The sequence below is a fragment of the Felis catus genome, chromosome D3 (assembly GCF_018350175.1).
Source record: "Felis catus isolate Fca126 chromosome D3, F.catus_Fca126_mat1.0, whole genome shotgun sequence".
Classification (NCBI taxonomy): domain Eukaryota; kingdom Metazoa; phylum Chordata; class Mammalia; order Carnivora; family Felidae; genus Felis; species Felis catus.
Window position 1 is genome coordinate 83,500,691 of NC_058379.1, and position 288,358 is coordinate 83,789,048.

The 288,358-nt window shown below is 36.0% G+C and overlaps 1 protein-coding gene and 1 pseudogene across 2 annotated transcripts; one reads left to right on the top strand and one right to left on the bottom strand.

The window, feature by feature from the left end:
• Positions 1 to 5,148: 5,148 nt before the first annotated feature.
• CDH19 (cadherin 19) lies at positions 5,149 to 240,607 on the bottom strand. 2 transcript variants are annotated; one of them, XM_045041116.1, is made up of 17 exons: positions 240,482 to 240,607; positions 179,244 to 179,363; positions 125,132 to 125,265; positions 108,566 to 108,615; positions 106,709 to 107,169; positions 79,624 to 79,863; positions 78,794 to 78,859; positions 75,775 to 76,069; positions 60,328 to 60,447; positions 58,781 to 58,945; positions 51,342 to 51,523; positions 50,552 to 50,805; positions 45,086 to 45,207; positions 36,011 to 36,132; positions 13,975 to 14,092; positions 11,473 to 11,724; positions 5,149 to 8,856 (listed from the first exon to the last, which is right to left on the bottom strand). In XM_045041116.1, the coding sequence occupies exons 6-17, from the start codon at positions 79,816 to 79,818 to the stop codon at positions 8,366 to 8,368; spliced, it is 2,382 nt and encodes a 793-aa protein (XP_044897051.1). In that variant the 5' UTR covers positions 79,819 to 79,863; positions 106,709 to 107,169; positions 108,566 to 108,615; positions 125,132 to 125,265; positions 179,244 to 179,363; positions 240,482 to 240,607; the 3' UTR covers positions 5,149 to 8,365. The 2 variants fall into 2 exon arrangements, with proteins under 2 accessions (XP_044897051.1, XP_023097853.2); XM_023242085.2 differs by lacking the exons at positions 78,794 to 78,859; positions 240,482 to 240,607 and having other exon boundaries at positions 179,244 to 179,484.
• LOC101092151 lies at positions 173,469 to 191,276 on the top strand (annotated as a pseudogene).
• Positions 240,608 to 288,358: the final 47,751 nt, after the last annotated feature.

A 288,358-nucleotide genomic window follows, 5' to 3' on the forward strand; every position in this document is an offset into this window, starting at 1 on the left:
TCTAATATTTTCTCAAAAAAATATTACAGAGAAAGGATTTCAGACCCCTTGCTTTCCAACAAGAAAAGTAGAAAGCATGGAAAGCAGTTACTTACGCAAAGTTGCCCTTTTTAAGTGGGTGGAGATACGCAGTTCCTGATTTATTTTCTCTCTTTCTTGTTTTCTTCTTCCCTGGGTTTATTATTTTAAAGATTTGCATGTGTTGGCCCCAATCTGACCCGGAGACATTTTCAAATACAGAATTTCACGTTAAAAATGCAAATTAAATTGACTTCTATTGTTCTAAGTCGGCTGCCTTAAAAATCAATACCACATTCAAATATATTTGTAGGAAGGTTAAGAATCAATTACAATTCAGATGTGCAAAAACTTGGGGGTGATTAATATGCTTCCCAATGTGTTCATTTTATACCGTGAACTGTTGGGAAAAAGGAACCTCCACCTAGTGTTTTTCTTTGAGTGAAGTAGACGTGTGCTAGAGGAATCGACAGCCTTGACCTCAGGTTCTAGTGATGGTGCCTATTACGTTGGTATTTGGGTCAACTGTTGGCCATTTGCTGTCCCCTTTAATCAAGGAATACTACATTCCTTGATAAGATAGAGACCGTGGAGTCTGATATCAGCAGGGAAAAGTTAAAGGAACCTGTTGGCCTTATTATCTTCCTTTTGTTCCTGGGACACAGATTACTGCTGAAAGATAAATCAGGGAACCAGGGCTGACATTAATGATGCTCACCTTGTGTTACCCACACATTAGAATCCTTCACCAGTCCTGGGAGTCTCAGTGCTTGGTTCTTGGCCCCGTGAATCTCAAAAGCAATGCAAATGAGGGACGCCTGGGTGGCTCGGTTGGTCCTTTCAGCATCTGCCTCTTGATCTGGGCCCAGGTCGTGATCTCTCTGTGAGATGTCTCTGTGAGGTCTCTCTGTGAGATGGAGACCTGCGTGGGGCTCTGCACTGATAGTGCGGAGCCAGCTTGGGAGTCTCTCTGCCCCTTTCCCGCTCGTGCTCTCCTTCTCTCTCTCTCTCTCAAAATAAATAAATAAACTTTAAAAACGCAATGCAAATGAATGGCAGGTGCTGTGAATACTCCAATGTGAATTTACTGGGGGTTTAAAAAATATATTCCTGCCTCAATTTTCTTTCTTTTGCTTATTTATTTGTTAATCGTGATGCTACAAATATCACACATAAGTATTTACTTGAATACCCTCTATGGGAGGATCGTCACTATGGAGAGAGAAAAATATAAGTCATATTATAAAGCTCCTAGGTTAATAACCTGCGGAGCTGAAGTTTATGGAGAGACAGCATAGTGTAATGGAAACCAGAACTAGCTTGCCCAGGTGTACCTTATTACTACTTATTACATGTATGACTTAAGGTGAATTTCTGTCTCTCTTTGCCTTAGTTTCCTTTTTAGTATCCCGGGAATAACACCAGCTTCTCCTTTAATTAATAGAGGATTAAACGAGATCACACACTTTTAGGAAAGAAAGAAAAAGAAAAACACCGAGCATAGGACCTGGAAATACAAAGGCTTAAAACCAACCAACAACAACAAGGAGAAGTGAGAGAGATTTAGGGAAACAGCTGTGTTTGGTATATTCAGAAACATTTGAAAGACTACAAATCCTCCCATCATTAATATGTGGCTTTGTGTGGCCAGTAGCATAACTCATAAGACCATTAAGGTGCAGCTACTCTTTGCGAAGCCTGGAGGAGAGCCTCACTCGTCACCAAGTCTCCTGTTTGCATGAACCTGTCATTCTGGTCAAAAGCCACGCCTTCACTTCCAAGTGTTCCTCACCGATATTTTTCAGGCTGGGACCTGGATATTTTCTTTGCTGAGATTCTATTCAGGGTTTATTACATAGCACTCCGCTTAGAGATGCTCAGTAGATACTACTAGTGGAGAAAATCTTCGGTGTTCCTTCATTTACTTACTGAGAACGAGTGAATACAACAGGGAGAAATACGTAGCATTTTTATAGTTCACAATTTTTCTTAGCATGTGCGGATTTTATCTTCAGGTATTTATAGAAATATATTGTAGACAATATTTTATAGAGAAGAAGAAGATTTTGCTCTTAAAAACTGTGTGGAGACAAATTATTTTAACAATGTGTGGTAGTGATAAGTTATTAGGAATAAATACGCTATGTGATGTATCCACGTCTAACTTTATTTACACATTTAGTAAAAAAAAACATTTTCAAAAACTAGGGGGCGGGGGGGATTCTATGTAAATTGAATTAATCGAGTGCAGGTTCTGTGGTAAGTTTTAAAGAAAGGTAAAATTAGATAATTAGTTCTGTAGACAGAGGAAGCTTCCAGAATAATGGAAAGGTCACCTGGAATGAGAATGAAATTTCTGAAAACTGAGGTCTCATTATGAACTGGACAATTGCCTAGAACTTGCCTGAGCCCTCAGATAGGATAAAAGAAGGAAAGATGATGAAGATTTACTCAGCAGAGAACATATGGCAATGTGTTCTTAATTTTTGTTTTGTCCAAAAGAGAGAGGATAGGGGAATGTAGGTAAAAGGCAAGGGTGCAGGTTTTTATTTTGTAGTGTGAGAGGTGATGAGAACAATCTTCTTTGTCATTTAATTTTAAATTCCTAACATAAAATTAGAACTAGGGGCATCAGATGTTAGATATTAACACAGGTCTGAAAGCTTTCTTTTGGAGCCATTAGCATGTTTTTTTTTTATTTCTTTCATGTAAAGCTAATATAACATAGAAATAATTAGGTACAAAGTGAGTGAACCCTTTTCTTTTTTGGATACTTTTTCCCTAAAATATCTATACCTAGAAAAAGTTGCCGTGATCTGTGGTTATAACTTAGCAGAGTATATTCCCCCCAAATAAATGTCATAGGGGAGTGATTTTCAATCAGAACATCTCATACATAATGCATGACTTGAGCAATTAATTTTTTCCTTTGGTAATAATGGAACATTACCTTGGAAGGGTCAAGGTGGGGAGGCAGTTAAGTAACAGCAAGCTAATTATTGTCCTGCATTAATTCATTTTCCTCTTGTCCATATTAATTGTAGAGTAATGAGCTTGGTCTGTGAGCATTTCCAAAGATAAACTTCATAATATCACAATAATTGTTACGTTAACAATAACAGATAAAATGTCATGCGTTCTTTACATTAGGCATAATTCATTCTTTATATGTATTATTTTAGTTAATTCCTATGATAGTCTGATTATCTATTCTTAATGTCCCCACTGTACAAAGAAAGATACCAAAAGAGAACATTTTAAATAATTCATCAAAGTTTGCACAACAAAGAAATGCTAGCAACTGGAAAATAATTGAAAATGCACTTCATAGACCACTTACTCTCTCTAGCATCCAAAGGACATAGTATTATGGAAATGTGAATACGTACCTCAGCCCCACTCCCTTTTCTAGACAAAACATCGTGTGTAATTCTGTACCTTTATGTAATCATGGATATGGGATATTTTCCATGTCCAACCTTATTTGTTGCTGAGATAAATCACTTAGTACTGCAGAACCCAACAGAACATACCACATTGTAAGCATTAAAGTGAATAAGCTCAAAAGAATGGCATGAAATAAAGTGGTATAAACTATGTTCATATGCTCACAAATGTTTTAAGAACACTATAAATTAGACTCATTTTTTGTATTTTGCTTCCGATTTAGATGAGGAAATTGATTTCTGAACTATTTAAAATATATGGAATGCCAAATTGATTTGGTATGTTAATATATCCAGCTGGGTTATTGATTAGTTTGAACTTGAAAGAAACATCATGAAAATGTTTTATACTATTCACTTTTTACACACGTTTGCATTGATCTTTCTGATGGTTACCTTGGCCCAATCCCAGACAGTTTGTATAGCTTCTGTTCACTGTCCAAAACATCGTTTTAATTTATTTTTCCCTGCATCCAAGATAAAGTGCTCTGTCGCACCCTCTCCCACTTACTGTGCTGCTTCTGGACACTTGCTGTCTGGAGACAGAGGGAAGGGGCAGAATAAACATGACTCCAAAGCCTCACAGCCAGAGTCCTGTGTGACGTCCGGCATGCGACTGTTGGCGCTCTATCGTGGGCTAATGCTTGGGGTGTCTGGAGACATTTTAAGGACTTGCGGTTCCCATTTGTCGTTAGTCTGTGTTATATGTTCTTTGGATGACTGATTTCAGCTCCCTCTCGGCTTCTACCTTCTGTGGAAAGTTTCTACAGCTGTAACCTCTTAACCCATGGGAAATTCATGAAATTTTGCCTTGTCGACAGCTAGGAACTGCATTTTGTCCAGCTCCTGAACTCTATCTGTTTGCCATTTCATACCATTTGGTCAGCCCTCCAACATGAGAGCTTTCTCAGAAAAGAAGGCAGTGACACATTCTAACAGGTCCTAAGGATCCGCTTTGTGATTGAGATACTAGTCTCCCTTCCTCTGGGAAATCACAATTTATCTCAATAGACAGGTGATAGATGAGATAGATAGATAGATAGATAGATATAGATGATAGACAGATGATAAAGATAGATAGATGATAGATGATAAAAGATAGGTGGATGATAGATGATAGATAGATAGATAGATGATAGATGATAGGTAGGTAGATGACAGACAGACATAACTGGAAACATAAAAGCCACATATTCCTTTCCTCTATTTATTTCTCTAGTTGGTCTCCCAGCCTTTGCTATTCAATGTCCTTTTACATCATATAAAAGAACACGAAGCTACCTTGGAGATTTTGAGTAGCCTTGTAAGTCTAACAATGCATTTGCTACTAAGTTTTGTATTATAAACAGGAAGCAGAATTTTCATGCATCGCACATGTTTTCATATTCATGACACATCATGGGGACTTAGTCATATGAGAAGTTCCACAGCTTTCATGATAGGACCCATTTTCACTGAACAGTTTAAAGTCATTATCTTTTTTCCTCCCTGGGGATAATACCAATATGTCCAAACAAGTTAAAATTCCAAACTCACATAATTACTAGAAACATTCTGAAGAATCTTATCATACCCAAGAACTGCCCAGTGGTGACTTATTTTGAAAAAAATCTGTTAATTCCGTATTATTCTTTAACAAAATCCAATATGGCTTCTATACATAACCAAGTAAAACAGATTGGGATTCATTGTTATATTGAGAAATATTTATTGGTCCACTTACTATGTGCTACAAACAATTTTAGACAAGAACAAATGAACGGGACAGACAATTCCTTACCCATTAGGGTTTACATTCTAATCAGTGATAAAGACATCACAAGTAAAAAAATGTATGTATGTATTATGATACCAGGTGGCAAAGTGATTTGAATAAAAACAAGACAGAGCATGGGCCACAGTAGAGGACAAGAGTCAGGCAGGCCTTTCAGAGAAAATCACCATTGATCACAGAGCCGAACGAAGGGCGGGAATGAAAAGGAGAAATGTTGGGGACAGATTGTTTCAGGCCTAGAACATAAGACCAGAAGAGTTAAGAAAATACAGAAATGGGAAGGACAGAATACCACGTGACCTTATATGTCAGGTCAGAAAGTTGGTTTCTATTTCCAACATGCCGTGGAGCCGGCGAGATCCCTCAGTCCTAGAAGATAAAGGGGTCTGTGTGTTCCAGCAGAATGACATCAGCCATCATCACGAGGGGGTTATTTACTGGGTCAGGTGCTGCTGGCACTATTTTGACTCATCGGTCACAACAACCATGTGAAACAGGTGGATGGGACCTTATGTTCCAGATTGCAATCTCTGATCTGGAAGCAGAAGGCAGTCCGACAAAGTTCACACAGTGATTTAAACAAAAGTGAACTCATTCATGCTCAGCTCTGGCGGGCTCAACCTCACATGCTTCGGAAACACCTCGTATCACCAGCGGTTTTCTGATCCCTATAAAGGACTTTACATATTTTCTGGTTTCAACTGTCAGTAATTGAAGACTTCTACGTGAGCCTGTGAGTTAACTAAGGCTGATATTTAAGCACTGCAGCTATTAGTGTGAAGCTGTGCTATTTTCATAAATATCTGCATTGATTTAGCCTTTATTAAAATTTACGAAGATGAGATCTTAATGCCATGTCTTTAGCTTAGGATACAGCCCTGTTCCTGAAACACCACAAAAAGGTTAAGTTTTATTGAAATATGGCCAAGTATAATTTCCAGGAAATTGCAACTTCTCTACTAGAATCAGATAGTATTTTTGATATACCTTAAAAGGACACTTTGGAGACTAGCAGGTGGATATTTGCTAGAGCTCCATGTATGCGCTTTCCCTACGTACCTGCGATTAACAATCCTATCATTAACTAAGCCAGAACTTATTTTAACACATCCGCTTTGTGCCATTGGACTCAAACTTGAAACCCTGTTAATGTAGATGTACGTTTTATAAAGTCTTCATCCAAAATTGGTAAGTTGTGCATAAGGCTTGCATCCATGACAGAACCTATTAGATCCTCAGAAACCCCATTTTTTTTCTCTCGCCCATTTTCCATAGATTCATTTATCTGTTGTTCATCACACTTGCCATTTCTTCAACCCAGATTACAGAGCACTATTTTTTAAATACAAGGAGTAATCCTGTATGGAATAATTCCTGAAAATATCCCTAACTATACTCTTCCAATTTTTATGTCAATATGATAGAAATACAAATGTTCTCTCAACTCATACATTTCTATTTCACTTGCAAGGTTTTCTAACATTCTGTCTTGTTTCCTATTCTTATACTTCCCTAAGTAAATAATGATACGAATGCATAAGGATTTTCTACAGCTTATGACTTCTCATCTACTTTTAATATTTTCCTAAATTGTTGATTTCCAGTCTTGGGCTTTTTTCAAGATCTCTATGCTGCCTACACAATGGTACCTGAATTGACAATGATGAAAAACCACTCTCCTATTACATGGTATGGTGCATATGTCTGAAAGTATAGAGAAAGCAAAATACTATAGCCATTCAATTCCTCTATCTTCAGCTAAAAATAATCCAAAATATTTTATTTAATATATAGGGTCAATTTGGTTCCGTTCATTTTCACATGCTGTTAATAAGAAATGAAGATATAAAACAATTTTGAGGACATTTTATTCATTCTTTTCTTTCTGTTCAACCTATGAGTTTTGAATTCCATCTTCATTGGGATAGAATAATAAGGATCATTCTTAAAATGTTCATTAAATTTAAGGTGTTTTATGACCTTATTATCTAATGTTGTCATAAATCTTGTTATCTGGGTGCTACCAGGTCCGGCAGCCTACCATACTTTCTTCATAATGTTACAATAAAAGTAACTATTGCACCTAATTTTATATTCCATAATAAAAATATGACGCTTAAGAACCAGTTACAGTCTAAGCTCTTAATAGAAAAGGAAATGCTGAGAATCTTATCATGTTTTATTCTATGAGTGGTGAGAATCCGTACAGTTGATCATAATATTTTGGATGAACAGTAATTCAACTTTGAATAAAATACTCCTTTCATTTATTGCTATCATTTTTAGTAGCAATAAAATTCACTTAACAGTGTTTCACACTTTCCACAATTATAATAAAGTTTAAATTGGATGTTGTGTAAACGTCGACATATATTTTGTTGTATTGTGACATGCCAAAGCTCTACTTTGGTTACATGGAAAAATAACTTATAGAAAACTCCCAAACATTTTTTCATGCCCCCTTTTTTATACAAATCTGTAATATCAAAGATAATACAAATTTACACTGTATCCTTGATTAAGTAACATATAACAAATATCTGTCTAAATTTGAGATCAGTTTTCAAGTGAGGTCTTAACAATGATTTTCGAACATCAAACTACTACCCATCATCCTAGAATCTCAGCCAGAAACTTGCATATTCATTAGCAAGAAACAGTTTTTAAAAGTTTTATATAATCATCCAGATTCCCTGTAAGTGTTTATCTCCATATAGCCATATAGCATCGGAACTTAAAATAGAGAAGCATTTTTCTCTCATTCGGTAAGACTTAAAAAAAAATGGATACATGAACTAATATTAAGTTGATGTAGTTCAGGGCCTTTCTCACATTAAACATCCAAAAATGTTGAGAATTTGTATTGGATGGTAGTGAAAAAAATGCTAGAGGAATATTTCGGTTACATGTACCGGAGAGCCGACTGTTAGCATCACTCCATATCTGCATTCACTGACAGCTTGCGGGTAGCTTGAAATAACCGAGGGGTATTTACTCCAAGGAAATCAGAAGCTGCTCTATATGTATCTATATATTCCCCCCAGATAACACCACTCTACTCAAGTGACTACCAGTGTGCCCAAACGCATATTAGCATTCTTAAAAACTTTTTAATAATAAAAGGCCCCTAATTATATGACTGAGTGGCTGAACCAAACATGCATGCTAATCTTTTAAAGCGAGGTCCCAATTCATTAAGGTAATCATAATATTCCTCCTGATCAGAGGCTGCCGATCCTAAGGAGCTCAGGGATCCAGCTAATGACCCCGTTCCCTCAAAAGCGTAGGTCTGGAGGGAGTCAAAAGGAGGGGCACAAGGATCAGTATTCGCTTCTTCGAGCTTTTCTAGAATGAATTTCCTGAAAATGGCACTGTCGGGGCCCACCTGCAAAGATTGCCTGTACAGGCGCCTGATCTCGGCCGTAGCGGTCCTCTGCACCTTGCGCTCCCGCATGAGGGCGCTGCTTCTCAGCTCTACGACATCGAAGGCCTCGGTGTCTTCTTCTCCTCCCCCTTCGTCGTCGTATCTGAATATGTTCTCTCCGAAGTCTTCACTTTTCGCAGGAAACAGAGTCTGCTTTCTTCGCTGTTTTAGACCTAGGATCAAAAAGATAAACCCTAACAAAGAAAGAAAGCATACCAGAATATCCATTAACCCATGATATAATAATTTATAATTATTCACAATGATTTATAAATATTATAATGATTATTAATATAATATAATACAATATATAATACAATATATAATCGTATAGTATAATTAATATAACAATATAATGTTAGTATAATATGTTAATATGAGTTTATACTTACAAGTTTGTGTTTACAGATATTACATAGCATTTAATATCTTATTTATAATAAACTTGACAATCCTTGCTTTTGTTATAAGCTTCAGACATGAGCTTAGATTTTATGATTATAAGACAACAAAACATACAGTCGACCCTTGAACAATGCAGGGGTTGGAGACTTCCTCTCCTGGGCAGTGGAATAACCCCATAAAATTTTTGACTCCCTCCAAACTTAAATACAGTATTAGCTGTTGAAAATTTACAACAGAGGCAGGCCAGAGGACACAAGGCAGCCTAACAATCTTTCTGGAGTAGAAAACCATAAAAATATAGCAAACTGTGTTTTGAGGATAATTTAAAATTTTATTTTTTTAGATACTGAAAACTAAAAGAAAAGCAGCGAAAGGGAACATTTTCCAACGTATATGCATTGGTCAATTTTAGTAACCAACGATCCACGTTAAGAGAAGGGAAGCACAACGGAGCAGTTTGAAATTCCCCACTGAGGAAAATTCTGTGGCATAATTATTTTCTAAGTTAATATTTCCTGCCTGGAAAGTATATGCCACCATAGTTGGTTTACTACCTGTGCTCTGTGACACCACATTCATTTCAGAAATCCCGAACTATCATTAAAAAAAAAATCATAACACTGGGATGCCCACAATCAATGTTTGTGACCTAAGATAATTTTAACATCATGGAGAAATAGAACAATTTCAGAATGCTTTTTATTATTATTATTATTATTATTATTATTATTTTAGAATATAAAAATTGTGTGTGTGTGTGTGTGTGTGTGTGTGTGTGTGTGTGTCTCAAGGCTAGCCAACCCTTTCACAGCCTTGGATGTATTCAGAATTTCATCTATAGGAATTGAAACAAAGATGAAGTGATGTTATCCATATTATCATAAAGAGAAATACATTGGGCAATATTTTATATAAACCTTACATTTAAAAAAATTGAAGTCGTGTTCTTGAAATAAGGGCATTAGGTTTGAATCCAGGTACTATAAAATGCAGCTCAGATATATGGTTGTTATAGAAAGGGAGCTAATAAATAATTTTTCAATCTGTGAATTGGAGAGAGTATTCACAAAACTTTCAAAGGAAACTACTGACTACTGGTTGACCCATATTTCCAACCCTCTAAATATTACTCATGCCCTTGACTGTGAGGCTGCCCTTGGTTTCCTTATAGGGTTTTGAGACTTGGTGTAGGTCTGTACCTGTGTGTATATCAGTACTTGCCATATTTCACTTGATTCTGATACCTAGCTCTGTAACTCTCATTTCAGTTTTATGATCAAAGACCATTAAAAAATTAGTGTCAAGACTGAGGCGAGGTAGAAAATAATGGTAATTTGCATGGGAAAGAGAAAGGCATGATTTTTGAAGCTTTGAGAAAAATGAGAGTGAAAGCCAAGCAAGTCCTGAAACATAGATGTCAATTTGAGCCGTGAGTTTGGGACACAGACCCAGTGGCTGATGGGATTGCCCTCAACACGCAGTCAAGTTGTGTTGACTTTTGACATGAAGTTACAAGGGAAGCAAGAGAGGGTTTAGATTATACATGGGTATGTTAAAGAAAGAGAAAAGGTTTTGCCAAATGAATTCTTTTTAGTCTTGAAAGCCTGACAAAAAACATTTTGGGGTTCATTTGCCTCACCTGTAAAATGATTATAACTTATCTGCTTGTGAAAACAACAAACAAACAAAAAAAGGGAACTATTTGATTGGAATTTCTTTCGTGTTTAGCACTTTGATCAAGTAAAACCCTGTTTTTGCCTTCGTCCACACTAACATTTACTTTCTTTCTTAATGGCCACAGGACCCTAGTGAGTTGCAGAATAGGATCGAAGGGAGTTGTGTGCAGTTACGAAATTTCAGCACCTCGTGTACCAGCTACATGACCCTTTGCAAAGTACTTAGTGCTTTAAGTTTCACGTTCCTCATCCATAAAACGCAGGTGATAATAGTTCTACTCCATAAGGTTATTATGAGGATCAAATTGCATATTGTGTGTAAAGCACTCAAGACAATATCCTGGAGTGTAATAAGCACTCAGCAGAAGGTCACCATTATTATGACCGATTGTTATATAACTGTATATGCTGAAATGCATTGTGACAAAAACATCCCTAAACAGAAGTGGACACCCATGCTGACATACTCATAGAATTCAAGGATCATTGGTTTTCATCTTGAAATCCACAGTCACTCTATTTTTTTTTATTTACTCCACTGGTTTAAGAATTGCAACACATCCAGAAGAGCAATTAAACGCACATACATGCACACGCACACACATGCACACACACACACACACACACACACACACACAAACCCATACTGTGCCGTGATAATGGAATTAACTATTTTTTATATTTCTTAGTTTCAATAAATGAAGATAGGTTCTGTTCAGCACTACTTACCAAATATTAGCATAATGCTTATCAAAATAGCAAGTACGACTTCTGTTCTGAATCCCATAGAAAGCATACGGTCTTTATTCCTGCAGGTCTGTGTACTGCCATAATCATCACAGTCACAGACGTGTATGGTAAGGGTGTTTGTACTTGTAAGTGATGGGCTCCCGTTGTCAGCAATTAGGACAGATATGTAGAAGACGGGCTCTTCTTGAAGGCTAAAACCAGTTCTATTAGTCAAAATTACAGCTGTGTTATCTAAAACAGAAATCCATGTGCATCATTTTTCAATAATACAAAAGAAATTCACACCAGTCACATGTATTAGAAGTCATGGTATAGATGTATCATATGAGGTTAAAAAAACAAAAAACAAAGAGGAAATTTCTGATAAAAAGACAAAAGATCCACTCAAAAAGTCATTATCGATTTGACTTGGCCCTAACACTAATTACATAATTAGGTGAATTACACCAATCAATTCCAAAACGTCCTTGATAAAGGTAGAAAACATAAATGTGGAACACAGAAAACAAAGCAGCTTTTTAATGAGATGTCAATATTTTCTAGGGGGGGGGGATCAGCATTAAATTTACGTTGATAGTCAGTTTCATTTGGGTTATTTACTCATGACACAGTTCTTTTTCTAGTAGAAACTCATTATTTTCATAACTACTACAAATACACAAGATTTTCAAAGTCATTTACAAGTAGCACAGCAAGTGATCTCAAATCATATATTTACTAATGAGACAAAACGATTAGTTTTACTTGGTAGGAGAAATTCTGTTGAGATGTTTCATTTCACTTTGACATTATTAACCCATTTTCTATATAAAATCCAGATAATAGTTAAACCTTAGTAGCATTGATCACTCATCTAGATAGAACATTTTTAAAAGCTTAACAAAGATGAACAATATATACTCCAACACTTTTGAAGTTGTTTTTCCCTGAATCCCAAAATATTCTAAGTAATCTTTTTTGGTGCAGTCTTGTGCCTGGGTACTATATTTCTCCCCCCACCCCAACCCTTTTTTTTTTTTTTTGGCCTGTCATCCACGCAAATGTTTTCTGTATCAATGAAACCTTAGAAGACACAATCAGTAAAATGCAAACAAACGGAAGTCTTTCAAAATGTGTGCCTGCTAACGACTTTTCCCAAATCATCTTTTAAAAGCAAATTCTCCATCATGTACTTGGAACCTATAAAACTCTTGTGATATTATTTTATTTACTTGGCAGATTGGAAAGGTAAGAAAGTTTACATTTTTCCATATATATTTTATTAGATTACTTGTAATCACAAACATTGAATCAAATTATTTTCTTTACGTTTTAATATACTTCTTTTTCCTCAGCAACTTATTTTATATTAATGTAAGTAAATCTAAGCTGAAACTTAATTTCTTATATTGTTATGTGCATTTTTTATCCTAAGAGTATTTGAGTTTCCTTCACTGGAGAATTTGACCAGGAGGAGAGGAGGAGAACATGTCTGCATTTATTCTCCTGTAAAAGATCTCCCCCAGGGGTGCCTGGTGGGGGGCTCAGTCGGTAGAGCACCTGGGTCTTGATTTTGGCTCAGGTCATGATCTCACAGGATCCTGGGATCAAGTCCCACGTTGGGCTCTGCACTGGCAGCACGGAGCCTGCTTGGGATTCTCTCTCTCTGCCCCTCCCCAGCTCATGTTCATTCTTTCTTTCTCTCTCAAAATAAATGAGTAAACATTTTTAAAAATTAAATAAACATCTCCCCTAGCTCGAAGCTTAAACTCAGTTGTGAGAAAGGACAGCTACAGGTATTTGACTATGGAAGCTTGTGTAATAAATCCTGTGGTGTTTCCTATCTTTAAGATATAAAGTAAAATTAAGATAGAAATCCATAGGATGACAAGAAAAACTTTTACTGAAGAGAAGGAAAAAAGAACAGAGCTGCTTTATACAAAGTCATTCCACTCCTGTATCTGTATGGAGCAATAAAATATTCTGTCTCTCCAAACAAAATCCTTGGGAACATTGTGTCCTGAGATTGATGTAATCGTTCCATTTTGAAAGGAAGGGAATAATCTTAAAACAATTTTATATATTTATAGCTTCTAATTAATGACTCCAAATATCTGTGGATCAATCAAGCTAACATGACTATAAGTACATATCACTTTATTCCCCAGATATAAATTTGAAATTTGAGTTATACAAGGACATGAAAGGAACCATTCTGTCAGAAATGCAATTATATTTGCAGGGTCTTTCAGAGTTTGCAAGGTCTTATAGCCACTGATGATTTAAAAAGGGTTTTTCATTTAAAGGAATCCAGTGAGAAATGGGGTTAGTATTCAGAACTTGACTTTGAGTTTTGCTTACCATTGTCATTGCCACTCCCTACTCTCTCAACGTTATCATATCCCAAGAACCATATAAAAAGCAGCAGCATTATAAATTCCCTTAGAACCAAACACATTTCTCAAAGAAAGGATAAAAGGCCATTATGACGAATGCCATTACCTTGATTATCTATGATAATAAAACTTGAGTTCTTTGTGTCTTCCACAGACAGATTAAAGTAAAAATGGTGATCTTCTATGGATTCATCTCTATCCACTGCACTGATGGTCTGAATTACCTAGAAAAGACAGAAATAGGTTGCTAACTTTTGATTCCAGAAACTAACTACTGTTAGAAAGATTATCGTCATCATTAGCTTTCATCAAAACTGTTTTACCAATTTTTTATGGATATTGCAGAAGATAACTCAAATTTGGGAGAATATTACAATATTTTCTCAGATTATAAATAAGTTCACTTGTACCTTTTAAAAGAGTGACTTGATATTGCATAATAAATTAGTCTTGATGGATAAGATGATTTACATCAGTTAAGTTTGTTAGAAGTTCTCAAAGTATTACTGCTTAGAAATCAAGATTCCCTCCCATGTTCTCTGTCTGATTTCCCCCTTTCTTCCTTTTTTTTTCTTCTCCCTTCCTTTTCTGAACAGTGGCCATTATGATTTGTTGCAGTTATATATTCCCTGCTTATTTGAGAGCATAGCTGCGGTAAACTTATTGTCTTACTAAAGTATTAGCTAAACTAATGAGTTTTTAAATTGATTTGAGGAAATAATGCAGTTAGAGCTTAGGGGCAATGTACATGATTTCCTTTGACCCATAAAGATTATGGCAAAAGTGTTCCACATCAAGTAAATTCCTATTTCAGATCATAAAAAAAAAGTAAAATAGTGCAGTTTTGAACACATCAGTTCACAGTTAATTCTTTTTTTCCAGACATGAATGTGTCAGTCAAGTAGTTCATTATTGTCAAAAAAGAGATATGCTGTCAAGATCACATAGTGAGATTGTGATTCATTCTGGAAATTAAAGTAAATTGATTATAGAAGTTATTGTTTTGAATTTTCTAGAATTAAAGTGCTTTTAACCATGTGTCAGACAGAAATATCTTTAGCTGCAAGATGACAGGCCCAAAATTTATAATGTTATACTTCAAAGGATAGATACATATCCACCTGCTTAAAGAGCTAACATAATTTGTACATTATTTCTCTATTTCTTGACTTATCTTTTTCTGTATAACACATTCCTAATTAAATCATAATCATACAGTGTTTAACAATGCAACGAAACATAGTTCCATTCAATCCATGCCTATAATAATAAATGTGGGTTGTATTAGGGTAGTGCTTTTATTTTGGATTATCATCATAGCTAGGGTAAAGGGAGGGGGAACTTGAAACACGGATATGTTGAACCCTGGCTTTGCCACTGACTAGTTTTTTATATTTAAAAAATGGAGATACTAACTTAACTTTTAGGATGCGTTTTTAGAATTATATGTCATGGGGCACCTGGGTGGCTCAGTCAGTTGAGCATCTGACTTTGGGTGAGGTCATGATCTCACTGTTTCGTGGGTTCAAGCCCCATGTTGGGCTCTGTGCTGACAGCTCAGAGCCTGGAGCCTGCTTCTGATTCTGTGTCTCCCTCTCTTTCTGCCCCTCCCCCATTTGCACCCTGTCTCCCTCTCTCTCTCAAAAATTAATAAACGCTAAAAAAATGTAGAATCATATGTCATAGCTTGTCAAAGTGCTTTTCACACAATCAGTATGTGTTTATATGCGTTTTCTTCATGAAAACATAGTCTTATTGGGATTTGCACAGAAAAAGAGGTATCCTGTGGAATACTGTGTGTAATCTCATTATATGTATATTTGTTTAATTAAGATTGATAGCAAACTGCAAAAATTCATGTTTATCTTGTTGCCATATGCAGACTTGATTTTTAGACAAGGAATAATGTATCTCACTACCTGACTCTGTATTGAATACATGCATCAGACTAAATGTTGAATATGTTTCCCTTTTGTGAATGAAGGCTGAAGCACACTGGTGAGATTTTCACTTTATATATATTCTTAAATAATTTTAATTAATGAAACTACTCTCTACATATGTATAGGCAAACTGAATATGCATAGGTTTCAGCACCCTGGTCCCCCCCTTTTTTTTTTAATGTTTATTCTTGAGAGCCAGACAGAGTGTGAGTTGGGGGAGGGGCAGAGAGAGAGGGAGGAGAGGGAGACACAGAATCAGAAGCAGGGTCCAGGCTCTGAGCTGTCAGCAGACAGCCTGGCACCGGGCTCGAACTCACAAACCGTGAGATCATGACCTGAGCTGAAGTCGGATGGACGCTTAACTGGCTGAGTCACCCAGGTGCCCCAACCTTGGTCCCTTTTTAATGTATGTGCCTCCACTTAAACTTGCTTTATAGAATGAAGTTACATATGAACCACTTTACAAAAATAGGAAGCCATTGACAGAATCAGTCACATAGTAGGTATCATTAATTCTTTTGAACTAACCCTGAACATGTACATTATTCTTGAGAACACACATTTCTCAAACAGGGCCAACATTTTTGAACACAAAAATCTTGACTAGGGATCTCAATTTTCCTTTTCATATGACAATGGGAGGGTTTTGTTTTCATTTTCAAATAAAATTCTAAGAAAAAAATCTTTTGCATTGATTAGATTTCTAAATGATCTCCTTCTAACTACTTACCTGGAGCCTATCAATGGTCATATACATTGATGAGAGGGGCCGAGACAAATCAAAAATCAAAGATTAGACAAAGAAGAATGGCCATGTGATGACAAATTCTGAGAACTCAGATTTTTAAAGTCCTCTTTGTTTTGGGTAGAGTTTTTTCTAATTTTTTTTCTGACCCAATCCGTGTGATTGTCCATTTATAACACTTTAAAATCCATAATGGAAACAGTGTGACAGCCTAGAAAATCTAAAAATAACCACGTCTCAATGGGAACTCACCTAAGGGCCTGAGATTATTTTATATATCACCGTAGGCCATCTTCACAATTATCCTATGCGATAAATCCTATTATTGTCTCCGTTTGATATTTATTTATATTTCGCTTCAGGTCACCTAAGGATCTCAGGTAAATAAAACGGTTGGGTCAGAATCTGAATGCAAGCTGACGCTACCACTAGCGTGAAATGAGTAGCGAACGTGGGCCTCGGAGCACATTTTCTTCAGATTTATTGAGAAAAATAAGATTGGAAAATATTTAAACTGTGCATCAGGATGATTTGATATACATATACGCTATGAAAAGATTCTCTCCATGGAATTAATTACCACATCCATCACCTTACATCTTTATCATTTTTCCAAGTTCTACTTTTTTAGCAAATGTATAGAGTTTTATCAGCATAGGCACCATGTTACACATTCGATCCTTGGACTTTATTCATCTTATCACTGAAAGTTTATCCTTTACCAATCTCTCCCTCTATCTCACACCCCCACGCCCCTGGCCACCATTTTCTATTCCCCCACAGAACCCATTGTTCAAGCTCTGGACCTGTTCTTGTTCCTGAAGTTTGCATACAAAAAAAAAAACTAAAACACTGTAAAGGATGTGGCATACAAGAAGCAAACAAAACGAAGTCTCATACAAGACAGAGACATGCACAGAAATAAGTAATATAATTCCTATGGAAAAGAGAGACACTAAAAATAACGGTTGAGGAAAAAAAGAAGAAAATAATCTGAGTATTAACGTAGGAGAAAGAAAATGATTTTCCAAGGTGGAAGTGAACGAATACTTGAGTAAAAAACATGAATTAATGGGGCAAGTGTGATCCAGACAAAGAAATACCGTGTGAAAACCATGAATGCAGACGGAGAACATATTATTAGGTAGAAATGAAAGAAATTTGCATTTACAGGTCAAAGGTAGTTAAATATTGGCATAAGTTTCCATTTAATCATTTTATAGAACTACAAATAGTATTTGACTTTAAAGATAATCATGGGAAAAAAATAATCATTTTGCACCTGTCCATTACCATGCATAATGACTTCTTTAAAAAAAAAAAAGAGGCACACATGGGCCAACTTACTAAAATGCCATTCCTAGATTAATTATTCTGATTTAAAAAATCAGTACAACATTCATTTTTGACACAGAATATAGGTATGGCCTTTATTAAACATGCAATTTTTTGATAGCTAGGCAAAGAAGTAAGTATTATACATGGATTTGGAGCAAACAGTTAATACATTTGAGTCTGTTTCATTACCTGAACAGTAGATCTCAGTGAAATCTACTTCCAGGATTAGCTGAGGAATTTTCAAATAAGATTATAAACGATGAATTAAAAAAATAAATGATGAATCAAAATACAGGTATTGAGTATTGATATAAATTCTGAATTCCTTGGAATGTGTTTAATAAATAATTTCTATTAATGCACATTAAACAAAAAGTGAGAGCTGCACTAAATGAATACATGGAAGGATTTTTAAAATTTCAACTAAATTGCTGCTTATTTAGTTATCCTAGGTAGGTGTACCTTGCATCAAGCTATAAATGCAAATTCTTTCTCCCACCATCTGGAAATATAGTCAACAAATTTGCGTAAGACTGTCACTTTTTACACCACTCCACTGAGAACATGATTACAAATTAGACTTGTTTTGAGAAAATAAAGGATTCGAAATTGTTGTTGAATATCTGTTCAAAAGGCCAAAGTATTAATTAATACAGTAATAGAATTAGAGCTAACAAGAAAATCTAGTCGATAGTCTGTTTTCTTTCTTTGTTTAGCATGTTATTAGGAGAACATGTTGAGAAGCTCATAGTATCCTAATGTTTTGGTACTGGACAGAGACAGAGATACTCTACGTTTCTAAAAAGGACTTTTAACAAAATTATATGCATTTAAATGTCATAGATATATAATGTTTTGATGTTTACTTATAGATATCTACTTATATTCATTTAAAAATTATACTTTCTTAAATTTGTATATCAGTATATCTATCTATCTATATATATATTCCTTTTGTTAAATGAATTTTAAAAACATACTTTCTAAAAATTCATATAACATAATATATAAATGAAAAAATTAATGTATAAACATGTTTGACTAATATACCAAAGGTATCTGTTTAGCAAATATTTCATTGGCATTTGGAACACACCAAGCCATCTCAGGCCCTGGGGGTGCAACAGTGGCCAGGACCAAGTGTCTCTCTGTCACCGCAGTTTACATTCTAATGGAGAAGAGAGACGTACTACCTGTAGAATAAAAGAATAAAACACCCAAAGCACATAATACTTAAACATTTGGGGGTCAGAGGACCTGGCATCTAACCTAAAAATAAAAGATTACACTTCAGAGGTGAGCAGTGGTGATGCCATGAATGTTCTAGAAGGGCATATCACCAAGTTTGTACTTTATACCGAGGTCCAAGTTATAAATTGGAAAAAAAAAAAAGATTTTATTTTTTTATCTGAGATCCCATGATCCAAATGTTTGGGAAATTTCTGCATTTTAGAATGTTCATTCTGAAGACACCTTTAGTGTGGATCTGGAAATATGGAACCTCGTTAACAAGCTGTTGCCATGATCCAGGGGAGCATTTGGTTTGTATTCAAAACCTCCTGATGTGATACATAAAGACAATAACATCCACAGTTACAGAACATGTTATTTTAAATGAGAAATTATATGGAGATTGCTGAAGTGTTTGCCTAAACTGAAGATGGTAACAGCATGCTCTCAGGTGAGGGTTTCCCAGACTCCAACTTTCCCATAGGGAATGTTGACATCATCAACGTAACATTTCACCCTATCCAAGAGCGCGTACGATGTATTCTTCTATTTTCCCAGCACTAAAAACTGCCATGGAAATTGTCTCCATGCTCTCAGATTTAACTGATAACAGCAACAACTGTGGTGTATCCCTGCATGTGAGCTGTGAGACTGGAAGAGAAATTTGATTTTATAGGACGGTCCTTCAGCAGAACCATCCATGATTCACTCCAGAAGGTATGTTAGGTCTCTGGTAGGGTGAGTGAGGCTAAAGTACGGAGGTACTCAGGGGATGGAATCAACAGAATTAATGACGGATTCAATATGAAGAAGAAACGACCAGACTGAATTAAGGATGATGTCCACACGTCCATCTTTCCTGCACAATTTGGTGAGTTATGGTAATTTGGCAAGGGATATTGAAAAAAACAGGGCAGGCTTAGAAGAAAATGTGGTGTAACCTTAGGACATACAAGCGGAACTCTCTAGTTAACTGGGCATACAGCTTGAAATATAGGAGAAAGAACAGGCGTAAAGATCTAGAAGTTATCATGAAAGAGTGATCTTAAAAAAAAAATTAAAAGGACCGGACACAAGAAAGAAAGGAAGGTGAGAAGAAAACCAGATTATAATGTAGGATCATGGAAATTTAGGCAGCAGAAAGTTTTTACATGGAGACAACATGTCTTTACATTAGACAGAATATTGATAGAAAAGAATCTAACGTCACTGATAATTATACTTTACTTCTCAAAAAGATATTTCGTATCAGTCAAGATAATGGGAATCATTAATTTGAAAAATTAGAACTATTTCCACCAAACAGGAAAGGCAAATTGCCCTAATGTCAGCTCATTTATTATATTCATATTCTGCAAACTACTGAGTATTCTCTCCCTCCTCTGCTCCCCACCCTGGGCATTTACACACCAAGAACAAAAACAGAACCATGTGGATCATCAAGGAAATGCCTGATTTTCCCCAGAATCGAGGGCACCTATTCTGGCATTTTGATTTTCTACAATATATGGATGACCTCTCCAAAGCACATAGACACTTTTTAATTTGTCATCTTGTCCAGAAATTAAGCCTGTGGGAAATAAGACCAAGAATGATCTTCACAGTATGAGAAAACACATAAAATATCTCCTTAATGATTTTTAATTCATTACCTGTGAAAATGATAGCATTCGGTATATATCATAGAAATACGCAGTGAGTTATTTCTGTCTGTTTTTTTTTTAATTTTGAAACTTTAATTTGCTGAGAACATTGTTAAGATCTATGCTCTTAAAATTTTTTAAGTACACAACACCACATTGTTAACTACAGGCACAGACTTACTCGTCTTGTATAACCGACACTTTATACAGGTTGAACAGCGACTCTCCGATTTTACATTTTTAAATATGACTTCAAGTGCTTAAAAGTCCACCATATTTCCTTACAGTCCTGCACTAGATCTCACTTCCTCAAACAAATGTCCTTCTTTTCAGTAATTTTTAAAATATATTTTACATATTATTGTATGGACCTGAGGTTCAGAACACTATGAAAAATCACAGTGTGAAAGCAGAAATTTCTTCTCCATCATTGATTAAATTTTTTAACGTTTATTTATTTTTGGGACAGAGAGACAGAGCATGAACAGGGGAGGGGCAGAGAGAGAAGGAGACACAGAATCGGAAGCAGGCTCCAGGCTCTGAGCCATCAGCCCAGAGCCCCACGCGGGGCTCGAACCCATGGACCGCGAGATTGTGACCTGAGCTGAAGTCGGACGCTTAACCGACTGAGCCACCCAGGTGCCCCTCCATCGTTGTTTTAAAGTATGGTACCCCACTTGTTTCAATATTGAGATCTTGACTATTGATTTGAGTGTTAGTTTTATCATTTTTTTCTTACGATACTTATTATGGCTGCATTTCATTACCCAGATTTTAAGTTTAATTTTATCAAAGGGCTTCTTAGCATCATCAAATGAAAAGTTGGTGTGTATCTTTTTGTTCCTTTGAGATATTGATATAATGGAAAATATTCATAGATCTAATTTTTTGTTATTCTCCTAAGGATATCGTTTCTGTGCTGTGTATCAGCACTTAATACATTAATAAATTGTTTTTAATTGCAATTCACATATAATGCTTACAGACAGCCGTATTCTTAATAACTGTTTTGTGTTTGATTTTATGTTTGCAGGTATTTAATTCTGTCATTTTTTTTTTTTTTTACTATGAGTAAAGCTATTTAAAGTAACCTGAGGAGGCTCCCTTGTTTTGGATGCTTTGGGAAAGTTTATATAGCATAGGGATTAGTTGTAATTTATAATTTTGATATTATTCAACTTCGTGGATTTCTTGGCCTCAAGTATTCTCAATAATATTAATGATTATTCTTTGAAACTCTTGTTATTTTTCTTACATCATTTCTTTTGTCTTTTATTATCTTTCATTCCAGCAAATGATTTTTAAGTTTCATTTTGAAGTAACTGTAGATTCTCAGAAAATTTCAAAATCAGTGCAGAGTATTTTTTTTAATTTTTTTTAACATTTATTTATTTTTGAGACAGAGAGAGAGCATGAACAGGGGAGGGTCAGAGAAAGAGGGAGACACAGAATCCAAAATAGGCTCCAGGCTCTGAGCTGTCAGCACAGAGCCCGACGCTGGGCTCGAACCCACAGACCGCGAGATTATGACCTGAGCCGAAGTCGGACGCTTAACCGACTGAGCCACCCAGGCGCCCCGCATAGAGTATTTTAAATACTTGTTTCAGTGAACCCAATGGTTACATCTTCCATAACTGTAGTACAATTTCAATTCCTGGAAATTCAGATGGGTACAATAGTGTTAAAGAGAAAATTTTGTCGGTTTTCACTGGTTCTTACATCCATGTACCTGTGCATGTGTGTGTTGGCATGAGTGTAACTCAAACAGTTTGATCTCATGTAAAGACCAGTGTCACCACACCCAATCAGGATACAGAAGAGTTTCGTCACCACAGGTGAACTCCTTCATACCCCTCTTTCTTGTCACACACCCCCACTCCTTCCTTTTGGAGGAAGTGGAATCATAAAGCACATCTTGTCACACACCCCCACTCCTTCCTTTTGGAGGAAATGGAATCATAAAGCACATAAGGTTTAGGGTATTGCCTTTTTCATGAAACATAATGCCCTTGAGATCCATTGTGTTCTGCATGTATTCATTATCTGTTCCTTTTTATGGCCAGGTAGTATTCCATTTTATGGATGTATCACGCTTTATTTAATCGTTCTCCGGGTAACTGACATGTGGATTATTTCCAGTTTCGACTGTATTATGAATAGAGTTGCCATGAATATTTTTATGTAAATGTCAGTATTTCTCTGACGTGTGCCACACTCCGCCCAAATGTGTGATCATTAGATTGTACGGTAAGTACATGCTCAGTTTTATAATAAACTGTCAAACTATAATTTACTTTTTACGTCCATCCCCTCACCTCCCAGCATTAGATGATGTCACCTGGTGTTGTTTTTGTAGCCATTCTGGTCGGTATGTAGTAACATCTCATTGTAATTTTTAACTCCATTGTCCAGATAACTAATGATGGTCAACATCTTTTCGTGTGCTTTTTTGCTTTCCGTATAACCTCTCAGGGAAATGTCTTGTCATGTCTTTTGCCTATTTTATAATTGTGTTATTTAATTTTTTACTGATGAGTTTTAAGACTTATTTGTATAGTCTGGATATAAATCCGTTGAGTAATCTTTGGTTTCCAAATATTTTCTTCCAATCTGTAGATTGTTTTTTTAATCCTTTTAACAGGGATTTCCACATTTTTAAAAATTATTACAAAGTCAATACTTTTTTTTTTTCTTATGGATTGGGCCTTTGGTGCTACATCTAAGAACTCTGTGTAGCCATAGACAATAGTTTTTTTCATGTGTTTACTTCTTTCTAAAAGTTTTACAGCTTTAGGTGTACATATAAATGTATGACACATTTTGAAATAACTTTTGTATAAGGTATGAGGTTTAGGTGGATTTTTCTATTTCTTTCCTATGAATATCTAATTGGCTCAGCAAAATTGGTTGAAAAGACTAGAGAATTTATATGTATCTATGCATTTTCTCTGCAATAGTGTTCACGTTATCCAGATTTCCACATTTTTTAGAACACACAAATATTGTATTATAAAATATGGGTTTTCTGTACCCCTATTGATTTAATTATTATTTCATTTGTTTTCATTAGCATACTCAAAGGCTTCATTTTTCTTGTACTACAAATAAATAATCTGGTCAACAAAAAAAGTATTTAATTACTTTAAGGAAAAAAAATGGCAAATGCAATTTATTGAGCTATTGCTCCAAAGATTTAAAAAGCAACAACTTAATCTGTTTCAAACCAATCAAAAAAAAAAAATCAAGAATCTGACAAAATCAAAACTCCAATAAACAAAACCAAACCAACCACAATAATGTTTATATTGAAATTTGCAACTTTTTAACGTTCAGTTTATAAATAATGGATTCCTTTAAGCCTGGAATGAAACACTATTAATCTGTTCGCACCCTCACCTAGCAATCCGCATTGGCAGTTTTGTTTCTGGGTAATGCCACATGTGCACAGACACCTTACAGCTCATTTAGAATCTCTTTAGAAGGGAAATGAGCCCCATGTTAAGAACTTCTAAAACTACTCTTAACTGTTCATTTTAATAGTAACAAAATTATTTTTAACAAAGGCCAATGCTACCCATTTTCTCATTTAATAATATTTTATCCTTACTAACTCCTTACACGATAGGAATTATAGGGCCAATGTACGTTTCTTTTTCAAATGAAATGAGGAAATCGGTAGTCAGTGTGGTGAGATCATCATCTAATCTGGGGAGTGTGTGAGCTAGTAAAATTCTCTTGCTATTATATCAGGCAATCTTTCTGCCATTGTTGTTTACTGTTGTTTTTGAGGTCTCACTCCCGCACGAGGGGAAACATATTTGAATTAAAAACCACGGTTTTCTACATATGTGATTTTTAGACAATAATAAAGAATACCAGTTAGCCCACGAAATGCCCCCAAATTAATACCAGAAAGCAAATGTTCATTGCATTCCTCTCTAAAGTACCCTTTGTCTCTCTAAACATTGGGACAAAACCAGACAGATGAAAAACAAGGGGAACATTTAAAGAACAAATAAGGGGAGGAAAGTTATTTTCTATTCTGTCAATTTTTCTCAAATGGTAAAGAGGCAAATTCATCAAATTCACACAGATACATTCAGTTATCATTGGAAAGCTGTGTGCTTTGTATTGCTTAAGACTACATTAAAGGTTTAGTAGATAATATCACTAGAAAAAAAAGAAAGAGAGAGTGAGAGAGAGAGAGAGAGAGAGAGAGAGAAAGAGAAAGACCAAATGCCTATCTTTTCCTCAACTCTGATCACTTTGGTGCCAAGAATGATAACTAAGTAGAAAAAAGTGACTTATTGTTTAGTTTTCTAATATTCTAATGAAGTCAAGCAGTCAATCTCCAACATTCCCAAATAAATTTGTCATTAAGAAATTACTATTTGGAGTTTAAAAAAGAAAGGAAATTAAAATTTGGGGAAGAAACAAGCAAAATCCTACCTAAAATAATTCTAAAACAATATTGTATATAATAGAACATTGATTTAAGACATACTGATCCTCACTGAAATGCATTTGGAAAATTTTTAAGTTTTTAAAATGCTACACTTTTGCCCTACCCACTTATTCATAGATTTGTATTATAAAAGTGAACCAGCTTAGCTCATGGACAATCTTATAAAGTCTCACACATATAGTCACATCACAAGCTTTAAAAAACAAGTGTCACAATTCAAAGTGTCTCACCCTAATTATTTGTAAATACACATTTAAAAAATCTGATAATTTTGGTGTCAAAATGAAGGTGATGAGGGAGAATGCTGCTTTTAGAGAATAACTTGTCGGTTATTCTGGCATTGAATTGCCTTAAATTGTGTGATTTCAAGACTCATTAATCTGGTTGCTCTACTAATCGAGGAGCCAGTTTGAAAGGCTGCTTTGCTCAGGGTGCCTGGGTGGCTTGGTCGGTTAAGCGTCCAACTTCAGCTCTGTTCATGATCTCGCGGTTCGTGGGTTTGAGCCCCGCGTCAGGCTCTGTGCTGACAGCTCAGAGCCTGGAGTCTGCTTCCGATTCTGTTTCCCTCTCTCTCTGTCCCTCCCGCACTCACACTCTTGTCTCTCCCCAAAATAAGTAAACATTAAATAAAAAAAAATAAATAAAAGAAAGACTGCTTTTCCTTTATTGGGTTTAAGGTTCTTTATTGGATAATTGGCATCCCCAAACACCTTTTACTTTGGTTGTTATTCCTAACTTCAGTAAGGTCATCTACATGTACACATTTTATTTTATACTCATTTTCGCCTACTTACTTTGTTTGTATTTCTATGCCCATAAATAATTTCATAAATATGTTTTCTATAAATCAATTCATTAAAAATGCTCACTCTTGATGAATAGAAGCAGTAGACATTCTATTTTAAAGGACTAATAGAATTCAGTACTTGATAACAAATAAAAATTATGCAATTTTTAGGAAAAGCAAATTATAGAAAATGATTTGGGTAAACACAGTAGGATCAACATATACTAGAGAAAATTCACTTTCAGAAATAATGAAGGTGTCACCTATAATGGGTATAATGGAGGTGAATATTTCTTCACTGGCAAGCTCACTCATAGTATTTCTGAAAGATCACTTACTACATCAATACCAAGGAACCAGCTGTTAAACAAGATGATTTCTTATCAACCAGCAAGCGCAAGTGTATAATAATAACAGAATGACTTTTTCAGGTTTTTGTAAGTAGTTATTTCCCCATCTATATTTTGGCTTTATATTTCATTAAAATTTACTGATCTCAAGAAAAAGGTATAGAGTTTATGAATATAATTATTGGTCATTAAAAAGACTTACTAAATTCGACACTGCTTTCAAGCATTATATTTTTTATTGCATTTGTTTTGGCATCCTCGGTCTTCTCTGACACTTCTGATGTTTAAAATCATTGTTTGCCTCTTTTTGGTATTGTCACCTTTAAATATTGTCCATATTAGGGGCACCTGGGTGACTCTGTCAGTTGAGCATCTGTCTCTTGGTTTCGGCTCAGGTCACGATCTCGCCGTTCTTGGGATTGAGACCCACGTCGGGCTCTGCACTGACAGTATGGAGCGTGCTTAGGATTCTCTCTCTCTCTCTTCTCTCCCTGTCCCTCCCCTGTGTGCTCTCTCCCTCTCCCTCTCTCTCTCTCTAAGTAAATAAACTTAAATAAATAAATATTGTCCGCATTAATTCAATCATATTTAAGGTAATGAGTTCTGGACTACTCCTAGGATGCATGTCTGTATTAGAAATTCAAAGTATTTGGTTAAAAAAAAGCATCATTTGCCGCGGTGTTGCATAGCTTCATACACATATATATATATATATATGCCTCTATGCACACATGCACATACGTATGACAGAACTATCCCAACTCATGAATGATGGGTGGGCTTATGGTTTGCAATTTGAGCGAAAATTATTTACCTCTGAATACTTATAAAAGTTCTAATTAAAGAAAGCCCTCTGAAAGTTATATCTGTGTCCCTTGAAAGTACATGATTTTAAATAACTGAAGCAAGTGAACAAAGAGAGAGCGAACAGTGGGAGTTTCCTTTAGAGTGATCTTCCACATTGTTGAAAGACCGAGAATAGGGGAGCTACGTAGTGAGAGCAAGAGAGGAAGAGGAAGCAGGATTTTTCTTGATTTTCTGGGGTGGGTATCTCAGCTTTACTTACTGCCCATTCTATCTGTATGTTCTGCAACACTCCACTGCAATATCACAAAATCTTAGGAAAATGACTACTTCCGAATCTGAGGCAGGAAATATAAAAAGACGAGCTTAAGTATCAGTCTGGGTCCAATTGAGGGACAGGAAGCACACAGCAACTTAAAAGGAGGAAGATTAATATAAAGAATGATTAAGCTACCATACGAGAGTAACTATAAAGATAGAATAACTCCAAAGGGTCCTTGGAAGTTCAGTGAAATTATCCAGATGGACAAGTATGGAAGGGAGGCTGTCTCCAAAACAAGCTTTAGGTCCCCTTGGAGAACATATGCTTGCAGCGTCTTGCTTTCAGGACAAAGGAGTTCACTGGGTGGCCGAGGCCGGAGCTAGTCCACATTCTCCAGGCAAGCAGAACAAACCTCCAGGGTACACATATGCCGGTGGACAGAAATGCAGAAAAAGCCGGGAGGTCACTGCAGGTGCAAGGTCTAGAGCTCACGGCATCCGCGCTGGGAGGGCGGCAGAGAACTCATCAGGCCTGGGAAAGACTTGTATGGTTGCCGAGGGAATATACCTTCGGGACCTTTGGGACTATACTTGTGGCTGGACAAAGCCAACTGTGCAGCATGAGAGAGGGAAACTCAAACATGCTGTACACGGGAGCCAGGAAGAGCAGCCCTTTTTCTTCTGTGGTGTTCATTCATTCAGTGCCCTCCTTTGACAAGGCTCAATGTTGCATTCACAGTAAAAGAAATGCTCTAAAGGGACCGATTCGTTATCGCACTATCACAGCGCAGGTACTTTTTAAGCAGGTACTGAAGGATGACTGTGAAGCTACAAAGCAATAAATAAATGAATGGCGGAGCCTAGAACGTATTGCTGTACCAGAAACGATGAAAGCAATCAAAGACTAATGGGTCATGTCTAAAGTACACAGAAACTGATATGAATGCCTGAAGATCTGTTTGTCGTACCATTCTTGGTCCATTTATAATTCTCTTTGTGATGTAGATTGCTTACATCTTGTTGTTTCGTTTCCACGTGTGTATGTGTGTACACATAGGTGAGCACAGGTGTACCTTCTCTAAACTATACCGTGTGGGGATTTTTGACCATCACAGAGGCCTGCTCTTTGGTGAAGAGTGTTGAGGGGAAGGAGAGAGTGGGAGAAGAAAGAGGGAACTTCACTTTGGGATGTTTAATGTAAACAAATTCACACCACATTCCATCTTTGTTGGCACAAAGTCTCCCTGAGATTTTGCTATTATGAGGTTATCTACCCTACCCCATTTTCCAAATTTTATGTTCTCCATATTTCATTCTATCCCACCTTATTTTTTGGAAGTTACTTAGGGGTATCTCAGGTCAGGAGGTACATCATAGGTGGTACCTTTTTTTCTTTGCGTTCCATTCACTTTCTCATTCCTGAGTCCGGAGAAGAGATTCTTTCTTGTCTGCCTCCACACCCCAATTTCCTGTTTGCAATCTGGAGAAGTACATTCTGCTCCTGCGTCTTTCCTTGGCTTAGTCAAGAATTCATACTATGTGACGTATATTTGCCAACTTGTGTTTTGATGGTGTAGCTGCTTTCTTACTTTATTAATCAACTCTTTATTATTTTTAAATAGAGTAAAATGCATTTCCTCTGCTGGGGTGCCTGGGTGGTTCAGTTGGTTAAGCTCCTGACATCGGCTGAGGTTATGACCTCACGGTTTGTGGGTTCGAGCCCTGTGTCAGGCTCTGTGCTGACAGTCAGATCCTGGAGTCTGCTTCGGATTCTGTGTCTCCCTCTCTCTGCCCCTCCCCTCCTCATGATCTGTCTCTGTCTCTCAAAAATAAATAAACGTCAAAATAAAAAAAAAATAAACTGAATGCTTCTAATATTTTGCTTATCAACACTATTAAATTAAAAATAATTATGTTGTCTGCATACAAATCATTTCAGTTACACAGGATATGCTTTATTATCTGTTAAAGCAAATATTTTTTGAGAGCTTACTCCATTAAGTTGTAAGTTTCGCACATTGCTATCTGATTTTTTTAGGAACAAGTAAGAGATTAGGAGCACTTTTGAAAGAGGGAGGTACGTATTGATCTTAGGTGCTTGGCTTCGATTGTACTTGAAGGAAGCCTACCAAGTCAATTTCAAACAAGAAATGTGAGCCCAACTCAATCGATTCCACATGTAATGTCTGAGTAAACGTGGCACAAACGATGACAATTCAGGAGCCATAAGCGCCCTAACACCCACATTATTAAATAAGGCATCACCCACCATGTGTTAAGAAGAAAATATCTATGGTACTGTTGGATATATCGGCAGCCCTCGTAATCTGTACATTGATTTCAATTTATAAACCACAGTGTGTGTAACAATGTGGGGGGGGGGCTTTGGTTTCCCCTTAGATTTGAGTGGAGGACCATTGCAAGTAGCCATGCTGTGTATCATTCTTTCAGGTACTTAAAGACTTTGGACAAGTTTCTAAATTCAATAGTGACACATAGGAGTTTCCTGACTTCTTTGATGATTCTTGGCCTTCCTCCTTAAAGGGAACTGATTATGAAATAGCACTGACCAGTGTCATTTTTTCTGTGTTTGAACTATGCATATCCTAGAAAGGAGCCGAGATTCAGTTGTATTGATTTCACATTTATTTTTGTCATTAAAATTGGAGGTAATTATTTATTAGTACAGAATTTTTTTTAGAAAACCACGTGTTTTCTATTGGTTTTTGTATTGTGCAAATAATCTAAGGATAGCTAGTCTCTATAATTATCTGGGCATCATTAAAAGAAGCATCATTCTTGGACACAGACACAAATTATAATCCTTGCTCAATCTCTCCTAAGCTACATGATGTTGAAAATGTTACCAAACTTTTATACATCTGTAAAATTATAAAAAAGTATAGCATGTCGTAGATTTCCCATATAGCATTTAACCCCTAGCAAGTCACATAAGAATTCCATGCCGCTACATCCGACAGACATATTTCTTCCTCCACAGAGTTCAACTCTCAACATACCTTTCAAGTTTGTTGCATCAAAAATTAGCATTCGAGTTTCTTGTTGAGCAGTTCTACTTAGTTTTTAAAGATTGGTATTTCATTTTTTTTCATTTAGAACTGTTCCTAATAATAAGGAAACATTAACTTATTATGAAATAAATAACTAATCTTACCTTCCATTACTGAAGGGGCACATTGGACACTTTTATAAATCAAGAAAGCATTAAAGGAACTTAGTGATCCTTTTGATGCCTTGAACATCTTGATATTTCATCATCTTTGCAAATCATTTCATCATTACTTGTAAATATTTCCTAATCTAATGTGCTTTTAAAAGACTTACATGTAACTTGCAAGATGAATGGCCTGGAAGGATGATATAATAATGAAATAAATCTTCCCCATTGTATCATTCTCTCCTTCCTGTTCTTTAAATGTGTTGCTTATTTACATCATTGCTCAAAAAGGCATCAAAAAACTTATACACTATCTTCTTAGTTTGATTTTATTTTTTCTTTAAAAACAGTTGAAAATTCGAAATGCTTCCTTTTACATTTATAACGACAGAGGGAAAAAACTGACAGAGGAAGTCATCTCACAGTAATTTGTGAATAGATGAAACCCAAAAGCAGAAACCAGCACTATAGACCCAAGACGATGGAGAAACCGATCACGTATTAAAAAAGAGTGTTTGAGACTGAGTCGTCAGATGAAGATAAAACAGATGAATATTCTCAAAATCAAGAATCAGCAAATGAACAATATGAATTTAAGGATAAAGAGAAAATATAGTAATCATCCTTTTAGTCATTCAACAGGAAGGACTTCATCACACGATATTTTGTGATAAGAATCTGGGCCGTTCTCTTTTGCTAAAAATAAACAGGACAGTAGTTTTTCGTCTTTTATAAGTGTTTTGCACCAAAATCTACTTGATTTATCCTGCAAATGGAAAACTACTGAAGGCAGAATGTATCTAAATGTAACCGGAAGGACGGAAATGCAATGGAAATTTTCTTTAACTAGAGTGATTATTATATTTGCTGTTTATAAATCTAAAGATTAAATGCTTTGCAATCATGGAGGAAAGAATATAGCCATTCTTTCTTCAACAAAAATATGAGCTATGAAAGATATTTTAAATTTCTTGAAGTATTACATACCCACAAATGCATATTTATCATGTTTATATTTTGTTAACATTGACCAAGAGGACCATAGCATTGTCTTCAGCCTGACTCAATTTTCGACACATTTCTTCCTGACTAGGGGCTCCTGCCCTCCATTTTCCTAGACCAATTACAATAGATTCTTTCTTTTTGCAAATTCTTTCTCTGCCCCTTGGTAATGTAGATAAATCTTCTCCCAAACTTCCAATTTTAGAAATCAGGCTGGTCTTTCTTAACACCCTGAAAACCATCCTTTTGAAATGTAGACATCCATTAAGATAGGACCCCTATCTATGGGAGGGTGGGAAGTTAACTTCTGTAAGAGCCAATTACACAGATGGCCTAATCACATGGGCCAACCTCCCCTTCCCCCAATGTGTCCCCTAGTCCTTCTCTTCACTAACTCAGCCCAGTGTTAAAAACTCTCCTGCGTTTTGTTTCAAAGTTAAGTGCATCTGTCCCCCCTATTCCAATAGTCTTGGCCTTTATTGCAGTAAAATGATTTACCATTAAATCCTGTCATGATTTGCCATTCCTAACAAGCATCCAGTGAGATTTCTCTTTGCCACATTTTAATACAGTTATTTTGCACTGTCATTTTATTTATAGAGCTGTGAGTTACTTATACAAATTACATATTTTTAAAGAATAAATTTGACCATATGGTAAACTATGAGGATGATTTTTTTTTCTTTCCTAGAATAGTGGGAATGAAGTCTACTGACACTTCCACCTCAAAAAATGTTGCATTCATGCACCTCTGCATCAACAGTCTTGTTTCTTTCCTACATGACGGGTCATGCCTACTCAGTCTACTTTGCTGTCTTCTCTTTCTTTACTGAATCCTTCAAAATTGCCATTCCCAAAGGCTCTGCCCTATGTTCTTTCATACTCTCACTTTATATTTTCTTCCTGGGTGTCATTAGGCACGTGACAAATATTGACTACAAATGTTCTAGTAAGTCTAAAATCTCTACTGTTAAATTCAATGGGATCTTTTCTTTTCTGCTTTTCCCTGAACTGTAAGCAGAAAATAAAACAGGTTATAACCCTTTCCTCCTTAGAACACTTTTTTTTTTTTTGGTTTCGGTGTTATCATATTTTCCTGGTTTGCTCCTTGCAAATTTCATTTTCTAGTGTGTCCCGACCCCCAAACACCAGTATTGGAGTATCCAGGTTTCAGTCTTTAGACTGACTCTTGACTCTGTCCGTACTCTCTCCTAAAGGGATCTCATCATACTGCAACGTTTTATTTTCAACGTTTTTTTTTGTTTTTTGTTTTTTTATTTTTGGGACAGAGAGAGACAGAGCATGAACGGGGGAGGGGCAGAGAGAGAGGGAGACACAGAATCAGAAACAGGCTCCAGGCTCCGAGCCATCAGCCCAGAGCCTGACGCGGGGCTCGAACTCAACGGACCGCGAGATCGTGACCTGGCTGAAGTCGGATGCTTAACCGACTGCGCCACCCAGGCGCCCATACTGCAACGTTTTAAACATACTATGCAAGGCTAATAAATTAAAATGTATATCCCCAGAGAATTATGGAAAAAATACTCTTTATTTCAAGAACTATTGTCTTCCTGCTTTGTTCATTTATTCAAGTAGTTATTATTGGGAACCACACTGCATGTTGTTGAGAATACAAAAATAAACTCACTCACTGTTCACAAGTATCTTGGAATCCAGGAAACATGCTAAACTAGAGATGACACATTTCACAAATATATAAGGTCTATTCAAACTAGGAATAGAGAGGCAACAAAATATAATGGTTCTATGCATCTGTTCTGATGCCAACACTTGGGATAAAATCTCTCTCTCTTAGGAAGTAACAACTTCTCTGGGCCCCTTCACCTGGAAAATGATATATTTCCCTCACATCTTTTCAAGTTTTTGAGGATTGGTTTAATGTTTATGATGTTGCTAGAATCATGTCTGGGACATTGTAAATATATACTTATTTGTATTTTATTTATTAATTTATTTATTTATTTATTTTTTTTTAGTATTTCAAGTTTTTTTAAAAGAGTTTTTTTTAAGTTTATTTATTTATTTAGAGAAAGGGGAGAGAGAGAGAGAGCTCTGAGGGGAGGAGCAGAGAGAAAGAGAGAATCCCAAGTGGGCTCCACGCTATCAGTGCAGAGCCCAGTGTGGGACTAGATCTCATAAACGGAGAGATCATGACCTGAGCCAAGATCAAGAGCCTGCCGCTTAAGCAACTGCCCAGCCAGGCACCCCTCAAATCTTCATTTAAGTTTTAGTTAGTTAACATATTATGTAATATTCATTTCAGGAGTAGAATTTAGTAATTCATTACTTACATATAACACGCAGTGCTCATCACAAGTACCCTCCTTAATACCCATCTAGCCCAACCCCCCACCCACCTTCTCTCCAGTAACTGTCGGTTGGTTCTCTATAGTTAAGAGTCTCTTATTGGGGCGCCTGGGTGGCGCAGTCGGTTAAGCGTCCGACTTCAGCCAGGTCACGATCTCGCGGTCTGTGAGTTTGAGCCCCGCGTCAGGCTCTGGGCTGATGGCTCGGAGCCTGGAGCCTGTTTCCGATTCTGTGTCTCCCTCTCTCTCTGCCCCTCGCCCGTTCATGCTCTGTCTCTCTCTGTCCCCCAAAAAATAAATAAACGTTGAAAAGTCTGAGAAAAGCAGATATGTTAAATTTCTAAGTATATAATCTATTTATAATGCCAAGTTCAAAGAAATGTCTAAACTCAGTTTCTATAGGAGTCATGGGTAGCAAGCAGATCATTTGCATTCTGTTTCTGTGATTCGTTTTAAACTATACTGTCCGTTCACAGGTTTCTAAGTTACCCTGGGGGCAGGGTCTCTCTGAAAGTTTTATATTAACCTTTACTTTATCAAAAACCCTGGATCCTAACCAATTCAAAACAAGTAGCTAAAGTTTAAATTCATTTGTATGTTTATTATAATTTTATTATTATCTTAAAATTAGGATATGCTTTAGGCAAGACTCGAGAATTATTTCTGGAATAAAACATATTCTAAAATAAACATAGCCAAATAAATTTCAGAACACATTTTAAGAGCTACTAATGATTTCCTTTATGTTACCGTTGAACAATCCATAACAATTCAGAAAAGCTTAATTCTTAAAATATGCCTATTTCTTACAATATTAAGTATCTGAATATAAAGCATAATGTTGGCTATTATTATTTATTGGTAGAAAATTAAAATTTCGATCTTTGTAAAATCCAAATTGTCTTCAACTAGCTTTGTTGATAAATTTGATTCTACTGAAATAATTGATTTTATAATAAATATATATACATATAATCGCTTACATACATATATACATGCATATGTACACATACGTACATACATTCAGTATTCTGAAAACTAGTTTATATATTTTTAAAAATGTTTTAGGACATTTAATAAGCTCCGACAGTTGCAAACGATACTTAAGGTTATTGTGTAGTGGAACTGAAAACAAAGAACCATCTGTTTTTAGCTCTACTTTTTGCAAATGAAAAGAGCGAGTTCCACAAGAGAAAATATGTGAAATAAATAGCGAAGTAAAAATAAACGAGCAAAGAACGAACGAACGAACGAACGAAAGAAAGAGGGAGGGAAGGACTTTGAAGTAATGGTGATATATCTCAAACTAAGTATGCTTTCTATTCTTTACATAGCTAGCAATTAAATTGAAATTAGGTTTTTGGGGGGATTGATATGTCTGACATAATAGTTATAAGCTACAGAAAAATCCCAGCACTTTCTCTTCATGTTTATGTTTGTATATCATGTTTCTTTTTTTTTTTTTTTTAAATTTTTTTTTCAACGTTTTTTTATTTATTTTTGGGACAGAGAGAGACAGAGCATGAACGGGGGAGGGGCAGAGAGAGAGGGAGACACAGAATCAGAAACAGGCTCCAGGCTCCGAGCCATCAGCCCAGAGCCTGATGCGGGGCTCGAACTCACAGACCGCGAGATCGTGACCTGGCTGAAGTCGGACGCTTAACCGACTGCGCCACCCAGGCGCCCCTGTATATCATGTTTCTTTATGCCATGATGAATGAAAAAATAAAAATTAATTAATATGTGATTATTTATTTTATAGAATTACAAAAAAAAAAAGAACATTTCTTTATCACATTGACAAAATGTAAAAGATTTACTACGAATTCCCAGTGTTAGCAGATTTTTCAAAAATTTGAGGAATCTGGAAGTGGAAAGTTTGAAGGTTACATTTTATTTTTTTAAAAAGAAATTTAAATTATACATAACTTATGACCTAAGAGCATGTAATTCATACAGTTAAATAAAACTTACTTTTATCATTTCAAAATGGGAGGAATAGTGACAAAAGCTATTATATATAATATATGGCAATGTTTAGACATTAGCAATTTATTGCAAGTCCTTACCTGACCAGGGTCTGCATTTTCACAAACATATGTGTCATAGTATTCAGAGAACTCGGGAGCATGATCATTAATATTAAGAACTTGCACATACACAGGAACTGCAGAAATTTGTTGCACATTGTCTGCAAATTGATTAAACAGAATGAAAATAAAGAATGTTAATGCTCTCTTTAGGGGGGAAAATGGTTATGATAATTGCATTAGAGACTGGGTGGTATATTTTTATTTTCCTTGAATAAAAGACATCCAAGCACACGATCTATTTATCAATCATATATTTACCAATAGTAGCCGAGGAAAAAATGTCCTCAACACATTCAACTCAACCAATACTAATCAAGTGCCTTTTACCTGCCAAGGACTCTAGTTAGAGCTGATGAGAAAAAGTAGTGAAAAAGATGGGCAGGTATAGGAACACCTTCCTAACTCTAGCAACTGTTGAACATATGTATATCAATGCATTTAATTCTGATATATATATCAGAATTAAATGTAAATTAAATTAATTAAATGTAATAAATTAAATGTAAATTAAATATAATTTTATATATATATATATATATATATATATGTATATATATATATATATATATATATATATAAAATCCTCCCCAACTTTACTGATAAAAGCATTGAGAATTTAGTTCCACAAATTACAGTTAAATGGCTGGCCTAAGGTTATAGCTGATGTAGAATAGGCAGTTTAAAAAGCCAGCAGTAAGGTCTCTAAATAGCACTGTTTGGTCAAGTATTAAAAAAAAAAAAAGATTAAGGATCTAAATACATTTGAAAATAATTACAATAAAATCTAGGTAAAGTTTTATGTATACATTGAATTGGGAAGATTTTCTGAAGTGAGTCAAGAAATACAGAAACTATGAAGGGATGGAAATATATGGTTAAATACATTTTTAAATGTGCCCCCCCCAAAAAAAAAAGTAAAAACAACAACAACAACAACAAAACACCATTGATCTGGAAAAATGTTTGCGTCATAACGTGAAATTTTAATAGCTCTAATTTTCAAATTCCGACAGTCGATATGAAAAAAAAATGGGGGGAAATAATCACAAACCAGAAATTTGTGGATGAGAATATACAAATAATCGATGCCAGGGTTCTTCAACCTCATCACTGCTGATATTTTGGACTGGACAGTTCTGTTTGCAGGGGTGAGGGTGGGAGAGGGCTGTCCTGTGCTTAGCATCATCTCTGACCTCCACTAACTAAATGCCAGGAGCATCCATACCCCTAGTTGTGACAATCAAAGTTGACTTCAGACATTGTCAAAGGTATTAGGAGGCAAAACTGTGCACATATGAACACTGCTCTATCGTAATATTAACAAACACTCTGGCTCACCAGCAGTGAGGACAATGATGCCTTAGTCCATGGGTTCTATGTTAAATATGGAAAACAGAGACAGTGCTGGAGGAGTACTGAAAAATAACAAGGATGTCAACCTTTTCCAGAATCTAATCTGGCAGTAGATGGTAAGAGTTAAACTACAGGTATCTTTGACCCCATAATTCCTTAGGGAAACCTGTGCTATGGTCCAAGGTACTAATACATACAAAGAAAGAGTAGGGGATCCGATTCATTTATTCTACATTTTTTTTGCATCTCAAATAACTGGAAATTATCCAAATGCATATCAAAAGGGAATTGACAAATAAATTACAACCATACTATGAAATTGTGTGTGCTTATTAAAAATGGATGAGTTAAGGTAATAAATGTATCAGTGTCCAAGAGCTATAAAAAATAGATTTTAATCTTGATTCTCAATTTGAGAAAAAGCCACTGTCTCAGTGGCTTTTCTGTAAAATGAGAAAGATACTAGTAACTTACCTTATAGAACCGTTATAAAGATTAATTAAAAGATATAAAGTATTTATAAAATTACTTAGGATATACATAAGCAGTAAATATTAAATATTATTATTTTATTTATCTACTAATCAGGAGTGATAGACACCGCATTTTGTGAAATAATAATAAAGCAAATTGCAGCATGATATATTGTATATTTGCATATCATTATCTTAAATGTTTTTTTTTAATGCTGTGGGAAGATACTTATAATTAAAGAACAAGGGGAGGAAGGTATAATATCATGTTCATTATTTGAAAAGCATTATATTTGCAGTTGTCATCTGTAAGGACAAATACATTAAAAAAACAAAAATGAGGCTTAATTCTTCCGGTTGAAAATAACGGGAAAGACTTTCCCTCTTTCCTCTTCTTAAAGTATTTACTTTAGAAAACTTATAATTTGTGTTCTCTGTTTTTGTTTGTTTGTTGTGTTGTTTTGTGTTCTTTGAAATGTACGTCACCCTTTAAAAGCTATTAAATAGATGTCTTGCCAACTTTACAACTCAGGCCTATCTTTGTAAGCAGTGGGAGCCAACTCTTTAAAATATAATTAGAGAGGAAAATAGCACTCCCAGTTTCTGTTGGAGGGTAGGAGCCTAACCAATTTCAGCAAAGGCTTTGACCCAAGTCCAAAACTCCCTCTTGTCCTCAAAGTATGAGAATTTTAGTTTTCTTTTGGATAAAACCGGGCAGCAAACACAGATGGTCATGCCAGCTACCCGGTGAACATAGAGGGAACAATGCGTGATACGTCATGTGAAGTCTTCCTACTTGAAGGCTAGTACTTGGTTATCTTGAGAACATGATGTCTGATTCTATAATAGGGCAAAATTTCTTCCGGTCTTGGAAATCTCAGCAGATTTCTCTAATGCACATGAAATTCCTGGTTTAATGCTTTTCAACGATAAAACTGGTTTCTCTCTATTCCGTTATGATGGATTGCTTTCTGGATTGGGATGAGACTCTGTAATTATTTCTTCCAATAAATGACAGTTGCAATTATGATAAAAAGTGTAACTTCTAATTAATTAAAATTATAATTTGCCAGGTTTGTGACATACCAAAAAATCCAGCCTCTACCATTTATCACCTTAGGATGGTGACGGCTTCCCCTAAGAATTATCACCGAGATTCTTCTCTGTTGTTGTTATGCTCAGGATAAAAATAAATAAATAAAACATTATGATATAGTTATTTCTAGATATTTCAAGATAGAACTATTCAAAGATTAAGGCTTAGGGTGCTTGGGTGGCTCAGCTGGTTGAGCTTCCAACCCCTGATTTCAGCTCAGGTCAATGTCTCATGGTTGATGGAATCTAGCCCTTCCTTGGGCTCAGAACTGACGGTGCAGAGCCTGCTTAGGATTCTCTCTCCCTCTCTCTCTGCCCTTCCCCGGCTTGGGCTCGCTCTCTCACTCTCACTCTCTCTCTCAAAATAAATAAATAAACTTAAAAAAATAGAGCTTACATTTTTTTATGGCTTAAACATGCAATATATATAGCCACAGAACAAATTTTTAAGTAAAACAGAAAAACTACTTCTGCTACATTTTTTTTAAAGTAGTAAGAAATTCATTTAAGGTTTTTATCTTTTTTTCCTGGAAAATCCGTTTAAACTTAGGTTTAAAATTGGTATAACTACAAAATTGGCATAATTGGTAATTGGTATAACTACTATTATATATATATATATATGTATATATATATATATATATATATATATATATATATTCATAAGTTCATTTAAGAGTAGTTAGGACTTTTATTCACTTAGCTGGCATACTGATAAATAGCTTGGTGCTTAATTTGGGAATGTTTCCAGGAAAGAGACTAAGCACAATGACCTTCATTTGCTGGGAAAACAAATGTTAAAATGGAACATCTCTTTCCTATAATCAGCGTAACTGTTACATTGTAAGCTTTATGCTGTATACCTTGCACAGCAAATGTTCTCGGTAACAATTTTGTGACTTCCCGGTTTTCCAACATTCAGGTGTTCTGTTCATATTACTGTGGAGACTTATATGGTCAAACAGTTGTTTTTAGATTGATAAGAATTTGGCACCTATGAACATTTTCTCCAAAATTGTGTAATATGTGTTTGTGTGGAGTAAGAAAAAAAATGCCAGAGAGAGAGAAAAAGTATGTGATAATTGGTTACTTGGGGTTATAAAGTTCCTTCTAGATAATTAAAAAAAAATGAAAAAAAATATTCAAACATGTCTTGAAGGATGAATTAAATATACACTAACTTTAACTTTGGGGTTCTGCAAAGGTTTATCTAATTATATTTTATTTTGACATTTTATTCCCAATCGTGTAACTTTTTAGCTTTATAATAAAAATAACAGTGGGAATATCAAGTCTCTTTTATCTAAAAAAAAAAAAATATATATATATATATATATATATATATATATATATATATATATATATATATATATATTTTAGTCTAAGAAACTGATTTAAAATGCCAGGAGCAGATCAGCATGAACTGTATAATTCCTGTTCTTGATAACATTTCTAATCACTTATTTCTGAAACAGTGATTAACTTCTAAGTATTAAATTCTGTGTAAAATAAATATATTCAGTTTATATTCAGTTTGCCTTTCACAGGCATTTACAACTTTGTTTTCCTTGACTGCACTTTAATCTTCTTTTATTTATAATTATTTGTTTTAATACAATATTCTATGATCCACAAAATTTTAAGTGTAAAAATTTACTAAATAAATTGGTACTTTTTGCATCAAGTGATCAGCTTTCAATGTTGATCTAATCATATTTTATGAATTTCTGTATCTAAAATTACATATCTAATAAATATCTTGTTTTATTCTATTTTTACCTGAATTTATTTGAAACCCTATTTACTTGCTTTTCCTCAACAGAATTAAAATGTTTTCAAGCCCACACTAACTTATTGTTTTTAAATGTCACATGTATTTTATGTCGCCATCTTCAAACATAAAACAATTATTATGATATGAATAGGTTCTGACTTTAATGTTCCAAGAGCAAATTTATTTTAAAAAATATGTTTTAATATACTTTTGCCCAATAAGACAATGTTCTTTAAAATCTATTCAAAAAATTATTCATCCTCCAAACTCCCTTTTAATGACTGTACCGCACATTTCAATGACCAGCCTATCAATTACCAACCACACATGCTTTCATCAACAAATGAAACAACAAATGGCTGAAACAACAGTACAGAATGAGATGAGCAAACCTCAGAGAACAGTCAGAATCAGTATCAAAGGAGAATTTGGCTAACATACTGATGGAGATGATCAGTAGGTGGCCTTGAGGAAGTCGTACAACACAAACAGACTTAAACCCCATGTTTGAGTAATTGAAATAACTTTGTAATTAAACTGCGTTTTTTTTTTATGTTTATTTATTTTTGAGAGCGAGAGTGAGAGAGAGCATGAACCGGGGAGGAGCAGAGAGAGAGGGAGACACAGCATCTGAAGCAGGCTCCCGGCTCTGAGCTGTCAGCGCAGAGCTCGATGCGAGGCTCAAACTCACGAACCACGAGATCGTGACCTGAGCCGAAGTCAGACCCTTAACTCAGTGAGCCACCCAGGCGTCCCTAAACTTTATTTTTTTTAAGAGTAAAAATGAAAAAAATCAAATTTGATCGAGATTACTGTGAATATATTTACATCAGAAAATACTGAGAGCAAGTACCATTTTTCACGTTCTCAGTAAGAGACAGTGTGGCCTAGTGTGGCATGAGATTTAGACACAGGCTTGGGAATAAGATCTAATGGTGATCGGTCCCTGGCTTCACCATTTAGCAGTTGGGCAAATAAACTGCAGTTTCGGATTTGTCTTCTGTGAAATAGGAATAAAGTGGCCTCAATTTTTTATTAAGAGCCATAAAAGTGCTACTAAATGTACTTTCACACAAGGTGTATATGCATATGTCATTATAAAAGTAATGTGTTTAATAAAATATAATTCCTGAGTAGTCAACAATACTCACAACCATTTTGCAAAATATAGGTTTTATAAACAAATATCTAAAGATACAACATGACAAAGCTATCATTTTTTTTCCTTGTGAATCACAAATGGTACCCAGTTTTTATAGCCATTGTCACTGCCTCTTTATTTTCCCTACTATATATATATATATATATATATATATATATATATACATATATATATATACATACATATGTATATATACATATATATACATATATATGTATATATACATATGTATGTACATATATATATGTATATATATATATATATATATATATATATATATACACACATATACACACACACACCATTATAATATCTATGGCCCTTAGTGTAAACCTGTGTGATAAGTAATACTGTAAACTATCAATTGAAATAGTTTTATTGCCTGAATATTAAATGCGTACACACACACATACATAAAAGTACATTACATAGAACATTTGGAGCCACTATTTTCCTTAATAAGGTGAAGCCTGTTGATGAGCTGGTAAGGAGGAACAGTTTATAAGATTACTTCCATTGTGCTGGTCACTGAATCTTGGGATATCACCTCTGAACACAGTATGTATGCCGTGACATAATTAAATTGATTAGATAATATACTCTGTAGTATATATGTAAATATACATATATATGTTGAATTAATAATTTTTATGGACAGCAGTGATCTTGCAACCCAGAGATTTGTGTACTGTTTTTGCTTCATTTTGTAATGCTACCATTTACTTCCATGTTCTTAAAAAAAGGGTGGGGGGGGGGGTTGGGCAACAAAAAAGTTACATCGAACAATATCTCCTTAGAGATATTCATGGCATCCTTTTGATTAAAAGTAACCATGTAATTAATGGGTTTGGTTTAATTGGATTATTTTGCAAACTTTTCATATCCATCGCGCATTCATCCTTTTTTGTATTCTTTCATAAAATATTAGAATATTTTGTGTCTCAGAATACACATGATACATTTTATTTTAAAGATTCTGCTTTCTCATAATTCACATGGCAGCACTTCTAATTTAACAAAAAGTAAATGATATATCTTTACAAAAATTATCCCTTATATATAAAATAAGCCTACAGGTTCTACCAATTTGTTAAAACATGCTCCTATAATAGCTAAAAAAAAAACTATTTTATAGAGAAACACATTTTTTCCAAGCTATCCACTCTCCCCTTGAACTGATTTGAATTCTTTTCCTCAATAGTTTGGTAAATAGTGATATTATAAATAATTTGTTCTCAGAAAGCCCAATGAATAAAAGCTTCTTGGTTTAGAATAAGCATCTTTGTGTTTTCTGACACCAAGAGCCTTGGCATTTCTTCTGTTGCAGCAGACTTGTATTCCCTGTAACATTTGCTTCTCATCCTTTGTTGTTAAGTTAAATGGAAAATTCAAAACCCAGACTCCGTTCCCCTGCTGTGTTGCCATAGAGCTATTCAATGCAAGACAAAAAAATATGCAACAGACGCTTTCTACTCTCTACTCCACCATATCACCTGCCAACTGCTCAATAAAGTGAGGAATCAGATATACGTTTAAAGGTTTCGAAAAGAACAAGCCACAGAGGCAAACAAGATTATTAAAAATTATGCAAAACAGGTTAAAGGATGCATTCTAGAACATTTCATATTCACAAATTTAATTCTTTACTGAACTATAGGAAACCTATCAATTGGATTAAAGTAATGATTTTGATAGTCTTTTATATTGCGTTATATCTATTCCTTTGAGCTTGAATTAAAATGGTTGACTTAATAATAACAAATTAATTGATCATCGCGAAGACACTATCCAAGCAGTAAATTAGGATGATTTTATCTAATTTTTACAACCTGAAAATGGAATCATCTACCTATGCCTGAAAACAACAACAACGACGATGACGCCATACCACAAACAATACTGGTCACCGCCAATTCCTGAAGATGTGACTATCAACACGACTTTCACTATGTGTTTAATTTGGAAACATGTTACTGTTTGCAATGTACCAATGGATGTTTGTTGTTGGAATCCTTCATAATCTTTCTCATAATTTCATTGATATATGATTATTTTTAAATGCCTAAGTTCTAAAAGGCTGTGTTGGAGTGTTATCCTGTCCCTAATGTCCAAGAGTATAGCGAACATTTTGTTGCAGAAATAGAACAAGGCACGGGCACCCTGTATGTGACTTCTAGAATAGTCCCCTTGTGAACTAACAGAGTCAGTTTAAACTGATTATGGTTAAATGGAATGATATTACTAGTCAGTTTTAAATAACATTAAATTTAAAATTTTAATTCCCACTCATTAGGTTTACTATTCCTTGGATAGTAGTAAAATAACGTAGAACATTAATTAAACATTTCTCTAAATTAAAAAAATTTGCTCTAAGGGAAAGATTCCTACGCAATAAAATTCCAACTTCTTTCCACCCATAAGAATTTTTTTAAGGGTGGATATTTTTTTCTTCTGTGTGGAATGTACATAAGACTTTCTATTTTCATTAAACTCATAACTTATAAGAGGACCCACAGAAACTATATATTAACTATATCCCAGTTAAAAATTGCAAAAAGTATATTCAATTTGTCATAATAAAAAGTCTTAAAGTATTTAGTGGCAAATATATGTATATTTTTTCATATTTTTAATTTAAATTCTAGTTAGTTAACATATAGTGTAATATTGGTTTCAGGAATAAATTCTAGTGATTCATCACTTACGTGTAACACCCAGTGCTCATCCCAAAAAGTGTCCTCCTTAATGACTGCTGCCCATTATCCCATTCCCCCCACCACCTTCCTCCATCAACCCTCAGGTTATTCTCTTTTCTTAAGAGTCTCTTGTGGCTTACGATTTGCCTCCCTTTCCTCCTTTTTCTTTGCCCTATGTTCTTCGATTTTGTGTCTTAAGCTCCCCTTATGAGTGAAATCGTATGGTACTTGCCTTTCTCTGACTGCTAGAGGGTATTATGCTAAGCAAAATAAATCAGTTAGTGGTAACTATACACATAAGCTGTAAAAGGAATAGACAGACATTGGTAATCTAAAATAATAAAATAAAATACACACATATGAATTTTGACATATTATGTATCATTTAAGTCCAATTCCAACAACGTTTTAAGCTTGCTGTTCCCCCTACATTTGGAGATTACCGAATGGTTTAAAATATTCGGTGAACCGCTATGTGGTTCCTAAACGAGTACTTACATTTTTCTGTGGCTGTGATACTTAGGTTGTACCAAGCACTAATCTCTCGATCAAGAGCGTTGGTTGTGATTATTGTGCCATTGTCATCAATACTGAACATTTTGCTTCTCGTAATAGAATACCTGCAACAACAACAACAAAAAAGTATTCCTTAATTTTATTATTTTGCCTATGGAACTGTGATATTTAAACTATTTGAAGGCAATAAGACAAATTAAATGCATGCTCCATACAGCTAAATTACATAATGCCAAACAGTGTTTAGAAAGGTACATGAATATAGTTAAGATATAACTCAGTGAGGAAAAAAGAAAAAAAAAAACTAAAATAGTCTCAGGTTCGAACTTATGTATGCTAAGTCTAAACACATGTAATTCATTCTTATTCCCAAAAGACAACTTTAATATGTGAATGACTTAGTTAAACATAAATGGTAAAAGGGGGCGCCTGGGTGCTTTGGTTGGTTTAAGCATTGGACTCGTGATTTCTGCTCAGGTCATGATCTCACAGTTCATGGGTTCGTAGACCAGCACCAACCTCGGTGTCCGGATTTACGCTGACAGTGCATAGCCTGTTCGGGATTCTCTCTTTCTCTTTCTTTCTCTCTCTTTCTCTGTCCCTCCCCTGTTCTTTCTCCCTATCAATATAAATAGATAAACGTAAAAGTGAATAAATAAATGGGAAAATGTCATTTGCAAAATTAACAAATCCAAATAAACGGGTAAAGATGAATGCTTGCCAACCTTTGTTTTTTCCCTCGAAGCACGTAAAGCATATCCTCACCCTAGGCTGCTCTGAGTCTCTTTCCTACACCATATAGTGGCTTGCTAAATCTGTGTGTCATATTTTAATTACTTGATTTCTGACATATGAGAAATGTTTGGTTTTGTTTGTTTAAAGGAAACACTCTGATACTTTTTAAAAAATTATATATATATATATATGTGTGTATATATACATATACATGTATACACATATATATGCATATATTTATACACACATATAAAGTAATGATAATAGATGGAATATGCTGTTGTTAGAGCATGCATGGAAAGAAGCCAGATGATAAAATTCCCTCATGCAAAGCCTGGAAAATGATCTCAAACTCCACAATGAAAGAAGCCTTTGAAGTACTCAGCATGTCTTATCTGCTTGCAAATGATTAATAATAAAAATTAAAGAAGAGTAATAACTTGGGTTCAGTGATGACTTCTCATTGCATGTATATTTCTGAAGACTTTGATGAGACATCAGTAAGTTTTTCCATAATTATGTGGCAAGAGATGAGAATATTTTAATCTCGAATTGACAGGTCTCTAAAAATATCACACTGATTTGTAGACTAGTGTTCAGGGGAGAATTAAAATAGAAATTACAGAGAATTAAGCTTTAGAGGAATTTGGTTTTAACTCTATTCATTTTTAAACCTTCAATAAGCAATTTACTTACATATCCCCAAATGGTCACGTTTCCTCCTTAAGAGATTTGCTGACAAAAAGCAACCGTATGGGGCGCCTGGGTGGCTCAGTCAGTTGAGTGTCCGACTTCAGCTCAGGTCATGATCTCACAGCTTGTGAGTTTAAGCCCCGCGTCGGGTTCTGTGCTGACAGCTTGGAGCCTGCTTTGGATTCTGTGTCTCCCTCTCTCTCTGCCCCTAACCCACTCTCATTCTATCTCTGTCTCTCTCAAAAATAAATAAACATTAAAAAAAAAAGCAACCGTAGTTTAACAGTTAATATTTTGTATTAATCATCTAGAATATCCTGTATCTATAATAATGCATTCCAAATAAAACTGATTAAGTGTTTGAAATAAAATTTTCAAATAAAAGTTTTTTAAAAATGATGACCTTGAGTCATCAGTAACATTTTAAATAATAGCCAATACATACCATTCAGGAAAGGAAAGATGTGTGCAAGGGATTTTAGAAAGAGCTGGAGCTAAAAAAGCTTAAAATGTGAAGTTTTGATGTGTAAAAGATCAATCTTTGGTTCATTTCAGAATTCCTTTTTATGGAACTCTTTATTCCTACAAAAGTGCTGAATGAATAAAATGTCACTGCATGAGTTTGCCATTGCTAACAGCTCTTGCCTAAATGGAATAAACAAATGGCCCTTTCCATGCATACTTCTGCAGATGCCTGTGTCTCTCGTCCTTAATCCTCACGTGGCTCTACAGAAGTACTATCCCCACGTCACAGACAAAGCAAATGAGACACATAATAGCCAACCCCATACACAAAAGTCAGAGTTTTCCAACCAGGCTACAGCTCCCCTGGGTGTTTCAAGGATTAAGGGCTTCCATTAGTGCACAGCTGAAACGTGAAAGACAGTCCCCTTCCACAGGAGAACACCCCTGACACTTGGATACCCCCAAAGCTCTTCCTGTTTCTCCCTGTTTTTCACATACATAACTTCTCAGATTGTTTTTCCTCTTTACTTGAATTTCGGTAGCTTCCTTGGAGGGATTTCAAGGAAGGGGTCTGAATTCAGGGGCTTGGAGTCGTTCAGAGTATTTCCCTATAGTATCCTTCAATGTCTATGGGAACAATAGTTATGTTCCCTCTTTCATTTCTGATCATGGTAACTTTTGTCCATTCTTTTTTTTTTTCCCCACTTGGTTGTCTTGCTAAAGACTGATCAATTGTATTGGTGCTTTGAAAGAATCAGTTTCTAGGGGAACCTGGGTGGCTCAGTCGGTAAAGCCTCTCACTAGAGCTCAGGTCATGATCTCTGGGTCCATGAATTCAAGCCCTGCATTGGGTTCTGTGCTGACAGCGCAGAGCCTGGAACCTGCTTCAGATTCTATGTCTCCCTCTCTCTCTGCCCCTTCCCCACTCAGGCTCTGTCTCTCTTTGCCCCTCAAAAACGAATAAATGTTAATAAAAAAAACCAAACATTTGAAAGAATCAGTTTTAGATTTCCTTGCATTTCTCTATTGTTTTTAAAGTCATTGCTTCTGCTGTGTTTTATTTCCTTCCTCACCACCACTGCTCCCCTCTGACCCCCGCTTGCTTTGGGTTGAACCTGCTTTTGTTTATCTATCAGAAAAGAATATACTGTCATTGTGATATTGATAAAATATTTCAAATTTTGACCATGGGTTCAGTTAAAAGGAAACTTCAATAATGTCCAAAGAATGAGTCATACACAGAAGTGGCAAAAGGGTACATTCCCTATATGTGGACTCTAAACAATACGATAATACATAGTCTTAGGGATAAAAATGAAAATCCTAAGGGAAATTCCTTATGAAGTTCTTCATTAATTTTGGGGTGGAAATGTTATCACAGACAATTTCTGGACTCTAATTCCTAGCACACGAGGCCCCTTAAAACAACCGCATCACCCGCCTTTCAGGTGTAATTTATACATTCTTTCTTCATACGTGCACCCTGGTTTTTCTTAAACATTTACCACATAACTTATTATTGTAATTTATATCAAGGCACATTTTCACAAGCTTTTCTGTCCTTAATAATGACAACCTGGCAAGAACAATTTGTTAAGCCAGTTATCTCACCCAATACTTGTTGAAACTGGGCCTGGGAATCTCCACCCTTCAGAGAAATAACAGGTAATTCCTACATGGAAGGAAAAACTAAGTAATACGAGTTATTGGAATTATGTATAATTTAATCTGTTTACTATGTGTTAATTTCTTTCCTCCAAACAATGGAACACTGCTGAGGGTAAAATAGAATGCCCTATCATTTCCTTTGGTATCCATATGGCTTGCCATGGAATGAGTATTAAGGAAGATGTACCCCATTAAAACTCAAATTGAAATCATTTAGTATTTGATTTCAAACATTTTTTTGGACATGTGCTTCCAAAGAAAGAAAGAAAGAAAGAAAGAAAGAAAGAAAGAAAGAAAGAGAAGGATGAGTACCAACTGAAATGTGTTCAAGGGGCTATTTTCATCCTAACAAACATATGAAAAGCAGTCTTATTTAAAAGGTACCTCTAAATGAAAGAATATCCATTAGAGACATTAAATGATAGTCCTTTGGGGTGCCTGGCTAGCTCGGTCAATTAAGTATTTGACTCTTGATTTTGGAGCAGGTCATGATCTCAGTTTGTGAGATCGAGTTTTATGTTTATGCTATCAATGCAGAGCCTGCTTGCGATTCTCTCTCTCCCTCCCTCCCTCCCTCCCTCCGTCTCTCTCTCTTTCTGCCCCTCTCCCACATGCAATGTTTTTAGCTATGTTCATAAGCATCACTGTCAAGCATTTATCATCCATTGCCTTAATTATACCATTACAATTAGATCATTGTTTCCAACACTTATTATAAATTATGATATATAAATATCTTGATCCTTAAAGCATTTTCTAGAGTTATGTATTCTTCAGTATTCTCAAAAGAACAATATGTAGGTGAATAGGTATATTACTTCTAAAAACATCTACATTCCTTTACTGGGTATAACTGTATACACATATAAGTAACACCACATATATACTTACATTTATAACTCAAACTACTATTACTAAATAAGAAGTATATCGACATATTAGAAGGCAGTGTTAGGGATTACAGTGGAAAAGTGGGAGCATTCCTCTTTCTCAAGAAGTTTCTTCTTTGTATCATAGCCCCTACAAAGTGCAAAGCAGTAACCAGCATCTACTAAGTACATGGAAGTTTGTATAATTCTCTGAACTGTGAAGAGTTGAAAGCAGATGAGTAAGGGAAGGTGGTGGAAGGAAACATGTAACAGGTTTTGTTGTTGTTGTTGTTGTTGTTGTTTTGTCTAACAAGGCTTACAGCACAAATACTGGGGAAAAAATGAAGGTATAGTACCTGAAAATAGACTAGTTTAATAGATGGCAAATACTGTTTAATATTTATTTCTAACTGATTGGACTGATTTCATTTTTACTACTTTAAGTGGTATCCTGTGAAGGCTTTCTCAATTTTGGAAAATAAATTAAATAATATTTTTTTATTTTTTTATAAGTTTACTTATTTATTTATTTTCAGAGGGAGAGAGAATCCCAAGCAGTCTCCACACTGTCGGCACAGAACCTGACACGGGGCTAGATCTCATGAACCGTGAGATCATGACCTGAGCAGAGATCAAGAGTCTGATGCTTAACCGACTGAGCCACCCAGGCGTCCCAAATTAAATAGTATTTGAATGGACCGTAGGTCATCGGCTTTGCTTCTGAACTGATGCAGTCAATGGTTTCTTTTCCCTCACCTACTTGCCCCCAATCAATAGAGCTGATCGCATTGAAGTTTGGTTGGGGATTGCCTATTTCTTGCACAACTGCAGTTGCTTATTTCACTGCAACTTTATCAATAGTGAGCTCCCTGTTTTCACAAGGTTAAACTGTTGCGAATTTGAAAAGTACCAAGAAGAGAAAGAGAGATTCATCTCTGTTACATTTGTGTGAAATTTTATCTTCAAGCTAACTTGGATTCACTCATTTAGGAAGCCAGAACTAGCCTTCCAAACATACCTGATAGGAGAGTTCCTCTGATCCGGATCAGTGGCAGAGACCGTGCCTACGAATGATCCATGCGGTCTGCCTTCGAAGACTTCAAATAGGTAATATGGGAGGAGGAAAACAGGAGGCTCATCTTCGTCCTCCACCTGGACCTTAATGAGGGTGCTGGAAGCTTCCACATGGTATTTCAGGAGCTGCTTATCAACGTGGCGGTTTTTAACATTTGCTCTAATACGATAGTCATTCTGGTGCTCAAAATCCACTTTCTACAAAGAAATACAGCGTACACAAGAAGAAATGGCTTCAGTAACCTAAGTCATTACTTAGAAAAAAAAGTTTGGGTTATTAAGTCTCTAGTTAGGTTTTGCTCTTTGGGTAGTTGGTAGGATCCCTCTGATAGTATCATTAAGCAGCTGCATAGCAAATCCCGCCACGTGTTTTGTTATTTACATCTAATGTTTTGGAATAATAGCTTTATTTTTAATTTAGGATTAAAATTATACTTTTCTGTTCATGAATTTCTTAAGGAATTGAGAATTCATTTAAGTCTTTCACAAAAGTTTGTCCTTTAAAAATCTTAAAAAAATAAAAAAAATAAAAAAAGACTGTTCTTTGAGTAATTTGAGAGTCTGCAGTAACTCTCTCTCATCTCTAAGCTCCTTTGCTCCCTAAATCATAAATCACAGGTTCTCATTTCAATTACTTAATAAAGCAATAACTAACTGGCTAAACAAAATGATTTCATGTATTTCTGATTTGAATTTGTATTATGCTGCAAAGTAAATATTGTCCAGACAGCTACCTTTTTTAATATCACTATTCCTTCTTGTGTCTCATTATTAGTAATTATGTCAAATGTTTGAGAATCATCTTCAATGCTGTAATCCATTTCTGCATTTTCTCCAATGTCATTATCATATGCCATGATTTTTCCTATAGAAGTCCCAGTGGGTGCAGCTTCAGAGACAGTCAAACGGTAAAAACCTTTAAAAGCAAAATTCAAGAGATATCACACAAATAATAAATATAAGAAACTCCCGAATATAGCACCCTTTTTTGTGTGTGGACTATGAGAAAACTCATACTCATCACTTTCCACCAGTCACTTTTTTTTTTTTTAAATCAATATCTATCGATCGATCTATTGGGCTATCTATACTTTCTTTATTTTTGTAATCTGTATTTTATTTTCCCTAATATCCTACTTGAGCATCTATTATTTTCTCTCAAATATACCCTTGGAAGTCCTATCACCAGTACATATAATTTCCAAATTTCTATCCATATGCATACTTCGTCAATTGTTTTGAATTTATTTTTTTTTTCTCTTTTTTTTTTAATTTTTTTTTCAACGTTTATTTATTTTTTGGGACAGAGAGAGACAGAGCATGAACGGGGGAAGGGCAGAGAGAGAGGGAGACACAGAATCAGAAACAGGCTCCAGGCTCTGAGCCATCAGCCCAGAGCCCGACGCGGGGCTCGAACTCACGGACCACGAGATCGTGACCTGGCTGAAGTCGGACGCTTAACCGACTGCGCCACCCAGGCGCCCCTGAATTTATTTTTTTATTGTATCCTTCAACCATCCGAATTGATAAAAAGAGTTTTCAATTTCACTCAAACATTCTCTGATATCTAAAGTTATCAGTAAATGTAAGTGTGGATTAAAGTTGGAAAAGCCTAAAACAAATAAGTGAACTCTAAGTGTAATAGTTTGATTTTTACATTCTGAGCCTGAGTGCATTGGCCATAGTGGAAATGAAAACAAACAAACAAAAAAGATAGATCCATGGGAGTCGGTGAGTGGATGTGGTAAGACAACCGTGCTGGAGTCACATGACCCTATTGTTTTGGTCATGTGAAAACAATGGCAGTTATATTTGAAATACATAGATATAAATATAAATAATTGAGCTCTGTTTATTTTTCAGAATTGACTTGCATAAAACTGATAAGGAGTTAGCTATTTGTAAATTATTATTTGTGATTTCTGTTAAAATGTGAGAAATAATCAAATATGTCAATATTCTAAAGAATGAAACTTTGTAGAATTTTAAAAAGAGCATGTAATAGAATGTTTCTTTAAAGAGATTCTTGTCTTTTGGGGGTGCCTGAGTGGCTCAGTCGGTTTGGTGTCCGACTTAGGCTCAGGTCATGATCTCACAGTTTGTGAGTTTGAGCCCCACGTTGGGCTCTGTGCTGACAGCTCAGAGCCTGGAGCCTGCTTCGGATTCTGTGTCTGTCTTGTGCTCTGTCCTTTTCTCTCTCTCTCTCAAAAATAAACGTTAAAAAAATGAAAAAAAAAACAGATTCTTGATTTTTTTAGACGTATAGAGCAAGTCACTTCACAGATTGCCTTGTGAGATTGTCCTTCCTTTTTTATTTTTATTTTTTGGCATGGGAGAAATGTGATTTAAAGGGTGTCAATACTTTTACTATTTTCAGGAAGTAACAGCTTAATTGTGCTGCAGTGTTTTTTTTTTCCCCTCCGCTGCGGGAAAATGTATAGTTGAGAAAATATAATCTCAGGAAGAGGGAAGAGCAAGCCAAAAGGCCACCAAGCCAGTGACCGAGAGTAGGTCAGTTGCCTGGTGTTGGTTTGTCCACAAGCAAGGGCTAGAGCGCTAACACAAGAGCTCCCAGACGTAATGGAACAAGACTGGATGATGGCAGATTATTTAGGACAATGGAGGTTATAGGAAGGCCTCTGACTGTTTCTTTGTGACGTGGTAAAACGTTTAAGTGCTATGATCTGGTATGCATTTCGACAAGATCACTAAAGTTGTGCTGAGAGTAGAGCAGAGGGGAACAAAGGTAGAAGCAGAGAGGCTAGATGGGGGCCAGATTAAGAGGGTGGTATGTTTGAAGGTTGCAAATGGAAGTTGGTGAGAAATGTTCCGATTATGGATATTTTTAAAAGGTAGAGCCAAAAGGATCTGCAGAGGATTGAGTTTTGGATATGAGAAAGAACAGAGGGGAAGGTGACTTTCAAAATCTTAAAGTAAGTTTCTATTATCAGGAGATATTGTATATGTGTACATTTGTGTGTGTGTGTGTGTGTGTGTGTGTGTGTGTGTGTGTGCGCTCTCACAGAATATTGAAAATCATGCAGGATTGATCATCATTTCACTCTGGGTTAGAAATTAGAATTGACCTAAATTTGACCCAGTGCAATCTGAGTTGGATCAGTTGAATTGAATTGAATTAGAATTGAATGGGTGAGATTTTGCCCTGAGCGATATGAAGGCTGGGGAAAATCTGTAAAAAGAGGGTTAGAGGAGGAGGCAGGTATGACCAGGAAGTCAAATATATGTCCAGTTTAAATGTATATAACTTATAAATGAAGATATTGAGTAGATAGTTGGATATACAAATCTGGGGTTCACAGGAGAGGTTCATACTAAAGTTATATATTTGGGAGTTGTCAGCATAGAAGCGGCATCTAAAGTCAGGTGGCTATAGGGAAACACAAAGGAGTGACTCTGAAGGGAAGAGAAATAAGGCCCTAGGGCTTGGTACCAGAAATACACCAAAGCTTAAAGTATGCAGAGATGAAAAGAAGGCAAAGAAGATTGTTAAAAGTGACTAGGAAGACAGAAGAAAAAGCATATAAGGATAGAGCAACCGCTGTCAAATGCTGCTGAGAAATCAAACTATATTAGGACTGAGAATTGATTGGATTTAGCTGCACATAGATATTGATAGAATTGACCAGATCCGTTAGGCTAAGTAGTATGGGTAAAGCCTTGACTGGAGTGGGCTCCGGAGAGTTTAAAAGACAGTAAATAGGATGATGCATTGGATAACTCTTTAAAACTTATCTTCTCTAAAGGAAAGAAAATGAAGCATGATTAGATGGATACGGCAGTGGAGTCAATAGTGTATTTATTTTATTTTATTTTACTTTGTTTTTTAGATGAAAACAACAGCACCCATCACAGTGTGAATGCTGATAGTAATTAGTGGGCCGAGTGGACGCCCTTGATTGAAAGGACAGGGAAGATTGGGCATATCAGAGGAGATACGACATAGTTACGTTCAGACGAGGGCAATGGGATTCCAATTACGGAAAGCAGCCTGAACAAGAGTAAGGAGACCAGCATGCTCTGATTTTGGAAGCATAGTCAACACACATATTTTCGCATGAGTGTGGTGTGGGAAAGAAATAGAGAAAGCTGTTTAAAGAGTGAGGTAACTTTATGGTACTAGAATCATGTTCACCTACACTCAAATGTGAACGTAGTAATGCTATCATCTTACACGAGGATTCTGGGTATCTACAAAAATTTTAAAAACTATTTCAAATGTTCTAGTTCATTTGGATATATATATAAATTATACGTATATATATACATTGTTATTTATGTTATGTTTATCAATGTTAATAGAGATTATATATGGTTATATATATACACATTGTTTTGTATTATATATAGTTATATATTATATATAACACTTATATAATTACATATGCACAACGAAATATATATATATATATATATATATATATATATATAAACAAAATTAAAGTTGAGAAAAATTAAAAGAAATAAGGATGGCGGGAGAAGTTTGAAGGGCATTTAGTCTCAATAAAAATCCCTTTGAGTTCTGACTTCTGGAGTCTTGAACTTGTGATTTTCCCTTCATCTGGCTAAAACACAGACGAGATGTATTCCACACGTTAACCTACTATTTTTCTACATTTATTAGTTGAGAATCATTTTTGTCAAGTCCTGCATGTTTCAAATAGAATTACCCACGATCTTCTTGTCTTTAGGACCCACACTTTGTAGAGACAATCACGTACATAACAGGGAGAAGAAAGTCACAAACTACTGCCCTGCTTCCTAAATTCCATCTAAGGAGGAGCTGTTTCATGGACTCAAAGGACCGAGGAGGTGCTGCTCAAATGGTTGGATTTGCAATTATGTAGGATGAATACATTTAAAAATCTAGTGTATTAAAAAAAAAATCTAGTATATGGCAAGGTGACTACAGCCAAAATACTATACTGTATAATGGGAATTTTCTGAGAACACCTTGGGCACTCTTACCACACACTTGCACACGAGGGAATGATGTGAGTAGATGGGTAATTAGTTTGACTGTAATAATTATGTCACTATGCATATGAGATCAAAACATCACGTTGGGGTTCCCTGTTGGCCCAGTTGGTTAAGCATCTGACTTTGGCTCAGGTCAGGATCTCATGGTTTGTGAGTTTGAGCCCCATGTCAGGCTCTCTGCGATCAGCGTGGAGCCCACTTCAGATCCTCTGTACCCCCCTCGGTCTCTGCACCTCCCCTGCTCACACTCTTTCTCTCAAATAAATAAATAAACATGAGAAAAACCATCGTGCTGTATACATTAAATATATATGATTTTTATTTTTAAAAATGGTATTATACTGAAAATGTTAAATATGAAAATAGCATACAAATAAGCATTCAGATATGTAATATTTCTGTATTTTTTTAATGTTTATTCATTTTTTGAGAGAGACAGAGTGCAAGTGGGGGAGGGGCAGAGAGAGAGGGGCACAGAATCTGAAGCAGGCTCCAGGCTCTGAGCTGTCAGCACAGAGGCCAACACAGGGCTCAAACTTACAAATCCTGAGGTTATGACCTGAGCCAAAGTCCCGTGCTTAACCGACTGAGCTACCCAGGTGCCCCTGTCTTCAGACACTTTAAAAGGTGCATCACATTTACGCACTTTAAGATTTTTGTCACACACAAAAAATGCTCATTGTCTTTTTACCCAGGGGCCTCTCTAATATTTCTTGAAAATTCAGAAGATCTGCTAACTCTGGGCCTGGCACAAAATAGCTGAACTGAACAGTATCTGCGTGTGTGTGTGTGTGTGTGTGTGTGTTGGGGGGGGTTGGGTGGGTGTGCATTTGTATGTGTGTGTTTGATCTACTTTTCTCTTTGACACATGCATATGCATTTTTCCTATCATGATAATTGTTCATGATCTCCAGAATTGCTTGTAAATGTATTTCTGTAGGTAGGACAGAATGCCCTGGGGAGGGGGTGGGAAGAACTTTAAAAAAAAAAAAAAGAATTTCTCCTAAGAATTTAGAAGAAATCCCTTCTGGAGCATACCAAATGATTTAGCTTGTATTCAGTACTTGAATTATCAGAGCAGGTGTGGCATATTCATAATACATAAGTAAAAAATAACTACACATATTATACATGCATGGTCAGTTAATTTATGACAAAGAAGCCAAGAATATCCAATAAGAAAATGTCAGTCTCCTTAATAAATGGTGTTAGGAAAATTGGATAACCAAATGCAAAGGAATGAAACAGGACCATTGTCTTGCACCATACCCCAAAAATAACTAAAAATGTATTCAACACTTGAACTAAGACCTGGAACCATAAAACTCCTAGGAGAAAACAGGCAACAAGCTTCTTAGCATAGTCTCGGTGATGCTTTTTTTATCCTGATACGAAAAGCAAAAGCAAGAAAAGAAAAAAAAAATAAGTGGGCTATAACACACTAAAAAAATTCTGCCCAGCAAAGTAAACCATCAAAAGGATGAAAAAGCAACTTACTGAAAGGGAGGAAATATTTGCAAATCATACATCTGATAAGAGGCTAATATCCAAAACATACAGAAACTCGTACAACTCAATATCAAATGCTAGTACTATTACTAATACTAATAATGATATTATTAAAAATGGGCAGAATATCTGAATAGACATTCTTCCAAAGAATGCATACAGATGGCTGACAGGTACATGAAAAGATGCTTGATATCATTAATGATCAGGGAAATTCAAATCAAAATCACAATGAAATATGACCTCACCCCTGTTAGAATGGCTACTATTCAAAAGACAAGAAATAACAAGTGTTGGTGAGGATGTGGAGAAAAAGGAACCCTTGTGCACGGTCGGTGGGAATGTATATTGGTGCAGCCATTATGGAAAAGAGTAATGGAAAACAGTATGAAGGTGTCTTAAAATATTAAAAATAGAAATATAATACAATCAAGTAATACCACTTCTGGATATTTAGCCAGAGAAAATGAAAACACTAATTAGAAAAGATAGCTGCACTCCCATGTTTATTGCATTATTATTCACAATAGCCAAGATGTGGAAACTTAAGTGTCCATCAATGGATGAAAGGGTAAAGAAATTATGACAGACAAACAAACACACACACACACACACACACACACACACACACACACACACACACAAACACACACACTAGAATATTACTCAGCCACAAAAAATAATAAAATCTTGTCATTTGCAACAACATGAACGGGTCTCAAGGACATTATACTAAGTGAAATAAGTCAGAAAAAGACAAATACCATATGATCTCTATTACATGTGAAATTTCATATACGTATATGTAATATAAATCACAGGTGAATATAGAAATGGGCAAATTTTTTTTCCTGTTCTTAGTCTAAATATAGTGAATAAAGATAACATAAAACATAAAAAATAATTACCATTTGAAATCATTACTTGTAGTAGGTAGAAAAATGAATTCCTCAAAATACCCGTGTTCTAATACCCCAGAACCTATGAATATATTATGTAAAGGGACAAAAAGGAATCCAGGCTGCAGGTGGAATTCATACTGCTATTCAGCTGACCTTGAGATGTGGAGATTGTCTTGGTTTGTCCAAGGGGACTCGATCTGATCACATGACTCCATAAAAGTGAAGAAGAGGCAAAGTGTGGGTTGGAGAGACGGCGACGTGTGGAGGATTTGACACCTTTTGATGTGTCTGAGGTGTGTGAGTTATATTCAAGAACCAGAAAGACGCCTCACGGAGCTAACAGTGTCCTGCCGCTGACGGCCTTCAAGGAAACAGAGCCCTTATTCCTACAAACGTAAAGAACTGAATTTTGCCAATAACCAAATCCAAAGAAATGGATTCTCCCCTGGACCCTCTAGAGAGGAAAATAGCCCTACAGACACCTTGAAATTAATCTGGTGACATCTGTGACATATTTCATTCAGGTAACAATTTGTTTAAGGCATGAGGAAATTGTTACGGAAGCAATTAGAAAAAAAAACACATTACCTTCTCATTTGTATTTGACTTTTCACACTAATGAAAATAATCACACCTTCGAATAATTAATACATTTATCTTATATAGTGCTGTGGCGGTGCTTTAGATGCAAACCCTAACATCTGTGTGTATTTAGCACATGTATAGTTTTATTGTAATGAAAATTCACGGTGTTTTCTACTTACTTTCCTTAAATATAGGCTTATTGTCGTTAACATCAGAAAGTTTAATTAACACACTTGTTGTTCCCGACAGTCCTCCCGGCTGACCGAGCATATCTTTGGCTTGAATAATTACCCAATACTCATCTTGCAGTTCTCTATCCATTTTAGAAGATGTTCTTATGATTCCTTAAAACATGTAATAAAACTTCAATTATTATTTCGTTATTAACCATGCATCTTTCCAGTTAATTTCCTAAGAATTCCATCATACACTCATTCTTTTGATACATTTTAAATGACTACAATGTGCTAGACACTGCCCTGGAGAACATAAATAACAATAAAATAATAAATGAAATATCAACTCTGCCTGGAGTTTAGAGTAGTCAACACAATACTAAGAACACTAGTAGACCCCTAATAAAATGCTATGTTCATATACTCTTGGGTAAAAAAGAGGAATTATCTTATTTTTACCTCAAACGATTTTCTGCTATGTTCTCTAACATAATGTTAGTGTGCTACAGTTAACTTCTCCTTTAAATTTGAAAGAAGTTAATTATAAGTAAATGAGTACATTACAACACCAAATTTATGCAGGATATATTGTGCACCTGTGATGTTAAAGTCTTTTTTAAGTTATGATACATGAAGAAGGATTTGTTTTTGACCGACAGTTGTTCATAATACAGATCAATCTATAAACAGATTTTCAAATTCAAGATGGACTATAATAAATATAATAAATATTCTATAAATTTATTCTATAAATTCTACATTTTAGAAAATGTTACAGAAAATTTTCTAGAAAATTACTTAGTAAAAAAATTATTATCACTAAACAAAAAACTAGGAAAGGGCGGAACAGAAGACAACGGGATGCTGGGCTAAAGATTTGGGGACCATGAACACAAACATAAGAAAGAGAATGGCCAATCCTCAATGTATCTGTGCAAAAGTGTTCATTAAAAATTGTGAGACCTGTAAATACAAAAACAGATAAGTTGGACCATATTGTGATAGCATTTGAATTGTGGACTGAAGTGTTTTATAACTGTAATCTGTTATAGGAATCCCTATAGAAAACAGAACGTATGAAAGAGACACTGCCAGTATTCTCCCTAGGTTTGACTCCAGAGAGAATTGGGACTGAAGGTGAATCTCATTGTGGTTTTAGTTTGCATTTCCATGTCGACTGGGGTTGATGAGCATTTTTAATATGCTTGTAGGCTTTCTGTACATCAAATGTTGGTCAACTGCTTTAAAGGTCTTTCACCGTATTTTTGAACTGTTTTTTTTTTCTCTTTCTAAGTGTTTTGTCATAGTCTTTGCATATGTTTTATACCTTATATACGAGTGATTTGTAGTGTGGATTTGGAAATTCAATCTCTGAAAGTTAGAAAAATCAGCTAAAGGACTAAAAAGAATTAAGTGTCTAAAATACAACCCATTTATTTCTGGAAACTTCAGGTCTACTGTACAGCACGTTTGGAAGCAGATGTTTTTTTGCTCTGACATTTGCCTACTTAGAATCCTGCTGAACTGCACTTTGTTTCATTTAGAAATACCTGTTGTTGGTTCAATGGAGAAGTAGGGCTGGCCTTGTAGTAAACTGTACAAGAGACGAGCATTATTGCCACTTGAAGGATCATCAGCATCATTTGCCGTCACCTGGATGACTAATGTTCCTGAAGAAAATATGAATAGTAACAAGAAATTAAGACTGCGGTCTTATCGAACAATGAATTCAGTTCTATACGGCATTTTCTCTTTAGCAAGCAAGGTGAAGACATACAATGAAAACCTAGCCCTCCTTGTTCAGAATTACAAAACTGATATCATTCTGCATAGACAAGAGAATATAATCTCATACAAAAGAGCCCTAATTCATATGTGTATAAATATATATATATATATATGTGTGTGTGTGTAGCTTAGATGTTTGTTTAAAATTTTATATTGTATATAGAATTCATACACACACACACATATATATATGAATTCTATATACAATATAGAATTTTAAACAAAGATCTAAGCTATAATGAAATATAATTATTTAACAATCCATTACAATGTCCATTTCATGATCTTTCAAAAGTGTGTTATATCATTAGTGGAAGAATCAAAAGGAAATTGGAAGCAGTTTACTTTAAACATCACTCTGTGAACTGTGACTCAAAGTCACAGAATATTGATAAAATGTGAATAAAATTGAAATGAGCTTGCAATAGTATCAAGTTGAGGATGGGCACAAGTATCTTCCTTATTTAATTCCCTTCTATAACATACTTACGTTGAAGAATTCCTTTTTTTTTTTTTTTTGGTATAGTACAAAACAAAACCCTGTCACATATTGATGACATAAAATGTTCTTAATTGAAATTCAATAACAATCAGTAAAACACAATGAGAAGTATCTGTACATTTAAACTTAATGCTTAAATTAAACATCTTCCTTTAAAAGTATTGAGCTTTTTAATCATCTTTATGTAAAGTTAGGATAGCATTATAGGTCTTGTTGAAAATCTGCATTTATGGAAACATCATGTTCTGGGTCAGTAAGAATGGCAACATGAATATCACAGAATCAAATAGTCTGTGCGATTTCCTGTACTACCAACATCATTCACGTTTCCATTACAATCTTGTTTTGTAAACCGAGACATTCTAATGGGAAGCCCTTCTACTTGTCAGTAATAAAGTTGTTGAAACTTTTACCGTGGCCCTCAAATGTATGTAGTATTTGCTCTTTCGTCGTAGTATTTTATTAGTCATTTAGCACTTGCTTTGTACTGCACAACCACTCAAAATGTAAACACCTTAGGTTCAAGTGTTTTACAATATGTTCCCTTCTATTGCCATGACATGGATGGACCTTAAGGGCATTATGCTAAGCAAGATAAGGCAGACAGAGAAAGACAAAGATATCACTTATATGTGGAATCTAGAAAAGCTGAGCTCTAGAAACAAAGGGTAAATTGCTGACTCGCAGAGGCTGGGAGACCTGGATAAATGGTGATCAAAGCCAACAAAGTTGCCGTTAGGAAATGAATAAGTTCTGGAGAGCTAGTGCACAGCATGGTGACTCTAGGCCACCATATTGTAGTGTATGCTTTAAAGTTCCTAAAAGACTTGATCTTAAATGATCTTCCCCGCCCACACACACAGAAGGATATGATGTGTTGAAGATGCTATCAACGCTATCTAATGTTAATATCATTCTAATTATCCGATTTTGTTTTATTTGCTTTAGTTGCTGCTTTTTCAATGACATCACAATTCATTAAATACAGGTTAAACCACTTTAAACCTTCTTAGATATTTTCTAAAAGGTTTTTCTAAAAAAAAAAAGTCAAAAGAGAGGGGTGCCTGGGTGGCTCAGTTGGTTGAGCAGTTGACTTTGGCTCAGGTCATGATCTTAGGGTTGGTTCATGAGTTCGAGGCCCACATGGGCTCCCTGCTGTCAGCTCTGAGCCTGCTTCAGATCCTTTGTCCTCACCCTCCCTCTGCCTCTCCTTTGCTAGTGCTCACCCTCTCAAAAATAAATAAAACATTAAAAAAATATAAAGTCAAAAGAGAGAAGCTTACATATTTTCCTAATCAGAAATTTAAATACTGCAGAAATCTTCACTAGTCAAGTAACATAAACTGTAATAATAAATAAACGTCATAGTCAAGAAATTAAAAAAATTGATATGTTTTATATATATGTTTTCCATTTATGTTTTCCTTGTCATTTGTAAGAGAACACATGTGTACATTCACTTGCAGTTAGGAATTAGCCATACACAAAATTTAAGCAAAATATCACTATAAGACCAATAACGTGTCCTTCAGTGAAAAAAATCAAAATTGTTCCAAAGTCCCCCTGTCCCCTCCTCCTTCTGTTACCAGTTAAATATAGGTAAAGGGACACTGGGTGATTGAAACAAATAGCTTTTCAGTTTCTACTCATTCTTATACAAACATGTGTAACTCTTCCTTTATCTGTCAGTAATCATAGAGCTGCATTACTCACATTTGAAATCAAAATGAATAGCACCAAGATGCCCTTTTCGCATAGAGCAGCCTTGCCAGGCTTACATAATCACTGCTTTTATGACATGCTTATTGTTTACTGCAAGAATCGCTCTGGTCAGTTTTATGAAGACTGTGGCTCCAGTCTCCTGGTCATCCCGTTTCTCAACAACAACCCACCCATCACTATAAGTTGAAGTTGATTCTAAAATATTACGGGGACTATTCTAGATAAGAACATAGTTCAGAGAGACCCAAGTCAGCATGCTTAAGGAACTGTTTTAGAATGTTTATTTTCCTTTTTAAAAAATTTTTTAATGTTTATTTATTTTTGAGACAGAGAGAGACAGAGCATGAACAGGGGAGGGTCAGAGAGAGAGGAAGACACAGAATCGGAAACAGCCTCCAGGATCTGAGCCATCAGCCCAGAGCCCGACGCGGGGCTCGAACTCACGGACCGCAAGATCATGACCTGAGCCGAAGTCGGACACTTAACCGACTGAGCCACCCAGGCGCCCCTAGAATGTTTATTTTCATAGGAGAAGGCATTTTGAATTTTTCATTACAAAAATTCAAGGATGTTTTAACATTAGAAAATGAACCTATATAATTCGTGGCATTAAAGGCTTAACAAAGAAAAACATAAGACAAAAATTCTCATTAGATACATAAAACACATCTGAAAATATCCCAGTTCCATTTGCAATAAATATTCAGGGAATTACGAGAAAAAGACACCTTCTTAAGTCTGATGGAGGGCATTTTTAAACTTTGACAGCAATCATATTTACCTGTGAAATGTGAAAACTTTTCCTTCTGAGGTAGTTAAAAAGCAAGAAGTTTATCATCACGCTATTTTGGGCAGCATTGTAGGAAAGCTCCTCGACAATGAAATGAGGCAATGCCATGCATACAGAAATGAAAGATTAAAAATGATGACAGGGGCGCCTGGGTGGCTCAGTCAGTAAAGCATTCCACTTTGGCTTAGGTCATGATCTCGTGGTTCGTGAGTTCGAGCCCCGCGTCAGGCTCTGAGCTGACAGCTCAGAGCCTGGAGCCTGCTTCCAGTCTGTGTCTCCCTCCCTCTCTGCCTCACACTGCATGCACTCTGTCTCTCTCTGTCTCTCAAAAATGAAAAAAAAAAAACCCAAAACATTAAAAAAATGTTTTAGTGATTCAAAAACAATATTTTTGTTTGAAAATCAAGCAGAATATACATATAAAAACTTTAGAGAATATTAAATCATTACATTAGCAAGGTCATAGGAACACAACAAGGTACACAAAAGTCCATTTTTATTTTTACCAGAAATATATATCTCTAAAATAGTTCAATTAAATACCTAATATATATAAGAAACAAATATACTCAGTAATATCTAAACAAAAGTTGTTAAAGACCTCAACAAAGAAAGTAAAGAGACATTAATGATCAAACATGGACCAAAATACTGGGTTTATGAAATGACCATCTAGAAATACCAACAGACAGATCCATAGTGTAAATGCTATCCTAATCAAAATCTTAGCAAGTTGTCTTACTGGATAAATTAAAAATCTGACTTGAAATATACATGGAAATGCAAAGGATTAAGCAAGACAGACATCTCTGATAAGGAACATCTGGAAGACATGTACTAACAGGGAGCAGGGCTTATGACATAACTATGGCGATAAAGACAATAGAACATTAGCCCCTGGAAGAACAAAAGAGGACAAACTGACTAGAGATTCAGAAACAAAATCATACACATATGGAGAGCTCACTCATGCAAGGATGGCACAGGTGAGCACTGGAGAACCGTTTCAATAAATGCTACAGGGTCCCCTGGGTATCTGCGTCCATTTATACATCCATCCTTCAGTCATCTCTCTTTTGATCTAGAATTTGATACTTGCTTTACACCATTCACAAACATTGGCTTAAAGTAAATTCTAGATATAAAGGTGAGAAGTATATAACAAAAATAGAATAATGAAACTTCCATAAAGATAGGAATTATTTTGCATGACATCAGGGAAAGAAGAAAACAAAAGCCAGCCTTTCTTGATTAGAATTGGGTGATTGATACCCTGATATTTGTCTCAAGGCACAAATTCTTTATGTCTTTAGACATACCCATTGATGCCTTTCTCCCAGCCTGCACAGGTTGCTCTAACCCTACCGAAATGGAATTCAGTAGAATATTATTGTTAACAGCGCATTCATTATTCATCAGTACAAGAAGCGTGGTACATGCCCTACGTATGAACCAACCTGTTTAGCGTCTCCATTCCTTTCATCAACATTTTACTGTGCTCTCACTAAAACCTGACAAAGTCAGTTTAACTACACTAATGGATCAAAAATTAAAGTTTCTCGGGGCACCTGGGTGGCTCAGTCGGTTAATTCCGACTTCAGCTCAAGTCATGATCTTGAAGTTCGTGGGTTTGTGCCCTGCATCGGTCTCTGCTGACAGCTCAGAGCTTGGAGCCTACTTCAGATTCTGTGTCTGCCTCTCTCTCTCTGCCCCGCCCCTACTTGTTCTCTGTCTTTCTTCCTCTGGAAAACACAGAAACATTAAAAAAAATTTTAATTAAAGTTTCTTTAAAGTATATCCTAGTAATAAAGTTATTTCTAAAGGACAACTGATATATACATGTACATTAATGAAAAATGCTTTATTTAGATTATTTTCACATTAAGTATATCACCAGACAGATATTCTTCACATGTATTTGCATTATTTAATCAGCTTCTTGGCTTAATTGTGTTTTTATGAACAGTGTCCCGGGTTATCACTAGCCGCCTTTCAGATTTAATCATGTCTTAAAAGGAGACACTTGGGGCGCCTGGGTGGCGCAGTCGGTTAAGCGTCCGACTTCAGCCAGGTCACGATCTCGCGGTCCGTGAGTTCAAGCCCCGCATCGGGCTCTGGGCTGACGGCTCAGAGCCTGGAGCCTGTTTCCGATTCTGTGTCTCCCTCTCTCTCTGCCCCTCCCCCATTCATGCTCTGTCTCTCTCTGTCCCAAAAATAAATAAACGTTGAAAAAAAAAATTAAAAAAAAAAAAAAGGAGACACTTTACTCACTAGCCACACGCCTTGAACACTACTTGTCACACCCCATGTTAAGAGGTACAAGCACAAAGTCAATGTCTCCCAAATTCACTCTGGCTTATTATAATGCACCTACTAATAATAATAAAAGAAAAAAACATTCTGGGCCAAGTGCTTTCCGGACAAAATGCCAGGGAAAAACAACAACAACAACAACAACAACAACAACAACAACAAAACAGGATTAATCAGAGCTGTCCTGGGTAAAATTGGAGATCTGGTCACTGTTAGTTCACAAACTCCTCCAGATCTTCCTAGCTGTAATCTGAAACTGGCCCCTGAACAAGGAGGACAGGAGGAGACCAACATGACACATGCCACTCCAGATTGGCAGGTGGTAGTTCTGTTGAGCAAGAGAACTCATTCCTGAGGCTTGTTTTGGGTGTCCTCAAGATGAGTAGTTTTTTGGACCTGCCCACCAAGTCTTGAAAGTCATAAAGGCTTTTAGTCAGTCATATATAGCTTCAGTCCTATGTAATATCCAGACAGTGACAACACCGCATTTCTATCTCAAAGCTGGATTCCTGGGGTAGCTTCTGGGAGAGGAAAACACCAGTGGAAGTCACATTTCAAGGACAGGGGAGAGACTTAGGAGCCTCCGATCTCCCATGTCCGGCATGCAGGTCAAATGGCAGACACATCCTCTCAGTGACCTCCCTCAACTGTCCACAACCTCACGACTGACTCTTACAATCTTATACGCTCCCCTCTTCCATAGAGTGTCCCCAGCCATCAGCAAGGGGCTTCTCTATCATGGAGGTGGCTTATTTGGTATCTCTGGCTGCACCGAAGGCAGGTGATACAGGCACATTCAAGAAAAACACTGATTAAGACAATAATTCCCAAATAAGTGACAGCTCTTACCACCAAGAATCCCATGACCTGAACCATTGATTTACTAAGTCCTCTGAGCTGGGGTCAGCGCACTTATATCTTCCTGTGATTTAACGAATATGGCACATTCACTAGAGTCATCAGGCATGAGCACCTAACATTTGTTTGAATAATGGCACAGGTGCCTCCTTGCGAGGCTGTAAGTGTTCACGGCTGTTTTACTGTGGGGGGCGGTGGGTGGGAAGCTTTTATCATCAGAGACATTTTAATATTCAATAAGGGCAGACTCTTCTGGCTATCATTCAAGGCTTGCTGGGTAAATTTAGTAGGGGCTTCTCTGTGTCATAACGTCCTTGAGGCCAACGGAAGGAACAAAAAAGGCAGCCAAATGATTGTACTAGGGGGGAAACAATGTGCCCACCTGGCCTTGAGAATGAGGTTGGCAGCTTTAGGAAACTGACCTGGGTGTGCATACCTCATGTGAGCTGGGGTGGGGGGGGGGAGGTAAGAAGATGAGTTGGTGGTGGGATATGCCAGCTCAGGACCCTAACCTTTCCCTTTCTTTTAATGGTGTGTGTTCCATTCCAGGGATATTCTGTTTCAATAGGTCCGGCTTGCAGCAGGACAATGGTATCCCAGTGAGGAGTGAATCGTTTCCTTCAACCAGAGGGGTGGAGTAATTTACCCATCCTGGTGAGACATCTCATGGCAAATTCCAGTAAACAACTCTTTCCTTAGGCATGATGGGGTTTGGTGTTCTCAGAAGCACAACATGTTAATTCAAGGTGAGAACTGGGGCAATGGCGATGTCCCCTGACTTCCATACCTTTAAGGTACAGGGCATTGGCTGCCTTAGCTGGATCCCCCAGTCTGGCATACGGGGCAACAGACCCTACTGATGGGTTATTCAAATCTATTAAAGTCTGGGTCATGACTTTAGTCTACTTGGCCAAGGTAGTTTTATTTGTTAGTAGTTTCATCTGCTGCTTTATATTTCAATATTTTCTTCTCACCAACTGTTTCTTGTGCACTACAAGGGAGATGGAACCTCCATTCAATATCATGTCCTTTTGCTCAGTCTTGCATATCATGACCTTTGAAAGGTGGCCCTTCATCATTATCTATTCATACACAATGCTCAGCTTCTCTAATCTCCTGGCTCACACAGTGACCAGGGAAATCTTGGGTTAAGCCAGATGCAGTTTCCATAGAAAATCAGGCATGTTTAAAATCCTCACTCTTTAAAGCTATTTTTTTGCAAAAGGACTTTATGAAAAATATAACACAATATTTGACTTTACCCATTTTCTCAGCAATACTATATTACAAAAATATACTATTACATAGGTAACACAGGATGTAAACTTGTACTAAATTCTTGAGAGGAAAATCATAGTTTAGTAGTCTAAACCGTGGGAACTGGGAATATACTTCAGTTTGCCAATATACTTCATTTGCTGTGACACAAGTTACAAAATTATGGTGAGATAATGGCATATTAACATAAGACAAAATATTTATTGTATGTGAGAACCTACATAGAAATGACACTTTGTAATTATTCATAAGTGCTAAAACTTACAAGTCTATATAAAATTTTTGAAGGTCAAAAGCATTATTGACAGCATGAATACGATTTCTCGACATGTTAGACTTATTCTCCCATCAAGAGTAAAACCTAATGTAAGAATAGTATAACCCCATCAATATTGATTTATGTGGAATTCAGTATTAAGCAGAGGTATTACAGAGGACTGAATGATTCTCATTCAGAAGTTTAGTTTAATATTAGTAACAAAACTTTATTAGATGATATCTCATATTTCACACTGAATACTTTATCTTCTTTATAGAGATTATGGGAGATATCCATAAAAATGTAAAAGAGTGATAAATTTTGATACGCAGGCTAATTGAGATATCATGTAGGCAGTAGAAAAGACAGCAACTTGTGACAAGGACATTTTATATACAAAGTTTCCATTTATTCTAGAATAATAAACAGTGTGCCCTAGTTAAATATATGTTTGAATGCCAAGATTTGAACTGGTAGATTTCAAAATGACTCATTTATTTTAGTGTGTAATTTTGGTGCGTTAAGTTCAGTGGTAAAAATATTAAACAGATTTTTCTTAGAATGAAGATATAAATTGTCTAATAGGAAAGCTATTTTTACATGCAGTTCTAGTACGAGTACACTTTGATTACTCTGAAGCAAATTTACTGAGAGGATGTTGAATTGCATAATGGCCAATCTTAAAGAAGACCAAAGGAAGTGATAATATTTTGACCTACATTCTGATTCTGTGATTTTTGTGACATTAAAACAGATAAGACAGTAGATAACTTAGTCAAATCATAATGTTCAGAATTCAAATTCATGATAGAAATAATGTTCTAATCATGGATGTGCTCACTGTTTCACACTGGGAACTTATTTTATTAGTATGAGGATCATTATTTATTTACAGGGACTGATTGGCCCATCCCTCTTGTGTTTATACTTGAGATGCAATTACTTTTACAATCTAGAACCTCCAAGTGAAACTCAAAAAACAGATATTTTCCCACTTGTCACCTTAAATGTGAAAAATACTCTTCAAATATTTTTTTTTTCCTTTTCCTGTCTACAAGAACCTGAAAATTAGGTCATTCTTATTATTCTTGTGTTATATTTTTGACACCTCTACTTTTCATAATGTTAGAAAATTTAAGTCAAATAAATAAACTGTGTTTAAGAAAGCAAACAATATGTTCAGAGAGCATACAGAGTAATGCATCCCAATATCAATCACATTCAAACTCACATGTCCAAAGATATAAATTTCATACAGTTTAATTTTCAAATTCGATATATTTTAAGAAATCAGGGTGTTTGTGTTTCTGAGAATTCTCTGCTACATGTTGAAATTTATTATTATAATTTATGAGGTCAAGAAGTAAAATTATCTAAATTGAATTCAACCACTTTTTTGTTATAGTGGGTAACATATTTATGTCATTTTGATGGTAAATGTTACTCAAGTGAATTTCTTTTTCTACAAGCTTTATTGAGATATGATTGACATACAACACTGTGTCAATTATGGCATACAATGTGATGAATGATATACACAAATATATTGAGAAATGATCATCACAATAAAGTGAGTTAATACCTCCATAATTACAATTTTACTTTCTTGCGGTGAGAATAGTTAAGACCTAATGTCTTGGTAACCTTCCAATATGTAACACTGTAATGTTACAGTTTGACCAACACTTCCTCATTTTCCCAAGTCCTAGACCCAGCAATCATCATTCTACTGTTTGCACAAGTTGAAATTTTTTTAAAAAGTGTACATATAAGTGAAATTATATAGTATTTGTCTTTCTCTCTTTTGCTTATTTCACTTAGCTTAATGCCCTCAAGGTCCATCCATGTTGTCACCAATGGCAATATTTCATGTTTTTTATGATTGAATAATATACCATTGTGTGTATATATATCTATCTCTCTCTTTATATATATGTGTGTGTGTGTATATATGCCATATCTTCCTTATCTATTCATCCATGATGAACACTTACTTAAGTTGTTTCCATGTCTTGTCTATTGTAAATAATGCTGGAATGCACAGGGAGGTGTAGATATCTCTTTGAGACAGTGATTCCATTTCCTCTGATACATACCCAGAAGTGAGTTGGCTGGATTATATGGTAGTTTTATGTTTAATTTTTATAAACCTCCATACTCTTTTCCATAGTGGTTGCACCAATTACCATTCTCACTAACAGCGCTCAGTTTCTCTTTTCTCTCTGCATTCTTTCCAACACTTATTTGTCCTTTTGACCATAGCCATTCTAGCAGGTGTGAGGTAATATCTTCTTGTGGTTTTGATTTGCATTTCCCTGAACTGATTAGTGATATTGAGCATCTTTTCATGTACCTGTTGGCCATATGTATTGTTCTTTGGAGAAATGTCTATCCATACCTTCTGCTCATTTTTAATTGGATTATTTTGGGGGGTTGCTATTGAGTTGTATGGGGTCCTTCTATATTTTGGATATTAACCTCTTAACTGATAGATGGTGTAGAAATATTTTCTGCCATTCTGGAAGTATCCTCTTTAGTTTGATGATTATTTCTTTGTGCAGAAGCCTTTTTTGTTTGATGCAGTCCAATTTGCTTATTTTTCCTTTTATTGCTTCTATTTTTGGTATCATATCCAAAAAATCATTGCCAAGACCAATGTCAACATTTTTTCTTATGCTTCCGTGTCCAATCTTTAGTCCTTAAGTTCATTTTTATGAGTAGTATAAGGGTCCAATTTCATTCTTTTGCATGTGAATATCCAGTTTTCCCAACACTAACACTATTTGTTGAAATGACCATTGTTTTTCCCCACTGAGTATACTTAGGTACAGAGTATTGCTCTGGCCAGGACTTCCAGTACTATGTCAAAAAAAGTAGGGTGGGCATCTTTGTCTTTTTCCTGATCTTAGAGGAAAATATTTCAGTGTTTCAATATTGAGTATGATTTTCACTGGGGTTTTGTCATATGTGGCTTTTATTATGCTCAGGTATGTCCTTTCTGTAACTGATTTACTGAGAACCTTTCTCATCCTGAAAAAATGTTGAATTTTGTCAAGTGTTTTTTTGGCATCTGTTGAGAGGATTATATGATCTTTATACTTTATTCTACTAAGCTGGTATATCATATTTGATTTGCTGTTGTTGAACCATCCTTGCGTCCCAGAGATAAATCCCGCTTCATCTTTATATCATCTTTATATCATCTTTTTAATGTGCTGTTGAATTGGGCTGGCTAGAATTTTGTTGACAATTTTTGCATCAATGTTCACCTGAGATACTGACAGTAGTAGTTTTTCTGTGGTGCCCTTATCTGGTTTTGGTCTCAGAGCAATGCCACCCTTGTAAAATGAGTTTGGGAGTATTCCCTCCTCTTCAAGTTTTTGGAAGTGTTTGAGAAGGATTGGTATTAATTATTGTTTAAAATGTTTGGTAGAACTTACCAGTGAAGCCAACTTATGGTGGACTTATGTTTGTTGGAATGTTTTTAGTTACTGATCCAGTCTTACTAATAATCTGCTCTGATTTTTTTTCTTGTTTTTCTTTTCCTTTGGCAAGAGAGTGGGAATGAGTAGGGGGGGTGGGAGAGAGAGAGAGAGAGAGAGAGAGAGAGAGAGAGAGAGAGAGGAGAGAGAGAGAATCTTAAGTAGGCTCCACACCCAGTGCAGAGCCCAACATAAGGTTTGATCCCACAATCATCAGATCATGACCTGAGCCAAAATCAAGAGCTTGATGCTTAACCTGGAGCCACCCAGGTGCCCCTGATTTTCTATTTCTTATGATTCTGTCTTGGTAGGTTGTATATTTCTAGGAATTCTGCACTAAGAAATTTCAAAATGGAGTCATCACTATCTGAAGGCTATCTGCAGCACTTTTGATCGTTGTGTGCCTCAACTCACACCCACAGAGTCTCCTTGGATTTTATATCTACCAATATCCTCTGTTCATCTTCCAAACCTCATCTACTCACTTCTGTAGCATTTTCACCTATCCATGTACTCATTCTTTTACTCAATCACCCCAAACTTAAGGTACTGTGGGACTCTTAGCCTATTAGATCTTGTATTTTTTGTGTGGAAGAAGGATAATAATTTTATAATTCCAGACCGACAAGTAGAAAAACAATGTTTTTTTCTCAATTCTACTTGGTAGTTCTAGTTTTGAGAGTAATTGCATTTCCAATAGAAATGTAATCAGTAAAAGTCCACTGTTACTTGTGAATAAATTTGTGTTTACTAAGCAACAAGTAGTTTGTAGTTTTCTTGGTTCTCCCTTATGATGACAATGCTCAAATGTAGATTCCTTTCAGTGCTTCAGCAAATAAATTCAAAGTACAGATTCAAATATAATAATTGGTAAATGACTATAATACAATACTAAATAGTTAAGACAACAGATAAAATGTTTGCACCTGTTGCTTTGTGAAGAATGAAATAGGTGAGTAGGGAATTTGGAAGCAAGATTAAAACTCAAGAACCTATAAAATGGCAATGATATGGAAAGAACATGAAGAACTAAGTATAGGTTCAGGTAAAATAATTCATATTATTCATTATTTAAGCATTGAGATTGAGAAAAAACAGGAAAAATCACATATACTTCTAAGTGGTTTCTTCAAGGCAAAGTTAATAATTACAGGAATGCTTCAGAGGGAAGCCATCTACACAACAGTTGACACGACAATGGGGATATTCCTCTCTCTCCATAGTAGATGACATTTCTGATAACAGTTGACTATTGTTCTCTTTGTCCCTTCCTCCCACAGAAAGGAATAAAAAGTGCTCATTGATTTTACTATGATTCCATACCGGGTCTAAACCCTGACTGGCACTATCACAGGATATACTGAATTACACAGATGAACTAAGTTAATAGGCACATTAACCTTGAATTGCAAAGCAAAGAGATATGCACTAGCCAAATACCATATAGAACAAACCAAAGTTTTGTGATCTCTGTTGAATCAACCAGCCTCATGGCTACACTTGATGTCATGATGCAAATACTGGATGCACACACTGCAATCTCTTTGTAGGCCAATTTTCCAACTCTACAAACTGGCCTTTTTGTACCTTCTGTTCTGTATCTAAAAATCCACCTCTTTGCTCTCAATTACTGCCTTTGTCTCATACTTAATGGATAGAAAAAAATCACTTATGAACTGGTTTGATATCAACCAAAGTGTTAACCTATTGAAATCTGTCTCCTCTATTATTGCCCTGGATTCCATGGGTCTTTCCTTTCCCAAGAATAGTCTTCCAGGAGCTCTTGAGTAGCTCAGTCCATTAAGCATCGGACTCTTGATTTTGGCTCAGGTCACAATCTCATGGTTCATGGAATAGAGCCCTGCATCAGACATTGTGCTGACAGCACAGGTGGATTCTCTCTCACTCTCTTTCTGCCCCTCACCCTCATGCTCTCTCTCTCTCTCTCTCTCTCTCTCTCTCTCTCTCTCTCTCAAAATAAAAAAATAAACATGAAAAAAAAAGAGAATAGGTTCCCAGCAGATAAAGCCCCTTATTTTTCTTCAAAAATACTCTTCTTTGGATCATTCCCTATAGTATATCACTGTGATATTAAATTTCCCATCTTAATAAATGATTAAATAATGATAAGTAACAACAACAAAATCCTCTTTACCTTTATCTCCTTCTACCTAGTGCCTTACATCTCTATTTTTTCCCTGTGGCGTAACATCTTTTAAAGTTGGCTAAATTCACTGTAACTTCCTCTTCTCCATTCATTCACGCAATAGAATAATCTTCAGAATATTGCAGCTGCATCAATTCAACCAAAATCACTAGGAGCCTCTTACTTGCCAAATCAAAAGTCACTACAGTCAGTACACTTTGATTTTATTTAACAGAGTTGGAGGATCTCTTCCTTTGTAACACCTCTTTTCATGTCTTTCTTTGTCCTCTATCACTGACCAATCTCATTCACTCTAATTTCCCAGTCAACCCCCTTTTTAATCAGCTCACCTAGTATGCTTTTCTCTTCTCTACCTACGTTCTCTGCCAAGGGGATCTCATCCATCGTCATGCTTACAGACTCGCTCTATCAATCACTCCCATATTGATATAGGCAATTCTTATTCTACCTCAATGTGAATCTTTTTCTAGAATATGGCATGACTGTATTCTTTGTAATCCACTTCAAATATCATTTCCTAAAAGTCCCACCTTCTCCAGTCAATTAATCATCATCATATTTCACTCATAATTAACACTTTCATAATCGAAAGCATCAAGGGTTACCTTATTTAAAATAGTTATTATTCGCTGTGTTAGAACTAAGATATAGGTTTCATACTAGCAATTACTTCCAAAATTACATTTTACAAAATTTGCTAGTAAATGTTAGGTCCATAATGTATGCTGTTTAAAAAAGGAGGAGGAGGAGGAGGAGGAGGAGGAGGAGGAGGAGGAGGAGGAGGAGGAGGAGGGGAGAAATGAAATGTTTCACTGCCTGGCTACCAAATGCAATATTCATGTGTCGTTTACGTCTAATAATCGGTCTTGATACATATTCACAGCTAAATTTGTTTATGTTGTAAAGACCTATGTTCTGAATGCACGTAGAAAGAAGTCTTTAAATTGCTTCCCGGACTGTTAAAAAACAAAGAATCAGGAAAATATACAGTAGAATATACACTTTTAGAATTGTTGGCTAATCAATCAGATATTAGGTAAAGCAGTTTTAAAGCATGTTAATATAATTTAAAATGACCACTATTGAATAGAATTTATTACACTTAAGAAAATTTTATGAACTTATTTTTACTATATATTGTGCTGCCAACATTTTCTGAATGAATGAATGAGTGGACAAACTTTGCACAGCCACACCATAATTCCCCTCTATTAGAAAGACATTTCTGATTTTCAGTGCAGTCAGTTCTTATATCTTATGGAAACCACTTGCTTCTATAGGCATTATATTTAAGATATTTATAAAAATAACAGTAGGTATGAAAGGAACTTTGAAAATAAATACAGTTGCACAGAGGCGTTCGACCCCTTTTTTGTTTTTAGTCTTTATGTTCTATGACTTTGAAGCATATAGTACTTTTGTCTTATAAATTGGATTCTATGATTTATGCGTGCATATCTTTCCAGATGGCCGTGCATACTTTTTTCAGAGACAAAATTATATCTTGTTTTGGAAAATACCTTCTTGTAATGGAGAAACTAGTAAGTGAATAAGCTAAAGAATTTTATAAGTCACTAAAAACCACATATTTAACCTTTTTCTTCTATTGCCTTGAAGACTGAGATATTTTAACAAGACAACTAATGTATTAAAATATAGTACCATTGTTTACAAAATGTAAATGATAGTCTAATTTTTTAAAATTATTCGACTTAACATGTTTGTAGAAGGAAGTATGAGTGTTGAACTTTAACTAATTCACTTCCAAAACATTAGCTCAAAAATTTCAATCTGTTGTAATTGTTAATATATCTTTGATGTAAATTAATATGCAATACCTTCTGGAGACATCTCTGGTACAATGGCCTCATAAGGTTCATCTAGGAATTTTGGTTCATTGTCATTGATATCCGAAACTCTGATGACAAACTCAGACTCAGGTTCCACAGCCCTTCCAGTAGTGCTGTCTATTACCTGGGCTCTTAGAGTGTAGAGGGATCGTTCCTCTCTATCAAGCTTCTGGACGGCAAAAATGTCACCTGTTCTCTCATCAATGACAAAAATACTTCCAGCTCCAGCTCCCAAAAGCTTGTACTGGAAAGAGTTGTTTCCATTGTCTAAATCAGATCTTAGCTGCAAGTGCAAAGAGGGATAATTTAGTTTCCAGACATATTTAAATGGACAAATCAATTTTAATGATTTTATTTTCCTGTCTGTTCATTTTCCCCCACGTTAATAACCCCATGTAATTCCCATAGGATATTAAATCAGGTGAAATATTAATTTTAAGATTAAATTGTGTCATCAAGCAGAGGAGTCTGATATTTCAGTATAAGTAACTGTACAAATCTTATTACTCTAAATAGATTATTCTAATTAGAAACTAATAATTGAAAAACAAAGTGCCTTTCATAAATGATGCACACCAAAGTTGGTGGCTCATGTTTACTCTATGATTACATTCTGAGTCACCAAAACCACGCTCTCAAATATTTGCGTTAGATTGGGACCTAGAGACTGATAGGCAGATAATAGTCTAGATGAACAGTGGTATTCTATCTCTAGGTTAAAAACATGTAGGAAATACAAAAATATTACCAAGAAAATAAGGGAGCGTGTTGGGAAGGTAATGATAGCTGAGCCATCCATTTTGGCATTTATAACATGCTATATAAAATGTACAAATCGTTTTCTATATGATTTTCCAATTTATCCTCATAGTATCATGAGATAAAAACTATTGACATTATCATTTCTACAGAGAAAGAGAGACTGAAAAATTTTTAAACGTTCACAGAGTCATGGTTTTGTATAAGTTTATGATTTAGACAACAGGTCTGTCTGACCCCAAGAGCCTCTCCTGCAAACCACTAGGTAAAATGGTCTTTTATGGCTTGAGTTTTCCCAAATTAGATCTAACTCTTTCTTCCCAACATGTTCTATTAAATTGTCAAATATGTCTTTTCTTCTTGGACCCTAATTGTTTTTATGTTTAAAAGCAAAGTGAATTTGTTCATTCATAATGTTAATGGACTTCTGAATTTGATATATAAAAACAAGGGTTATTATGATATAGGCAACACTGGTTGCTTGTTCATATCTAAATTACCTTTACATAAAGAGAAGTATGCCATCATCCTGAAATTATTGTGAATCCCTGGTTTTCTTGATTCATCATTTGCAAATAAGCCCTTCCTTAAAGTAAGAGCTTCCTGAAAATTTACAAAGCTAACCAAGAAACACAATCTTAAACAAATTCATAACTTTTATGATAGTTCAAGGTACAATGGACTAATTAATATTTTTTCTACGTGATTGTGTGGAATACCTGAAGGTAGCTACAACAATTAATTTTAATAATGTGTTGGATAACACAGCTATTCAATGAAAGAAACAGATTGGGAATAATAATAATAATGCTATAATAAAAGAGCTATAGCTCTTTTAATGTGATGGTTCTTCACTACTCATAAGATAAAAAGGAAGTCTCCATGACTTACTAATAAGAGATTAAGGGAAACAGTGTTTCCTTAATTATATCAATAATTATATCAAAGGAAAGTTATGTATGTCCTATGTTTTTCAGGTATCATTTTAATATAATTTGAAAATTTGATTCAATATTAGGATGATGATAAGTCAAATTTAGTAATGAGTAAATGTATTCCAAGTATCTGCACAGTATAATTTTCACAGATCAGTGAGTTTGGTCTTTTCATGGACCCATTTTAAGTAAAAAAATAAAAATAAAAAAATATGTATATATATTTACTTAAATATACACGAATATATATTAAGTATCTGCCTTTTAAGGTCACAAAATTCATAAGTTAAAGACATTTCAATTTCATGAATTCTAGTGTCATGATATTTTCTTTCTTTTTAATTTTTTAAATGTTTTTATTTATTTTTTATACAGAGAGACAGAGCGTGAGCAGGGGAGGGGCAGAAAGAGAGGGAGACACAGAATCTGAAGTAGCTCTAGGCTCCGAGCTGTCAGCACAGAGCCTGACATGGGGCTTGAACCCGCAAAGTGGGAGATCATGACTTGAGCCGAAGTGGGACGCTCAACCGACTGAGCCACCCAGGCGCCCCTCCAGTGTCATGATATTTTCTATATTTCTATTCAAAACTACTTTTTTCAACCAGGCAATTACCATTGATTTGGCAAATCAGTATGCCTTTACATTTTTACTTAATTGTGCTTTCAAACCTAATCTCTGTTAACAAATAGTGCAAAAAGAAAGTCACCTTGGACACATCAGCTACATTTAATTTTCACCAGCTCTTTAATGACAACACCTAGGTATTCATTATTACTCTCTTTTAAAGCAGTTACCTGTGTGTTATTTAAGTCGAATGACAGTGTTTCAAGGCAAAACATCCATTAGAATATTTTCACAAGTATTTTTATAGAATGAAAAAATAGGCAAAACCAACCACCACGTGAACGGAACAGGAGATGTGCCGGGAGCACCGGGAGCACAAAAACACAAACTAGAAAATGTGACAGTTAGCCAGGGAGGTAGTCTGCTCTGAGTGTACTGAGGCACTTCCCTGCAGAGTCTCATTCACTAAAAGTTCCCCGTCTGTGTGAGTCTGTCACCCCACTCATTGATGGCAGAGCATATGGTACTCCGTGGACTCCACCGCAAATGCGACTAGAGACTCAGTTAACCAGCAGACACTTAACTGCAGACCTCATTTGTGCCATCCTGCCTGTGATTTACCTGGAGTCATCTTAGAGAATAAAGAGATGAGAAATCTGACTCACAGCAGGAACACATACATGCGCAAACGTTTGAAATCTGTTTGCATAAGATCCCAATCTAAGCCTTTGGTGGAGTATACACATACACATTCACCGGAGGTGATAGACGAACTCCTCTGGAATCTGGACATCGTGCTAACACTGAGGCTTTCCTGAAAGGGCCAGGGAAAGGGAGTTCATGAATTTTGAGTGCTTCACCCTTTGGGCCCAATTAAATTTTAGTGCCAGTTAATTAGTGGTTAAACTTATTTCAGTTCATTCATCTAGAGAAAGATCCTTAGAAAAAGGACACGGTATTGTAATTACCTCTGTTTAAAGAATATTGAATGATAATAAAAACCAAAAACATAAATAGGGAACATTCTATCTCATTAGGAAATTTAAATATATATATCTCTTAAAGATATATACATATATCTTACAAGAAAGTAAAAATAATTATTCTTTATACTTCATAATCAAATGAAGTGTGTATGCTCTTGAAGCTACTTAACTTAAAAGGGCTTGGTATTAATCTGCTTCATGAAAAATTAATGATGGGTAAATCAACACCTACTGAGCATAATAGAAACTCAGGCTAAATACTGTTGGTAAACGTTATTATTCTCAGTGTGGTTGCTTTGATCCATTACCAAAAATAACACCATCACATTTCCAGATGTTGATAAATGAGGGCTCTATTTTCATATGGGAGACAAAAGTGAAATTTGAAAATCAGAGGTTTCCTTCCTCCTCAAGTTTTGCAGGTATTTTAGGTGCTTGGAAATCAGAAACAATTAATTAGGCCGATGGCTAAAGCTTCCTAAGGGTTCCACCGAGAAAATGTACGACGCATCAAATGCCTTAAAACTTCCTCAACCCATCCATTTAGATTTACATAATAGTATTTCCTGTAACACTCTGATAAAATCAGTACCTGGCCAATGTGATAATTAGTCTTATTCATTTCCTCTGGTACAAAAAACTGGTTCCACATCCAACCACGCTTCACTCTCAAATGAGAATCCACTGGGTGCTTAACTTCCTCTGTTTGAGAGATTTCTGTTGCCATAAAGCAAGGCCATACGAGAGAAATTCCCAACGTAAAAGGCAGCAATAAGCAATAATCCATTCTGCTCGTTTGATTCCAACTGGTATTCTTCGGAGGAAACAGTAGCTGCAAACAAAAATTGTGTGTTCCTTTAGAATCTTTTTACGCATTAGGTATCTTACATATTCCGAAAGAACAAGAAACACAACAAAATTTTACATTTAAAATAACATTTGCTCACATAATTGCTAAAGAAAGGATATAACTTTTGCATCCATAAAAGTAGGAACAATATACATTTAATTTATCATCCAATTACGCTTGTTATATTTTGCAGCTCAGCAATAATTTGAATGGCATAATTAGAAACTTCTGCCCAAGCACTGTCCATTTTAAGCTGTAGTCATAAATCTGCCTGAAGGTTGAAAAGTTGATCTGGCAATCTCCTTGATTGACAGTTGATACTGAAATTAGATTTTTTTTCTTTAATTTAAAAATTCTATCTCCGTAAAACTCAAACTACCCCATTAAAACAAGTCAAGGCAGGGGGAAAATGTAATCTTCTACTCCCCTTTTTCAATAGCAATAAATTTTCTTACCCAATTTCCCAAGTTATAGCATTTTATCTAGTATTAACTAGACAAAATGACAACTCATCTTGAAACCTGGAGGATTTCATAATCGGTTATGCTGAAGTTACAAAACACTCTAAATAGAAAACCCGTGCAAGATATTTACCATTTTATATTATGAAGGGTATGAAATGGTTTTCATCTTAAAAAAGAGACAATGCTATTTTTAGAAAATAAATACAAAAATATTGTGTCTGAGTACAAATGTCTGATTATTTATGATATAGAAGATGGAGAAAAAAGATGTCTTCTAGGGACATCTAGTTGGTTGAGCATCTGACTCTTGGTTTCAGCTCAGGTCATGTTCTCAGGTTCATGGGATCGAGTCCCATGTCGGGTTCTGCTCTAGCAGAGTGGAGCCTGCTTAGGATTCTCGGTCTTCCTCTCTCTCTGCTCCTGTCCTCCTTGAGCTGTCTCTCTTTCTCTCAAAATAATAAAAAAAGAAAGATATCTTCTATTATTTAAATATTAAAAGAGAAACTCTAAACTATTGAATTTTACAGGTAAAACTTTCTATTTAATGGATACTGATCAAGCAATTCTCTTTGAAATGACTGGTAATTCTCACCCTTATAGGAAATGGAATATCTTTGCACTTACCACATTGACATAGCACCTCGATATAACCAAATTGGATTTGTTTCGTTGGGACTCATGAAGAAAAATAATTTTGTCAAATCTACAAAGAGTTTAACACTATACAATCAACAGAAAATTCAGACTCCCTATTTCTGTTACGAGTTTCCTGTATGATTTCACTTTGAATCTTCTCCACATATTTTTGAACAACCCTTGAGAGATATTTTAGGGCTTTGGCTCTTGTTAGAAGAGTTGTTAAAAAACACCTAATTAAGACAGAACACATTGTCATAAATGGGCATTCTGTGGTGCCTCTCCTTCAAGCAGATGCATTCTTCGTTATATATTTACTTAATGAAGGTCATGAAATTCAACTAATGTGAAAACTAAAGATGGATTTCATCCTAATGTTGAATATTTGAAATCCAAATAATAATGTCTGTTGTTTAGAAATTGTGAATCTATATTTTTGATACCCAGTAAATAATGAAAGCAGTCAGAACAAGCTCAGTTTCCTAATGAGGATGCTATTTTGTATAAATTTGGAAAAGTATCACTAACAGTGATGTGAAGTTATAATTATAGTGTTGGGTAAATACATTTATGTCAACTTTATGTTATTATATTTTCATTCATCTAGGTAAAAAAGTGAGGGGTTTTAGGAAACATGCTGTACTAGATTCAAAGATATTTAAAACACACAAGAATAAGTATAAAAAAAGGACATTATCTAGAACCTGATTTGCACCAACCTATTTTTTTAATATTTCAGGGTTTTGTTTTAATTTTAGTTAACATATAGTGTAATATTAGTTTCAGGAGAATTTAGTGATTCATCACTGACATGTTATACCCAGTTCTCATCCCAAGCGCCCTCCTTAATACCCATTAACCATTTAGCCCCTCCCTCTGCCTACCTCTCCTTCAGCTACCCTCAGTTTGTTCTCTGTATTTAAAAGTCTCTTATGGTTTGCCTCCCTCTCTCTCTCTCTCTCTTTTTTTTTCTTTTCCTATGTTCATCTATTTGGTTTCTTAAATCATAAATATGAGTGAAATCATATGGTATTTTGCCTTTTTATGACTGACTGACTTCACTTAGCATAATACACTTTACCTCTGTCCATGTCATTTCAAATGGCAAGATTTCATTCTTTTTGATGGCATGGTAACACTCCATTGTATGTATGTATGTATATATATATATATATATATATATATATATATATATATATATATACCACTTCTTCTTTATCCATTCATCAGTGGATAGACCTTCAGGCTCTTGCCATAATTTGGCTATTGTTGATAATGTTGCTATAAACATTGGGGTGCATGTGCCCTTTTGAATCTGTATTTTTGTATCCTTTGTATAAATACCTAGTAGTGCAATGGCTGGCTCCTAGCAGAGTTCTTTTAACCTTTTGAGGAACCTCCATTCTGTTTTCCAGGGTGGCTGCACCAGTTTGCATTCCCATCCACAGCATAAGAGGGTTCCTCTTTCTCCACATCCTCACCAACACCTGTTGTTTCCTGTGTTGTTAATTCTAGCCATTCTGACTTGTGTGAGGTGGTAACTCACCATGGTTTTGATGTATTTCCCTGATGATGAGCAATGTTGAGCATCTTTTCACGTGTGTTAGTTATCTAGATGTCTTCTTTGGGAAAATGTCTATTCATGTCCTCTGCCCATGTCTTTACCGGATTATTTGTTTATTGGGTATTGAGTTGTATCACGTTTTTATACATTTTGGATATTAACCCTTTTTAGATATGTCGTTTGCAAATATCTTCTCCCATTCCATAAGTTGCCTTTGAGTGTTGTTGATTGTTTCCTTTGCTGTGCAGAAGTTTTTATCTTGATGAAGTTTCAACAGTTCATGTTTGCTTTTGTTTCCCTTACCTATGGAGACGTGTCTAGTTAGAAGTTGCTGTGGCCAGGGTCAAAGATATTGCTGCCTATGTTCTACTCTAGGATTTTGATGATTTCCTGTCTCACATTTAGGTCTTTCATTCATTTTTAATTTATTGTTGTGTATGGTGTAATAAAGTGATCCATTTTCATTCTTCTGCATGTAGCTGTTCAGTTTTCCCAACACCATTTGTTGAAGAGACTGTCTTTTTTTTCCATTGGATATTCTTTCCTGCTTTGTCAAAGATTAGTTGGCCATAGAGTTGTGGACCCATTTCTGGGTTTTCTATTCCGTTCCATTGATCTATGTGTCTGTGTTCGTGCCAGTACCATACTGTCTTGATGACCACAGTTTTGTACTGTAACTTGAGGTCCAGAATCATGATGCCTCCAGATTTTCTTTCCTTTTCAATATTTCTTTAGCTGTTTGGGGTCTTCTGTTGTTCCATACAAATTTTAGGGTTGTTCTTTCTATCTCTGTGAAAAATGCTGGTGTTATATTGATAGGGATTGCACCGAATGTGTAGATTGCTTTGGGTGGTATAGACATTTTAACGACATTTTTTCTTCTAATCTATGAACATAGAATATTTTACCATTTGTTTGTGTCTTCTTCAATTTATTTTACAAGTGTTCTGCAGTTTTCGGAGTACAGATCTGTTACTTCTTTGGTTAGGTTATTCCTAGGTATCTTGTGGTTTTTTGGTGCAATTGTAAATGGAATTGATTCCTTGATTTCTCTTTCTGCTGCTTCATTATTGTGTATAGAGATGCAACAGATTTCTGAATGCTGATTTTGTATCCTGAGACTTTATTGAATTCTTGTATCAATTCTAGCAATTTTTTTTGGTTGAGTCTTTTGGATTTTCTATATAGAGTAACATGTTGTGTTGAATAGTGAAAGTTTGACATCTTTCTCGTCAATTTGGATGCCTTTTACTTCTTTATGTTGTCTGCTGACAGTACTACGTTAAATAACATTGGTGGAAGTGGACATCCCTGTCTTACTCCTGACTTTAGTGGAAAAGCTCGCAATTTTCCCTATTGACGATGCTATTAGCTGTGGGTCTTAATGCATACAGGGTCTTTTGCACATGGCCTTTATGTTGTTGAGGTATATTCCCTCTATCCCTACTCTATTGAGTGTTTTTATTAAAAATGAGTGCTGTACCTTGTCAAATGCTTTTTCTGCATCTATTGATATCGGATGGCTCTTACCCTTTCTTTTATTAATATGGTGTATTGTGCTGATTGATTTGTGAATACTGAACCACTCTTACAGCCTAGGAATAAATCCCACTTGATCATGGAAAATAATTCTTTTAATGTACTGTTGGGTACAGTTTCCTAGTATCTTGTTGAGAAATGGAGTCAAGGGAATCTAGCCCCATAGAATGACTGTGAAAGTTTTCCTTCCATTTTAATTTTTTGGAACAGTTTGAGAAGAATAGGTATTACTTTGTTAAATGTTTGATAGAAGTCCTCTTGGAAGCCCTCTGGTCTTGGACTTTTGTTTGGTGGGAGATTTTTGATTACTGATTTCATTTCTTTGCTGGTTATTGTTCTGTTCAAATTTTTTATTTATTCCTGTTTCAGTTTTGGTCATATATATGTTTCTAGGAATTTATCCATTTCTTCCAGAATGTTCAATTTGTTAGCACCTAATTTCTCATACTATTCTCTTATAATTGTATTTATGTTGTGTTTATTGTGATCTCTCCTCTCTCATTCATGATTTTATTTACTTGAGCCCTTTCTCTTTTATTTTTGATAAGCCTGTCTAGGGGTGTATCAATTTTACTAATTCTCTTAAAGAACTAACTCCTAGTTTTATTGATCTGTTTTACAGTATTGTTTCTATATCATTTATTTCTGTTCTCATCTTTATTATTTCACTTCTTCTGCTGGCTTTAGGGTTTAGGCTTCATTTGCTGTTCCTTTTGTACAAACTTATTTTTATAGTTACATTTTTTTATCAATCTGTGAAAATATTTCATGATAATTCAATATCTTTAAATGATAAAAGAGAAACTATTGTGAATTTCATTAGTTGTGGAAGTTTCTTTGTGGTTATATGAAAACATACCCTATTTTTGGTCATGTCATGTACACTGAAGTATGTTGGTATTGGATATAACATGACATCTAGAATTTTTTTAAAGCATTTCAGAAAGAGTAGGAGCATTTAGGAGCAGGTAAAACCAAGCACAGGCTTGAGAATTAATTCTTGAAATTGGGTCATGAGCATTGGCATAGCTATTATTTATTCTTCACTTGTATTTAAAATTTGTATACTAAAACAACAATAATAATAATTTATTCTGTACTTCTTAAATCCATTTGGTGGACAAAAATCATTAAACAGTTTAATATCAGATATTGATGAAAATGCATGAAGAACAGACTCCAATACAATGTTGATGAAATTGAAAATTTGGGCAATCATTTTGAGGAACAGTTTGGCCAAATCTACTATATTTAAAAATTAGTTTAGGGGTGCCTGTGTTTGTGAGTTTGAGCCCCCTGTCAGTCTCTGTGCTGACAGCTCGGAGCCCGGAGCCTGCTTCAGATTCTGTGTCTCCCACGCTCTCTGCCCCTCCCCTACTCAGGCTCTGTCTCTCTCTCTCAAAAATAAACATTAAAAAATAGTTGAATGTATAAACTAACAGCTATTTTTTTTACTGCTTTATACATAGAGAAATTTCAAATTTGTTCACTATGAGGCAAATACAAATTGGATTAACTGGAAAAAGGATATGTGAAAAAAAAAGTTCTAATCAGGGTATTATATGATACCAATTATAAAGTGTTTCAAAATTATAAGATGATGCCCTAAGAGACTATGGTCATACACGGATTTTGTAAAGTCTAGGAAAAGAAAAATGATATGCAAGATTTATTATGGTATTTATACCATGACAGTAGGAAAAGAAAGGGGTTTAAAGAAGTTGAGAAATCTGTCACGTTTTTCGCCCTCTAAATAATCTCAAGTAAATATGTCAAATAATAACACTCATTAAATTTCTATCTTATATGTTTTTCAGATAAAGTATATGACTGAAATGTTTTACGACTAAATTTAAAATTAAAAGTTAAACTATCTTATTTCATAGTCCTAAATCATAATAAAACAGACATGAATACCCTTTTATTTGAGCCTCTTACTATACAAATACAATAATGAAATGCAGTAGGTATGTGTGAATTATGAAATATTATGGCTTTGTTTATACTCTTCTAGATGCCAAATTATCTGTAATGGTCACACATTTCAGGGGAAAGGAAAATGTTTCAAATAATGGTCCACTTCTGATTGAAGAGCGTTGACAGCTGTCAGCAGGGCCAGACTGAGAAAAGTTCAAGGCAGAGTCTGGGCTAATAAGGAAAAATGTTATCAATTAGTGTGTCTGAAATGGGTCCTAGAGAAACAAGGAGTGACATTTCCGCCCTAAATCTGCAGTCTTGTTATATTTTTCAGTCAGGTGAATGTGGGGGTGAAAACCCGCATCATATTTCAATATGGAAAAATGCTAATACTGTGTCTCATGGTAATTTGTTTAGATTTAATTTCATTTCCAGTCCCTAGGCATATTTATAAATATTAAGTAAAAAATAGAATGAACTATATTTCAAAATACATAATGTATAAAAATTAAATGACATTGCTATTAACACAAAATTACATAATAAAATGATACTAATCTCTGAATAACAGTATTATAGTAAGTATCAACATATTATGTCCAAGTAGGATCATATAATTTGAATATTAGAAACTGTATTTTCTCTAACGTATTGCATCCCCATATGAAGAAATTTATATCGAGACATTTTGAGTGACCTGTCCAGTAGCAAATAATTATTTACCGGTGGAGATAAGACTGGAGATGTAATCTTAAGGGCACAGAGTATATACTGTGCCTTACTGAATGGAAGAAAGAAAACACGTAGATACCTAACAATGTGCATGACATCTGTCAGTGGTAGTTCACCGTATTTGAATTAACTAAATATCTATAAATTGCATTTTAACGTCTGGACCAATCTTGAAACTAGACATAATAAAATGTTTTCCGTTATCTCCTTTTAGAGTACCTCTCCCCGCTTCTTCTAAAGATCATTGAGGTAAAAAAAAAAGGGAAGAATAAGTCAGAATGATGGATTTGGTGTCTGTGTGGGAGAAGATAAAAGTTGAAGCTAGAAGAATGTGGATTGGATAAATATAGAAACTTGATCCTATTTGTGATCTTTTTAAAAATCAAGTGAAACTTGGCAACTTCATAGAGTGACACCACCCATAAAGGCTTTCAAAGGGCTTTCTCGGAACCGCTAATAGGAAATATAGAAAGAAATGTAAGTGGATATAGCTTGCATACATAAGTGAGAAGAAGTGATATTTCTGGACCAAATTTGCAATAAAACATGTGCCAACTCTTTCTCTGTAGAAGTAGACGTAAAAGGTCTTTCTCTGTCACATTTATAAACTCTCGTTAAATGTATTTTGCATATTGACTGGCACAAATAAAAGCATTTTGCTACAGATAAAGCAATACGAAGTCAGAGTGCCTGTATAAGAGTCTCTCAGGCCCTCTTTGGCATCACGGCCTTCCCCATTCACTATTTGTGTCATGTCTTGAGTTGTGGAGCCATTTCATCCCTGGGTTGGCTTCTAGGAACTCTGTTCTCATCAGTGGAGAGGACTGTGGATTCTTGAGCACCATATTCAGTGCTAAACAATGACAAAATTGAGCCTGAATGTGAAAATATTCTAGAAGAAGAGACAGATTCCAACCGATGAAACACCCACTGGCAAACTCTCGTTTTAAAAAAATCTGGTATCCCACATTTTTCCATCTTCCACAAGCTACCAAAACATGATGTCTCATCATTTCAAGGCTGAATTGCTACATGTCTGCGCACCGAAGATTTGCCTAAAACCATTTTTGGACTGTATCCTTCATTACACGTTGCCAATGCAATTACTCTGCATGGGACTTAATTATATCTTTGCCATATTTGTAATGATTTTAATTTGGTCACTGCATGTACATATGTTATTTCTTACACTTACTTTTCTGTGTGGCTGCAGTCAAACCTGTAAAATATTTTCTTTAGTGAAGTTTCTTTTTTCTCTTAATGTTCTTGTGAAAATATATAACACAGAACAACAAAGCAAAAAAAAAAAAGAACAAGAGCGAGAAAGCAATACTTTACTTCTAATATCTGACAAAATATCACTTACATTATTCGAGGAGATAAAACTGCACATATTTATCCATGCTTTCAGTTTCACTGTGTAATTGAAAAACACTGGGAATTCCCTGAATACTCTAAATCTATTCATTTGGAGAGATACATAAAATTGGTCTCACAGTTAACAAAGAAACAAGTGAATAAAAACAAATTTCAAAATTCATATTAACATCATGCTATTCAGCCATTACATACGGTGCTGTAAAGTCATTTAATGATATGGAAATATGGCTGTAATGCTTCGATAGGTGAAGGAAATAAGTTAAATGCAAAGAAAATGAATCCATTAATTTAGGAAAAACTTATGTTGACAAATTCAGTGGAGGGAGCCTGAAAGACGATGCCCTCAAATACAGGTAGTAATCATATCTGCACTGAGAAATTATAGATCAATTAAAATTTTCCTCATGTGTATCACATTTTAATATTTATTACATGTCTACCTATAATTATGTAATAAATTATAAGACTGGGACGCCCGGGTGGCTAGGGCGGTTAAGCATCTGACTCTTGATCTCAGCTCAAGGTCTTGATCTAAGGGTCATGAGTTCAAGTCCCATATGTGGCTCCATGCTGGGAGCCTCTTTAAAAACAAACAAACAAACAAACAAACAAACAAACATGTTACACGAGTTTATTTAGGGTTTATTTAGTACCATCTTGACAATCAAGAGACCACTATCGGCTGCCTCTGGGGCTGTTCTCCAGAGGCAGGTTGGTGGGTTGACGAGCCAAGGAAGGACTTAATGACTACACCAGCCGTACCACTAGCTGTGTGTCTTTACAGAAGTCTAAACTCTGGCTGCCTACTCATCTCATTTGAAAAACGAAGACCACGCCAGCGACACTCCCATGGAGTCATCTTGATTAAATGAGTCCATGTGCCTAGATATTGTCCAGCACCTATTGTTATGTAAGTGCTTTTAACTACATAAAAGTAGCTACCTATAAGTGGGTGATGACAATCTATTTCTCAACTTCAAAATATTCAGCTGTTATTTCTTCAAACAAGACAGACATATGAAAATAAAAGCCGTTATAAATGGTCATCACAAAATGCGTAGGATACATGGCACGTAATGCATGGGTTCTACATGCATTCTCAAATGGTTTGAAAGTCTTCTTTTTTTTGTATTCTGGAACATGGCTATGTGACTGACAAATAAACATTGCCATGCTTGCAATAGTATGTGAGAGTGTATGGATGTATACGGGCAGAAAGCAATCCCAGCGTGACTCAGAACAATTATGTTTTCAAAGAAGACTAATTATGACTTAAGGGATGGAAAATATTATAATCTATGCACTTATACAGTTGGTAACTGAATCTAATTATGAATTGTCTTTTCTATGACCTCGTCTTAGTTACATAAAGATAATTATTCCATCTGTGAAAACTTATAAAAATATAATGTCTTCTGAAAGGCTTGTGGAAAGCTAAAAAACTAAGCTCAACTAAGCCAGCTCCTCATAGGGAAAAACAGATGGCCATTAATATAATGTCTCCATCTTTAGAAAACCGTTGAGTGGCTCGGTCAAAATGATATATCAAAAGCCTAATAATTTGCGATGGTCAGGAAATCCTAAAGCTTAGGGAAAAAAGGAAAATTCTCAAAATCATGGTTTCTGAAAAGCTACTTAATAAAAGATAAAACCCTTCTCTCCCACAATTTAATTAAGCATGTCTAACTTCTGATATTAAGATCCAAATGTGTTAAGTAGCAAATTTTATAAAACCTCAGTGTGAAACAAATAATAAAACGCAGCTCTGAGGGCTGTGAGCAGTTAAATTATTACAGGGGAAGTATTCTTTTCCTTTCTCTCTCTCTCAAAATGAGAGAGAGAGACAGAGCACACAAGTGGGGGAGAGGGCAGAGGGAAGTTGAGAGACAGAGACAGAGAGAGTCAGAGAATCTTAAGCAGGCTCCACGATCAGCACAGAGACTAACGCAGGACTCAGGCTCACAACCATGAGATCATGACCTGAGCCACAATCAAGAGTCAGGCACTTAATCGACTGAGCCACCCAGGCGCTCCCCCACCTTTCTTTTAATTTAAGGAGTTATGTGTTTATAAAAGGGGTAAAAATGTAGACTCTGAAATGTCTATTAACAGTCCCCTTTTATTCCATAAGTACCTTTATAATTACTGTTAGAGCAGTAGCATGGGTGGTTGGTGACAGGTTATAGACTATATCTTGAACTCGAATTTTTTTTGTCAAACACTACCTCAATATTCACTCCAAAAAAAAAGGTACTGTATATTTGTGGAAATCTATTTAACCCCTGTCCACTTACTGAAATACAAAAGCAACTATCTTGAAACTGTTAGGTTGTTGTACTCTTTCAGTTGAAAAATCTTGGGAAATCTGTATTGTCTACTATGTTGTTTCCCATGTTAATGTCTGCCTTTATATTTAACTTACATACATATATATTTTTATTTTAATCCTTTTTAAATTAATCATTTAATATGATATTAGCTTTTAATTAAATATTTTGAATGTTTGAATCAGTGCTTCAAGGCCATCTGCAATTCCAGACACTGGGATGTTGCTTCCCTGGATCTACTGACTCAGGCCCGTGACTGTTTGTCCCTCACTTCAAGGTGCCAGTGTATCCGGCACTCAGACTAATCACAGTCTGCAGAAAGAGAGAAGATGAGTCACAGAATCAATGATATGGAAACAGCATTGACAACAGTTGATGACCGACTGGATTTCAAGAGAGACTGTCTAGGGAATGTCAAAGGTAGGCTTCAAAGTACTAAGGTATCTCCCTGCAAAACTTACAGGTGAAGATTCTAAGTGGGCACTTGGTGATTCCATACTCAGTATTGTAATTGTTGTCATGGGATGTTTCCTTTCACTCCATTGCTGTAAGAAAGGCTTACTTTTAATTCTTTAAGATGACGTAATCCATCCCTAACCCCGGGATGATTGGCAAACTGACATGGTTAGGAGGAGAACATGACCTGAGAGTAAAAAAAAAAAAAAAAAAAAAAAAAAAAACAACTAACATCTTTTGGTCACTGTGGTACACATACTATTGTATACCAATATCTCTCCTACAATTTGGCTGGGTTATGTGATTAGCTTTCTAACCATTTATAAATAAAGGTGATGGCTATCACTTCAGACCTGGAGCAGTGAAGGACCTGTGAATAATTATTTTGTCTTTCTCTCTCCCTTCTCTGGCAAGCAGATGCTGTAGTTATGAGATGATAGAACCTCAATCAAGGTAGGGGCACTGGCAACTGTGTGGAACTGAATATTGTACCCCCATGAGTCTCATTAAATATTTGTGGTATGAGGTTACTGAAAAGTGGGCAGTTACTTGACTACATAGCCTAGCACCCTAATAAAACCCCCAACTATATTCCTGGAACCATAAGAGGTACTTCGTGTTTCCTCTTGTTAATTTTCTTTGTAATCAGTGAGATATTAATTGTAAACCTCGTTTAAAAAGAGAAGAAAGAAGGCCAAAGTGGGGTTATATAAACTAATGAGAAAAAAAGGAGTCACAAAGGCCAACTATAGATAGTAGCTGGAATCAAGTCTTGTCAGAGTAATAAAAGAGATAAAAATGCCTAACCTGAAAGAATACAAGAAGTTGGATAGGGTCAGAGTGGGGGAGAAAGATGATGTGCCCAGGGACAAGTACATTTGCATATTAATTTCAAAAACATTATTTCAGACAGCTGCCCAAGTTAAGCCATTTCCAAGTTAAGACATTAAGGGTAGTTAAATAGGGTACAAATCTCCAGAGTCTGTATAATTCAGCTAATTTCTTCCTGTGTATATGTCAAGCCGTGGCCTCTCTAGTTCAACCTAACCCAGTCTGGATTTTTTTAGGATATTTTCTCCACAATTTTAGGTACTGAATTAATTATTTGGCCATTTCCTCACTATTTTGGAAGCAAATACTTAAACTCTTTCATATTGAGCTTAATTTTTTCTTTTGATTTCAAATATTAACCTTTTATTTATGTTGATATTCTAGAGAGTAAAATATTTTAGGTATACCTAAATCTCCAATAGTAGTAATTATATTTCTTCCTTTCTAATCATACCTCTCCTGCCCACTAACCCAACTGTTAAATCTGACCCTCCTAACTATTATCTGACTGATGGATTCAATTCAACTTGTTTACATCAGGAAAAATTAGTTGAATTATTGTGCATAGACACTTGTATGTTCAGTCCTGTAGATTTCTATTCCCAGTTTCAAGCCCAGAGGCTATAACCACATGCTTGAGTTGAGTGCCAGAGAGAAAAAATTGAAAAGCCAAGGGCACATGGGACACACAGGGAAATAAATAGCCAAGGACTTGCTCATCTCACAATACCTAATAACCAATAATCTAAAAGTACATTACATGCATGCATACACACACACATAAAATTCCAAAATGTTTGTTTTTTCCCCATTTTCACATGGAAAGGCTTTTAGTATTTAAACATTAAGTGGGATAAATATTGAGGGTTTTGTCATATATTTTAATATGCTAAAAAGTTACTTTCATTCCTAGTTTTTAAAGAGTTTTTGTTATAAATATGTGTTTTTGTGTGTGTGTTTTTTTTGTTTTTATAAAATGAGATTATGAATTGAGATTACCAGGTGGTTTCTTTCTTTCAATTTGGTCTGATAGGGTACAGAATAGAGTGAATAGTTTCAATAATATTGAGACATTCTTGCATTCCTAATGTATATATACCACTTTGTATGTATATAATACATAACAAAAACTTAATACTTAATTTATAAAGTGTAAGCTATATATGTTATATATTACAAACTACCTATGGTATATATTGTAGGCAGTATATATATATATATGTTACACAAAATATAAATTTTAAGATATATAATATAGACTATATAGCATATGATGATTTCCAGCTAATATCATATGAAAAATGATTCTACTAGTTCTTTCCTACACTGTCTTTTTTGGCATTAGGATATTATACCTATATAAACTGAATTGAGGAACTGTTGTGATTTGGATCACCATACAATATTATAGAGAGATTTAATTTTTAATTGATCCCAAGTAGATTTTATCTTCATAATTAGTTGAATCTGATTCACTTATAGTTTATGTGAATAAAAGTAATCAAAGTTGCATTCATTACACACAAAAACAAAAATTATGTTTAAACAGAATGTTTTTTAAGGCTTCTGCTGTGTGTGTGTGTGTGTGTGTGTGTGTGTGTGTGTGTGTAGTTCTATACAGGTTGAATACTATTATTCATGCAGATATGCCACTGATCCACCGATTAGAAAATATAATATATATCCCAAATTTCCTTTATTATCAGTTTAATTCTAATGAATATACGGCTTTCAGATAGTATAGAACCAATAAATAATGACTTTCAATGGTAAAAATAACTAAAAAAACAAATTTAGGAAATAAAAGCTTCATAGAACGATGAACAAAGTATACTTTTGAAGATTTCTTGAACCTTGAAATAAATCATGGTTTAACAAAATCACCAGTTACCATGCATGTAAAGCATGAGAATTTTCACAATCATAAAATTATTCAAAGGGAGACATTTTTCCCCAAAACATTGTTTGGATAAATATGAAACACTACGAGTTCATTATTTTCATCACATAAATAATATCTGGCAAATTGAATGTATGTATCACCATAGAAACAAGGAAAGGAAAAATATTTTTCTTCTTACCAACAATGCATTCTACTGTCCCAAGAATGTGTTGCAAAATTATTTATTTTGTCTTCAATTTCCATTAAGTATATATTATTTTGTTTTTCACTTGTTGAAAATCTTTTTAGCCATTGCTTACTACAGTAAATAAAGACAGTTACCCTCTATTTGACATTTTTTTGCTGATGTTGTATTAGTAACTACATAACACATGGTCAAATATATCATCTAAATGTTCCTTTCTTCAATTATCAATTGTTTTCAGTACATATTTTTTATGACTATAATAGCTATAAATGTATTCTACCATCAAAAGCAATACTTAGTAAGCACCACTGCCAAATGGTGTGGAAAATATAATTTTGTATTGAAAAAGGCATAATATAAACATGACTTTTTAAAGACCTAAATCTTAGTGAATGGAAAAAAATTTAAAGCCATATACTTCATTGTGTGTGTGTGTATGTGTGTGCATGTAGAATACACAATTTAAAAATTTATAAAATAGTATCATAATTTTCTAATTTTTTTTTCTTTTTACTGTTTATCTATGTTTGAAAGACAGAAAGACAGGATGCAAGCAGGGGAGGGGGAGAGAGAGAGGGAGACATGGAATCTGAAGCAGGCTCCAGGCTCCAAGCTGTCAGCACAGAGGTCCAATGTGGGGCTCGAACTCATGAGCCGTGAGAACATGACCTGAGCTGAAATTGGATGCCCAGCTGACTGAGTCACCCAGGCACCCCTAAAATACTATCATAGAACCAAATAGTACCTGATTCAGATGAACTGGTTAAGGTATTAAAAGCATTTTAGCCACCATGCAAAAGCACTGTATTTGACAATTGAAGTAATATTATTTTAAAATCTGAACAAACATGACAAAACATGAAGGAGGTGATTATATTTTCTCTACTTTAAAGTGTTTTTTTTTAAACTTTTATGTTTATTTATTTTTGAGAGAGAGAGAGACAAAGCACAAGCAGGAGAGGGTCAGAGAGAGAGGGAGACACAGAATCTGAAGCAGGCTCCAGGCTCCAACCTGTTAGCCCAGAGCCTGATGCCGGGCTGGAATTCAAGAACCATGAGATAACGACCTAGGATGAAGTCAGATGCACAACTGATTGAGCCACCCAGGCACCCCTAAAGTATTTTTTTACTGTTTCCTTACTTAGTTTGAGAGAGAGACAGAGAGAAAGAGCACACAAGTATGGGAGAAGCAGAGAGAGGGAGAGAGAGAATCCCAAGCAGGCTCTGCACTGTCAGCTCAGAGCCTGATGCAGGGCTATATCCACAAACCACGAGATCATGACCTGAGCTGAAATCAGTAGTCAGATGCTCAACTGACCCAGCCACCCAGGTGTCCCTAAAGTGTTTATTATGTATGCAAAGGATCCCTTGTTCTTTAAATCAGTGTAAAGTAAACAATAACTTGGTTGGTTCCATCACTCAATTTTTGGAAAATGATGTACTCACCTTATTCACACTAGAATTAACTGAAAAGCTAAGTGAAATGTGGATACCACACTCCACAGATTCAGATTCATCATTTAGGTGTGTTTAACAGCTCCAGCGTGATTCTAAGGCAGATAGCTCAAGGATACCACGGCCATCATCCTCATCCTCACCATCACTATCATCACCATCATCGTTATCATCATCAACATCTTATCCAGCATGTACTGGGTACTTACTTCATGGTTATTAGTATACAAAGAGTATGCCATTCTTTAACTGATTTATCTTACAACAATTCTATGGCATATGTTCCATTATTATTGCTATCTTATAAATGCAGATAGTGAACCCATAGAAATAGCTTTGCTTAGCCATGTAATAATTGGTCAGGCCAGAGTTAAATCCGAGCAATTTACTTCCTCCAGAGCTGGTACCCTTAAACTTGCAGGAGCCATTTTCCAAATATGGATGCTATTCTAGAACATAAATATATGTGGAGATACTGGCCAGGATTTATTTCTAGGGCAGTTTCCCAATTCTCCTATGAGGAAAAAAAAAAATACTTAGGGTAAACTCCAATGCTGTAATACGTTTTTAGGTGCTAATCATTTATTCCTATAACTTTTACCACTATCTAGATATTTCATAAAAAATACTCTCAAAGTTGAAATGCAATGGTATGAGGTAAAACTTCAATAGAATTTCTCATATTTTGTCACAGTGGAGTTGACACTCTTGGGCACACTCTGTGTTACCTATAGGAGACTATCAGGGAGTCACTTCCTTGGAGACTGCTCTGCAAGACGGAAAACGTGGCCATTTTGAATATTCAAGTCCATATCGCCCACCTTATCCTGCTTTTCTCTTTCTTCAAGAGAACAATTTGCAGGGGGCCTCAAACTTTTACTTTATGCCCTGGTCATGCAGTAGTAACGTTCTGGCTGCCAAATTACACCTAGAATAGATGGTTATGAAAAGTAATACAGATTGAGGATAGACAAAGGTAGGTTATGAAATAAGGAATTAAGTCAAATGAACTGTATAATTTCCAGCTGGTTCTTTTTCTTAATTATATTACTTAAATCTTCATTTACTATTAAATGAATGCTGACCGTTAAGGAAAATCTGTATAAAATATAAAGATTTGTGCCTCTATAATATTATAGCTGCATGACACCAGTCAAAGTACTTAAACACTATCAGACTGAGTTTCTCCAAGTGTAAAATGAGATAACATACCTAACTTCTAGGTGTGCTGTGATAAGTCACATAAAAATAATTAGCTGGACCTGAAGCTTATGCTTTAAATATTCAATAAAGATAGTAATAATTATGTCACAAAAAGATGCCATTTATTTAAATATTTATATCCCCAGGTTTCTTTGGAAAATTCTAATTAATCTCTTCCTGAAGTACAAAACAGAATCACTAGTAAGTCCCGATTGCTACAAGAATAAAAAAATCTGAGGAGTAACTGTCAATATGCATACTGTTTAAATCATGCAGGAAAGAGCTCATTCAATGTCACAGCAATTGACAATGGGAAATACATCCTAGAGATTACAAATAATTTCAGGTTTTTATACCCAAGGCTAATGGCGTCCAACTTACATTATGTGAAATGCCAGGATCTGGCAGGAGACGGGAGTAGAAATGTGTATAAGTAGTCACAGAACCTAAGAACTCCAGAGATATCAGAAGGATAAAACCATTACCATATAGTTCCATTGTAACTTCCAAATATAGATTTACAAAAGTTGATTTCTATCAACTTGTAAGTTGAAGTCTCTCTCTCTCTCTCTGTCTCTCTCTCCCCTGACTATCTGCCTCCTATCAACCTTCTTTTTAAAAATTTTCTTTAATGTTTATTTATTTTTGAGAGAGAGAGCAAGAGAGAGAGAGAGAGAGAGAGAGAGAGAGAGCAGCGGGGGAGCAGAGAGAGGGAGACAAAGAATCCGAAGTAGACTCCAGGCTCTGAGCTGTCAGCACAAGCCCAATGTGGGGCTCAAACCCATGAGCTGTGAGATCATGGCCTTAGCAGAAGTAGGCCGCTCAATCGACTGAGCCACCCAGGCACCCCCTTTCAACTTTCTTTGATGGAGAAATATATATCCTCAAGAGAAAAACCGAAATGATATTTCAGAATCTCTAAATCAATCACCTTGGTCTTGCCAGAAAAAATGTTTCATGAAGTCTGGCAGTATTTAGACTCCATTCCTCACTTATACAAAAAGAGACTTCCCAAACAATTTTTACATTCCTTATTCTTATACATACATGAAGTCCCATTTTGGGGCAAGACTCTAGTTGAAAGAAAAAGTCCAAACCAAATACAAAGCATAAAAATATAGCTGAAAAGAAGCAGAAACAAATGCCAAGAGTGGTAGAGGACAAAGGAAAGGGAAAGGGAAAGGGAAAGGGAAAGGGAAAGGGAAAGGGAAAGGGAAAGGGAAAGGGAAAGGGAAAGGGAAAGGGAGAGGAGAGGAGAGGAGAGGAGAGGAGAGGAGAGGAGAGGAGAGGAGAGGAGAGGAGAGGAGAGGAAAGGAAAGGAAAGGAAAGGAAAGGAAAGGAAAGGAAAGGAAAGGAAAGGAAAGGAAAGGAAAGGAAAGACAGATCAAAATCTCCTTAGGTAAATAAAAGAAACTTCCTCCATCCTCCAGGAAAGGATCATAGCTTGCTCTTAATAAGAGTATTTAGACAGGAATTGTAATTCCTGGCTATTTTTTAAAGGTATATGTAGGAGGAAATTTTGAAAGATAAATTTGGAAAAAAAAATCTTTAAGAAAGTACAAAAACAAAGCACAGATATAGAAAATAGGATAAAAAAAGACTATGAAAAGATTAATTCAAAAGGCACAACATACAAAAGTAGATCTGGAAGAAATGGAAGGCAAATATTATTACAGAATAAGTGGCCATTCGCAGTCTCCACATTTTCTCATCCAATCTACAGAAAAATGCAATCTGGCTTTTCCCCCAATACTACAATGCAACCAATCCATCCAGGGTGAGAAGGATCCCCTTTATTTCTTTAACAAACTTCAATAAATACTTTTCTTTTCTTTTTTTTTTTTTTTTTGAAATTAGTGGTGCAGCACAATGTTGCCTTCATCATAACCCCACTCCTTTTTAAAAATTCTCTTTTTTGGCTTGCAAAGCTCTATACACTTTCAAGTTCTTCTTTCACCTCAAGAATCTCTATTTTATTTGATTGTCCTCTTCCCTAAATACTCGAGTTCCATTTTTTTTAAGAGAGAGACAGAACACACATGCACAAATAGGGGAGGGGTAAAGAGAAAGAGAGAATCCCAAGCAGGATCCATACTGTCAGCTCAGAGCCCAAAGTGAGTCTCAATCCTACAAAGTGTGATATCCTGCCCTGAGTGGATATCAAGAGTCGGATGGTTAGCCGACTGAGCCACCCAGGTGTTCCATTCTTAAGAAATGTTTTGCTTATTCTATTCATGAGATAATTTATCTTCGGATTTTATGGCTTCAATTAACATCTAGACACCAAAGCATCACAAAGGATCACCAACAGTCCATATTTATCTCTTTCTTAATCTATAGACCTACTTTCTAAGAGACATTTCAAAGTCTACGACCCACATAGAAACCATTACCTTTTATTGCTTGTTCATCTTATTATTATGTTCTGTCTCTCACTGAACAAAATCAGTACCCGCTCAAAAACTGGCACTTGAATAAGTGAATAAAGAATCCCCCTTCCACATTTGCTTTACCTCCACACATATTCAAGCTTCATCTATGGTCAATTCTACCTCTTAAGTCTCTCAAATATATGCACTTACTTCCTATAACCTCCAATTTATTAATCCATAACTTTTTGTCATGAATTGCTTTTCATGCAAGTAAAATAAGCTGAAACTATATTTTTTAAAAAATTAGAAAATATATTTCAGGAGTATTAAGTATTTCACACCATTTTATCTATTAAACTCATGCCTGGACACAATCCTAAAGAAGCAAATTGTTATTTAGAAATTTTGGTGCAAAACATTGTTTACCAATATATTATTGTGTAAAAAATATAAATCTATTTGTTAAAGCTAGTTAAGTAACTTTTGACACATATACTCAAATGTTAAAGAGATTAGACAGGACGATGACAATGATAGTTGTTGGGTCGTTGGATAATAGAAAGATTTAGTAGGGGACAACACTCACAGTATTAATAAGTAGAGTTCTATAGTGAGTTGTATGTAATTGGAAAAATCAATGTTACCAGCTGAACATGAAAACAGAAATCTCTCTTAACTTGTCACCAAAGGAAGCCACATCAATACGAGCAGTAATTTACCCAGCGCTAAAACTAACATGCACCCAAAGTGCCCAGATTAGGTTTCTTAAACCGTTTGTCAATTAAAAAGCGAACTAAAAAGTGGTACGTCTTCATGAATAGCTAAAGACAAGTTTTTGGAGTGATTGTCAGGAATCAGAAAAGAGTGGATTTAAGAATGACTAGAGTCTAGAACTGGTTTCCAAGAGTAGATGACTCATTCAAAGTAGATGCTAATAGAGGAAAAGCAGAGATGTGGGAACTCTTCCCTGGGAAGTTTGGAGTTAAAGAAGAATGTTTCAAGATAGAAAATGTAGTGTTTGCGGGGCGCCTGGGTGGCGCAGTCGGTTAAGCGTCCGACTTCAGCCAGGTCACAATCTCGTGGTCCGTGAGTTCGAGCCCTGTGTCGGGCTCTGGGCTGATGGCTCAGAGCCTGGAGCCTGTTTCTGATTCTGTGTCTCCCTCTCTCTCTGCCCCTCGCCCGTTCATGCTCTGTCTCTCTCTGTCCCAAAAATAAATAAACGTTGAAAAAAAAAAAAAAAAGAAAATGTAGTGTTTGAGATTCCATTTTGGGGACAATTAAATGAGCAATAACAAGCAAAAATGTTGCAAAGAAAAAAATAAACTGAGTACCAACGTAACCACTCAGCAAATTCTGTTTATTATGAATAATAACAATATATAAGTAAATAATAGTAATATAATTATAATAGTTTCCTTACACTTCTCTGTGACTTGAGAGTTAAAAAAAGAAATTCAGAAAATTCAACTTTTAATCTCTCAGATTATTCCATGTATTAAGATGATACTCAAATCAATTTCAAAACTGAAAAAAAATTAATTGATTAAGAGCTTAATTTAGTATTTATTCATCCACAAAAATTTTGGACTAAAATTATAATAAATTTTGAGTCCTAGTATGGAATGTATATTTCAAAGGACTAGTTTTAAAAAGTAAATGAAAATATATAATTATTTTGGTACAAAATATTTGTGTACATTTTGTTAAATAACTATTTTAGTTTCAAATTTATAATAAAAAACTCAATTTTTTTAGTTTCTTCATATAAAACATATAAGCCAAAAATTCTATATCATTTGTTTTGTTTTGTTTTTTAAATACAAAGTTCAAATAACTTAATGACTAGCCCACAATTTTTTTAGTAGCTTATATTTTTAGTTTATCTTGTTGAGTTTATTCAGAGTACGTAGTTATGAAAATTAATTTTCAAGACAAAATTTGAAACCAGATGGACTAGTTTAGTGGAGTGTTTAACACAACTATTTTACATTTTGAAGATATCATTTTACAACTATGTGCTATTAGCTATGTACAAAAAATGACAAAGTAATGTATTTTAGTAAATACAATATTGGAAACACCTTTCAAGGGAGATTTTTAAATCCTTTTAACATGAATGGCATGCTTACAGAGTAAATAAATTTCTACTTTATGATTCCCAAAATAAGAGATTTGGGTACATCATTTTAATTCTAAATAAAATGTATATAGGAAAAATTAAAAGAGATACATATTTAGAACTAGAAAATGCTAAAAGCATACCTCCAAGAGATGGGATGAGTTAAAAATACATATAGATTTCAAGAAGGAAAATCAACATGAATATAGTTAATTTGATGTAAAAAATGGATTTCAAAAGCAAGATGATATAGATTTTTTAAGTTTCTGATTCCTCTGAATTTTATGCCAGAGAAGATAAACATGCTTCCTTTCAGTGTTTAAATGTAGAAGCATTCAGTATAATCTGACAAATTAATTAATGAATTAATTAATGAGTGAATAAATTTCCTTTTTCTCCCTAAAACTTAAGTTCTCTAGATTATGAGCCACTCCATTTATAAATGGGTAAAAAGTTAATATGTTCTATGAAGAAATGATGTTCTTTTAAATTTTTTTAAATTTTTAATGTTTTTGTTTATTTTTGAGCCAGAGAGCACGCACTAGTGGGAGAGGAACAGAAAGAGAGAGAGAGAGAGAGAGAGAGAGAGAGAGAGAGACAGAATCCAAAGCAGGCTCCAGGTTTGGAGCTCTCAGCACAGAACTTGACAAGGGACTCAAACTCGTGAACCACAAGATCATGACCTAGGCTGAAGTGGGACACTTGACTGACTGAGCCGCCCAGGTGCCCCAAGGGATGATATTCTTACACAAAATAATCCTTCACCTTATTTTCTTAATGTGGCAATCCTAACATCATTTTGTTTCACAATATGTAGAAAGCAGCTAATTAATAGTTTACTAAAATTTGTGGTACTTAACTCACACATATACAGCATTAACAATGTATTGCTTGTTCCTCTTCTCAATGCAAATGCTCAATAATATCATTATAATACAATGTCACATAATCTCATCAAAATTATACTTATGATTTAAGAGCTGTGTGTGTTTTTTTTTAAATTTTAAAATGTTTATTATTTTTGAGAGAGAGAGAGAGAGAGAGAGAGAGAGAGAGAAACAGAGCACAAGTAGGGGAAGGGCAGAGAGAGAGAGAGAGTCATAGAATCTGAAGCAGGCTCCAGGCTCTGAGCTGTCAGCACAGAGTCTGAAGTGGGGCCCAAACCCATGAGCCACAAGATCATGACCTGAGCCAAAGTCCGACGTTTAACCAACTGAGCCACCCAGGCGCCCCTAAGAGCTGTGTGTTTTAAACATTAGTTTAATATACACACACAATGACAACATTACTCCGTATCTTTAAAATGGTTTCAATTTAAATTTCATAGAAGTAACTTTATATATAATACATTATGTAAATGACATAAAATACAAGACACAGCAGGTGTCAGTAAGGATGCGGAGAAACGGGAACCCTCTTGCACTGTTGGTGGGAATGCAAATTAGTGCACCCACTCTGGAAAACAGTGTGGAGGTTCTCAAAAAGGTAAAAATAAAACTACCTTACAATCCAGCAACTGCACTGCTAGGTATTCACTCAAAAAATACGAAAGAATATGAATTCAAAAGGGATACATGCATTCCAATGTTTAGAGCAGCCCTACCTGCCACAGCCAAACTGTGGAAGCAGCGCAAGTGTCCACTGACTGATGCATGGATAACAAAGATGTGGCACATATATACAATGGGATGTGACTGAGCCACGAAAAAGAATGAAAGCTTGCCATTTGCAAGGACATGGATGGAGCTAGAGACTATTATGCTAAGCAAAATGTCAGAGAAAGACAAATACCACTTGATTTCACTCCTGTGTGGAATTTAAGAAGCAAAACAAATCAGCAAAAGGAAGAGAGAGAGAGAGAGAGAGAGAGAGAGAGAGAGAGAGAGAGAGGCAAATCAAGAAACAGGTTCTTGACGACGGAGAACAAACTGATGGTTACCAAAGGGGAGGCGGGTGTGGAAATGGGTTAAGTAGGTGATGGGTGTGCTAAGTAGGTGTACTAGTTGTGATGAGCACAGGATGATGTATGGGAGTGTTGTATTATTATATTCTACACATGCAACCAGTATAGCACTGTATGTAAACAAATTAGAATTAAAATAAAAACTTTAAAAAATTAAAAAAAAAAGATGAGGGGAAAAGAAAAGGCATAGAATTTTAACAAATAATTTGTGTGGTATTGAAATTATCAAATGAGTGTGTGTGTGTGTGTGTGTGTGTGTGTGTGTGCACATGCGTATGTTTCAAATTTATGAATATTTAAAATTTATATATATAAATACATAAACAAATACATAGACACATATGTATAAGTGTGTATACGAAAACACATATGCTATTTATTATTAACCACTAATTTGGAGTCAAATCCTGATATACTTATAGAATTGGCATATCTTACAGACATTGGATACAAGAGAGAAAATAACCAAAGAGTAACCAATGTCCTCTATGGACCTGAAGACAAAAGCCTTATTTAGAAGGGAGAGACTTCTATCTGAAAAGTGATGTTATGACCCCTTTCTTTTTCATCTAATATTATGGGGAAATCATTATATTTTTCTTTTCTGGTTCAAAAGCAATCTCAAGCATTGTCATGAAGTATTTACTTAATAACAAAGAACAATACCATTAAAAAGTTTTTAGAAAGATGCATGTATACCCTTTTCTTTTTATCTCTTTAGTTTCCTTGTTACATTTTATGTTTGTCTCTGAATTTAGCAGCATTATCTCTTCATCAAAAAAAGGTCAATCTCTACTAGAATTTTTTTTTTAAATGGTAGCAAACCCTTGGAAACAATTTAGCTATAATCCAATTTAAAAACAGAAAAAAAATGGTGGCATTTTCCTTTTCTGTGATTTATATGTATAATTTGCTCATTTCCACAGAAATGACATTTCTAAATTTTGCACTTAGAGAAAATTACCTAGGTTATTTTAAGCTATAACTGATGTGCCAGAATTTTTCCCACTTTAATATACTATCCTATAAATTTACAAAGTTCATTTATCATGTAAGTTCTTAGAATGAAGGAACAGATAAAATGTGGATGTACTGATCTTGTAATTTGTTAAGTCACTGTCCTATACTAACATTTCAAACTCGACTTGGTGTGCCAAAGCAAAGCCTCCAACAATTAGATACTTTGTCTTAACTTTAAAACATTCTTTGATGATTCTGAATGTCTTTTTAATGAGTAATTAGTGCGATGAATTTCTGACAAACATATTTCTGCTCTCCTAATTCTAAAGTGGTTTTTAAAGTGAGACCAGAATGCTCTTACTGGATCGTCTCAGAGCACGCATCATTTCAGAAAGACATTGATTTGTTGTAAGTTGCAGAAAAGCAGGTTTTAGAACATTTAAGTTGATTCTTTCCAGTGAGTGGTGAGGAGAGTTGAAAACTCTTTGAGTATGGGTTTTTCAAGCACGCGTCAAACACCTTTCTGGTCACTTTGGCAAAAACAACTCATTTCTCAAGTCTGTGAGCTGTCAAAAGCAATGCTAGAAAGAAAGGATTCATGTGGGGTTATTATGTTTCATGTTTGTTTATTTTTCACCCTCAACCTATTATGCCAAAGCAAAGACATAGGTACTGGAAGATTATAAATAGTAGAGGAAATTGTCATGACAACAAAATACAAGTGTTCCATTTTTCTCCTATTTATTATCATTGTTCTCAAACATTAGGTCAGGAGCAATAAATCCCAACCTAAAGAAAGGTATATGAAAAGACCAACATGTCCTTTTAAATCATGTGATACACTTATTTCTACTATATTACTACCCAATAACGTGTTAAATACTACTCAGTAACACTTTGAATATAATATTTAAAGAGAACATGTTAAGAGCGTGAGTGTCAAAAATATTCAATATCAATTTATATTTAGTTATAGGTTATCATTTATCAAATTGTATATGTCTTCATTATGACAAATTCCTGAAAGATGAGCCAGATATCTTAAGAATGCTTGAGAAGCATGTGTGCACATCATTTTAAAGATTTTTAATGCATCTTAATTTATGATAATTTGATTGAATTTGTTAAAAAAAAAAAAGCTCCCTGGGGATAAGTATATTGGAAAGATTCCAGAGGAGAAAACAAAACCAAAAATATAAATAGATAATATATCCTTTAAGACTTCTACAACGTGTGTGTGTGTGTGTGTGTGTGTGTGTGCGTCTGTGAGAGAGAGAGGAGAGAAAGAGAGGGAGAGAGAGAGAGAGAGAGAGAGAGAGAGAGACTAATAGTATAAATATTTCAATATTTCATTAAGGCACAAGAATTTACTAAATTGACAATGGAAAATACAGATATAATTTACAGAATGATCTGAGACATTTCGGTCATTGTTAAAACACGTGTAAAGAATAAGAGATCAGATGACTTCTAGATTTCATAAACTGGTTATTTGTAAAGATTGAATAATTTTACACTTTTAATTTTATAATATTTATTCCTTTTTGGGAATAGTTGTGTTAGTTACAAAATTGGAAAACAGAAATGTACACTTTATATTAAAATGTAAATATTTTAAATTAAAACTTAGAAGTATGTATATGTGCATATGTGTAATATTTAAACATCTAAAGTTTTTTAAATGTGGAATAAAGGATATTATATGAATGTATATTATTTTATTACATTATTTGTTATTGCAAATGGATCCAAAATATAAATATATATTGCTAAAGTTGTAAATATTTTACATTAATAATGTCTTCTCTACAGATATATTAATTCAAAAAATGAATTCATAGAACTAAAATAGAAATATATTTAAAGAAAATAGTTGCCATTCTATTTAGATATTTTTGTTGCTACCTCTTTGTGTGTTTCTTATATTGTAGTTACAGATTTACTAAATCCCTCAGGCAAATTTACACTGAAATATTTCATTAAAACTAGTAACCCTACTAAAAATTGCTTGTTATAAACTAAAACTGAAACAATATTAAGTATCTCCTACAATTTACATATTCTTAATTTAGACATTTTTGTCTTTCACATTTGATGAATTAGTTTTATCACATGTAATAGATATAATTTATTGAAATTAATATGTGCACATTCCTGAATATGTGTCTGTATTGATAATATGCCCAACAGATTCCTTTTATTAGTATTATTATTATAATATTCTTCATTACCAAAGCTTTTTGCTTTAAGACTTTTCTAAAGTCAGTACAAAGTTTGATACCCAAAACAACTGGCAAAGGGGAAGAAAATAAAATAATTATATGTCAACTTTGAGAATCGATAGTCCTTCAAAGAAACATTCAGTTGTATTCAGATACGTGGAAAGCTCCATACTGATAATCATAAATAATTAATTTAATTAAATCAACAATTAATTTAATTAAAATATTTACTTTATATTTTTCTCATCCCTTTAAGGTGCTTTCATGGTTTATAGCATCTGATAGTATAGAGATAAACATGATAAAACAAAATCCTGGAGAAAGGGAAAGAGGCAGCAGTGATGCTTTCCCCCCAATAAATTTAATGTTTTAATGTTCTAGATTTTTCCTCAAATTTCGAGTGCAGAGATGGCAAATATTCTCACAAATATTTGGTTTTGAAAAAGTTCATATACGTGTCATGGTTTTACATATTGTAGAACATTTTTCCCCTTATGGACCATAAACTAGCAAAGAGCTTTTCAAGTACTTTTGGGCCCTCTATCCACTAAGAGATAATATATAGAAGTCAAATATGCCTAATTATCACATTCTTACCTGTGTATCTTCAGGTTCTAAGAGGTCTGCCAACACTGAGGTTCCAAATCCGTGATAAACGCAGAGGGAACAGCAGGAGGAAGGCTTCTTACTTTGCTTCACCAGCTTCTCGTCGAACCTGACATCTGGGTTACTGCTCTGAGTTGCGGATGCCTGGGCTTTTAGTATCACTATGTCACTATGTCACTGCTTACTGAGTGCTATTTTGGGTTCTCTGAGTAGAGCCATGAACACTGAGCCTTTTGTGCAAAATATCATAAGGGCACTCTGATGTCCGTTCATAGGCTTGGATGAAAATGCAGACAGCTCCAGCAAGTGGTATGAACAGTTCCTCCCCACCCCCCGCCTCCTTTTTCCTAACAACAAGCAAAAGGAAAATAAAGTACGCATTGGCTGGAGGTGATAAGGAGGGAATTCAACTTCTGCGAATGGAAAGGACGTGCCCTCCGCTTGAGGATTAGCTGATGAAACAAATGATCGATTTAAAACATGCACAAAAGTTACTAAAAACAGAAGAGCTTTTCCAATCTGTCTGTGCCTTCTGGCTGCTCCTTTAGTCAGTCTTTCTGCTCAGGAATCAAATAAAATACAGAAAGAGGGCAATGTCTAAATTAAAATCCCTTTCTTCTCCTCGGTTTATTACCTAAATATACTTATTGTGTTAAATTTATGATTAGATTTTGTTATAATTATTGTTATTTATTATGAAGTACGTAATAATAAGCTATCTGTTGATTACTAAAGCTGCTTTTAGCTAAAGTATTTTTGTACCAAATGAGAGAGGTCCGAAAATAGGAACAGGGCCTAAGGCTGAAACAGTGCTAAAACTATAATTGATGTCTGAAACACGTAATGTTGTTAAGGTTTACATAAGCAATTATTGTGAGGAGACAAACACAGATTTCAGATACTTGTGTTCTCCAGTATTGGGACTGTATGCATGTTCATTGCTTTTTATCATAACAAAGGAAGGACAGTAGGAAAGGGATTACAACTAATGCCAGTAATAACTAAATCGATTATGTGATGCCTGGTTTATGCTTACTTCATATGTAAATTCATAAGCAACATATTTTACTAGTTACCATTTGGTACATAAACAACTTAGATGCCTCTGCAACATGGGTCAAAAGCAAAAATGAGTTTTTTTTTCCTTAAGCATTTGTTAAAAATTGTGTTAAGAACACTTAAGACTACCTTCTTAAATTTTAAAGTACAATACCCAGTATGTACTTTAAACACAGATATCTAGACCTTATTTACCCTGCATAGCTGAGACTTTATCCCCATTGAGCAACTCTCCATTTCTGCCTGCCCGGGCCCTGTTAATTAATCACCATTCTCCTCTGCTTCTAGGAGTCTGATGCCTTTAGATACTTCATACAAGTGGGGTCATCCAGTACTTGTCCTTCTGTGAACGACTTAGGTCATTGGCATAACATCCTCTAGACTCATCCCTGTTCCAGGGTTTATGTAGGAATCTCACATTTTATGGGATATTGTTTCCTGTCTTGGTACCATATTGACCTCCACTTTGGGTCACAACTGCACTTGGTGCGACCTGAGAGTGTATGTTCAACACAAATTTCCAGGGCTTATGTTATACATAAGGGAGCAAACACAGGTCAGCCCAATTATTCTATCACAGTAAAAGGATAATCACAACTATGGAAGTTACACTGAGACAGGAGTAAATTTTGTAAAGAATGTAGGGTTCTGAACTAATACGTTTCAAGTGGAATACCATGAATAGAGATTGGTGATTTTGTTAGTGGGAGATATGTTACAAAACATCTATGCAAAGTGACAAACTAGATTCAATTTTAACATAGACACAAAGTGTTTTAAATTACTTACGAAACGTGTGTCCTCCCTGGAGATAACCTGGAATCCGGCAGGCTCCATACCTATGACACAATTAAGAATGTAGACTAGTCACCATATAAGCTCAGGGCTTACTCTACAGCATTTTCTTCATATCAGAAGGAAAAGTACATGAAGTCTTTTTCAGAGGCAGAAAGAGCATGGAATTGTGAATGGTGAATGGAACATGGCTGTGTAAGAATGGAACGTCTCAGAATTAAGTACATTACTATCCAGATGAGAGTCAAAGCCATTACACTAGGATGATGGGAGGTCTCCATACCACAGGATAAGCATGAAGGAGGGCGGTAATTCCTGAGACACTGATGCTGTTTCATAGATAGAGAAACATTCTGAGAACTACAGACAAACATTCTAGTAAACAGCTGTCAGCTTTTCCATGCCATCTGGGTAGATTCTACAAATGTCTTCTGCCAGTGGTCTGAGGAACATGGCATGATGCTCCAGATGTTGTTAGCCAGGACTGTATTGAGTTACTCTAAAAGAAAGATTTGAATTAAAATATTACAATTCATCAATGCCCTAAAGAACTACTGATTTTGTTTTAAGAGGAGAGTGTATGTGCACATGAGCAGAGAAAGGGCAAAGAGAGAAGGAGAGAGAATGCCAAGTAGGCTGTATGCTGACAGTGCCCCCAGTGGGGGGCTCAATCTCACAAACTGTGAGATCATGACCTGAGCTGAAATCAAGAGTCGGGCGCTTAACCAACGGAACCACCCAGGCACCCTGGTTTCTTTTTTTAAACCAGATAATTAAGGAATGTAAATCTACCGACTAACTGAAGACTGGAGCAGCTAATGTTCAGATCTAATAGTGGGCAGAAGATGAAAACCCCCATTATTCAGGTTCTGACCCACCCCTAGAAGATCAACCTTTAATCAGAAACTTTAGGTCTACTTACTTCACAGCATAAACTATTCTAGTGCCTTCATTAGATATGTAGACATAGTCCAATCAACTGTGGTCAGGATAACACATAAAGTCTACATCCTCATCACTACAGTCTTGGAGCATAGATTTCTCAAATTAAAATTATATTCATGAATGGTTTTGAGAAAAACTCATGATGCGTGAAGGTAGAAAAATTCAAAGACGTTGGGCACCTGGGTGGCTCAGTGAGTTGAGCATCCGACTTTGGCTCAGGTCATGATCTCATGGTTCATGGGTTCAAACCCCACATCAGTCTCTGTGCTGCCAGTTCAGAGGTGGAGCCTACTGCGGATACTGCATCTCCATCTCTCTTGGCCCCTCCCTACTCACTCTCACTCTCTCTCAAAAAGAAATAAACATTAAAGAAAAAAGAAAAATCGGAAATGTCCAAAAAGGCTTAAACAATAAAGAAATGTGACACATGCATAGAAAGATAAAGTAGGCTAAGGGTTAGTTGATCTGGTGGCTTCACATTGCCATTTGTTACCGAGGTTCATTCTCTCTTCTTGTGCTAAAGAGTAAATAATTTTATTCCAAGAGACCCCAAGACACTTCACTTGTGTTTTACTAATTATTTGTCTCCATCTCTGAACAAATTATGCCAAAGAGAAATGTTGAGAAACATGAAGCCATTCATGCATCCAGGAGTAAGAACTAGTTCATACAGAAACAGATTAATTTTCCCAAATATGGGGGGGGGGGGAGGGTTAGCTGAATCTAGTTGCCAACCAAGTGTATTCACTGTGAACGTTGTGTAAAAAGTTGAAAATACAAACAATAATTCCTGCTGTGTACGATTTATAGATATTATTCTTTACTAAAAGTCCAATTCGCTATATTTTCCTACTTGTTTTAAGAATGCACACATATGGGGTGCATGGGTGGCTCAGTTGGTTAAGCTTCCAGCTCTTGATTTCAGCTCAGATCATGATGTCGCAGGTCATGAGTTCGAGTCCTGTATCAGGCTCTGTGCTGACAGCGCTTAGGATTCTTTATCCCCCCCTCTCTCTGTCCTTCCCCCACTTGCTCTTTCTCTCTCTCTCAAATAAATAAACATCAAAAAAAAAAGAATGCACATATATCACAATGATAAATAGGAGAAACTAAAATAATGATAAGAAAAACAACAGTAAACAAAACATTAGCTATTCCATACATTTCAAACAAGAGCAAATTCTTTTTTGTCAAGCTCACTAAAACTTGGCTCCTGGTAAAGAAATATTTTACCAAATATGGTAACATGTGTAGTGTCTTAGAAGATTTATCTTTTAAATTATAGTTGCAGCAGCTCTTAGTTTCATATAATTAAAATCTATCTGTTCATCTGTATCCATATTTTATTCTTTGATTTTTCTCGTATTTTCTGTCTTATTTTGTTACTGTTTTCTTCTGTGAGTGGATCTTGCTCTGGAGCTCTGCATCCAAGGAATCATTTTGTTTGACTAAACCATCATAAACCCCATAAACCCCACGACACAGGAAAGTGGCAAATAAATAAGCACATAAATAATAAAATTCCTATTCTATAAAAACATATTTAATTGGCAATACACAAACAACTCAAAATACTGGAAATCAGAAATATAACCCCAGAAATGTAGAACCGTCACCCTTGACCCCTAGTTTTAGATCTCTATTAATCAATCATCTATCACCTTTACTTTTGCAAGACGTTGAGTTAAGGTTAGAGTTATACAGGGACAATAAGACTCCGGCCAAACCATTTCTTGAAAATGAAAAGCACAAATAATTTTTTAAAGCATCAAAAAGGAGGAAACCAAGATGAAAACCCAATAGAATCACATGGTAAAATAGGGATGTCAACCTTCAATGGGTATGTGATGAAATGCGAAATACATGTTATTTGTCAAGAGCTGATCATGGAGAATTCTAGAACATAACATCTTGTTTGCAGACTGAGTTATACTGCACAACTACATGTCTTTGTGTTGCTTAAGTTCCCTGAAATATAATACTATCCCTAATACATTTCTGCATTTTATGAACGATTTTGCATATGGCTATGAAAATAACAATCCTGCTTAGATGATATAATCTAAGATGATATAAGATGATATAATAAAATATATATTAAATCAATGAAAAGTACTCATTGGAAATTTGTAATGTTTTAATACTAATTAAATGACAAACTTTCTCCATATCAGAAACTGTGAACTAAGAAGTTCATTTGCCAAATCTACCCAGCCTTCTGTTTTCATTAAAAGAAGAAGAGGAAGGAGGAGGAGGAGGAGGAGGAGGAGGAAGAGGAGGAGGAGGAGGAGAAGGAGAAGAAAAAGAAAGTTTTTTATTGGAACACAGTCATTTTCATTTGTTTACAAATTGCCCAAATTATGGCTGCTTCCATGCTATAATGACAGGTTTGGGTGTTTGCAAGAGACTTTTGACCTACAAAACATAAAATATTTGCTTTGCAGCCATTTACAGGAAAAGTTTACCAACTCCTGCTTTCTATTCATGTGACATTGTGACTTTAAATGTTTATGCCCCAGTTTCTTTGAAAATTAAATTATACATATTTGATCAGTAAATAAATGTATGTATACGGGGTGTCTGGGTATCTCACTTGGTTGAGCGTCTGACTCTTGATTTCGTCTCAGGTCCTGATCCCAGACTTGTAGGATCAGGCCTCTCATCAGGCTATGCACTGAGAGTAGATCCTGCTAAGGTTCTCTCTTTCTCTCTCTCTCTCTTTCTCCCTCTACCCTGCTCACTCTCATTCTCTAAAATAAAAAAATAAAAATAAAAATAAATGAATGTATGTACAAATACACATGTAAATATATAAAAATCTATATAGCAGAAATCATCTTATTCTATATTATCCTGTCACTGAGTCAGTAAATGAATATAGTTGAAAAAGTTTTTTAAATAGTTTAAACATATTCTATGTAGTTAAAAACTATATATATATATGTATGCACATATACATATATAAATGTGTAGATATGTGTGTGTGTATGGCAAAGTGGGGTGTCAAGGCATCTTCTTTGAGATATTATCCTCAGAATGGGTCTTTGCATAGTTTCCCATAAAACACATTTATCATGTATCTGTTTTCCACTTTGTGTCTTAAGAATAGAGAGATAATTCAAAAAATGCAGACATATAGGTACAAAATCCTGTTTTAATAGACTATTTTCGAGCCATTTTTGGTTCAAAGCAAACTGAACATGAAGTACAGAGAACTCCCATACTCCTCTGGCCTCCACACATGCAACAGCCTTTGCCACTATCAACATCCCCCATCAGAGTAGCACGTGTGTTACAATCAATGAGCCTACACTCACCCATCACAGTTACCCAAGGTCCGTAGTTTAAGTTAGGGCTCACTCTTGGTGTTGGACATTCTTTGGGTTTGGACAAGTATACAATGACATGTATCCACCATTATAGTATCATATGGAGTAGTTTCACTGCCCCCTGCCTCCAAATCCTCTATGCTCTGCCTGTTTATCCTTCCTTCCCCCATAACCCCTGGCAACCACTGATCTTTTCACTGTTTCCAGAGTTTTCCCTTTTCCAGAATGCAATATAGTTGGAATCATAAGTATGAAACCTTTCCAGTTGGAGTATTTGACTTACCAATATGGATTTAGGATTCTTCTATGTCTTTACATGGTTTGATAGCTCATTTCATTTTATCCTTGAATAGCATTCCATTATCTGAATGGGCCACAGTTTATCCTTTCACCTACTGAGGGACATCTGGGCTGTTTCCAAGTTTTAGCATTTAAGAAAAAAGCTGCCAGAAACATACATGTACAGGTGTTTGCATGGACATAAATTTTCCTTATTTGGTTTTAGTGATTTTTAGTATCTATTTTAAATGTTTTCATCCATGTCCTTCCACAGCATTTTTACACCTTGCTTTTAATAAATGTTTCTGCAAAATGTATTTTAGAGTTAATAGAGAAAAGAATAGCTTGTAACTTCCAGACAGATTTTACTTGTTAAATTTTGTAGATCCATATTTTTATTTTTTTATATGAAATTTATTGACAAATTGGTTTCCATACAACACCCAGTGCTCATCCCAAAAGGTGCCCTCCTCAATACCCATCACCCACCCTCTCCTCCCTCCCACCCCCCATCAACCCTCAGTTTGTTCTCAGTTTTTAACAGTCTCCTATGCTTTGGCTCTCTCCCACTCTAACCTCTTTTTTTTTTCCTTCCCCTCCCCCATGGGTTCCTGTTAAGTTTCTCAGGATCCACATAAGAGTGAAACCATATGGTATCTGTCTTTCTCTGTATGGCTTATTTCACTTAGCATCACACTCTCCAGTTCCATCCACGTTGCTACAAAAGGCCATATTTCATTTTTTCTCATTGCCATGTAATATTCCATTGCGTATATAAACCACAATTTCTTTATCCATTCATCAGTTGATGGACATTTAGGCTCTTTCCATAATTTGGCTATTGTTGAGAGTGCTGCTATGAACATTGGGGTACAAGTGGCCCTATGCATCAGTACTCCTGTATCCCTTGGATAAATTCCTAGCAGTGCTATTGCTGGGTCATAGGGTAGGTCTATTTTTAATTTTCTGAGGAACCTCCACACTGCTTTCCAGAGCGGCTGCACCAATTTGCATTCCCACCAACAGTGCAAGAGGGTTCCCGTTTCTCCACATCCTCGCCAGCATCTATAGTCTCCCGATTTGTTCATTTTGGCCACTCTGACTGGCGTGAGGTGATACCTGAGTGTGGTTTTGATTTGTATTTCCCTGATAAGGAGCGACGCTGAACATCTTTTCATGTGCCTGTTGGCCATCCGGATGTCTTCTTTAGAGAAGTGTCTATTCATGTTTTCTGCCCATTTCTTCACTGGGTTATTTGTTTTTCGGGTGTGGAGTTTGGTGAGCTCTTTATAGATTTTGGATACTAGCCCTTTGTCCGATATGTCATTTGCGAATATCTTTTCCCATTCCGTTGGTTGCCTTTTAGTTTTGTTGGTTGTTTCCTTTGCTGTGCAGAAGCTTTTTATCTTCATAAGGTCCCAGTAATTCACTTTTGCTTTTAATTCCCTTGCCTTTGGGGATGTGTCGAGTAAGAGATTGCTACGGCTGAGGTCAGAGAGGTCTTTTCCTGCTTTCTCCTCTAGGGTTTTGATGGTTTCCTGTCTCACATTTAGGTCCTTTATCCATTTTGAGTTTATTTTTGTGAATGGTGTGAGAAAGTGGTCTAGTTTCAACCTTCTGCATGTTGGTGTCCAGTTCTCCCAGCACCATTTGTTAAAGAGGCTGTCTTTTTTCCATTGGATGTTCTTTCCTGTTTTGTCAAAGATGAATTGGCCATACATTTGTGGGTCTAGTTCTGGGGTTTCTATTCTATTCCATTGGTCTATGTGTCTGTTTTTGTGCCATGTAGATCCATATTTTTAATAAGAAGAAACCTTGGCACAAGTAGCTTAGCAAACAAATGTCGCTGGTTAAGAGCCAAATGTGCTCATGAGCTAGAGGGTGTCGTGTCAAGTTCAGAGTGTTTGGTTTTGCAGAAGAAATGGAGAGCCCCAGCTATTCCATTTTATAGTACATACGGGATGGTAGTGCTATGGTAGAAATACACACATAATCTTACTTAATCCTTATGACATCTCTGCAGGTGGAGGTTGGCCCTTTTTTACATTTGAGAAAAACATGAGACAAATAGAGTCAGGTCTTGAAAAATCAGAGATTTTTTTATGACAAAGTGTGTGTTGTACGTATTGTCACACGATCCATCTTTACTGAAGAAAACTTACAATATGTGAACTATAAAATTTCTTAGGGGACAAAGTATTCTCTGTATGTCATCAAAGATCCTATGTGAATCCTGCCTTTGGATTCACATCTCTTGTCCGACTTTCTATAAAGTGAGGAGATGCTGTTGTACACAATGAATAGTAGTTCTCCTGGCATCCTCTTCCACCAGCAGTAGTTAAAGGATGCTGTGGCACTTTTAGGTGACATGGGGTTGTCAGGCATCATGATATATGTTGGCCGCTATTCTTTTTATCCTCACATAAGGCATGAGGAAATTAAAACTCAGGGAATATCATGCAGTGAGAAGGATCTGCAGCCAGATTTCAAACTTCTATCTGATGCCGGAATTGATACAGTTTCCACTCTATTACACTGTCATATTTGTGAGTGCAAGTGATAAACAACATTCACTCATTGTACAAATGTTTATTGAGTGTTCCTACGCATGAGGCACTGTGCTGTAAGTAGATAAAAACAAACAAACAAAAAATAAATACGTACATACATATATACTCACTCCTGTATGGCCATTCCCTACAAGGATCATGCCATCAACAGACACATGAAAAGATGTTCATCATCACTTACCATCAGGGAAATGCAAGTCAAAACCACAATCAGATATCACCTCACACCTGTCAGAATGGCTGAAATCAACAGCATATGAAACATCAGGTGGTGGCAAGGATGTGCAGAAAAAAGAACATTTGTACACTGTTGGTGGGAATGCAAATTGGTGCAGCACTTCTGGAAAACAGTATGGAGGTTCCTCATAAAGTTAAAAATAGACCTACCCTATGATCCAGCAGGTGAACAATTGGGTATGTACCCAAAGAATACAAAAACACTAATTCAAAGGGATACAGGCACTCTGATATTTATAGCAGCATTATTTACAGTAGTCAAATTATGGAAGCAGCCCGAGTGTCCATCGATTGATGAATGGATAAATTTGTGGTATTATAATGGAATATTATTCAGCCATAAAATGAATGAAATCTTGCCATTTGCAAGGACATGGGTGGAGCTAGAAAGTACAATGCTGAGCAAAATAAGTCCATCAGAGAAAGACACAACAGATGAGCAAAGGGGGAAAAAGAGAGAGAGAGAGAGGGAAATCAAGTAATAGACTCTTTTTTAATTTAAGTTTTTATTCTAATTCCAGTTAGTTAACATACATTATATTAGTTTCAGGTGTAAAATATAGTGATTCAAATGTGACCTACATCATACTTTTAACTACACACAACAAACTGGTGGTCACCAGAAGGGACGGGAGGAGACTGGGGGATGGATAAATAGTTGATGGGGATTAAGGAGTGCACTTGTGATGAGCACTGGGTGATGTATGGAATTGCTGAATCACTGTATCATACACCTGAAACTAATAAAACACTATAGGTTAAAAAATTGTAAAAAAGAATCATGGCATCCATTAGTTAAAGGGCCCTGAATTTCTCATACTCTGATAAGTGTTGTGATACATTTATCACAGAGTACTACAAGAACAACAAGCATATGGCCGTATCTACTAATGTTTTTCAGACGGAGCACGGAGGCAGTCAGGAAAGTTTTCCAAAAGAGACGTTGCTCATATTGAGCTTGATGAATGAGCAGGTCGACTTACATCAAGGAAGGTAACCATATGTGCGATACCATGACAAAGAATAACATCTTCATGGAGTGTGTAAAAATTTGCCTACTCGGATTTTAAGGTGGCTACTGAGAAATGCTAGGAGTTGAGTACGAATGTATAAGCAGAGCAGGAACATGGAGTGTTTGATTTAGCTCGAAATATTGGAAGTCTGTTGGGAAAGGATAGTTTGACCAAACCCCTCATTCAATATGATGAGCTACATTGATTGATTTTTCCAATGTAAAACAAACTTTGCAGACTCAGGACAAATCCCTCTTGTTCACTATGGACTAAGATGTGTGTGTGTGTGTGTGTGTGTGTGTGTGTGTGTGTGTGTACTGGGAGGTTTGATTTGGTAACAGTTTGTTAAGGATTTTGGGTGTGATGGCATCAGATAGTTTTATTTTCTTGTGATTTTTATCTTTATGCTTTGTGGTCACAGGAATGTTGATCTTAAAAAAGGAATGGACAATTTATTTTCCTTCTCTATTTCATGAGAAAATTTGTCCATACATGGTGCAATTTATGCCTAAATGTTTGATAAAAGTCACCAATCACTTGGTGACTATATAAGTGTGAAGTTTTTTGTAGGTAAATTTTGATTTAAGAGTGGATATAAGACTACACACAATTTGTATTTCCTTTGAATCCAGTCGAATACTTTGTGTGCTTTGAGGCATCCATCAAGTTTTTTTTTTCTTTAAATTGCCAAATTTATTGGCATAGAGTTTTTCATGATACACTCCTTATCTTTTCACTACCTTTTTTTTCCTTAATGTAATATAAATTGCACTCCTGTTTCTTTCTCACATTATAAATAGAGGTTTATCAATTTTACCAATCTTAAAACAAGCTTTTGTTTCTATTTCATTGACTTTCATTCTTAACTTCATTGGTTGCTATTCTCTACTTACTATGGGTTTAGTTTCCCATTTTTAGGAGGTGATTTCTTTTTTTTAATGTTTTATTTATTTTTTGAGAGAGAGAGAGAGAGAGAGAGAGAGAGAGAGAGAGAGAGAGAGAGAATGTAAGCAGGGGAGAGGCAGAGTGAGAGGGAGACACAGGATCCGAAGCAGGCTTCAGGCTCTGAGCTGTCAGCACAGAGCCAGATGCGGGGCTTGAACCCACAAACCGTGAGATCATTACCTGAGCCGAAGTCAGATGCTCAACTGACTCAGCCAACCAGGTGCCCCTGGAGGTGATTTCTTAAATAGGTCACTTCCATCATGAATTTTAGACCTTCATTTTTTTTCATTATGAACATTTGATGCTATATTAATTTTCCTGTACGTTCTGCCTTAGCAGTTGCCCACACATTTGGGTATGTTTGTCATTATCATTCATTTGCAAATATTTTCTAATATGTTGCACCAAATGTCTTAGTGAATTTTAAAACTTTAAATCAATAGACACTCCCACGCATGCATAAACCCACTCATATATACACACGTTTTGAACAGTTTATGTAAATAATAAATAACAAAATTGGACATGCACATATATTATGCTTTTCTATTTTACCTACTATCTATCTATCTTCTATATTCTAACTGTGAAATTAATAGTTGTGATTTGTAGGAGATTTCTCCCAGCCATTTAATCTGGGATTAAATTACTAGAAACCTGCTACCTGAAGTTTGCCTGTACGTGTATACTAAATGACATAAGCCTGTAGGTAGGGAAGACATAAATCGATACTTACTTTACCCTAACTGCTCTTATGTGTTCCTTCCATGTAAGGATTTCAATTAATCAGCATAACATCCCCATTAGGTAGATGTTTTTCCCATGCTACGTTTGGGTAGAGTGCAGGTCCCTCAAAGCTTCACAGATAATAAGTGACAGAATCAGAATTCAAGCTTCAGAAGCATGACACCTGAGCCAGTGATCCTTTGGGTATTTTGTAGAGGGTGACTAAGGAGGTAGATACGTGCACGTGTAGGCAAGCGTGAACAGAACGGACATAGGTGGTTTGCTATCAAATGACTCAACTAAATTATCATACAGAAGACAAGTCTGGATATAAATATTCATAATATATGTAAATTGTGGAATAATCATAGCAATGATAATAAACACCCTTTAAATACCATTTACATACATTTGAAGCTTGTTTCATTGCTTTTTTTTAAATTTTTTTTAACATTTATTTATTTTTTGAGACAGAGAGAGACAGAGCATGAACAGGGGAGGGGCAGAGAGAGAGGGAGACACAGAATCGGAAGCAGGCTCCAGGCTCTGAGCCATCAGCCCAGAGCCTGACGCGAGGCTCGAACTCACAGACCGCGAGATCGTGACCTGAGCTGAAGTCTGCCGCTCAACTGACTGAGCCACCCAGGCACCCCAGAAGCTTGTTTCATTGCTTTAAACACAGACTCCCTCTCATGTAGCTCTAGAGAAAGCTAAGCAACTGTGCACAGCTTTTCAGATTGTGTAATAAATACTTTGGGGCCACTTTCACACTAACGTTCTCTGAATACCTCTTGTGGTGTGTATAGTGGGGATTCTCTATAGCCCTGGGCGGTCAAACTCCAATGCTGGCCCTTATTACAAATATCAAAACATGACTTGGATTGTGGTTTTTCTTAAGCACTTTCCTCTAAAAAACATCAGATGTGTTTATCTTGACAGATTAGTGTATGTACCCAGCCAAAATCAGAAAATAAGGAAGAGTACGTGGAGCCTCTACAATGATAGTATTTCCAAGGAGACTCAAAGCCACAGTCCCCTTTTTTAGGCCTAGAGATTAGAAGGCCTGGGCAGGTGGCTCAGGGTGGATACCATGTGACAGTGCCAAGCAGTGATAGCTTTTCAACTCTTACCGTTGAAGTTCCTTCACGAAACTAATGATTTCATCAAAATAATTCTTTAGTTCATTATTCCACTAAAATAATAAAATACCATCTGACCAAATGTTCACAACTGCTCAATTATGGCCCTCTATTTTACTTTGACCCAACTTCAGTCGGACTTCTGTCCTACCTTCGTGTCCCTGATTCTCTTTGCCCCCAAGCCTAAAAAGTGGGCCATGCGCCCTTATCAGCTTTTCCTTAAAATGGACTGACCATAGCAAGATGCTTTCATGTCAGACCTCTCAGGTCATTACCCCTTGGCTGGCAAACTTTCCCAGAAAAATATCTGTTAATATTTGCTTATTTCTTCTTACTTTTTCTTTCCTCTTTTAAAGGCCTTTTTCTTGTTGATTTTGAGACACTGGCAAATTTCTGATATCAGAGCGTGCTCTCTCCTTCTATCATCTTCCTTCTTAATGAAGTCTCTCCTAATCTAGGCTGGATTTGTTTTTTTCCAATTTGACAATATAAATCCTAGTTCTTTCATATCTGGCATAAGAGTATGAGCGTATCATCTGGTCGAAGACTTGTTCAATTATCAGATGCCACTGGTTCTCTCTCTAATTGCCTTTGTTAGCATTTCCTTAGATTTTAATATAATCTCTCTCATCTAACTCATCAGTGCTTTGTATGTTTTATTTCAAAAAGAATAAAAACTCTTTTTGTTGTTTGTTTTCAGAAAAACTCATTCTCTTTTGTCCCCTCTGGGGGCTTTGTGTATTTCCCAAATACAAAGTCCTATAAAAGTAGAACTCTACAAGTGGAGGATGTAATGAGATAAAAAGTATTCTCAGTTATTCCAAATATTGCAAAGGATGACATACTACTGTGATTAATTGCAAATATTGGTAAAAACGAAGAAAAAACAATGTCCTAAAAGTTTAACAAAATAAAACTGAGTAGAGGAGGGACAGAAAACAATGTTCTTCTCTGATTAACATTGAAAGTAAAGTACAATATTCTTGTAAAAAAGTGGTAAAACTCTAAATAAGGAAAAAACAGTCCTCTTTTAGAATTTCTCCCAAGTCACATTAAGAAAGCAAATATATACATATATATGTGATATATGTGTATATGATATATATATATATATGTATATATACATATATATACATATATATATATATCAGTGAAAATATTTTTTAAATAAAATTAAGGTTTATTTTCTTTTCAGAAAGAGACAGAGCATGAGAGGGGCAGGGACAGAGAGAGAGGGAGACACAGAATCCAAAGACAGCCTCCAGGCTCTGAGCTGTCAGCACAGAGCTTGATGCAGGGTTCGAACCCATGAACCAAGAGATCGTGACCTAAGCTGAAGTCAGAGGCTTAACCAACTAGCCATCCAGGAGCCCTGAAAATACTTTGTATGATATTCTAATGGCAGATATATGTCATTATACATTTGTCTAAACTCATAGAATGTGCAACACTAATAGTGAGCTCTAATTTAAACTGTGGATATTGGGTCATTATGATGTGTCAATGCAGGTTTGTTTATTAACAAATGTACCACTCCGGTGAGGGTGGGAGGGGGGTGTTGATAACAGAGGAGGCTGTGCATTTATAACAGCAGAGAGAATAGGGATAATCTCTTTACCTTCCTCCCAAGTTTGCTATGAAACTAAAACTGCTATAAAAATATAGTCTTTAAAAAAAAAGAGCAAATAAATAGTCAATATCACCAACCAAACCCAAGTACTATACTCCCAATGTTGATGACATAAATGTGCTGTGTCAGAGGCACTTGGAGGGGAGACAAACACGTCACTAGAAGTAATTTTGTGGGTAAGACGACTTGTACTTTGGAATAAAAGGACTAAAGAGGCTAACATTTTGCCTATTATGGCAATTTTATCAAGTCATATTCATAAGTGTTGGCAATGTTAAGAAAAATGTCACTATTATTGTTCCACAGGATCTATCATAATAAAATGCAAGGCTTTTGGAACTTTTATTTTTATATGCCATGAAGTTTGGCATTGGGGGAAAAATGGCAACCATTCAGCCTTTGGCTTCTGTATTTTTTATGTGCCATAATACTATCAAAGAACGACAGTATATTAGGGATTGAGACAAAAATAAGAAAAATGAGATAGAAATAAAAGACAACAACAAAACTATTCTAAGTATATTTTGAATTAAAATGTAAAAAAATAAGGGACCTTATGCTAATGTAAGCCTTTTCAGTATGGCAATAGAAAATATTAATATTTATAATGTTTTTCTCTGCCCAAAGCATGCTTCCTCTGAACTGATATGTACATTTAACAATTTATATGATCAACCTTATATTTATTTTTATGATGGATTTATATGGAGAAATTATATGTTTATTTTACCTCAAGTTATATTTTTAAGTTCTTGCATTATTCACACCTAATGCAATTTTGCAAGACTAATATAGAAAGAAACAGCAACAACAACAACAAAAACGAATAAAATATTCTCTCATAAAGCACAAAGGAAACTCTTATGGATATGTATGCTGCCCTCTCAATACTTTATTTTTGTAATGGAGTTAGATTTTGTGTGTTGGAATGACTAGCCCCACAAATTGATCTGGGATAATAATAATAATAGAAGGGATAATCATAGAAGCTTTCATTCAAGGTATCAGAGGATTATCTTTAGAACATCCGTGAGTATCGAAGTAACTCCTCTCACCAATTCTGACCAGCTTAATAATGTATAGAATTTCCTAGTTAGTAGAACCCAGTTGAGACAATCGTGGGAAACAGTAGTGAAATGGATTTCAGTAGTCAGGTAATCAACTATGTAATTCAACAGAAAGCTCCAAATACAGAGAAACTACAGGGTCTCTTTTATACCTGCAGCACACAGTTCTTATTCTCCCCATATGAAAGCCATGGGTTTCATTTCCACAGTAGGGAGAACATGTATGTATAGATCAGAAACTTTTTTTTACGCTTATAGTAAATATTCATGTGTAGACACTGGCTTTCATATTGTTTGCCACAGCTTCCATGCCTAGTGGCTTATCAAATAATTTTTACTCACCAATACTGTTCTTTCGCTGAGAACTGTGAACTGTCTCTTCATATATACATTGACGCTGGCTGCAATTCCATCTAAGCACATCGTATTCTCCTTCCCATCATCGCTAGTAGCTAAGGTCTGCAGACACAGCTCCATGAGCGTGTGACTCATGCAGTCTCATGAGGGTCTTTTCTTAGACCCCCACACTCAGTGCAACGTTCTACTGTAGCCATCTTTAAATTTTCAAACCCGAAAGACTCCACCAAAAAAAAAATTGCTAGAACTGATACCTGAATTCAGCAAAGTCACAGGATATAAAATCAACGTATGCAAATCAGTTGCATTTCTGTACACCAATAATGAGGCAGCAGAAAGAGAAATCAAGGAATCGATCTCATTTACAATTGCACCAAAAACCTTAAGAAACCTAGGAATAAACCTAACCAAAGATGTAAACGATGTGTGTGCTGAAAACTATAGAAAGCTTGTGAAAAAAAATGAAGACACGAAGAAATGGAAAAACATGCTATGCTCATGGAAGAACAAATATTGTTAAAATGTCGATACTACCCAAAGCAATCTACACATTCAATGCAATCCCTATCAAAATAACACCAGCATTCTTTTCACAGAGCTAGAACAAACAATTCTAAAATTTGTATGGAACCCCAAAAGATGCCAAACAACCAAAGTCATGTAGAAGAAGAAAACCAAAGCTGGAGGCATCACAGTTCTGGATTTCAGAATCATCAAGACTGGTATGGTACTGGCTCAAAAATCTTTGAACAAGACCCATATTTTCCTTTTTTACTGGGCCCCACAAATCATCTAACTAATCCTGAGAGTTTTAGACTATTTTACCAATCATAATTCTGATATCTTCACTCTCTTGCTCGAACATTCTCAATACAATCCTGAACATGTTTAGAAAAGCAAAAGTACACTCTGGGGTTCAATACTACACTTGCAACTTCCACACATAGCTGCTTACAGTTGCCTAATTGACTCCTGAAAGCTTCATGTTTTCCAGGATATTGTTTTTATGTATACTGTTACCTGTCCTCATTTCTTTTTACCCTATTTCTAGTGTTCAAATCTGTCAAACACACTCCTCAATGACATCTTCTCTATGTCTTATCAGATTCCTGTCTTGAAGAGATGTCTCCCTGCTCTCAATTCACCAGCATTGTTTCTCCACAGGAATTCATATCAATTTTTCCACTGCATTGGAATATCTATTGGTAATAGCATTTAATACTAGGCTCTTCTGAAGGTAGGAGGATTTGTTTTGTGCTCCCACGCAGCTCTCCTAAGAAGTTCTTCCCCAAGCACTGACTCAAGAATCCAAGTTGTTTCCATCTTGCGTCTCTGCTTTCTGGAAATTTTGAATAACTTAAGTGTAGAGCAGAAGAGGAAGAGAAAATATACAGTTTTGCAGAATATTTTTTAAGGTCAAGGCCTGGAAATAGCTCAGATCACTCTCACTCATGATTCATTGTTAAGGATTTGGTCCCTTGGCCCCAGCATAATTGAAGGTTGGGAAACAATCACACTGTATTCGTAGGAAGGGGAGACCGATGTGATTGATTCATGCATTAACCTCTGCTAAACTTGAAGGAGACAAGATATCCAATTCATTTTCTTCCCTTTCATAATATCTCAGCCACATATTTGGATTGCAGGACTTAAGCAAATATCTGTTGAATGGATGATTCAATGAATCTAGGGGTTGAATTTCCTTGAGGAATCCTGAAAATTTTATCATTTATGTTCACTTAGCCAAACTTATAGCATGCAACATAGTGACAGGACTTCAAAACAATCATTCCTATTGCTTCCAACTTAGAAAGTTTTATAAAAGAAACAGAAGAGTTAAAGAGAGAGAGAGAAAAAAACATCATTTTGGAATTGTATTTTGTTTTATCTGAAAATCGAGGTAGTATTGATTTAATATGTGATAACTGCCGTATGTGAAACTATTCATTTCTTTGGAAGACAAGAAAATAAGGGCAGGCATGAAAGTAAACAGAGTAAGTTGCTTATGAGTTATTGGAATAATTTGTAGAGGATGCAAGACATGATAAAATAGTCACTTTTGAGACCTGGCACGTGAGATAAGGTAAGTAAAATATGAATATGTGCTGAACATAGATATAAAGAGATGTAAAGACCAATAAGCACCTATCAGAGACACCAGAAACCTCAATATTCATGATGTACTCATTATATATGAGGTCTATGAGACTCTCCAAATGCTTGCTGTTTGAAATCTGCAACCCATTAGGTAAACCTTTTTTTTTTTTTCTAGAACTGTCTTCTACTCAAACACACACACAAAAAAACACAAGCTAATTGGCACCTTCCAGTAAGGCTAGGTTTGCATGTTCCTGAAGCTCTCTGGTGAAGAAGAGTTAGTTCCAGGCACCGTCTGTCATTTGAGTCACCACGCTCAGTCCTCAAATCCAATTCACGACCACATTGGCGGGAAGACAACTGACAAGGTAGAGAAAAAAGAACATGACTTATGAATATTGTGTAAACCACGATTCAAACAGTATTATTCCTCTACCTTCTTGCAACCTATTCTGACTTGACTTATTCCTTTAGTTTAGATATATTTTTAAATGAATGAAGAGAAGAAAAGAGACCCAGGGTATTTGGGGCTCTCCAACAATAGAGTTTACGATGGTTAGGGGAACTAGCAAAAAATACTGAGGGCAAGTGTCCAGTGAATTTTTAAGAAGTTAAAAAAGAACGGGACCGTGAGTGTACAATGAATGACAAAACAGTGTGTCAAATGCTATTGACAGACTATGTATATCAAAAGCATTTCTTGGGTCATCTCGGTGGCTCAGTTGGTTGAGTGTCTGACTCTTTTGGCTCAGATCCTGATCTTGGCCCTATGGGAGGAACACCCAGTCGAGCTCCGCCCTGAGTGGGGAGCCTGCCTGAGATTTTCTCTCTCTCTCTCTCTCTCTCTCTCTCTCTCTCTCTCTCTCTCTCTGTCTCTGTCTACCTCTCCTTCTCTCTTGTTCATTCTATCTCTCTCATAAATAAATAAATGAATAAATAAATAAATAAATAAATAAATAAATAAATAAATAAAGTAACATAAATTAAAAAGTACTTCTGATAACGTCAAAAGATAGTTCCATGGAAGAGTGGGGCTGGCAGCCCAACCAAACTGAACAAGAGTCCATATAAATATGTCTTTTGAGAAATTTTGCCTGCAGAGTTAAGAAATGGGTGGGTGGCTTAAGGAGAATGTGAAGCAAAAGGGAGGTGTCACTCAACAGAAAATAGTGAAAGCGGAGAATGGACTGGACTGCGGGTGAGGCTCCTCATAATTTTTGGCACCAGGAGAATATACTTATAATGGAAATGTTTGAGGTTCACTACAAGTTAAATCGTTAAGTGCCAGTTACTGACAGATTAAGGACATCCACTATACTGTAGGGCCTTCCTTTAAAATCTGCTCTACGCCCAGGAATACGCCTTCAGAGATGAAGAGAAACATGTCCATAGAAACTGTCTTCCTCACAACTATCATTTAACATAGTTCGGATTTAGCAGGTCTGAGTTACATTGCTAAAGGGTAGAAAGATACCAGCCCCTTGGAACTTGAGATCTCTCTTTCCAACGAGTTCAATTCCTCAGTCACGAACTTCTTGTGTTGTAAGTCACATGGAAGTTCCCTATTCACAAGCCGTGCATTACAGAAGTGAAATCTCTCACTACTGGGGCCATGATGTATGGAGTCCACCCATGTCCAGCTTAAGCTCAGGCTTTGTTCTTATTTTCTTGTAAATTCATAATGTCATTTAGAGTGAGAAGCCATGTAAGTTACTTTCATTTTCAATATTTTCAGGACCTGCAAAATAAGATGTTGTTCCCGATTTCTGACACACTTCTATGTTTCAGTTTGTATGTCATGCCTCAGACGTGAAACTTCATATGAATTCAGCCAGGACATGAAGCCTTGTCACTCAATGTCCAGATTAACTATGCTGATTATTTTAGCAATGCCCAAATTAGAAGTAATGGAGAATACCATCCATTGGCCAGAATGAGGCCTTCCCCTTTCCAGATTGTGTATTAGAGGGTTTTATGAATTTTTCAAAGTGCAAAAAAGTACAAAATACATTGCTCCATTTCTGTTTACTATACCCACCGGGGATAGTAGGAGAAAATAATTCTTTTAACGACCAACTTCTTTTCATTCTCTTCCAGTACACTAGAACCAGAACTAACACAGGCAGGGCAATAAATGAAATATTACCCTAGTGTTCCAGTTCTTTGGCTGCATAAAACAACACTCCAAACTCGGTGACCGAAAACTACCTTTTTTTTTTTTTAGGAGTAAAAATTAAAACCCCCACCATCCCTACAACCCTAGCAAGTTTCCAAATTTGTTCACTTCAAGTTTCTGGCAATATGAATTGTATCTTTACCTACTTGCAATCTAAATTTAAATAGTATTTTCTAACCTAATAATATACCTAAATATTTCCCCATGCTCCTACACAGACTTCTCAGTGATAATTTTGAACACCTCTAGAGCGTATTATTGATTATGTACATGCTCCCTAAGTCCCTTAGCTTTCCCCTTTGGTGAGCTCTATTATTTTCAGCTGCCCACGGTCATAATTATTCTATTCATGCAGATAACATTTACCAAACCACTGTTACGGTAAAGATTTAACACTGTGGCACCATTCTGGTAAAGTTTTGGTCGAGCTTATGGGAGGTATTTGACTCAGAACAGTCTGCAAATGAAATCTCATAAAAATGGGCCTGTGCTAGGAGCTTTGTCTTTGTCAATCACGTCTGGGAGCAGCCTCTTGGAATCATGAAGCCGGCAAACATATTGTTGTGGATCCAGAGTTCAGAGGGTCTTAGTGGGGGCTGGCAGTCAACTGTGCTCCACACAGCAGGAGATCATATGGGGGATTTTCATGGCCACCACAATGACCAAATGGAGTTGGCAGAAATACCATTATTTCCTCCCTACCAAAAATGTATAGACTCGGGCACCTGGGTGGCTCAGTCAGTTAAGCATCTGACTCCTGATTTCGGCTCAGGTCATGATCTTACGGTTCATGAGATAGAGCCCCACGATGGGTTCTGTGCTGACAGCACAGAGCCTGCTTGGGATTCTTTCTCTCTCTCTCTCTCTCTCTCTCTCTCTCTCTCTCTCTCTCTCTCTCTCTCTTTCTCTCTCTCTCTGCCCCTCCCCTGCTCACACTCTCTCTCAAAATAAATAAATGAAAAAATGTATAGACTCATAAGTCAAGTATTAAAATATCAAGTATGATTTATGGTAGATAGTTGTGAAATCAAGTCATTTACTTGCATCTCCATTTGACTTAGGATTTGAGTAGCATGAACTAAAAAAGGGAAACCACCATTGTTCTCATCCTTGTCTCTCTGACACGTTATCTTCCCTTGAAAGCTCCATCAGGAGAGTGGGAATTTCTGCCACCGTGGTCTCTGCTCTCTGCTATTAGAGATCATCACTTCCACCCCACCCTCTAGTGCATCAATGGGATTGACACACCTTTTCTGCTGAAGCATGAGGGCGATATGCAGTAAAGGCTGTTTCCTCTGGAGCCTAATGTAAAACCGAAAGTAAAGATGCAGAAGCTATGAGTATGCCTTTATGGGAAATTTTACTCTGGATTTAAAATTTTGGAACGATAAAGAATCTAAAAATCTTAGAATTTTCTTTGAATCTCGGGAAGATGAGCACTTAGACTTTCCTAAATAGGCCATCTTATGCTTCTTCCACTTCGGATCTAGCTCCTTTATTTTCAAGTTTTTGTGCCTGCGTTGCAATTGTATGTATATTGTAATTTTGTTTGCCAGCAAGCCCTGTTGAAAGCCCTCATTCTAAAATCAATGGTACTTTCATCAACTTAACTCGCACTTCATATCAAAATGATTACAGTGCACTTCACAAAGGTACACAAACCAAAGTTGCTGCATGTGAGAATGAATGTCTTAATCCATTAGTTTTCATGTTTACACTTGAACTCTACACTAAACAAGAGACACTTGACTTAGTTGGATATTTTATATTCAATAAAGTATCCAAAATATGAAAGCTTATAAGACACGATAAAGGCAGTTCTGTGTAACAAGCCCTAACACTACTTGTTATAAGATTGGCAGTGGGACACGTGAACATTCATACGGGGAAACATCACAGGGTAATCCGACCCATGGCACTCTGAGGCTTTCGAACATTATGGGTTTGCTTTTAAGGATTCCTATATTAACATTATACCTCACGTTAATATTCAAGATCAAAATAAAAGTTATTCTCCGAAAATTATTTCAAAGGTGTGAGGAAAAGAACACTGTAGCATATTTCTCATTTACATTCAAATAAAATTGATGTTTAGTCTATGCAAAAAAAAAAATGAAATCTAACATATAATTACATTCATGGGAGTGAATTTATGTCATGCTACTGAATCACAGCCTCATTCACATATAACCAGAATACACTAATTGAAGGGCAGTTGAAGAATTTTTATGTTAAATATCTGGTCGATTCAACTATTATTTGGTATACGCTTTTTTTGGAGAAACATAAAATAATTTTAATTAAAAAGCCGGTATTCTCTCGGTAAAGTAAATTTAGCTTTACTGCCCAAAACTGTTTTGATCTGTCTTACTAAATTTTTGCTTTCACTATATATTATAAATAATAGATTCAGTTCCTAGGAAGCAACTTAACTTGTAGAGATTGATTTATGTCCAAACACTTACTTTGTTTCCATTTCAATACATCTTCTAGAAAATCCCAAGAAGAACATTTTCATGTTAGGAAAATCTGTAGCAAAAGTATTTCTAACCTAAACCAATGAATAGTAGTTGTTTTCTTCACCAATAAAATTGATGGCTACAATGCAAGCCATATTTTTTGCTCTGTGCTCTCTTGGTAGGTATTTTTGCAACAAGATAACAATTGCTTCCCTGATTGCTTCTCACTGGGAAACATACTTAAATGGGAAATGCACTATCTATGTAGTTCCTGGGTCTAAAAAAAAACATTGTCACTGGGGGAAAAATATGCAAAATGTATTACTTCAACATTTTGTGTATTACCTCAATATTTGTGTGCCGGATTGTTTCTACTCCAGTTCACAGTGTGCCAGGCTGTACTGCCTCTTGTAGTGAAATTTTCCCTTGACTATGACTGTATTCCCCCTAATATGGACCACAAAAATAATGGGTCCTATGGTAACAGTTTCTTTTGCATGTAATAATAATGAAAGAGGTATATTCTGGCTTAAAAAGTCATACTGGACTGTGACTAATGTCTGAATTAATTAACATGGAAAATAGCACTGGATAAAAATTATTCACTTTATTTAATTTTCCTGTGTTAAGTGAGTAATTTTCAGTAAATGGTTGTATCTATCGAGATTAAAACAGGCTATAGTTTTAAAAAACAAAAACTGTATTATGTTAGTGTCTGAAAAACAAGTGATGTTTCCTCTGAAGCCTACGTTTTATAAAGGGTAGTTGGGACTCCGCTTTGTGTGTATTTACTCCAGAACTGAAGTTATCAAGGCAGACACTATATTGAATTGATGACTGCTGTCAGGGCTGGGTAAAGAAAGACTGATAGGTTGTCTGTTGGTTCTTTAAATTTCCACCTGGACCTAACCAATGTCACTTCTGCTTACATTTTACGGCCCTTCAATAGAGCAGGACACTGAAATCATATTAGATTCCCGGAAGGAGAGCCAGCGATGTGAGAGGGACAGACTTAATGACGACCACAGGCTGTCTACCTGTCCTCCCAATATTGGGTTCCTCTCCTTGCTATGTGCAGACACATTCCCTCATTCCTCCAGGAGACAATGCAAAATTCTCGTCCAGTTACTACAATTCAGTTCAAATTCTAGGAATTCTAAGTGACATCTATTTTTTTTTTTATCACGTTCAAATTTGACTCCTCTTGGTCTGGACACCTGCATACCAGAAAGACAAGCCTTCTCAAAACTTAAATAAACAATACTCAATGATCAGCAGATATAGATCCCATAAATACATTCTTGGATTTGGAAAGAATACCAAGTGCCCAGAGCATCAACAACACGCAGCAACTCTGAACATGTGCGCATGGCAAGAGCCCTAACCCTGGAGACGGCAGATGCTCCAGGGTTAGATCTTAATTCTGTCCTCTAGGCAAGGACATCACCCAGCAGCTTTTCCCTGTAGATGATGGCATCGTATTTTGACCGTCTCTTCTCATGCATTATTCTCCTGGACTATGTCTAAACTGGATTGGAGAAGATACTTTCACGGGGCTTAGTCCCTTTCTCACCCCATTTCTGCCTCTTGTCACCTGGAGATTGTCTTCCACAATCACAGTTTACGCTGGCTTGAGGGTGATGGTTGATGTTTTCACATTACAGCTCTCTCAAAACCCAAGTTGGCCCATGCTCTGCTTGATTCTAGTTAGATCTACAAGCCAATAGCACAACAGTTCTTTCTTAAATCGTCTTCCTAAATTTGCTAGGTGTCTTTATTTTCCCATTCTCCACCCAACCATGATAGGGGCCTTGTGGTATGCAGAGTTCTCAAAGTATTTTTTTTTCAGAGAATGAGGAAAATTGAATGCCTACAGTTGCACTGGGTGATATAACACAATTTTGGAAAGCGGGGCAATTAAAGAGTTGAATGCCTCTTACCAGAAACCAATATAATAGTCTGAAGATGACTTAGATTTTTCCAAATGTAGAAAGAAAATGCAAATTTTCACAAACCAGGAAGGCTGAATTGCTGATCTCATTTATGTTTTTATTAACATTGCTATCACTGTTGTGTCGGGTTGTGTAAGAAAATGAATTTCTACTACAGGATTTTCTTTAGTTATATGTCTGTCTGATCTTCAACCAGAGATGCACAGTTTTGGACTTCCGTGTTTTATCATTAATATTATTTCTGCCAACTAATATTAAATTGGAAAGGTGGATAATTTTTGACCATGTTTTTCACACAAGGACTGTAACATAATTGTAAATGAAGCTAGATAATGAGGGCTATGATATAATACATAGAAATACGTGAGAATAAACATGGAGACAATATCATTCAATACAATATTGATCATACTCATTTATTTAAATATATTTCATCACCAGAGCACCTGGGTGGCTCAGTTGATTAAGCATCTGACTTTAGCTTAGGTCATGATATCACTGTTCGTGAGTTTGAGCCCCATGTTGGGCTCTGTGCTGACAGCTCAGAGCCTGGAGCCTGCTTTTTGGATTCTGTGTCTCCCTCTCTCTCTGCCCCTCCCCACTCACCTCTGTCTCTCAAAAATGAATAAATGTTAAAAAAAAATTAAACATATAATATAAAATATTGGAAACCATTTATTGATATTCCATGTATAGATAGTTAAGAGGATTAAAAACGTTCAGTTTCGGACTACCTCTTATTGCTTTATTTACCAATTTAATTTATATGCATGAATTATTGACAGTAATGATTTAAATGGCCACGTTGTATACAAAACAAAGAAGGAAATAATATTAGTCAAAGTTAAATGTATAACATTAAATATATGTAGTCATATATTTTAAAAAGAAAATGATAATGAATTAACCTAAAATGAACATGAAGGAACTGGAAATAAATATATGTTGAAAAGCAGGTAGAGATAAATTATTTTTTGGACAGTGTTTTCCATTTCTTTTCCAAAGGCATGATATGTTTTGCTCTTGGATGTATTTATAACATAGATTATTAAACTTGGGGAAAATGCAAGGTTTGAATGCTTTGAAGCCAAAATAGCAATATGTTAAACTCTGTTCTAGGATATTTTTCAAAATAAAGTAACAGAAGCTGGGTTGATTATAACTTATGAAACAACTACAAATAAAGGACAAATCTGTAAAACAAAGGTTTTCAGATATCAGACATCAGGCAAAGGGAGGGGGGAAACTTAGTGAGCCTAAGACTTCCCCAGTTTTATGACTGGGGGGTCTCATGCATCTTTAGCTCAGGACTTATGAGAGTATATGTGAGCTGAAACTTCTTAATGTCAGAGAGACCATCACTCTCAAGGAGCAAAGGACTCACACAGGGGCAGGAATATATTGTGTCCTCAGCAGTCAGAGTAGAAAACTTATAGTTCATGGGACGTGGATAGAGTACCCAATAGGGTATAGTTTGCTTATTAGCATTTTATCCTTTACTGAAAGCTTCTTTGGTCCTATCTAAAAAATGTAAATCTAAGTACTGATCTGCTCTAACCATGATCTCCAGTGCCTAAGCCTCCATATCTGACCACAGCTCAAAACTAGGACCTGGGTGATAAATAACCTTATCATCTAGGGTCGTCTGAGATAAAGTGTATTTCTATCTGAGTCACTCTATTGTCTTCCAAACACCAGGCACCATTTCAATCATTTCTTTGTGTCTGCCTGGTTTTTGTTGCTTATGTGGTTCAACTGATACTTTCCCATACCTCTGGGTCATACTTGGGGTCTCCTTGAGAATCAAGGAGTTATCTGCACAAGTGTTATCTGCAAATGGTAGGCTTTCCCTGGTTGAGCACCCAAAGTCATGCTGATGCCAAGACAGGGAAACCTGAGTATGAAACTAAACTTGGCTATCACAAAACCAGAGTCCAAGGACTGTTTATGTCCACAGTACCCATGACCAAGCAGAAGCCATAACATCTCCCAAAACAGTTACCCATGGTGACACCACATAGATAACAGTAGAACAGTGTTGAGTTGGTGTAATTACCTGCTTTCTCATATGAAGGAAGACCGGAACAAATAATGACAAGCAAAGACACACAACAACAACAACAGGAATATGGGGGGCCACGACTACCACACGGACCCCAACCATCACAAAGAAGTACAGTTTGAAGCTATAGCATCACACCTAAAATGAGTCTCCAATTATATACTCATTTGGTTGTATCTAATAAACTCCATTTTCTCAAAAATGGGGGATGGAATTGTCATGTTTGGAAAATCCTTGAAATCTGAAGTTGAGTGAGGGAGGAGTAAGTTGGAGGCCAAGACTGAAATTTCTGATGTGAGAAACAAAGCAATCTCCATGTCATACACTTCAATCCTAAACTGGAAATCCAAGTAAGAATTTTATTACTTAATCCCCAGGGGAAGCAGGGGCACATTTGTGACCCCTTAAGAATTGCAGTGACATATGTCCATGGGACACCTTAACGTGACTATTCCATGAGTCAACAAGGACCTCCTAAGTTCCTGACTTGCAATATGTTATATATGTCTAAGGCCTAAGTTACTTAGACTGACCGGTAGAGAATCTTAGCAGTCCTGTGGACATAGCTGGAAACCTGCTGTTGTTGGGAACGAAAGCCCAAGTGACAAAGGCCACTTTGTCTTTCTTACCCAAGGATGGAGAAATTCTAATAGAGTGAGAAAAATTTACGAGTCAGTGTTCTTTATTTTTCTCCTACGTTTTTAATTATCAAAAGTTAATACAATGACATTTTATGAAGTTATCATCTAAGTGCAAACTAGTTGTGATAAGTTATAGAAGACATAAATATAATTATCATGATAATATGCTCACAGTTTTGCTCTGTATCCTTCCTCTATTATAGCAGCTTGGTGGTGATAGCTTATTTTTAGTAGAGCAAAATGGATGAATTCAATGTGACCTTTCCTACACCATGTGTTCAGAAAATATGATACGCTCTGGGGAATTAATGACATATCATCACCATTACCCTAGCAAACACATCAATGCTGCAATTTGTACAAACCATAAACTGGGTGTGGGAAGGAATCTGAAATTAAATTGACATTGAATGAAAGTTAAAATTGTTGCCCCCCCCTCACATATGCAGATCCGACTTCCTTCATTTTAATAAGGCATGACAAAGGAGCTTTCTGATTGATAGGTGTTTGGTATGTCTGGACCATCTAAAACAGACAAAAGTTGCAGAAAACTTCTTGAAAGTGGCCTTCCTAACTTTCCAGAACACGTTCGCTGATGCGTGTGTAGAACTTTTTGTATCGGTGAAAATTAACCTGGCAGTATGTCAATTCACTGCGTACCGTTGCTGAATCTTAGATATTTAATGCTAAGTTGAAAAAGCAAAATGCAGTATGATAGCACATTGCCAAAAGTTCACTGTAAGCATTATTAAAAAGCATATTTATCACCGATAACCTATTTGTTGTAAATCTAATTAGGAAAATATGGAATGATAAAAAAATTGCAATGAACAGAGGTGCCTGGTTGGCTCAGTCGGTTGAGCATCGGACTTCAGCCCAGGTCACCATCTCACCATTCGTGAGTTCAAGCACCGCGTGGGGCTCTCTGCTGTCAGCGCAGAGCCTGTCTGGGATTTTCTCTCTCCCTCTCTCCCTGCCCTTCCTCTACTCACTCACTTGCTCTCTTTTTCAAAAATTAATAAAGACATTAAAAGAATTACAATGAACAATGGAATTGGAAGGAACTCCTGGTGAATATCAGTAATATACTTTCTTAATTTATGTAGTAAATTGATGATGTTCATTTTATTTCCATTTCTCAAAGGTTATAAAAATAATGGGCTTTCAAATATTTGTATCAAATATTCTATTTTTAAAAAGTAAATAAAACAATGTTCATAATAGATGGAAACTCAGCAAAGTACCGTGTGAACACACGTGCCAAAGGGGAAAAAAAAAGAAAAAAAATACATCATTTGAAACTATCAAGAGTCTTTATATTTTCTGCTGAACTGTTGATTACCAGGAGTCAACAAAAATATTGCCGCATTGTATTTGCTTTTAATAATAAAATTAAGAGATTTTGTAATTGTAAATAATGTTAATTTGAGAAGAAAAATATAGACCTTCAGAATTAGAAGCAAAATGCTGAAGAGACTCTTGACGATTTTAGAAAAAAACATATTAAGACTGGCACTTGTGGTTCTTAGACTGATGAGGAGAATCCAAAACGATTAGGTTCCCATTACCTGCAGAAACAAATTCCACACTTGTTTTCAAACCCTCCAAAGACCTTAGAGATCTGGCCTGCCTAACTGATAACCTCCACTCCTGCCATGCTCCCTCCTTCTCACTCAGCCTAGTCCTAGCTCCTTGCTGTTACTCAAACACAACAAGCATGTTTCCACCTTAGAGTCTTTGTGTTTGTTGTTTTTACCTGTTGGAATGTTCTTTCTCTGGATATTCTCATGGCTCAGTATCCCAATCGTCCTAAGTCCTGATCATCATGGTTGCTCCAGGGGCAGGAAACATAGAAAAGAAAACATCCTCAAGGCTGTCGTCTAAATATAAAGTGTTTGATAATGGAAGTGCAAATCGGTACCACTTTGTGGGAATAATTTGACAATATCTGTCAAATTCACAAGGCAATTTTTGCTACAAGCAAATAAGTGCTCACAATTTTCCTTGCAATGTTGTTTGTATTAGCGAAAAAGGCCTGGAAACAGTCTCCGCAAATAAGGCTAGGGATGGAATAAAGAATAATAGAATATTTGACGAGGGCCATGGATATTCCATGTCTGCAGTGCAAAGAATGAAGAATTTTCTTCTGCCCTGCACAATATGTAGAATGTCTCACACCTGTTATATGTGTTTATAATTTTTGAGTCTTGAACCTTACTCCATTTTGCAGAAAAAACACGAAGTGTTGCATGACTTTAAACGCACGGGACACATACATACCTTAGAAATAGAAATCTAGCGTAAATGGAGAGAAGATGATAATGCATTTTATTTAGAACGCCTTCACAATTTTTGAACATTTTGCAAAGATAGGTCAACAATGGCAACGCTGCCGGTTTTCTTTATTACAAAAACAGCATGTTTATTTCTGCCTGTATTTGCAGCTAGCAATAGCATTGACTTTAAATACTGGTGCAAAACGACTATCTGTCTTCTATCTTGGTCATATCCAAATACTTTCATACTGAAATTAATATATTATAATTAACTTTCCTTTAATTTATAAGGGCATATTACTGACTCATTTAAAATTTTGTGTATGTTTCGATAGATTATTTTATCAGCGAATTTTGTTTCAGAAACCTTTGCTGCTCAGATACCAATGTTGAGTTTTTGAATTAACAGTATTAGCATCATTTGGGATCTTGCTAGAAACGTATACTATCAGGACCCTACACCAGACTCTGTCCAAACAGAATCTGCATTTTAACATCTGTAGTTCATTCATATATATGCTGGTATTTGAGAAGCATTATTTTAATGTAACTACCTCTCTCCTTTTCCACTGGTAATGGTTTAATCCCTTATATTTTACGGAAGGTTCTGCAAGAGTTTAAATGCTTTCAATTCATGTTCCTCTTCAATCCACTCTTGAAAAAGTAGAAAAAATTCTCTTTTGAAAAGAAGAGATTTAATTTGACCAATCTTTTTAGTGCCATCTCAGTATTCTTAGGCTTAGGTTCACAACCCTAACTGTGCATGACCCTCCCTCTTACTGAAAGGCCGTATGTGTTCTAGTTTGAGCACACCTCAGCCAACTCACTGGAGACAGATTTGAATTGCTGTGAATATGACCACGAAGCTTTTCTGCTTATCCACATTCTGTGCATGTTCCTATCTTACAGTCTTCGCAAAATCTCCTCACTTTGTTTCAAAAGCTCTTTTCCATTCCCTAACCCGATTCCTTTAATTCTGCTAGTTCTTGCTTTTCCTTCAAATATGAACTCAAATATATCGTCCTCAAGAAAAACCTTCTTTAAAGGTTAATTTTGGGACACCTGGGTGGCTCAGTTGGTTGACCCAACTCTTGGTTTGGGCCCAGGTCATGATCTCACAGTTTGTGGGAATGAGTCCCGCATGGGGCTCTGCCCTGGCAGCATGAAGCCTGCTTCGGATTCTCTCTCCCTCTCTCTGTCCCTACCATGTTTGCACGGTCTCCCTCACAATAAATAAATAGACTTCAAAAATAAGCATTAATATTCATTTTCAAAGTTCCTATGTTCACTTAGATTTTGAATTAATTGAAAGACTGAATATACTAATGCACAAATGGGCAGACCATATATGATGTGACAACTTTGACCCACAGTTTCTGCAGCAACCAGTCAGAAAGCCAAACCACCTTGGAGGTGATCTATCCAGAAGGTTAGAACTTGGCCCATGACCGACAGCTTGCCTGACGTGCGTTCCTGCTTCCAACTGAGGGCCAACCAGAGAAAGCCAAATATGCTCCCCAAGCCAATTACAGGGACTGCCCTGCCTCTGGTTGGTGTACCAACAGCTTCCCCACAACTGCGAATCAGAGCATACCTGAGCCTTCCATTTATTCTACTATGAAACTTACACACTTCCCTGTCTGCCTTGGCTTCCCTGCCGAACGCAAGTGATGGTGGCTGACTTCCTTCCTATATATAGTAAACTCTGGATGAATGGCCTTTGTTTGCTTGTTTTTTTTTTTTTTTTTTCTCACTTGGATCGTCTTTATTTCCACATTACAAATGTAATTATTTGAAAAGAATTTCTTTATCTCGGTTGAAATGCATACAGTTTGGTAAAAATAGCCACAAAAGGAATACAAGGAGATTCTATTATTCTCTGTGTTTTCTCTCCGAACTAAGTACTCTCAGCCCAGAAGTAGACGATGCATTTTTTCTGTACCAAATGAATATTTGGTACATGTGGCCAGAACACGGACACAGCATAATACTGTATGAAGAACATTTACAGATTAAGCAATGTATCTTTTGTTTTCACCCTTCCAGCATTTTAAAAAATCTGTCTATCTTTAAAAATATTTTATCTGGTATATGCTGGTTTTCTGAAAGCTAATAAACACAAGATGATTTCTAACTCGGGGACAGTCGTTTCTAGGAAATTAATTTTAAAACAGTATGTGACTGCATTGTATTTGTGTGCAAGGCATTTTCATAGAAAACCATATCCCAGTGCCTTTGACAGAGTTAAATAATGTAATTATGGGATGCAATAATGGAAGTAGAAAGAAAAAGATATGGTTTTAGATGGGATTTGAAATGGCAGCTCCAATGATGCAAAAAGATAGAGAAAGCCTGTTCCAGATGTTAGTCGCTGCCACAGAGAGACTGGGAGCAATAATTTTGCGTGAAGTAACATAGAAGGAATAAATGGATTCCATGTATTTTGGACATATCACTTTTGGTTATGCAATTTCAAGCTGTGAACCTAAAGATGAGAAAAAGGTAACGTGTTATATCTAAAAATACAGTTGATTTGGAAATAGATTTAACTGATATTTATTTAGGACCTACTACGTGCTAGAAAACACACTGGAATTTTATATATAGTGTTACTGTGAGATGCTGGAGAATCCCCACTCTCAAGTTTGGGGAAATATAGCTATGGATAGCTATGGATGAATGCAAACTCAAGACATCAGGTCGTACACCATTAATTGTGGTTATGTGTACCAAAAGATTAATTTAATTTCCATATATGGGAAAAGAAAATATTTCCTGCGTATAAACACAATATGTACGTACCATAAATATTTACTTTTTATAGAAAACTATGAAGAACGAATACAATGTTAACAACCCATATGTCCAGCTCTCATAGACTACTACTATTAATATTTTTATAAAGACTTTCAGATTCTATGTATTAACACACCTAAAATCATGTATATGTCATGTCAGTAGTTACATGTGAGCATATTCACAAATGGGAATATGCTGTGATAAAGTTTAATATTTTCAAAGATTACAAAAGTACCTCTTTGACATAACACCAAGTTCAGAGTCTCCCATTTGAAATTAGAGACCTGAGTTATAACTGGTTTTGACACTCAGTAATTCAGTGGCATAACTATGGCTAGTACAGTGGGACTAATCAAAAGGGCTGATCTCATTCTGTAGTCCCAATCCCTCAGCTGGTCCTAATGTACCAGGTCGCACATGTGTCCCTGTGGGCTGACTGGTCTATTCTAACCAATGTGTATCAACTTCTGCCTGCACTCTGACTTTGCACCATGGTGATCCTGAACGTCCTTCATTAAGGCAAATTTGGGCTATATGTTCATATTCAAGGAGAGTGACGATTGTCCAAGTGCCTTAATCATCAGTACCTTTCCAGGAGGTAGTCCTCAGTCCCCTTTCTTTCATGATTAAGGTAAATATCCATGGCTCCCTGGCTATACAGAGAGCCTCAGGACTCCACAGATGCCCATCTTTTTCTGGGAAGGAGCCCTATGACCTCAAATGTGTGTAAGAATATTTGGTTTCTATCCCTCAGACTTTCCTTACAGCAGATGCCATGGTTGCCATGGAATCATTGTAAAGTATCCCTAATCCTACTATACTATTATTAGACTGTACTCCTAAGTGTCCCGACTTGAAGAATAAATCTTTCCTTTTTTATCCAATCTTAATATTTGACCTCATTTCAGTTTAAATAAAATCCCACATCTTCCACGGAGGATCCTGATGGACTCAGTGCTTTCTCTAATTCCTGTGAACCACCATGAAAATTATTCCCTTTATCTCTTACACAGGAACATATATACTGTCAAGTGATCTTTGTAAATAATCTCTCTAATGAGCACAAAACACTTAGAAGTCACATTGATATTTGTTTCTATTTGTTGATCTAAAATGCAGCAGAGTTTCTTGTCTAAAAATGAACTATTCAGGCTTCCCTTGTCTAGTGACTGAAAGCCAACTAGGACAAGTTTAAGTAATTTATTTACTCATAAGGGAAAGAAAGAGGTGAAGCTGACTTTCTTTGGGACGTCCAAGTTAGTTTATTTTATTTCTGTTTCTACAGACGTTATGTTCATTTTCTTTTGTTGAAGGTAGGAATGTGTGGGGTTTTTTGTGTGTGTGTATATGAGTGCCTGAGCAGGTTTTATGAGTGTATGAAAAGTTGCCACAGACAACATCCATGTTAACCTTATAATGTCATTGCAAGACAGTTAAAATCACTTTTTTTTTTCATAAGGAACTCAACCCAGAAAATCTTGGAAAAGGAAGGCAACTCTTACACATCCATTCCTGTGTTTATTTCCATGGTGATTGGTGGGAAGAGGCATTATTATTTTCCACTATATCATGGGTCCATCTTATAGTTATAGGTATAGACCATGTTTCTCATCTTCCTTTAAAACCATGCATTTGTCTTAGAGTCAAAGTGATTGCCAAAATGCAGTATTAGATTATTTTCTGATTGTATCTTAATGCCTTATCTAAGTTGATTATAACACCATTATTAGTAAATGTTAATAGATTATTATATCTCTTCATAATGATAAAAGTATATTATAACTAAGCCTTCTGAGAGGGGAAAAATGTCTTTACCCAATGGTAGTAATTTCCTCCATCATTGTTCTTCAGTGGGAAAGATTTCTTTATGTGTGTTTGTTTAGAGAAAGTCCTCAAATCATACAAATATTTTTTTTTTCCTTAAGAAAGGAGAATGAAAGGGCCCTGGGTGGTTCAGTTGGTTAAGTATCTGACTCTGGATTTCAGCTCAGGCCACGATCTCATGGTTTGTGAGTTTGAGCCCCCTGTGTGTCTCTGAGCTAATAGCATGGAGCCTGGTTGGGATTCTCCTCGCTCTATCTCTCTGGCCCTCCCCCGTTCACACTTTTTCTCTCTCTCACTCAAAATAAATACATAAACTTAAAAAAAATACAGGAGAAGAAAGGATAAAAGGAAAGCATTTAAGGCAATGAGGAACGGGTTTTAAAAAGAAGTATTATATGAAAGAAAACATGGTAATTGTCAAGTACAGGTTAACTGGAAAACATTTTCCTAAGGAAAATAGAGAAATTGATTTTTTTATCTACTGATTATCTGACAAAAGGTTTCCCTATGACAGTTTTAGTTATAAATTAGTTTATAATTAAGTGCATTATCACAAACTCATCCACAAATAATATATCACCCTATAGAAAACTAGTATTGCTATAGAAACCAAATTAGTTTTTAAAAACTTAGGAAGCTAAAGCATCAATTATGTAAATTGATACTAACACTATTAACCTTCTCATTTATCATAGGAAGCAACTTTCACCAGGGATTTTGAGTAATGTGTTCAAGAGCATATGCTTAGTGGTTTTTATAGTTGAACCCACTGTTGATTCCACTACCCAAGATTAATGGCAGTTAATTTCCATCACTTTGCTTATTTGTACCAATGCCTTCTGCTATGTACATTATTTATAAGAGAAAATTCCTGAATCAGACTGCTCCTACACACACAATATAGTGTGTTTTCAATTTTAACAAGATTATATTTTTAGAAGTATTCTCTTTTTATTTTTTTTTAAGAATTCAATAATCAGTGCTGATGGGTGATCTTTCTCTGCTTAACCAGATGAAGCTGAAGCAGAAGAAACGGCTGTATTTTTGTCAGTGTTATGCAGATGCAATTTCACATATCAGTTATTTTTACTGCTCTTCTATATTTGCTCTTTTTTTTTTCAATTAACTAAGAGCTAAAGGACTCTAATGAGACAGGGTAGAGAAACAATGGTTAATAATTTTCGGACAAAATTTTCATTTCGTGATTGCTATTGGAACTAAATGGCACTGGGGGAGTAAAGCAGGTGATAAATAAGAGCACTCTCTCTAAACGAAAGACCTTCTGCCATCTCCCAAATGCTTGCTTACCATAATGACCTTATGTTATTTTAAAACTTTCCCAAGATACTACCAAGTGAGATTAGCATATCTGTATATGTGTACATCTATGCATTGTATTCCAGTGTTATTATGTCAGTCCTGGAGATCCATGGCTTCTCTCTAAATAGATGGATTTAGTTGGAATAAATTTATTATAAGAGTTTCGTTTCTTCTGGTTCTCTTCTTCCCAACAGAAGTGATTGCTGATGGGAAAGAAAATATAATCGTAAAAAAAATATGAAAAAGAAAATTGTCATGAGGAACATTGTAAAAGCATATTCAATATATGGATATTCTCTTCACAGAAACAAACAGGGCTACTTGAAGTGAGTCTGTCTGTTGCAGTGAGAAAAACCTGGGAGACAAAGCCTCTCATGGGGAGGAAATGATTAAAATATTCATAACCTGAGAATAAAGCAAAAAAAAAATGAGTCTAAAATTGAGGGTGATGAACATTATTCACAGAGCTACAACAAACAATTCTAAAATCTGTATGGGACCACAAAAGACCTCCAAAATGCAAAGCAATCCTGAAAAAGAAAAGCAAAGCTGGAGACATCACAATTCTGGACTTCAAGCTATATTACAAAGCTGTAATCATCAAAACAGTATGGTACTGGCACAAAAACAGACATATAGATCAATGGAACCGAATAGAAAACCCAGAAAAGGACCCACAACTATACAGTCAACTAATCTTTGACAAAGCAGGAAAGAACACCCAATGAAAAAAAGACAGTCACTTCCACAAATGGTGCTGGGAAAACTGGACAGTGGCATGAGGAAGAATGAAACTGAACCACTTTCTTACACCTTACACAACAATAAATTCAAAATGAATGAAACACCTGAATGTGAGACAGGAAATCATCAAAATCCTAGAGGAGAACACAGGCAACAACCTCTTGGACCTCAGCTGCACCAACATTTAGACTACACACCTTGCCAGAGGTAAGGGAAACAAAAGCAATGGTGAACTATTGGCACCTCATCAAGATAAAAAGTTTCTTCACAGGGAACAAAACAATCAACAAAACTAAAAGGCAGCTGACAGAATGGGAGAAGATATTTGCAAATGACATATTGCATAAAGGGTTAGTACCCAAACTCCATAAAGAACTTATCAAACTCGACACCCAAAAACCAAATAGTCCAAGGAAGAAATGGCCAGAATACATGAATGGACACTTTTCCAAAGAAGGCATCCAGATGGCCAACAGACACATGGAAAGATGTTCAATAGCACTCATCACCAAGGAAATACGAATCAAAAGCACAAGGAGATACCACTTCATACGAGTCACAATGGTTAAACTTAACAACTCAGGGAACAACAGAAGTTGGCAAGTGTGCAGAGAAAGGGGCACCCTTTGGCATTGTTGGTGGGAATGCAAACTGGTGCAGCCACTCTGGAAAACAGTATGGAGTTGCCTCAAAAAGTTAAAAATAGAACTATCCTGTGAACCAGCAAGGGCACTACTAGGCATTTATCCAAAGCATACAAAAATGCTGATTCGAGGAGCGCCTGGGTGGTTCAGTCAGTTGAGCGTCCGACTTCGACTCAGGTCATGATCTCACGGTTCGTGAGTTCGAGCCCCACGTCAGGCTCTGTGCAGACAGCTCAGAGCCTGAAGCCTGCTTTGGATTCTGTGTCTCCCTCTCTCTCTGCCCCTCCCCTGCTCATGCTCTGTCTCTCTCTGTCTCAAAAATAAAAATAAACAATTAAAAAAATTTTTTTAAAAAGAAAAGAAAAAAATGCTGATTCGAAGGGGCACGTGCACCCCCATGTTTACAGCAGCACTACCAAGAATAGCCAAATTATGGAAAGAAGCCAAATGTCCATAACTGATGAATGGATAAAGAAGATGTGATACACATACACACACACACACACACACACACACACACACACACACACACACACACACTGGAATACTACTTGGCAATCAAAAAGAATGAAATCTTGCCATTTGCAATAACATGGCTGGAGCTAGAGGGTATTATGCTTAGCAAAATAAGTCAGTCAGAAAAAGACAAATAACATGTGATTTCACTCATATGTGGAATTTAAGTAAAACAGATGGAACATATGGGAGGGGGAAAAAAGAGAGAGGAAACAAACCATAAGAGACTCATAATGATAGAGAATAATTTGAGGGTTGATGGAGGGAGGTGGGTGGGGGATGGGCTAGATGGGTGATGGGTATTAAGGAGGGCACTTGTTGGGATGAGAACTGGATATCATATGTAAGTGATGAATCACTAGATTCTACTCCTGACACCAATAATACACTGTATGTTAACTAACTAGAATTTAAATAAAAATTTGAAAAACAAAAGAACAAAAAATTAAGTTATTAAATAAACAATAACAGCAGGAAAGTAACAAAATACAGTACAACACAACACGACGCAAAACAACACAACACAGGGTAATGAGCACCCTTTGCCTCATCAACAGCCAATACTGGCAAAACCTGAAAACCGTGGAACGGGGAATGGTCAGTTCCAGGAGTGTTGCCGTGTTTAAAGGCAGAGGTGGTGTTTAAAGGCAGAGGTGGTGTGGAGGCTAAGTCAGAGAAAGTAGAATGTTCCAAACGAAAGCCTAGAAAGAAATACCACAGGTTAACTTTATTCCTGTCGATTTCCCCTTATGGCCATATGATTAAAAATATTTGGACCTGGGAAGTTCTGTCTGCCATTTAATCTGAAGAAATATCAGTTGTTTTTTTCTATTTTCCTCTGCATTCCAAAGAGGCGATGTGGCTGCTGGTGTGAACATTTACATTCAGTCCATTAAATATGTTTTAAGAGATGTCAAAACATGGTGTAACACTGTGAAATTGCTCATAAGTAACTGTGTATATGACATTTACAGCCATAAAACTTTCATAAAGTTCACAAAATGGTACAAATCCAGCTAACAGGCTGAGATCACTAATGTCTAATGCATTGAAATCTAACAATGTTTTCCAAGAAAATTACGGTGTCTATTATGTTCCAAGGGCTTCCTCAAATATATCTTATGAATATTTACAGAATAAAAAATATTAATCTTGTGTTAAAGATGAGAAGATGTGAGTGTCAAAGAGGTCAAGAAAGCTACATGGATAGAGGGAACCATGGTTTGAGAACCGTCTTTCCTTCTGTCCCTACTGCCAGGGACCTGATACTCCATCGTGTTTCCCTGCACATGGGTTAGTTTTCCCACAGGGATCATGCAGAGCAAACCATAGAAGATGCTTCTGGATGCCATGGGGGTGCACTGAATGAGTAAATTAACATTTACAATTTTATAACATTTGCAACATTAATGAGTAGAATTAGGGCCACCTACAGGGATAATTGTGTTTTCTAGAGGCTTTTAGTATCTTTCTTTAGAGAATATTTGTTCTTCTCAGAGAAATCCTAAATAGAACAAAATACTACAGAAAAAAAAATCACATTATAAAATTATGAAAAACATCAGGAAAAACTAAAATGTACTTGGATCTTTTCATATTTTGGGGGCAAAAATCAAAGAGGAAAATAGCAACTGTGACGAGTCTAATTAGACGAAGGTGCACAGTATTTTATATGGACAGCAACCTCTCCATAAGCCTCACATTTCTTGCTAAGCTTAAATTCTATCCCTCCTATCACTGTTAAGAACATAGTGGATAAATACATTTTAAAATAATTTTAGATCTTTGTCTGAAATTTCAAATGACATTAAATGCTGTTTGGATGACAAAGGTACCTTTTTTTTAATTCCCTCAATAAAGGATGCTATTTCTCTCCTCTAATTTTACCTTCATAGAAGAAAACAAAGATGCCTGCTGTAGGAACATTACTTGGAAATAGAAATTTCTCTTTTGTACCCCCCCAAAAAAACCACTACCATTTAAAAATTTGGGGATTATAAACGTCACTACAAACAGAAAAGAAATAGCAGGGAACCCTGTGAACCTGTAGCATATCAGTTAATAAAATGAGATCTAAATGCTCCGACTTGTAAATCTCGTCCTAGCTGATCGACTTTATCACCACTTTGTACTCTTATCAACGGCAACAGGCATCAGACTATGTTCACTTTGATTTACTCCCTGGAGACTTTTTCAGATTTACACCATGTTACCAGGACAAATGGAGTGACAAATGCAATAAATTACATACCTATTATATGAGCAAAAAAAGAACAAAAATTAGCCCTCTAGTTATTGAAAAATAAAAGCCAAAGGAAAAGAAAACCTCAGACCCATTTCTCATCTTTACTAAAAATGAGACACTAAAGACCCAGTTGAGTGAATGCAGTTTTGAAGACATGGCCACATGACACAGGACACATGTCTGAGGATGGAGGTTACAGGTTCTTCTCTTCCCTCCTTCCTCTTTTTCCTGCCCCCCCAAAAAAAGGGGGGAAGCTGGGAGAAGTGTGACAGATCAGATGCCACCCTCCCCCTGCAGTGTGGAGCAGCCGTCTCTCTTCTGCCTTGGCAGCTTCTGCAGCAGGAGACAGTCTGTCCCCACTTCATTCCGTACGTTTGTGACTATTTGATTTTCACAGAAGACAAAAAAAGGGCAAGAGCTCTGGAACTCAATAGAAGGTCAGAACGGCAATCTCTTTGCCCGGTCCAGCTTCCTTTCATACTCTGACATCTGGTGCCCATTACCAGAACAAATTAGAGCAATTCCAGGCAGCAGTGGAGGAGGAGGGGACTTCCTGTTCTCAGTCATCACTGTGAACCCAGGACTAAGGCTCAAAACAAGGCGGCCATAGAAATAGGTCTGGGACACTGGTTTTGCCGACCTGAAGTTTAGCCCATTGGGAAGTGCAGTTAAGAAGATGCTTTCTATCAGAGAGTTGCAGTTATAGTGATTCCTTTCCACTAAATGTTCATCTCATTGTAATATGAGACCCTATATGCTGCGCAGAATCCCACTATCAAAGTCTAAACATAAACGTACAAGTTTTTGTTTGTTTTATCAAGAGAGAAGACGATCCATCAGCGGAAATATTACAAAAATCCAACAGTTTAACTCATGCTCCTGGAATGCCAGAGTTTTCCTGTAGGCCACTCACAAATCATCCCTTAAACAGGCCTTTCTCCTATTTAATTATTCCTCTTCTCCTTATCACACACGTATCGGCTGTCTTCTCAAAATACCTCTTGACTTTTTCAGATCCAAAAATCTCACTGGGAGTAGCTATGCTCCTTTAATATTTGTTTTGTTTTTTCCTCTTCTGAAGTAATATTCACCATGCTTTAAAATATTCTTATTAAGGAAAAAAAAAAGTCCTAACTGTTCCAGAGATTTGCACACAGAAAAGGAGTAAGCAATATTGTTCGCATGAAATATAGACGCTAAATTTCTGAGTAATTCACTCACTTGATTGACCAAGCTCGATTTTCATCTGAAATTTTATAACATTGAGCATTCAAAGCACAGGTCTGAGTCACTACATGGTGGATTAGAATGGGATACCGTGCATAAAAGGATTTTGTGATATATTTAAAAAACATTAAAAAATATATTTCCAGTCATTGACAGGTATTTGAATATTATTTAAGTTTATTTATTTATTTTGTGAGAGAGAGCACAAGTGGGATAGGCACAGAGAGAGAGGGAGAGAGAATTCAAAGCAGACTCTACTTTCAGCACAAAGCCCGATGCGGGGCTCGAACTCATGAACCTTGAGATCATGACCTGAATCCAGATCAAGAGTCGGACACTTAACCGACTGAGCCACCCAGGGGAAATCTTGAATATTTTAAGCCATAAGAGTAGGTTTTTCTCTAATCAGTGGCCAGGGTGAACATATTTTTAGAATTCTAATTCTCCATTACTGATTTTATACATATAAGATACATTGATATATGTTAATATGCATCGATATGCATACCTAAACCCACATATGTGTATTCATCATTAATGATCACAATTTCTCTTTTTCTATATACATTCTATACAATAGAATATAAATTAATTTAATTTTAAAACAACCAATTATCTGTCTCCTCTACTCAAACACTGTGATCATCTATGCTTAATTAGTGCAAATTCCATGGTCCATCCAGGGCTATTAAATGCTCTTTTTAGAATTACGTGTAGAAATCCAAATACTGATACTTCTATACCTATACTTTAGCAAAAGACTCAAGACACAAGAGGCAGAAAAAAAAATGGTGAGCGTTGAATGCCTTACCAATAATTTTTGTCTTTAACTTGTTTCTTTATTTACTGTTGTATGTATGTATGTATGTATGTATGTATGTATGTACATGTATGTATGTAAATGTAGCATGGCCAATTTGTTGACTTACTAGGCAGTGATTTCTCTACTATAGACAGATGATAAATAGTCTGGCTACTACAATTGTTGTGAATCTCATGGGTATTGGGCAGTGCTGAAATGTGTACACAGTGATTGAGTAATGGCTTTGACTGGTCTGCATTCCCTTCTCAGACTCCATTTGTAGTTTTAAAGGATAATTGTTGTCTCCTTCTGTTGTTGCTTGTATCTGTTAAATGCTTGACTAGTTGGGTCTAGGACTGCAAGAAGATGGAAAATGCCTCTTATATCCTTTTACGTGTTCTTTACATAATCCACAAATGAAATGAAAAAAAAAATTCTCCCAGAATAAGAATAAATTCTCTCAGAATAACATTCAGTTATTTAGAGAAAAACATCATATTTTAAGGTGGTAAAAATCATTAGATATTCCCATTAATTTTTCAAATATTCCATATAATAATGTTTTCTCATTAGGTGAAGTTTTATTTTGTTCAGTTAAAACAATTTAAAGTTTACCTAAATCTACTGTAGAAGTTATTGATTTGTAGTAGATAAATGTTAAATTTTATAAAATGAAATCTATCTCTGATAATGAAATGTCATGTGACTAATTTTTATTTTATCTTACTATATAACCATATGTGTAATATTATTTGCACATATACTTATAACACTGATTCACATATTCTACAAATGTGTCTACAGATTACAAATTAAATTTCCAAGGCTTTGAAGGAAAGCATGATATAATTTTAATTCTTTAAGATTCCAAGAAATTTAAACCTATAGCTAACTAGGAAGATTTGACTGGTATTTGATTTTACAGAAACAATTCAACAAACAACAACAAAATCATTAGACATTACTAAATCATGTTATTGAAACAAGCAATTACTCCACTTTGAGTGTGTGGGAAATACAATTGAAATGCCTGAGTCAGTAGCGAGTTTGTGAGAATTCCCCCATTATACTTTTAAAATCTCTGTTGTTCCATATTATTAGGGTAACAGTAATAGATACAAGAGAAGGTGACAAACATTTTCCCAGAGCTGATAGTTATTTAATTATAGATTTCTTCCTTTTTAGATCAATTTTCCAAACATGGAAAAATATATATACTTTTAGAACATTCATTCTGAATACACTATTTTTATACGAAATTATATTGAAAGCCAAATAATTGTGTTACAACCACAGTTTTGCTATGCTTTTTGAGGCGTTTAAAGTGAGCACACGCCCCCTGCATATCCTGCAGGATCCCTGGCACATAAACACAGCCTTCCCAGGACTCAGATGCCTCCCCATGGATCAGCATCAAGTTAAAGAAGAAGGAAGTGTGGGTCTCTCAGGGCTGTGTTCCACTTCATAAAACCAGTCAAAGTTTTTCATCAAATGCTTGTCCTTCAGGGGACAGTGTTTTTTTTTTCAAGTAACATCGAGGGATGTAGAGTCTATAGATTGCTACTTGGCAGGGCCATCTATAACTTCCAAAGTCTGATGGATCAGGTCAAGGCCCAGAAAATTAAAGAGAATTTTCAGAGGATTTCAGAATGTGGGATGCTTCAACTTGATCATCTGTCCTTCAGCGGTCTTGGTCAGGCCCCTCGATGAAACATTCATTTATCCTCTGGACACAGTATTGATAACTCCAACTACTCCTTCATTTCTTCTTCACCACTTTTTTTCAGGGCACTTTCTGACTCCAAATCCCTTCTATTTCCCAACGTAACTCAACACCATCAATTCCTTTTCATTGATGGAAACAAAACATAGCTCTTATTTATAGAAGGGCATGGTGGCTGGCAGTTGACATCATCAATGATAGCACAAAATTGATGGCAGTGATTCTCTCAGTACCCTCACCTATATGGACAGGGACCTGTGCCCCAGGACAAGAAGTGTAGGGTGTTAACAAGTCTAAGTTCTTCTGTGATACTGGTTAAAATAATGAGTTTGTCCAAGTTGTAGCTTTCTCGTATGCAGGAATAGGGCTGGAAGGAGAAAAAGCCAAAGGTTCGTTTCCACCTTTGTGATTTCTCTGTTTTGACAACCAGTGTTCCGTGGTTTGCAGTGGTGAGACCTTCCCAAGCTTTCTTGTCATTGACTAACCTTCCTCTGTGTCATCTGGCCTATGCAAAATCAAGAGAACAGGACGGCACCACACTCTGCAGACAAGATTATTTCGAGATTATGAAACTAGAGGACAGTTCCACTTCGGTTAGGGGCCAGAAAACGAGGTATTTGGTTAATTCCATAGCCTGTCTCTAGCCAAAGAGGGAGTTCAGAATCAAGGAGAACATTAATGAAATGTCCCACGTTCCTCTGCTTTTTTGTTGTTGTTGTTGTTCTATTTTTAACCAAGGCATAATTGGCATGCAATAAACTGTATTATTTATTTTATTTTTTTAAGTTTATTTGAGAGAGAGACAACAGAAGCAGAGGAAGGGCAGAGAGAAAGGAAGAGAGAGAGAGGCAGGAGGGAGGATTCCCTCCATTTACATAGAATGGTCTGGATAAGCAGATCTATAGAGATTACTAGTTGCCAAGGACTGGATCTGGGAAGCTAAATAAAATGGGGGCTACTGTAATGTAAAGAGTTTCTTCACAGGCAAACAGAAATGTTCTGAACTTTGATTTGGGGGATGGTTGCACAACTTTGTGAATTACAAAAAAAAAAGACTTTGAATCATAGACTTCAAGTAGGAGAATTATGCACTGTTTGGAATATAACTCAGTAAAGCTCTTATTAAAAGAACATCATTTGCTGCTTCTGATCTTTAACCATAATGTCTTCTTTAAAAAATTAAGAGTAGATATAAAAAGATGTACCAGAATTTTTTTAATAGTGGCAGATTTAAACATTTTTTTAATGTTTATTTATTTTTGACAGAGAGAGAGAGAGAGAGAGAGAGAGAGAGAGAGAGAGAGAGAGAGACAGAGCATGAGCGGGGGAGGGGCAGAGAGAGAGGGAGACACAGAATCCAAAGCAGGCTCCAGGCTCCGAGCTGTCAGCACAGAGCCCGATGTGGGGCTCGAACTGAGCCACCCAGGTGCCCCTGTACCAGAATTTTTTTAACTCAATATTCCCCAGAGTTTAGATTCCCAATTATTTTTTAGGGAAGAAGTCCAGAGAGTAAGCTTCAGATTAGTTTGAGTTATAAGGTAATATACTCCCCATTAATGTGGTTTTATTGTATTACCGTGTGTAAGAAAACAAAAATACAATTTTACGCAAATCCCTAAATTGTTTGTAGGTACTGACTAGAAGTTTTAACTGTATTCTAGAAACTCTGTGTAATATAAACATAGTATTTTGGACAATTCATTAAAATGCTATTTTCCATGTTATTGATTAAATTTCCCTGAAATATATTATACACATTCCAATAAAAGAGCAGTGAATGCATGGACGAAGTGTGGCTGCTTTAAAGACGCATGTTTGATGCAAAATTTCATACCTCATAAAAACACAACCAGACATAGAGATCAGCTACCCGGGTGCCTTGAACAGCACCCATATGAGACTCTGATGGAAATGCCTCTCTGGTAGCTAATGCTCTGAGATCTAGGTCTTAGAAATAGATGACTTTCAAAATCGACTACATTTGGAGATGTGTTATCCCAGATGAATCACACCAAAGACATGGATTTCACTTCCAGGTAAAACAATCAATTAAAAAAAAGTGAAATTAGAAAACAATACACTGATTTATCCTATTAAATTTTTCTGGAACAAAAATGAGTCTGTTCTCTGCCCAAAAAAGAGTGTGTCTAATAACTGAAGAATCTCTTTCTTTCCCAAATGGATCTTTCTGTTCCATGTCACAGGATGTGTGGACAGTCATCAGCATATAAAACTATTTAATATTCTTACAGTTCTGGTAGGATCTTACAATTCAGTTGCCCTGCCCAACTATATCAAAGCAGTTAGATTTGTAATTGTATTAATGTTAAGAAAAGTTCTGTTTTGTCTTATTCCTCTGGGGGGGGGGGGGAAATGAACTCTTGGTGAAGCTCTGATATCTCCTTTGATACTATGTGTGCAAAGAAAATTGAAAAAAAAAATGAAAGAATATTGGCAAATACTCCTTGCCAGTGTGCATGTGGCAGCTTGAGAAAAATAAACTGCTCATTTATTAGCCTCTGCATGTCACAGAATGCAAGATGACTGAAGCAGGTGAAACTGATCATAAGGTCCACAATTCACAGTATGTTTGTAAGTCACTTGTCAATATTAATGGCCAATGTGTTTTCTTTTTTTTAACCTCTCAGTATTCCCAACATCCAATAGGAAATGTCCAATAATAATTAAATTAATAGTTTTATCCCTTGTTTACCTGTAATCCCTACATTTCAATTTTTTTTTAATGTTTATTTTTGTGAGAGAGATAGAGACAAAGAGACAGAGAGTGGGGTGGGAGCAGAGAGAGAAGGAGACACAGAATCCAAAGGAGACTCCAGGCTCTGAGCTGTCAGCACAGAGCCTGATGCAGGTAGGACTTGAACTCACAGACCGTGTGATCATGACCTGAGCAAAAGTCGAACCGACTGAGCCACCCAGGCGCCCTGTAATCCCTACATTTCATATTGAACAATTTATAGACTGGCTACTTTGGAGGGTGGAGAGCAGTGACCCGGGAAAAGGATGGGAGTACAATGAGGGCTCATATGAGCGCACGAGGGTAACAAAATGTTTTTCAAGTGACTATCAATTGCTGTAGATGGTATTATAAGCTCCACTGGGAGACATTGAACGTCTGTCTTTCTCCCCCTGGCATCCCATTATTGTTAATAAGTAAAAAGAAATGTAACAGTAAGCCACAGTGAAGGACAGAATTGAGGGTTAATACACAGATGATAAAAGACGATAAAGGAGAAGATGTCTTTCAAGAAAGGATATTTCCAAAGTTCAAAAAAGAACAATATATTAGAATAGTAAGTCTGTGAGGTATAAATATATATTTTTAAGTATTTTTTTTAATTCTACCTTAAGGATACCGCCATTTTTGCTGTGAAATAAATTCCTGAAAAAAATCTCTCGACTGAAAAACTGAGAAATACAATCCACTGTGGCCATAGGACCAGTCAGCTCCTTAGGTGGTCCCAAAGTAGGCAGCCTGCTCAGGTATACAATGAGTACCTCATTGCCTTCCTCCTGTAGCACATTCCTGCATAAACCAATTCCATTTCATTCTGGAGCTCTTTGGGGAGCCACCTTTCTTATTCGACTGTTTCTCTAGCACTACCCAAGACTCTATGCATTCCTCAGGTTTCAAGATTATGTCTTTCAGTCCTAAGAGTAGTTTCGATTAATGGTCGATAGCAATAATTATCTCTCAAATGGCTTGGGCCACACCACTGTGCCTGGACATACTCTGCTCTAAAATCCTAAATATCTCCGCTGAGTGGTAACACTCACAGGCTTTTGTTATAAGCTCCAATCTTTGTGAGTACAAGTGGCACATACCCCTAAATCACTTTTGAGTGTGGATCAAAAGTTACTGCTGTTTGCAATTCAGATGCACCCTGTTTGCTATTTGGGCTTCAAAGCTTCTGGTAAAAAATGGAATTGATGTGGGAAACTTGCATTCTCAAACTTCTGAAAATTTCCAACCAAAACACTACCAAAAACTGGAATATGGAGAAGTAACTTGAACTTCTCCAAGACGGCAGAGAATGTTAGAACAGATATTCAAACTAAACAATGCAAAATGTGGAAAATTTGGTAATGTGTTTCTTAGAGCCCTGAGACAAGGCAAAATAAATGAAGTTCGAAGATGGGGGGCTGAAATTAAAGGAAGCACATATCAGACCAACAAGGCGTGGGTGCCCGATTTGGAAGAGAGCGTTCATTTGAAGGTACTTGGTATTCCTTGTCACAACATAATGCTAAGTGTTTTGGTTGTTTGTGTGGTTTTTGCCCTAATGGAAATTATAATTTGGCCCTATGCTGGCTAATCCTGCCTGGTGAAAATCACTTGAAATCCAACATACTTCACTGCTATTCTGATATAATTCCCATAGTTACCAATCACATATAAGCTAATAGATTTCATACCAATCTGACCCAGTAAGCTTATAAATGCAAATGACTACATTGAAGAAAATATTGTTTATTCATTCTAATTGGCTCTACATTGTTAAGTATAATTCTTCTTAATGATTAGTGCCCTCTCACTGCTTACAAAATCCATACTTCTCCTCAATCCACCTATTCAATTCCTGCTTTCCTCATTTCAACATATTCCCTCAGTTTCTTCTTTAAATAATAAATTAGTAACAATAAATGCAATAAATAATAAATATACAAATAATGATAACCGGAAATCATAATTCCCCTCAGATTTTTATCCGATCGATAGAGTTTTGGAGCGGTGGAAGGTTTGGAGCTGACGGCCAAGAAAGAATTCTTGAAGACATCTTTGGCGCAAAAAGTGATTTTATTAAAGCAGAGGGACAGGACCCTTGGGCAGAAAGAGCTGCACTGGGGTTGTGAAGAGTGTCTGGTTATATACTGTGGAGTTGGGGAGGTGAAGGCACAAGGGAGGCCTCCAGAAGGACTTTGATGTGCTAAAGAGGACTCCAAGGATACCTGAGGCCTTGCTATTGTCAAGCTAAGGTTTCTTCCTCTAGTAAGGCACTAATGGTAGGGGGTTCCTGGAGAAATGCTAATACTTTATACTTGCCTCCAGTGTTTGTCAATGAGCTGCAGGTGATAAGGAATTTTAATTTTACCTGTCATTTCCTTCTTGCCTTTGTTCCCCACATCACTATGGAGGGGGGAGGGTGATATTAGGGGCTCCAGGAAAATGAGTCTATAGATTTCTGGAGATTAGGCTATTGATCAGATTGCCTTTTTCTTGTAATTGACTAAGACCTTTGTAAACTGATGGAGACTCCTGTCCTGTATGGCTGTGATCTCTATCAGTTAACCATTTGTTTCCTTTCCTTTCCTTTCCTTTGTTCTTGGGCAGCCAGGAGTGCCCGAGGAATATCACACAAACCCCACTTAGGGGGAGGTGGGATGGGTGCTAGCTTGTGGTTTGTCCTCAGCTTGCCTTGTGGTCCCTCATCAAGACCATGAGAGCTTAGGGGCGCCTGGGAGGCTCAGTCAGTAAAGTGTCTGACTTCAGATCAGGTCATGATCTCGCAGTTTGTTAGTTCGAGCCCCGTGTCAAGCTCTGTGCTGACAGCTCAGAGCCTGGACCCTGCTTCGATTTCTGTGTCCCTTTCTCTCTGCCCCTCCCCAGCTCATGCATGTGCGTGCAAGCGGTCTCTCTCTCTCCCTCTCTCTCTCTCTCTCTCAGAATAAACATTTAAAAAATAAACAATAAAAAATTTAAAAAAATTAAAAAGAGAGAAAAAGATCATGAGAACTTAAAGACAATGAGGGTAGTTCATTTTATATTCTGAGCCTTGCATGGTCTCGGACACATAAATGTTCCATAATTTTAATTGAATAAATACCCAAGTGAACAGATGCAAGCAGCTCAGTGTTTTGGACTATGCGAATAGAGCATAGGGCAGAAGACTGAAGGAGACATTATGAAGTTTGAGATTCTTGCTACATTTAGCATTTAACATGAAGGGACCAACATTCAGTAAGCGTCTATTACATGTCAGGCAAGCCAGCTAGTTTGCATAACTTTTCAACTTTTCATTTCTAAGCTATTTGAGAAGTATTATTTATCTTGCACCTATCACATTCAGTTCCAGATACTAATTGGAAAACAATGCCGCTGTATATCCAATTATCTTAAATAATTCCTGTGAAATATTCAGTATACAGATGACAACGACTATGATTTAGTGTTATTTGCTGACATTGGATTATTTCCCTGAAGTGAGGCGATCTGTCGATCTGTCGATCGTAGGCAGAGATCATCCTAGATAAATGCTTTAATTTCTCTTTAAAGAAAGAAGTACAACTTTCCCTTAACATCCTGGTTTCAGTATTACAGATTTGTTTTTTTTTTCCTCACTGGAGATCTGCCTTCTGTTTCATGTTCCCGATCAGTACTACTAGGGCAACAATTTAAATTGTGCACTACATGGTTCAGTACAGATATTAAGGCCTCCTGACGCCACACATCACATGGCTCTTGAACCGTTCACACGTTCATACAGTTCTGTCACTGAAGTGTTCGTGTGTAAGACAGTCTTCAAAAACTACAAATGATACATGAGCCGCTTACTCGTGCGCAAATGATGCTTAAGTCACATTTGTCACTTAAGCATCCCTTCGTATCAATTTTGCCTTTATATCTTAGTGGCGATTTATAAACTTTCTAAAGGAAAGATGCATTTCCGTTAGTCAAAGGAGAGATGTGTGTGGCTTTCGCTTATAGTTATTTTGCTTGATTTTTGCCTCATTAGGATTTTCGTTTCCGACGCAAAATCTATCATGAGATTACAAATGAACGTGACCAACTGGTACGTTCAGCCCTCTGTACTCTTTGTCTTTCAATTTCCAGTTCTTTTCTTCCCTTCCCTTCCCAAATTCCCCAGTGTTAAATTACTATGGGATCACTTTGCTTTAACATTGCCTCCACTTGGGGGATAAAGTTGAACTTCTTGAGCAAGATGTCAAATCAATATTATTGTCATAGTTTTCAAAATAAAAGCAACACTGAAATATAAATTTGAGTCTAGTAAAAGCAAGCTCTATTTTTGAAAAGAAAAAGTAGAGGCACTTCCTATGTCTTTCCATGATTTCCTAAAATACTGGTATCTATTTAACGACACGTTCTGTCTTTCTTTTTTCAGCCAATACACGCTTTATACACAACTTATCTTCCAAAAAATATTTCAAATTCAAATTTTTCGTTAACATTTCTATTTCTATTTGTTGTTCTCAAAAATGTAAACAATAAATATTAAGCAAAATATAGGATATTGCTAACATATTTCATAACAAACATTAACAATCTGTGCAGATATTTATTTCTGCCAACTCTGGGTTTAGCCTGAGTCTCTCCTTTTGATGGATGCTATCCATGCCTATTGATTTCCAGTAACAATTGGGTTTTTAATTTTTGGACATTCCGCCTCTCCACTGCCAGGAAAGATGATATGGATGGATGTTATTCCAAAGAACCGTAAACTATCTTTTAAATCCAGAATGGTAAACACACATCGCTTCTCCACCTTTTGGCTAAGATCAAGTGCAGAATAGTAAACACAGTAACTACATAAGATCCCATTGTTTTCACCTTCAATGACATTATGGTCGCTAGTTTTCTTTGGTTCTTCACATTGTTGACTTCTCTGATTAACCAAAGTAGTGCCAGCACATCTTAAAGACTAAGAATCCAATGCTCTACAGACTGAGCTATCCAGGCTTTGTGTCCCAAGTTAATAAACAAGCAGTCAAAGGACAAGCTTCTCCACTTATTTTATAGGATGGAAAAGGCATAGCCTAATCTGTTACCATGTTTTCAGAAATAAATTTGGGGACTAATCGGAAGCTGCTGCTGCTTAAAATTACTTCTAAATTTACACCCCCCTTAATAATTCAATAAAGTATTATTTTACATAACTAATAAAAACCAAATTATATATGTATATTTTCCAAGTTTACTATAATTGTTTTTCCTAACATTGCAAGTAATGAGGCTTTTGGAATTAATTAAAATCATTTTGGTTAAATTCATCAGGTATTTATTGCGTATAAAACATGGCCAGTGCTAATCTAGATATAAGGTAAGACCTTAAATGTATGAAGCATAAATGTCAAAAAATCCCTATGGCTTGGAAGCAGGCAGAGGAATAGGACATAAATGAATATAATCTTTAATAAAGACTAACTGAAAAGCAGCAACACACCCACTTTCAGAAAGCAGGGATATATCATCTTTGCACAGTCTGAAAAAAAGGACAAATGTATATATGAAAGATTCAGTTATTTTTGAAATGTTAAGATTTTTAGAAATTCTCTTTCGTAATTCAACTTGGCAACACTTAACCTCAGAAAGAAGAAAACATTTCTGAGAAGGAAGATTATCAAGCATCATAGAATTAGCTTCCATATGTCTCCAGTCTCCCAGACTGACTTCTTACTATAATGACCATTATCTAAAATCATGTCTCTATTTTGCATCTATCTCTATGTGTTTCCATGGTTTTAGGTCTATCCCTAAACTTATGTTTATATCTGTATCTATGTATATAAAGATTTACTTATTGTTTGTTTTCTTAATTAAAATGTAATTTGCTGTGGTTGGCTTTACATACCCAATGCCTAAAAACTGTCCCTGGCATCAGGTAAATACACAATAAATGGATGAGATACTAACATGAAGTGATATCGAATCTTTCTTCACTCATGTCATTAATGTGGGTTCTTCAACCAAAAGTAGTAAGTACGGCCTGCTCATCTTTGAAATATTTAAATATTTCAGTTAAATATTTAAATATTAAATATTTCCATTAAACATTTAAATATTAAATATTTCAATGTATTCATTCCATAAATAGATACTTAGTAAAGATTTATTTCTATGATTTAAACTTATGCTATATATAGCCCCAAAATAAAAATTGTTATCTAAAGGGGCGCCTGGGTAGTTCAGTCGGTTAAGTGTCCTACTTCATCTCAGGTCACGATCTCACAGTCTGCGAGTTCGAGCCCTGCATCAGGCTCTGTGCTGACAGCTCAGAGTCTGGAGAATGCTTTGGATTCTGTGTCTCCCTCCCTCTCTGCCCCTCCCCTGCTCATGCTCTGTCTCTCTCTGTCTCAAAAATAAATAAAAACATTAAAAAAATTGTTATCACAAGATGACTACAATACCAAATAGCAAAGAGATGTCTATCCTTTTATAAACAGCAATAATGTCACATGCTTTCACAAACCCCTTCACAATGGATATCCCACCTAACATGAAAATGAGGGGCTGATAAAACCTGCTTACAAATTTCAAGGAATTTCAAAGTACAAATAGGTAATACCATGTCATTTTTAGGGAACATTTCTGTCTGTTTTTCTCCATTTGTTTGTTTTTAAAGATTTGCGGCTCCAGCTTCGTTCAGAAGTGTGTTTGGAAAGATACAACCAGGTATTAGAGCACATTTCAGGCTTTCTAGGATGAAAATGCATGGGTCATATACGAGAAGAAAAAATATATGCTCTATTTATCTTACATCCGTCTCACACGAAATACAAGCCACATATGAGACCACATATGGTCCACGTCTGTTCTCATTGTGCCTTGTTAGTACAATTAGTTAAAGGAAATTTCAAAAAGGAAGCTAATTTTAAGGTCAAGGACACATTAGAAAAAAAAACATGCTTTTATCTGAAGAAAATAACATCTCATTGGGGGATTCAGGACTGTGAAAAATGATCTCTTAAAGATAATATTTTTTTATGCAGGCTTGAAAGGACTTCTGACTTTTTTAGGAATTTCAAAGATTCCTGGCATTTAGCAGATAGAAGGTAGTTTTGTTTGAAGTTAAAGCTAAGAAATATTTTGGTACTTTCACCAATTTTGCAACATAAAGGTCTGTGTCTATTTGTATGCTGTTGAGATTGATAGCTTCTGAATCCATAACTCTGTTCCAAGTACAGGACGTGAAATGCTGGACTGTATATACATTTCTCGAACTTTATACAAGATTAATATAATTCTTTTGTATAAGTTTTTAATTTTTGTTTAATGTTTATTTGTTCTGGAAGAAGAGAGAGAGAGAGAGAGAGAGAGAGAGAGAGAGAGAGAGAGAGAGACAGAGCTCAAGTAGGGAAGGGGCAGAGAGAGAGGGAGACACAGAATCCGAAGCAGGCTCCAGACTCCGACATGGCAGCACAGAGCCCAATGTGGGGCTCCAACTCACGGACCGTGAGATCATGACATGAGCCGAAGTCAGACGCTTAACCAAATGGGCCACCCAGGTGCCCCTAATTCTTTTTTATTCAACATGGCGCATGGACTTGCTTTAAATATTACACGATTAAGTTGCCTTGAAACTTATTGCTGGTAGGTGTGCTTGGAATGGTAATTGTTAAGTGTTGTAGCCACATACTTTTGATAGCAACAACTTCTACACCCTCAAAAAGACCCTGGTTTCAATGACAATCGTATATTCACTTATGGCAAGTTCATCTAGCAATAACTAGTCGATGTGAGTTAGGCAATAATTAAGTCTACAGAGGGAGCAGAGTGGCGGTATAGTCGTAGACATTCAGAGGTGGAATTTATCAAGGACCAAATATTATATTTTTACATGTAATTTCCCTAAGTAGTTATTAGAAATAGGCAACAGAAAACAGAACCTGCATGCCCAACTCAAATGTTTATGTATCTATTCTTTTTTTATGTGATTTTCTGTTCTAATTTGGTTTTGCTTTGCTGGCATGAAGTTGTCCATACTATTACCTTATATTATTACTATCATACTATTACCTTCTGTAATTTTGTAAGTTCCATTGTGATGTCACCTCTTTTATTCCTGATTTTAGGAATTTGAGTGTCCTCCTTTGTTTTCTTGCACAATCTCAGGATGGCCAATTTGTTGATTTTTACAAAGATTTGACTTTTTATTTATTTCTATTGCTTTTCTTGTTTTATTTCCCTTATTTCTCCTTGAATCCTTATTATTTTCTTCCTTCTGTCTCTTTTGAGTTTAGTTTGTTCTTTTTCTATTTTTTTTAAATTAGAAGGTTATTGATTTGAGACCTTTCTCCTTTTTTTAATATAATGTTTATGAGCCATAAATTCCTTTCGAGGAAAGGAATTCTCTCTATGCCATATGTTTTAGTATGTTGCATTTTCCTTTCCATTTGCTTCAAAATATTTTCTTATTTTCCTTGTGATTTATTCTTCGGTCCCTTAGTTATTTAGACGTGCACTTAATTTCCGCATACATGTGAACTTGCTAAATATCATTTTGTTAGTAGTTTCTCATGTATTTCCATTCTTCTCAGAGGACATATTTTGCAAAATTCAATCCTTTTAAATTTATTTATGCTACTTTTAAGTTCTAGCATTTGTCTATGTTACAGAATGTTCAATGGGCACTTGTGAAGAAAAGAGTTTTGCTGCTTTGAGTGTGGTGAATTCCATAGGTGTCTTACACCTTATTGGTTTATAGTGTTAAGGCTTTCTTTTACCTTTGTAATCTTCTGCCTCATTGTCTTATTCATCGTTGGAAGTGGTCGTATGATGTCACCAGTGATAACTGTTGAATTTTATATTTCTTTCTTCAGTTCTGTCAGTTTCTGCTTCCTGCATTTTGGGACTCCATTTCTAGGTTCATGTTTGTTTATAATTGTAGCGTCTTGACGATTGACATATTTATAATTATGAAATACCCTTCTTTATCTCTAGTAAATGTTTTAAGGTCTATCTGGCAGTGTTGGTGGAAAAATGGAAACACAATCTTCAATCACACTTGATTGACATTAAGTCTGCCAAAGAGGGTTGGGTGAATGAGGAAAGTGGGCAGCCTGCCCTCACAAGGTAAATGTAGTCTCATGCTGAATGCTGGGAGAGGAATGTAATCTGATCTTCTTGGCTTCCTGCCCCAATAGAGCACTGAGGTAGAACTGGAGAAGGACAATGAAGCTCCTTACTCTGCTATTCTGGAATTTCTTCCCTGCCCCCTATCCCACTTTAGAGAAGTTTTATGTTCACAGTGAAATTGAGTAGAAAGCACTGAGAACTTCCATCTACTGCTTGCCCCATACACCCGCAGCCTCCTCCAACATCAACAGCTTCCACAAGAGTGGTATGTTTGCCACAAATTGAATGTACATTGACATCATTATCATCTGAAGTCCATAGTTTACATTGGGGTTCATTCAGTGTTGCATATTCTGTGGGTGTGGACAAAGGTATAAAGACATGTATGGTAATATCATACAGAGTAGTTTCACTGCCCTAAAAATCCTCTAGAGTTCATCTATTCACCCTTAACACCTGCCAATCACTGATCTTTTTCTGTCTCTATCATTTTGTCTTTTCTAGAATTGATGAGGGAGTGTGGGGCAAGCGGAGGGCAATGTACAGACTAGCACACACACCACCCCCCAGGTGGAATATGTGTGATATTCCTTGGATACTCCTAGCTACCCAAGAATAAAGGAAAGGGTTTTAAGTGCTTGCCACGGTGATGTGGGAAACTAAAGCAAATGAAAATTAAATCCCCCTACTGCCTACAGCCCATTGGCAAGTCCTTGAAACAGGCAGAGTGACCCCACTCTAAGAGCTCAGCTGCCTCAATGATGACATTTTGCTAGGGGCAAAAGAGAATCTTAGCTTAATATTATCCCTCAAAGATCCTGTAAGTCTACTTCTTTTATCTCAGCTGCCCCAAGATATGTGCTGGCAATCGTACTCCAAGCTTATAGCCCCCTGATATACACCCTAAGGGTCTCATGACTGAGGTTTTACTAAATGGTAATAAATGGCGTTTTCCTAACCTAGTCCCTCAAGGTCCTGGAAACCTTGCTTCCAAAATTCCTTGGAGACTTACTCTATCCCCAACCCCATCCCAACCTGAGGGTATATAATCAGTTACCTGTCACCATGACCCCAGTGTAGCTCTTTCTGCCCACAGGTCCTGTCCCTGTGCTTAAATAAAATCACTTATTTGCACCAAAGACATCTTCAAGAATTCATTCTTGGCCATCAGCTCTGAACCCTCCACCATCACTCCAAAACTTCATCAGAATGTAGATACAGTTGGAATCATACAGTATGTTGCATTTTCAGACTGGTTTTTTTCACTTAGTGCTATGCATTTAAGCTTCCTTCCTGTCTTCTCGTGGCTCCAAAGTTTAATTCCTGTATTGTACCATTTATAACTTTGTTTATAACATGAAAAAGAGAATTATTCTAAATGTGCCTTATCAGTGAAGATACATTTTATGGGATATGGTTTTGCGGTTCGGAAGAAAAATTCTGTTACCTTAACAAGATTTTCTAACAATTAATTATCCTTATGCTTCGAACTATTAGAAGCCTCAGACTTTTAATGGATCACCTATACTGACTCCATGTCATTCAGTCATGTTTTTGCAGATAATTTCAGTAAATTCCTCTCTCATTAACGCTGAAGTTATTTCCTGGTTGAGTTAAGCACACAAGGAATCGGTAACACTTTTTAAACACTGAAGTCATTCAGTACTATAGAGAGACTGTAAGTTGTAAATGTTTTTAAAGTAATTATACAGATATATAAATATATAAAATCTACTACACACTAATGCAGTTCATTACATAATATTGCTGTGATTTTAATAATGACCTTGATTGCTAACACGGTGAATTTTATTACCAGAAGGAAGAAATAGCAGTACATCAACTGCTTAAAATAAAGCAAATATATACTAGTTACTTATTAATGAGCTACATATTTTTCATAAGGCTACATACTATTGTCTATCAAAAATAATTTTTTTCAATCTACTCTATTTCTGCACGTTTTAACATCAACTCTACTCTATTAATGCACGTTTTCAATTTTTTTCAATCTACTCTATTTCTGCACGTTTTAACATCAACTCTACTCTATTAATGCACGTTTTAACATCAAATAGTAAGTGTGCATCATAACCGTCTTGATAGACCATTAATAAACCTCAGGATGATCATAAAATTAAAAGTTAAAATTACTACTTCTCTACCTTTTGTTACCAAGAACATTCAGAAAATACTTGATTGCTAAAAAAGCTTGCATGGCATTAAATATCTTTCCTATGATAAAGTTTAAAAGCACTACCAATTAAACATAACCTATGTAATTAATACCTATTAAATTAATGGTAACTGGGCATGCTTTTCTTTTATTTTGTATTCCTTAAATTTGAACTTGGAGTAATTAATTTTAAGTCCCCCTGAGAAAATAATAACAATCTCGGGGGTCAAATAATAAATGAGCCTCGGTGGCTACACCATAAGATTATTCTACCGCAGGCTTATTTTTCTTGTGTTATTATAATTAAGACTAGTCTGTTACATGCTAAAAAACTACACTGACAACCAGAAGACAAATTATTCTATATTCTTTGAGGTTCTTTACCAAGTGTTTTGTTTTGTTTTAGCTATGTTGTATAGCTTTTCCAATGTTGTATAGCTTACTCTTTGAACACCCAAAAATATCTTTGTGAATTTTCATACCAATGAAAAAGAGATAGTCATGAAATTTCAATTATACACATTGGGGTGATTTAGTATTTGAGTTTCCATTTATTGCTAAAAGCGTCTTCACAAATATATAAATAACCCCTTCTTAGAATGTACTTTCAAGTGAGCCTTCAGAAGAGGAATAATGGCCTTGATTTTCCTACTTCATGCAGCAGCAGGCAGGGGTATGCAAGGATAAGCAGTCAGTGTCACCTTCCGTCTAGGGCGGCACAGAAGAGTGGAAGAGACAGACATGTGAACAGTTAGGGCAATGAAATAACTGAAGTCGGACAGTCCTAGCTACAAAGCACCAATACAAAATAAGAAGCCCCTCATTATTACAAAAGAAGTAAGTGGCAGCATGAGATTGGAAGTTATATTTGAGTAGTTTTGATAAATGAGTAGAACTTTTCCAGGAAGGTAGCCACTTTAAAAGGGGACTGCAAAATGCATGTTCTCAATCAAAGCCCAAATCATCAGTTTTATAAGAAGACATACACTAAAACAGTATGTCAGAAACAGTCCTTGTAAATACTTCACTTCACAGAGTCACTTGTGTGACTCTTGTAAGAATGGGAAAATATTTACGTTCTGCAAAGAACTCCCAGAATAAAAGGCAAACCCATGCCTACCTTTTCATAGATATGTGCTTTGAGATATAGGAGAGATAAGGCAAGAGATTCTGATCACAAATCTTGAGTTGTGCACGAAGGCTGGACTGGTAACAAAGAAGATGCAAAACCAACTGGAAGCAAATGAGCAAGGCAGCGGTGCCCAGAATCAGAAAGCAAGGACAACCAACATGTTATCATAGAAGAAGGTCCAGCTTGGGCTTGGCGGTAGGGGTGAGGAGGTGAAGAAAGTAGAAGCAATTAAACGAATGCCAGAACTCACGGTAACTCACAAATAGAAGGTGTCAGAACTCAAGAAAGATAATTTGGGCGATGTCTCAGGTGATAGTTTTTGTAACCTCAGCAACTAGCGGTGAGAAACCCTCTTAAATTAATTTTGGTAAGATCTGAGCATGACATCCTATCTGAGATCTTTTGTGACCACTTGAAGTCATGTAGCCTTCAACCACCTGCTACCACCACATCCTATCTTCATAATCCCCTGTATAACATTTAGTGTCATCTCATGTGTTTTCATTGCTTTATGTTCACACAAGTAACTGTACCTAGCACACTAGGTTAATAATATTCAGTAAGCGAATACTAATAGAGATGCCCTCAATGTTTGCAGACAGCCCTTGTTCGCTTTGGGCCAGCATGCCTTCAGATTATATGCTTAGATAGAGAGGATTTAGGGAGTTGACATAAAATTACACGTGTAATATATTTATACATATATATATGTTTATACATTCAAAGTAAATGGACCCACAGATGCCAATAAGCAAAACCTTATCCTTGTAATATCAAGTATGAAGCATGAATATTCCTATTAGATATTTCCTTCTATCTCTCACTTAAAAATATACTCAAAGTGGATTACTTTCTTGGGTATGCTCCCTGATCTTTTTGCACTTCTTTTCTCAAGAGGATCTAGATCTTACGTACGTTTAGAATAAAATTCCAGCTGATCTGCTATGATATCCTGGCCACCTGTTGCCGGCCAGTGTCGCCTCTAAAGGGTTCTGGTGTCCATGTTGATGGGATGGTGAATTGACTCTCGTTGGTCAGTGCCATTGCCATTGCCAAAACAACTGTCAATATTTTCAGTATCTCTCCTGGCTCTAATGGGAATTAAACCATGTAATACTGCTACTCATTTGTTTCATTTCAAATGTGAACAATTGAGTTTACCCACTCTTACAGCAACTATATCGTCCAATCATTTTAACAAAGTGACTCAGAGTATATTCTTTAAATAAAAACCAAAATCTTGGGGTATTTAATTTTGTCTCCTTGTTATAGTTTAATTTACAAGGGAAGTATTGAGAAATATAGGGTCAACATTTTTCAGAAATGGAAAAACTCATTGGGTTATAATTAAAGCCATAGTATTTAGTCATAAAAATATATATATTCATAATATTATATTCAGGTACGCATACTAATTAGAATATATATATATACATATATATATATTCTGATCAGAAAATATATTAGAAATATATATTAATCAGAAATATATATATGTTAAACACATTGGTAGAAGTTAACATGATTTTCATTTTAATTTATTTTTTTCTTTAAGCAATAATGGCTTAAAATTTCATTCACATTTTCTACTCTTGTAAAAAAAATAATTGTTCATTGTATTTTTGACAGAGGGAAACAGAGTGTGAACTGGGGAGGGGTAGAGAGAGAGGGAGGCACAGAATCTGAAGCAGGCTCCAGGCTCTGAGCTGTCAGCACAGAGCCTGACACAGGGTTTGAATCAAAAACCTTAAGATCATGACCTAAGCCATAGTCAGATGCTTAACTGACTGAACCACCCAGGCGCCCCCACATTTTCTACTCACAAATGTAAGGGGCTTGTCTTACTTTTACATACATTGATAACAAAAACTTCTGTTTTTTTTTCTTTTTTTCACATATTACATGAATCAGTATACGACCTGTTAAAAATTGACAACTATACACACATTTGTATATTGTGTAAAGTTTGATGTATATTCATCAAACTTTGTTTTATATGAACTCAAGCATAAAGTCTACTTCATATTAACTTCTAGATTGTAAAATTATGACTATATATGCTATCCAATATGTTTAGTATTTGAATTGTAATAAAGTGCTATTCATGAATAGAAATCAAATGTGCACTCTATGTGTTTGTATGTATGAATTTGTTTATTTATTGTACCTGAGCTTAAAATAAAAAATAAATAAATTTTTCTCTCTGTATTTTAAAGACAGCATTTCACAGTTCCCAAGAAAAATGACAACAGCCAAATTAGCTTAACCAATAACTTGACATTTATCTATTTAAAAAATAAAAAAAATGTCATTTAGTGTTTCTCAAAAAAACGTTCTGAACTGTACTTTTGAAGCCATATATATATGTAATATATATAAATCAGTAAATAACTTTCTCAAAGAAAATTACGTTGGGTTTATTTGAAAACAATGTGTGTCCTACAAAGTACTCCATTCTTTCCTACTAAGGGCAATTACATCAATGTAAGTAAGGTCTTTGTTGCTTAAGAATTCAAATACTTTAGCTATTTAGTCAGTCCATGTGATCACAATTTCCATGTCATGAGGTCCATTAGTCACTGGGAATTATAACAGTAAATTTTCTAAATTACAAATACTGGACAAAAACACAGTCAAGAAAATAAAACTATAGGAGCACCTCGCAGTCTCAGTCAGTGGAACATATGACTCTTGATCTCAAGGTCTTGAGTTCAAGCCCCACACTGGGTGGGTGTAGAGTTTACTTAACAAAATTAATTAATTAAAAAAAAAGGAGACGATAACAGACTTGATTATTCAAATTTCTCTCCATACCATCAGAATTAATTTCCTCACTTCCATATCTTTAAGAATCCTACTCTTCTCTGTTGATCCAAACCCCTTCAACTCATCAACTCTTCAATACTAGCATAAAACAGGATCTTTATCAGTAAATTTCCTAGGACACTGCTTTCCAGAAGGACTTTTAGAATAGTAGTTGTGTATTTCTAGCATTTCTCACATGCTATAAATTCTGAAAGTGAGATAGATGATTTTCAATAGAAGTCAACCCCAGGATGATTCAAATTTTGGAATTAGCAGACAGAATCTTAGAGATATTTACTCTTTCAATACACAGGAAAACAAAAAATATGGTTGGGGATGGGGAATTTCAACAGAGTAATAGGGGAAAAAAAGAAGAAATTAACATTCTAAAACTGATATTTACAATATCTAAACTGTAAAATTCATTGAAAGGACTTAAGATCAGACAAATAATGGCAAAAGGTAGGCTTAGTGAACTTGGATATGGACCATTGGCCATCATGGGATTTTCAGAAAAGGAAGAAAAATAGAAGATTAAAAAGAAAAATGAGAAAAGCCTCAGAGAACATTGGGGCACAACCAATAGAGGTCCAGAAAAGAGATAAGGGGCCAAAATGTTTTTGAAAAATCAATGACTAAAAAGTTCCCAAATTTGGGGCACCTGGATGGCTCAGTCAGTTGAGTGTCTGACTCTTGATCTCACTTCAGGTCATGATCTCATGGTTCGTGAAATTGAGCCCCACATTGGCCTCCATGCTGACTGCATGGAACCTGCTTAGGATTCTCTCTCTCTCCCTCCCTCTCTCTCTCTCTCTCTCCCTCTTTCCCTCCCTCCCTCCCCTATTGGTGATGGATCTCTCTCTCTCTCTCTCTCTCTGTCTCAAAATAAATAAACATTAAAAAAAATCAGAAGCCTTTAAAAATTTTCCCCAATTTTTTGTGACCTACCTAAAAAAAACTAACAAAACTACCTAAACTACCTAACAAAAGTTCAAGAAAGATATATAGAAAGAACGCTACTCTTAGACATCAAATCATGAAATTGCTAAAAACCAAAAATAAAAGGAAAATATTAAAATAAGCATGGGATAAAATGATTGATCACATACAGTAAAATCATGTTGTAAACCACCTGATTTCTCATCAGAAATAAAGAAGACCAGGGACACCTGGGTGGCTGTCAGTTAAGCGACCGACTCTTGATGCTGGCTCAGGTCATGATCTCACGGGTTGTGAGTTCGAGCCCCACATCAGGCTCTGCACTGACAGCGCAGATCCTGCTTGAGATTCTCTCTCCCTCTTTCTCTGCTCCTCCCTCACTTGTGAGTGTGCTTGCTCTCCCTCTCTCTCTCTCTCTCTCTCTCTCTCTCAAAATAAATAAATAAACTTAGAAAGAAAGAAGACCAGAAGAGAGTGGAACAATATCTGTCAAGTTCTGAAAAGAAAACAAACATTATCAGAAAGAAATATTTTTCAAAAGTAAGGCAAAATGCAATTTTAAGATAAAAATTGAGAGACTTTCTCACCAAAAGACCTATTCTTCAAGAAACAATAAAAGAATTTATTGAGTCTGTGCAGACTGACAGCATGTGCAACTCAGATTTGTAGCAAGGAATAAAGAGTATCAGAAATGGCAAACATGGGGGAAAACATTTTTTTTAATATTTTGGTAAATATTTATGATACCTCTTAATTTATTTAAATGATATATTATTGTTTAAAGAAAATACTATAGCTATGTCTTAATAGTTATAGATGTTTTGTATATATACACATTATGTTACATATGTGCACACATAGGGTGGGAAGGTATTTATTCTGTTTTGAGTTTCTTCTGCTTTATATAAAATAATAGAAACTTTAAGTGGACTGTGATAAGTTAAGAAGGCATAATATACCCCAAGAACAATCACTACACAATTAAAATTAATTAAAAAGTTAATGCAAATAGTCGTACCTAAAAAGTCATCAGAAAATTTAAACACAGTGCTAAAATTAATTCAAATAGTAAAGTTATTTTTTTTAATGTTTATATATTTTTTTTTGAGAGAGATAGAACTCACAAGCAGGGGAAGGACAAAGAGAGGGAGACAAAGAATCTGGAGCAGGCTCTAGTTAATATCTCAGAACCCGATGCAGGACTCAAACCCAAGGACTGTGAGATCATGACCTGAGCCAAAGTCAGACATTTAACTGAACCATCCAGGCACCCCTCGAATAGTAAAGTTCTAAACATTCTTTGCCCCAGCAGAGACCTCCAGTCCATTGGGCCTATCAATTACTCATTGCCCATCTCCTTTCTACTGTCTTTCCACCTTCCTCCCTTTCCAGCTAGGATTCCAAAGCTTCTGAAATTAATCATTCCTTTGCACACATCTTCAACTCCCTTGTTCCTCTCTCTCTCTCTCTGTTACATTTACCTTGAAAGTTACCTCCACTTACTCAATGTCTGTATTTGAGCAGTTCAAAGTGAAATGCTAACCATTCTACCTTATCTCACTATGAATTTATCACCAGAATTTCTCAGCATGGGTGATCAAGCCTACTAATTTTCTCTAGTCAAAACACTCTCCATCACAGGCTCTTCCTTTTATATTCACAGAGGATGTCCTTGATTTATTTCACTAGGGAAAGAGAAGCAACCAAAGGGAATGGCTCATCCTGCCAATGGTTCATCTTAATGGTTCATTAAATCTCCCATTCTGCCTGAGACCCATATACTTTGTCTTTCCTCTTGTTAAAGTGGAATAACTGTCCTGAATATATAAGGCCAAGTACAGCACTTTGGCGATGGATTTCAATTATTATCTAGATGAAAAACTTACTCCAGAAATGAGCCACCATTTTTCCTTTATCATTTGTTAGAACATTCACATCAGCATATAAAGATACTATATCTCAATATTATATAAAAACCCTCCACTGACCAGATATCTCCCTTCATATACTGTCCCAGTGCTCTGCTCTATGTAAGTATGTCTTGATGGTGTTGCTTTTATTCTTGGTGCACATCATACCCCATTTTTCTCCTGAATAGGGTCCAATCAGGTTTGCCTTCTCCCACCATTGGCCTCCCCCACAACTCCACCGTATCCAAATGGGAAATTTTCTGTCTTTGTATCATTTACTCTCTTATCCGAATTGGATGGAGGTAGAATCTCTCCATTTTTTAAATGTACACATTTTTTTTCACTTGACTCCTCCCTCTCACTTCTCTCTGATGACTCACATTCCTTGCTAGATTCTCCTCTACGGTAAATTTATTTATCAATGTAAACACCAGTACCTGAGGACTGCTTAGATCACATATAGTACAGTACACTAATAATATACACCAATTAAATTAACAAGTAGTCAATATTATGAACTTCACCAAAATCCAGCTGAAATTGAAATTATACTATTTTATTTGAGGTCTCAGGATTGTTATTTAAATATGGTATTGCACTTCTTTTAGTAGGATGCAGAGAGAATGAACAAAAGTCTTTAAGACCGAAGGACTAAACTCTTTCAAAATTCTTACAGATTATAAAAAAAAAAAATAATTTTATCATTGGTATGATTCTGGAAAGAAAACAAGTACAACATAAAACATTTTAAATAAACTATATAAAGATTGTACCTGTGTGTATGTGTGTGTCAATTTTTCTGGGTGCAATAAATAGCCATGTGGATTTATATGTGTTTTGTAGTCAGAAAAAAAAAGGTAGGAGGAGCTTATTTAATTATAGGAGCAGATTCATAATCACTCCTCATAACTCATTAATATATCTTTTATATCTTTGAAATACCAGTAAAAAAGAAAGGAAATTGGATTTTATAGTTTACATGTTTTACAATCAACATCAGATAATTCCATTTACCTTTTCATTTACTTATTTTAAAAATTTAAATCCAAGTTAGTTAACATATAGTGTAATAATAAGTTCAGATATAGAGTTTAATGATTCATCGCTAACATATAACATCCAGGGCTCATCCCAACAAGTTTCCTCCTTAATGCCCCTCACCCCTTTAGCCCTTCCCCCTACCCAACACCTCTCCAGAAACCCCCAGTTTGTTCTCTGTTTTTAAGAGTCTTTTATAGTTTGCTTCCATTTTTATATTATTTTTTTCCCTTCCCTTATGTGTATCTGTTTTGTTTCTTAAATTCCACACATGAGTGAAATCATATGGTATTTGTCTTTTTCTCAGTAACTTATTTCGCTTGGCAAAATATACTCTAGTTCCATCCATGTTGTTGCAAATGGCAAGATTTCATTCTTTTTTGACTGCTGAGTAATATTCCATTGTGTATGTATGTATGTATGTATGTATGTACCACCTCTTTATCCATTCATCAGTCGATGGACATTTGGGCTCTTTCCATACTTTGGCTATTGTTGACAGTGCTGCTATAAACATTGGGGTGCATGTGCCCCTTTGAAACAGCACCCCTGTATCCCCTGGATAAATGCCTAGGAGTGCAATGGCTAGGTCATAATTTTTTGGGAAACCTCCATACTGTTTTCCAGAGTGGCTACACCAGTTTGCATTCCCACCAGCAGAGCAAAAAGGTTCCTCTTTCTCCACATCCTCGCCAACATCTGTGGTTGCCTGAGTTATTAATTTTAGCCATTCTAACTGGCGTGAGGAGGTGGTATCTCATGGTGGTTTTGATTTGTATTTCCCTGATGAGTGATGTTGAGCATCTTTTCATGTTTCTGTTTGCCATCTAGATGTCTTCTTTGGAAAAGTATCTATTCATGTCTCCTGCCCAATCCTTCACTGAGTTATTTGTTTTTTGGGTGTCGAGTTTGATAAGTTCTTCATAGATTTTGGATACTAATAACCCCTTATCTGATACGTCATTTGAAAATATCTTTTTGCATTCCGTCCCATTTAAATTTTATAAGTTATTTCATAGCATAACACCTTTAAAATTTTTTTAATATTTATTTATTTTTAAATGTTTGAGAGATAGAGCGCGAGCTGGGGAGAGGCAGAGAGGAGGACAGAGGATTCGAAGCGGGCTCTGTGCGGACAGTGGGGCTCGAAGAGAGCAGGACTCTGTTCTGTGGGGCTCGAACTCACGAACCGTGAGATCATGACTTGAGCCAAAGTTGGATACTTAAACGACTGAGCCACCCACCGAATAGGTTGGATCATGGGTCCCCTTGCGGTGGTAGCAGCTTCAGAGCAGAGTATGAACTGCAGTGGCCAGAGTCATGGCGGGACAGGTGTTTAGAAAATTTCTTCTCCTGTTTGATAGTTTTAGTTGAAAGGAGTGCAGCTGAAACTGTAACCAAAGGAAGCATTATGCTTCCAGAAAATTCTCAAGGAAAACTATTACAAGCGACAGTGGTGGCTGTTGGATCGGGCTCTGAAGGAAGGGGTGGAGAAATTCAACGTGTTAGCATGAAAGAGTTTACATGAAAATTGAGATAAAGTTCTCCCAGAATATGGAAGCACCAAGTTAGTTCTAGGTGCCAAGGATTATTTGTTATTTAGACATGGTGACATTCTTGGGGCACCTGGGTGGCTCAGTCGGTTAAGCATCCAAATTAGGCTCAGGTCATGATCTCGTGGTTCATGAGTTCGAACGTTGCATCAGGCTCTGTGCTAACAGCTCAGAGCCTAGAGCCTGCTTCAGATTCTGTGTCTCCCACTCTCTCTCTCCCTGCTCATACTCTGTATCACTCTTTCTCTCTCTCAAAAAAAAATAATTTTTTTCAAAGAGGTAACTTTTATTTCTCCCCTTAATTTTTTTTTTTAATTTTCTTCTCAGTCTCAGGTCACATTGTCAATAGATGGTCAAACTCTTTATAAGGGAGGCATTTTTTTTTCTAATGTCATTTTATCCAAATACCTTCTTTAAATATATGGCAATATTGTAACTGAAAATCCCCCCTTCTCATATGAAGTAAGCAATGTCTAATAGAAAACAAACTCACTATAGTTGCTCATATTTTTCTACAGAATGAAAGAAATTGGCAATTACATTAAAAAGCAGGTGAGGGATCACCTGGGTTGGCCAGTTGGTTAAGGGATCAACTCTTGATTTCAGCTCAGGTCAGGATCTCATGGTTGGCAAGTTCCAGCCCCTCATTGGGCTCTATGCTGATGGTGCAGAGCCTGCTTGGGGCGCTCTCTCTCTCTCTCTCTCTCTCTCTCTGTCTCTCTCTCTCTCCCCCTCTCTTTCTGCTCCTTGAGAGCTCTCTCTCTCTCTCTCTCAAAATAAATACATAAACTTTAAAAAAAAGTGAGAAAAATACGATTTCAGAAGGTAGAGACTAGTATATTTGTTCCTATTTCTTGGAATGAAGCTATCCCTGACATATCACTGACAGTCAATTTCAGCATGTACTGTCCTGAAGTCTACAAGCTGGACCGAAGACAGAAGGAAAAATAAAATTATGCGGTATAATTGTTAACTGCTGGGAATCAGTAAAAGGAACTTACTGAACATACTGTTTCAGAATGGAAACACAGGGAATGTGCCAAAGGTAGGTAGGTGTGTATGTGTGTGCGTGTGTGTTTTGTTTTGTTAGAGAGAGAGAGAGAGAGAGAGAGATATGGAGCAAAAACAGGGGAAGGGCAGAGAGAGAGAGGGAGAGAGAGAATTTAAACTACACTCTGAACTGTCAGCATGGAGCCTGATGCAGGGCTGGATTTCACAAACCTGAGATCATGACCTGAGTCCAAATCAAGAGTTGGACACTTAACCAATGGAGCCACCCGGGTGCCCCAAAGGTAGGCAGCTTTGTAAGCAAAGCTTAAGGGACAGCTCATTCACTAGGGTTAAAGATCTGCCCTTTTGAACAGTTGTTTATTGTAGAACTTGGGAGATTTACAGTAGAATTTTTAACACTGAAGAGCAGAGTTGTCACAGATTTCTGAAATATAGTTTAAAATTCACAGCAAACATTTAAAACTGAGAGGAGTCTCTGAACCACTAAGACACAGTGGTTCCTTCTAAATTCAAGTATAGTTCATTCAAGCTTTTTAGGGTACCCACCATGTGACAGGCACTGGGCTTGGTGTTAATAATGCAAGGATGAATGAATTTAGTCCTTGCTCTCACAAAGCCCTTTCCAAAGGAAAGAAATTCAGGTCAGATAACATCTCAGTATGTTTTGGTAAATCGCACAATGGGTATACACGCAGGGAGGGACAGGTCCTGTGGGAGGAACACAAAGGAGAGAATCTACTAGATCTAACCAATAGGAGGTCACTAACCAAGGTCGCTTTAGGGGTGACCCTCCTGTAATATTTTGCTACACAAATTGTTTTAATAAAGGTATGTTTTTAAAAGCAAAATAAGAAAATCAAACATTGCTATGACAAAACCATTCAGAAGATAACTGGGGGAAGCTGGGGCCCTCATCAGAGTGGGTTAACATAACTGGTATGTTTGAAGGCTCCTGAGGATCATCACCCCTCAGATTCCTGGGCTTCCTGTGGCAGAACCTGAGCCATTCGCTCAAGGTGGGTACATCAGGGTTGGGTCGACACTCCCAGACAGTTTACCAAACCAAAGGTGCCTGACAAAGACAGGCTATATTAGTTTAGTTTAATTTATTATAGCCTAGCATTTTATTTATGTATTTATTTGAGGACAGTGGTTCATAGGTGGCATGAAAGATCCCAGATGCCTTTGTGAGTGAGGCGATAGTTCAGAATGGGTGGTTGGAAATACTGCCTGGGAGCCCCTGGGAGTGATGGTCTTCTTCCAATCGATCATTTCCCAGCACAAGGTGGCGATGGAGGGGTCTGATAAGACAAGTAAGGAGCTTCCATGCCTGAATGGAGCCAAGTCTTGGTCACAGTTTGACCAAGGCTTAGATAGGGCAGGCAAACAGAGTACTCACATACTCAGTGCCCTGGTGATAACCACTCACATAGCTAACAGGTTAGGTTGTATGCTTTTTGATCAAATTCACATTCACAGCACATAGAACAAACCATAAATCCCGAAGCACACATTCACAGTGGTTGAGGAAAGCAAGACAAAACACTACAAAGTTAAGTGCGGGGTCTGTATTTCTGGTCCTCTCAGTTGATATAAATATACGCAGAATGATATAAAGTGATAGATTTATACCTGCAAAACAGTGGAAAGTCCCAGCCTACAGTCTAACAGGTGGTGTTCTTTTCTTTTTCTTTTTCTTTTTTTTTAGTATTTATTATTGAGAGACACAGAGCATGAGCAGGGAGGGGCAGAGAGAGAAGGAGACACAGAATCCGTAGCAGGCTCCAGGCTCTGAGCTGTTAGCACAGAGCCCGACATGAAACTTGAACCCACAGACCACAAGATCATGACCTGAGCCAAAGTTGAATGCCTAACCGACTGAGCCACCCAGGCGCCCCATAACAGGTGGTGTTCTGATCTTTGCTTTGTCTTTATCAGCCACTTAGCTCCGCAAAGCTTTCCTCTACCTCATAAGTGGAGATAGTATCACTTAGCACACACCCTCACACAGGGTGAGACTCAATAAATTTTGGCTATTACTGTTTCAGTGAATCGTACAGGGGTGTTTCACTATAGGCTTGTGAGGATGAACACACAGGTTAGGCTTCAGAGCTTACAAGTAGATTGGGAAAGTTTATACACATGAGAAATGCAATAAAAAGTTATGGCATGTTTGCATATATTACTATGTTAGAGGTAAATGAGAATATGTGGTATATGTAACCGTAAGAAGAAAAAGACAATGAGGAGATGCAGGAATATAATGGTGGTGGAGAAAAGAAAAATTAAATCTAACATTAAAAAATGTGTAGCATGTTTCACAGATTTCTCAGATATCGCGTGGTACCCAAGAGATCACAATTTATCTGACTTTTTTTTTGCCCAAATTGGGGTGACCCCAAAATAACACTAAGGCATAGTCAGAATTAAAGAATCTTAGTAGCTTTGTCCTCTAGGGTTTTGATGGTTTCCTGTCTCACATTTAGGTCTTTCATCCATTTTGAGGTTGTTTTTGTGAATGGTGTAAGAAAGTGGTCTAGTTTCATTCTTCTGCATGTTGCTGTCCAGTTCTCCCAGCACCATTTGCTAAAGAGACTGTCTTTGTTTCCATTGGATACTCCCTCCCGCTTTGTCAAAGATTAGTTGGCCATACATGTGTGAGTCCAATTCTGGATTCTCTATTCTAGTCCATTGGTCTATGTGTCTGTTTTTGTGCCAATACCATACTGTCTTGATGATTACAACTTTGCGGTAGAGGCTAAAGTCTGGGATTGTGATACCTACCACTTTGGTTTTCTTCTTCAATATTATTTTGGCTATTCAGGGTCTTTTGTGATTCCCCACAAAATTTAGGACTATTTGTACTAGCTTTGAGAAGAATGCACATGTACCCCAGCATTTATAGCAGTGCTTTCAACAATAGCCAAATTATGGAAAGAGCCTAAATGTCCATCAACTGATGAAGGGATAAAGAAGATGTGGTTTATATATACAATGGAGTACTACTTGTCAATGAGAAAGAATGAAATCATGCCATTTTGCAGCAACATGGATGGAACCGGGAGGTATCATGTTAAATAAATCAGGCAGTGAAGGACAGATATCATATGTTTTCACTCATATGTGGATCTTGAGAAATTTAACAGAAGTCCATGGGGGGAGGGTACGGGGGAAAATAGTTAGAAACAACCACAAGAAACTCGTAAATACAGTGAACAAACTGGGGGTGGATGGGGTGGGGGAGAGGGGAAAGTGGGTGATGGGCATTGAAGAGGTCACTTGTTGGGATGAGCACTGGGTGTGTAAGCTAATTTGACAATACATTATATTAAAAATAAATAAATAAAAATAAAAGCCAAAAAAAAAAAAGAATCTTAGTAGCAAAAGGGGCCCAAGCATTCCCTAGGGTAAGATCAAGCCTCTCTTGAAGGGTAATTTAATGAAAGCTGCTGGAAGTCCACATATACAAAGGCATCCTAAGGACAGTGATGCTTTCTGCTCCCTACTTCGGTGCAGGGATCAGATAGAGAAAGGAAGAAGCACATTTTGGCAATGAGGGGCTAAGCGAAGGGGAGGGATGGTGTGTGGCAATGATTCTTGCCTTGAGAATTTTCAGATCCACCTAACTGAGCTCATGATGAAACACCTTCTGTATTTTTATTACATTCAAGTTTATTTTCCTATATCAAGTGTTTTTCACACCTATTTTCCTGAAGTATTTGAATGGTGTTTCATGGGCAACAACTAATGAACATGTAGTTGGTGTTGACATCTGTATAAATGTACCAGTCTTTCAAAATAGAACATTTTTATGATATATATAATGTTCGAAATACGTCCAGACTAGACGTGCCCTAAATATTTGTCACAGTCACGAAATCAAGGTGTAGCTAACGCGTGTGAAAAATAAAACTCTGTCTTCACTTTCAGAAAATGTATTCATTTTTATATATCTAGTCCTATGATACAATTATTTATGAGATTATTATCCCAATCCATCCACCATTCTGTATGATTTTTGAGCCAAATATTTGATTTAGAGAAATATATGGTATCAAGATCACTTTTGCTAGGATGATTCCTTCTTATCTCTTGTTTAGTCCTGGCCCATCTCCCAGGCCTCTGTAGGGTCTCAAATAATCTCTCATTAAAATGTACTGTCCTGAGAGTATAATTTAGATTGCACCTTTGTTTTCCTCTTAGCAGCATTTACATAGAGATAAATTTCTGTTTATCTCATAGTTTATCATTCTAGACATCATTTACTGTTTTTGTTTGAATTGTAGTTTTCCACAATATAGATCACACTTTATGACAATTCACAGAGTTATGTGAAAACTTTATAAAATATTTCCCTAGATAGAAACTCAGGGACCATAAGTTTCACTCTCTCTATTTACAGATGGAAAAATTGAGGTAGATGGAGGTTAAGGAGTTATCCCTGTAGTTAGTTGGGAAAAGAGTTAGAAACAAGACCCATATATTCTCAATTAATCTATTAACCAGTCCACAGGTAAATCGGATAACTTACCAAACATTTTTCTAGTTTCTCATTTTATTCTCCGTGTGATTTCCAGTATTCCACTTCGTTGTGTTTTCATGGAGCCTTGTTTTCCGAAACCATGTTTGATATCAGATGTTTGGTCCTGACCTAGAGGAGAACAGCCAGGATAACTAATAAGCATGGAAAAAGAGTAGAGACTATATCCAAAAGGTGAGAAAAGCACAGCTTAGAGAATGCATGAGGAAACTCTCCCACCCCCACACTACTCCACTTGGGAGTTTGATTCTTGTTGCCTTTGCTGTGTTATTGCTCAGTCATCATTTTGCTACGTCACTCTCCTTAAAGTAGCATAGGGTTAATTAACATGGGGGGGGATTTTTTTTTCCAATGTATCGGTTTATCTCTTATACTGATAGAACAGAGTAACCGTAAAACACGCTGCGAGCAATGGAATGATGTTTTCATCACATCTTCCTATCATTCTCCTCATTGTAGATTTTGTTTTCCAACTTGTGATGAACGCTTTCCTTATTTTGGAATGTTGCTTGGAAAATGATTCATATCCCAAGGCTAAGACCAGAGAGTATAAAGGCAAATTTGTTTCAAAATGCCATTTTTTGTGTGTGATCTAAACCCCTTATGTTTCCAAATCAGCAATTTGGGAACATAGAGCCATTCAGGTTGGGTTCACAAGAGTCAGTCCCCTCAAAGGCTGCATTGTGTTCTGCTTTTATGCAACACTTGCCTAGTAATTCTACCTTCTCCAAAGTCATAAGCCATGTTCATGTTGTTAAAAACTTCCGTATCATTCCACTGAATTCTCCTAACAAAAAATAAAATGCAATTTTTTCTTGCCTGTTTAGATTGTAATTTAAGTTAAATGAGAGTCAAAATGTCTTAGAGAATGACACAGCACAAAAGCCAGTTTGAGCACGTTTCTTAAATCCAAAACATGTGAAATCTGGACCACTTGTTAAATAGGATCCCAATTTCTCAAGAAGGTTATTATACATTTACCATTCAACAGTGGCAGAAATCAACTTCATCATATTGTGAAATATGAAATAAAAGAGGATAGTTATGAATCATTTTTCTAAAGTAGATAGTTCTCTAATTTTACCTATGAAGACTAATAACTTAATGACTGTGTTCATAATAATCTCCAGCCAGTAAAAGCATAATGTCTTTGATCTAAAGGCTCAGATTTAAATCTTTAGGAAGATTGTGTTCTTTGAACTTGAAAGAAGAAGCCAAGGTTAAGTTGGTTTTTCTAAAAAACAATGCTGGTAAATATATTTTTTAGCGACAAGTGGAGTAGGAGAGCAAGGAAGAGATACATGCATTTAAGAAGAAAAAACATAGGAACGGAAGTAGTACTGACTATAAACTCTTCAATTATTCTTAACAGATGCTAAACTGAGAGCAGAATTTCACTTTGACTAAATTATTTAGCCAAGGAAAGACAGACACATTTATTTCTTTGTTATTTGTGTTTTGCACACACTCCTGGGGAGTGTAGTTTCTACTGTAACTGGGGACAGGCATTGGGTTCTTGATTAGGAAGCTGGTGCTTCCGGAGAGTCAGTCAAATCCTCTGAAATAAACATGATTAGATGCCCAATGGGATGCCAAGTGCCATGCCACATTCTTGCTGAATCGATCTGTTCAGCATAAATCACAAAAATATTAAAAGTAATACAAAGTGCACTGCCTTTTCAGTCTGATATGTTCTCAATTCACCTTTGCATATGCTATGCAGCTGATATTTAAGAATCATATTTACCCTGAGGTCTTATCATTAATATAAGGGTATTACATTCTACATTAAAAGGTTGTTGCAGATAAAAAATAATGTAGGCAATATTTGCCAGCACTGTATCCAAAAACATCTACTTTACTTTTGTGGAAATGATTCTATAGGGTATGCCTACTAACTGCTACATTGATTCAAGATTTTATTTTTTATAGATGTATGTTTCACCTATTTATAATAGATTTGAGGCTCTATTGATCTGATACATTCTGCATAACAGTTAATTATTTCCAAAGTGATCTAATTCACTTCTAGAGAACTATGTAGCTACTGAGAAACTCAGTTCTCTCTTTTACTGATTGGCTCACCCATGCACACTTTTATTTAGTTTTAAAAAAAAAAAACATTCTTCTTATGGACTAAGAGATTAATATGAAATTTGACAAGCCAATGACTAGCTATGACTGTGTATGGATGACATCTAAATCAGACACTGCTACTGAACATATGTTGAAAATTATCACAAATTAAAGCTTTTATGGGGTCTTCCATTTTTACATTTATTGCTTGTGTGTTTTTTTAAAAGACACAGTTTCTTGTCTGGATACAATCTGGGGTGCAATAAATGTTTTGGTAGTTTAAGCATACTAAATCCATTTAGCCTTTTCAACATCTAAATGTCTGTGTTTCCCGGTTTTATATTGATTTAGAAGCCTCTAATAATGTTTCTGAAATCTGAGAAAACAAAACAATAAACCATTTAATTTTTTTATTCTCTGTAAATGTCATTACTCATAAATGTCAAGATAAACTTGCTTTGAGTGTTATGCAATTTACCATGTCACGTATCATTGACATCACAAAATAATAGCATGAGTCACATTGGAAGATACGTAAGCAACCCTTTTTTATATGTGGAACTCAGGGCCAATAAAGCTATTTACTTTTTTTGGCAAGACAGTATGTTATGAAAAGTGATATAAAACATCTTTAACAAAAGTACACATTGGATTTAAAATGTCACACCCTTTCACTTCTAGCTCCTCTACTGAATACAGACATCGGGAAATCACATTCATTGTTGGACACCACATATTCCTTGTGACTTAAATATGTTTGCATGATCTGAACAGGAATAAAGTAATAAAAAATATACCTGAAACAAACGAAGAGAGATATGCTATTCTGTGTGTAATGGACAAAACTGTGCTTTTCCCAAGTCCATAAGCTGAAATCCTAACCCTCAAAGCCACCGTGTTTGGAGACAGGGTCTTTAAAGAGGGAATTAACGTTAAATGAGGTAGAGCCCTCAACCATAGGACCGGTGTCATTATAGGAAAAGGAGAGATACCAGGGAAGTTTGCAACAGAGGAAAGATCATGTGAACACACAGCAAGGTGGCCATCAATAAACCAAAGACAGTGGTCCTGGGCAAACAACCCGCCGACACATTGATATGGATTTCCAGCTTCCAAAAGCATGAGAAAATAAATTTCTGTTGTTTAAACCAACCAGTCTGTGATATTTTGTCTTGGCAGCCCCAGCAAAGTAATACGCTATTTAACGTTCCTCAATATTTAAGTATTTCAGCTGGGATTAACCCCTTTAATTTTTAAAGACACTTACTTAATTGCATGATAACCACTGATTTATAACTAAAACAAAAGCCAGAATTTTGCTTGAAGATAAGTTCATAGCAGCTTAATTAATGTCATTTGGATTAGCAACATTTACTGAATGCCAAATATGTTTCAGACATTGTGAATGGATTCTAGAAACACCAAGATTAATTAAACACCATCCCTGTCATTAAGGCACATATGGTGCAAGGAAGGATAATGACAAACATTCCATTAATTCTGTCCGGTGGTGCAGCCAGCCATCGGGGCTGGGAACCACAGCTAGAATCTCAACTCTATTCGTAGGTGATGTTGACGAACGTCTGATGAATTGGTGGGCAGGCTCTATGAGCCGCTTCTTCCCAGAAGGCCAAATCCTAACAGAAGCTCGTCCTAACAACAAAAGGACACGTGTTGTTCCCAGAACAAAGTCGTTCTTGTCAGCAGCATCAGGACACCTTCCGAGGCCTACTTCATGCTCTTAATACCTATTTGTTGCAGAAGTAAGACATATGATAGAATAGCACGTTGCCTTCTGCTCTGTCTTGCGGAGTGAGCCTGTATGACTAGGGAACAGAGCTGGCTCTCAGACTAGAATTTGTTTTGGAATAGGTCATAAAAATAATCTGCATTTCCACCCTACCAACGAACAATTTATTCCTTGCTAATATGGCTTCCAGATAGTTCCCACACCTTCTGGATACAACAGCCAATACTGAAAACAGTGTGCAATCCCAGATAATTTCTACTACCTGAAGTCAGGTCTATTGTTGATTATCTTATTCACTCTTTGTTTCCTAGCAATTGTGTGTGTGTGTGGGGGGGGGGTGCTCAGGGGGTAGGAGGTACAGGGTGAATGTGTGAAACTTTCTTTACATTTTCAGAATCATTGCCTTAGGGACATTTTGAATAGCAATTGTCCGGCTCTGTGAATGTACAACTGTCCTTAAAAAAGAAATTAATTAGGGGCACCTGGGTGGCTCAATCGGTTGAGCGTCCGACTTCGTCTCAGGTCATGATCTCACGGTTTGTGAGTTCGAGCCCCACATCGGGCTCCGTACTGACAGCTTGGCACCTGGAGTCTGCTTAAGATTCTGTGTCTCCCCCTCTCTCTCTGCCCCTCCCCTGCTCATGCTCTGTCTCTCTCTGTCTCAAAAATAAATAAAAACATTAAAAAAATTTAAGAAATTAATTAGAGTTAAGAAAGCCAAAATCACTATGTTCTATATATCACCCCACCACTGGAATGCTGGCACCACATTTCTCTTCCTTGGTCGCACGCTGGCTGTTAGACAGGAGACCCACATAGAGAGCACAGTCAGAAACAAAGATGTGTATGTATCCAAGCAACAAATGGCAGCCTGAGGAAACCAGGGGTGCAACTGCTGGTCTCTTGAGTTGCCGATCTTTCTGCTGTTACACAGATCCTTCATTTAAGTCATAGTCTGCCCTTTGTTTTTGTTTGCAAAACCCTATAAAGAAAAAGAAAAGTAGCCTTCGTTTGGCTTTGATGATATAAGTCACATACTACCTTTGAGAAATATGTCCTTTGGTCCTCACAGGAATTAGGAGAGGTTACCCATGTCTTTCAAAAGAGCACTTATTTTAGGGCTACAAAGGAATAATAACATCACCAAGGATTGGTAGGATGAATGAGTCAGAAGCGGTAACTCTCACTTCCCACATTTGGTTGTGGGCTGTTTGTCATCACTCCTATCGGGGATATAACTACAACAACAGTTTTGGAGTGAAGAATAACTCAGCTGAGTGTTGCATTTCAAACACCTGGGAAAGCAAATTCGAGAACTTTAGACTGTCGGTGGATATACAGAATGAAGGACAGGGAGGTGGACTGTAGTTAGAGAATCAACAGTCTCTGCATAGAGGTAGTAATTGCACTTTTATATGCACTATAGGATGGAATACATCTCTAACCAAGTAATAGTATATGTAGAAAGAGAAAAGAAATAGCTTACAAGAGAATCCTAGGTTGGAGTAAAACACACACACACGCACACCACACAAATATAAAACAACAACAACAACCCCAACTACAGCAACAAAGACCATGGGGTTGGGATAGACAGCCAAGTGGTAGAAAGGAATTTAAAAAAAGGCTCATAAGAGAGAATGATGTTAAGCCAATCTTGGGAAACAAGGATTTCAAAGAGGAAATGATCCACCAATTCACCTGTTGCAGAATAAAATGTCAGCTAATAAGTGGAAAAGGCCTGTTGGATATAGGAATGAAAATATAACTGTGCAGTAGCCGAACGATGCAAAATGCAGTTAGAAAGGTTTAGGTTTAAAGCCTGGTTTAACAGTTTATAGCTCTATGACCATGCACAAGTTATTTCTTTTAAAGCTGAATTTCTCTGCCTATAAAATGGGGATAATACTTTTCTTTTTAAAGTTAAAAAAATAATGTAAAAAACTTGGAAAGTATCAGCTTCTGGCTATCCCTTACACTGTTTTCAAACATCACACACACACACACACACACACACACACACACACACACACACACACAAAGATACATAAGACTTGATTAGAAAGTGGAGGGAATCTATTAGTTGCTCCATTTCAACCTTGAACTTTCCCCATCAATAACGAGGTGGAGCGTGGATCCAGAATTGCTTGAATCCGACTACCCATTTTCATTTTCCTTTCTTATAGAATGAATTGGAACACAAAAGCTTTCAATTTAGGGCAAGGTGAGCCAACTACTTTTGAAATTTTAAATCTAATATTGATTGGCATCTAGAAAAGAATTTCCTTCCTCCATCTCTCCTTCCTTTCTCCCTTCTTCCCTCCCCCCTTCCTCCCTGCCTCCCCTCCTCCCTCCCTCCCTTCCTTCCTCTCTTCCTTCCTCTCTTCCTTCCTTCCTCTGTTTCTCTCTTTCCTCCCTCTTTTTTGACAATTTAGTGACTTTTCTGCTAAGGCAAAAGGGACTTAGAGTGACCTATGAAACATCCAAGATGGCTAAAGAAACTAATTTTTACTTTTCAGTTGTCTCCTTCTCCATCCCTTGTTCTTTTTCTGTTTTACTCTTTTTTTCCCCCTCAATCTTTCTCCACTACAGTTTCTTCTTTTCCCCATCTTCTTATCCACTGTCTTCTTCCTCTCCCCATTTTCCCTTTAGAAACTCAAGAAATATACTGAAACATTCTTTTAGGAACTCACAAAATCTACCAAAGAGTGTTTTCAAACTCTTCTTTTAATTACAGGATGACTGGTAGTGTGTTACTTTTATCAGTAATGCCAAGATAGGAGCAGGGACACTTGGAGTCATGGTATGATCAAAATGAACTTATAAGAGCCCCGGGGTGAGTCAGAGGCTTATAGAATCTCTCTTGTTCATATGACAAAATGAAGGATGGGATATCTGCAAAAGAATGTCTTAAACTCACACCTCCATACTTTGTTCTTCAAGTCCACTGCAAATAAAATCTTTTGTGAAATTCTTTCCATTGAGTCTGTTGCTGTATTCTTTAGTTATTCTTTTAGTCTTTCAAACAAGAATAAACCATGTTTGATCAAAGATAGCTTCTTTGGGCAATTTCTTTTTGTTTGAACTTTAATATTTATCTTTGGGACTTTATACTCTTAAGAGTCTAGCTTCAGAACTTAGAAAAAGTAATGCTAGCAACACTGTTTAACCAAAATAAATTCAGTATCTCAACATTCTATGCAACTTATAGAATGAGAGCGATGGAATATTACCTTTCCCTGTGCAATTACATCACTCCTAAACTAGTCTTATTTTTGGACACACAGCTTAATTAAACAAAAAATAAAAAAAATTGTGTGTGAAGTCTATTTAAAATTACTGATATTTCAAAAGAAATTTAGAAACAGCATGATTTGAATTTTAAAATGAAATTTTGTGGACTAACTCTAAAAGTTTTCAAAGAAATAGCTTTTATAAAGATTTAGGAGAGATTCTTAAAAAGAAAATGAAATCCTGCATGGATGGCCAGCCCCAAGTTGAGACATGAAATCAATTATATGTAGCTCTGATTAAAGAGGGGAGAAGATGCATGATAGTTTCTATTCCACCATCCCTCCACCAGAAACTCCATCATGGGGACCTCCTCCATTTTCTCCCTGAGACTTTGTCAAATTGTGAACGTGTGTTGGAAAAAGCAAGGTAATGGAGATACTCCTGAACATATTGTGAATTATTTTTCAAACGTCACCATTTTCATTCCAGATCGCCATTTAGAGTTTTTAGTTGTTCATGAAAATATGAAATATCTTAATGACTTCTCTTTCATATATATTTTATCACAGCCTCCTTTTTTGTGTATGTCTTGCTCCAGTTGGGTTTCTCATTAATGTAACTGCCTGAATAATGATGATTTGCTTATTTTCACTTGTGAATGTTTATATTGTTTTGTATCACACAATCTAATGTTCTTTGTCTACCAAAATTCATTCCTTCTTTTTCTTTTCTTTTCTTTCCTTTTCTTTTCTTTTCTTTTCTTTTCTTTTTTCTTTTCTTTCTTTTTCTTTTTCTTTCTTGCTTTCTTTCTTTGTTTTCTTTTCTTTTCTTTATTCCTTCTTTTCTTTCCCCCCCTTTTTCTTTTCTTTCTTTCTTCTTCTTAAAAGGCACAATTAGCTTTTAGTTACCAAAACATGTTACATAACTTAAATGTAAGTACCACATTTGGTTTTCCTCTGATTTCTGAGTTAGAGTTTTTAGTATAGCTTATGTAACTTCTTACAAACAAATAAACACAAAACAGCAATAAGAGAAAACAAACTGGCTTATGACTTTACCTTTAAATGAAGGCGCATTCAAGGAAATGGTGGCCATTCTTCCCAAAATTATTTGAAACAAAATTTTATCTAAGTCTACGAGAAAATGGGAAGCAGAGATTTAATTCCTTGTATGTATTAAAAAAGAAAAAAAAATACTTCTAAAAGTCCTTCCTCCATTCTGTTGCCATGTCAGGACAGAGAATAGCGTGAGGCAAGTGAGGCAAGACCATAGGTGCAAAATTTAAGTAGGCATTAAAAATTCCCAATGACAGGGGCGCCTGGGTGGCGCAGTTGGTTAAGCGTCTGACTTCAGTCAGGTCACGATCTCGCAGTCCGTGAGTTCAAGCCCCGCCTCAGGCTCTGGGCTGATGGCTCGGAGCCTGGAGCCTGTTTCCGATTCTGTGTCTCCCTCTCTCTCTGCCCCTGCCCCGTTCATGCTCTGTCTCTCTCTGTCCCAAAAATAAATAAAACGTTGAAAAAAAATTAAAAATTCCTAATGACAAACACCAATTGGTCCTTTCAATGCACCATTGAAAAGTCAAAGTTAATGCAAAACATCCACGATGAACAAAGGCTTGAAATTTTACTTAAGGACAGCATTCAACCTTATACTTGCACAACTCACTTCCCTTATAGGCCCTTAGACCTGGCCCTGGTGTTTGCAGGCAATTCCTTCCTCGCACGTACTGGTGACAGTTGCTTTCAATATTTAACTCTTGATGCACACAAAGCTACCAATCTCTCTCTCTCTCTCTCTCTCTCTCTCTCTCTCTCTCTCTCTCTCTCTCACACACACACACACACACACACACACACACACACACCACTTCTCCCTCCATTCTACTAAAGTAGTTCTCTCATTTACTTTCCTTTCTTTAACAGAAACTAGCTCTTAGGATAATACCATATTCTCTTGGGTTTCTCTATTCTTCTGTATCCCTTTATTAACTCTATTATGCACAATAAAGGTGGGCTCAATGATTGACCCAATGAGAAAGACTCTTTTACCCTTAGAAGGATGGTGTTTAGGCTTAATGAAGGGAGAGATGTTACATAGTGTGATATGTTGATAATGACAAATAACCTTATATCCACACAGACATGGCCAGTTTGTCAGTACTTTCGCATAAGGTACTCGTACGTTCCTTTCCCATCACTAGCATAAGGAGTATATTCTTACCATCCCTTGTTGAATATGAGAAAATAGGCACAGAGAGGTGATTTATCTGTTCAAGTCTACTGCAAGTTTCTGTGCTTAGTAAATAAGTTGGATAACCCAATTCTTTCCTGTTTTTGTTTAAAATTCTGTATTTGAAGACAATTTAGAATTTGAACTCCCAACTGTAGAATTATTATTCATGCGAATGCTTCCGGTGTGTTGTGAGAAATGTGTTAACGGGATAAGCTAGGTGTATATCCTACCATATAATAGCAACTATTCTGACTCTGCCAAATAAAACAGAAGTATACAATAGGCTTGTGTCTGCGTTTCCAACCAGTTTTGACAACAATGATGATACGTGCTGTAAAAAAAAAAAAAAAAAAAAAAAAAAAAAAAAAAAAAAAAAAAAAGCACCATCCAAAAATAGTTTCCTTGCCTTTTGGGTTGATTTGTCTGTCAAAATGATGAACCAATTGTGCAAGGAGAATCAACACTTAGGGGGGTATCTTTTTTTTTTACCTGTCACAGCAGTCTGTCCTGCCAGAGTGTAGCTGATAAAAATGCCTGAAGTCTTCCCTTATCAGCCAACTATAGTCCTGATTTTAAAGAAGAAAAATTCAGTGCAAACCAAGATTCTCAGGAACTAATATCATGATAAACATTCTCAAAATAATGGAAGCGATAGCTTTTGAATCTCAATCCGCTATACCACAAACTCTTATCATTGATGATTATTAATTATTCATTTATTCACATATTATTCCATATTTCATACCAACCTCCATACCAAAGTACTTATGTAAGAATTCAAGCTACAGCCATTAAGGGAAAGGGTCATACCCCTCTGGAATGCTCAAAAAAATGTATCAAATTATTTTCTAAAATAGCCCAAAGCAGCTGAAGTAGTTTCAGATTGCTTCAGGCATTCTTAAATTCCTAAGTGACAAGTGTTATGAAATTTAGCTGTAATCATCTTTCTTATTCAAGAAAAAGTTAATAATTGCAAAAAATAGACACTCGCTTCTCATATTTGCACATTTTAAAATGGAGAACAAAGTGTACAATGCCCTCCAGATAATATTTATCTTTCACCAAAAATGTTAAATAGTGCTGACTAGAGAAAACTAATGAAATAGATTTCTTCAGACAGTTCTGAGTCTAGAAGGCATCACCTTCTTTAACAACAGCACCTGGGAAAAGAGCTGCAAAAGTAGTTATATTGGGGTGAAAATTATCATTCTTTTGTGCAGATTTCTGGGGAAAAAATGGTCCATGTTAATTCACTAAGAATCAAGAAAAGATAGTTTAATATTGTTTATTGAACCAGAGTCACTTAATAAAACTAGGACTCATACTAACATATAGTAAATTCCACTGTAGATAAATATTGTTTAATATATTTTGGCATATTTTTCACATTCCCTGACAGCCAAGGACCTGAGTGTGGTATATTAGTAGACCATATTAATAGTAAAACCTGGCAACATAGTAGTGAATGGCAGTAAAAAGAATTTTCTACTTCATACTCAGGCTGAATAGGATGTTAAGGATCTCCTCTCCCTTCCAATCCAAGAATATTTCTGAGAGACAATCATCCACGTTTACCACAAACTAATAGCACACAAAAAGCTCACTAACTGGTAATTCCTTGGCTTTTAAGGTACTTGTCTTTTTTTCTTTTTCTTCACTATTTTGAGTTAAAATCCGCCATTTTATTAAGTTCTTCCCATTGTGCTTACGTGTCTTACGGAACGCTCCTGAATAATTTTAGTATTTCTTCCATGTAGTAGGTCATCAAAATCAGGAAGCTGCTGTCTGTTCTCTTCTATGGTTTCTAGCTCCTCTATTCACATATCTCCAATTTCTTCAACTGTTGCATTTATAACATCCAAATTAGACACCTAAACTCCATCTCAACCCCCAAATTTCTTTCTTAGATGTTTTCAAGCTTGTGAAACACAGGCACGATCATAGGAATTCAGATATACTGACATAAAAATAGAATTGATTTCAAAACTAATACAGAGAACTGAGCTTCTGATGGTCAGGACCTCTGACCAGAGCCTTTTCTGTCTTGGTCAATGGCAGGTGTACTTTTCCTGTTGTTGTTCTTTTTCTCCTTATCTCAAACTCACTCTCTTTCCCTTTCTGTCTCTGTGTCTCTCCCCAGATTTAATATGGTGAGAATTTCTTTCTTTCTTTCAAATGTATTCAAGTTTTGGCCACCTCTCACCTTCCCCATTACTATGACGTGGTCCGTGACGGCACTATTGCTTACTGAAAATAGCTTCTCACATGGGCTGCCTGGCTCCCCCCTAGTTGCCTATCATAGCACAGTAAGTACCCTTCTCCAGCATCGTGGATCCTGTTCAACCACACGTAGGCTTACGGCACTGCTGTGCGATAAACCCTTCAGGTTTGCCCCGATCTCAGAGAGGATGTGCTTTCTCTCCCCTCCAATGTAACTTCCCATATTCTGCAGCCGGGCCTTCCACCTCTCACTCTGATCTAGCCCCACCAGTCTCCTTGCTATGTTGCAAAAGGACAGGCGCACTGTCATCCGAAAGCAGGATTTCTCAAACGTCACCACTACTGACCGGATATTTTGGCTGGAAAATTCTTTGTTATAGGGGACTGTTCTGTATACCACTGGCCTCTATTCGCTAGATACCAGAAGAAAGCCCTGCCCCCAGTTGCGCAACCCAGACTTACATCCAGACACTGCCGAACAGCCCAAGGGTGTCAGAGTAGCTTCTAGTTGAAAGTCACTACCTTAGGGCCTTGGTGTTTTGTATTTCTTCTTCCTAGAAGAGTATTTAACATTATATGTATTCTTTCTCCTGAACTTTACCTAAATATCCAGGTTTTTTTTTTCTAACTTTCTTGGCCACAATAATTAAAATTTAACACAAACTCCTATTTTACATGTTTCTAGATGTCTGGTTTTTTTTTTTCAAATTTACCCAGAGCTAATATATTTTTTAAAGACACTTTTTGAGCAATTTTAGGTCCTCTGAAGGGAAGGTACAGAGATTCCACATATACTCTCTGCCCTCACAGACCCACAGCCTCTCTCACTATCAACATCCCACACCACAGTGGTACTTTTGTTACACTTTGTGAATCAACACAGACACATCACTAACACCCAAGGTCCAAAATTTACATTCAGGCTCATTCTTGGTGTAAAATCTATAGGTTTGGATGGACAGATGTATCTGTGTCTATCATTGTAGTATCAGATAGAGTGGCTTCGGTGCCCTAGAAATCCACTGCACAATAGTCCACTGTCTGGATGGACCACAGTTTATTTATCCGTTAACCTACTGAAGGCCATCTTGATTGCTCCCAAGTTTTGCCATTTAAATAGTGTTGCTAGAACCATCCATGTGAAGGTTTTTTTGTAAACATAAATTGTCAATTCCTTGGATAAATCCTAAGGAGCACAACCATAGAATCATAAGGAAAGAATATGTGTAGATTTGTAAGAAAATGACAAACGGTCTTCCCGAAATGGCTGTGACATTTTGCATTCCACCAGAAATGTCTGGAAGTTCCTACCGCTCAGCATCCTCGCCACCATTCAGTGTGGTCAGTGTTTGGGATCTGGCCCATCCTAATAGATGAGCAGTAGTATCTCATTGCTGTTTTAATTTGCATTTCCCTGATTGCCAACTGTATATCATCTCTGGTGAGGTGTCTCTTAAGGTTTTTGGCCCATTTTTTTAATTGGGGTTTTTGTGTTCTTTTTATTTTGGATAGCTGTCTTTTATAGTATGTATCTTTTGCAAATAAGCCCCCCTCCTCTGTGATTTGTCTTCTGATTCTCTTGATATTGCCTCTTGTGGAACCAGAAGTTTTCAATTTTAATGAAGTCTAGCTCATCTATTTTTATCATGGACCATGCCTTTGGCATTGTATCTAAGGTCATCATCATCCTCAAGGTCAGCCAGGTTTCTCCCATGCTGTCTTCGTAGGATTTTATACTTTTACATTTCACATCTAGGTCTGTGATCCATATTGATTTTATTTTTGTAATACATTTAAGGTCTGTGTCTGGATTCATTTCTTAGTTGTGGATGTCCAGTTGTGCCAGCACCATTTGTTGAAGAGACCACTTTGCCCCACTGTGTTGCCTCTGCTCCTCTGTCAAGGATCAGTTGACTATATTTGTGTGGATCCAGTTCTGGCCTATCTATTCTGTTCCACTGACCTACTTGTCTGTTCTTTTACCAATGCCACACTGACTTGTTTACAATAGCTTCTTAGTAAGTTTTCAAGTTATATTACATCAGTCTTCCACCTTCATTCTCTCTCAGTATTATGTTGACTATTGTGGGTCTTTTGTCTATCTCTAAACTTCAGAATCTGTCAACGTTCACGAAATAACTTGCTCAGAAGGGAGACAAAGAAAAAAGAATGAAGACTAACAGACTTCACGCATTTTAGGAAAATAATAAAAGGCTATAATGCTGAAGATTAATGCCTATTCTGAATGACTGCTGAAATCAGGAAAGCATCCCTTGAGACTGCAGATCTCTGGTTAACCAAAAAAAGTAGAGAGGGCACTCTAGTGGACAGCTCATTGTAAGAAACAAAACCAACGACTCTTTCATCGGAACATGATTTTTGTCTATCCTTCATGGTAGTGGAGGGGGAAGGACCAAAGGGAAATCAAGGTACAGATAACCACCCCCCACCACCAAACAATAAATGAATAATAGATGATGAACACAGACCCAAAAATATCGTGCTAAGGCAAAAGAAAATTCCAGCCAAATGCATTACTTGGCATTTGAACAACATAATTAAAATATGGCCTTTAAGAAGGCCATGGGTGGAGAGATAATTAAAGGCTTAAATCGACTCCACTATCAGCCTGAAATTATTAAAAACTATAAAGATGTAAGTTTCTTTCCTCTTCTCTTCTCAAAGATATTTATCACCAAACTTTGAGCCCACCATTTTAAGGAACTTGAAAAGAATTGGGAAAAGGCACTACTCTACTTACAAAATCATTCTATATGCCTCCTTTGAATTGTTTGCTAGGTCTGTACCAACCTAACAGAACAACCCAATTTTGGTATATTCCTCACATTCTGTCTATCTGTCTGATTATACTTTGTTATTCTTTTAGTAAATTGGATTATGTCAAACATACCATATGGTACCTACTCTCATGACAGAATACTAGTTGCTTTTTATGTCAATACATTTAGTTCTTTCATTAAAACAAAACAAAACAAAACAGCTTTATTTTTGAGAGAGAGAGACACACATCACAAGGAGGGGTGAGGCAGAAAGAGAGGGAGACTCAGAATCCAAAGCAGGCTTTAGGCTCTGATCTGTCAGCACAGAGCCTGACACGGGGCTTGAACTCATGAACCGTGAGATCATAACCTGAGCCAAAGTTGGATGCTAACTGTCTGAGCCACCCAGGCTTCCCTAGTTGTTTCATTTTTATACAGTCTATATGCAATACCATTATAAAAAGATATCACAAATTATTTAGTAAGGTTAATAAAACCTCGATTCAATATTGAATATAAAAACTCTGCAATGATTATTTTCATGTATGTTAGTGCATTGTTTCATTATTATTAGTATGTATTTCAAGATAAGGTGTTTATGAGTTGAATGGCATAGATCTAAATTTTTTTTTTATTTCCAGATACTTCTTCGAAATAGGTTGTATACATTATCTAGTCCACACATTAATAGAATGTACCCCCCAGCCTTTGGGCTCTTTTTTTAAAAAAAAAATTTAATGTTTATTCATTTTAGTGGGAGAGAGAGAGAGAATGTGAGCAGAGGAGGGGCAGAGAGAGAGAGAGGGAGACAGAGAATCTGAAGCAGGGTCCGGCTCTGCGCTGTCAGCACAGAGCCGGACACAGGGCTTGAACCCACAAACAGCGAGATCATGACCTGAGCTGAAGTCGGGCGCTTAACCAACTGAGCCACCAGGCGCTCCATGGGCTCTTTCAATATTTGATAACTTTCCTCATATTTTAGTGAAACAAAAGGCATTTTTTTTTTGCATTCATGTTACTATTAAAGAGGTTGATCATATTGTACCTTTCAAAATTATTTTTTTTTTGCTTCTTGGCTTTTCATGTCCTTTGCCTTTTTCCTAGTTTTATTAGTTACTTTCAAAAAAAAATCTATATATATTGATTTTCAGGGATGATGGCAGAGGAGGAAGACCCTAAGCTCACCTTGTCTCACTGATCCCAATAGATAACACCCACATCAGAGTAAATGACCCAGAAAACAATCCAAAGACTGGAAGAAAAGACTCTCTGCAGTTAAATGTAGGGAGGAGGCCACATCCAAGAGGGTAGGAAGGGCAGAGATATGGTCAGGAGACAAATGGACCTGTGGGACTGTCTACAGAAGGGAGAGACACCTGAGCATGGAAAAGGAAAGGACCAGATGTCACGCCAAGCACGTTAGGCACTAGGAATCCACAGAAAATCAGAGGGGGATAGTTTCACTAGTTCTTACAATCAGCATAGCTTAAGTAAACTTGGAATTTTAAAAATCAGTGGGCTTGGCTCTGGGAGAGCTGGGAGGACAACAGGAAATTGATTCTCCACCCTGGAAGAGATAGTAAAATGAATAGTCCCTTAGAGATACAGCATAAGAGCAGTAGTTTGAAAACCACCAGGGGTATAAGGGACGATGAGTTGCTTACTAATATCTGAGCTTGTGCTAGAGGAGCAAGAACTGATGGGAGACTTCTCCAGGAACAAAGGAGCTGGCTGGTGCCATTTCCCTTCCCCGCCCCCCAGCCTAGACAGGGAGCCACCTGTGGGAACCAGCACAGTGCTACCATTCCCTACATAACTTGCTAACAGTGCAACCTGTCCCCGTGGTCTGAAAACACACACCTTCCAGCCAGGCCTTGGTTCCAGGTGCCCTCCTACAACACACCTGTGCAAACCTTGCTAACACTGGGTCTTCTTACCCTTTCATTCTCTGGCGGACCTGCCTCCTTCCATATGTCCTGGGCCAAAACCCATCCAAAGTGGTGTCAAAAGCCTGTCAGGGTGCAAGCTGCCCCTACAGGGACCAGCACTACTCCAAACTGCCTCCTGCCCCAGGGATAGGGTAAGATTACCACACACACCAGTGTAACCATGGCCCGGGAGGGGCTGGAGGCAGACCTCTGGTCTGACTACAGGCTCCACCCGGCAACAAAAGCTTCTCAGGGGACAACATGGAGAAGGCACCCAGCAATTTGCTGCAACTGCATCTCTGGCAAATTCCTGGTCTGACTCAACGCAAGCCCAAGGTGGCCATAGGGACCAAACCCTGCCCACAACAGGCACAGCGAACCATCATAGACAACTGGACTGAAGGAAAAAGCAGCTCAGCCCAAGAGTAGGGCACAAGCAACACACACCGGAGATACCCCTGAAGCACCAGGTACTTGTGAGTAGGGAACACGACACTGTAGGCCACTACAGGACCTCTTCTTCATAAGGCCACTACTTTTAAGAGCAAGAGACATAGCTGATTTTCCTAACACAGAAACAGACACAGAGATTTAGAAAAAATGAGGAAACAGAGGAATATACCCCAAATGAAAGACCAAGGCAAAATCACCACAACAGACCTAAAGAAAATGGAGACAAGTAATATGACTGATAGAGCATTTAGAGTAATGGTCATAAAGATACTCAATGGACTTGAGAAAAGAGTGGAGACCTTGGTGAGACCCTTAAAATTAAAATACATTGACTAGAGGAAGCAGAGAGCAGAGTAAGAGAATGAAATCAAACTGAACAGGAGGGAGGAAAAAAATTAGAATAAAAAATAAAAATAGACTTAGGGAACTCAGTGGCACCATCAAGCACAATAATATTCACATTCCAGGGTTCTCAGAGGAAAATAAGAGAGAAAGGGGGGCATAAAATGTATCTGAAGAAATAATAGTTGAAAACTTCCCAAACGTAAGGAAGGAAAGAAAAATTCAGATCCAGGAGGCCCAGAAAGCCCCCAGCAAAATGAATCCACAGAGGTCCACACCAAAACACACAGTAATTAAAATGGCAAAAAGTAGTGATAAAGAGAGAATTTTAAAAGCAGCAAGAGAAAATAAAATGGTTACATACAAAGGAAACCTCATAAGTCTATCAACTAATTTTTTAGCAGAAAATTTTGCAGGCATTCCCCAGAAGGAAATGGCATGATATATTCAAAGCACTGAAAGAAAAACCCCCGCAGCCATGAATACTCTATCCAGTAAGGCTGTCATTAAGAATAGAAGGAGAGATAGAGTTTCCCACACAAACAAAATTTAAAGGAATTCATGATCACTAAACCAGCCCTACAATAAATGTTAAAGGGAACTCTCTGAGTTGAAAGGAAAGACCATACATAGGAATAAGAAAAGAAGGAAGCACAGAAGCAGTAAAACTAGGTATATCAATAATAATCAGTCGAAGGGTTCACAAAATAAAAAGATGTAAAGTACAACACCCTATATACCTCAACAAGAGTGGGAGGAGAGTAAAGAATGAGTTTAAACTTAAGTGACCATCAACTTAAATAGACTTATATTTGCAGAGCATATTACATACAAACTTAATGGTAACTGCAAATCAAAAACAATTACTAGACATGCAAAGAGAGAGAGAGAGAGAGAAAGCATATTAATAAAGAAAGCCAGCAAACTATGAGAGAAGAGAGCAAGAAAAAAAGGAATGGAGAAAAACTAGAAAACAACCACAAAACCAGTAACAAAATGGAAATAAGTGCATATCTATCAATAATTACTTTGAATGTAAATGGACTAAATACTCCAATCAAAAAAGATAAGGTGAAAAAAATGGATATGAAAGTGACACCCTACAAGAGACTCATTTCAGATCTAAAGACCCATGCAGGTTGAAAGGGAAAGGATAGGAAAGCATTTTTCAGGCAAATGAAAGTGAAAAGAAAGCCAGGGTAGCAATACTTGTATGAGATAAAATAGACTTTAAAACAAAGACTTTCATAAGAGACAAATAAGGATACTATATTATCATAAAGGGAACAATCCAACAAGAAGATATAAAAATTATAGATATTTATGCATCTAATACAGGAGTACCCAAATATATAAAACAGCAAATAACAAGTAAAAAGGGAGTAATCCATGGGGCGCCTGGGTGGCGCAGTCGGTTAAGCGTCCGACTTCAGCCAGGTCACGATCTCGCGGTCCGGGAGTTCGAGCCCCGCGTCAGGCTCTGGGCTGATGGCTCGGAGCCTGGAGCCTGTTTCCGATTCTGTGTCTCCCTCTCTCTCTGCCCCTGCCCCGTTCATGCTCTGTCTCTCTCTGTCCCAAAAATAAATTAAAAAACGTTGAAAAAAAAAAAACTTTAAAAAAAAAAAGGGAGTAATCCATAGTAATATAATAATAGTAGGGGACTTTAACACCTCACTTACATCAAAGGATAGATCATCCAAATATAAAATAAACAAGGAAACAGTGGCTTTGAATAACACATTGGATCAGATGGATCTAACAGATACACTCAGAACATTCCATCTTAAAATTGCAGAATACACATTCTTTTCAAGTGCACATGGAACATTCTCCAGAATAGATCACATTTAAGGTCACAAAATAAATCTCAACAAATTCAAAAAGGCTGAAGTCATACCGTCCATCTTATATGACCACAACATTATGAAACTAGAAAACAACCACAAGAAAAAAATCTGGCAAAAACATAAATATATGAAGGCTAAATAACATGCTACTAAACAGAACAGTGAATAGTTCAAACAAGAAAGCAAAAAAGAAAAAGGAAAAAAACATAGACATGAATGAAAATGAAATGGTCCAAAACCTTTGAGACACAGCAAAAGCTGTTAAAAGAGGGGAGTTTATAGGAATACAGGCATACTTCAGGTTGCAAGAAAAATCTCAAATAAACCACCTAACCTCATGTCTAAAGGAGATAGAAAAGTAAGAACAAACAAAATCCAAAAGAAGTAGAAGGAAGGAAATAATACAGATTAGAACAGAAATAAATAAAATGGAAACTAGAACAAAAACAACACAATACAGCAGAGCAACGAATCCAGGGTCTGGTTATTTGAAAAGATCAATAAAACTGGTAAACTTTTAACCAGGAGAAGAAGAAGGAGGAGAAGGAAGAAGGAAGGAAAGAAGAAGGAAGAGGAAGAGGAAGAACAACAACAACAAGAGGGAGAAGAGGGAGAAGAAAAAGAAGAGGAGGAAGAGGAGGAGAGGGAGGAGGGAGAGGAGAAAGAACGAAAAGGAACTCAAATAAAAATCAGAAAGGAAAGAGGAGAAATAACAACAGACACCACAAAAAATACAAAGAATTTTAACAGATTATAAAAAATATGTATTCCAACAAATTGGACAACCTAGAAGAGATGGATAAATGTCTAGAAACATATAACCCCCCAAAACTGAATCAGCAAGAAATAGAAAATTTGAACAGACCAATTACCACTAATGAGGTGAAACTGGTAAACAAAAAACTCTCAACCAACAAAATCCAGGACCATTTGCCTTCATAGCTGAATTCCACCCAACATTTAAAAATTTTTTTAACGTTTTATTTATTTTTGAGACAGGGAGAAACAGAGCATGGGCAGGGGAGGGTCAGAGAGAGGGAGACACAGAATCTGAAATAGGCTCCAGGCTCCGAGCTGTCAGCACAGAGCCTGATGCAGGCTCGAACTCACGGACCGTGAGATCATGACCTGAGCCGAAGTCGGCCACTTAACTGACTGAGCCACCCAGGCGCCCCCACCAAACATTTAAAGAAGACTTAGTACCTATTATTCTCAAACTATTCCAAAAACTAGAAGAGAAAAAAAAGCTTCCAAATTCATTCTATGAGGCCAGCATCACTCTGATACCTAAACTAAATAAAGACACTACAAAAAAAAAAAAAAAAAAAAAAAAAGAGAGAGAACTGTAGGTCAATATGTCCGATGAATATAAATGCAAAGATTCTCAACAAAATATTAGCAAACTGAAACCAACAATATATCAAAAAAATTCATTGTCAGGATGCAAGATTGTTTCAATATTTGCAAATCAATCAGTATGATATATCACATCAACAAAGAGAAAGGATAAAAACCATCTGATCATTTTAGCAGATGCAGAAAAAGCATTTGACCAAGTACAACACCCATTCATGATAAAAATCCTCAACATAGTAGGTTTAGAGGGAACATATTGAACATTGAACACATTGAACACATTGAACATATTGAACATACCTCAATACGATAAAGACCATACTGGAATATGAAGGCTGGTGCTTATGTGGCGGTTTTGGAGGTAAAAGCCACACATACAGCATGGCAGAACAGCAATATATCTATAGGGAAACAGCCTTAGTCCCATACCATTAGAAAGCTGCCCTATTAGTCCTAGATAGCCTAATTTTATACTTCTTTCATATGAAAGAGAAATAAATTTCCACTTAATTTTTAATCTGTATATATCATTTTTATGTCATACAAAAATTACAAAAGTATTAACAATTTGTTAGCTAACTTTAAAAGATGTATTAATCTGTCATATATCAGCTGATTTAAAATTCTATATTTGACACATTCTCTTACTGTTTGAAGGTTTAAGTATTTGTTTCATAGAATTTATTATTTTTATAAAGAGATGACATTTTAACTTGTGTGTGATTATTATTGTTTAAAAATAGATATTAAATTGACTGTAAACCATTAATTAATTCAGAATTTCTCAATTTATTTAAAGTTCCAGCTTTCCATTAAGTTACACTGAATCCATGAGTCTAATTCTGGATTTATTATGCCATTCTATAAATCAGTGCTGGGGTATTTTAGTTCTGGCATAGCAAATCACTCTTTATCATTAGTTTTCAAAATTCCTTTTATAATTGTCTATATTTATTCTTAAGATAAATTTGAAAATAGATTTATATAATTGCTTTGTATCAGGTCATATTAGTAAATTCTTATTTTTAATCATCCCTCAGCTTATTGTCTTAGAAAACATTATTTCTCTAGTTATATGAAAAGAAACTTTAAAACATATATAAAGAGAGAAGTTTGGAAAAACAGGGTACCATTTTAGAAAAAGCGTCGATCATTTCGCAAGTTTGTTGACTGCTGGTATGCCCAGTTCTGCTTTGTGTTCTATCATGATCATTTTCAAATGCTTAACTGAAAATTAAGTTTGTTAAATACATGATTAAATTATACTCCAGTTAGAGTTTGTCAGATTCGGTAAAAAGTAGAGGAGGATGACCAGATAATTTTAAATTTCAGATAAACAACCTTTTTTTTTTGGTATGTCCCAAATGTTCAACACAAATCCAAATTTAACTGGAGGTCCATATTTTATCAGGCAATTCTAACTCTAGTACAAGGTCAAGTGACATTCAATTTAAAGAACTATCCTCAGTTTTAAGTTTGTAAGTTTATCTTTCCTAAAGTTTAGTGTGCATTCAAAAATGAATTAACTTTAAGAATCATAATTTCCATTTTATTCCTTTCACTTAAAATTTTGAATTTTCAAAAATACATGACCTTTAAAAAAATGAAGTTGGTAAATGTTTGGTATCTTTGATTATCACAATAAAAAGTTGAAAACCTTATGTATAACAAGGTTCCCATTTAAAGTTAATAAAATCCAGGGTGCCTGGGTGGCTCAGTCGGTTAAGCATCTGACTTTGGCTCGGATCATGATCTCACGGTTTGTGGGTTGGAGCCCCGCAGTGGGCCCTGTGCTGATGACTCAGAGCCTGGAGTCTACTTCGATTTCTGTGTCTTCCTCTCTCTCTGCCTTTTCTCTTCTCATGCTCTGTCTCTCAAAAATAAATAAATGTTGAAAAAAAAATTTTTTTTAAGTTAACAACATTCAAAACCAGAGAACCTATAGTTTATGGCATACCCCTTAACTCCACTGCCTTGGAAAGAAAAGTAACGATGCTCCTATGTTGTTATAAATTTGTTGTGTAAAGCCCAGAGAGTAGCTACCAAAGATGAATTGTGAAAGGGCCCAGAGCAAAATTTTCCAACCTGCACTTTGGGCTAGTATGCCAAATATTTTGTTGGGATTATCCAGAGTTGATCTACTCCAACAGCTCCACCTTGGGTGAGAATACACTTATGAATTCACAAAGCGTGGCAATTCATTGTATTTTTAAAAAATGCCACGTTTTAAAAATGAAAAGTGGGACCTGAGTAAAGAGCAATGTATAAAAAATAGGATACCAGAATTCATATTTTGACCATTTGAAGAAGCAGGTTTCATCTTAAAAATGTAAATTTTATTGCATTGTATTACAGATAAAAAGTGTGAAAGAATCCTATGCATTCTTCTTGTTTAATCTCGCTTTACATGGTAATCTTTTACCTTTTTTTCCTTTATATCCTGTTCCACCCCCCTCCCTAAAATTCAACACATCTTTGTTCTTTTCCATTTTTATGCTTTTCTGTGTTCCTTGTTAAATTAAATCCTAAAAGTGTCAAAACGGTACACATTCTCCTATAGCATTTATGATTTTTCAAAAATTATTGACAGCCAAAGGAGAATGTAGTTGCTCCATGAAATCACTGAGGGAAATTGAAATTAACATGAATATCCCTTATTTGAGCAACGGGGAGTTTAGCAGCTGCCAAGGGTAACAGACTAATTCAAGTCATTTCTATAAACTCTTCACTCAAAAAGAACAGGAATAAATTGCATTGAGTCTATTTGAATCAACATTATCTTTTGACTTTTTATTCTCTCGTAATTTTCACCCCCTCAACTACCTGCCTACCAGTGCTCAGTTCTATTTGATTTTGGGGAAGAAACGGGGGGAAAATTGTTAGATGGTACCCATTTTAATCTAATCTAATGTAGTCTGAAGTGGACATAAAGGGGCCCTATAGCAGATATACATGGTACCTGCTTGTGTTAATTCGAGAGTTCAATATGCAAAATAATATATTTATATTCTATTTCTAAATTAATAGTATAGGTATTCTCAGTTACTACCACTTAACTAATCCCATGCTGAAAGCATTAATATTTTGTCTGTACAACTCAGTGAGGAAAGCATTTTTCTTCTTAACTAGGATAATTTACTTGTCCTCAGCTTCTTAACATATCTATTTGGGAATAGGATTATAGTCTCATAAAATAATTTAATACTGTATTTGCTGTTTACTTCAAAAGCAATATAATATAATGCTATTATTAGAAACAATTGTTTAATTGTTTGAATTAAAAAATTAAATATCATTCTCCTTTCAGAGTCCTTAAACATTTCAGGGGTGCCTGGGTGGCTCAGTCAGTTAAGCGTCCCACTCTTGATTTTGGCTCAGGTCATGATCTCACTGTTGTGAGATGAGCCTTCTATGGGGGGTGTGGGGGGGCTTTGCTGCTCTTTCTCACCCTCTCTCTGCCCCTCCCCTGCTCACACACTCCCTCTCTCTCTCTCAAAATAAATAAACATTAAAAAAAAAACATTTCAGAGATGTGTTCATATTATGATTTAACAATATACCCTTATTTTAAAAGGTTTACTAAAAAAACTATTTCTTATCCTGTGGGCGTAATTGGATAGTGTGATACTGTGATTTATAATTAGAAATAAATTATATATATAATTATATTTTATATTATATGTATAATATATATTTTATGTTATATATTTGGTCTAAATATATAAAATATATTTGGTCTTTGTCCACTGTGCCTGGCAGACTTCCTAAAACCTTTTTAATTTCCTGAGGGGAACCATAAAGGTGTCTTCTGTTATGTTAATGAAATGATTTATTGACTCCAATTTAGGATGGCAGCTGAGAAAGGACTGGAACTTTCAGTCTTACCCTCCAGACCCCAGGGTAGGAGAGCAGGACTGGAGTTTGAATCAGTTGCCAAAGGCTAGTGATTTCCTTGATCCTGCCTTTATAATTAAATCTCCATGAAAACCCAAAAGGACCAGGTTCGGGAAGTTCCTGAGATGGTGAACACGTGGAGATTTAGGAGACAGAATATGGGTGCTCCATAGCCTTTTCCCCTACACTGCCCTGTGCATCTCTGCCTTCTTGCTGTTCCTGCGTTATACCCTTTGCAATAAACTGGTAATCTAGTAAGAAAATGTTTCTCTAAATTCTGTGAGCTTCTCCAGCAAATTAATCAAACCCCAATGAGGGGTTCATGAGAACCTCTAACGTAGAGCCAGTGGGTCAGAAGTGCAGGTTAACAACCTGAGCTTGAGGCTGGCTTCTGAAGTGGGAGAAGGGAGCAGACATGAGGGACTGACCTTTTAACCTACGGAATCTGATGCTCTGGTAGATAGTGGCAGATTTGAGTTAAATTGTAGGACATCCAGCCAGTGTCCAGAGACTTGCTTGTTGGATGCCTGGGGTTATCACCACACCCACCCCCCCCACACACACACTCTAGAATTGGTTCCAGAATACTAAAGAGATAGCACAGATCCTTTCATTGTTTTGAACACACTTCCATTATAACAGCGTAAATTCTGAGTTGGCTAGAAATACTAATATTGGGGAAATATACACACAGTGATGGATAAATAGATGATAGACAGGTAATGTGTAACTTAAAATGCTTCTGAAGTTACTTTATACATATATATTTCATTTTTTATTAGTTTTCTTTATTTTTGAGAGGCAGAGAGAGACAGAATGCATGTGGGGAAGGGGCAGAGAGAGTGGGAGACAGAGAATCCAAAGCAGGCTCCAGGCTCTGAGCTGTCAGCACAGAGCCCGATGAGGGGCCTGAACTCACGAACCGTGAGCTCATGACCTGAGCCGAAGTTGGACACTCAACCGACTGAGCCACCCAGGCCCCCCAATTACTTTATATCTTTATTATTAAATAATTTTAATCCAAAGCCCTCATATTAATCTTCCCACTCCTTCTTAGAAGCACATAGAAGAAGGAACTATTCTGAATTTGTTTTCTAAAATGTTGATTTCAGTACATGCATGTTTTTGTGAACTCAGAGTTCACAGTATCTTGCAGTATATTTATTATTTTTCCTTTCTTTAAATTAGTATTAATTGCCTTTTAATCAAAGAGTTATTACTTATGGGGGCTCTTTATATTTATTCATCAGCAGAGTGATTTGCTTGTGTTAGTTTTCAGTGTTTTGCAAATCCATGTTTATTTTTTTACTTAACCTTGCATTGTAGTCCAATAATATGCTTAGAGTTAAAAAAAATTGCATGCATTTTCCTTTTGAACAACATTAAGAAGAATATTTTTTAGTTTTCAATAAAAGTTTCAATGGAATATGTAATTTCTGTTGGTTGGATAAAACATTTAATAATACCTACTAGCTTCTTTATAGTTAGCAATGAGATCAATGAGATCAGCCCTCCTTTATTACACAAAATTGGTACCATCCATACTTTCATGTCCTTATGTCAAACTGCATAAAATTTAGTGATAAAAACAGAGCCTTCTTGCTCCAAGAAATGCTTTGCTTAGAAGTCTGATTCACACCTTGCACTTTAAGACTTAAAGACTGGTCTCAATCCAAAGATGATATGTTATAAATACTGTCTAATCTGAGTCAGCTTCTTGGCTCCCAAGACCTGCTTTAAAATAACCTAACACAGGTCCTAAAATTCTATAATGAATAACCTTTCAATAATTTTCCCATTTCCAGACACTACTGATACCAGGTCAAATTGTTTTTTTTTTCCCCCCATATTTTACTAAATCTAACGGACTCTACTCCATCAATGTTTTCTATGGTGATAATCTGGGAGTCAACAGTCAACAGTAGGAGTTTGCCTTTGTTAATCTCATATACCACCATGTTTTATTTAATGATCTTAGTCATATATGCTAATCATGCTAAATATGCTAATCAATACTAAGCATGCTATTTTAGCACTGACTTGGTGTATATATATATATATATATGCATGCATGTATGTATGTATTTATGTATATATGTACATACATACACAGGTTTGTATGTCAAGAGATGTATTATGACACCCCATCCTTGTATTTATAATTTTTGTCTCATATAATCATAATTTTTGTTTTTAAGCAATGAATATGAAATAATTTATATTGGAATATTGTAATTTAATCAATTCTTGTTTTAATTATTGATTTATATAAGCTAATTCTTTATATTATTTTACTACAGGAGTTTTTTCACCTTTATGCTTTTGGTGGAAAATTGAATATCCTGTGCTTTATCATTTTTAATTTAAATGATTCTTTCTCTTCATTTTTTTTGAATATTTAGTTTTGTGAGAGAGACAGAGCACAAGTGAGGGAGGGGCAGAGAGAGAGGGAGACACAGAATCCAAAGCAGGCTCCAGGTTCTGAACTGTCAGCACAGAGCCCGATGCAGGACTTGAACCCTCGAACTGTTAGATCATGACTTGAGCCGAAGTCGGACATTTAACCTACTGAGCCACCCAGGCTCCCAACTTTATATGATTCTTAATAGAAAAATCCCTGGTGAAGGGGTTCAGTTACTCTCTCCTTACTTCTGCCATATTCCCACTCGACAAATCTCTTGAAAAATTATCACAAATTTTAACTCCACAGCATATTTTATAATTTTAAAAAATGTCTTCAAGAATTCACTTTGTAATTTTTGGTAGAAAACTGGGCATTTTAAATACTACATGAACACAATTTTGTAGTCCTTTTCTCTTCTAAATTGTTGTTGCCATTGCGGTTTATTTGATAGGCTGGCTGCTTGTTTATTTAGTAACTTGCCTGGAGTAAACCAGTGAAACGTGTCTCTCCTCAGTGTGTAACCGCTTATCTCACTCATCAGGTTTTGAAAACTCTTGCTATTAGTTTAGTCATCTCTTCCTGGAGTCTCCCCTGTGTCTGCTTAGACTGTCATCAGTCTGGGTTCAAACATCTAAGCCAGTAATTCTTCCATCCCTCCTCCCTACCACTGATGCAAGCGGGGTTGGGGGAGCATATTTGAAGACCAGGTGGCTTTCAGATCTGTCCAGTTTTACCTTCTGTTGACTCTTCTCACTTTCCCTTGCATGTGTGCACGTTCTCACAATCAACCCGGGACATGTACACATGGTGGGTCCATGTCTTCTCCACATGTGCATGCAGCTTGCAGTCAGCAAGTGTATGCAGTGAGCTTATCACGCAGTCTCTTCTGGCTGACTCCTCTCCCGGCTCTTCCTGTTAAATTTCTGTCCAGTCTACTGGATTATTGCTTGCCCAAAAAGTCTATGCCCTCAGGTTCACGGAGATACTGGCTTTTCCCTTCCCACCTCCCTAAACTGATGCTGCTTCTCTTACTGCCAATGCCTATGGACAAGGGGTTTCCTAGGCTCTGTTCCAAATCAAGTAACTGCCATCTGATGGCAAAGTTACTCGTTTTTGGTGGCCTGCCCCAACCTGGGAGAAGTCCTGTGTTGACCAAGCTTGGGGCCAAGTGGGGAATGATAGCTGCCTCAGGTAGAAATTCCACTGATTACTCTGTGTTCTTGAGAGCCACCGTGAGAGCCAGGATTCTCAGATGGCCCATGGTCCCTGTTCCTGAGGTTCACACCTTGTATCATCCTTCATTTAAGAGTGGGCAAAACCTGTAACTTGCTTCTAGCCCTTAGAATATGGCAGAGTGGAAGAGATTATGCGGATGTAATTAAGGTCCCAAATCAACTCTATTTAAGTTAATCAAATATACATCCACACATTTTGTTAGAGATTAGTAACACTTAAATGCTTAATTGTCTTCAAAAAAGTCTGATTAATTTGGAATGAGTATGTGATCCAAAAGTTCAATCAGTGTGCCTGCCTCCCACTCATACCCCAGATTTCAGAGTAATTGGTAATAGTTTTTCTCCATAAACATTACAAAAGAAGACAGCAGTTTTTCAAAGAAATAAGCATGGGACAGTATACAGCATGGTAGTGTGTATACATATGTGCACACACACATGCACACACAATGGTCTTGAGTAAAATATAAAATAACTATAGATGAAACAAAATTTAAGAGAACATTAGGAAATAAAGTTCTGATTGAGATGTGGGTGAAGGTCCTGGAATGACTAGGTCAGTGTGTATGATTTGATTGTATTCTGATCTAATATGTGTGTTTTGTTTGTTTTTTGGGTTCGTTTTGCTTTTTTGGTTTTGGTCTGTTGTGTTTCTTCTTCTTCTTCTACTTTTTTTTTTTTAATAGAAACAAAGACTTTATTTGTTGTTTTATATTTTCAGGGTTTAAGGTAGAATATAAGTACACAATATCTGGGCAAAGAGAAAAATTGTATGGTTATTTCAAATAATACAAGAAAGGCATCTTGATAAAACTTAATACTTCTAGATTTAACTAGATATATAAGGAAACTTCATTATCATGGCAAATGTATACTTCTAAATAAAGATCCTCTAAGAGTATTTCTTTCTAAAGCATTCAAAGGAGCCATTGTAAAAAATATGGTTGGCAGCAGTTGTGAGAAGAATTGGCATCTAAATAAATCTACGAATTCTCTGTTAATGTGGATACATAAAAATAATTAAAAATCTATCTAAAAATATTGTTGCCTTTTTTGCATTGGTATGTTATTTCCTAAGGATAATGGTGAGTGAGGTACACATTCTTCCATCCCTGTGTGTCTATTACTCTAAATAATCCATTTCTTTTCATTAAGCCTCACTGTTTTCTTTATATCTTAAAAAAAGATACAGGTCCTATAATGCAAAGTTTTAAATTCCAGATAAGACATATAAACACTCCACGTTCTTACCTAATTAGATACAAGCCTTTTTTTTTTTATTACTCACCTTTTCCTACTTTTATCTTCCTTTATTTAAATGCCTTTTTCTCTGTATCGCTGTTCCACAGCATAAGTCTTAACCAAAAGTTGCTTATTAAGTGCCCTTGTGTGGATTGTTACTAAAAGCACGTACCAATGAGCATGTTATAAGAATTTTTAAAAAACGGGCATGTTATAAGATTTACCTTCCGAGAATGCAGGTTTCAGATGAAGTGAAGGAGGATACAAACACAGGGGAGGGAAAACTGAAGCACAATAGAGAAAATGATGACTTAAAAAAAAAAGTACATCAACATAAAATGCTTACAGAAAAGGGCAACTTCGGAGGATGGCGGTGTCACACATACCTACCCAAAGCTTCATGAGGACAAAATAATTGTCAGAGAGAATGAAGAAAACCCCTGAGGTTTGATATTTTAGAAAAGAATAAATTTCACCATAAGAAAGAGTAATGTGATAATTGAAGTGAAAGGCAAATGTAACAGGATAGTCTGATAATAAAAGGTAGGTGCCGGGGCGCCTGGGTGGCGCAGTCGGTTAAGCGTCCAACTTCAGCCAGGTCACGATCTCGCGGTCCGTGAGTTCGAGCCCCGCGTCGGGCTCTGGGCTGATGGCTCGGAGCCTGGAGCCTGTTCCCGATTCTGTGTCTCCCACTCTCTCTGCTCCTCCCCCTTTCATGCTCTCTCTCTGTCCCAAAAATAAATTAAAAAACGTTGAAAAAAAAAATTAAAAAAAAAAAAAAGGTAGGTGCCTATTACACAAGATACGACTAATGGGATTTACACTGGCCTAGCTCTCTCTCTTCTAATAAGGGCATCAAGCCCATCATGAGGTTCCCACCCTCATGACCTCATCTAAACCTAATTACCTCCCAAATCCCCATCTCCAAAGACCATCCCATTGAGGGTTAAATCTTCAACATGAATTTGAAAGCCAAACAAATATTCGACCTAACACAGCCCATTACTCTTCTCTCTTCTTTCGCTCCTGGTGACTTTTCAATCACTCTCTACGTGCCAATGATTTTCTAAATCTCACTTCTCTAACTAGAGAGGCTTTCTATGCTCCGGACCTACACTTCCACTTTCTCTTTAATATTTTCGCTTCAACATGTCAGCACAGACTTTTCAAACTATGGTTACATCTGATTTCTTCATTTCTGTTTGTGTCTTCTCACGAAACGAGGCCTCTCTTTATTTTCCAAGTTGCTTAAACCAATATATGGCTGATGGTGTAAACTGTTCTGAATTTTTTATGCTATCTATCTGTTACATCACTGTACTCTGCTCATGTTCACTTTGATATTTTTCTGAAATCAATTTACTGCATTTCATGGCTATTTCTACCACACTGGCTTAAGTAATCATCACTATAGCAATATCTACCAACCTTTCACTCCTATAAACACAGATTGATTTTCAACACATCAGCCACGTATATTTGTTGAAGATGAATACATAATTGTGGCAGATTTCTATTTAACAGCTTCTTAGTGAGTTTCCATTGCCTTCAGGTAAAATTTAGACTCTGGAACAGGATCATGATGATGCGTATTATCAGACTTATGCTTATTAATCCATTGTTAACTATTCTGGCCGTTCCTGTGAACTTAGAATTCACATTTGCTTCCTTAGTTTCTCGAACACTACAAGCAGTTTCTCACCTAAGAACTTTGGCATATGTTGTTCTATCTGCCTGGAAATTTGGATCTACTCTCCATAAGATGAAATCTAAACTTATCATTCAGGTGTTAGTTTAAAGTTCTCCGACTCAAAGATGATTACAGGGGCACCTGGGTGGCTGAGTAGGTTGACCACTGACTGGATTTTGGCTCAGGTCAGGGTCTCACGAATTGTTGAGTTTGAGCTCTGTGCTGCCAGTGTAGAGCCTGCTTGGGAGTCTCTCTCTCTCTCTCTGCCCCTTCCAAGCTCACTTGCTCTCTCAAGATAAATAAATGAACTTTAAAAAAAAAAAAAAATTACATCGATGCCCCAATCCAAAGTAAGTCTTTCCAGTGATTCTTTTCAATTTTATCTGTACTCTTCTTTGATAAAATTTATCATCATAATTTCCTGATTTTAATTTGCTTAATGTCTTTGTACTCTTCTTAAAAAGATTGTGGTCTTCCTGAAGGCAGACCTTTTTTTTTTTTTTTTTTTTTCCTGCCTCTAGTTCATTCATTCCTTCAGTGGGTTCCTGAAGGCTGGAAACAAATATCTAGCCACAGGAAGTACTAAATATTTTTTTTTAATTGAGTAAATGAACTTGTCAATTTTTTTTTTTTAATTTGGAAACATTTTTAAAAATCTACAATTGCTAGAAATCATTACTGAGGAGTATAAATTACCCACCCTTTAAATAAATGAATGCGCAGAAACAAAAAGTTTTAACCTACCAGACTAACAGTTGAAATTGGAGGAGAAATTTATGAAAACAATGCCTTAATTATTTTGCTGCTAGTGCTCTGTGTATGGTACGAGGAAGATAACCATCTAAGTATTTAGACCTCCTCTACATCAGTGTATTTTTTCCACTAGTCAAGTCATTAATCAAGACGTGCGGGGGTTGTGTGTGGGGGGGTGAGTAGGAAAAGGACACTGAGGAAGAAATTTAGCATGAGAAATAGATTTAGAGAAAAAAATAGCATGGTATTAATTACCTGAAACAACTCGAGTGTGCATTACTTAATGATTAAATTTCTCTGAGTAACTCAGAGCACTTTCTCTAAATCTCCCCTCCAGACCTGTGAAGGCCCTGCCAGGCTTTGCCTCCAGGCGCTGCTGTGTCACAGAACGTGAAGGCGTAATGGGCACATTTGCTCCACTCTTTGCGAGACCCTCTCCACGGGCCGGATTCCGCCACGACTGACTCGTGCATAAATCCACCCGAAGCCAGCGGCAGTTTTACATGATTAAAGATGGCAGAATCAGGGCCACACATACATTTCCATGCAAATGGGCTTGAGAAAATAGCTTACAATACATTATGTAAACATATTTAGAATGAACAAACACACTCGGCTAAGTTTTCAAACATCTGTTCAGCTGGTGGCAGCACCCCAAATTTGCATACCTAACTCCTTTTCAACCAGCGCTTAATTTTGCCCTCTGTGTTATTAGATCATAGTAGCCTTTTAACTCCAAAATACGTAACTGTCATGGTATCAGTGATGCTAATTATCATTTGTTTTTTCAATCCAACTGCACTCCCGTTTAGCTTTAGACTTCCTTCTGTGCCTCCTGTACGAGAGAAGGGTCTATGACTGGGGGAGAACTTTAATGCATATTCCAATTCAAGCCATGTGTTACCAAGGAAAGAACTGAGACTTGAATTATTTGCATAACTGTGCTTCTAGCCATATACAAATGCAGACATTCTAACCACAAGATGCATATTACGCCCACTTAGTGGCATAAACCTGCCACTGCTTGTAGTTTATGTACCCTTGAGTTCAAACAGTTGTGTAGTACCAGTATTTTGTTTTCTATTTTTATTCAGCGTGCCCTTCCATAGTCTCTATTGGTTTCTGCTGAAAGTCATACAAATGGATAACATACGATCTAAGTAAGAGTACCAGGGCTTACTTAGAAAGCAAAATTTCAGAGCAAGAACTCCAGCTTCATTCCAGATTTAATGAACCTGAGCTCCTCCTTATGAAGAAATTCTAGAACAAAGCAAATATTCATTTGTTTCTTTGAAAAGGACCTGTTTCCAAAAGACCGTGCTTGCAGAAGAGTTATTTAAGACTAAAACAAACAAACAAACAAATGAAGAATAAGAAAATACACCACCCCCAAATATGCTACTTTGGCATCAAAATTATTTTCAGCTAATGGTAATTAAAAAGCAACAAATATAGGGAAAGCTCTCTGGACCTTCTCCCCTTTCTGCCTAAAGACAGGATGTAAGTTCTCCTTTTTCTAGAGACAGACTCTTATCAGCTCATTTGCAACAAGCAAAAAACAAAACTTACTCCATTAGTTTCCTCCCATATGTTTACCTTCCTACCATCCGCCACCCAAGAAAGCCTACAAATGCTATCTCTGTCCTGTTATTCTTCCACAAATGTATTGTTCTTTCTTGAAGATGCTATATAAACCAGAGTGCTTAGCCATCACGTTGAGTTACTCTTATTTTTAGGTCTTACTCATGTGATGTTCATTAATAAGCTATTTTTCTCTTTTTAATCTTTATTTTTGTTAAAGAGCCCCAGACGAAAATATAAGATGTTTGCCTCCTCTATACAAACAAACAGTGCTTCTCGCAAACTCTTCTGTTATATTTATTCTTAGAAAAAAAAATTGCATTTCTCATTTTTGAATCTTTAAAATTTGGAAATTTCTTCCAAAATCCAGTTATGTCATTAAAGAAAAAAAAGAAGAAGAAGAAAGAAATGAATGATATAAACATTGTAACCAGTTATGGGAAAATAATTATTAGAATTGATTTCAAGTCAAGTCAGAGTCATTCATTCACATATTCACTCATTCAGCACATAATTACTTGTATCTAACACTCCACCAGTCTCTGGGGACATGCTATTTAACTAAATAAAGACCCAATTTCACAAACATTACATTCTAAGAGGAATAAAAACAACAGGCGATTAAAATATAATGTGTCAGTTTTATGATCGTGTACTAATCCAAAATTCATATGTGTTACCAGAAAGGCTTCACTGATTGAAGGTATCTGAGTGTCCAGGACCCCCAGCAAAGGTACAAGATATGGGAGCAAAGCACTCTGGGGGCTTCCAAACTACCCCATCTGCTGGATTAATACCAAAATTTGACTTCAGTCAATGTCTTTAGAGCTAAAAACTTACTCAATTGGAATATTTAACCAACAGATATTTCAGATATAATGAAACTAGAATTTTTTTTTTTAAGTCTGTATCTTTTGGAATAATTTATGACTCGTCAGTAGATAATCAATACAACATATTTGACCTGGAAGCTTGATGCTGTTTTAACTAAAACGAATGTGCAAGGCATTGGCTTTGGGAGTACAGGGTAAGCATAGGCTAGAAGGGCTCTATGACCTCAGGATATTCTCAGTGAGAATTGAAAAGACAGTAAGGAAGTTGTTACTGGAGCCTAAATAAATGGCCAGGAAGTTTGGTAACATGGTCATTAGTAGTAATACTTGGAATAGAAAATATACCTTATGACCTATTGGATTTGGCTAAGAAAATGGTCATGTGGAAATTACTAAATAGTTCTTTTAGGCATATATGACAGGTATGCTTGGAAAAAGAGGTACAAAAAAGGTAAATAATCAGTTTTGAGCAGAATTTAGAAGACATTTAAAGAGCCAGGGATTAATGGGAACAAATGAAAACTATTTTTCATGCCCAATCTCTTCCTTAAAAAGTCCCTCAGGTAGAAAATGGTTTTGAGGCAAAGGTTAAATCCATAGCACTTCCAACAAAACAGGGGCTGAAAGTTAATCTCAACACTGAGGCTTGAAGAACCTTTATTGGGATTTCAAAAAGATTGAAGGGCAGCCATGGTTAGGTTTCTAAGAATCTTAAGGGCATGTTTATTAAACCTATTTTGAATAGACCAAAAGGCTTCTAAGTATCTAAATGTGTTGTTTGCATAGTAAACTATCAGCACAAAGTATGAAAGAGTCTAGAGTGAGATATGTGTGACTTTGTCTAATGAATTAAACAATATTTCAGTTCACAGAAACCTCACAAAGTTTTTAATTCAACTGTACCACTATGACCTGGATGTGTGGGGGCCTAGGCAGTACATAACATGTCTCTGTAGTCTGCTGGTCTCAGTGCAAGAGAAATTGTATTCAAGGAACCGAACCCCAGAATGCACAGAAATGATTTAGTACAGACTCATATATGTTATAGATAACATTCAAGAATTTCTGCTGAGTTGTATTTTATTTGTGACTTAGAAGAAAGTATACAGGATATACATAATCCAAATATAACAAGTTAAAAGTTTCTAAATTAAAATACAGTTTTTGAAAACTACTGTAATAGATTAAATGCAAGAATATTTTACTGAACCTGAAGAGGCTCATCTGCATCTAGAACCGATTTGGATGCTGGGATCCTGATCTTTGAACCAATGATGGAATGGAATGAAGCTTCTGGAGAACTTGGAGGCAACTGAGTTTATTTTGCATGTGAGAGACATATAAGTAACCAATAACTTATAACCAGTGGGCAGATACTAGTATATTAAAAATGGCCACAATATTTTCCCGACTTCTCCTACAAAGTTTCATTTTTCTCTCCATGACGGCTGCTTCTCTCATTGACTTACAAATAAAATACTATAGATGTGACATTGTCAATTTCCTGCACTAGGCCTTAAGTATCTGGTAGCTTTTGGTTATTGTCTCTTGGAAGACTAGCTCAAAGTTCAAAAGCTGCCAAGAAGTCCAGGTACCCTGAGACCGCCATGATGGGGAGGCCATGTGTAGTCACTCCAATCAATAGTCCCAGTGAGTTCAGCCTCCTTGCCAGCCCTGCCTAGGCATCTAAGACATGAGCAGAGCCAGCCTGGACCCTCCATGCCTGCCAGTCCATCAGCCAACTAAATCCCAGTAAGTGAGCTGAGTCAATGCCATGTGGAGCAAAAGAATGGCCACATGAGAACCGCCCAAATTTCTGATCCAACAAAATAAAATAAAAACAAAAATCTAGAGATACAATAAAATGTGGGGTTTGTTTGTTTTAAGACACTAAATGTTGAGGTAATTTGTTAGGAAAAATTAGATAATTAGAACATAGGATTATAAAGGTCTTAGTTGCAAGTTACATGAAGATAGACATTTACAAAAATACTAGATAGTATTTGAAAGTTGTTTCTTGGTCCAGACGATCTTGGTGCTACTTTCTTTGATTTTATACAGATGTGAAAACCTAAGTCATTTAAAGATACTGATTGCAGTATGCAGAATATTCATATTACAGGCTATTTTTAAAGAATGGAAAGAAATGCAAGAACAATATTATCAGTTAATGTCTAGGGAGATTTACAGTAAAAAACCTGCAGTATATTACATTGGTTCACCTATTACCAAAGACATTAATAACCATTTACAGAGTTCTTTGGAGATAAATTAAATGATGATGAGTCTCTTAAATGGCACTTTTATATTTATTATTAGGTAAATCATATATCTAATTTTGAATTGCAATTTTCTTTTCCTTTTCAGTGGTTACTTAATTTGTAATACCTATTTAACAGTAGATCAAGGATTCTCCCTATCTGAACTTATAAAAAAGGAGATAAAACATACTCTATCCCTTCATAAGCTTATTTTTATGGCCTTAGTGATATTCAATACTTAATAATCTAAAACTACATTAGTAACTTTATAAACTACATTTTGAATATATAATATGTGAATTGTAATGAATAAATCACACTAATTGCAATATGAAATATATCTCTCATTATAAGAATTTTATTACAAAGGTCGCTTTTAAAAGAATAATCTACATTTAATAGATTTTGTAAAAAGATGGAAACAATCAGTAAAATCTGAAAGTAAAGAAGGTAGTGAGGGATATTTGAAGGACAAATTTAGGAAGTATTATTTCCCCATTTGTAAGCGTCTATTCTATTATTGTCCCGTGTAAACCTGTCACAGAAACCAACAAAAATGTGATGATTTTTCACATGTAACTTCCATGATACATGGTCTTAGTAAAACATTGATATAGTTTTTGATCAGTAACTAGGCATATTTTTACCCTAAATAGATTTTAAAAAGAAAAATAAAAGGTCTTCTACAAAAAGCATGTTAAAAATAGGTGCTTCTAATTATTTCATAGAAAATATTATTTCCCGGAAGATACCATGTCACCAAGTTCACTTGTATTTTATTAGTCCACAAAATATTCATAACATTACATAGTTATCAATTAAGTGTGCAGGTGATAATTGTGAGCATTAACCTGATGAAATTTAATATGAATGCTGTACATTATACAATGTTGATTTGTTGATCTCACTGTTTACCTTTACTGCAATGATTTTTTGATTCTTCTTTTAAGAATGTGTTAATTTTACATAGAAGAATTTTGGCATCAGAAATTAAAATCTATTAGTTACATTAGAATTTTTCAAGAATAAATAGAATTCCCTAACTCAATAGGTTTAAATGGAAGCAATATATTTAGTAAGCAAGCAAATTGTGCAGTTTTTTTTTAAATATGATGTTTAATCATATTGATTGTTCATGCTCTTTGAATTATGGTAGATAGAGCATATAGTTTTACTCCAATCCTTTTGAAACTTCTTGCTAAATGACTCAATCTTCCTAGCCATTTTTGAGCATGATGGTAGAGAGAGAAATCTGTGGTAAGGTAACTGAGCAATGAAAGCTAATAATGAAAGAATGAGATTCATGACTTTCTTCACATAAACTGTTTCCCTTAAACAGACTCCCGATTGTCTTTCAAGGAAATCACCACCAGGGATCACAAAAAAAAAAAAAAAAAAAAAAAAAAAAAAATCATTTATAGGCTGGAGACAACTAACACATTTTGGACACTGTGTAGCACTCTCTCTCTCTGTATGTATGTATATATATGTATATGTATGTATATGTATGTATATATGTATGTATGTATATGTATATATATGTGTGTGTGTACATGCATATATATTTTTTTCCATCTTTTTTTCTGAATCTAATACTAGGGTTCCTATCTTTCAGTCCCAAGAACATACCCTGTATTTCTGATACTATATTGGTTGGAAGCAAAGTCCCGTGCTACTGAGAAGGGCTCAGAGGTCTCCATGCTATTAGCATGCTTTTGGTGATAATACGCTATACTCTTCTTAGTGTAGGTAAGACATTCTAGGGTGTGTTGAAGACGAAACTCTTTAGAGCTTAGCTTTCTTTAGACTTTATAAGTCTACATTATATGAGCACCAAGATTATCGACAACTTTAGTACAATCCCTTGTGTTACACCAATATTTGTGTTGATTTCAAATTGATTGATTGGGAAGGAACAGAAAGCAAACTTAGTTGAGTGTCACCAAAACAAGAACTGGCTGTACCTCTGTTTCACATGACAGAGTCCATGGTCTGCAGTTAAGCTTGTAGCTATCACTTGTGGGACAAGCTGTCCGATATGTCACTTCTACCCTGACTGGAGGAAAAATATAACCCCACGTGTCAGCTGGAGCTGCAGACTTGTGAGAGGAGTTCCTATTCCTCTTCCACATTACCGTCCTAAAATACTGAAGCTTCACTTCCATTCTTTCTATACTGAGGGGCTGGCCATGAGCATTGGCAATGAAATAAATGACACGAAAGACACCTGATTTCCTTATTTTCAGGGAAAACAGAGCCTGAGAGCACAGTAATCAGATCATAGTCAAGTGACAGACTTCAGCATCATTAATACACCCACTCTGTCAAAACTTCTCCTCATACCCTTCAGTTATCTATATGCACAGGTAACTAACAGTTGCCTTTATTTGTAGAACTCTGAGATAACTGGTTGGAACAAAGTAAAGGTATTTGAAAGATTATGTTATCAAAAGCTTTTCCCAGGTTAAAAAAAATTAACATTTATTCATTTTTTGAGAGACAGAGAGAGACAGAGAGTGAAGGGGGAGGGGCAGAGAGAGAGGGAGACACAGAATCTGAAGCAGGCTCCAGGGTCTAGGCTGTCAGCACAGAGCCTGATGCGGGGCTCGAACCCACAAACTGTGAGATCATGACCTGAGCCGAAGTCGGACGATTAACCAACTGAGCCACCCAGGCACCCCTTCCATATTTGTTCCCAAATGTTTGACCAAGTGATGATGCCAATGCAGTCAAAGCTCAGGAGCATGCTCACTTTAGCATCATGATTTGCGTGAGAAATTTGTGTTTTTCACTTTGATGCAAATTTGGATAGTTTATATGGGTAGAATAAACATTCACCAGAATACTTTATGAGCATGAGTTTGAAAGAGATGTCCTAGTGGGTTTAAATGAAAGAATTGATTAGACTATGTTATTAGGAATTTAATTGTCAAGAAGAAGTTAAATGTGCAGATTGTGATAATTAAATACATTAATTGTAAGTAAGCTTAGACAAATATTCATCTCTGTTTTTCTCCATTTTTCCCCCAAACTTTTTTGGTGCAGTTTTTATCTGTGTCTCTTCTTTTCTCTCGTAAATAAAAATGACCTTCTTGGCAGTGGATTGTGTCTTTAATTCTGAATTCCTCAAACAGTTTATGTAGCTTTCAACTATATAATTACGCATACTTGTAACGATTCTGGTACTGTTAATCTTTCCTCATTAGTTCACGGAACATATACACATTGAGTACATGCTATGGACAGACCTTCTGCTGGGAAAATCGTCTGTGACTCAAAAAAAAAGGATTAGACTCTACTATGAAATATGTACATTTAAATATGTTAATAATGGTGAAAATGGTAAATATACATAAAGATGCATGTGAACTTTGCTAGGAGAGAGGTTGATTTCAGGAAAGTTAGGAAATCTCTGCCACTAGTCTTCTTCCTACAGATTCCATAAATAATAAATAATTCAGACAAGCCACATGACATGTAGTATAGAAATAAGCATGCGGACAAAACACACCAGGGTAATATTATGAATGCATCCTGTAGTAGGGAAAGAATCCAATACATTCAGATACATCCATGGACTATGCATTTGAAGGGGTGATATCAGACGTGAATCTTCAAAGGCATGTAAAATTTGGCTGATAAAAAATAGAAAAAGGAGTTCTGTAGAGAAAGGAATACTAATGAGACTGATACAGAGGTGTAAGATGGGGTGATCTAGAAACAAGAGCAGTTTGATATCTTTAGAATGCAGAGGTTAAAGGAGAGCTAGGAGCAAAAGAAATAAAACAAAGTATTCGAAGGGAGGAACTGAGTAAACCTTGGCTTTTTATATCACATATAATAATATTAAAAAGATATCATATCTATTGTGCTCGTGTTTGGCATAGAAGTATTATTAAGAAATGGACCAGAAATTACACCAGAGGTTTTTTTTTTTTTGCTGATTGTGTGAAACAACAGTATATAGATCCAGTTTTGAGGTAGTTTAAAGGGTATTTCATTACCTTTCATTCTCTAAGAAAAGCTGTCCAAAGTGAGCTAGAAAGACAGAGCATTTTTCAGTACCAAGATATGGCCCTTCCACTCTAAATCTACTCAATTTATCCCAGTTTTGATTGATCTTATCCACAAAGGAGACAGAAAATCCTTCAGAGTCAAAAGAGTTGGAGTGTGTTTCTGATCAGAGACTGCTCAGATTAATCAAGTTGTCAACCACCCAGAACCATTATACTGATCAAGATGTTGGAGATACTTAGTAGAAAAATAGAACATGTATCTTTTTTTTTCTTGTCTACAGGAGGTATTAGAAAGCTGTAATGACTATATCATATGTCAGCTGTGGTAAATCCTTCCTATGGATTTACTATATCATTCCATACGATTTAAATAGTAAAAATTCAGGTATATAGTAAAATTTTATATAGTAAAATTCAGGTATATACTATACCTGAGTATACAATATACCTCTGTAGAATACTTGAATAATTATGATAATAAGATCTTTACCCAGGCAGTTAGGTTAACTATCACATATCTAAAAATTTTTAATTACCGAGCTTTGATTTTTTTTTTCAGTATCTGGTTAATTTCATCATGTCAGAACAAGAAACTAGTTGGTTGAAGCAGGTAAGTAAGTGCAAAGCACTTTCTACAGAGAAATACACGGGTATAGAATTCCTTAGTAAAGGACCTAAGGGTTAGGAACCAGAACTCCAGAGTCTGTATTAACATTGTCAATTTTAATTGTGGGAGCTTAAACATTTTCTCTAAGATTCAGTACCTTACTTCATAGATGAGGTTTATAATTAAGGAGACGACATGGGTCCTGTTGACAATGAAAGAAAGTGAAAGCAAAGCTTGGTGAACATCAGGCCCTGTCATTCCCAGCAGAATAGAAGCGAGGCTCAGAACCACACGAAGCTAAGGCCACACTGATGCCATAAAAGTGACCAAACGTGCCCCTCTCCTGACCAACTTGAGCTCCCCTTTAATCCTCTTACATTCCAAACTGACGTTAAAATACACCCCGTTCCCATTCTTTCATCATCCAGCCCAGAAGTGGCTCATGCTTCTCAGTTCTCTTCTTCAAATCACAGCACAGACTCAAACCCCCAGTACAGGTCCCTCCTACTCCCCTTTCTGTGACACTATCGAGACTCCTCACAGGACAGTTTTTCCCATGCTGCAGCAAGTTAAATAAGCCTGATTTTATTTGACTGCGAAATGCATCATGTAGATAATTTTGATGTTATACGATTAGGTCTTGTAGAAAGATCACATTCGAGTGAGCAACCAGAGGAAGCTTCGTAGAGTTGTGGTTATTTAAGACTGACATCAATGAAGGCATGTCAATATTATAAAAAGGTGGAGATACATGTGCACTCTAGATAGAGAACAAACATAAGCAAAAACCCCAAGATGAAAAAAAAATGCAGTATTTATAGGTTTAGCAAGTGTGGGTCGTTCAACAAACTCAGTGTACAAGATAAATCCATATCTCCTTTATTTTCTCAACTATCAATTACTAATCGAACCAGCCACCTACCCTAAGGAAGTAGTCAAGGGTCTATGTCTCAAAACCTCCCAATCCATGATTGTCAAAGAATTGGCTTATCCAGCCTGTGGGAATTCTGTTTGTTTGTTTTTTTCTCTCTTTCCTTTTTAATGACTGAAAGTCAGAGAGAACTATTTCCAGGGCATTTCAGAATCTATTTCTTCCCCACTCCCATGGTGTCACTGTTAACAATATCTGCACCCGGCATAAAGAGCTGGAACGGGGGGTCTTACGTTTACATCCCAGTACAGGCAGAAACGAATCACACCCTCTCACTGCTACATTTGACTGAAGCTGCTTCTCTCTTTACTTCTCTTGGTTTTCCGTCTTTCATTTACACTAATTCATGCTGTTGTCAGCACTTATCCTGTGCTGACAGCGGAGTTGAATACTAAGAAAATACACTTAAAAGCAAAATCTCCTAACCCATAACACCTTTCTACCTTTGTAGGTAGAAGAGAAAGACAACAATTTTATCACTGAATATTCAGAATGTGATGCACATCACAGACAGCCTGCTAAGAGATTGTAAAGATGGAACAAAGTCTTGCCCTTTATTATATCTCAGCAGATATGAGTCGTTACCTCCATGTTCTCAAGATGAACAACACCCAGTCCCCAGGTAAGAGGGTTTAACAGCACGTTGCCAGGTACAGTTTATCCTACATTTTATGGTAATTGGGGTGACCACATGTATTAGCAGATGGCTTTATCTAAAAGAAAAATAAACTTCTTATATCTATAAAATTCTTATTTATTTTGATAGAGAGAGAGAGAGAGAGAGAGAGAGAGAGAGAATGAATGAATGAATGAGGAGAGGAGGGGCAGAGAGAGGGAAAGAATGCCACGCAGGCTCCACACTGTCAGCTGGGAGCCTGACCCGGGGCTCGATCTCATGAAACATGCGATCATGACCTCAGCCCAAATTAAGAGTGGGACGCTTAACTGACTGAGTCACCCAGGCACCCCTCAACTTTTTGTATCTTTATGACAGGAGGTAATTTGGGTGCGAGGTGACTTCTAAAGTTAGGCTCCTCCCCTCCCTCAGAAACCGGGACAAGAGTAGTTGCATTATCTTTTTTGATGAATATATTTCAAAGACATGACTCTCAGGTCCTTGAGAAAGGTATTTCTGGGGCTTTACCTTGGCAAGAGGCTTACTTAGCTTTTAAAATATTTACATACATTTTAAAAAGACAAGTACTTACAAGTTTTCTAAAGTAAATGCTGTAAGAAGAAAGAAAAGGAAAGTTAATTAACCTCTGTGCTTCAGTAAATAAGATATATGTGATCTATTCCATACTATGCCAACAAAAGTATCCAGAATATCACTGGTTATAATATGGAATGAAGAGTACTTAGAAGGCAAGGCAGTGTCCTATCAAGTGGTGGTGGTACTAAGTTTGAAGGCAACAGTCATGTTCCTTTTTACAGTCACAGGGAGCAGACATAGGGAAAATGAGTTGTTAAGGAAAGTTATGGAGGTAAAAGTTTATTGAGAGACCTTCAACTTTTGAAATCATTAGACAAGTATGGCTGAGAGCAAGGGTGGATTCTGACTCTCTGTGTTACAAAGTATTAATGAAAATTAATCCTCAGCTTGTTCAATATGGAGCATTCTTTCACAGGCCAAATGTAGGAAGGAGGGATGCTACATGACTAGGTTTCCTGATCTCGCTGGAAATGAAGGCTTTCCTTCACTGGTGGAGGGTCAGTGCCGATACTCAGGTATCAGAGACCAGGTTGCCACAACAGCCATAGGACTGAAATCGCGATCAGAGTTTGGGATGCACAGGGAACTCTCCTGGCTAATCCTTCTGTGGATCCCTTACAAGTTAAACTATTGGGTAGCCTGCTATGATTTTCTGTGACATACTTGTAAGGAAAAAGCCTAAGATTGTTGGGCAAGTGCAGCAGTTAACGTGGTGGGGATATACTGCCTCTTACTCAGTTCTTGATTGTAAGCACTTTGGAGAGCACTAGGCTCTACACTGATTGGAAGGCTGAGATCCTTGGGGGAAAGATCCTTGGGGGATACAGCGTGAATCTCCTCCAGAGTTTTCCAAAGAGTCACTGTTTCCCACAAAAATAGATATAATCAAGCCTCTGGGGTGACTGTATATTGGAATTAACGTTAGGCTGGTCCATAAGCTCATCTCTCAGAGTAAGGGACAACTAACGGAGACAAATAACTGATGAAGAGGTCAGGTGTCTGATTGTGTCTTTGCCCAAATTAATCTAGCCATAGATATAATGGGACTATAGACCTATTCTACGATCTTTCGCCCTGGTAGAGAGTACAGAGTGGGAATAGATCTATTTTATAGTTGTCAGAACCATTTTATTGGTTTCAAAATGAGCTCTATCAATGTGGGAGGGACTAAGTGGTAGTTCTGGGAATTGACTACTCCTGACAAATAGTAAACAAAAACAATTCTGAACCCCCCGTTGAGGCCTAAAAAATTCAGAACTAGTGACTCCTGCCATCTCTATTTAACTTCTCTATCTGGCTGTGAAAATTCAGATGGGTTGTGAAAAAAGACAAATCATTGAATACTTCATTAAGTGCTATTGCCGATCCCAACTTTGGTTCAGATGCGGTATCTTTACTGGAGCAAATCAGGACAACTTGTAATGGCTGGTATAAAGCCTTTGCCCTGGTAAGTATTTTCTTTTCCCTCCCAAACAATAAGATCACAAACCTTTTTCATTTTCATGACAGGGACAAGAGTGTACTTTTACTATCTTACTCAGTGCTAGGTCAAACCTCCTGTTCATCATCATAATATTTTTCTTTTTTTTTTTTTTAAGTTTATTTGAGAGAGAGAGAGAGAGAGAGAGAGAGAGAGAATGGGGGAGGGGCAGAGAGAGAGAGGGGGAGACAGAGAGAATCCCAAGCAAGCTCCACACTGTTGGTGCAGAGCCCAACGTGGGGTGTAAACACACGAACCATGAGATCATGACCTGAGCAGAAGTAGGACGCTTAACCAACTAAGCCACCCGGGCACCCCATCATAATATATTTCTTAGAAGTTTCAGCCATTCTGATATACCACAAAAATTTCACTGGCCCATAACAGTGAATTTGTGAACAGTGAACAGTGAACACTGGCCCATAATTAACAACATTATGCTATTTATACCTGGTCAGCAGAGTAGCAAGCACATTTATTAGAGGCCTTATCAATACATATGTTTGACCAAAGGTGGAGGAGAAGCCCAGTGAAATTTCTAGGGAGCCTACTGATACGAATAGGATCACCTTGTAAAATGAGAACTGAGTTGCAGTTGTCTACCTACCATGATGAGGACACAATTCTTAGTGGATCTCTTTGAATTTGAAAGGCAACATATATCACATATATCACATTTGAACTTGCTCCTAGAAGCTACCTGCACAATAACCTGCAAGGTTGAGAGTTCTAAATGAGAACCAAAACATGAACAGGCTCCACAGAAAGTCTAGACTGGTGTGAGCTTCCCTGTCACTTGGAACTTACGACCCAACAGTTCCAACAATGTGGGAGGCAGATAGGAGTGCAGAATAAAGTCCTGGCAAGCAGTCCTGACAGGAGAATCACAAAATACTTTCAAGGTTTCTGAGTAAGTCTATCCTTCGTTTTATTGGTTTAGATTCATTTTTAAAGGAATTCTAGGCCAGCTGCTAGGCCCAGTGGAGACTGAACATTTGATCACAGGACAAAAAAAAAAAAAAAAAAAACTACGTGATCTAAACTGTCAATCATATATTGACATAGATATCATCAGACCCATGGAACCATACATTTGGACATGTGCAGTGCCCACATTTTATTACAAAATAAACATATTATATAAATGGAAAAGTTTGGGTATATCCATAAAGTGTCCACAAATTTCATGATGGATAACACTTGCTCTTACCTCAACATACATATTTTTTCATCCACACCTTTACCTTTACTTTGAGTACTTAACAAGAGGAAACAAAACAAAACAAAACAAAAAACATCAAACTGCTTCACAGAAGGATTTGTGTGGTATGTTGGTAAGAACCTGCAGTGGAAAGTACTAATTTTACTTTAATAAAGAGTAGACTTGAAAAAACATAGGGGGATTCATTCTCCCAATGAACAGAATTTTGAATGTGCCCATTATGTAGAAGAACAGGTTAAGTCACAGATAAGAGTAGATTGACTAATGCTTGGCAAGGAGGTCAGGGACTGGGAGCAAATGGTGATTGGGAGGAGTGGGTTAGGTACATTGGGTGGACTCCTTGGAACAACATAAATTGAGAAAATATTCATGTTTTGCATAAATACCTACCGGGCATCTACAAGAGGGTATCCTTATAACAATCAGGGGAAAGGTTACCCCCTCTGCAAATTTAAGTCCACAGCTTTGCTGAATAATCATTACACTTACCCAACGGGTCTACTTAACAAAAAGGCAATAGTAGCAAAGACAATGCACGGTGATGAATGGACTTAAAAGAATGGTCTTGTTGAATCTGATTTGTCTACTATTGCAAAATGTTCAACTATCAACATTTCACCATCCCCTTAGGGTATAAGCTGGTCATCTGCATGTAACAGGAAAGTATTCTGCACATGGATGCCCTAGAATGCTAAACCAACAGTGCCATTTATGGATCAGGAGACTGATCTATGCCATTTGTATCCATAGGCTCCCATGTCCTCTGGCTCCTGACTAGATCGGGCTTTTGGGATCTGCCCCTGGAAATAGGAAGTAAAATGAAATAATGAGGATTTTACATTTATTCTCTTTTTCCCCATCCTGGAGCTTTCGTCAAGCTGCTTATTGTCACTTGACTAATGATCACTGCTCTTCTTCAGGAATTCTTCTGGGTCTATGTGATTCTCCTTCCAGAACAAGATCCCGTGTTGCTTTTTGATGGGGATAATGACACGGCTGCTGGTACCATCAAGCTTCTGTGTTTTGCCTTGTTTTACCCCTATCCCTGCCACACCCTTGTAATTAAAGGATAATCTGTGTGCGCATTTATACACAACTTTAAATATGAATATTTGTTGTCAACAGGCTGTTTGGCTTTTTTATTTACCAAGAAAGTAGAAAATCCAGTGACTAAAATCAAGGTGGGCACAAAACAAACCCTGGCGGCTACATTTACATTCATCTGAGCAACAATTCACTACTTCACTGGTCACCACATTTCATCAGGGTCCTAAGCCTCCTTGATATATAAAATATATAAAATCTCTAATATAAAATCAGAGTTCATAGAGAGGGAGATAATGGAGTGGAATACATTTTAGTTAAGCAGGTCTTTGCATGTTTTCACATCTTTTAACTTCTTCTGTTCTAGACTCTGTCTTTGAAGATATTTACATAACAACCAGCCTTAGGAGACAAGGGTGTTGTCTCCACCTGGGGGAAAAGACAAGATCAGTTTTCTGTCTGGGATATGAAAGACACTATTTCACTACTTTGGAAAGGTTTCTCGGTGTCTCCTTAAACAGTCCGAGGTTCCCTAAACTCAGAGTTTCTAAGACTCTCTTAAAAACTGAGAACAAACTGAGGGTTGATGGGGAATGGGAGGGAGGGAAGGGTGGGTGATGGGTATTGAGGAGGGCACCTGTTGGGATGAGCACTGGGTGTTGTACGGAAACCAATTTGACAATAAATTTCATCTTAAAAATAAATAAATAAATAAATAAACTGAGAGTTTCTCTGCTATGATGCAAGCCCCCTGTCCAACTGAGCCGTCCAACACGACCCTCGGACTTGGAAGGCAAGAGTAATCTGCCTCTCCTGCTCCCTGCTGTGCGGTGAGTAACAAAGTTCTGTGTCTGACCCAGGAGTGACACATTTTCTTCCAGTATCCATGAAACTGAAGCTTGAAATCAGGCTAAAATTTCAGATTCTGCACAGTTCTTGATAATGTGAGTTGGAAAACACGGGGTAATTGTAACACAGAGGGTCTTAAATGCTATAATGAAAACAGCATTTACTTCAGGAGCTGGTGAGGCACCACTAAGTTCATTTTTCTGAACATATTTTAGAATTACAGGGAAGCCTGGGCTTTCATAAGAGTAGAGATGGCCTGAAGAAAGGGAAAGAGAGAATGCATGTAATGAAGTGTGAATATTTTATTAGGTTGTGTATCAAAGAATGTTTAAGACCTGATTAGAATAGAGTCTTTGAGGAAGGAAATTAGGTGGTATTTACTACACATGGCAATTAATTATAAGTAAATAATGAACAGTGGGGCGGGGGGAAGATAAAAGGTCGATGCCAAAGATTTGAAACCAAGTAGAAAGAAAGTTATTGGGGCCAGTTAAAGAACTAAAAAGGACAGGATTCTGAGGGGGAAAATAATATATATATATATATATATATATATATATATATATATATATATATATATATATACATTTGGAATGACAGTAAGTCATACATCTGGATAAAGATATCAGAAGTGAATCAGAACCTGAAACATAGATCAGGATTCATAGCTGTATATATGACTATTGGGGGCTATTCTGAGGCAAAACCTTTCGAAAGTCTAAAATTAGAAGAAAAGAAAATGTTTATTGAGACAGTAACGTAAAAGTCAGAGAGGTGAGAAGGAGAAACAAGATATTGCCATGACCTTGAAACCAAAGGAAAATAAAAGGCATAGGAAAAAAGGCGCCAAATTCATTCAGTAATGCAACTGAATGCATTACATGCAGTTCAGCCAATTTTTGCTGAGAAATTAAGTCTTAATGGACAATAATAAAATGTTTCAGAAAAAAAATGTCTCGCTCACTACTGTATCCTCAGAGCTTAACACAGTGTCTGATATATAACAGTATTCAATAATTTACTCCTGAATGTGTCAATGTAAATTAGAGTAGCCTTGTATTCATACAGATTTGTTCAGGACATCACCTACGTACCAATCCTGCTATTTTGATTTCTAGATCGCTCTTGGCCAGGTTTTGATACCTCAATGGTAAAGCTGACATATTTCGTTTCCCTTGAGATAAATGGTAGCATTGTTATCTTTGAGGTAATAGCTGCCTCCCCCCCCCAAAAACAAATCACTGCAGTTGAGATATACAAGTTTCATTGTTTTAGTTTAGTTTAGTTTAGTTTACTCAGGGTTCAATGTCCTATGGTATTTATGATGTAGAGTTTAGAATGGAGTCTCAGGGAATCGGAAATAACTTTAACTGCCGCTTGGTTAACGGACAGTGTTTTACTTGCCATTTCATAAATTCGGAGTCAGCACGGTCCCTGCGCTGTCTCCTTTGACTCATCAATGTAGAATGAAATCTAATCAATCCACAATCATGCTAATGTACTGTGCCGCTTCCAGTGCAGCAAAGAATAATGTTGTTATACTCAGTTACATTTTAGAATAATGCAAAAATTGAAAGTGCTATTCTATGTGATATGTAAATGAAGCGTTTTATGACCTGAGGCTTTACCATCAAAATTCCATTTTGATCCATCAATTTTCATCAACAAATTAAAAGAACTTGTAACTCAAGTAGGGGAAACAATGAATTTAAAGTTACAGCTTATTATTTATGTAGAATGATACAAAATGGATTACTTGTAATAGCAATATATAAAAATACACAGGCATTGTGAAATCAAAAATCCAAATCGTTTCTGTACCACGCCGAGATAAATATTATAAAAAGCTGTTGTCCTCTAATTGACTGAACTTTTTTTTTTTCTTTCATAACCAAACCAGTGAACTTTCTCCCTCTGATATAGGAAACAAAGCAACACATCTTCTTGTGTTTCAGAGATTTCACTCACTTCTTGGAGTATTCCTATTTCTATTATGTGGTCTAGCCTCTAAACTTTCCCCACCATTTGGAGTTATACCTTGTCTTTATAAACTGGACTACACTCTTTATCCTTTTCTCTGAGTATACCTTGATGATAACTGAAATATAAGAAAAAGGCAATTGATTTTTATCACTCAAGTACCTTCCATTGTGTAAACGTATAATCAGCATCAGAATGAATTTTACTCTACCGGAATGTATTTATGTGTGTCTCTCTCTATACAATATTTCACTCTAAGTTTCCTCTTCTAAAGAGTCATTTTTTTCTCTTTCATATTGAATGTCTGACCCATTAAAACAATTATTCCAATATATTATTTTTGTCTTTATATATCCTTTAAATAAACAAACCTGCTTGTTTCGAATTCATGATTTCTACCAGCCAGCCCCAAATGTGTGCCTAGTTTTGTGTAGAGAATCAACTCCTGAGTTTGCAGTGCGTCCAGGTGAGGTTTTAGTAAAAATTTTATATCTCAGTGAACATTCGTCTCTTAATCATTTCTACCTATTTGTGAAACAGCAGTGCCAGAGAGGTACTTTCAATGAACGGCTCCATTAGATACACTGAGAATAGTTACAGATGCAGAATAGATATTCGCTCGCATTTGCAGCTATTTTTCCCCATTTGGATTTTCTTTCATCAGAGAAATTGCTAGAATGATATAAATCAAAGTTAGGTCATAACTTCAGTTATGAAACAAAAATGATGTCATTAAATACACTTCGGTGAATGGCAAAATATTCACGAAATTTCAAATCTTATGCACTAAAAATTGTGAAATCAACATTTTATTCAGGACCATGCTGTCATATCAAAATATTCATAGTAATAGTGTATTTATTGCTACTAGAGTTAGTGCCAACTTAGTACAACGATAGATAACATTGCAACATAGGTCTCCCTTTCCTTTTTTCCACCTACTTCTGCCTGTCCAAACTGGGTACAAATGGATATGCAAAAACTGGCAAAGGGAGCAAGTGAAAATTAGAAAAAAAATTACCACTCTTTATGAGAAGTGTCTAACTCAGAATGATCAATCGAAACTGTAAACTAGAAACTTGAGAAAAGGTCAACATAGACAGTCTCTGAAAAGGTAGCATTTAGGCTGAGTCCTCAATGACGAGAAACAGTTCGCTGGGGTTGAATGAGGCAAGAGCATTCTGTGGAAAGAGTACTTTATGTGACTACTCTGAGGCAGTGATTAATTTGCAGAATTTCCCAAACACAGAGAAGCCTAATATTGTAATAGAGTTATTAAGTGTAATATAGGGTCTGAGAGAAAGGAAAGGACCAACCAGTTCATTCAGGACCCTGTAGGTCATTATAGGACTGTGGGATTTTGTTCTAAGTACAATGGAGAAGCTGCACTAATTACTTTAATTGACCGATTCAATATATGTGTTACAAAAATCAATCTAGCTGATAGTTAGAAAATGGATTACAGCAGCAAGAGTCACACAGAAAACTAGGTCAAAAGCACAGACACTGGATCTAATTAATGGATGATGGCCAATTGAATTAGAGTGCTGGTAGTAAACATAAAATCAAAAGGAATTCAGCAATATTTAGGTAGTATGGATGGGCAGGCCTGGTGGTGACATTGGTAGGGTTCTGAAGGAGAGATTAAGATTCAGCATCTCTGGAATTCACAAGTGAAGACTGCAAAGCATATATGGTTGGTTGGATTCTGTTTTGGTCATTCCAGGTATGGGAAGTAAGGGAGATGATTCATTTTTAGAAATACCAAATAAAAGCTGTGCTGTCTAGGTGACAGTAGGTTTACAACCGATTGGAAATATATATGAACCTCCCCCCGCTCATAATGGAATTCCAAACCCTTGGACACTTTACTTCCTGGTTCTTCTTCCCCCTCTCCGTTTGGCGGGCTTACTTTCACAGGCTTTGCAATGAGCATTCTCCAAAGAACAAAGGAGGAACTGAAAGTCTCAGAGTCACCTCAGGAAAGGTACATTTATTCCAATCAGACTACTTTTTGCCTTACTTGGGCATAGGCGATGTCAGGGTAAGGCTGTAACCTCTGTAGTACTCAGCCAATGAGGAACCAGGGGAGGGACTTGCAGGCTAAGAAATAAATTGTCTGCTGTCACTGCCCTGAGTGTGCCTGCCCATCAGACACCTGCACTTGCAAGAATGTTGATTAAAGCCTCAATTCATTGTGCTTGAGTCTCTGTGTCCCTCCTTTGATTGGGACAGTGGGCATTTTTTTTCACACTATCTTCTGCAGGCCGGAACAGACTTTTTTGCCTTTCTCAATGCTGTCTCCAATTCCTCTGTCCTTTGTCCTTATTGTGACAGTTAAGACAGTTAATTTTTTCGTGTCAACTTGACCCGATCTTGGCCCAGATGGTTGGGGCCTAGATACTTGGTTAAATGTTATTTCTAGGGATGTTTGTGGGGTGCTTCTGGTTGAGATTAACAATTGAATTGGTGGACTGAGGAAAGCAGATTGCCCTGCCCAATCTGGGTGAGTCTCATCCAATTCTTGGAAGGTCTGAATAGAACAAATAACCTGAGTAAGAGAAAATTTGCTCTAATTGGGTGAAAATCACCCAGTAATTCCTGATTTTAATTTTTTGTATGATTTAATTTTCTAACAGAGGGGTAACTTGTGGATTATGTAAAACTTGACTATTTATTTTTAAATAAAAGCTGGAACACGTGTGTTCTCCTGCCTTTAGACTCAGACTTGAGCCTGGAATTTTTATTGCCTATCCTGGTTCTCAGGCCTTTGAACTCAGATGGAACTGATGTGGAGAACAAAGGCAAAAGAAATATAGTAGTAAAATTAAGCTTCCTTATAACTTACAGGCTTGACAAGTACTTGAGACAGACAGAGTGATCTTCCTCTAAATATTCAACTGCCTCAGTGTTAATACTTTGCTAGAGGCAAAAGACAACCTTAGCTTGACATTAGCCTGACCTCCAGGATCCTGTAAGTCTTCTTTAATATAAGAAAATCCCTTTGGGAACTTCCTTTTTCTCTACCCCTTACCCCAAGATGTGTGTTTGCAATCATCCTCCAAGCAAATGACCAACTGACATATCTCTGAAGGGTCTCAAGACTGAGGTTTTACTAGACAGTAGTAAATGACCACTTAAGGTCCTGGAAACCTTGTTTCCAAATTCCTTAGAGAACTAGGCTATCTCTAACCCCCTTCCAACTTGAGGGTATGTAATCAGTCACTCCTCACAACTCCAGTGTTGCTTTTTCCGCCCACAGGTCCTGTCCCTGAGCTTTAATAAAACCACCTTTTTTGCACCAAAGATGTCCCAAGAATTCTTTCTTCACTGTTCCCAAACTCTAATATTTCCCATCAGAACTATAGCGTTGACACTTCTGAGTCCCCAACTTGCTAACTACAGATCTTGGGACTCCTTAGCCTCAATAACTGTCATCCAATTTCTTATAATAAACCCATGCATATGTATCATATTGGTTCCTTTCCTATGGAGAAACCAGAGTGATCCATGTACGAGATAACATCCTATTTTCTTCCAAAAATTGCTCTTGGGGGCATTCCAAAAGCCTTATTAGTTAGTGCCTTAGCAGAACTATAAAACTGAACCTTTTAGGTTCTTATGGTGAACCTTTAGGTCTTATGGAGATAGAGAACTTTACTTATCTAGGTAAATAATTCAGTTCATGGTTGGCAAAGTATGCAAATGGTGGTCAAGGGGTTCCAATTCAGATGACCCTTGCTCACAAATCATCCCTTCCTTATGAATTTTAATTGAAATATAACACACATAAGTAAATATGCACAAATTATCACATATATCTCAAGAAGTAATAACAAACATGATTTGTCATGCAACTACAATCCAGGTAAGGACATAGAATATTTTCAATATCTCATTATTTTCTTGCTAAATTACTATTTTTATCCTCTTTCTTAATAGTTTCCATTATCTTGACTTCTAATACTATATAATTTTTGCCCATTTTTTGACTTTATAGGAATCAAGGAACATTGTGTATTCTTTTGTGCCCAGCGTCTTTTGTCTTTTACCATATATATGTATATATATATATGTATATACATACATACATGTATATATATACATATATATGTATATATATATACGTATATACATACATACATGTATATATATACATATATATGTATATATATATACGTATATACATACATACATGTATATATATACATATATATGTATATATATATATATATATATATATATATATATATATATATATATACTTCTTGCAATGGTAATAACCCTAGTACTTTAAAAAAAATTAATGTTTATTTGAGAGAGAGAGAGTGTGAACAAGTGGGGGAGGGCAGGGAGGGGAGAGAGAGAATCCCAAGTAGGGTCCACACTGTCAGCACAGAGCCCAATACTGGTCTCGAACCTATGACCTATAAGGTCATAACCTGATCCTAAATCAAGAGTCTGATGTTTAACCAACTGAGTCACCCAGGCAGCCCATTAAAACAGGTTTATTGTAATATAACTGACACATAATAAACTCAAACATTTAAAATGTGTGTGTGTGTGTATATATATATGTATATGTATACATGTATGTTTGTGTGTGTATATATATATATATATATATATATATATATGCACATATATACACATATACAAATGAAACCATCATCGCAATCAAGTTAATGAACATGTATATAATCCACAAAAGTTGATTTTTGCCCCTTTGTAATTCTTCCTGCTTGTCTCTTCCCAAAGGCCCTTACCCCATTACCCAGGCAATTAATGGCCAGCTGTTATTATTTAAATTGCAACTATTAATAACAGTTTGTTTCTTTTCCTTAACTTTGTAGAGCTTACAAAATTTCTCACTTATATATAATTCTAGGCACAAACTTGTGACATGGCTTGGAATGAAATTAATTGAGAAAACAGGTTCAGAGAGGTTATGCCATTTCCTTAGGGTTGGTCACATATTAAACGGCAGGCTAAGAACACAGTCTCATTTGGGTCTTCTGATTCCAAGTTCTTTGTTTTTATTATACACAAAACTCTCACGCTGTACCTTTTTTGTGGTCAAATTTTAGATTTTCTGTACCCTAACAAAGCACTAGCTTCTGAGGTTACCAATATGTGAATACTTTAAAAGTTTAATATTCTTTTTTTAATTTTTTTTTTTTTTTTACATTTATTTATTTCTGAGACAGAGAGAGACAGAGCATGAGCAGGGAGGGGCAGAGAGAGAGGGAGACACAGAATCAGAAGCAGCCTCCAGGCTCCGAGCTGTCAGCACAGAGCCCGATGCAGGGCTCGAACTCACAAACCATGAGATCATGACCTGAGCCGAAGTTGGTCGTTCAACCAACTGAGCCACCCAGGCGCCCCAAAAGTTTAATATTCTTAAAACAAAATCACCCTACTCCCAAAAGTCTTCACGCTTCTTAATGAGTGTAACTGACATTTAGGAAGGCACAATTAGAATCATAGCTCATCACTTACTACATTATTGAAAACTCATGCAGTCATTCATAACTCTGCTTTTCTAACAGGGAGTGACTTATAGATTATGTGCAACTGGACTGATCATTTGTAAGTAAAAAAAAATGAAGAGGAAATAGAAAGAGTAAGGACATTACACACTTACTCATATTCTAACTATTCGCTCTCACACATTCTCTGTCATCAAAATGATGATTGTCTATAAATATTTGTTATGCACTTGAACCTATAGCAGAGTGTGACAGATTCCAATAAAATATTCAGTGTGATGCTTTGAGGTCTTCAGAGGAACATGAAATAGTTCCCAAACTGCACATTACATGTGGTTTTCCATTACAGACTGCACAAAATGTCCTTGACATTCAAGAGTGCACTATCATATTTTAGTCTACCTCACTCCAGGGTGTATTTGAAAATACCCTCCATTTGCCTTTAATAATAATGACTTGTCATATGGAATCCAGATCTCAGCTAATCTAACATAATACGTACTTGATGGTTTTTATGAACTGTCAAATGAAACCCAACAGTCGTCAGAAACATTTCCCCCTTCTGTTGTGCAATTGTTCTCAGCATGTTCCATTTCTGACCATTAACGTAAAAGGTTAATAAACACAACTCCTTGGTGTTATTAATATTCAATATGCGTGGCAAGTGAATCATTTTGCAGACTTATGATTTTTAAAGATGCTGGACCATTAATGTTACTGTTTTGCAGGCTTGTAAAACTGTACTACGCAACATGCCTGCCATAATTTGAATGCTAAAATGTCTGCGAGGAATTCTTGCTACATTACATTTTACTCACCTTTATTGAAATCAGACTCCTTCTTTGGAATGTAAAAGAACTCTATCTCACTGTCTCTGTCTCTCTCTCCTTAATAATTTATTTTTACTTGTTCTTACTCCTTATTAATATTTGTTATATTTAATCCAGTGTTATTTAATTCTTGGCTTTATAGAATTGCTGATTAAAGTAAAATCCACCCCAGATTTTATCTAAGAACTCTTTAATGGTCAATATACCTTGTCATATAGATTAGCAGTTAAATATGTTTAACTGAGTTCTGCAGTTGTAAAATATGTTTCAAATGTGAAAAGTGTCTGAACCAGATTTCAGGCAAAATTCACAGAGTGTTACTCAGAATCATTGAAGAGGTGTAGGGTTATAAAAGTAATGGATTATAAATGGGAATTCAAAGACAAGCTTTGTCTTCAAAATGGATCTTTTAATTTAGTTTTCTTTTTCATTGTCTGCATATCTATTAGGTACTTTTCTATTGAAACTGAAATCAATTTCCCGTAATGCATTTTATTATCAAATAAATACCTAACCACCAAAAAAAGTAAATAAATAAATAACAAAAGATACATTAGCTGAATGAATCTTATTAAAATAATTAGAACTAAGCAAAACACTCAATGCTTACTAAAATAAAATAGAAATCTATGTCAGGATATTGTAAGCTGTCATTAGAACGTAAGAAACATGTCTTTGGTAGTAAATGACAGAACAAAAGGTAGAAAAAATGTACAAGGGTACCATTCTCTTTTTTTTCTAGGTACTGTATTTGTAATCAACTATCAAAAGACATCAATTTTAAATGATTAGGATGTAAAACATAATTAATTAGGTATATATCGTTCCTAAAGTAATCTTGAAATAAACAAGAGAATTTTTGGAGAAATATCCTGGCCAGATTATTTGTCAAGTACATAAAAATGCAAATAACCACATGTGTACACGCATATACTCAATATAAACATGCCCACAGAATATACTTTTTTTGTATTGTGATTTACAAGCATAGAGCATTTTAACAGTATTGATAATCTGTTACCTAAAATATAGTGACTAATATTATCAACCAAGCATTTTTCTCTCAAGGTTTAGAGCAATTGTACTGTTGACTTGGAAGATTTTAACCCAAATTTTCACTTTGTATTAGAGAGTAAACATCAAAGAAATTATAGATGACTTATTCCATGGAGATGGGGATAAAATTTATGGTTCAGTATGATTTTGGGGACCAAAAACAACTGTACTACTGGAATTAATTTAAAGATCGTTTGATCTGAGGCTTCTAAGAAAGATTTAAGTTTGCAAGAAATCTATTAAAAACTTTTAAATTCAACTGTGGCTTCATGGAGAGGTATTTGACAATGAAAAAAGAAACAAGTGTAGAGGAAAAGATTTTTGAGAAACTAAGGAGAACACCTCAGATAGCACTTGATATAGACAAGGCTCTTATTTCTGTCCCCCAAACCCCCAAAGATTCTTTATCTCCAGTATTTCACAAAGTAGAATTACAGAAGTGTTTTACATTTTGAAACACCAGCAGATGCACGCATTAATGTTATAACAAGTAAAACCAGAGAGGTGACGCATTAGACAAAGCACCTTTTTTAATAAAGATTTTGTTCCTGGGGAACTGGCAAGCAGAAAATGAAAATAATTTTCAATTTTTGATTAAGCCCTGATAAAATAAAGGAACAAACGTATTTGAATTGTGCGGGCTGATGTAGGATAAGATTAAGAGATACCACAGAGTCTGATTTGATGACAAAGGAAAATCTGGATCCAAATAAGTACAGAGTCATTGTGTGGTCATTACTGGCCATTAGGTTTCTCAATATCACAGGCAGCAGAAACTGACCAGAAACAAATGCAAAAAGTGAAAATCCCATGATGAGATAATCAGGTAAGCATACATTCCTCTAAGTCTCAGCTCATTAATGTCACGAATGCTATAAAAATTTCCCCTGGTTACAAGGGCAGACAGAAAATTTCTCTTCTCATCTTCTGTAAATTGAGGCACTTATAAAATGTATGTTAAATATGGCTTTGGAATTTATAAATCCTTGTTGCAAAGGGGAAATAAAATGCTTATAACTTTAATATTTTTTTCTTAAAAATCTATGAACTGCCTCTATGAGAGAAATTAACAAAAAATTAATATTGGCTTTAGCTTTTACTTTCACAGAGTTGATCAAGTCAACATCAGATTCAAGCATAGATAGTTTCAATGTTGATTTTACACATTCTCTAAAAATTTAAGTATTCACAAGGGGGCAGGGCTCGGAAATAAAAAATAAAATAAAAATAAATATTCACATAGAATGTTTTAGCATTTTTCCATTCTGCTTAGAAATTTTAACCCCAAGTTAAAATTTTGATGTTTTTTTGTCCAGGTATGCAAAGTATTAGAAGACCAACTACAAACAAATTTAAGGGGCAATGATAATGGCACAACAAATATGCTTTTCACTGACTGTCAAAGAGGTAATGAGGAAATGCTTATATCCTTAGCTATGTGCAACTCTCTACAGAAACAGCATGATGCAGGCACCTGGGTGGCTCAGTTAGCTAAGCATCTCAGGGTTTGTGAGTTTGAGCTCCCCCTCATTGGACTCTGCCATCAGGGTTGAGCCCACTTTGGATTCTCTGTCTCCCTCTCTTTCTGCCCCTCCCCCACTCACTCCCTCTCTCTACAAAATAAAAATTAAAAAAAAAGAAACAACACGATGTGTTTGACGAAACACAATTCATAAGATCTTTAAATAATTAAAAACTAGAATTAAAAGTAGCAAGTCACATTACATCAAAGTACAAAAATATTACATTGAAATTGAATTTCTCAACAGCAAAAATGGAAGCTGGGTCACAGTGGAAAAATAACTTTAATGGTGCTGGGAAGATATAATAACAAAACCAAGAAGTGTATACAAAGCGAAATTTCTTTTGGAGAACAGGAGGACATGAAAACATTTATAAAAGGAAAGCAACATATGTATGCATGTATGTATATATACATCTGAAAGCTTACCTTTTATTTCCCAACTATTTTACACAATTAGAAATAAAAATAAAAACAAACATGAAAAAGTAATTCATAAAGTTAATTTTTTTCAGGTATTTTGAAAGAAATAAACTGCTGCTTTGGGTTTTGGTTTAAGCCTATACATCTTTTTTCTTAATGTTTTTGGTTGTTTCTTTTTTAATATTTTTTAAATGTTTATTTTTGAGATGTGAGTGTGAGCAGGGGAGGGGCAGAGAGGGAGACACAGAATCGGAAGCAGGTTCCAGGCTCTGAGCTGTCAGCATAGAGCTGGATGCGGGCCCGAACCCACAAATGGTAAGATCATGACCTGAACCAAAGTTGGACGCCTAACTGACTGAGCGACCCCGGCACCCCAAGACTATACATCTTTATATCTGCCTCAACTATTAAATACTTGACCCAAAATATGTATTTAATATTTATACATATATGGCTGAAAGAAGAAAATTGAAGTTCAAAAATATTTGATTTTTATGTGTTTATATACTAATATATGAAAGAGCAGTGACTCACACTGCTATGTGTGTATATATTTTCATTTTCTTTATTGATTCATCTATTGATAGACCTTTAGGTTGTTTCCATATCTTGGCTATTGTGAATAATGTTGAAATAAACATAAGAGTGAAAATATCTCTTTGGGATACTGGTTTTATTTCCTTTGGATATATACCCAGAAATGGGATTGCTGGATCATATGGTATTTCTGTTTTTTAATTATTTGAAGAACCTCCATAATATTTTCCATAGGGTCTGTACCAGTAACATGAGCCTATTTGACTTTTAGTGAACCTAGGTAGAATGGAATTATTGTCTTTAATGCTGATAACTCTAAAGGTATGCCTTTCTTGAATCAACAAACTTAAACTGACTTTTATTTTTTTATTATTTTATGTATTTTTATTTTATTAAAAAATGAACAATATAATCCAGCAATTCCACTTTTGGGTATTTATCTAAAAAAAAAAAAAATGTTCATTGCACCATTTTCCACAATAGCCAAGACATGGAAACAACTTAAGTGTCCATTGATGGATGAATGGATAAAGAAGGTGTGATATATATATATATATAATTCATATATCTATTACATATAATGCATAATTTATATATACAATAAAATACTACTCAGCCATAACAAACAATGAAATCTTGCCATTGGGGACAGCATGGATGGATCTTGAAGGTATTATAAGTGAAATAAGTCAATCACAGAAAGACTAATACACACTTTGGTGTGTAATCTAAATAAAACAAATTAACAAAACAAAACAAAATGAAACTCATAGTTACAGGAAACAGATTGGTGGTTGTCAGATGCAAAGGGGGTTGGGGGTAGGAAAAATGGATGAAGGGGGTCAAAAGGTACGAATTTCCAGTTATAAAACAAATAAATCATGGGGATATAATTTATAGCATGATTAACTGCATATTTAAAGTTGCTAAGGGAGTAAATCTTAAAAGTGCCCATCACAAGAAAAAAAAAATTGTGACTTTACATGGTGATGGATGGTAACCAGATTTGTGGTGATCATTTCCCAAGGTATACAAATAGTGAATCATTACATTGTACATATGAAACTCATATAATGTTATATGTCAGTTACTCCTCAATAAAAAAATAAATAATAAGTTCATATCAGACCATAAGTACCACCTTCCAATTTGGTCAATTTCTTACCATAGAGCTACTTTATTTATTTATTTTTCTTTATTTATTTTGAGAGGGAGAGCATGAGCGGAATAGGGGCAGAGAGAAGGAGAGAATCCCAAGTAGGTTCTGTGCTGTCAGCACAGAGCCCAATGTGGGGTTTGAACTCAAGAACCTCGAGATCATGACCTGAGCCAAAACCAAGAGTCAGACACTCATTAGAATAAGCCACTCAGGTTCCCCTAGGAGCTACTTTTAAACATGACAACAACAAAGTTCAAGTATGTTGTTACTCTTCAGCCTGAACAAACAGAAAATATTCCTGGCAGTATTAAAACACACACGTACACCAAAAAAAACATGGACCCAAAGAGGGTGAAAAAGATACTACTCTCCCAAGATCCAAGCTACTCCCAAAAATAACCAAAGAAAGGTTACTTCTTTTAGACAATTCCCCTGGGAGCCAGCACAGCGCATAGAACCCTAAGGGCAAATGTGGTGTCAGCCACATTTCTCTTCAGCCATATGTAACCACAAATAGGGAACAACCACATTTCTGTTTGGCTATATTTTGGGATGCTCTAACCTGACAGTTGCCAAGCCAGATTCTCAGGAAACAACCGAAGACAAAAAAAGTCCTTGGGAGAGAAAAGATCAATAACCAATGTTTTCTCCTCCCCATCTGAATTTAGAAAGGAAGGGACAGTGTGAAATTTTGCCTTCCTTTCTCCACCAGGCACCACAGACGGAGGTGTGGGAGAGTTGGCTTTCTAAGAGTTCTTACCCGTTGCAGTCTCCTGCCAGTTTTCCCCGAATCTGGCTGCAGGCTCTGGAGTGAGTGGGATATCCCAGCAAGTCCCATCCTGGTCACCAGAAACTGTAGAGGAGGACAAATAAACTATGGTGACTGCTTGGCTGAGGTTTCTTTTTTCTCTAGGGCACCTCCTAATGGATGTGCTTATCCAAGATGGTTAAAAGTTTTCTGCTGTGGCCACTTTAATTCAAGATTATCTTTGGTAGGTTAACCTGCTGGTTGAGCCTTAGAACAAAATCTCACTCACCTGAGACCTCACGCCTGCCTCAGCCCTGTTAGATTCATTCTGATCCCGGACTGGTCTGGTTTCTGAGTCGACCCCAGTCTGACCCTAGACCCTCTGGTTTCTAAGTCAGAGATAGTCCGACAGCAGAAGGGGTTGGGTTTCTAAGTCAGACCCTCCCCCGGAAGAGTTTTTAAATGGGAGCCAGTAAGACACCAGCCCAGGGAAAGAAAACACACACACACACAACCTCAGGTCAAGTCTGAAAGCTCCTAATGAAGACCTGCAGAGCAGGGGTCCAGGACATAGGAGGGATTTACCCACTGGAGGCAGCAAGAAAGCAGTGAGCTACCGAGGCTCAATAGGTACCCACACTTGCTCTTTGGTATTGTTGGGGGCCTCCTTTGGTTTCTTATCCTGACACTAGAACTGTTAAAAGGTAGACTGAGACATATTAAACATTCCAAGGGTTTCCATGAGTGAAAATTGGCTAAAATACAGCAGGGGCAAAAAGGACAGGGTTAAGAATGCTCCACCCACACGAGCTTAAGAGGCTTTTATAGGAAGAAAAAAAAAAAAAAGGCAGAAGCAAAGTAAGGAAATTTTTGATTGGCTATAGCTAAAAGCCTGTTAGGCTGCTTGGGATTGGTTGTCCTTAATGTTTTGGCTTCCTAATCTCGAGGCATTTACAGGTTTACTGGTTTGCTCACTGAGAGGTTAGTGTCAACTCAGTCTCTTGGCTTCCTTGTTTAATCAATTTAACAATTGTATGAGTTCCTTATATATTTTGGATATTAACCTCCTTATCAGATATTTCATAGGTTGCCTTTCATCTTCTTGGTTGTTCTTTTGCTGTACAGAAGCTTTTTTAGTCTGATGCCATCCCACTTGCTTATTTTGCTCTCACTGCTTATGCTTTTGGTGTCATATCCAAAAGAAATAATTGTTAAGATCAATGTCAAAAAGCATTTTCCTTAGAATTTCTCATAGGAGTTTGATGACTCCAGGTCTTACGTTTAAGTCTTTAATCCATTTTGAGTTTTTTTTGTGTGTGTATGGTGTGAGATAAGGGTCCAATTTCGGTCTTTGCGCATGTGGATATTCTGTTTTCCCAGCACCATTTATGAAGATACTATCTGTACCCCGTTGTGTATTCTTGGCCGTTATGTATTCTTGGTGCTTTTGTCAAAGATTAGCTTATTGTGTATGTGGGTTTATTTTTGGTGTCTTTATTCTATTCCACTGGTCTATGTGTCTGTTTTTATGCCAGTGACACATTGTTTTGATTACTATAGCTAACATTGTTTATATACTAATATGTGGAAGGGAAGAGGCTCAAACTGAATTATTTTAGACTTCCATTTCTTAAATTGTAACATTTATACTATAGTTTATTTTTGAAACATTTTAGAAATGTGAATAAGATTTTAAAGCATACAGCTGGAATTTTGTATCAATACAGACTAATTACAAGATGTGTATTATTCTTATTTGCTATATTTATAGATAAAGCTTTCCCAAACATAACCCATGTGCAGTGGATATTGAAAGTGACTTGAATACCGGGGTATCTCCCTGTTCTTGATCAACACCTTTATAATAACAACAATTTCAAAAACTGAACAATCATTTATAGATCTCAAAGAAAGGTCTACTATACAAGATATAAGACACCAAGACTCAGATTAATGTTGGGCTTTCCTGTTGTGCTTATTTTCTCTTTTTGATTGAGTTTAGTCAATAGGGGAAGTAAAAGTGGAGAAGAGGTTTTGAGAGATACGTAACTTTTGTAGCTTCAGTGGAGTCCAAAAATTAAGAAAACCACTTACAGCATATTAATTTCAATGGTTAGTCTGTAGGCTTTCCATTAAAGAAATATTCCTGCTATGGATACTGACATGAGTCAGAATGTTCACCCACACAGAGACAGTTTTCTAGTGAAGCTATCATTTTCAGCTCTTCAAATATTTCAACAAGTTGTTTCTGATAGTTCAGTGGGAATAATTAGAGATTTGGTCTCTGTGAGGGACAACTGATACAGGCAAGCCAGGTCTGAGGAGCCCAAGAGGGTCCCCCTGGGACCAACCAAGAGGGTCCTTGACTTCATGCAGGATGGAAATCAAATGTGAGCCAGCAGGAAGTGAAAGCAGAAATTGAAGATACTATGTATAGAGACAGACTGTCCAGGAGACTTGGAAAAGAGGAAGTCTCTACTTTGCTTGGGGTCTAGGGAATTTTTTATTGAGGACAGTGGATTGGTGTACATATCCCCTCAGACATCTTGGAACCAATTACAGCAAAGATGAGGCCCCAGGTGTTACTCCTTGGAGCCAGGGAGTCCTCAGAATCCAGATGCCTAGCATCTAGTACAGGTGATCTGGAATAGCTTCCTTAGGTCATTCTCATCTGGTCCTTCTATTTTAGAGAAATCATTAACTCCTTTACAAGGAGGACATATGCTATTTGCATTACAAGACCTGTGTAAAATGAGGTGGGGAGGTTCAGGTCCCAGCAAGAATAGTAGCAGGAGGCATCACAATCCCGGACTTCAAGCTATACTACATAGCTATAATGAACAAAACAGTATGGTACTGGTATAAGAACTGACACTCAGATCAATGGAACAGAATAGAGAACCCAGAAATGGACCCACAAACGTATGGCCAACTAATCTTTGACAAGGCAGGAAAGAATATCCAATGGAATAAAGACAGTCTCTTCAGCAAGTGGTGCTGGGAAAACTGGACAGCGACATGCAGAAGAATGAACCTGGACCACTTTCTTACACCATACACAAAAATAAACTCAAAATGGATGAAAGACACAATGTAAGACAGGAAGCCATCAAAATCCTCAGGGAGAAAGCAGGCAAAAGCCTCTCTGATCTTGGCCGCAGCAACTTCTTACTCAACACGTCTCTGGAGGCAAGGAAAACAAAAGCAAAAATGAACTACTGGGACCTCATCAAAATAAAAAGCTTCTGCACAGCGAAGGAAGCAGTCAGCAAAACTAAAAGGCAACCAACAGAATGGGAGAAGATATTTGCAAATGACATATTAGATAAAGGGTTAGTATCCAAAATCTATAAAGAACTTATCAAACTCAACACCTAAAATACAAATAATCCAGTGAAGAAATAGGCAAAAGACATGAATAGACACTTCTCCAGAGAAGACATCCAGATGGCCAACAGACACATGAAAAGACGCTCAACATCACTCATCACCAGGGAAATACAAATCAAAACCACAATGAGATACCACCTCACACCTGACAGAGTGGCTAACATTAATAACAGGCAACAACAGATGTTGGCAAGAAGGCAGAGAAAAATGATCTCTTTTGCCCTGCTGGTGGGATTATTGCAAACTGGTGCAGCCACTCTGGAGGTGCCTCAAAAAACTAAAAATAGAACTACTCTACAACCTAGCAATTGCACTACTAGGTATTTATCCATGGAATACAGGTGTGCTGTTTCGAAGGGACACATGCACCCGCATGTTTATAGCAGCACTATCAACAATAGCCAAAGTATGGAAAGAGCCCAAATGTCCATCAATGGGTGAATAGATAAAGAAGATGTGGTAAGTATATATACAATGGAGTATTATTCGTCAATCAAAAAGAATGAAATCTTGCCATTTGCAACTATGTGGATGGAACTGGAGGATATTACGCTAAGCAAAATTAGTCAGAGAAAGACAAATATTATATGGCTTCACTCATGAGGACTTTAAGAGACAAAACAGATGAACATAAGGGAAGGGAAACAAAAATAATATAAAAACAGGGAGGGGGACAAAACATAAGAGACTCTTAGACATGGAGAACAAAGAGAGGGTTACTTGAGGGGTTGTGGGAGGGAGGATGGGCTAAATGGGTAAGGGGCATCAAGGAATCTACTCCTTGTTGCACTAGATGCTAACTAACTTGGATGTAAATAAAAAAAAGATGTAAAAAAAAATAGAAGCAAGAAAAGAAACCTAAAGCAGATTCCTATGAAGTCCTTCAGTTTCCATCTCATAACTAAATGCACCTGCTTGGATTCCCATGGTGGTTGTTTCAGATTTGGGCAGGAGTAAAAAAGTTGCAGTAGTTGTAGCCAGTGAAGCTATGGCTGTAATTAGGCACAAGAGATGCATGGATGTGAAAGATAAAGCTATCGTACAAAACATTCTTTTGTAGGACTCTAGAAGAAATCGGGTCACTATGAAAATATTTAATCATCTCATGCTTTGATATTTAGAATTAAATATCAAAATTTATGTCTCTGAAAACATTTAGAATTTCAGAGAAAATTATTTCCCTATTCACCGAAGACTTTTTTTTTTTTTGCTAATGCCAGTAAATACAGAGATAAGCAAAACCAAAATATAATGTATGTGCTATGTCTGTCCTTAAAAGCATACAGATCAGTGAAAGAAAAAAAAAAAACAAAAGTAAATAAATAACTACAAAGTTTTGGCATTAGTGCTTAAATACAAATTTAAAGTGGGGCCACATGTGAGCTCCGTAAATAAAAGTCTACTTAAAACAATGTGTGTATGTCTTCGGCAGGTGATGAAATCCTTTCTGTGGATTCTGTTACCAAAGAACAGGCTTGTAATCGAGTGATTTCTTATAATCAAGTGATTCTGTAAAAAGTGTTGAAAATAATGAGGGTGGCTCTACATCGAGATTTTCTGATTTATAAGGAAAATAATGGATTGCATGTCTCTGTACCTAAGCTACAATATTTGCATTTTGTGTATTATATTGTTCCATCAAGGAAGCTTTGGGTGATAATCACAGAATTGCCATTGACTTATTATTTAGAGTTTATTAATATTAAGCATTTGGGTTCCATGTTATTGTAGCATCATTATTTCAAACAAAACAGAAATTAATAAAATATTCATAGACATAATTAGTCATGAATATTAAAAAGCCTCTAATTCACACAGACATTCAATCAACTAATTATCTATAAAAATATATTTACTACTTGAATTGCTGTCTACCAAGTGTAATTTTGGCAGATATAGTGAATATTTCCTGCCAAAAGCAGTATTTCATCTTTTCTTTAGCAAAAAAAGAGAAAGAAAGCACACGGCAGAGACCAGTACGTTCTTAACCAGGAGCTTGGAAGCTGCTTCATAGTCCATCGCATTACGTGGGTCATTATAGTTACTAATACTTTCATATGTGTTTGTTTTTTATGGAGATACCCTGAGTGCCATGCACATATACATACTACAAAATATACTTGATATTAAACGTTGAAAAAAAATATACTTGATATTAAATAACAGAAGATGTTGGAAATCCCAACCTAAATTCCCATAGCCTGATCTTTTACTAACAGTGTCCTTGTTACCATACCCACCTCCTTTTCCCATTATCCCCCTCTCTTACCCTCGCTAATACTTGTGGATTGGAAATTAATCACACTGTTCTTTTATCTCTCTCAATTTTTTGAGCCATTCTTTCTGAGTCAACTGATACCGTAAGTAGCCTTGGCTGTGGTTTTCATATTGTCTCTTATACTTAGTCTCTCCTCGAACATCTTGCTACTTTTGCCATAATGTTACTCCCCACCCTCCCCGTTTTTTTAGAATAACGAAAGAATGATGAATTGCAAAATTGTTTGGATATTGTGGTTTCTATTTTACTTTCAGATATAGCTTATAGATATATGCAGTCATAAGTGTAGTAGCAGTTTAAATGGATTTTTAAACATATGTTCTTGTGGGGGTTTTTTTCTTATAAAACAACCTATGTTTTATTTCTCTTTAATTACACTTGATTCAGGGACTGTTTCCTGGTGCTTAGTAACTACTTAATGAGGATTTACTATTTCCCCAGCACTGTGATAACCACACAAAACACACTATCTCATATATTCCCAATAAATCCATGAAGTGGATTTTTATTAGTCAATTTTAAGATGTTAAACATATTAGCTGATTTTAAAGTAATAAGTTATACTTTAATAATTATAATTTAAATGATAAGATATAATTTATCATTGAAATTATAAGACAATAATTAACAATTTCAGGTTCATATTTCATATAAAAATAGCAATAACTATCCTTGCTGGGTTGTCTACCCAAGTCCTTAATGGCAAAAATAAGATGTAAATGTATCTACATTATCCTTTTTCATTAATTATGGCAGTTACTCTGTATTTTTCTAGGTTTTATTCTCTTTTTATTTTTATTTTTTTTAATGTTTATTTATTTTTGAGAGAGACAGAGACAGAATGTGAGTGGGTTAGGAGCAGAGAGAGAGGGAGACGCAGAATCGGAAGCAGGCTCCAGGCTCTGAGCTGTCAGCACAGAGCCCAACGCAGGGCTCAAACTCACAAGCCGTGAGATCATGACATGAGCCGAAGTCGGACGCCCAACTGACTGAGCCACCCAGGCGCCCCTAGGTTTTATTCTTGATAATGGAACTATGTTGTAATAACCAATTTAGAATCCAAATCACATTTTCCCATGTAAGTTATGTTTCAGGATTTCAGAAGTTTTCCAATGAAAGTAGATAAATCCCTACAAAAAAATATTTCACCAATTTATTCATGCAGTTCTAAATTTTTCTTCACTCATGTAGGGAATTGAGGGATATTTTGCATACCCAAGCTAAAGGAGGTATGCCTAGTAAATAAACAAGGCAAGAAGAAAAAGTTTCTTTTGTAAAGAAAAAGTGCTTTTTCAGCAAGTCAGATATATTTGTTCACACAAGAAAGGTTACGAATAGGGACACATGGGTGGTTCAGTTGGTTAAGCATCTGACTTCGGCTCAGGTCATGAGTTTCGTGAGTTTGAGTCCTGAATCAGGTGAACTTGAGCCCCGATTTGGGTGAGCACAAGCCCCACTTCTCTCTCTCTGGTTTTCGTGGGGTTCTCTCTCTCTTTCTCTCTCAAGAAAAAAAAAAAAAGATTACAAATAAAAAAAACTCAATTAACCTAAGTATTTGGAAAGTTCAGCTCAAATACTGATAGTCTTGATTTTCTTTTTTTTTTTTCTTTTTTTTTTAAATTTTTTTTTTGTCAACGTTTATTTATTTTTGGGACAGAAAGAGACAGAGCATGAACGGGGGAGGGGCAGAGAGAGAGGGAGACACAGAATCGGAAACAGGCTCCAGGCTCTGAGCCATCAGCCCAGAGCCTGACGCGGGCTCGAACTCCCGGACCGCGAGATCGTGACCTGGCTGAAGTCGGACGCTTAACCGATGGCGCCACCCAGGCGCCCCTTGATTTTCTTTTTAACATATAGTAAAATTTCCAATCTTGTATGGCAACGTCAATTACTTGAGTAACTTATAGAATGCACATGGCTTCTCCCCTGTCTCATTAGAGATCTTCTGAATCAAAATCTCTGAAAGATAGACAGTAAAATTCAACTTGATATTAGTGAGCTTTCTAAAAGTTATAATTACATTCACTTTATAAAAATTTTGGGTCATAATTGGTTCTTGATGACTAAAATCCAGAAGAATTCTATGATCTGTTAAAAAATATAATTTAGATTTTGCAATATATTGTTATACTTGTTTTGAAATAAACCTTAATTAGTGATGACTTGTATAAATTTGGCTATATCTGTGAAAAAACTGGTATATTTTATAGCTACATTTTATTGACGGGATTACCTTCCATTTATGAGATTGTAATATAATGCTTTCATTTAATAATAAATGTAGTTAAGAATGGGTTTTCTAATTGATGGAAAAGACTGTCATTTTAAGTTTTAGGAAGGTATCTTATTTTTGTAAAAAGTGAATGGAGACATGTTTATTTGGTACACTTATATAATGAAAAATGATTACCACCATAGAGTTAGCTAATACCTCCATCAGGTGATTTAACTACCATTTTTGTTTGTTTGTTTTATGTCAATAAACAATAATCATATAGGTGAGTAAAAGTGAGTGGAGAGGAATGGAGAGGTATAACGACTGTGCTCTTACCCCCATTTCTTATTAAAAGTTAGAAGGAAAATTGGAAGTTCAGATTGAAAAAGAAATGACAATAAAGCTTTTATAATTCATATCATCGTGTGTCATTTGGAACTCTGTGCACATATTTGAATTCTCTTAAAAGTGACCTGACTGCCATACAGCTTTATAATCAATGATAAAAGTTTTTTAGCATCTCCACTAATTAGTGAGATTTGCATTAATATACTCAAGCATCAAATAAATACAGAAGCATAATTGTTACATATTTGTAAAACTTTCAAACCATACATTTTTAAAAAAAACTTTGAAAATACTCTTTAAAGCATTTTAGAACTAAAAAAAATCCCCATTAAAATGAAAGCTTTATCAACTAAACTCAAGTACAGTTGGTTTTTGTCTTAATGTTATTTTTTTCTCTAATAGTCATAAATCGTAACTGACGTAATGTAGGGTGCATCAAGTTAAATCTCAGATGTCAAACCATTTATTCCACTGATTAAAAATATAGTACTTTAGGGGTGCCTGGGTGGCTGAGTTGGTTAAGCAACCAACTCTTGATCTCCACTCAGGTCATGATCTTGCAGTTCATGGGATCAAGCCCCACGTCAGGCTCTGTGCTGACAGTGTGGAGCCTACCTAGGATTCTCTCTCTGTCTCTCTCTCTCTCTCTCTCTCTCTCTCTCTCTCTGTCTCTCTCTCTCTCTCTCTCTGTCTCTCCGCCCCTCCTCTGCTTGCTCTCTCTCTTTCTTTCTCTCACTCCCTCAACATAAACTTAAAAAAATATTTAAAAAAATTAAAAAGATATATAGCATTTTATAAAAGCTATTCTAAATATGTTCATATGTTACATTTGTTGTACTCATGAAAAGGATATTTCAGGTTTTGACTTCTGAAATTCATATGGAAACTATACATGCCAAAAATAGATGACTCTTCATTATTCAATGCCTGGGGAAGGGATGTTGTTATCTGACCGTGTATTCTTTAGTGAGACAACCTGCATATATATACTAGAGAATAAAGCTCTGTCTAAACACGAGCAAATTTGACTTCAGTTAAATTTAAAATAATTGATTTTTTAAAAATGTCTTTTGTTTATACTTTATATGTGGATCTACATGGTGCCTAAAGGACCTACATGGTGCCTAGAGGCTTATTCACTATGTGTTTTTACAAAATTTCTAACTACTTGCTTAAAATTAGGAATGTTTTAGAGCAAAGAGCAGTAGACTCATATTGGAAATGGTATGTTCTTGCTCCAGTTCTGAAGCTAGAACTTTGAGCAAATAATTGCCTCTTTGTTTTAGTATCTTTACTCGTGAGATGAAACTACAGGGCCAAATGGACTCCCAGTTTGAACATTGCCAGTCTGAACATTCTTTAAAAACGAAGATTTGTTGTCTTCCTTTCAAAGAATTGATATTTCCATGGAGGCCAATGATTCGTCCCTGGTATCAGGACTTTTCAGTGCCATAAGAATACTGCTCATTTGTTCTTCTTAAAACTTCAAAGAGCTTAATAAAATCATCATGCTATCTTCTCTAGCATCATAAGATTAATTACAATGCCATCATTTTATTCTTGGGAAAGGAATGATGTCACTCTGCAAGGGAATTATGGATATACTAAGGCTGATTACAGGGTTTTCAATTTTAAGCAGGCTGGAATTCCCCGCCACATCCTGACCTTCTCTTCTCCAGGATCTGTAAGTATCCACCACACTGGGCTTTTATCAGTGCCAAATTCCTCAGCCTACATTCTCTTGGAAATGTTGTAGCCTTATTCTGGAAGAACTCTCCCTGTTTCTTTCCAACTGGCAAGTTGCTACAAATGCTCCAAATCCTAGCTTGCATATCACTTGCTCAGCTAAGTTTATTATGACTAACCCAACATTATCTTATCCTCTCTCCACTGAAGAAATAAACTTTATTGGTTTCTGGTCATTTGTTCCAGTGTTTCTTTCAAAATGGCAAGCACAAACAAGCATGGGTATATATTTTTTATTTTTTTCCATGTTATCGCATAAATATTCGCATCATTCCAATTCTTACTTCTTGCATTAACAAGCGTGGGGCTCTTTAAATGTCATACAATTGTGCAGAGTAAGTATAATACATAGAAAGCTTCTCATTTTACCTATATGATTTCAAAGTATTCTATTATATGGTATATCGTCTTTTACGCATCATGTCCCGATACATAGACATCTGAGGTTTTCCCAGTCTCTTTCATAAAAAAACAATGAAACACCTTGTACACATATCATTTTGTATCAGGATATTGCTGGCCTTATACAATTGTTGGGTCATCTTCCCCTCTTCTATTATCTAATAGTTTTCTTTCTATTTGCTGAAAGAATTTGAATTGAAATGGTATCGTTTCTCTGTAACTCTTAGATATTCACCTGGAAGCTATTTGAGAATCGAGATTGTGTTGTTGTTGTTTGTTTGTTTGTTTTTGTTTTTGTAAGGAGGCTTTCCTCTTTAAAGTGCTTGGATGAATGTAGAGTTTTAGGGTCATCTCACCAAGTTGTGACATCTGTGTCTTTGGGGAATTGATCAATCTCATCTATCTTTCTGCAACTGTTAGTTTAGAGTGTGCATAGTGGACTTATAATACTTTTAATATCTTTTTTAATATTTTCAGATCTTGATTATCACCTCTGTTTTGTTCTTGCAAGGAGCCTCCTCTCTATTTCTCTTCCTACTTTCCTTCATTTCCCTCTGTTTCTCTGTTGTGATTTTTCTCTTTAATCTGTTGTAACCTCTGGTCACTTGAGTTTTGGAAAAACTCGAGCAGTAACTCTTGTCTCTACTTTGTCCACATTGGAAGCGGAGAAAGAAATCGGTTGCAAATGTGTCAGATATGTTCATAAACATAATTACCTGTGGTGACAAATGCATACTGACTAATTTGGCAGTTTAATAAAGTTCTAAAATCAGATTTGGTTGATATTAGGTGGTATCTGAAAGATGGTCCAGAAATACTGCCTTAGCACACTAATCTATTTGATATGCCAAATATGTCCTTAAGTAAGAATCTCATTCGTTATTCTGGAAGCTCTAATGTTTAATTTTCTCCATTATGGTGCATCATTCTATACTTTGGTCCTGTGGCTACAGTTATTTTACAGCTCACTGCCTGAGGGATTAAGAAACAAAGCTATGGCTATTGTTTCCTTTTGGACAGTAGAGGTAATGATGATGGCTAGGTTATCTAGAACAACTGTGAAGAATGAAATAAAACCAAAGGCATACCTCAACGGATGAGCAGACAATAGTGGTTCTCATTTCAAATCCTGAAGTTACAAAGTGTTACACACTTTTCTAATTCCTTGTAACATTTCCACACAGGTATCTTTATTATTAAAAATATATTAATGCATATTTCCAATTTTATTAAGTATTTTATATCTGTTTCCTTCTGAAAACAAATGATTATCGTATTGGTCCAATTAGGAGCTCTGTTTGTTCCTTTATTTGGACTCCTCTAATTAGCCATTGATAAAAGTCTGTCAGTGGGTAATGCCTGAGAACATTATCAAATGGTTTGGTAATGATTCATGCAGAGCAGTGATATCTTTCTTTATTTGCCTAATCACTAGCACACTTTTCAATTTGCCCAGATCATTACCCCTGGCCTGTCTCTCAATACTACTGGGGCCCAAGAATTTAGCTAAAAATTCTAACATATAAAGCATCAGTTGCTGTCAAATTGTTCTTTTCTATCTAAACTACTGAAAAGATCCAAGGATAAACAGTACATACTGGATGAATAGCTATCAAGAAGTTTCATATTTCCTGTAAATATTAAATACTTTTATAATGTTTCATAAAATTTAAGAGAATACTGCTATATCACAGATATATTTACATGTAGAATAACTATAAAAGTCAATTCCTGTGTAGATTTTTATAGTAACTTCATTTACTTTACTTGAATTTTTCTTCAATGCTAAGTCCTTAACAATAATCGTTTCATGTGTTGACTTTTTTTTTTTTGATGTATAAAATGTTGGTACTATAATAACATATACATAACAAAACTGGTAGTATGTCACATAGGACATGCATTTAATATATATTTTGGCCAATATCATTCGCTACTCTTTTTATTTCTATAATTCTCTTCTTTATGTTTTAAAAATTATTCTAATAAGATTAAAAAGAACTATTAGGTGCCTACTATATGACATATTTTGTCTTCCATGGTATTGATAACACCTTATTTTTATTGAGCCTTGCTATACTTCAGGTAATGTGCTAACCATTTTAAGTGAATTTTCTAAATATATTATGACCCTATGATGTAGGTTTATTTTTAGCTCCACTTTATAGATCAGGAAGCAGAGGTTTATTCTGGATGAATGAGTTACCCTGAGGTTACACTTCTAGGATGTGGCAGAATTAGGATTTGAATCTAGTCATTTGGATTACAGTATTTAAGAGCTTAGCCACTACTTTTGCTATTGAGTTCACATAGCACACTCTGGGGAAATATTTTTCCAAAAGCCACTGGTGTTTAGACACAGAAAAATGTAACGTGTTGATTCCATACTCCTCTTCTAATATGCATCCATGGCTGTACCTCCCAATGGAGAGAGGACACTTGTCTTCTGGACAGAGGGACCACTATTAGCAATAACTTTCTTGATGACAAGCCAATGGAATCCCATTACACTGTCCTGTTACTTCTCTCAGGCAGGGGAGCTAGTGAGTCAAGCAGGTAGTTTATGTAATAATTGATAAAAAAGTCAACAGAGGAAGCGACACATTTCCAGTTCCCAGTAGCTTGCTTGAGCAGGCAAAGTCGAAGCAAATTTTTTAAAAATATTTTTTAAAGTTTATTTATTTTTGAAAGAGAGACAGAGAGACAGAGCATGAATGGGTGAGGGGCAGAGAGAGAGGGAGACGCCGAATCTGAAGCAGGCTCCAGGCTCCCAGCTGTCAGCACAGAGCCCAACGTGGGGCTCGAACTCACTAACTGCGGGATCATGACCCAAGCCCAAGCTGGGTGCTCAACAAACTGAGCCACTCAGGTGCTCCACAAAGTGACTTTGTTACATAAGTTATACATTTTCTCTCATGAGTTGATTCTGTTGATGGCAACAACCTTTCTAAAATTTTTCCTGAAACTTCCTCAAGGTCACCACTGATATTTTCTATTCTGATGAATGTTAATTTCACTTACATTCCTCCCAAATGCAGTCATGCCTACAAAAACACCAACAAAAATCTCAGCAACCTGGAATCAGACTCAGTCTCTGTTCTAAAAGGATGACACCTAAATAAAACCCAGATAAGAATGAGGCTATGAATGAATGAAACAAGTTAGCCGGTCCACACACTCAACATACAATATTGGATCAAGTCGAGGATAATCAGTATGGATACTTCTGTTCACAGTTCACAAAGCAGTAAACTAGGAGTCACTGATTCAGAGAAATTCAAAAAAAATTGTACACATTGTCAATTCCTTAATTAGGGTTTAATCCTACTCCCTGTGTTCATCGTTCCCTCAGGCTTTTGCTATCTGTGTCTTTGGGGACGACTCTGACTCATTCTTTCTTTTCCGTAAGAAATACCCAGTCCTGTAGATGAAAGACAAACCCACATACATCATTAAGATAAGCCTGTCTGTGCCTTGAGATTCCTTGTAAGAGTATTGAGGGGTACCAACCCTAAAATTCTAAGAAGCTTATGGTTTTATAGATGAATTAAAGAGGCGTGTCTTTGAGATATTTAGATTTTTTTTCTTTTTTCTTTTCCCCTATCCAGAGAGTTCTCATGGCATTTGAGACCATGGGCTTTTAACGGCACCCTAGAAGCCGAAATGTTAATGCTGTATCACTGCCATTTAGACAGCCTGGGATAAGTTAATGATTTTGTATTTGAACTTTCTGTGTGTGTGTGTGTGTGTGTGTGTGTTCATCAATATTCAATGTACAGTACAATAAAGTTTGAGGCATATGTACAGGGAGGTAGCCCCCACCACAGTCATAATATAGAGTGATTCTGTTATGCCAAATGTTTCCTCACGTATTTTTTGAATTCTAGATCATCCCCAAACCCTGACTCTGGCAACCAGTAATCATTTCTTGCTATAGCTGTAGCCTCTGTGTGTGTGTGTGTGTGTGTGTGTGTGTGTGTGTGTGTGGAAAATGTTGCATAAATGAAATTATATAGAATGTTGTCTTCTGTGTCTAATTTATTTACCACATTCTTGTGACATTTATCCATGCTATTTTTTATCATTAGTTATTTTCTTTTTACCACTGAGTAGTTTATCATTATATGCTTGCACTACAATCTGTTTATTTCTTGAATAAATAATTATTTCTTTGAAACTAATGTAACACTTTGTTAATTATACTTCAATAAAAAAAGAGATGATAGGCAAAAGTGTTGTGTATACTCTGGGTTATTATGAATTAACTTTTGTGTTACATTTATGATTGTAGGAGAGAACATGCATTTTTATTTCTTTTGATAAAATGGAATGGGATAAGCATGGGAATATGGAAAGTGTTTATTTCACTTGTTAAGAAAAAGCTACATTTTTTCAAGGTGGCTGTAAACATTTGTATCTTATCACTGTAAAAATCTGTATCCTATCAGGTGTGTGAGAGTCTAGTTGTTCAATATCCTTGTTAAACGTGGTATTGCCTGACTTTTAACATTTTAGCCATATCGATAGTCTGCTTTCCCCCCAGTTTTACTGAGAAATAATTGACACATGTCACTGTATAAATTTAAGGCAGACAGCGTGATGGTTTGATTCAGAGATGCTGTGACATGACTACCAAACAGGTTTAGCTAACATCAATCTTTTCATATAGATATAATAAAAGTAAAAGAGAGAAGGAAAGAAAAACAACTGGAGAAAAGTCTGCTAGTGATGAGAACTCTTAGGATTTACTCTTAGCAGTTTTCCTATACATCATACATCAGTATTAAGCTATACTGAGCATGTTCATTACAGCTCTATGAATTATCTTACAACTGGAAGTTTGTACCTTTGACCCCCTCCCTTCCACCCCCCCTCCCTCGAACCCCCATCTCTGTGTAACCATAAGTCTGAACACCTTTTCTGTGAATTTGTTTTAAATATTTTATTGAGGGTTCAATTTGCATCTCTCTGATGACAAATGGTGACAAGCAATTTTTCATGTGGGTATTCATAATTTGTATTATTTTGATGACCTGTCTGTTCAATCTTTTGCTCACTTTAATTAAGTTGTCTTCTTACAATTTTGACAAATTGATGAGTTCTTTATACATTATAGATACAACACCTTTGACACACATATATTTTACAAATATTTCATTCTAGCCCAAAGCTTGCCATTAAAAAATATATATTTATTTAAATTCAAGTTAACATACAGTATACTAATGGTTTCATCACTTACGTGTAACCCCCAGTGCTCATCCCAACAAGTGCCCTCCTTAATGCCCATCACTCATTTAGCCCATCCCCTCATGTGCCTCCCCTCCAGCAACCCTGTTTGTTCATTAGCAAAAGTTATTTTTTCTTAATCCCCAATGACCAAGCTTTTATTTTTTACCCTTCGTCTTAAAACTTTCAAGTTTATAATACATTATTATTCATTATAGTCACCGTGCTATGTATTATATCCCCAGAAATCATTCATCTTATAGCTGGAAGTTAGCAAAATTTTAAATTATTATAAAGTCAAATTCAGCAATTGTTATGCTTCGTTTGACATATGAAGAAATATTTATGTAACCCAAGATCAAAACTTCTTGTACTATATTTTAATAAGACTTCTGTTAGCTTTGAAATTTACACCTATGAGCAATTTCAAGATAATTGTATGACATGTGATGGAGAGTATTTTCTGAATAAAGATACTCTGTTTTTATTTCATCAGTGTTGGTTGAAACAACTATTCATTTTCACTGAAGGGCGTCAGTATTTTTGTTAAAAATTGGTATATGTGTGTTTATTTCTGGCCTTCCTATCCTATTTAGTTATATGTGTGTATATGTATGTATCCTTTAAATCAAAACTACACTGTCCTTATTCATTGAGAATATATAGAATATATAGATCCATTTGTGGAGCACTAATAACAATATTAATTCTTCTGATTAATACACATGGAATATGTGTCCATTTATTTTAGCAATAGTGGAACAGCGTCAGCAGTTAAATTTTGCTTTATTTTGTCAGCAGTTATATTTAGTTAAATGTATTCCTAATGAATTTGTATTTTGATGCTATTGGAATGGGTATTTTTTTAAACTTTAGTTCCAATTGTTCATTACTTTCTTAGAAATGCAGTTGAATTTTTATATACTTCTTTCATATTCTTTCATATAGTTTCATATTCACGACACTTTCTTTTTTTCATTTTCAATAGGTATAATTGAAAGGGACATCAGTCATTCTGGGCAAATATAAGATCACAAAAAATGATTTTTGACAATTTTTAATTTGAGAATAATGTCTCTGCTGCTGTTGCTGTTCCTGTTAACTTACAGTACTGTATTTTATTGATATTGAGACTGATAAATTATTTCTGAGTATATAAATATTAGAATGGCATGTGCTGATGATTTTTGAAGAAATTTGTTTTAGATCATTTAACTCTTCAGACAAATCAGTTGAAGTCTGGATCGAAAACAATCATTTTAAAGCAATTGCATATTTTCATGCACTTGTAAGAAATAATACAGAGATTGCCTAGAGGCCATATGCTCCTTACTGAGTTTCCTGCAATGGTTGCATCTACCGTAACTATCATGCAATATGACCACTAGGAAACTGATTTTGACAGGCTTCACCGACTTCATTCAGATGTCGCTGGTCTTCCATGCATTTATGCCTTTGTGTGTGTCTTTAGCTCCATGTATGTTTATCACAAGGTCCAGAACAGTTTTATCACATGGATCGTGTACACCTGCCATCGTATAGCCTTATAGCCTCATCCTTGCTTCATCTTAGTCTGTTCTCCCATCTTAGAAAATTGCCATTATAATATTGTCAAACAGATTGCAGGGTGTAATGGAGATTTTCTTGCTTACTCAGCATAATTCCTCTGAAATTCAAAAGTGTACCTACTAATTGGTCCCTCCCTATTTCAGATGAGTAGCATGGCAGGGTCGAGATGTCCCACAGTTTCTTGAACAGTTGATCAACTGTAGGACCTTTCTGTAGAATCTTTCTGCCTACTCAAGACCTTTCTGTAGCATAGCCTAGACTGATGAAATTTACAAAGTGACATCGTTATTCATTTTTCACTGTCTCAGCAAATTAACACAGCACATCCATGAGAGTGATTGGCAGGTATTATTTTGCTTATTTTACGGGTGAAACAGTAGGTTTTTTTCTTTTTCTTTCCAGTGTTAAAGATTTATGTGTCACCATATGGATAGATGGGGGAAGACCCTAAACTGAATGCATTTTTTTTTTTCCTTAGCTAAGTGTACTGAAACACAAACTGGGCATGACTTTTTCCCCTCATGCTCTACTAGCATCAAGCAAAGATTTTCGTATAAGGAAGGATGGGAGAAAAGTCTTATTCTAAAAGAATATGGATGGTTACCTAGGATATATTTTGCTATTTAATTATTTCTAAGGCTAGGAGATGTCTTACGTTAGCAACTAAAGTTTCTTTCCCAGTCTCTTAGTGAATTTTTATGAAAAGTATGATCAGTAATGAGCTCAGGAAGTTGAATTACATGATAAGATACATTTTAAATAATCTTACAAGCACTCTGATAAATCCTTTATTTTTATTCACACATTCCACAGTGTCTCACCTTATGAAAATGGGACAGAACACCTGCTATTCTTTGAAGGAAATAAGAGCACTTATTGGCAGGCAGGCAGAAGAAAGGCAGACAAAAGAATGTGCACGAAATCATAATATAATGAACATTTATACAGGATTATATTTTATTCATTACGCTGTAGGGTCCAGCCGGTGACTGAGCGTTAAGCAGAGTCAAAGCATATTACTCACTTCAGGGACTTTTCTAAGTTTCCCTAACAACTACTTTGAATTTTTGGTCCTATATATATCCCCTATTACATTAGTTTAATATAAGTTAAACTAACTTTACTAGTGGAATTTCTCGTTTATTATGAGAAAAGTCCTTATTCCTTTAGTCAACTACTAACCTGGCAAGCACTTTTCCTTTGCTGGGAAGGTAGAAGGGTCAGTGCCTGTGTCAAAGCAGCCATGCTAAGGATGTTATCAGTCTTATTATCTTCCCTAATTTTAACCCAGGAGAAGAGTTCACCAACCACCCTCACGGGTGACGGATTGATGCCTATCATCAAGCAGTTGATTGTGGTTCAGAACTTTCCCTTTTAGTCCAGAAAGAAAAATACAGATAAATGACACAGATCCAGAGGTCCATAACTGTGAATATTCTTTCTCGATTCATGTTGCTACTAATTTGAAGATATGTGTGTATTTTTTTCTTTCCTAATTTTCTTCTGGATTTGCAGATTGAAGCAAATTGGAGAAATAACGCTTACTATTATAACGAAGACCCGATCCTCTACATTTTATAAGATAATACGCTTTTGGTCAAATGTGATCTCCAGTGAAATGGATGCAAAGGTTAGGCTTTAATACTGGGTCAGTCAGGGTTTATTCTTTGCTGTTAGATCTTTTTGTGGTTCGGGGCCACATTCAAAGCTCAGGTGCTTAGCGAGTCTGCTGCAGATTCTTTTTGCTTAATCAAGGCCTCATGCTCCTTTGAGATGAGTAGGTAACCAAGATTCTCTGGCTTTCTCCTGAGCCTGAACAAATACTCAGAAACGAGCTGCCTTCTACACCAGGGATACATGAATCTCATTAACGTCCGTCATGAGCATTTCACTCTCCCGTGTTTGCTAAAATTTCTGGCCTTTCTTCCAGGTTTTGGCTGGTCTCAATCAGTATCACCATCTCAGGCTAGCTGTGTGTTGACTTTCCTAAATGGTTTGGGATCTTTTTGGAGACTTTTTTTTTTTTTTCTCTTAAACATTTTGTTTATATTTATTTATTTTTGAGACAGAGAGAGAGACAGCACGAGTGGGGGAGGGGCAGAGAGCCAGGGAGACGCAGAATCCGAAGCAGGCTCCAGGCTCTGAGCTGTCAGCACAGAGCCGGAGGTGGGGCTCAAACCCACTAACCAAGAGATCATGATGTGCGCTGAAGTCAGATGCCCAACTGACCGAGCCACCCAGGCGCCCCTTCTGTTTTGTTTTTCATAGCACTTCTCAGTACAATTTTCTATGCATTGTACTCTTGCTCTACATCAAATCAGAAGGCCCGGCAGTAAGAATAACTGTAATAGAGTTGGAGGTAGGGTTGAAATGGAAGCATTCTTCCACTAAAATATCGGACTTCTGTCGTTCCTATTAGGGTTCAGTAGTCTTTTTGAATAAAGCCTTTTCATCGCAAAGTATGATTCTAATTAGTTTCCAGAAGTAATTGTTTTTGACGATTGTCTTTAGTTTCATGCTTGTTTTAGGAGAATTTCTGCTTTCTTCAATCGTTCTGGAAGTTGCATTTACCACCCATAAGCTTTTGCAATATAGGAGATTGTGAATCTCTATAACATTTTTTTTAAAAATGTTTTCTCTACAATTTAAAAAGAATGTGCTTCTGGAGGGTAACGCACATGTAAGCATAAATTTACTAGAAGCAAAGAATGAAAATACACAGTGATACAAATGTAGAGATATTGTCTACATTACCATATGCAGTTGAACAAAATGAACACATTTTAACAGTGTGCAATGCAATATTTTGTTCATTAGCCTCATTACAAGAAATATTTCTTGTTGGTTTTGTTACCAACTTTCATATTATAAACTTTCTATATTATATTTCATATTATAAACATTCTATAATTATAGACAACTTTCATATTATAAACATTCTATAATTAAAAAATAAAGATGTTAAAGATGAAAGGAGAAAACTGATCCCCACAAATATACATGCCCTTTTGGTTATACTTATGTGGAAAGATAATTGGCACATTGTCCTGTCATACTTACCTGAAACAAAAATTAAAGAAAAACAAATGACCTAAATAATTACCTAAGGCAAACTACAACTGAATACGTTAGAAAACGCATATGAACTATATTGTAATGGATCATTTTTTAACAAATTGGAAAACATTTTCCATGAATATTTTTATTTAAACCAGGGAAAAATCATAACTCTAATGCCCATTAGTTAACTTTCAAAGTTTCTTTTTATATTCTACATGCTAAATTTCAATGCTAAAAATACTTTAACAAGTACAAAATTTGGATGAGAAGTGTGTACCAGGAGAAGACGCAAAATTCATGTCTATCATTCTACTGAATATATTTGCTATTAATGAAAGTACTGAGATTTTTCCTAACCAAATGAGTATTAATCAATCATTGCTTGAATCATCAAATACTAATGTATAATTGACAAAATTTGTTCAACTTTGTGTATAAAAATGTTTCAAGTTTCTTATTTTTCTCATAAATAGGACTATTTCATTATTTGGTCTGAAGTCTTTTCATTTTTGATTTTTAAAACAAGTAAAATAAATACTTTTTATCAGTAAATTCTCAAAATTTCAATTTTCTACTTTAATACACTAGCAAAAAATCTAGTTATTTATCTCTAAATTATGTATTTTTGATATCAAAATGTTGAGTTTGGGAAATATTATTCACTGAGGAATTTGAAGGCTTATGATGAATAAAGATTGGCTGGGCACTGTTTCTGTTTTATGGGGATTATAGGTATGTTGCTAAAGGAAAATGTAGAGATAAATGATTCAGCGCGGTTGAAACTATGCAGCCTACGAAGGAATCAGAGATTGTGCATACACACTATCATGTACAGTCAGCTCTAAAATTGACAAATTACCATCTATAAGGACATGGGTAGGTGCCAGTTTCTACCACTTTCTATGGTGATATATTGTTCTGGTATAATGTGGGGAGATGAGAGTGATCTCATCACCCTAAGACTGAGTCAGAACTGGATCTCGTATAGAGTCCAATTTTCATAGCTCAATCCTGTTACCTGATTGAATCACTTCTAACCTGTTGCATATCATTCATTAGCATATCAGAAAGTATTGTATTTCATTGTTTTATATGAGCAAGAGAAGACAGCGCATGGCATAAATCAACTTCAATAATGTTGCTTCTAATGTATTAGTATTTGAAGCTTATCGTAGGTGTGCTTTAATGAATAAGGTCACATAGTAAAAATCTTTTATTTTCAGATTACAGACAGTATAGGAGATAATGTATTCACATTGACTTTTTAATGAATCTGAGATTAATGTCTTTGTTATTTAAAAGAACATTGAGAAATGCACTTTTGGGGCACCTGGGTGGCTTAGTTGGTTAACCCTCTGTTGATTTCTGCTCGAGTCATGATGTCATAGGTTCATGAGTTCAAGCTTCCCATCAAGTTCTGTGCTGATGGAGTAGAGCCTGCTTGGGATTCTCTCTCTCTCTCTCTCTCTCTCTCTCTCTCTCTCTCTTTCTCTCTCTCTCTGCTCCTCCCCCACTCATTCATGTGCTCTCTCTCTGAAAATAAATAAATAATCATTATGAAAAAGAAACACACTTTTGTTTTTATTTGGAGAGAAGCATTTGTTTAAATCTGTTATAAGACTGCATACTTATAGTCTAGTTCATAAAAGTGTTTGATTAATTATCGATTTCTGGATTTGATATGCAATGAAAGCTTAGGTTTTCTTTCTAAGAAAAAACCCTACCAGCTCTGTTTTTTTTCTTTCCTACCTGCTTTTCACCTCTGAGTTCAAGAAGGAATTCTTCCTTTATCTAGCTAGGTGCGTTTTGGGCCGGTTTCCATCCAGCTCATGTTTGTTTCCACGTTGTTTAACACAATATTTAGTATGAAATTATTCACTAAATTTGTGTTTGATGAATTAATGAATCAGTAAATGCATGGATTAATTAAAATTATTAGCAAAGAAATATAAAAACCGTCAACAGATGTCAGTGGATTCATTTTATTGGAAATAATCAGATTAATATAATCTTAGAAATCTCTACAAATAACATTAGAAATCACATTGTTGATCACCTTAATGTCCTTTGTGCTGTTAGGAAAACAGACATAAAAGCTTAAAGGTATTTTTCAGTGTTTTTATAGAGAGAAAATTTATTTAAAAAAATTTTTTTAATGTTTATTTATTTTTGAGAGAGAGACAGACAGAGCAGAAGCAGGGGAGGGTCAGAGAGAGAAGGAGACAAAGAATCTGAAGCAGGCTTCAGGCTCTGAGCTGTCAGCACAGAGCCCCACATGGGTTTGAACCCACAGACCATGAGACCATGACCTGAAATGAAGTCGATGCTTAACTAACTGAGCCGCACAGGCGCCCCTATAGAGATAAATTTTAAAAAGACATGTGACTTCTCCTTATCACATTTGGCCAACCGCCTTCTGTAAAATTACACAAGCACATACATGCATATCAATTAGGGCAAATAAATTATGAAAAATATTTTTTCCTTTAGAGAAAGTCATATTATTGTTTAGAGAAATCAATCTCTTCTTTGTTTGCTAAGGAGAAGTTAATATGTTCAATTAATAGATTAATAGATCATTTTTGGCTTCATTTTTAATTTGTCTTCAGTTATGTTTCAAGGAACTATAATACCAGATGATAGTTCACTAGGATGATCGTCTCAGACTTCCTTTTACTGCCCCAACACATAGCAATCTCTACAGTCTTAAACCAGAATTCACATCTGACATCTCATCACCACATTGAACATTTAAAAATGGTTATATTTGTATTTAGATAAGTAAAAACAAATACTGTTTCTTTTATTGTTTCACACTAAAATCCCTGAAATGTATCCTGAGTCTTTATGTCACGAAAATAATCATGTGTACTTTTCTTGTCTTCTTGTGGCATGTAATGGCTAATTTGTGATACATGGCAAATAATTGTTAATTTCTTCTAAATCTCACCACGTATTTATGACTCACTTCAACATGAATTGCTATATTCATTAGACATACATTTTTAGACGTGATTAAGGAAAAATTTTTAATGCATTTTCCCAGCCTGAAAAATGATACCAAATAATAAATATACATTATTCCTCATGCAATTTTCCTGTGGTTTGACACAATATAATATGAACATATAAATGGCCTTATACAGTGCTTTCTTGTTTCTTTACACAAAGATGTGTGTCCTCAGCGTGGGACACTGATATCTTACAGTTATATGCATGCTGTGTCAAAAGGAATTTGTTTTAAAGGATAGTTAGGTACGGTCTTTTGCAATTTGTTTTCTTCTTTTTAAAATAAGTACATACAGGGGCGCCTGGCGGGGGGGCTCATTCGGTTAAGCGTCTGACTTCAGCTCAGGTCGTGATCTCACAGTTTGTGAGTTCGAGCCCCATGTCAGGCTCTGTGCTGACAGCTCGGAGCCTGGAGCCTGCTTCCCATTCTGTGTCTCCCTCTCTCTCTGCCCCTCCCCTGCTTACTCTCTCTCTCTCTCTCTCTCTCTCTCAAAAATAAATAAGCATTAAAAAAATTAAAAAAAAATAAAGTAAGTACATACAGTTTCAGACTTTAGCCCATGATCTATCATTATTTACTAAAGTTAATATAAAATTTAATAGTGGAAATTAAAATAAAGATCTAGGAGCAGCGTTCAGGATGATAAATAGAATTATCCCATGTTTTTAGGGCAAAAGAAAAAAAAAAGACAAGTGGGCCTTGTTAGTCTTACATTTTAATTTTTTACCCCCAAAAAGCACCCTATATATTGTTTTGTATAAGTGTGCCAACTGAGAAAATTACATCAAAGTTAGATGATTCCAAACTATTAAATGGTATGTCATATTATGTGGTATGGTTGAAATAATTTATATACCCTCAATCTATTTGCTAACTTTCCACAACATATTTTATAAGTATACTGTTTCAATGGGGTTATTCTAGTCATTAAAATTTCCCCTGTAGTAAAGTAGATAATTGCCAATAGAAATATATTTTGTTAAATTTCAGAAATCTCACAAGCTAGTATTATTCACTTATTCTCATATTAAGGAACATTAATTTTGTTCCTTATTTTTCAAAAAGGACAGAAATTCAAACTTGAAAAACCATTAATGTCTGACTGTATTCTGTTTCCTTTTTAGAAGCTAAGCTTTGATGGAAATAGGATTATCCAGCTATGTTTAATATAGCAAAAGTTCATTGTATCAGCTATTAATAATGCCATTAACTATAATTAAGATAATTTCTTTCTGTGCGAGAAGTTCTTATTGAATGTTGATCTTCTTGACTTTTTCTTTATATCCCAAATGTGTGGTTAAGTTCAAAAAAAGGTTTCATTTTCTGTATTTAATTAGATGATTTTCTTTTGATCCTACCAATACATAGTCATTCAAATGATTTTATTGAAATACACTTTTTTTTTCTTATACTTCCCTCAATTTACTACTAAAAACAAAGGTGCCATCTTCCTGTGTTTATTGTATAAAACTAGGTTGTTTGCTTCTATTTTTAATAAAATTTTATTGATACCTGATTTGTTTAATTTTGAACTATTACAAATATTTATATAAATTTATTGAGGACTATATTGACAATTTTCTTTAAAAAAAGTGAAAATCGTATGTTGATAAAAATAAATGTTTTAATTGTTCAGAATGTCTGTCATTCCTGTTATTTTTTTTTAAAGTTTATTTATTTATTTTTTTTAGTAATCTCTACACCCAGTGTGGGGCTTGAACTCACAACTTCAGGATCACAAGTTGCTTACTCCACCGACTGAACCTCCCGGGCACCCCTGTTTTTAGTGCTTTTTATTTATAAGAAATATTTGCAAGATTCTGAAGTGGCATGTACACTAATACCATCACTCTGTTTCCATCTTCTCCTCTTATTCTTCCTTCTTGGGTGGCTTTTCTCTTAGTTTAACTGCCTGTTTTGTAGGAGATGACTTTGATTCTCAGTTCCAGAAGAGATTTTCCTCGTTGCTGGTTCCGCTACTTCCTGCTCTCTAAGCTTTCTGTCTCTACAATTCGTCTGGCAGAACATCCACCTATGAATAGAACTCATTTTGTTTATCCTTCCTCTGGTTAGTTAATGGGCGTTTGCATTTCTCTCGCTTTGGGTAATTATCAAAACTGCTACTTTAAACATGAGTGTGCAGATCTGTGCATAGATCTATTATGTTTTCATGTCTCTTGTCTAGCTACCCAGAAATCGAATTCCTTGGTGGTACATTAAATTTCAGTTTGCTATCTTAAGAAGCTTCCCAACTGTTTCCGTGAAGACCATACCATTTGCAATCACACCAAAAATAAAAGAAGGTTCCGGTTACTTCACATTCGCACCCGTGTTTGGCACTGTCTTCCTTTTGGATCATTGCCATCCTAAGAAATATGATGGGATACCTCAGTGTGGTTTTGATTTGCTTATTTTTTTTAATGTTTATTTATTTTTGAGAGAGGGAGACAGAGTACGAGTGGGAAAGGGGCAGAGAGAGAGAGAGAGAAAGAGAGAGAGAGAAAGAGGGAGACACAGAATCAGAAGCAGGATCCAGGCTCTGAGCTGTCAGCACAGAGCCTGACATGGGGCTCAAACTCACAGACGGTGAGATCATGACCTGAGCAAAGTCCGACGCTTAACCGACTGAACCACCCAGGTGCCCCAGATTTGCATATTTTTAATGATACACAATGCTGATCATCTTTTCCTCTATTCAGCCGCTATTCATATGTTTTTTTGTTGGAAATGTCTTTTAACTCTTGAGTGCATTTTTATATGTGTTCTTGGTCTTATTTATATAGTTTTTGTGCTCTGTATATATTCAGAATGCAAATCCTTTAATATAATTTGCATATATTTTCTCTCATCTAGGACTTTGCAATTTTGAATTTGTGTGTTTTAAGGGACCAAATTATTTAATTTTTATAAAGTCCAATTTATCAAATTTTCCAGTATATATTGTACTCTTGAACTCATATCTACAAATCTTTGCCTAAATCAAGAACAGAAATATTGTAGCCTCCTATTTTTTAATTCAAAATTTTAATGCATCTGTTTAGGTCTGTGATTTATTTTGAATTATATTTTGATGTGATTTTTTGAATTATATTTTGGTGTGATTTATTTGAATTATATTTTGGTGTGGTATGAGGTGTCTAGCTTTTGAAATTTTGTTAATTAATTAAAATTTTCATATAGCTATCCAAAGCATTTTTTAAAAAAAATTTAATGTTTATTTATTTCTGAGACTGAGAGAGACAGAGCATGAGTGGGGGAGGGACAGAGAGAGAAGGAAACACAGAATCAGAAGCAGGCTCCAGGGTCTGAGCCGTCAGCACAGAGCCCGACGCAGGGCTTGAACTCACAAACCGTGAGATCATGACCTGAGCCAAAGTCGGTCGCTCAACCGACTGAGCCACCCAGGCGACCCTCCAAAGCATTTTTTAAGGACTGTCTTTTCTCTAATCAATTGGTTTGGAACCTTAGATGAAAACACTTGAGCATCAGTGTGAGTTTGTATTTCTAATATCTGTACTGTTCCATTGTTCTATAGACTTGTCCGTATACCAGTATCATTGTCTTAAGTGTAACTTTATGGTAAATCTTCAAATTGGACAGTGCAAATTTTGAAAGTTTCGATAGTGTTCTATCATGGCAGACATCACTTTAATCAAGTGATCCAAATTAACGTCTCATACATGGGACTAATAGCCATGTGTATTTTCTGATATGCTAAAAACACCATGTCATTTCTGGTTTATTCCTTCCCCAAATCTACAATCTGTACCAGATAAATCCAGCCTGAGGGATATTCTACAAAGTAAATGGTCTGTACTTTTGAAAATACCCCAGTGATAAACAAAAAAGATGGATGAACTACCCGATTTAGAGGCAACTAGAAACATGATAGCCTAATGCACCTATAATACTGTATCAGTTTCTGGACAAGCAGTATTTGTTTTATAAAGTAAGTTAGAGGAATAATTAGGTGAAATTATAACATACTCAGTAGATGAGATAATTGGATCAATATTAATTTCCTTATATTTATAATTGCACTGTGCTTACATGAGAGAATTTCCTTATTTTACAGACATATATAATAAAGAGATCAGAAGAAAGGGGACATTAGATAGACAAGTCACTTTTAAAAAATTCAGAAAAAATACACACGTGTGTATAATGTGCTATATACGTAAATATATGTGTAAATACATATATTTGTACACATATATATAAACCTACAAATAGATAATAAGAGATCAGTAGATGGATTGATAAACAATATAATTACATGGTAGTTTTTGTGAAATTTAGATGAAAAATGCATGGAAATTCTTTGTAATATTTTTTCAGCTTTCCTATAAATCTGAAATTGTCTCATAATACAAATTTTAAAAGTAGATAAAAAACAAAATGTGATGACTTTATAAATTCTACACAAGTTTATGCATAAAATAATTTAAAATTTTATCAAATGTCTTAAGATTTGACCAAAATATCACAAATATTTAAAAGCATTTTTTAAGAGCTTAAGCCTGAGTCAGGACTGAATAGTTCAAAACCCTTAGATAATTTGAATGAATTACAATTTTTGTGGATTGCAAATACATGCTGAAATGGAATAATTTTACTATTTTTTATTTATCCCATCCTCTTTTCCAAAAAAAAAAAACTCTTTAAATTTAAGAGTTTCTATACCCAGAAAGATAATTATAGCAGAATGATGTTGAAGTAAATTGTGCCAACTTTGTTTATACATAACAACAAAGCCAAGTTATTTTCTACATTCTTACATGATCATTATGGAAAGTACTTTGTGCTAAGAAAACATTATGTTGTTGTCACTGCCAGAAAACAAATAATTCTTCTAAAGCATTGTTAGAATGATTATAAAATTGTGTTTACAAATCCTGTAGAAAGAAAAGTTTTAATCATTTTCAATTTAAAGCTCCGCATTTTGAATGGAAAACATTTCAGTGAGTGGAGGATGTAACACATAATATTATATATAGTTGTATGAAAATAAAGATGAACTCTTCCTGGTAATTTTATTTCTTTGTTGTTTGTTTTGTTATGGTCACATGCACAAGAATAGCAGTAGAGAAACTTTAGTCTGTATTTATGTTTTCATTCTTCCCACACCACACTGAAAATGAAAATGTGCTGAGTTTTCTTCGGGGTAGTTCTCGAGATATCATGCTTTTATAACACATACGGCTAATTTTCCTTCAGCAGGCAAAATATAAATATTTGATATCACAATTATATAATGAAATGAATATCCTGATTTTGTTCAACTGCCCCGCAGGAATTTAGTGCATTGGCAGAACTGATGACCCAAAAATTTTACAAAAAATAAATTTAGAAGTTGTTACATATCTGGGTCTATCTTTAAGAAATTAGAATGTAATGAAATCTAATGAAGAGAGTGACTGTTTTTTAAGATACATCTCATTTAAGCATATGCTTGAGGGGAATTAAATATTTGTGAAAATAAATTTGTAAACATCGTTTTTCTTCCATGGATTTCTTCCTTGAGTAGGATGGTGATTTGGGTACCATAACCAATAAAGCCATGACAATCTGTGTCCCTATATCTTTTGAAAATCACTGACACACTTTGATGGGTATGTTTGCCCTTCGTTATTAAAACCATGACTCTACAGTGACCACTGTCATATGTTGTCATATCATACAGTACAAATTATATTATATTAGTTTCAGTATACCCTTTGATCTGGTTATCGATTTAATTAGGGAAAAAGACTGGTGAAAAGAGAATCAAAGTACTTTTCAGAAAGTTATTTTATCAGCAGTTGCATTTTTAAAATGTTTCCAGTTAGAAATTTCTGTGATAGAAATCATAAGGGGGGTATTCTTTCTTTGCGAATGTTAAAAGAAAGTAGGAGACTTGATATTAATGATGATAAAATAGGTACCTGTATTCCGATATTTTTATCAATACCAAATAAATGGAAAAGAAAGAAACATCTAGAATCATCAGAAAAGCATTGCTAAAGTTAAAAACAAAGTCTTGAAACTACATATTAAAAGTGTAAAATATAATTTGCACCTAGAATAATCAACATCAAGACATAGTCCAGTGAAGTTACTGGCCTTTAAGTACAAGGAAAAATTATAAAAATGAAAATATTGGTATGTACTAAACAAAAACAAACTAAGCTTGTTACCAGATTATTGATCCAGAGCAAAAGACCAACCTTTCGTACTAGAAAATATTTTAAGAATCTCCATGAAGAAAATGCAATGCAAGATTGTGTTTCTGTCTACGTATACCATCTTCAAATATATGTGCTATAGTCCAAATTTTAGGAACATGAAGTACTCAGAGATATTTAACTCATGAACCTCTCTAGGGTATTTGCTAGAAAGGGAATACCAGACAACCTTGCAATGATTGCATGAACTTCATTAGCTTATGCACTGATGCATCTATTCACAGAATAAAGAATAAAAGGAACAAATAATATGATGAAAATACACTACACAATTGTTACGTGTTCTGATAATGTAGAAATAATATGATACACCAAATGGGAAATTTTGGTTCTACCTGTGAGGGAATACTCACATTGAAAAATCCTCTTTCTGGAAAGACTTGAAAAAAGTATAAGATACATAGAGAAGCTGTTTGAAAACCTTGGAACACAACAGATACAGGCAGAAATTGAAAAGCCACTATTCCTCTGAAACAGAGAAGTCTTGTGAGCAAGATACACTCTCAGTTTTTCTCCCTGAGGGTACTTGCCGCTGGGGCACAGGCAAACAGAAACCTAAAGAAAACTGCAGCCTCCGTGGGCTGAATAGACAGGTCAAAGGTCACAGCTGCCCAAACTGCTGAGTTGTGAGGGGCAGGTCCAGGCAGTCAGTGAAGAGGCTGAAGGGAAACCCAAACATCTGTGTGGATTATCACTTCAAAAAAATTTTTGCAGACTTTTAAGATAAGCATGCACAGGGCATAATTGTAAGAAACCCCCCAAAAAACCAAAACAAAACAAAAAAAACAAACCAAAAACCATAATAGCTAGTAACCTAGAAAGCAAAGGAGAGCTTTCTTCAGCCATGCAATGCTGAGAAGAGAGAAGTCAGAGTTTGGGTTAAGATTACACAAGGGTCTGGGTGCCTGTGGGACTCAGTGGGTTCAGCAGCTGAATTTGGCTCAGGTCATGATCTCCTGGTTCCTGGGTTTGAGCCCTGCATGGGGCTCTGTGCTATCTCAGAGCCTGGAGCCTGCTTCGGATTCTGTGTCACCCTCTCTCTCTGCTCCTCCCCTGCTTGTGCTTGTGCTCTCTCCCTCTCTCTCTCTCTCTCTCTCTCTCTCTCTCTCTCTCTCTCAAACATGAATAAATGTTAAAAAAAAAAAGAGTTAAAAACAGAAAGATTACACAAGCGTTACACTCCAGGTATAGGGTAGTGTACTATACCTTTAACTTTAAAGAGAAATCTGAAATTAAAATTAAAGAGATATCAGATATAAACCAGCCTTACCAATGCCTAAATTAACCTGGAACAGGATGAACATGATCTGTTTGCTTTCCACCTTCCCAGCAGAAAAACGCTTACCGCTCTGCCCTTGGGGAGAAGATACCATTAGCCTGGACTTTGACAGACTTTCAAACACAATGTCAGTCATTGGATAAAACATGGATAAAAAAAGCCTAATCCCTGAAAATGAAGATAGAGTAATAGAAAATAGGTCTAGACATTGAGTGACTAATACATTTCAGTTATTAAATAGGGACTTTAAAACAAATATGATTAAAATTTTCTCAAAGGTGTCTGACGTGTATATAAATGAGTACAATATAAATTTTGAAAGCAAAATTAAGAATTAAGTACAGTTTCATAGCTTAGGGAGAACAGAACAAAGGCTTAATGGGCAGAACAACAGGAAATCTAGGTTGAAGCACAGTGTTAAATTAATTAAACAAGGAGGCCGGGAGACTGTGCTGGCTCTAACACCATGGTGACTTATGTAAGGAAACCAAATCTAAGCCTGTAAATATCTAAGTTTATGAAATTGACACCTAAGAACAACTAATCACAAAGAGCCAAATAGGCTTAAGCTATAGCCAACTAATAATTTCCTTCCTCTTCCACATTTTCTTTATGAAAGTCTCTCCTGAGCTCTTGTTGATGGAGAATTCCCTGATCACTACCAGTTTGGACTTGCCCAGTTTGAACCAATTTTTGCTGAAATAAACTAAAAAAAAAAATTATATACTTCAATTTATCTTTAAAAAAACAGCGAGATAAAAGGGAAAATCACAAAAGAGAAAAAAATCGAACATGAAGAATGTTGCATATATTTGTAATTGGGGTTCAAGACGGAGAAGGTAGAGAGAGTGGCGAAGATGCTATATTTGAAGTGTATTTGCCAAGAGTTTTTTAAAGGTGATAAAAAATATTAAATCACAGGCCAAGAAGCTGACAACATCCAAGCTCTATATTAAAACTGGCTTAAAACACATGGGTGGATTTGTTTTAGAAATAGGCTTGAATAATCAAACATAAAAATACAATTTTGAGAAAATCAAGGAAGTTTGATCATTAACGAGATTACATGATGTCAATAAATTATCTCTAATATTGTTAAATGTGATGATAGCATTCTGTGCACATAAAAGTAATCTGAGTTGTTTTTTTGGAGATGCGTAGAGGAATCTGAGGGGTAAAGTTATACAATTATCTGTGATATTCTTTAAAATATTTAATATTCTGCAAACAAATATTTTTAAAACATAGATTCATAGTGGAAACAGAAGCATGTCAGCTGACACTCTCTCATTTATACCTTGTAATGGTTTCCAATCTACAGTTTCCTAGTAAGACTTGTTTCTTAAGTTACTCATCCTGTTTGTCATGGTTAACTCAATTAAAATTAGGTGATTTTCTGCTTAACTAGATGTAATTAATTAAAACACATCTCAAAACACCTAATTTGGAAGAGTCCCTAAAGCCATACCCACCCTCTCTGCCCAAGCCATTTCCATTAGGATATCTCAGATGCCCGAGTTGTTGCTGGGCACTGAAACAGAAGGACCAAGTGATGGTATGACAAGGAATCTGTGTATCATCTATTACGGAAGCAAAATGCTTCTTTGTAAATTTCACATATACATACATAATTCTCTATAATGTCATCTATGAAGAAAAATATAATATATATGTTAAAATTTATAATATCTAATTTCTGTACTCCATGGTCTTTGCAGCCTCACATAGGTATATACAAAATGCTTTGGATAACATCCCCTTTTTTGTTTTTTGGTTTTTTTTTGATAATGCAATCGGTACACCCAACATGGGGTTTGATCGCATGACCCGGAGATCAAGAGTCACATGCTCTACTGGCTGGGCGGCCAGACACCCCATGGATAACGTTGATTTAAATGGCCTCAATTTGACCTGTTTGAATTCAAACACTACCACAATTTGATATTAGGCATCTTGGTACATTGCCATGAACACATTTTATATAACAAAAAATCACCACTAGCTCATAACATATACATACTTTATAGTATTTATTGGATGTGTAAAAAAATATAAATGTGTCCTTTTGTGATATTTGCTTCTAAAGGTGCTGGTCTTAGGAACTTTCTTAAATGATGAGATGAATGAATTTGATTCAAAGATATCTTTTTGCTTTACTTGATAAAACCCTCTGCCTACTTCACTACTCCAAGGACTTTTGTACTGCTTTCATAATTAAGGCCATCAATCTTGAACATTTTTATGGCTGATTGTGGTACAAGACTGCTTGGCTAAGCCTCTGAAAAGTAAATGATTATGGAGTGTAGTTTTCTATGGCAATTTCAGCTTTGACTTTGTCTTTGGTTTCCACAGTCTGTTACCCACTACTGTGGATGAGATGCTTATAAATAAGAGCTTTGGTGGTTAATGTGCGTACTTGGAATGACAGAAAACAAAGAAACAAAAACACAAAGCAAAACTCAGATTCCTGAGATGCAATGTAACCAGACCTATAAGAAGTTACACTTAAACCCTAGTTCTCTCACTTCTTTCCAGATTAAGAATTATATGTGTTTTTTTTTTTAATTATGGCCATTTTACTATGTTGGAAAAAAATCATTTTCCCCTCAGCACAAAAGTAATTTCTACATAGCTTTGGTATCCCAAGCAAAGATTGGGATAGATATACATACATATATATATATATATATATATATATATATATATATATATATATATACATACACACACATACACACACACACACACACACACACACACACACACACACACACAAAGACATTTACCAAGATTGGGAGTCTCAGTGCCCAATATCAAGTCTGTTAAATTGCTCCCTAGTCTGGTTGCTCTAAAGGTCTGGGCTGCTAACACTACTGATTTCTTGGCCAGCTTAATAAACAAAACCCAGTGACCTATGTAGTATTGCAGTATTTGCAGTATCTGTGTCCTAGAATCCTTCTCTGCTTTTCCACCTCTTAAAAAGCAAAGCAAAAAAAAAAAAAAAAAAAAAAAAAAATCACCAGTATAATTTCCAGCAAGCCCGGCATTTCCAGTATTGACAATTCAAAAAGTTACAATAGGCAGGAAACAATTTCAATGGGTAGATACAAAAATTATAATAACTATTTTTTACTAAAATATATCCCATCCTATAGGGGCTCTGAACCCAATTTCAACACGTGTTAGCCAGCGGGATGGTTTTCCTACAGCACAAAGCAATTCTCTGCTCTACAAGCTGGGTGACCTACAATTCAGCTTGATTCTGACACTATTTATCAGTAGATAGCATCAGATTCCACGGTTTGAGGGCTCAGTCTATAAGACCCCCCATCCCCACCCCTCACCCCCAACTGCTGTCCATGGGACACCTCAGACACCAAGTGAAAGTCCAGGCTTCTGATAGACCAGTTATAGATTGCAGTTTTCAGTGACCCCCACCTGAGGTTTGTTTAATTTGCTAGAACAGCTCATAGGACTCAGGGAAATATTTACATACTAGATCACCAGTATATTATGAAAGCCTATAACCCAGGAACAGCCAGATAGAAGAGATGCCTAGGGCAAGGTACCGAGAAGGAGCCTGGGGCCTGTGTTTCCTCCGGACACACCACCCTTCCCAACACATGGAGACACATACCGTTTCCATTTGTTCACCAACCCAGAAGCTTTATAAACTCTGTCCTTTTGGGGTTTTATGGAAACTTCATTACAAAGTCATGGCCGATTAAACCATTAGCCATTGGAAACTGTTTCAATTTCCAGCCCTTTCCCCTCCCCTGAGGTCAGCAGATGAGACTGAAAGTTTCAACCCTCCCATCAGCCAATAGGTTTCCCTGGCAACTAGCCTCCTCCTTCCGTGTGCAGGGTCCAAAAGTCACTTCATTAACATAACAAAAAGACATCCTTAGCATTCTCCTCAGGTGATTTCAAGGGCTTTAGATATTCTATGCTGGAAATGGAGACAAAGACCAAAAATATATTTATTAGAAATCACAATATCACAATATTTTGTGCAATAATGAAAATATGTTTAATTTTTGGCAACAGTATTTTAAGTTCAAAATTGAAGAAAAGATAAATAGATCAATGCTTTTTTTTTTTTTAATCTTCCAGTTTGTAAGTGAAAACCCTGCATCTGTCTTTTATAAAAAGAGACCAATCTTAGGTTTTTTTTCAGGCACTTAGTGTTTGAATATCGTCATTTTACTGTTCAATTTTGTAATGGCAATATCAATAGAAAATATGCATCATTCCCCCATGTTTTAACATGTATAGTGTGGAAATATAGACTCTTAGTTTTTTTCTTTAATTTTTGAAATAATTTTAGATATACAGAAAATTTGACAAGACGGTGTAGAAATTTCAGAATTTTCTACAGAAAATTCAGAAACAATTTCAGTTTCCTCTAATGTTATCTTGTATTATCATAATATCTTTGTCAAATCTAAGAAATCAAAATTGTCACATTACAATTCACTAACCTCCAGCTTTTTTGGATTTCACCAGTTTCTCCATGAAGGTACGTTATCTATTCCAGGATCTGATCTGGGATACCACCTTGTATCTACTGATTCCGTCTACTTAGCCTGTTGTGGTTTCTGCGACTTTCCTTATGTTTGATTACTTTGACAGTTGTGAGTGTTGGCAAGTCTTTTAAAATACATCACTCATTTTAACTCAGCTTGGGTTTCTAAAGTTTCTAACTGATAATCAGACTGAGGTTATGGCTGTTTAGAAGGAATACCACAGAAGTGATGTGCCCTTCCTATCCTGTCCCATCCCATCATATCACATGAGGGCAACAAGATGGCCACATAATAGCATCACTGGTCACTTGGTTAGGTGGTCACTTGGTTAGGACAGAGGGGTCCAGTCTTCTCCATCGGAAGGTATTAATTTTCCCTTTCTGTACTCTAAATTGAAATCCATTTCACATGATAGATGGGGAAACGAACTTCCACCTCCTGAAACGGGAGTATGTGTACATGTTATTTAAGATACTTTTTTTAAGATTTGTCTCTTTTCCACATTAATTTACTTTTCAATTATTCATTTATATCAGGAGAGACCCATGTGTTTTTATTTTGTGCTTTGGGTTATAATCTGGAACTATGTGATTCATTTTGTTGCTAATATTGTTCCAGATTTGGACATTGGGAACTTTCTAGGTAGATTCTGGTGTCCCATTGACGTATACCTATTCTTTTATTTTTGAGTACTTCTTTACTTTTTTGGGCTACAAGAGTGCCAAGCTCATCTTGTGTTTTCCTTTTACCAGTCTAGAATCAATCAGTGCTCTAAAGAAACTCAGCTTCCTTTTATTGGAAATTGGTATTTTATTGGTTTATTTTATTGGATATTGGTATTTAGAAATAAGATTTAAATGTTGGGAGTGTTATGTGTTACTGGGGTTCATTGCTTCTAGGGGTTGAAGGCAGAAAGAACCAAATAGTATATGTATGTTTCTACATCTACCCAGCTAACACATACATATGCTTACACACACACACACACACACACACACACACACAAACATAAGTCCATACTGATGTCTCCAACTGTAATCCAGCACCACAGGATTTATTATAGCCTGGTTCTCCTGCTTATCTGTATCTTTTCTGGCAGTGAAAAATCTGTATCTCACCATCCACCCTCCATTCACTTATTTGTTCAACCCCAGTATCTATGAAAAGTAGTTTCGGAATTGTTAACTCATACCTCCATGAAAAACCAACTTACTGATTACAGTGTTTATATATTGTTCATTTTACCTTGAACTCACAATTTGTAGCCAAAACACCATTTTCCAAACTTACCATGTCTGCTTTTTCCTTCCATACCCTGTTTGGTGCTCTTAGGTCAGATTTTTTATTACAGTCCCATTCATCTGTCATAGTCTGCATTCCATCTTGGGATCCCTTGACATTCTGGTTCATGATTCTTTTATTTGTTTTGATAGTTTGTTTCCTGATTTTTGAAAAATTTGCCTATATTAAAATTTCCCCTTTGTGATGAACAGTTCTGTGTGTTTTGATGAATGCATAGTTGTGTATCCACTACCCCAATGCAATATAAAATAGTTCTATCATCTTAAAATTCCCCTGCGTCCCCTTTGCAGAAAAGACCTCCGCCCCCAATCTTTATCACTTATATGTTTTCTAAACCTATGGTTTTGCCCTTTATAGAATGTCATGTGAATGGAAATCACGCAATATGTAACTTTTCATTTCTGGTCCCTTCGTTATAAAAATGCATCTAAAATTGATACATATTATTCCTGTTGCACCACATCCTTGCCTATCAGTAGGCTTTTTTGTTTTGTTTTTGCTTTTGCATATTAACCATTCAAATAAGTGTGTAGTGTTATCTTATTCTCACTGTAATTTGCGTTTTCTTAGGAATAAGGATGTAAAGGCTTCTCTCAGCTTTTTACTTGTCATCAATATACTTTTGGTCATTTTTAAGTTGAAAAAAATAAATTACTGTTTTAATGGTTCTTTATATATTCTGGATATAAGTTCCTTATTATATATGTGGTGTGCAGTCATTTTTTCCCTAAGATTATAGCTTGTCTTTTTATTCTATATAAGTAAGTTTCACAGAGCAAAGTATTTAATTTTGATAAAGACCAGCCTTTTAATATTTTCAACCTAAGTTTGCATAAATATTGTGTATTTTCTTTAAGCAATGTTATAATTCTACACTTTGCATTTATGTATGTGATCAATTTTGAGTTAATATTTATGTGGGTTCTGACACGTGTGCTGTGGTTCATGTTTTCTTTCTTTTTCTTTCTTTCTTTTTTTTAGGTTTATTTATTTATTTTTGAGAGGGACAGAGAGAACACACCTGCGGGGGGCGGGGGGTGGGGGGGAAGGGACAGAGAGAGGGAGAGAGAGAATCCCAAGTAGGCTCTGCACTTTCAGGGTGGAGCCAGACATGGGGCTCGATCTCAGGAACCCTGCGATCATGACCTGTGCTGAAGTCAGCAGTCAGACGTTCAACCTACTGAGCCACCCAGGCGCCCCTGTGGTTCATGTTTTTAATCAATTTTATTTACATTTTCAAAGAACCAGCTTTTGCTTCTCCAGTTCTCTCTACTACTTTCCTATTTTAAATTCTACTCCTTTCTGCTCTAAGTTTTATTTTTGTAATCCTTTAGCTGCCTTTAGGTTTAATATGTATTTTTTTTTTCCTGCAGTCTCCTAAGACAGAGCTCAGGTTATTCATTTTCAGTCTTTCTTCTTTTTTTATTCTGTGCATTAGTGAAAAATAATTACCTTTAATCACTGCCTTGGTGAAATCCTACACATTTTAATAATTGTTTTCTTTTAATTTAGCTCAAAATTTTGTTTTTCTTAAAATTTATCTGTGAGTTCCTCTTTGTCCCATAGTTGCTTCTAAGTGGATATTAAATTTCTAAATATTTGCAGATTTTCCAGAAATCTTTCAATTATTAGGGTCTAATTTCATTTTATTATGAAAATGTATAATTCTTTTCATTTAAATGTATTCCCTTTTTAATTTAATAGCCTAAGGATATAGGGTAAATGCGTCTGCGTGGCGTTAGAGATGACTGTTCTTCCCGTTCACCAGCTTCTACTACTCTGGGGGTTGTCGGCAGTCAGGGGAGGGAGGGGTGAGCTTTCTCCTGACTCTTCAGGATTTTTCTGAGAGCCTGATGGGCTTCTGGAGGAAAGTACAATAAATAGGTGGGGACTTCATTACACCTGTGTCCCATGCTGGCCCTTCACTCTCCTGCTTGCCCAAACTCTGTCTTTAGCAATTTGTCAATCCTTCCTATCCAGTTTTCTAGAACATTCCCCAGGCTTTATGGCCTTTGGCACTTTCACCCAAGTAAGCAAATGCTCAATTTTGGTGTCTCACTGAAGTCTCAGGTTCAGGTCTTGATTTTAGTAGGGCAGCTGGCCTTTGTTTCTCAGTTTTCTTATGGGCTCACAAGAAATCTGTAATGTGCAGTCTTGTAAGGGAGTGGGGGAGGGACGTCTTTCCTGTTTTCTGTCTCTGAGCTGAAACCAAAATTGCTATTTTTTAATATCCTTTTGCATTGTGTTTTAATAATCTCCTCTAGTCGTTTTCCATTCATACTCCATAATAATTGAGAAAAGTGAACTGGAAAATGTTAAATCATAAAGGTTGAAATTAGATAATTTTCTTTATCGTCCAATCTTTAAATCCACAATTTTTGGGAAAGTGGATCAGACTATCAATTTCATTTCTGGAAAAGTGTTTAAGCACAGAAGGATGACGGCAAGAGAATGAGTTTCCTAACATCTGTTTTACTGCTATGAAATAATAAAATCATATTTTTTTTGGTATGTAAAAATATTCAACAGTTTTGGGCGCCTGGGTGGCTCAGTCGGTTAACCATCTGACTTGGACTCAGATCATGATATCGTGGTTCATAGGTTCAAGCCCCACCTCGGGCTCTGTGCTGATGGCTCAGAGCCTGGAGCCTGTGTTGGATTCTGTGTGTGTGTGTGTCTCTTTCTCTCTGTACCTCCCCTGCCCGCATGCTGTTTCTCTCTAAAATAAATGAACATAAAAAAAAAATTTCAACAATGTAAATGATCCAAATTTCATCACAGAAGTATTTTCTGGTAAACTGACTTAGAAATTTTTTCTTGAATGACATAAATAGGATTATTTCTTTCATCAGGTGAGCAACAAAAGAAACAAAGCTCCAAGTACCCCAAGACTAAGACACCTAGGATAACATTGTAAAGCTGTTGACTGCAATACATCCAATTGCTTGAGAAAATTATTGAAAGTTCTTTGCTTCTAACATAGGATAATAATCCTATTGTTAATAATTACTCTGTTCATGATGAGGTCCTGACTTTTTGCTTTACTTTTTTTTTCATTGTTTTTGAGTACAAATCTATTCATGATGAATGATGCCATAAATATTGTATGTTCCATATCTTTGCAAATGCTAGATCTTGTGTTTCTATTTCATAACAAATCTGATATTGTTGGCATTTTGACTGGAATTCTTTCTCCTCTAAATTATTTAGCAAATCTATATCCATATATACATGTTCTGTAGATTTGGGGATAATGACTTTTATTCTGCTATTTTAACATAAAATACCATAGTAAACTCATGTTTATTACAATAGATTCTCATTTATTATATTGTCTTTTAATAAAGAGAACTCTTAAAAATCCCTCAATGACTATATTTAGGTTAAAATCTAAACTACTTATAGTGACCTTTCAAACCCTACATGATTAAGACTCTACTAATGTCATTTTGTACCCTATTTATTCTTCCCCATTGGGACTCAGTGTTCTATCTTGGAACATACCACACTTATCTTGGGATACCAGCCAATTGATAATTTACATTGCAGTGTCAGATTTTGAAATTAATCATGCTTAGTTATATCAGTATCAGTACAAGAGATTAGATATTTTTCTTTTCTTTCTTCTTTCTTTCTCTCTCTCTCTCTCTAAGGAGAGAGAGAGAGAGAGAGAGAGAGAGAGAGAGAGAGAAGGGCAGAGGGAGAGAAAGAGAGAGCAACTTAAGCAGGGCTCACCCAGGGCAGAGCCCTATGTCTGAAGCAGAGCTCAGTCCCAGGATGGTGAGATGAACTGAACCGAAATCAAGAGTTGGTCACTTAAACAACTGAACCACCCAGGTACCCCAGAGATTAGACATTTTGAAGGGCATATAAAATATATAAGGATTAGTGTAAGTCAGGAGAGAGTTAAAGAAGGAAACCAAAGGAAATCTTTAAAATGTTTATAGAGGGCCACCTGGGTGGCTCAGTTGGTTAAGCATCTAACTTTGGCTCAGGTCATGATCTTATGGTTCGTGAGTTCAAGCCCTGCATCAGGCTCTGTGCTGACAGGTTCTATGTCTCCCTCTCTATTTGCCTTCTCTGCTTACATTCTGTCTTTCTCAAAAATAAATAAACATCAGAAAACAATTTAAAAATAAATAAAACTTCTCTAGAGATAAGCTCTCATCTTCCAGGTGGTCTTCATTTTACTTGTCTTAGTTAATCATGATCTCTGAAAGAACTCCAGAGGCATTTGTCAAATACCTCCCAAATTATGGAAGAACATGTAGGGTTCAGTGTTCCTATTTCTTAAGGCCAAGAACCTTTCACCAAAATTATTAAAGGGAGGGAGTATATGGAATATATAGACTATAGGAATGTTTGTTCTCACCAAACATCATTGTGAATATTGCTATACTTAGATTTGGGGGATCAAAGCTGTTAGCCTTACTTATAACTTTCCCCCATTGCTGCTCATTTGACAACTGAAATTTAAATATTTTGTGTAATTGCCAACATTTCCAGTGAGAAAGCATTTATAGCAAATATGTTCACTCATTCCCTTGAAGTTTTACACCACCATGAGCCTGATGGACTATTGATCAGTTTACTGTGGTTGCCAAAATCTTTCTGCTAGAGCAATTTCCTGTAATTGCACTTGTACAAAAAAGCTGGTGACATTCGGGGAAAAGAGTGAGAATTAAATAGATAAAACATTTTGAGGAGCTAAGTATTCCTGGGGACTTGATTATTATTAGGCTGATAGCATTGAAATGAGATATTGTTTCTTGGCTAAAACAATGAAGCCTTTTTATTATAAGCTTGTTTGTGAAGGTAGACACTGTTAATAAAATAATAATAATAATAATAATAATAATAATAATAACAACAACATATTTTGAGTGAAAAATCAAGGTTTATTTACCTTTGGCTCCTTATGCTCATGATACTGTCCCCACTCTTGATTGAGCAGCTAAGAATCTCTATAAATACTGTGTAGACAATGATATAGTTGAAAATAAAGAATCTATTTTTTAATACTAAGTTCTAAAATAGAACATTACAATACATAAAGGAAAAACTCTACCTAAAAAGAGCTTTCAACTCCAAGGTCTAATTTTATCAAATAATTATTTTAATCATATAAGCTAAGAATTTTGAGAAAAAAAATTACAGAAATTTAGGATATAGAAAAAAGGATAATGTAGAATTTTGTAAAGAAAGAAATACCATCTGAAAAGAGGATTAAATTTCCTCCAGTCAATGAGAATTGGATGAAATTTAACATGAACTGAAATGTGGGCATGGAATTTTTAGTGCTAGAGTCAAGGAGGAGAAGGGGGGAAAAAAAAAGAAAAAGAACCATCCACTTATATTTTGGAATCCCAGAATACAGAAATTATTGCCTAGCTTCCAAAGATAGCCTCTAGGAAGATTGCCAGTGTCCTAGAAAGATCCACATGCCTCACAATAGCAGTGACTGAGCTGAGATTGTAAATAATGGGCCTGAGGGGTTGTCAGAATTTCCTGGTCCCTCAGTAGGAATATGAACATATCTGCAAATGTGCCAGTAGACCTGGAAAGGGTTTGGCGACAGGATTAGCAGGATATTTAGTGAATGCTTAAGATAATGGAGCTAGAGAATATGAGGATATTTAGATGTGCATATTTAGATGTGTATGCAGTGTGATACATGACTCTTCTGATTATCTGTTTTGGGCAAAGTTATAACTTAAGACAACATTATTTACTCTGTCCACAAATCTGCAACCTGGGAAACGCTCAGGTGGCATCTCTTTTCTATTTCACATAGTGACAGCCAAGGTGGCTCAAGTGGGGCTACAAGAGCTACTGTCAGTATGGCTCCCACATGGCACATTGATGCTGCTTCTTGACCAGTGGCTCAGCTTAGACGATCAGCTAGATGACTCATTTTTCTTTCCTTCTGGAGCTTTCTACTGAGTTGCTTGGGCGTGGGCTTCCTCCAGTGGAATGATAGCGGTTCTAAGGAAGAGCGTTCCAAAGTTTTAAGTGAAAGCTACAAATCTTCTTATAACTTAGCCTCAGAAGTCCCATATATCACTCTACACCATCCTATTGGTCACATAAGTCACTCAGGCCAGCCCAAGTCAAGATGAGTAGAATTTGATTCCAACGCTTGGTGAAAAGAGTAGCAAACACTGGTGGCCGTCTTTAATCTACCACAGTTTACTCTCTGGCCACAAAAAAGCGTATTACTTCCATCTGCAAATACAGTCACCCTCCCCAAAGCCTTGACAAAGGCTCATCCTATTTTTGCATTGGTGTGAAGGCCAGGATCTTGTCATGTAAATCAGGTTTACATAAAGCTAAGACTGCACGGTTACTGTCCTTTAAGTACTATTAATCCCCTTGATCCATCTATTCTACGAAATCAAAAAATAAGTTTTACTTTAAAAGCTTCTAATGTAAACCTCCAAATGAGTAACATATACTCTTCTCCAAAGTCAAAGTTTAGGTTGGTAAAGTTTAGAGAAACAATAAAGATATCTTATCATCAGAATCTACAAAAGTCAATATCAGGTTCTAAGAGTACATTGTATTTTATTCTATTATCTCCACATAAAAATAAAGATCTCTTCCTCTTTAAATACCACGAAGGTTATCAGTGAGGTGAGTTGGTGATGTCTGCGTTTATGTGTGATATGTGTTTATTCCATGGGTTTTATGTTTGTGTACATGTGCACAATGTATGCAGTTTGTTCCTCTTAAGGATCAGAGTTTGAATATCCATTAATGCATTTCAAACATGCCTAAGTACAAAAACTTTTGTTAGTTTAATTTAAGGAATTTTCTTACTGTAAATATCTGGATCCTGTTAACAAGGGCAGAGCTTGACCCCAACAAATCTGTCTTAGTCTTCCTAAGATTTTACTGTCACTTTTTTAAAGCAATGCCATTTGCATTCTAACATTGTCATAGAAATAAGTTTTCAGTGCACTCCAGGCACACTTGTAAATCATTCTTTCAGACACTTTCTTCTCCTTCCACACATTTATCTACAGGCCTTTCATTCTCTTGCAGTTTATTCTTGCCAATATCATGGATTAAAATCTTTCACCCAGCTGGACACACTGACCTTTGTATTTGCATCTGTTTGAACTAAAACTTCTGTTAATTAAGAGATTTTTACCAATTAGTTACATTCATATTTAGTCTATCACTGTGTAATGACTACAGAATTTGCAGGACTTAGATAAATGTATGCAAATTAAACCTGAGGTTTACCTGGCTTTGTTCAAATTTGTTTAAACAATTGAGTTCTTCCAGGGAAATTATTCACAATTGACAGTTATAAAAAGATAAGATCTAATATTTCAGGATTATTAACAAACTTGAGAATGTTATCACCTAAAAATAAATTTAAAAAATGTTTGGTCAAGTTGTTGTGCAATTCTTGATATGGTAACTTAGTTCAGCACTGAAATTTTGATTCTAACTTCAGCTATCTTAAAATTGTAAATAATAAGTAATTCTATTGGGTGTCACAGTCACTGTTTCAAAGTTACTGTGAGATGAATTTTAGATCCTATGGCCCCAGACTTTAATTTTTTGAGTATATAAAGAAAATGTAATTCACAGGCTACACAAATAGGCAGATAAAGTGTTTAAAAATTAATGCCTAATGAATGCTGTTTTAAAGACTTGAGAGTGAATAGAAAGATTCTTTAAAAAATATAGAATTGTTTTGTTCTATTTATACATTTATTTTTAATTTTTTTAATTTTTAATTTTTAATATAATTTATTGTCAAATTGGTTTCCATACAACGCCCAGTGCTTATCCCAATAAGCTTTTAATTATTTTAAAATTTATTTATTTTTGAGAGAGAGACAGAGAGACAGAGAGGCAGAGTGCAGGCAGGGAAGGGGCAGAGAGAGAGGTGGAGACACAGAATCAGAAGCAGGCTCCAGGCTCTGAGCTGTCAGCACAGAGCCCGATGCAGACCTTGAACCCACGGACTGTGAGATCATGACCTGAGCCGGAGTCAGATGCCTAACTGACTGAGCCACCCAGGCGCCCCTAGGATACTTGTTTTAAAGGGACTAGAGCTTTATAGCATCTCTCTCATATTTGTTCCATTAAAATGAAATGATATTTAACATTTAACTTGTTCTTTTTAATTTTGAAGTTTCTTTGAGGATATACTTATATCTGCCAAAAGAGAGTAATAGTGATATAATTTTGGTAGGTATCATATGTTAACACAATTACTTAATTTAAGAAAACATACTAAAAATATAAAACTTTTTTTTTTTTGCTGAACAGTGTAATAATGTATGAACAAACTACTAATGACTGTACAGTTTTCACAGGCATGCTTGTGAGAAAGATGTCATCTTTTAATACCATCTAGAGTACGTTCTGTTTCACAGTCTTTATCAACATCATACCTGACCGTTTGCCACCTCCTCTCCTCCTTCTCCCCCATAGTTGCTCCTCTATTCAGTTCCCTGGGATAAAAAAAGTGATTTATTGGTAGATCCTTTGCAGTTAACTTATTTTTTTAATGTTTACTTGTGTATTTTTGAGAGAGAGACAGAGTACCCACACAAGTAGGGGAGGGGCAGAGAGAGAGAGAGGGAGAGAATCCCAAGCATTCTCGATGCCCAGCGCTGAGCCCAATGCAGTGCTCCATCTCACTAGCTATAAGATCATGATCTAAGCCTAAATCAAGAGCCAGATGCTCAACACACTGAGCCACCTAGCTGCCGCTGTAGTTAATTTGAATACTTAAAAGCAACACCTCTGTCTATAAATGAAGCAAAAGAACATAATCTTCAGCTATGTGTCTGTGTTGTGTTCACATATGTATAAAATTGTAATGTATATGCAAAAATATAGAATAAAATGAAAGCACTATGCATTACTAACTTTCGTATACTTTAATTTTGTTTTTGTTTTTGCCAATTTAAATTGGTTACCTTTTGTGGTAAGACACAGTATGTAACTTATTTTATTCAGCTTCTCTGCTGTTGAATTGAATATTTATTTGCTTCTGGTAATGCATATATTTGTATCAATATTGAAATCTGATAGAAGTGTATATGAATGCATCTTTTCATCTTGACTTATTAACTATGACTATTGTCCTATTTGTTTTCAATTTTAATGGAATATTTTTCATATGATAAAAATGAAATATATGCATTGAAATATATCCATTTTAATGTCACTGCCACTGGTGATTTATAACATAATATTAATGTCATTTCTATCTATACGTCATGTATATCTGAATATAATGGTCATCATAGGTTATATATGATTGTATATACTTTTTAATATAAATATGCATCAGAGTCATTTTCTAGAAAATAATTCATAAATATAATTCTTGCTAATTTTATACTTCTTTCAGAACATGAAAAATTTATTCAGGTGGGTCAGTAACTTGTCCAGTATCTTATGGTGGTGACATAGTAGAACATGTATTAATGCTCAAGTCTTTTGATTAGAATGTTGTTTTGTTTTTTTTCACAACATAATTTCAATTTCCTCAAAAACACAATCACTTCCAGTCATAAAAATGTAGTGAAAACTAGCCATATGTGAAAGAGAGAATTACATGGGTGTCCATGATATCAAACTCATTTAATCTACCAATGAGAGGTGGATCACCTGGGTGGCTCAGTCAGTTAAACATCTGACTTCTGTTTAGGTCATGATCTCGCAGTCTGTGAGTTCGAGCCCCACGTAGTGCTCTGTGCTGACAGCTCTGAGCCTGGAGCCTGCTTCAGATTCGGTGCCTCCCTCTCTCTGCCCCTTCATGGCTCGTGTTCTATCTCTCTCTCAAAAATAAACATTTAAGAATATTTAAAAAATCTATAGGGTCCCCTGACAGTTGGCTCAGGACATGATCTCCCATGATCTCATGGGAGTTCGAGCCCTGCATTGGGCTCTGTGCTGACAGCTCAGGCCTGGAGCCTGCTTCGGATTCTGTCTCCCTCTCTTGTCTGCTCCTCCCCCACTCATGCTCGCTCTCTCTCTCTCTCTCTCGCATTCAAAAATAAATAAACATTAAAAAATTAAAATAAAACAATAGAAATCTATCAATGTGAGTAAATTATGTAATATTTAATAAGATCAAAAAAGTGTTTGTATATGGAAATATGTAAGAAATGCTTATCTGAGAAAAATTTGATCACAGCTTTGTTGTAAAAATACCTCCCTTCCAAAATGTTCAGTGTCCAATTGACAAAGAAAACACAAAATCATACTCTTGAGAAATTCTAGATATCAGTATAAATTGTTGCAATTAAAGTGATGGTAAAATGGGTTTCAGTGACAGCTCTTCTTAATGAAACGTTAGCCATATAATCATAAATCAGAAAAAGAAGTTAAAAACATCGTTTTAGGAATGCAAATCATGTATAGAACGGAAGTAAGTAAAGTAATGATTTTTGGCAACAGAATATATAAAAAAAATAATGTGTTTTTTTCCTCACCTACAATCTGAACAACCATTAATAGCATAGGTAGATGGGCAAACCAGCGAGAATCCTCATTAGAGAACAAAGATGTGTCATTCTCATTCTGTGTTCCACTGTCACCTGTAGTTGTCAAACAGGAAGATTCAAAATGGGGACAAATGGAGACCATGTCTTCTTACCCTCGCTTCTCCTTTTTTGCTAGAGAAAATGCTCTGAGCTGGCTTATTTGAAATTTGAAAAAAGAATAAGCAAAGGAGAATTCGAACATTTAGAAGCCTACACACATACATGCAACACAAGCACATACAGCCTGAGACAAAAAAAGAAAGGGTCTGGTAATAAGAACCACTTATCTCACCTGAAGTCTGCTGGTTACAGACTTGCATACATCCAGAATTGGGGGCTGAGTTCAGATGCCATGAATTCCATGTGAAAATAATCCAGCGTGCTTAAACTTTATCCCAAGTCCCTCTCACAAAGGGCATCATAGGCATGTGAATACAGCGTTGACTATATTTTAAGTCCTGGGAGCCCAGCTGAAGTACAATTCAGCAGCTTGTTAAACAGATGTGTTCTCTTCCTGTTACACTACATGAAAGCCTGAGTGGTGGGGAAGTTCAAGTAGAAGTCTTTGTGATTCTCCTTTCCTTGGAAAATAAAAAGCTAAGTGGCATCCATGAGGATATGGCACGGATTAGTGTTGCCAGAAAATCCTCTAAAGATTAAGGGTGTATATTTCAAATTTATTACTGTAAGAATAGCCTGTCTGCCAATGAAAAACAATGATCTAAGATTTTGACAACAGGATTGCTTGGAGCCTCCAATCAAACAAACTCTTGTTGATGGTCTCTCTTTGT

What these genes read in the sequence shown, in the direction of transcription:
- CDH19 (XM_045041116.1), bottom strand. Translation starts at nt 79,818, where the DNA reads ATGGATTATTGCTTATTGCTGCCTTTTACGTTGGGAATTTCTCTCGTA. An exon ending in TAAGCCTATATTTAAGGAAA is followed by an intron (nt 51,524 to 58,780) that starts GTAAGTAGAAAA and finishes TTGCTTTTAAAG; the next exon opens with GTTTTTACCGTTTGACTGTC. An exon ending in TATTATCATAGATAATCAAG is followed by an intron (nt 11,725 to 13,974) that starts GTAATGGCATTC and finishes TTTCTGTTTTAG; the next exon opens with ATAACACAGCTGTAATTTTG.